At 42.3% G+C, this 215616-nt stretch overlaps 5 protein-coding genes and 2 long non-coding RNA genes across 12 annotated transcripts; 3 read left to right on the top strand and 4 right to left on the bottom strand.

Annotated features, from left to right (window-relative positions):
• Window positions 1-17317: 17317 nt before the first annotated feature.
• LOC146350146 (uncharacterized) lies at window positions 17318-24600 on the bottom strand. Its single transcript, XR_014789194.1, has 2 exons — window positions 21876-24600; window positions 17318-17472 (listed from the first exon to the last, which is right to left on the bottom strand). It is a non-coding gene; the product is annotated as an uncharacterized LOC146350146 (long non-coding RNA).
• NIPA1 (NIPA magnesium transporter 1) lies at window positions 21797-59938 on the top strand. Its single transcript, XM_084844332.1, has 5 exons — window positions 21797-22639; window positions 29850-29897; window positions 37174-37264; window positions 40985-41145; window positions 48922-59938. The coding sequence occupies exons 1-5, from the start codon at window positions 22486-22488 to the stop codon at window positions 49431-49433; spliced, it is 966 nt and encodes a 321-aa protein (XP_084700458.1). The 5' UTR covers window positions 21797-22485; the 3' UTR covers window positions 49434-59938.
• LOC146350144 (uncharacterized) lies at window positions 27273-62123 on the bottom strand. The gene is made up of 3 exons (XR_014789193.1): window positions 61833-62123; window positions 40916-58848; window positions 27273-32400 (listed from the first exon to the last, which is right to left on the bottom strand). It is a non-coding gene; the product is annotated as an uncharacterized LOC146350144 (long non-coding RNA).
• A 7391-nt stretch (window positions 62124-69514) lies between these two features.
• Window positions 69515-97143, top strand: NIPA2 (NIPA magnesium transporter 2). Of its 5 annotated transcripts, XM_084844325.1 has the most exons (9): window positions 69515-69742; window positions 75226-75317; window positions 76303-76362; window positions 82535-82597; window positions 88429-88659; window positions 89357-89413; window positions 93509-93599; window positions 95124-95284; window positions 96194-97143. In XM_084844325.1, the coding sequence occupies exons 4-9, from the start codon at window positions 82552-82554 to the stop codon at window positions 96829-96831; spliced, it is 1224 nt and encodes a 407-aa protein (XP_084700451.1). In that variant the 5' UTR covers window positions 69515-69742; window positions 75226-75317; window positions 76303-76362; window positions 82535-82551; the 3' UTR covers window positions 96832-97143. The 5 variants fall into 5 exon arrangements, with proteins under 5 accessions (XP_084700451.1, XP_084700452.1, XP_084700454.1 ...); XM_084844326.1 differs by lacking the exon at window positions 76303-76362; XM_084844328.1 differs by lacking the exon at window positions 82535-82597.
• Window positions 97144-98907: 1764 nt separating this feature from the next.
• CYFIP1 (cytoplasmic FMR1 interacting protein 1) lies at window positions 98908-165698 on the bottom strand. Its single transcript, XM_084844324.1, has 31 exons — window positions 165490-165698; window positions 151346-151469; window positions 150989-151078; window positions 149505-149582; window positions 148698-148799; window positions 148213-148394; window positions 144677-144773; window positions 144341-144469; window positions 142736-142840; window positions 141705-141796; window positions 139938-140055; window positions 138055-138177; window positions 135924-136049; window positions 135635-135801; window positions 134026-134173; window positions 131960-132113; window positions 130147-130303; window positions 129125-129221; window positions 128658-128734; window positions 128450-128558; window positions 127610-127729; window positions 126191-126390; window positions 121757-121844; window positions 114026-114169; window positions 111689-111779; window positions 106564-106694; window positions 104261-104333; window positions 102034-102128; window positions 101155-101393; window positions 100277-100424; window positions 98908-100107 (listed from the first exon to the last, which is right to left on the bottom strand). Exons 2-31 carry the CDS (start codon window positions 151460-151462, stop codon window positions 99943-99945), a joined length of 3762 nt encoding a protein of 1253 aa, XP_084700450.1. The 5' UTR covers window positions 151463-151469; window positions 165490-165698; the 3' UTR covers window positions 98908-99942.
• Window positions 118991-119663, top strand: LOC146350142 (fibronectin type III domain-containing protein 9-like). The gene has a single exon (XM_084844331.1). The coding sequence runs from the start codon at window positions 118995-118997 to the stop codon at window positions 119661-119663; it is 669 nt and encodes a 222-aa protein (XP_084700457.1). The 5' UTR covers window positions 118991-118994.
• A 5548-nt stretch (window positions 165699-171246) lies between the features above and the next one.
• TUBGCP5 (tubulin gamma complex component 5) lies at window positions 171247-212336 on the bottom strand. Of its 2 annotated transcripts, XM_084844312.1 has the most exons (23): window positions 212065-212336; window positions 198204-198257; window positions 198011-198119; window positions 195086-195182; window positions 194704-194780; window positions 191909-192044; window positions 191521-191635; window positions 190855-190944; window positions 189994-190087; window positions 189506-189752; window positions 189188-189390; window positions 188372-188487; window positions 187277-187545; window positions 185835-186033; window positions 184261-184449; window positions 182936-183118; window positions 182114-182198; window positions 181884-182004; window positions 180151-180329; window positions 178755-178880; window positions 176579-176667; window positions 175050-175150; window positions 171247-174636 (listed from the first exon to the last, which is right to left on the bottom strand). In XM_084844312.1, the coding sequence occupies exons 1-23, from the start codon at window positions 212247-212249 to the stop codon at window positions 174590-174592; spliced, it is 3111 nt and encodes a 1036-aa protein (XP_084700438.1). In that variant the 5' UTR covers window positions 212250-212336; the 3' UTR covers window positions 171247-174589. The 2 variants fall into 2 exon arrangements, 1 of the variants encoding a protein (XP_084700438.1); XR_014789190.1 differs by lacking the exon at window positions 176579-176667.
• Window positions 212337-215616: the final 3280 nt, after the last annotated feature.

The raw sequence follows: 215616 nt of genomic DNA, 5'->3' as shown, positions 1-215616 counted from the left end.
AGGGGCCTAGAGATCCATAATGCTTGCTTAAGTTCATTATTGGTGCAATTCCCATGCTAGTAAGCCTCTGAGCATGTGCAAATGAGTCAAATGCGCCTTCTCAGCGCATTCCTTACTGAAGAGTAGAAAGCCTCATCAGGCCATGCCTGAGAAGTGAAGCTATGTGTTTATGCTGAGCTGCAGGTGGCTATGCTTGAGAACCAAGTGCTGCTAGCCTATGCTGGGAATGAACGCTAAGGGCACTTGCTAGTGTTGTGCTGCCTCACTGCTGACATGTATGGTATAAAACCCATTTGACCCCATGGCTCATGGTTCAGAGAAGCTGTCTGATACGACCATTGGGTACGCCTGTGTGCTGTAAGTTACCTAATAAAGTACTCCTTGTAAGTAAACCTTTGAATCTGATGTATCACAGTCTTGGCACCTCTAACCTTAGAGTTCAATGCCCACTGCAGGGGCGATACAGTTGTTTTTGTTGTTGTTTATTCGGTCAGTCGCTTCCGACTCTTTGTGACTTCATGGACCAGCCCACGCCAGAGCTTCCTGTCGGCTGTCGCCACCCCCAGCTCCCCCAAGGTCAAGTCCGTCACCTCCAGAATATCATCCATCCATCCTGCCCTTGGTCGGCCCCTCTTCCTTTTGCCTTCCACTTTCCCTAGCATCAGCATCTTCTCCAGGATATCGTGTCTTCTCATGATGTGGCCAAAGTACTTCAGTTTTGCCTTTAAGATCATTCCCTCAAGTGAGCAGTCTGGCTTTATTTCCTGGAGTATGGACTGGTTTGATCTTCTTGCAGTCCGAGGCACTCTCAGAATTTTCCTCCAGCACCACAGCTCAAAAGCATCTATCTTCCTTCACTCAGCCTTCCTTATAGTCCAGCTCTCGCAGCCATAGGTTACTATGGGGAATACCATTGCTTTAACTATGAGGACCTTTGTTGTCAGTGTGATGTCTCTTAACTATTTTATCAAGATTTGTCATTGTTCTCCTCCCAAGAAGTAAACGTCTTCTAATTTCCTGGCTGCAGTCAGCATCTGCAGTAATCTTTGCGCCTAGAAAGACAAAGTCTGTCACTGCCTCCACGTTTTCTCCCTCTGTTGGCCAGTTATCAATCAAACTGGTTGCCATAATCTTGGGGTTTTTTTGAGGTTTAACTGAAACCCAGCTTTTGCACTTTCTTCTTTCACCTTCGTCATGAGGTTCCTCAGCTCCTCCTCACTTTCAGCCATCAAAGTGGTATCACCTACATATCTGAGATTGTTAATGTTTCTTCCAGCAATTTTAACTCCAGCCTTGGCTTCATCAAGCCCAGCACGTCGCATGATATGTTCTGCGTACAGGTTGAATAGGTAGGGTGAGAGTATACAACCCTGCTGTACTCCAACATCATCACCAATCACGGGGCACGTCAGTTAAGGCACCAGACATCGCTTCCAATTTCCTGGATTTGTGGATGCTGAGCAAACGTGAGATAGCTTCGGCTCTGGTCTTAAAGCAGCAGGCTTTTAAAAAAGATCACTGAATATAAATTACGCTGGTTCAACAATAGACAAATTTAATTTGATGATGTTGAATGTGACTTGGTAGGGCTAAAAATTAAAGACTCACATCGGTAGTTTTTGAGGTAGGTTTGATTCTGTTATATAATTGTAATATACATTCAAGATGGATTTTAATTCTAATATTGAGCGGTAGTGTTTGTTTATGACTTATTGTATCACTCCCATCTAGCCATGTGTGACTGATGAGTTTGGTTGATTTGTCTCACTTGGAAGTTTCTATTCTGGGCCATTTTACAAAATATCCCCAGGCCTGGTCACAGAAATATGATTGGCTTAAGGGTATCCCAATTGTACTTTTTTTCATCTTTCTGGGATGGTCCTCTTAGGGGCAAATGAGCCGGAGAGGTCCAAACTGGATGGGACATAACCTTCTCAAGGGGAGATGGATTGTGCATCCCACTGAGAATTTTCCAAACATTTTCAAGCACCAGAGTGAGAGGGCAGGTATCCTGCAGGAAACAAAGAGCATGTAGGACAGCTATCGGTCTGCCTTCTGCTGCTCCCACTTGTCCCTCATCTACTTCTCAGGTTTGTCTTTCATCAGATTTGAGAGGAGGAGGAGGAAGGGGAGAGGGGGAGGAGGGGGAAGCAGTACCTGTATCCTCATACCTGTGTCACCTGGACTGTGTGGTGTATGGAGTCTAATGAATTGATTGGAGGACCAGGATATGATGCAATTGTGTTGTGGGTTTCCACACCCTCACTGAGTTTCGTGGGCTGCCACTCCTGTAAGCAGGGAAATGCAGTGTCACATCACAGGCCTTCCATTACTGAGGCTGCAGTCCTAAACCCAGTTTCCCAGGAGTAAGCCCCATTGAATTCAAGGGGACCTACCTTTGAGGAGACATGCTTAGGATTGTACTGTTAACTTTTGTGGGTGGCAGGGGTGGAGAAGAAGAGCCACCTTCAGCACGACCAGCACATCATGCATAGAGTGTAGCTCCAGCCCCATTTCTCACCCCACCCCCCGGATGATGACTGGCTTTAACTTTAAACTGATTCTATGATCATTCACTTTTTCCTTTTAGAGATTTGCTAACATCCACACTGGCTGCGGTGATAAATGCAGTCCACATAATTGCAGCCCTCTGTCTTCTCATGATGGTGAAGGAGGAGCAGAACTCCCATCTTCCCCAGCCTTGCTGACTAGGGATGTGTTGGAATTGGGTCATCCTTTTCCTTCACAATCAACACCACAATAGACAAGGCTTCAGGCTAATACAACTTTATTTTGCTAGAGCCTAGTCTCTGTACAAATGCAAATTCAAGGAAAACTCTCAGCCTGCCCCCAGGCTCTAAACAACTAATCAACTATCTCTAAGCAGAGGAGACAAACCAGAGGGAGAGAAAGTTGCCAGCAGTTTGGGATATGAACCTCCTGGCCAAGCTAGCTTCGCAGTGATGCCCCTCCCTTAGGGTGGCTCCCTCTTACCTCGGCTTCCAAGAGTGGCTATCTGGGTGGAGCATCTGAGCCCCGCCCCTAACTTTTCCCACTTTGCTTTGCGTCATGCCCTAGCATCTCTCGAGTCACGCCCCCTTCCTCCTCCACCTCCTCAGAAAGTTGTGTTCTCAAGGTGGTGGGAGGGGGCAGGGACTCAGTCTGGGCCATATGTTGGTCAAGGTCTTGGGTGGATTCTCTTCCAACGTTTTGGCTCACTAGGGAGGGTCCCTCCTCTGGCCTCTGATCTAGCTGCTGCTCCAACTCTGATTCAGAATCGGAGCTGTCAGACATCTCAAGGTGCTTAGACTCATCCTTGACGGGATGGTGGGAGTTGTAGTCGAACACATATGGAGGGCACCAGGATAGGGAAGTCTGAATTGGAGCAACAGATTCCAATTACAAGAAGAAACATCAAAAAGGAAGTCCAGTTGTTGAGAATGGGCAGTGTTGGGTACCTAAAAGATCCAGGCCAGAGGCCCATGAGACTCAAAATTATACAAATTTGCATATGCTACTTTACATATGCAAATACATCGGCAAAATTAGGAATAATTCCTATAATTTAAATTTTATAGAAGGAAAGCTAATTAACTTCTTGCTTGCTTTCAGAACAGGACTGTAAAATGTCCCAAATTGTGCTTGCTTACAATTTACCCTCCATGCATCCACACTTTTCCTTGGTCTTTTAGGCCCAAATCCAGATGAGGAGGACAGAGTGTCTGGGACCAGCAAAGAGTTACCTTAAACATTTACAGAGAAATCACAAACTGAACATCATGGCACTGAAAAGAGGAGTTGCTGGAACATGTCTCCTCAGATACACATTTTTATTATGACATGGCATTGCCACAGTTTTGGGGGGGGGATTAAAATCCCATTTTTTCAAAATACAGTGGCTTACCAGTAAATGTGTAAGATGTACCCTCCAATCTACCTCTGGGAAGAAAATGTATGTTTCCTGTCCTCCATGCTGTGGGTTCACCAAATGAGGCTGACGAGGGCAACTCCCCCCCCCCCACACGAGCTGTATTGGACTTTAAACATTTACCGATTAATAACAGACTAAACACAGCACACTACCAAGGGCGACTGAGGGAATGTTTTATAGACCATAGTAACCCATGCTCTTAAACTGCGAACTTACACAATTAATAGGAAGTAACCTCCATTAAACATAGTGGGATTTACTTCAGATTAAATCCCCTCACCCCAACCAATAAGCACAACAGCACCAGACAGAGACCTCAGGACTAGACAACGTTGCTTTGCTGCTCCTGATCTGGTCTTTAGATCAGGCGAAGAGGCAGAGAGAGCCACCATCAAAGATGGTTCCTCCATTTATTTCAATTTTTTTTTCTTTTTAGTTTCTAAGATTTCATTTTTTTATTTTTTTATTTTACAGTTCTTGGGTTCTAATTTCTTGAAATCCAAAAATCTACACCAAATGTCTCAATATTAAATTTCTAGCAACCTCATCATTATACAACTCTTAGGGAGCAATCCTATAGCCGCTAGTCAGCGGCTAGACAACCATAGGATATGTCGGTTTCTGGGAACCACCCTCAAAGCCCGCACTCCAAGGTCGGTTCCCTGAGAACCAACCTTCCCCCCCTCCCGTGCTGCCTCGGAAGCAGCTCAGAACGGCCCCGCACTCCGTGCTTGGAAGAGGAGCACAGAGTGGCCAAAACAAGGCATTTCTGGGGGTGTTCTGGGGTGAGGAAGGTGGAAATGCCGGTATGACACATCCAACGTGTTGTCCAGGAGCTGCTTCCCCCACTCCACCTGCCCGCGTATAGATAGCCGAAATCGGCTGTCTGGCCGCAAATGCAGGGCAGCTGAAATGTGGAGGGGACAATCCCCTCCGTGCTTCTCCTGCCCTGCATTGGATAGACGGTTGCCTTCAAGTTCGCCCTTAAAGGATTGCGCCCTTAAAGTACCAAAATGCATGGTTGGATACCTCTATTAGGACCAACCAAAATTCCTAATAAATTCCTCATTACACTACTCTGAATTTTGGATTTTTATTTCTCATGGACCAGCATGGCTACCTTTGTTTTTGGTTCTTTGCTTTTTAAATTACCAAAGTTATAAATTCCCAGGTTTCTCTCTAGATCCATATAGCAGAACTATCTTCAGGGTGAATAAGGCAGGTTGCATCTCTTTAAGGAGTAAATCTCCAGTCCTACATACACTTACTTCTAAGTAAACATATTTAGGATTACACTGCCTTGTTGTGGCGAAGGGGCTTGCGTAACTCAGTGAAGCCATAAGCTATGCTGTGCAGGGCCACCCAAGACGGACAGGTCATGGCAGAAAGTTCTGACAAAATGTGGTCCACTGGAGAAGGAAATGGCAACCCACTCCAGTATTCTTGCCAAGAAAACCCCATGGAACGTATCACAAGGCTAAAAGATATGACGCCGGAAGATGAGACCCTCAGGTCGCAAGGTGTCCAATATACTACTGGGGAAGAGCAGAGGGTATTTCCAAGTAGCACCAGAAAGAATGAAGCGGCTGGGCCAAAGCCGAAAGGACACTCAGCTGTGGATGTGTCTGGTGGTGAAAAGAAAATCCGATGCTGTAAAGAACAATATTGTTTAGGAACCTGGAATGTCAGATCAATGAATCAAGGTAAGCTGGAGGTGGTCAAACATGAGATGGCAAGATTGAACATTGACATCTTGGGAATCAGCGAACTAAAATGAACAGGCATGGGAGAATTTAATTCAGGTGACCATCATATCTACTATTGTGGGCAAGAATCCCTTAGAAGAAATGGAGTAGCACTCATAGTCAAGAAAAGGGTGGGAAAAGCAGTACTGGGGTACAATCTCAAAAACGATAGAATGATCTCAGTACGAATCCAAGGCAAACCATTCAACATCACAGTAATTCAAGTCTATGCCCCAACCACTGATGCCGAAGAAGCTGAGGTTGATGGGTTCTATGAAGACCTACAACACCTTCTAGAACTAACACCAAAAAAAGATGTCCTCTTCATCATAAGGGATTGGAATGCTAAAGTAGGAAGTCAAGAAATCACCAGGATAACAGGTAGGCATGGCCTTGGTGTACAAAATGAAGCAGGACAAAAGCTAATAAGAGTTTTGCCAAGAGAACATGCTGATCATAGCAAACACTCTTTTCCAACAGCACAAGAGATGACTCTACACATGGACATCACCAGATGGTCAATATCAAAATCAGATTGATTATGTACTTTGCAGCCAAAGATGGAGAAGCTCCATAGAGTCAGTAAAAACAAGACCTGGAGCTGACTGTGGCTCAGATCATGAGCTGCTTCTTGCAAAATTTCAGCTTAAATTGAAGAACATAGGGAAAACCACTAAACCATTCAGGTATGACATTAATCATATCCCTTATGAATATACAGTGGAGGTGAGGAATAGATTTCAGGGATTAGACCTGATAGACAGAGTGCCTGAGGAACTATGGACGGAGGTCCGTAACATTGTTCAGGAGGCAGCAACTCAATCCATCCCAAAGAAAAAGAAATGCAAGAAAGCCAAGTGGTTGTCTGATGAGGCTTTACAAGTAGCTGAGGAAAGAAGGGAAGCGAAAAGCAAGGGAGAAAGGGGAAGATATATTCAACTGAATGCAGAGTTCCAGAGAATAGCAAGGAGAGACAAGAAGGCCTTCTTAAATGAACAATGCAAAGAAATCGAGGAAAACAACAGAATGGGAAAGACTAGAGATCTCTTCAAGAAAATTGGAGATCTCAAGGGAACGTTTTATGCAAAGCCGGGCATGATAAAGGACAAAGAAGGCAGGGACCTAACAGAAGCAGATGAGATTAAGAAGAGGTGAAAAGAATACACAGAAGAACTATACAGGAAAGATCTGAATGTCCCTGATAGCCATGATAGTGCGGTCACTGAACTTGAGCCGGACATCCTCGAGAGTGAAGTCAAGTGGGCCTTAGGAAGCATTAGTAACAACAAAGCTAGTGGTGATGACAGTATTCCAGCTGAGCTATTTAAAATCCAAAAAGATGATGCTGTTAAAGTGCTGCATTCAATATGCCAACAAATTTGGAACACTCAACAATGGCCGCAAGACTGGAAAAGGTCAGTTTACATTCCAATTCCAAAGAAGGGCAATGCCAAAGAGTGTTCAAACTACCGCACAATTGCGCTCATTTCACATGCCAGCAAGGTGATACTCAAAATCCTACAAGCTAGGCTTCAGCAGCATGCGAACCGAGAACTACCGGAAGTACAAGCTGGGTTTCGAAGCGGCAGAGGAACTAGAGATCAAATCGCCAACATTCGCTGCATCATGGAGAAAGCAAGAGAATTCCAGAAAAATGTCTATTTCTGCTTCATTGACTACGCTAAAGCCTTTGATTGTGTGGATCACAACAAACTGTGGCAAATTCTTAAAGTGATGGGAGTACCAGACCACCTTACCTGTTTCCTGAGAAACCTGTACAAGGGTCAAGAAGCAACAGTAAGAACCAGACATGGAACAACTGAGTGGTTCAAAATTGGGAAAGGAGTACGACAAGGCTGCATATTGTCACCCTGCTTATTTAACTTATATGCAGAGTACATCATAAGAAATGTCGGGTTGGATGAATCACAGGTTGGAATTAAGATTGCTGGGAGAATTATCAACAACCTCCGATATGCAGACGATACCACCCTAATGGCAGAAAGCGAAGAGGATCTCAAGAGCCTCTTGTTGAGGGTGAAAGAGGAGAGTGCAAAAGCTGGTTTGAAACTCAACATTAAGAAAACTAAGATCATGGCATCTGGCCCTATCACTTCCTGGCATATAGAAGGGGAAGAAATGGAAGCAGTGACAGATTTTACTTTCTTGGGCTCCAAGATCACCACAGACGGTGAATGTAGCCATGAAATTAAAGATGCTTGCTCCTTGGGAGGAAAGCTATGGCCAACCTAGACAACATAGTAAGAAGCAGAGACATCACCTTGCCGACAAAGGTCCGTCTAATCAAAGCTATGGTTTTCCCAGTAGTAATATATGGCTGTGAGAGCTGGACTATAAGGAAGGCTGTGCGCCGAAGAATTGATGCTTTCGAACTGTGGTGCTGGAGAAGACTCTTACGAGATCCCTGGACTGCAAGGAGGTCAAATCAGTCAATCCTAAAGGAAATCAACCCTGAGTGCTCATTGGAAGGACAGATACTGAAGCTGAAGCTCAAATATTTTGGCCACCTAATGCAAAGAGAAAACTCTCTGGAAAAGACCCTGATGCTGGGAAAGACTGAAGACAAAAGGAGAAGGGGACGGCAGAGGATGAGATGGCTAGATAGCATCACCGATGCAATGAATATGAACTTGAGCATGCTCCGGGAGAGAGCGCAGGACAGGAAGGCCTGGCGTGCTATGGTCCATGGGGTCATGAAGAGTCGGACACGACTGAACGACTGAACAACAACAACAAGTAGATTTGATGTAATCTTGAACATGTTTCCACATCCACAGATCTCTCTGTACCCCAAGTTGTTTCCCTACCCCACATAATTTTATGTATATTCTCAGTTACTGTTTCCCACCCAACCGGCAATTTACTGCATGAAGCAGAGCAATAAATTGCTCCTACCCCCATCCCCACCCCACCCCACCCCAGTCAAGGTACATAGCCATACTCAAAGCCAGTCAAGCTGTTTTGGCCCCTGAAGCAGAAAATCCTTTAAGCACCTCTCCCCTTTCCTGGCAGTTAAAATACAGTAATTATTTATAAATAGTGAATAATTTGCTGGTTTTTCATGACACCCTAAATCAGCAGTCTGAGGCAGTTGCCTCAGGCTCTAAAAGGTATGCACACATGGGCATCTGCTGGAATTTTTCGGTGGGGGGGGAGTATATTGATACTAATATAAGATATACAAAATATGGAAATAGAAATACAATTAAAATTTCATCATTTAAAAAATGATTACCTTCTTCATGATGCTTCGTTATTAAAAATGGTGATATTGGTCTAAAAAACGCCATATCATCCAATGTTACGGGGGAGTTTTATACATGACGCATGCCAATAAACCAAAAGGTATAAGCTTATAGAGCAACAGCTGAATCTCTATAAAGAGATTTAACATTCTCCATTAGTCGGACTACCCCCCTGCCACCCCCCGAAATTCCCCCCGCCACTCCCTGAAATCTCCCCTGGAATGGACCTACCTGGCGGCTCCGGCTCCAGCGGTGGCTCCGGCAGCGGCTCCGGGTCATCTTCCGGTTGCTGCCGGGCTGCAGATGGAAATGGCGGCCGCTACGCCGGCTGCCATTTGCATCCCTGCCAAGCCGTGATAGGCTATGTAAGTATCTACATAGCCTATCACAGCTTGGCAGGGACGCAAATGGTGACCGGCGTAGCGGCTGCCATTTGTGGCCTCAGCCTGGCAGTGGCTGGAAGTCCGGCTGCGGCAGGCCCCGGCTGGCAGCTCCGTGGCCTTGCCACGGAGTGGAACCAGCCAGGGAGGCTTCCGGTGGGGGAGGGACGAATTGCCTCCCTCCCCACCGCGGACTGCCAACCGGAACGGGATAAGTATTTCGCACACCCCTATTCATGGGGAGTTCATGCTGCTCCTGTTCTATGGGCTGAAAAAAATACCACATTTATTGCGTTTGGGGAAAATACAGGATAGGCTGGGGGAAATTGCGGGAGGTATCCTAGAGGGTAACGGCGTCATCTAAAGAGCCTGCAAATCTCTGTGAAAGAGCCATCTCAATAGCATGATAAAAGCTCCATGTGATAACCCCTCCTGTGTAGCACAGTGGACAAAAGCAGCTTTGGGATATGTGCTCTTTATTTTAGCTTGCACACCACCTTCCTTTCCTGCCATTGTAGAGCAACCATCAGATCCTTGGCCATGTAGTTTGTCTAGGTTTAAGCCAAATTTTGTACACTCACTAATAATTGTATTGGCAACTGAGGTAGCATATAATTCAGTTAGTATTGCAAAACCAAGGAACTCCTCTTGGATATTGTTTTCAGAACCAGTTATATCAACAAAACGTATGTCAAGTGACAATTGTCCCTTTCCAGATATGTCAGCACTTTCATCACCAATGACTGAAAATCCAGTTAAAATGCTGGCTGGAGAAACAATGCCTTCTCTGATGGTATCTCCACACAGTTTAATCAGTTTATTTTCCACACGAACAGATGTATAGCAAGCAGTAGCTGGAGAATTTTCCAAATGTTTCCGTAGTGTCTCAGCATCTGCTTCAATGCAAAACTCAAAGAGGCTTTGTATATTTCCACTTGTGCTTCTTTTTCCACATAAAGCAATGTCATGTGTGCCACAGAAAATAATAGTTGACAAGATTGGATATAATTTCTTCTTATTTTCCTCTACTAGATGCCTCACAGCACTGTCCATTTTACACACTATGTTCATCTCAGGTTTGGTTTTGATGGCCAAAAAGTTTGATGCATCTACTTGCACATGCCAGTGCCAAGTACTTGAAAAATGTTTTCCAGCAATTTCATTACCATCATTGTACTTTGTGCAAGGTGCAATTATGAAGGCTTCCTGTACCCCACAATGAACAGGCTGTGGAAAAAGAGTGCAATATTTACAAAATGCTCCTTTCAGATGTGTGGAGTAAGCAAGCCACTGTGAATATTGGGTTAACCATACGTGACAGGAAGAGCGTGGTCCCTTAGCATCCTTCTTGCAATCATAATGTGCTGCAGGCATATAAGTATTCATAAGTAATTAATGTTTCAGATCATCTGTTAATTTTACGGATGAATTCAGGTACAATCCAATATTATTAGACTTAACATCATCATCCCCCTGACTACGTTGACTACATTCAGCTGTTGCTGCTGAAACTGAACTGGAGCTGGCATCACTTTCAGCCTATGTTGACTACATTCAGCTGTTGCTGTTGGAATGGAACCGGAGCTGGTACTTTGGCCCTCATTTTTTATTCTTTTCAATGATGTTTCTATTTGATCTAATTGGTACTTAGTTAAGAATTTCCTGATATCCATGTCTAAACATCTTTCTGCCTCTGTTTGTTCTAAAATACTCTCTCTGCTTCAGACTGACTCCTATCTCCAAACAATACTAACAGTGGATGAATAAGCATGGATGAAATTTGGAATGCCTATCTTTGTAATGTAACAGTTAGCCATCTCTCCCTTTCCCTTACATTCTCTTTCAGCACCACGCTTTTGGGGCAAAAGCATAGGATTTTAAAATGCTTTCACACACCAACATACAGCCCAATCCTATGTATGTCGACTAGGGAGTGAGGTGTGTTAAGCCACAAAAAGCCAGTGCAGCTAAGGAACACATCTTCCCTTGTGATGGAATCTCACACTTACTTAGAATTAAGTCCCAAATAATTACTTCTGGGCAAACATGCATAGGATCAAGCTTAAGGAGCAATCTGATGCAGAACTACTTGGCAATAAACATGATTTTAGAAAAAAATATGGGGCAAAAAAAAAGTACACATTCATGTAAATACATCTTGCAATTGCAACCTCGACATCTACATTTAAAACCTGTGATCATCATACCAGCCCCATAGAAACTTAAGAGGCTGCAGTCTAATGAATACTTCCTTAGTAAAAGCCAGTGCGGGGTAGTGGCTAGAGTGTTGGACTGGGAGCCCGGAGATCCAGGTTCTAGTCCCCACTCAGCCATGGAAGCTCAGTGGGTGACTTTGGGCCAGTCACAGCCTCTCAGTGCAACCTACCTCACAGGGTTGCTGTTGTGAGGATAAAATGGAGAGGAGGAGGATTATGTACGCCGCCTTGGGTTTCTTAAAGAGGAAAAATGGCGGGATATAAATGAAATAAATAAATAAATAAAGTAATCCCTTGTAAATTCAATGGAAATGACTTTGATTTAATGTATTCTTAGGATTGGACTGGGAGATCCTTATTACAACTTACTTAGGAGAAAGCTCCACTGAATGCAGTACAATTTACTTCTATGTAAACATGCTTTGCGTTGAGCTGAGTATGTGAGCCTGCCCTCCAAAACTCACCCCCAGCAGGCACACAAACTGTCCCATATAGAAACAGATAATTGATGTTCAACACTGGAGCACTACACAATCCCATATATAGACAACCTGGAGGAGCGGGGGGGCACACATAAGAAGTACAGTCGCTGCTGCCATTCACTTGCCCCACCAGTTCAACCAGTTGCGTTAAGGGAGGGACAGGCAAGCAAGAAAAAAGCTACGATGAGGGAAGCAGCAGAAACTGGAGGGGACGGATGGCATTTCTGTGTTCTCCCCACACAAACACCCCCCACACACCTCACCTCACCTGTGATATGGAAAACAACACATTGGTTCACTTTAAATTGAGTTAAATTTATGACTTATGTCAGGGGCTTATGCCAGATGGAACAGGAAAGGAAGTCAAGTCAGGAATTTCCATAGTCACCATCAGGGAGAGAAGGAGCCCATCATATTGCCTAGTTGCTTTATGAGGCAGGCATACTCCCATACAGGCTACCAAACTGAGGGCCTACCAGGTGACGGCACTGCCTGGCTGTGCCTGACAGAAAGCTGGCCTCACCATCCCTTCCAGGGCCCCATCTACATGGCACCGCTTTCACCCCCCACCCCATCACAACTGCGCAGCATTTCAGCTTCGAAGTAGCTTCTGGTGGTACACACTCGCGGTTTACTGCACATTTCCCTAACAGACTCACCGTGCCCTTCTTTTTGCCATCATACTTAAATGTGCAGTTGTGCAGTCCGGTGAGCGTGGGGGGGGGGTGACACTTCAGTGGCTGTTTTGTATTTTAGGGGCTCTGCTGTGACTTTCTGTCCCTCATTAGGTAAAAAGTGGGTGTTCTGTGCTTCTTCATTTCCATGCCATCTGCTTGTCAGTTGCCCAGCCTGAGACTCTTGTGATGGTTCGCACTCACAAGCATGAGCAGTACATGCCCACCCATCACTCCAAAATGGTGGCTGGAGCGATGTTGGTCCTCCTGTCAGACCCCCCCCCCCCAGCCCTTGGGCACTGAGTCCAAAAGCAACCATTGTGAAGATACGAAGCTGCAAAAATGTGCGGAAGTGTGATTAAATAGATGAAAACATGTCTCTGTGCCTCTGTAACTGTGCAGCTGTGAAGGGATGGGGGGAGTAAAGGGGCGTCACAGAGCGGCACATGCACTACTCATGCCTACAATACGCCTGTCGCAAAATGCGAAGTCGGTTTGGGGAAGGGACAGACGGCTCGCGACCGTGGGAAACCCACAGCAAACCAAAAAACATCTCAGCAAAATGCATCCTTGGAAATCCGCATTTTCCAGGAGAAAACCACAGATGGCTGCAAAGTGGTGATGGCATCATCTAATCATCTAACCCACCCCAGAGTAAAAGGTAAAACCCTCCTGTCCACATTCTACCATTTGCATCGCAGCCACTCTCAACTAAGCTTGATGGAATCCCACGCTGCCACGCCCAGGTTTAATTTACTGACCTCCTCTGGCTGGGCCTAGCCCGAGTTGCAGGGAAACGGAGAGCAGAGATAGTTGGAGCAGGCGTGCACAGCACAAGGTGATGTTGCCGCTCTCAGAACGGAGCTCCTTCAGCATGGAAGAGCCTGGTCATGCTGCTGCCTGCTACCATGTCTTTGCCTAATTTACTGACCTGACCTGAGCCTTGCCTGTGTGGCTGGAAAGTGGAAGTAGAGATAGACAGGGCAGGCACAGCACAGTGGCCACTGTTGCTACTCTCGGAATGACACCATGACTGGCATGGGGGAGGGCAGTTGCCCCAATGTTCCTCCATGAGCGAATGCCCATGCCCCAGATGTATATATCAGAATAAAGTGCCCTTGGCTGGAGTGCTAGTTTCATGTCCAATTTTTAAATTGTGGCGGGGGGGGGCACTTGATGATAAAGTTGCATATTTGATGGGCAATAGTTGACTAAAGGTTGTGAACCACTTGGTTAACCCTTCTCTCCACTCACTAATTCTTACCAGGCCATTTTTAGATGATGATGATGATTATACACACACACACACACACACACCCTCAGTTGAGCCCTGAAACTGTACAGAACTTTGGCTTGGGGAGGGGGTGGGCAGGGGAACCAGGTCTGGGTGGCATTTGCAGGGAAAAATTGGTTGGTGTAGAAGGAATTAAGCACCTCTCTCTCTTACCCACTGATTCTCACCCTGTAAGTGTCCCGCTTCATAATGCATTCTCATTATCTCAGCAAATGTGTTTGCCAAGATATGTCTAGTTTAGTCCTCACTGGAACATACTGAGTATGCATAAATAGGATAGGGCTGCCTATCTCTCTAGAACGAACCTGTTGCAGTTTGCTTTCACTGTAAAGAAAGGGTATTAATATTTAATTTGGCTAAAATCACACAAGTGTTCGTTGCAGATTGTAATGGAAATTAAGGTTCCAAGAACAGATAATTTCTATAGATTCACAAGCTATTTTTATTGACAGTGGAATGGTGCTTAGAGACCACATTGATGGATGTACCAGAAACAAGCATTACAGTTATGAAATGGGGCCCGAGTATATAGATCCACTGCTCTTTTTTGAGCAGTGGATACTGATAATTACATGGTAAGTGAAGGCAACACAAAACAACGTCTGTAAGAGCAGGGCAGAACTATTCACTGCATGACAAGACCGTCCTTGTTCTCTTGTTCAGGAGCATTTTTTTTTTTTTTTACATTCCTAGAGAATTCAAAAGAAAATGATATTTGACTTAAAAGAACAGAAATCTGCTACTTGGAGATAAGTTAAATTCATGCAAATAACCATTTGTACCAGGCAAGCTTCCGTGCTATTACCTGATGTCAGTGGGGTTTTTAAGTTGATCCTTATGAACCAAGTTAATATTGTTTCCCCAAGTCTTTTTTTTTTCTGAACAGCTGGAACCTGAGCCTTTCTGGGCTTCTTGCCAACTCTTGTGTTGTTCAGCTTTGTGACTGTACGATTTGCAGACCACAAATCTATTCTCAGATACACACAACAATCATCCTGGAATTGGTAGCACTAAGAACAAAATGTAAAGCCCTAAATAGTCTAGGATCAGCATACCTTAGTGAATGCATTCTGTAATCCTCCTATCCCCACCCCCACACAGTAAAAGTAACCAGATAGGTTCTTGATCTTAGAAGGATGCTGTCAAACTCTATGTAATAATATATGAAAATAAGTGGAGGACCAGAGAGATTTAACAGTGTATATTAAACTGTTTGACTTCCCCCTTCCTCAGTAACACAGTTGGGAAGGGGGAAGCCAAAACATTTCATTGAACAGTGTTAAATTGCTCTGTTTGGTCCTTCACATGCACACATATTTCTGATATCAAGTGGGGATGCCTTCAGGTTCCATCTACCCATGATCTGGACATTTTTGATAGTGCACCACAATTGTAGAACTCTTTCCACAGCATATCTGCCAGAGCTAAATTGATTGGGAAGGTGTTTGTGTTTTAGTTGATACATTTGATTTTTATTTATTTATTAATTACATTTATATCTGACCTTTCTTCCATTGTGGAACTCAAGGTGGCTACATGTGGTTCTTAGGTGGTCCAAGCTCTGACCAGACCCAGACCTGCTTAGCTTCAGCAAGATGGCTGTCTCATATGCCTTCAGACAATGCTCTGGGACAAATAGTTTGTCCCAGGGACAAAGAATTAACTATTTGTTACTGGCTGATGGACTGAGATTTATTGTTTGAATTTGGTAATTTTTGTTATTGTTGTTTGCTTCCCTACTGGATATATCAAGGGTGCAGATCCTGCCCTCCAGGTTTTCCCAGGAAGCTACACCCTTTCCCCCAACCACCAATTGTTTGGTGTTTCTAGTTTTTATGCAGTTTTTTTCCCATTCTAAAAGGTTGAAATGCCACTGCTAAGGTTTAATTCATAGCAGTAAGAGCTTGAAGCTAAAATATGCTGATGATTTTGGGTTTGGGCCCCACCTCTTTTTTCTTTGCCCCCCCCCATGGAATGTCACACACGCACGCACACACACTAGCTATTTTTTGAAATGGAATTCAGCTGGCTGAAAGAAATTCTGTAGCCCTTGTATATATGAAGGTTTTTGAAAGTGCAATCTACTTTGAACTTCCTTTTATGGGTGGAAAAACAGACTATACACTATTTATTTACTATATCTGTTAGTGCCCTATAATTAATGTTCTCTAGGTAGTGTACAGCATAAATTAAAAACCAATTAACATCATGAAATACAAAATGACAATTCAAAAAGTAATATTAAAACAATCAGTATAGGAAAGGGATAATACAGAGAGAAATGAGTGAATAATTAAAACTTAGTTCATGAGCATTACCAAAACAAATACGGAAAAACTCAAGCACATGTTTTTCAATATTCTGCTCCAACAGTGTTCTACGCAAGCTGCTTTTCCACTACAGTATTCTGAATCATATTAAGGATGTTTTCGAGATTCTTGGAGCGTCTGTGTCAGGGACAAAACTTCTACAAATTATGATACTTTCATAACTTGATAAAATCATGAAGGACATGCAACTCACACATACTGCATAACCCTCTGGGTGATTTTCAAAAATACCATGACAAATATCATGAAGAAACTCCCTGAGTCATGAAAATGAGCTGACTAAATGTTAAACAAATGTCTGGGCTGAAAAATGACCCAATCAGTGTATTGGATCTTAGACTGAAGATAAAAAGAATCTGAGGGAACAATCTATCAAGCTGTCTGCTGTGTAATTTCCATTCATTTAATGAACCCTGCCAGTTCAAGATCGTATATAGTATCTTCTTTATGCATTTTGAACATATAATAATTCTTCATCTGATGAAGAGTGATTATTGCTGGTTTGTCAGTAAATATTTTCTGCACTTCTCAAAGCTTTTTTGAACTTAGATTGGGTGTGTTATTACCAATTTTGCTCTGTCTTGACTTTCTAGGATCATGTTCTATTCATGATAGCTGAATGAAGCATTGTTGATCTTAGTGTATATCATTATTGGCCTTAAAGATGCAACTGTTGCTTGAAATTGCTTGAAGTACAGTAGAATCAAGTGGAATGCCATCCCACTTCTTTTCAATGAGCAGAAAATGGTGTTGTTGTTTTTAATTCTAGCCTCCATAGCATTTTAACTGGATTGTCAAAGGCACATGGACATAACCTAGTCCTACTTGTGACATATGTAGAAATGAAACATACATTACACAATCCAGGGGGAATAACATATGCCATCCTATTAATATTGATAGGTTTAGCATAACTATTTATGTCCTATAGGTATCAACTAGGACTGCAATTCTAGACACTGATTTGGGAGTAAGGATGATTGAACTTGGAGAGGCTTACTTCTAAGGGTGCTTTCAGGTGAGGCTTTTATTGCACCATTGCCCTTCCTCATTCATGGAACTTTACAGAGGATCCAGATGACAACATCTTCCACTCATAGTCCTCCCGTGTTTTCCCACTGCTTCTTCCAACTTTTTTTCTTAGCACAGAAAATCTGTTGAGAAAAAGATGGAATTGCTGCACAGTGGCTTCTAATTCATAGCACTAGGAGCCTTCCATCTGGTAGCACCCTAAGTAAACCTGTGTTAAGTAAACCTCAATGGGCTGCACAGATCAATTATTATTATTATACGGTCACCGTATGAAGGCTACTTGAAACTGCCTCCGTGTGGGAGCTGTTCCACATAGTAATCTATCCATGTCTTTCAGCCCACGGCTACAATGTGTTTTGTTTCTATGCCACCACCAAACATTATTAGCAACACAAAATAGATGCACCCAAGCTGCCTGCGTGGTGAAGGCTAATCTGTGTAGAAAGCTGATAGACCCATGGGTCACAGCCACCAAGCCAGAGCATATTCAAGTGGCCATATTGTGGGAACCCACCTCACTTTGGTTTGCATCCAGTGTCTAGTTCCATCATACTTGATTTCAAAACGGTTGTTTTTAAAGATAAACAAGTAGCAGAGCTGGAACTCCTGGAGGTCAGCCAAACATCCTGAACCAGTGCAAGCACTGCCACTGCCAAATGTTGGGATCAGTACTTCTCTGACCTCCAAATTATTTTAGGCGAGTTAATTTCCTTGATGGAAGAAAAGAATATTGCAAGAGTTTCTTTTTAGCAGCAGCATCCTTGTACAGCCATATTTTGTAGGAAACAATTTCCTGCCTGGTGTGACTGCTAAGCTTTCTGGAAAGCTTGCCTGCGCGTTTACATTTGCTACATGTTGCTAGATCCAACTTCTGTCAGCAGCCTTCTGCCTGTAAACTGAAGTGTGCTGGGTAGGAATGAGAGTTTTGAGAAAAACTCAAAGATGTTTGGATGAAACCCTGTTAACTGGTAATTCCACATGCACGAACAATTTATTGTAATTCCAATATGTAATTTATGTGACATTTTTATCCCACCATACCATGAGGGAACTCAGATTGACATTCATGATTCTCTTCTCCTCTCCCATTTTATCCTTACAACAACCCTGCGAGGTAAGTTAGGTTGAGAGAGTGACTGGTCACCCAGTGAGTTCAATGACCGAGTGGGGATTTGAACCTGGGTCTCCCCCATCCTAGTCTGACACTTTAACCACTACACCACCCTGGCAAATCAGATTTGATGCAGCAAGTAAGTAAAGGCAGAATTGAAACAGCACTAGTGGTGCTGCTAACCTGTTAAAATTATTTGTTCATCTTTTTTTTTTTTTAACTAGAACTTTAAATTACATTTGAGTATTAAGAAAACAAGTCCAAAATTATAGGTGGAAGTGAAATGCTGATGTGGGATTGGGAGAGGTCCTGAGTTGAAGGAATTAGCGTTTGAAAGGGGAGTCAAATGGAATATCTCTCTAGGGCTCCATCATAATAACAGTGAAAAAATGACATGCCCATAAAACCAAATACAGGGAAACCTAACTAACAAAGAGCAGATTAAATTCAAATGTTCAACCTCCAAGCCTGTGAGAAGAGGTAGGCCTTACCTATCTTATGAAAAGCTAACGAAGAAGAGCACTGACAAACTTTATCTGGTAGATTATTCCATGGGATTTGGATTTTTCATGGGAAATATTGCACAATATTTCAGCATACTCTTCAATAAAAGTATTGTCCAACTGTGGATTTTTTATTTTATTTTTTTGTTATGGACCTACACTACTGTCTCTGTTTTTTATGAACCTTACTGTAGTAATAGTAGCTGCATTCACATGATCATATCTCAGCTTATGAATGAGCCTATTGCCCCTTCCCTCCTCCCTTCTTGGTGTGCTGTGATAAGCCAGGAAGTCTCCAGTTAACCACAGTTTCCCATTTCAGCTGAACCAGGAAACTATGATTACAAGGTTTGGAACAAGCCAGGATCTTAAAACATGTTTTGAAGTTGCTTTAAGATCCTGAATTGTTCCAAACCTGCTAACTATAGTTTCCTGGTTTGGACACTATAGGAAACTATGGTTAGCTGGAGACTTCCCAACTTGACTGCTGCACACCACACAAGGAGGAAGAGAAGGATTGTGTGTGCAGGCACAAGGCTCATGAATATCTTGGTTCATTAAGCCAAGATGATTGTCCAACTGGCCCAGTTAGAATGATCCCATTTTGCACATGCAAGCTCCCTCTAGTGTATAGAATGGACACAACCTCTTTTCTTAAACTAGGAAAATAACATCACAATAATGCTGTAATCCTAAACACATTTATCAGAAAGTAAGGCTGAATCTACACATAACAGTTATACTGTTACCACACTGCGGTGATAACTATTGGTGCCCATTGGTGTCATGTGCACCAAGACTTGTCACTGCAGTATGATAATGGTAAAACTGCTATGTGTAGATTCAGCTTAAGACTCGTCTAACCCAGCAGGACTTGTTTCTGAGTACACATGCTTAGGCTTGGGCTGCATGTTAGATCTCACAGATATGGTCACATCTTATTTATTTATTTATTTATTTATTTATTTATTTATTCATTTCATTTCTATACCGCCCAGTAGCCGAAGCTCTCTATCTTCCAAGTAGGGTCAATACAGCTTGCCATTTGGAGGCTGCTCGCAATGTCCGGAAACTTCAGCTGGTCCAAAATAGGGCAGCAAGGTTGTTAACAGGGACTGGCCTGCGAGCTCATATTACGGCAGTACTTTTCCAGCTGCACTGGCTGCCAGTCCATTTCCGGGCCCGATTCAAAGTGCTGGTGTTAACATTCAAAGCCCTTAACGGCTTGGGGCCAGGTTACCTGAAGGATCGCCTCCTCCCATATGTGCCTGCCCGGACCTTAAGATCATCATCAGCGGCCCTTCTCCGTGAGCCCCTGCCAAAGGAAGTGAGGCGGGTGGCTACTAGGAGGAGGGCTTTTTCTGTTGTGGCACCCCGGCTCTGGAATGAGCTCCCTAGTGAGGTTCGCCTGGTGCCTACATTGTATTCCTTTCGGCACCAGGTGAAGACCTTTTTATTTTCCCAGGCATTTTAGCATTTTAGCTTTCTAAATTTTTGTCTTTGTTGTTTTAAATCTGTATTTTAAACTCCTGCACTGCTGCTAGGTTTTATTGTGGTTGTATTGTTATATTGTGGTTTTAATGTTCTATATATTTTAAATTGTTTTATTGTGTGTTGTTTGGTTTTAATTTTTGTGAACTGCCCAGAGAGCTTCGGCTATTGGGCGGTATAGAAATAAATAAATAAATAAATAAATGTGTATAGAGCAGTTCAGCAATTGGCTCAGCCCCTACTGTGTTTGGCTTGGCCTGCTGTCAAATGCTCTGGCAGCAACTTGCAACGGCACAGAAACAAGCTGTGGTGTAAGGGGCTGATCTCTGTGGCAAGCCAGTCCAAAGCGTTAGCTTCTACAGCGCAGCCTCTACTGGTGACAACTTCAAGTGGTACTGCCACACGGCAGCTATTATTCCAAATACAAAGTACATCATGAAGTTTAATTACACTCTGGTTGCTGGCCCAAAGCATGGTGCCTGCCTTTCTTTCTTTCTTTCTTTCTTTCTTTCTTTCTTTTTCTATACCGCCCAATAGCCGAAGCTCTCTGGGCAGTTTTGAAGACCTAAAGTTTGGAACCTGAGAATCTCAAGGGCTGCCTCCTGACATATAACCTATCCAAATCCTACAATCAGCATTAGAGGCCTTCCTCCAAGTCCTCCTTTGTTCTCAATGGAGAGAGGGTGTTTTCAGCTGTGGCACCCCACATATCCTTTTACTGCTTTTAAAATATAGGTGAGACTGCCACATTTCCAAGGTGTGCTTTAAAGGAATGGACAGAAAACCAGTGATTCCATTATAACTAACAGACATGTCTATAACACTGTTATCACGCCCAAGTGTCTATGTGTATTTTAATGTTTATGAATTGTTAGAATCAGAAATATATTACAACAGTTATTTTGAACTCAGAATCTTTTACCAACTATTACACTGAATACTTTCCCTAAATAACTTCCTCCAGTTACCCTTTAAGTACTCTATCATGTTCACAGTCATAGCATGTAAAGGGGTGTGGGGTGTCTCCCAAGGCTCATTAAGCATAAAAATGATCCTGAGAAATCCTCCCTAAGCCCTGGTGAATCTTCTTCCAATGAAAAATGGCCAGGTAACAATTAAAAAAAAAAGTTAACAACATTATTAGGTGGCGTTAATCATTACTATGAGTGTGCTCATGCACCCACTAGCCTGTCCCTGACCTATAAATGAAAAGATTAGTTTAAGATCCATCGCATACCACAGTATGGCTTTCTGGTTTACAACTGGTTGATCCAGGGCGTACCCACCCCCACCACAAAGGACAGAGTTCTAGTTTTTGTTCGTTGTTGTTTTTTTAATTTAATCAGGGCAAGCTTCTTTTCACTTAATTTTTTTTTTTAAATCCTTCCAATTCGTTACACTACAATTGCTAAACGATTACCTGGAAGTAAGGTTCACTGTACACAGGCGCTATCAAATCATGAGCACGTTTGACCACACCATTTTCACCAAGTCGCAGCCCTGTACAACAATCATGAGCTCGTAGGAACAACCCTCCACTACTAAAAGGCCAACGGCCTCCCTCGGCTGCTTCCAGGCCGTAGCCATCATTCGTGTCTGTCTGATGTCGGGAGCCGCTCTCCGTCGACGTCACCAGCAGCCTGCATGGGCATGACGTGATGGTGCAAGGCCATGATGTCATGGTGCGGAGCCCGGGACTCTGATCCACTTGCATCGCCGGCATTTCCCAGCGAGACTCTCTCTTCGGGCGGTGCTACCGATGCTGCAACCGGGCAGTCTTTCCGCTCCAGCCTCCCTTGGCTCAGGGGTCGGGCCGGGTCGGGGGGAGCAACCCCTCGCGACGACTCCGGGGGTTCTGGTGCCAGAGGGCGCTGAGATCTGAACAGCAGCAGCCGGCGCTGGGGGAGGAGTTTGTGGTTCAGGGCGGATCCCGCAGAGCAGCCGCCGGTTCCTGGCCGGTTGTGGGAAGAGGAAAAAGAAACAGGGTCGCTGGGCGTTCTCGGTGCTGGCACCGCCGCCGGGGCACGAGGATGACGGTCGGCGCGGCTGCTGGAGACGGGGGAGCGCCGAATCCCGGCCCCGCTGCAGTCTCCCTGGGCTTGAGCGTGGCTGTGGTATCCAGCCTGGTCAATGGCTCCACGTTCGTGCTGCAGAAGAAAGGGATCGTGCGGGCAAGAGGACGAGGTAGGGGGGCTCGCGCGGGCCTGATCGCCCCGGTCCCTTGCCCCTTTCCACGGCTGTCTGTGGCTTGATGCAGCAGCAGAAGCCGTTTGGTATCCTTGCAGCAGCAGTTACCATCCTCCTAAGGATCTCCTCCTACTTTGCTGCTTCCACCCGGGTTTTCACTCTACAGCCGCCCTCCTCCCACCCCGGGTCCATGGTGCCCTGCTCGGAGGTCACCCTCTGCGGCCAAATCATTGGCACACGCATCTCGGCGCACCAAGGCCGTAATATACATCACCACCCCCACGTTTCTCTCTCATCAACGTCCCCTGTCATTTGTTCCTCCAAAGGCATACTCCTTGGTTCTGGGCTTCATCGAGCCTAGAAATTAGGTGACCGTGTGTGTGTGTGTGTGTGTGTGTGTGCGCGCGCGCGCGCGCGCCCGGCCGAGTAAGAGATTCCTTATCCAGTGCAGCAACTCCGCTCCCTGAATGCACTTGAGAACAAAGCCTTGGACTCTTTGGGCAGGTACGGCTACTGCAGGCAATATGTAATTTTATCCAGCCCGTGCCCGGTTTCTCCAGCTATTTTCTTCCCATCGTGGTCTAGTGTGACCCTCTAAATGTTTTTACTCTCTCAAAAGTCAATGGCTATTTTGTAAAAGTCACTTTTCGAGAAGTTTTTACTTTGTGCATGATGACGGATCCAGTAAATTTACTCGAAACATGACAATGTTTTAGAAGAAGTCGAGTATCGGTTTTGTCCACTGGAGTCAGGCCAGAAGATAGTGCTGTAGTCCCAGAATCTTGTGTGTGTTTGTGCATAAAGCAGTGTTAAATGAGTTACAGAAGCATACACAAACACACCAGTTTTCAGATTTTGTAAAAGAGAGTGGCTTAGCCTCCGCCTGACTGACAAGGAATGTGAATTTAGTATGAACGCTAAAAAGAATCCACAAGTTGTATGGGCTGGGATTTAGGGAGCTACTTTAAGCATTCTCTGGGGAATTCCCCCACACCTTTTGAACAGCAAATGCCTATAGACATACTAAAACTCAGTTTAAAGAACAGTTCGCCATGTGGCATAAGATTACTGTCTGAAAAGCACATCTCATACCATATGCCCATGGGAATACATAACTAGCTGCACTGTTCTTTGGATTTTTGCCGCAGATATAATGAGCGGACAAGCCCTCAGATCATAGAATCATAGAATAGTAGAGTTGGAAGGGGCCTACAAGACCACCCAGTCCAACCCCCTGCTCAGTGTAGGAGTCCAACTCTTCGCAATTAGCATGCCATTTTTGTGCATTAGATTCAATCAGGAGCCGCTACATTTTCTTGTAGGGGCACCCAAACTGAATAGCAACCAATAGTCTCAAACGAGACACAGGCAGAGAGAGGATGCTGGCAGTTTAAATATAAGCTGTGCCATGCCAGAAACTAGGCCTAGAGGGGAATTGTTGCCCTCAGTCATCTGTTCTCAGTCCTGTTACAAAACCATTCAATTCTGCTGCCTAAACAAGACTTAATGTAACACAACACAGGAAATTTCCCTGTTTCCCTGGTTGTCTGTGGCTAGTCATATATAGCACTGTAATAGTCATCCGTAACATTCAGTTATTTTGATGTTTGAGATGAATAACTGAAGTGCAGAGGAAGAAAAGAGTAATGACCAGCAGGAACTCATCTTGACAGCTCCCAATTTAAATCAGACCCGGCCATTCTTCATACTCCAGTCAGTGTACCTTGTGTAATATGTACAGTTTAAAAACAGCTTTGCCATGTTTTTTTTTATGTTCTTGTAGCTAAGAACCCTTATCATTGGTTGAGAGATTCCCAAAGTCCCCTTCTCTGAGTTCTTTGTGTACGTTACTCTGATTAGACCTAAAGTGGAAAATTTATTATTCACATGACATAGTTCGAGAATAATTGTTCTGAAAGTACTAAATTCACTCAATTCCCTTTCAGTGACTTAATCAAATTGAGCCATGTTTTTTTTTCTTCTAGAGATGACATTAGCAATTTTAGCTACTGGTGGACTGAACTAAAAGCATGTAATCACAGGCACATGTGGACAAGGTGATTCATGTGCTGAAGCAGTCTTCCACATAATGTTTGAGGGTCTGCAAATGGATGCATATCTGAATGCAGAAGTCTTATCTGTTCTGCATTACTTTTAATGAGATGCAGATTTTGGATGTGCGCAAGTGTGCATCCTACTGAAAGTAACAATGGGTTCCTGATACACAAACTGTGTGGGGCACACACACCACTTTCTCTGGATCAGGACTGATGTGTAACTTGACCAGGCTGCATACATCTGTGTGTTCTGTCCCTCCTTCATACACACAATTGCTTGATTATTATTTTTGTAGAAAAAGAGATAACATGTGTACTACACAGGATGTATATGTAATCTGAACTGAGGATGTCAGAGATGAGCTTTGGACACCATTTCAAAAACAAGTCATGGATCCATATCCTTCATTTTTAGGGACTGTTAATTCTCTGCCTTGGGAGCTGGCATGAAAGGAAAGTGCCTTTGATGATGTGCAGAGGGTCATCCTCTCACTACTGAGACATAGGAAGCTGCCTTATACTGTAGTGAGACCATTGATCTATCTAACCCAGTATTGTCAACACTGACTGGCAGCAATGGTTCTCCAGGCTTTCAGTCAGGAGTTTTTCCAGCCTTACCTGGAGATGCCGGGGATTGAATGTGGGACCTTCTGCATGCAAAGTATGTACTTTACCACTGAGCTACAGCCCCTGATCGTAGCCAGTGCATATGTTCCAAGGAAGCAGAGATTCTGTGGTCAGGTGGAGATTTCTGAACATCATTGAAGGTTAACTGACACTACACATGCTTGGTTTTGCATATATGGGGTTCATTCAGTTATGTGTGGCAGAGAATTTTCTTTGGAAAATACTGACTGCTCTATTTTTCTGTGGAACATTTTCCATTTTCAAAAAATGCATTATTTCACAAAATGAATCAGTAACATAACAAATGGATATAATACCAGTAAAATTGAGAAGTTCAAATCATAATTCTGTTTTTCAGGTGCCTATCCCTAGGAAGCTTTAAAGAATATATGTTGTTGTTGTTGTTCAGTCATTAAGTCATGTCCGACTCTTCGTGACCCCATGGACCATAGCACGCCAGGCCTTCCTGTCCTCCACTGTCTCCCGGAGTGTGCTCAAATTCATATTCATTGCATTGGTGATGCTGTCTAGCCATCTCATCCTCTGCCGTCCCCTTCTCCTTTTGCCTTCAATCTTTCCCAGCATCAGGGTCTTTTCCAGGGAGTTTTCTCTTCGCATTAGGTGGCCAAAATATTTGAGCTTCAGTATCTGTCCTTCCAATGAGCAGTCGGGCTTGATTTCCTTTAGGATGGACTGATTTGACCTCCTTGCAGTCCAGGGGACTCGTAAGAGTCTTCTCCAGCACCACAGTTCGAAGGCATCAATTCTTCAGCGCTCAGCCTTCCTTATAGTCCAGCTCTCACAGCCATACGTTGCTACTGGGAAAACCATAGCTTTGATTATACGATTCTTTGTTGGCAAGGTGATGTCTCTGCTTCCTACTATGCTGTCTAGGTTTGCCATAGCTTTCCTCCCAAGGAGCAAGCGTCTTTTAATTTCATGGCTACAGTCACCGTCTGCGGTGATCTTGGAGCCCAAGAAAATAAAATCTGTCACTGTTTCCATTTCTTCCCCTTCTATATGCCAGAAAGTGATGGGGCCAGATGCCATGATCTTCGTTTTTTTAATGTTGAGTTTCAAACCAGCTTTTGCACTCTCCACTTTCACCCTCAACAAGAGGCTCTTGAGATCCTCTTCATGGCTTTCTGCCATTAGGGTGGTATTGTCTGTGTATCTGAAGTTGCTGATAATTCTCCTGGCAATCTTAATTCCGAGCTGTGATTCATCCAACCCGGCGTTTCTCATGATGTATTCTGCATATAAATTAAATAAGCAGGGCGACAATATACAGCCTTGTCATACTCCTTTCCCAATTTTGAACCACTTGGTTGTTCCATGTCCGGTTCTTACTGTTGCTTCTTGGCCCTCGTACAGGTTTCTCAGGAGACAGGTAAGGTGATCTGGTACTCCCATCTCTTTAAGAATTTGCCTCAGTTTGTTGTGATCCACACAATCAAAGGCTTTAGCGTAGTCAATGAAGCAGAAATAGACATTTTTCTGGAATTCTCTTGCTTTCTCTATGATCCAGCGAATGTTGGCGATTTGATCTCTAGTTCCTCTGCCTCTTTGAAACCCAGCTTGTACATCCGGTAGTTCTCGGTTCGCATACTGCTGAAGCCTAGCTTGTAGGATTTTGAGCATAACCTTGCTGGCATGTGAAATGAGCGCAATTGTACAGTAGTTTGAACACTCTTTGGCATTGCCCTTCTTTGGAATTGGAATGTAGACTGACCTTTTCCAGTCTTGTGGCCACTGTTGAGTGTTCCAAATTTGTTGGCATATTGAGTGCAGCACTTTAACAGCATCATCTTTTAGGATTTTAAATAGCTCGGCTGGAATACTGTCATCTCCGCTAGCTTTGTTGTTAGTAATGCTTCCTAAGGCCCACTTGACTTCACTCTCGAGGATGTCCGGCTCAAGTTCAGTGACCGCACTATCATGGCTATCAGGGACATTCAGATCTTTCCTGTATAGTTCTTCTGTGTATTCTTTTCACCTCTTCTTAATCTCATCTGCTTCTGTTAGGTCCCTGCCTTCTTTGTCCTTTATCATGCCCGTCTTTGCACAAAACGTTCCCTTGAGATCTCCAATTTTCTTGAAAAGATCTCTAGTCTTTCCCATTCTGTTGTTTTCCTCGATTTCTTTGCATTGTTCATTTAAGAAGGCCTTCTTGTCTCTCCTTGCTATTCTCTGGAACTGTGCGTTCAGTTGGATATATCTTCCCCTTTCTCCCTTGCTTTTCGCTTCCCTTCTTTCCTCAGCTACTTGTAAAGCAGCATCAGACAGCCACTTGGCTTTCTTGCATTTCTTTTTCTTTGGGATGGATTGAGTTGCTGCCTCCTGAACAATGTTACGGACCTCCGTCCATAGTTCCTCAGGCACTCTGTCTATCAGGTCTAATCCTTTAAATCTGTTTGTCACCTCCACTGTATATTCATAAGGGATATGATTTAGGTCATACCTGAATGGTTTAGTGGTTTTTCAACTATGTTCTTCAATTTAAGCCAAAATTTTGCAAGAAGCAGCTCATGATCTGAGCCACAGTCAGCTCCAGGTCTTGTTTTTACTGACCGTATGGAGCTTCTCCATCTTTGGCTGCAAAGTACATAATCAATCTGATTTTGATATTGACCATCTGGTGATGTCCATGTGTAGAGTCGCCTCTTGTGCTGTTGGAAAAGTGTGTTTGCTATGATCAGCGTGTTCTCTTGACAAAACTCTATTAGCCTTTTTCCTTCTTCATTTTGTACGCCAAGGCCATGCTTTGCCTGTTATCCCGGTGATTTCTTGACTTCCTGCTTTAGCATTCCAATCCCCTAGGATGAAAAGGACATCTTTTTTTGGTGTTAGTTCTAGAAGGTGTTGTAGGTCTTCATAGAACCGATCAACCTCAGCTTCTTCGGCCTCAGTGGTTGGGGCATAGACATGAATTACTGTGATGTTGAATGGTTTGCCTTGGATTCGTACTGAGATCATTCTATCGTTTTTGAGATTGTACCCCAGTACTGCTTTTCCCACCCTTTTGTTGACTAGGAGTGCTACTCCATTTCTTCTAAGGGATTCTTGCCTGCAGTAGTAGATACAATGGTCACCTGAATTAAATTGGCCCATGCTTGTCCATTTTATTAGGGGCCGTGGTGGCTTAGTGGTTAAGATGCTGAACTGCAGACTGGAAGGTCGGCAGGTCAGCAGTTCGAGACCCGAGTGCTGCATGATGGAGTGAGCTCCCGTCTTCAGTCCTAGCTTCTGCGAACCTAGCAGTTCGAAAGAAAGAAATTGCAAGTAGATAAACAGGTACCGCCTCGGCGGGAAAGGTAACAGCGTTCCATGCACCTCAGTGTTCAGTCATGCCGGCCACATGACCACAGAAGCATCTTCGGACAGCGCTGGCTCTTCGGCTTAGAAACAGGGATGAGCACCGCACCTAGAGTCGGACACGACTGGTTGGGGACACCTTTTTGTCCGTTTTAGTTCGCTGATTCCCAAGATGTCGATGTTCAATCTTGCCATCTCATGTTTGACCACCTCCAGCTTACCTTGATTCATTGATCTTACATTCCAGGTTCCTAAACAATATTGTTCTTTACAGCATCGGACTTTCTTTTCACCACCAGACACATCTACAGCTGAGTGTCCTTTTGGCTTTGGCCCAGCCGCTTCACTCTTTCTGGCGCTTCTTGGAAATTCCCTCTGCTCTTCCCCAGTAGTATGTTGGACACCTTGCGACCTGAGGGGCTCATCTTCTGGCGTCATATCTTTTAGCCTTGTGATACATTCCATGGGGTTTTCTTGGCAAGAATACTGGAGTGGGTTGCCATTTCCTTCTCCAGTGGACCACATTTTGTCAGAACTCTCCACCATGACCTGTCCGTCTTGGGTGGCCCTGCACGGCATATCTTATGGCTTCACTGAGTTAGGCAAGCCCTTTCACCACAACAAGGCAGTGATCCATGAAGGGGAAAAGAATATATAACAAACATTAATTAATCCCTCTTTGGGCATGTTAAAATTAATACGTTAACAGTTTTTTGTGCCTTGTTTTTCTAAATTTTAAAGAGTGTAAGGAAAATGTATTATATTGTACAAGCTGCTCTACGTATGCAGGGGCAGGGCTAATCACAGTGGTCCTGCTCCCATATTGCTCTTCATAGAGCAGTAACACCTAAATAGAGTTTATATGTATGTGTGAATCATCCCTTGTTCTCAGCGTTTTGGTGGATTTCAGTCCTGGCAGGATTTCAGTCCTGTAACCCCCACCCTGTGCATGTTTATTCAGATGTACATTCTACTGAGTTCAGTGGGGATTATTCGCAAGTGAGTATGCACAGAATTGCAGCCATGCATTCCAATCTTATGCAGAATTAGACTTAAGCCCACTGATTTTAATGGGTTTAGGCATACAGTTGCCTCTGCATACAATTGGTCTGTTAAGCTTAGAAATGTAAGTATTCACTGTGCTGTAATTATTCTGAGTACCTTGCAGTATTGCTGATGCACGGTTTTCTGATTCTTCACTTTTCTAGGAACTTCATATTTAACGGACATAGTCTGGTGGTCAGGCACTATTGCAAGTAAGTATTCCTTAAAGTAACTAACTGAGCGATGATGTGCCCTAATTATGTGGGGACAGAGCAGGGATTACCACTCTAACCTACCTCACAGGGTTATGATGATGATAAAACAAATAGACTCAGGACTGCAAAAACTGGCGTTTTTAAGCATTTGGCAGGCCACGATACATGGCTGATGGGCAGTGTTCATCTTGGTGGTCCATAGGCTGTGCTGGTCTTCTGTAAGGAAATACGGCCTTGTGTCTGTGAACCTGCATGAAATGCACACACCAAATCTTCTACATGCTCAGTCCAGCTATCTGGTGTGTTCCACTGATGTCTCTTTCATGCTGGCAGCATATCTTGTGTTCCACCAGTGTAGGGTCTTCTGCCAAAACCTATGGCCCTTCAGTCACATAGCTGAAGTCTAGGATTTCTCTGTAAAAGAGTGAACTAACCTGGTTGTGTCTTGTCTTGTCTTGTCTTGTTTTAAGGGGACTCTATTTGTACTAGACGCAAAAGCACTGAACTCATAGTTTCATTAGTATTTTTTCCCCTCCTACTACGTTAGTAATTTTTACAGTTTGTTCCTTGTTTGAAGGTTTCTGATAACGTGTCATATAAACGGCCACTTTGATTAATCTGTTACACATTTTGGATTTTTTAAAAATTTAACAAAGGACACTGGCTTCCACAAGGTTCAGGTCTTTTTAAAAATGCAAAACCTTTGAAGCTTAAAAATTTTTGGTATTTCCAGAGTAACTGAAAACATTATGCAGCCCAGAATTTTATTAGAATGCTCAGATTTTAAACAACGGACACAATCAGATATTACAACAGAAGGCCCACCAGCAGCTTGCGCCAGTTCCTGAGATTCCTTATTTTCCTTTTTTAAAACTAGGGTTGCATGGCTCCCGGTGCTCAGAAGCAAGACACTGAGGAAAGTTACAGCCTCCTTCCATTTTCATTTCCTGAGAACACCTCTGGCCCGCCTGAAGCTCAATAAACCTGTATTTTGCTGCTTGACCAGCAAAACAGCCAGTGGGGTGTAGAGATTAGAGTCTAGGACTGGGACGCTGGAGACCAGGTTGTAGTCCTCACATGGTCATGAAGCTCACTGGGTGACTTGGGGCCAGTCACTAACTCTCAGACTAACCTACCTCACAGGGTTATTGTGAGGATAAAATAGAGAGGAGGAGGATCATGTTATGCTGCCTTTGTGTCCTTGCAGGAAAGGCATGATATAAATGTTAATAATAATAATAATAATAATAATAATAATAATAATAATAATAATAATTTTTTAAAAAATAGACTCGGGACTGCAAAAACTGAGGCATTTTTAAGCAGTTGGCAGGCCATGATATATGTCTGATGGGCATGTGCATCTTGGTGGTCCATAGCGCAGGTCTTCTATAAGGAAACACGGCCTTGTGTCTGTGAACCTGCATGAAATGCACACACCAAATGATGTGTTGGAGGCACTTGCTGCCACTTTCTCATCCCACAGGCAGATCTTTCAGAACTTAAAAAAATTGCAGGGGGTGGGGAATAAAAACAAAAGCCATCATCTCTAATAGTACCTAAAATCCACTGCCTGAGGCAGCCACCTTATCCTGCTTCATTGCAAGGCTGCACCTGCGTTCAGGTCCTGCCTTGTGAGTACTTAATTAGGTCATTGGTCAACAAAGGTTCAGCAGACCTCATTTGTGAGGTCTGGCAGCATTTTGAAGATGTAAGAGGTGAGCCAAATTGGATATAGAAATATACTGGATTGGTATTGGTTTCACCAAAGTGCTGCCATCCTTCCTATATCCCCAAATCACCTTGGTATAGAAAACACTAATTCAACAGTTTTCACAAATCTGAGTGTAGTATATAGGTCAATATTTACATGTGTAATGTACAGAATAATATACATTCATGAGCTTATTTGCAAAACCAGACTTATCTGTAGACAAGTCCTTACAATTGCAAAGTAAACCTACAAGCTGCCTCCCTCAGCCTGCTTATTTGCACGACTCAGAGCTGAGCTTTGGATATGTGATTTCTATATTTTGAGTGGCTCTAAAACACATGGGTTGTGATGTCATAAGACTCAGAGTCACATGGATATGGCTACCTTGTCTCTCCTTTGTTCTGCTACCCTCCTGTGCACCTCTTTGAGAGGCTGGCATGTGTCCATTTTGTATGACACAAAGATATGTCTTCTCTCTAGGCATGGAAAGTACTTGTGCCAGAATGGACTTCGTACTCTTGGTAGTTATGCAACCTTTGTGTACTGTTCTGAAAGTTTAACACTGAAGTTATGATAGTGAATTGTCTTCTGATTATTTCCTACTTATTTTTCTGACTTTTTCTTCTGCTTTCCCTAAATAAACTTGCCTTGATTTAAGAATAATTTAAATGTTTTGCCTCATGTTTCAAATGTTCTTGCCTAAGCCCACATAAGCACCTACCTCTTAGCTGTGTGCTGTTTATTTGTGTTAAGAATTTCTAGACCACACCTTCATCACCAAGGACCCTAGAGCAGTAGACATACAATTTTTAAAACAATATCCTATAACAACAATAGGATTAAACAACAAGAGACGTAAAACCCATAAAGCCATCAAGCAAACAAGTGGGACTAAATCAATCTAAAATCAATTTAAGGGCTGAATTTAAATTAAAATGTTAAAACTTTTTTTTAAAAAAAACTTATTTTTAAAAACCATTTTAGATATGTCTAGGCAAGGAGGAATGTTTTAATTTGGCACCAGAAAGAAGACTGAGTTATTGCCAATTTTATCTCCCTCGTGATAGCGTTCCAAAGCCAGGATGCCACCAAAGAGAAACCCCTCCCTTTGGTAAATGCGTAACACATTTCTCCCAATGATAGTACACAAAGAAGGGCCTCCTCTAAAGATCTCAGTGAATGGGCAAGGTGGTATGGGAGGAGGTGTGATATTCATAACCTAAGCTGTTTAGGGCTTTAAAGGTGATCACCAGCATATTGAATCAGACTCAGAATTGCTGTAACGTGGCTCCGGATAAACTAGTCAGAATCCTAGCCGCCAAATTCTGAACCAGTTGAAGCTTGCTGACTGTTTTCAAGGGCAGTGTTATGCATGATACATTACAGTAATCAAACCTGGATGTTACCTGAGCGTGCATCACGTTGCCAGGCTAGCCATGTTCACGAAAGGCTGCAGCTAGCAAACCAGCCAAAGCTGGTAAAACGTGGTCCAAGCCACTGAAGCCACTTGGTTCTCTAGTGACAATGTTGGATCAAGAAGCACCCTTACACTGTGCCCCTCTCCTTCAGGAGGAGTGCAACCCTATTCCAGGACAGGTTCAACACCAACTTCCTAAACCTGGAAACACCCACCCACCCTGCCCCTGTCCGTCAGGATTCAGCTTCAGTTTATTGATCCTCATCCATCCCATTACTGAGTCTAGATACCTCCACAGCCTCACCTGATTCAGTTGGCAAGGAGAAATTGAGCTGGGTCATCAGCATTCTGATGACACCTCACTTCAGATGCCCAGATGCCCTCACGCAGAGGCTTCATATAGATGTTAAAGAGCATGGGGAGACAAGGTAGAACCTTGCAGGACCACACATAACTGAGCATAACCGATCCTCCAGGTAAGAGTGGAACCAGTGTATCACCATGGCTCCGAGCTGGTCTAGCAAGATACCATGGTGAATTATATCAAAAACAGCTGATAGAGGAAAGTCAACAGGGTCACACTGCCCTTGTCTCTCTTCCAACAGAGGTCATCCATTCAGACAGCCAAAGCTGTTTCAATGCCAAACCCTGGCTGAAACCCAAATTGAAATGGGTCTGGATAATCCATTTCATCCAACAATGCATATAGTTGGGCCGCCACCACCCTCTAGAGCATTTTGTCACCAGTTGATAGTTGTTGCAATCTTCCAGGTCCAGTGATGCTTTCATAAGGAGTTTCATAAGATGGTATACCCAATAAGATGGTCAACTCCCAGAGACTTGTGGAATCCAAAGGATTCCTGGATGCTCTGGGTGTCACTATGGAAGGGCGAGATGAAAAGAGCTGTTGACAGGATCACGCCCAGGCTTCCTCTCCTGCATTGTAGAGCCATTTGCGTCCCTGTTTTACGTGATAGGCTACACAAATATTTGCGTAGCCTATCGCGTGAATGAAAAGCACAGACGCAAATGGCATCCAGGATGCCATTTGCGGCCATAAAGGTCTTAGTTTATGCTAAATGCAGTCATTTACGGCTGCATTTACCTTAAACTCAGGACTTTACAGCTGCAAATGGTGTCCTGGATGCCATTTGCATCCACAGTCAGTCCCCTTCAGTCAGTGATACGGCATGGCAGCTGTATCGCTGGCAATCCGGAGCCGGAGGATCCGGCTGAAGAGGATTCTGCGGGGAGGTGGAGGTAAGTGTTCCATTCCGCCACAGACTCCGGGGGCCGGATTCTTTAGAAACTGGCCTCACTGGAGTCCGTGGTGGAATTCTCCGCCATCCCTAGCTCTTACTTGTGTCCAAACGTAGGTGCTCTGAGGCTTATGCTACCTGTGTTCTAGTCATCATCTTGTTTGTTTCATTGCCCCCAACTCTCTGGCAAGCAAAGGAGCCCATTGGGCTCTACAATGCAGGAGAGGAATCCTGGGCATGATCCTGTCAACAGCTCTTTTCATCTCACCCTTCCATAGTGACCCAGAGCATCCAGGAATCCTTTGGATTCCATAAGTGTCTGGGAGTTGACCATCTTATTGGGTATACCACCTCTGCAGAGGGAGATATCATTGTCAATATCCAAACTTCACCAGGAAGTGGTCTGACTAAGACAATGGGGTTACAGAATCCCTACCCAAATTTCAGACCATTAACCTCTTGGCTGATCCCAAATACTAGGTCTAGAATGTATCCTGCAAAGTGTGTCGGACTGATATACTGGCACAGCCCCATGGGCGTCTTGGTAGCCATAAAGCCCCAAGAAGGCCCCCTGAAGGCAGACCTGACTTGAATATCGAAATCCTCCAAGACAAATGTCCTGTGGTTTTCTAATATCAAGCCAGAGACCACCTCAGTCAGCTCAGGCAGGCAGACTGATGGCCATCAGGGTGGCCAGTACACCAGCAGAATCTGATTGGTCTCTCTGACCCAACATCAGGTAAAAAGACTCAAACCCAGCACATGAATGGACAGATCTTCTGCCATCTACCTTATAGATGATGGCGGCACCCCCTCCTCAGCTCTCTAGCCTCTCTGTGTTTATTTATTTTATTTATTTAATAGATTTATAGACCACCATCCATATTTTAAAGTATCTCTAAGCAGTGTAGAAGAAAACTGAAAACATTAAAATACATCATGATATACAACTAAAATGCACAATGCTAAAACGTTTATATAAGATGTTAATAAAAACATTAAACCAATTTAAAACCACTAGAACATATAATTAGAAACAAACAGACTGGGCAGGACACTCACTCAGGAAAGGCCTCAGGAAAGACATGGGTCTTTAACTGGTGCCTAAAACATGTTATAATTGACGCCTCCTGGATGCCAGCAGATTAGTCATTCCATAAATTGGGTGCCACCACAGAGAAGGCCTGCTTCCTGGTTGCTATGAGATGGTGGTGCTGTACTGTATACCCAGGTGCACAAAGATGGGAAAGATCCATTCAACCCACTTCATTCACCCAGTTTTCAGGTGTACATGCCAGATTGTCCCCCTCATCCATGATCAAATCATGGATGATGTCTTCTTATGAACAGGACCACAAGGCTAGGGGGCAAGTTAACATGGCAATCCAAAATCCTCTATTTGGGAGAAGGACCAGAACAGGGGACAGTTCTTAGAAATCTTACCGCTCTTCCCCTTCAACAGCTTACCCAGTTCCCAGCAAAATTCCTCCCTTTGCCTGTGACTACTAAAATAGGGATGTCCTGTCCTCCCTACTCACTGACTTTCCTGCCCAGGCACATAATAAAAGAATAGTGCTGGTTTAAATAAAGTGCAGTCAGAGAAAGGCAGAACAGGTTAAAACATAAGAACAGCAGAGCTTAAACAATAGATCTGCAGAACAATGAAATAATATAGCAGTAAAACACTGAAGTAATAAAGTGCTAAGTGCTGAAGCAGCAAAATGATAAGGCAACGAAGTGCTAAGGCAATAAAGTGCTAATGCAACACGATATGAAACAGCAAGGAGAACAGATAATAAAATGCTTAATAAGATCTTTAAACAGTAGAGGACAGAACTGTAGAGAATAAAACAAAGACACCAACTATAGACCAACAACAGCTGTGATAAAAAATAATGATGAAACACTGCAATATTATAGGAGCCATCCAGTAATATCAAGTTGCAAAGATCCTACTACTATCTCCTCCCATCTCTTACCCAACTTACTACAACTCCCGTTCCTGTCTCTCACATATCTCGTCTTTGTTCAAACATCACAGAGGGTATTGCTCTCACCCTTATCATGTACACCCAAAACAGTGTCATACCTTACGGTAAGGTAAGGTAATGGCAACAACTTCATGTGAAAGATAGTTCTCCTGCTCCTTCTGTACCTCTTAATTAAAAGTCATTCCAGGATTGGAGCTGAATTTGAGAAGCATGATTGGGCATTAATTATTGGAGAAATTGTATTTCTTCTTGTCCCAGATATTATTTACTTCATTTATATTCCGCCTTTCCTGCTAGGATCTCAAGGCAAAGCACATAGTGCTCTCATCCCCATATTTTCCTCACAACTCTGTGAGATAGGTTTTGCTGAAAGACAATGACTGGCCCAAAGTCACCCAGTGAACTTCATGGAGATTTGAACTTGGATCTTCCCAGCCCTAGGCACTCTCACCACTACACCAAAATGGCTCTCAGGGTAATGTATATCTTGTGTGAGTAGTTGGAAACTTTTCTTTACTAAACAGCATAATATTATACATGCCTAGTCAGAAGTCAGTCTATTGAGTTCATTAGGGCTTACTTGTAGGTAAGTAGATATAGGTTAAATCATTCAAATCAATTTTGTAGCCTAAGGGCACAATCCTATGCATTTTTAGACAGAGAAAAGGCCTACATCTCCCAGCATCCCCCAGCCAGCCATGCAGGCCTTTTCTCTGCCTAAACATGCATAGGATTGCGCCCTTGAAATCAGTATTTTTTTTAAACATGCTGAACAGTAAAGTCTACGAACTATATAAATAAACAAACAAACATCATGCTTGTTCCATCTTCAGGAATAAGCACTGAACTTCTGTTGAGTTTTCTGTTAACCTATCTGTGTTTCTTTCTACAGTGGCACTTGGTCAGATTGGGAATTTCTTAGCCTATACTGCAGTTCCTACTGTGTTAGTGACTCCCCTTGGAGCTCTTGGAGTTCCATTTGGGTAAGAGTTTCATTTATTTGCTTCTGAGGTTTATACAGATATAAATATGTCGAGATGGTGTGAATATCTGAATACCATCAAGAAATTTAAAGCCATGAAAATGAAAGTAGATATTAGGAAAGTAGGTATTAAGTGTTCCATGCCTATTCTAGTCATTCTTTTCAAATCAAAGGAGCCTTTTGTGCACATGTTTTCTACACATTTGTGTTCAATTTTCTATCTGTGTGCTTCTCTCTCTTCTACTTATTCTCTTTTTAAAATATTTGTTCCGCCTGGTGTTTTGTTCTTATCTTTTCCATTTAGTACCAGCTCCATATTGTACCACATTTTCCTTTACTTATTCAAGGTCATTGAATTTAATCTGATTGGTTTTGACCACATTTCTCCCCTCTTCCCCCATATATTTTTTTAGTGGAACCCCCCTCCACTGCTGCCAAATATTACTAAAGTGTTTGACCCTGCTTCCTGGCCAAACATGATGCCTTCCCTTAAGGCCAGTGCTTAATACTTCATCTGAATAGGGCTGGAAGAAAGCAGAAAATCATAAATTGCCATCCTAAACTGCAGAGCTCTGTTATCCAGAGAGTTCATGCATATGTGTATACACACACACACACACACACACACACTGATTGATATAGTCCAGAGCACAGATTGCATGTCGACCCTTTGTCTAGTCTAATAAGGCAGTTCTTGGGTGCCTTACATTATGATCGATCATGAGCACCTATCACTCCCTCAATAGCTGCTCAGGTGGTGAGTACCGGAAAAAATAGTGCCAAAAACAGATTCACAGAGAAACAAGAGGAAGGTAATAGCATGCTCAGGGGAAATCCTAAGGCAGGGGTGGTACACCTGTGGCCCGTGGAAGTTTCCCTGTCTGGCCCACAGAAGCTTAGACTCCCTGTGTGTGCCCCACCCCCTCTGTGGGGCTCACCAAGTCCTGCCCCCTCTCCAAGCCCTGCCCCCTGGTGGCTTCTGGTGGCATTGAGGAGGAGTGAAGCCAAGGATCAATGGGGACTGAGCCAGCTCAGCTTTGGCTGCCTTGCATATCCACTGATGGGAGAAGGTGCAGGGCAGGTGCCAGATGGATCATCCACCTGGCACTTTGTCCAGGGTAGCTTCACTGCACTCCAGTCTTCCCCAAGGGGAATGCCTGCGTGCAGCTAAGCCATTTCCTGGCCAAAACTCAGGCTGGATGATCCACCCAGCACCTCAACTGGAACCAAATGACATCAGGGACCATCTGGCCCCCACACCCCAAACAACATCCCTACCTCTGCCCTAAGGTTAGCAGAAGTACAAGGCATCTTTTAAAAACTCCAAAACCTAAGGGGACAAGCCCCGCCCCCCAAAAAACTACCATTATGAGGACCAAGCATTAAGGGTCAGTTGGAGAAGAAAACTGGAAAACCGGGCTGAGAGGGGGAGCAGAATGCCCTCCTTGAAAAGAACAGGTGGATAGAACCTGAACCGGAGTACTTTAGAGACTGAATGCTCGACATCATACCACTCAAGTATGTGAGAATTTATTCAGCCCTGTGGCGGGGGGACGGGACACATGCATATACATACATGGCGACCATTAGCACGCGCTCTCCATGGCATTTTAAAAGCTGTGCACTGCTCTCCAGTGCATGTCCCCACTACATGTAAAATGAACACTCTCACTTCCCAGTTTAGTTGAGTTGACAAAACACCACCACAAGGCACATTTTCCCTATCAGTATCCTGCCCGGCAGAAGCTAAAATACACAAGCAATATACTTTTAAAATGATAATCTAGATAAGGCCTTCGCTCCTTACCTGTGAGGCAGGTTTTATAAACATCCTCTTCCTGAGGATTTTTCTGAAGATTAACAAGATAAGTATTGCGCGTTAATTATTGAACAATCCTATACACACTTACCTGGGAGTAAGGCCCATTGAACTTAGACTTATTTCTTGGGCTGTAAAAGTATGCATGATAATGGATTATCAAAATGCCCTTATCTGTAAGTTTTCAAAAGTAAATAGCCAACAGCTTGCTGATATTTTTATACAAGAAACCTTGGTTTCACTGAGTTGTTTTGTCTTTCACTACACCCCATTTTGATCAGACAGTTCTCTGTGTGTCTGTTTGACAGGATTCCTAAACAGTCTAATACAGAGTTAAATTTCATTTATTTGTTTATTTGTTACATTTCTATACCACCCAAAAGCCAAAGCTCTCTGGGCAGTTCACAACAATGCAATGTTGTGAAAGTATCCTTCCTATGACTATAAATGGTTTCACCCAGGTTTACTTCGAAGTAAGTCATGCTGAATCCAGTGGGGCTTGCTTCCAGGTAAGCATGCATATGATTGAAGCCTAAATTTCAGTGGAAGAGAAAGCTGAGATGTAGAGGGTCCTTATTTAGAGCAAGGGATGATGCTTGTTGGTTCATAGGCCCCTTTCCACTCTCTGAAATTTTCAGAGAACATAGAGTACTGGGCACAATCCTGCCACATATAAGCACGTAAGAAAGAGTTAAGCACATACTTGCATCTCATCCACTGAAGTTAAGAACACAAGGAAAGCCGTGCTGGATCAGACCAAAGGCCTGTTCAGCATTCTGTTTCCACAGTGGCCAACCAGCCCACAGGCAGGGTATGACTACAATAATACTTTCCTTCTCCTGTTTCCCAGCAATTGATACACAGAAGCACAGTGCCTCTGATACTGGAAGCAATATATAGCCATCATGGCTTATGCCCATTGATAGCCTTAACCTCCATGAATTTCTCTAATTCCATTATAAGATCATAAGATATTTAAATGTACTTTACTTTTGCTGGATTATATGGGTGGGTCCCATTCCCCAACTTAAATACTTGAATAAAATATTCTCCTTAGGTTTGTAAATAAAATATTCTCCTTAGGTGGTATTGACTGAATTATATATCTGACTTAGTTTTTTCATCTAGCTGAGAGCCTCTCCTTATGTTACTTTTGAAAAACCACAGTTTCACTCTCCATGACCAAAAAAACCCATTCAGTTTCTAATGTAATCTGCTATGGAGAAAAAACAGACACTTCCAGCACTCTGCCCCAGAGACATAATGTTTCTGAGATAAATCTGTATATTAGGATCCAGACATTACATTCACACAGTTCTTTAGACATGTATGCAGCTATCAAATGTACCACTCTCTCTTTCAAAAGCAACATGAAATGGGCCTCATAGACTACCAGTGTTTTTAAAGTAAGTGCCACATCTCTCTCTGGTGATAATCATTGCTGGACTTTATTTTAAGAAAATAAATACTCTGCAGTTCTTAGATCTGAACCAATCTTCCAACTCATAAACTGTCAGTCCCTCAATAATGGGTTTTTATCATCTTCCTTGGAGGAACACATACAGAAAATGTCATACAGATTTTTTTTAACTACATATATTTTGTAGGAAAGACCCACAAAAATGACTTTTCTGACGAGCACAAAGGGCAGTAAGAAAGTATCCCATTCCTATCTTGTATGGCCCCTGCCCAACTGAGATCAAATGTTAAAATGTATCCCTTAAGGCTTAGCCCCAAATTAGGAATCACGTAAACCAGTTTAAACAAACAAGCAAACAAACAAAACTACTGCCCTTATCAAGAAGAAACAAAGAATGATGAGTAATGCCTTACCTTAGAATTTAAATTTAACAGCATTGAAATCTTGAATTAAACTGTTCTCTTCCACCCTCTTTTTGAAAGCTCCATTTTAGCTTCCTACTTACTGAAAGAAAAACTCAACATTCTTGGCAAATTGGGTTGTCTGCTGAGCTGTGCAGGTTCTGTTGTTCTCATAATCCATTCTCCAAAGTCTGAAAGTGTCACCACTCAGGCCGAGCTTGAAGAGAAGCTCACAAATCCAGGTATTTAATTCCATGGAATAATGATAGTGCCAAGTAAATCTGAGTCTCAATAGATGTGTTGGTTTCACAGAACAATCAAACCCAGAGCAAGCTGGTCCACCATGAGGTTTCACCTCGCTTACTTCATGCTTATTACCAAGCAATTTTGTGTTGTGAAAGAGAGCAGATCAACTCTTTCTTCATGTTGCATCTTTAATGATGGCAACTCATTTGCTCTACAATCCTAAACAAGAAGTAAATTCCACTGAATTCAGTTAGATTTGTTTCCCAGGGAGTACATTTAGGGTTATAGCTGTAGACCATAACTGCAAGGTTAGTAAGCAAGCCAGTTTTCTTTCTTGATCTTAAACTGTTAACTGCTATAGATTTTTGTATGTTTCGTTGCATTATTAAAGGAGAAATCCTATGGCCGTTAATCAGCAGCTAGATGGCCATAGGGTATGTGGGTTTCCAGGAACCGACTTCAGAGCCCGCACTCTGAGGTTGGCTCCTGGAGAACCGACCTTCTCCCCTCCTTCCACGCTGCCTTGCCAGCAGTGCGGAATGGCACCACGCTCCGTGCTCAGAAGAGGAACACAGAGAGGCCAAAACGGGGCATTCCGGGGGGCATTCCAGGGTGGGGACGGCAGAAATGCCAGTATGACACATCCTATGTGTCATCTGGCAGCCTCCTCCCCCACTCCGCCTTCCCACGGCTAGACAGCCGAAATCGTCTGTCTAGCCACAAATGCAGGGCAGGAGAAGTGCAGAGGGAATGATCCCCTCTGTGCTTGTCCTGCCCTGCATTGGATAGGCGGTCACCTCCAAGTTCGGAGGCAGCCACCTATCCCCATAGGATTGTGCCCTAAATGTATTAGAAAGAATTAATTAATTAATTAATTAATGTGCACACATGCACACACCAAGATTATTTATTGGAAGGGTATAACATTAAAACAGTAGGCAGTTCTTTTAGATGTAACCACTTATCATTATAGCTGGTAGAAAAAGAGGAAATTCTTACAGTGAATTTCAGTTTTCTGAGTCCCATGGAGGGCATTCTCCACCTCCCGATGGCACCTCTTCCTGAAGTTTGTAGGCAGGGCCCCACATCTAGGTTTTATCTGTCCAGGGGGAGGAAGCATCCTGTCTCCCCAGACTGGACTGGAAAATGCAAACACTCCTCATCCCTCATTGACCTAGTAGAAAAAAACAAACTACGCTGACAGTGAATGTTAGACTACTAAGAGATACTCAAAGTATTCAAAAGAAATAGAAGTTAAGCAGAATTCCCAGAAGCTGACTGCTGCCCCATGTGTACCATGATGGCAGAAGCCTCTAAGCTATCAATTTCAATATATTACACTTAACTATCCACATTCTGTTCCCTGCATGTCTGTCAGGAAGTAGAGGTGGGCCAAATGCCCTCCGCGGGACTCAGAAAACTGAAATTCAGAGTAAGAATTTCCTCTTTTTCACAAGTCCCACAGAGGTCTTTTTCATAAGTCTCCACCTTGGGATATTTCAGAGCTGTGTAAATTACAGGTGGGCTTCCAAGAATAGCATGCTATTGTACTACCACCCTCTGGAGCAGACACCTCCCAAAAGTGTCCCTATCTACTTTATAATGTTTTGCAAATGTATGTACGGAAACACAATTGGGTGCCTGACAAATGTCTTCTACAGAAGAACTTCCTCTAAGGGCTGCCAAGGTAGTTGCTCCTCTATTAGCGTGGGCCGCGATTCCCCCTGAAGGTGGCTTCCCCAAGGCCTTATACGCTCCCATGATACATTCCCTTGACCATAGGGAAATAGCGGACTTGGAGACCTTATTCCACATGGTGTTACCCTGAAAGGACACAAATAAGGCTTCTGATTTTGTAAACTCCAAAGTCCTGTTCAAGTAAAATTGTGCTCAGTGCACATCTAATCTATGACAACTTTTCTCCTGAGGATGAACAGGATTTGGGCAGAAGAAGGTATGGAAACCTGTTGGGCCCTATGGAACAAGGAGTTGACTTTAGAAATAAAGGAACGGTCTGACCTAAGAACTGCCTTGTCCAAATGAAAGACACACAGTTGTGGATCTGATGAAAGAGCCCCCAACTCTGACACCCGCCTGGCGGAGGTAATAGCCACCAGAAAAATCACTTTTAACATGAGAAGTTTCAAGGACACATGGCCATATACTCAAATGGAGCCCCCATCAACTCCATCAATACCCAATTGAAATTCCAAGTGGGGCATCTGTGTACTGTAGGTGCTTTAGGAAGAGTGTATACTGTGGGTGAGAAGATAGTGATATCTTTCCTCTGCAACCCAGGATGCTGTTGAGGGCTGCAACTTGCCTCCTGATGGTATTAGTGCTCAGGTCCTTATTTAATCCTTCTTGAAAAAATTCCAGGATCACCTTTATCTTTCCCAGAGACTGGGCCTTCCCTGTCTTTGTGCACCACGTTACAAAATTCTTCCAGATATTGCTGTAAACCTTAGTGGTAGAGGATTTTCATGATGATAGCAGAGTCTTCAGAACCTCATCCATATATCCCATCTGCCTTAGCCACAAGCATTCAATTTCCAGGCTGTCAGACAGAACAGTCCCGGCTGTGGATGATACTTGTGTCAACAAATCCCTCCTGAGAGGGAATCTCCAGTAATTCTTCCCCATCAATTCCAGGAGGTCCGAGAACCAAGGATGACGAGGCCAGTGCAAAGCAATTAGAATGACTATTGCCCTTGTGCATTTGATCTTCTTGAACACCTGCAGAAAGATCAGCATATGGGGAAAGCATAGAGGAGATCCTCCAGCCACTGAGATGTAAGAGCATCCATCCCCTTGGCACCAGGGTAAGGAAGCCTTGTACGTGGGTACTTGAGTATTCTCTCTGGTAGCAAACAGAGCCATGATCAGAATCACGAACTGGAACATGATTGACCTGAAAATGAGCAGACTTGAGTGTCCATTCAGATTCCCTGATGGATGTCCTGCTGAGGCAATCTGCCACCTTGTTGGAAGTCCCCACTAAGTGCTCTGCTTCGATAGATCAAAGATGTTTCTCCACCCACATCAGTGGTTTGTGGGCCTCCTTGCTGAGAGATTTTGAATGAATTATTCACATAGGCTTTGGCCAACACATTGTCTGTTCTTATGAGGATGTGTGCCCCTCTTACCTCCTGACTGAAGTTCTTTAGGGCTAACTGGATTGCTTTTCATTTGAGCCAAGTGATGCTGTGCTGTTCCTTTTGGCTCCAGACCCCTGAGACATCCTGTGCCCCAAATGCCGCTGTCCCCAACCAAGGAGGCTGGCATCCGTGATTATGATGACTCTCTCTGGATCTTCTAGGCTCATTCCTTCTTGGAATCTCATCTAGTCCAGCCATCATTCCAGTTCCTGATGTACTCAATCTGGAATGTCAATTTTCTGTCTGTATTGCCCCTGCAGTAGGCTTCGAACTCTTAATTTAGAGGTACCAAGATAGTGATAAATCAGATCCAGGTTTACTTACAAGGAGTACTTTACTGAGTAACTTACAGCACACAGGCGTACCGAATGGTTGGATCAGACTGCTTCTCTAAACCCAGAGCCACGGGGTAAAATGGGTTTTATACCATACATGTTAGCAGTGAGGCAGCATGACAGCAGCAAGCATTAATTAGCATTCGTCTACAACTTTCCCACCATAGACTAACAAGGAAAACAACTGGAAACTTTCCCAGCACAGACACCTGCAGCTTTAAGGCAAACAAGCTTCACTTCCCAGGCGCATCCTGATAAGACCCTCTAGCTCGTTAGTATGGAATGCGCTGAGGCCGCACTATCGACCTTTGACTCATCCTGGTAAATCAAGAGGCCTGTTAGGGAAAACAGCCTGCCAACTGAACCAAAGTCAGAGAGCATTATGGATCATCTAAGCCCCTCTAAAACTACTAATAGATTGGTTCAGGCCTGGGGCCTTACACCGTGTATACAGTAGGCAATGTGGTCCTGGTACAGAAGCAACAAGTTCTGGAGTTGGCATATGTGAAATCTTAACCAGTGCACCAGGCCCTGACATGACACCATCATCCTCAATAGTTGGGCCAGGGTCATCAGATCTGCTGTTCTTTGAGAGTGAATTGACACTGCCAGTTGAGATAGTTTTCCAAGCGTTCCTATGCAAGAAACACCTTGGACTGAGTGGTGTCCAATATTATTCCCCTTCTTCATGTTCACCAGAAATCTGTAGTCCTTGAGGCATTTCAGTGAGAGTCAGGTGCTATCTGTACACTGCTGCTCCTATGACGCTCTGATTAAAATATCGCTACCATGATCTTGGTAAACACTCAAAGGGCTGAGGTGAGACTGAATGGCAGAGCCCTGTATTGAAAATGTTGTTTGTTGTAGCAAAACCACAGATACTTCCAGTGTTTTCCCCGATTAGAACATGCAGATACACCTCGAACAGGTCTATAGATGTTAGGAAATCCTGCTTGTTCACAGTTGTCGCAATCAATCTTACAGTCTCCATTTTCAAATGTCTCTTGTTGATGTGTTTGTTTAATCATGTGAGGTCCAAAATTCCTTTTGGGAACAACGCCTGCTTTAATCTTTCTTGCTTGGACCAGTTCTACATCTTTTATCTCCAGTAGGAGATTGATAGCCTTGATAAAGTTCTGATGCTTGGAAAGCTTGCGAGAGCATGGGGAACCTATAAACTTCTCTCTGGGAAGACAGCCAAATTCCAAGGAGTAACCCCTGGCTATCCACTTATCCAAGGTAGTTTGGAGCCAAGTGGGAGCAATGTTCAGCAGGCACCCTATTCCCAAACCCACTGCTGGATTGGAATCAAGCGGATAAGTTCTTCTTTTGCCCTTTGCTGTACTTTGAAGCATAGTTTGAGGATGCTGACTGCGCCTTAGGCTTGTCAGAAGATCTATAAGTTCTTTGCCATTTGGGCTTGTAACCACCCTGCTGGTTTGGTGTGTGCATGCATCAGTTAGAACGAAAGGACTGCTTGGTTTGGGTTTCTGTTCTTCTTGGAAGGAAGCACCTTTTCTTTTTCCTTATTTTCTCCCAAGATCCTGTCAAGTAGTTCCCCCAAAAGTCAGACACCTGTGAAGGTGGAAATGGCCAGTATAATCTGGGAACCTGGGTCCACATCCCAGTTCCTGAGCCATATGTTACATCTTGCAACTGTATTGCCACCCTGGCTATGGCTCCAAACTGGATCTCATCCAAGGAAGATTCAGCAAGCAGCACCACTGTCTATGAGATTTTCTTCAACCCACCCTTAATGGGTTCGGGGATCAAATCAGCCTGCCAATTCGCCTGCCCATAAGTCACCCTAGCAAAAAACGAATTTGTTGCTGATGCTCTGAAGGCAGAAACCAATGCCTTAAACCCTCTGTGTAGAGCTGCTTCTGCTGAATCATCACAAGGATCTTTAGGCCCACTTTCCCCATTGGGTGACAGGGCTGCTGAGGAAATCAGTGCTGCAATAGGGAATCAAACACTGGGATTTTCATCTGATCCATAATCTTAGTTTACAAAGAGTAAAGTGTATTAGCCAGTTTGTGTGGTTGCTTGATTTTCCCTGGTGAAGCCCGCTCTGCCTTCCAGACTTCTGAGAAGGCATCAGGTAAGGGGACTGTAAAGGGTTTCGGTGGCCCATATGGGAAGAGCGCCTTAGCTCCTGCAGAAGTGGTGGGGGATGCCAATTCCTCTAGTTTAGGTGCATTCTCCTTAATTTGAAGAATTCTACTCACTTTAGCTAACAAGGCTAGGGGGGAAATCTACTGAAAACAAGCATCTCTGAGAAGCAGGGGAATCCAGCTCTTTCTCTGACAATTCTTCTTCCTCCCCTTTATTTGAATCAGAGGAGCCTTGATCTTTGTCTGAGGGTGAGGAGGGAGATGGGGCTCTGTGGCATTTTTTGTCCTGTTGGGATGATTTACATGCCTTGGAACCATTCCTTTTGCTCCCATCTGAGGCCTTGAGGCTTCGGGCATTGGGGCTACCCTTATGGCATCTGGAGGAAGAAGGTGAAGAGGAGATGGAGGGTCATGAAGATGGGCTGGAAGGTCTGGAATCTGAAGAAGACTCTGTAACCCTCTTCCTTCCCTTTTTTCCTTGTGTTTAGTGGAGCTTATAGACTCATGTCTTCTCTTATTTCTTTTCCCCTTGTGCTTCTTGTGGGGGAGGGAGATTTATCCGGGGGGGGGGGGGCTTCCCTTGACCAACTCATTCTTGGCATATAATCTGTCTCATCCACTGGCGAAATTGCACCTCCACCCGGGGCAGCTTCCTGGTGGGGGTTTGCGGTGTTGGACTACTCGCCCCCACCTCGCTCTGGGGCTGCTCACTCTTTTTCTTGCTAACGGAGCATCCACGCCTTAGCAGAGCGACCACTGCAGGCAGTCTCTAGGCCTTTGCTGAGGAGCTGTGGAAGTTGGATCCTTCCCCCCAAGTTGTTTCCCCCAGCTCTAGCTACTGCTGGATGGGAGAAGAGCATAGGAAGGAAGAGGAGACATTAACCTGGCTCGCACAGAATGACAAGCCACTGTGAGTTGTTTTTTCCCTCGGGCTTGTTGTTACGGCACTGGCCACCATTTTTAAAATGCAAGCCATGGCAGGGGCACGCCATGGCTTGTCCTGTGCAAACAAGCTGCAGTGCACCTCCTGCTGCAGCTTGCATTTTAAAAATGTCAGCTGGTGTGCAACGACAAGCTCCACGGGGAAATTAACCCATGGTGACTTGTTGTTACATGCGAACTGGCTCAGAGAGAAGGGTGGGGGAGGGATTAAGATTAAAGGAAGAGAACAGAGAAGAAGAAAGGGAAAGAGAAAAAAGAATTTTCCTATGTGGGAAAACAAAAGTGAAACCAAGATGTAGGCTCACCTCTATAGAGCTCCAGCTGGACCCAACCATTCTGATTGCTAGGCAGGGCAGGTCTGGGAGAGAGGATGGTTTCTCACCCTGGAAAGAGAAAAATTAGACGCGGAACCTGCCTAGATGCTCCAGGAGGAGGCACCATCCCGAGGTACAGCATGCCCTCTGTGGGTCTCAGGAAAAAGGGGTGTACTGTTTAGAAATAGAAAATGGATCCTTTTTATATGTACTCTTAATATGTGCTTTTAAAACAAGCTGAAGAAATAAGCAACAAGAAAGTAGAAAAGACATGTAAGCGATATGTAGCATAGACACATTATGAATAATTTGGAGGGCAATTTAAATATACTTTGCAGAATTCTGGCATAAAGCACTTATCTGAAAGTAAAAATGTGCACCGTTTAAAGGATTCTAACCGGAACAAAACTGTTAAATATGATCACCATATGTTATATTTGGTCATGCTGCATGCAGACTATGAACTTCAAGGGAGCTAGCAGTCACATCTAGATGATCCTCCATACCATGGTTTACAGGATGTGAGTGTGCATGTGCTTCCCCATCCTCATGCATGTGGGCTTTAATTCCTTATTTGCTGTTTGAATCAAAGCACAGTTTGCCATGACATGTGAACTAACAAACTGGTTTGAGTGATCAGGATTTAACTGTGGTTCACATGTCCTGGCAAACAGTGGTTTGATTCAAAAGGCAATTAAGGAATTAAGCCCTGGACTCAAGGGGAGGAGGGAGTATGCATGCACAGCTCTCATTCATGATCCTTTGAAATATAGTTTGGAGGGTCATTTGATCACAGCTACTGTGAGTTAGTGTCAGTTATAAATACTGTGCAAAATGAATGATTTCCTGTTCCCATACAATTGTTTGTGTCATGATTTATCATGCAATTATTTTGTCTTTGTTTTTCAGTGTTCGTGGGTTACCTCTGCATTGTTCTTCTCATGCTGCTTCTGCTTATCTTTTGGATTGCACCAGCTCATGGACCCACTAACATTATGGTTTACATCAGTATTTGCTCATTGTTAGGAAGTTTCACAGTGCCCAGCACAAAAGGCATTGGACTGGCTGCTCAAGATATTTTTCACAATAATCCATCAAGTCAAAGAGCACTGTACCTCTGTTTGGTTCTGTTAGCAGTATTAGGATGTAGCATAATAATTCAGTTTAGGTACATCAATAAGGCTCTGGAATGTTTCGACTCCTCCGTGTTTGGTGCCATCTACTATGTGGTGTTCACCACTCTGGTCTTGCTGGCCTCAGCCATCCTATTCAGGGAGTGGAGTAATGTTGGAGTGGTTGATTTCTTAGGGATGGCTTGTGGATTTACTACTGTATCCATTGGAATTGTTCTTATACAAGTTTTCAAGGAGTTCAATTTCAATATTGGAGAATTGAATAAGCCTAATATGAAGACTGATTAAGATCATAATATCGGAAGGGACTGGATGATCCAGAGAATAACAGAGCCTTCTGTTTCTAGACCACAGGAATGATAGAGCCTTGAATTACTAAGCCCAGAGAACAACAAAGCCTTTCATTCCTTGCTGGAATATGTGAAATGAATCAGTGTTCTCAATCCAGTTTCTTTAGGACTACTGTTGTTATGCTTCAACCTCTAACGGTATCAAAGGAATAATCTTATAACCCTCACAGCAGATGGGTAAAATTTGCATCAGCACAGAGAGTGATGTATTTCTTTACCCTAGAAGATTAGCAGTATAGTGAAGGGTTGAAGAATTCTGGCATATAAGGGTGCAAGAACTTTCTCAAATGGCTACCTGAAACTTCCTGGTTGTGTGAATAAACTAAATCAGCTTCTTCTGTGCTCAGTCGAGCAGGTGCCATAAATGATAAAATGTCCTTTTGAAAAATGTAGATACACTTCAAAAATTAGATTTCCTCCTCTATATCTCTATAAGTATATACCAGAATTCATTGTTTTCACAGCTTTATTTGAGGATTCTCAAATGTTTCAGAATCTGTACACTGATATATTACCTTCCTTCACTGATTGACTTTGCAATTTGGACTGATGATGAATTCATAATTATGTCCAAAACAGAGCAGTGCATTTATCTCTTAAAATCTTTTCTCACTTACCAGCTAAAAATTGCTCACAGACCTTAGTAAATACAGTATTCAGTTTTCAGGTATGCCTTTTGTTCACAATAAGCATTTGAAGTGCATTAACACATAACATTAATCCAGGAGCTTGTAATGATCAACAGAAAAGTATGTGAGGATTGTGGCAGACCGGAACCACTTTTCTACTTTTTTTGGGGGGGGGGGTAGATCATTTGTAAACAGTTGGAAGCTACTTCAGTGCCTTTTGTATTCTAAAAAGATCCCTCCCATGGAGCAGTCCATTTTCTGTTAACATTTGGCTGTCCTCATGCTTATAAAAATGTAATGAGCAGAGAGACTTTAGAGCCTCAATTGATCATTGAGGTGACTGTGGGAGCTTCTGTGTATTTCCCATTGTGTGTTTGTTCTGAGAAATGTTCTTCTATTGTCCGTTTACAGTGTTCCCAGTTTTCCTAACCAAGTACAGTAAGCTACTTTGACTTTTAAGAAGTAAGGTTTTGAATTAGCACTTTTCAGAGCAAAAGGAGGCTTGTGATGTGGTGAATATTTTTAAGAGGGGAGGAAAATACTAATTCCAGTCAAGGAAAGCTTAGCCAAATGGCTTCAGTCACCCTTCAGTGACCCACATAGGGCATAGCTGAAAGCTATTGTTACTCACTTGAAAAGCAATTTGGCTCTTCTTCCCATTCACTGAGGTACAGAACTCTATCGCTATAGAGAAGTGACAAGAGGAAGTTACCTGATTCAGAAGTTAAGGATTTCTTTTCCTATAGGAACATTCAGATTTGATTTAGCAGTTTGAAGGTATTTCTGGGAATATCGACATAATTTGATTTTAATGTATTTGAAATCTGTTGTAGAAAGATATTTTCATATCAGTTCCAAAGAAATATTGAATAAGCACAGAAGCACTTTTGCCGTATCAGTTTCTATTGATTAAAATATATACATCTTAGCCTAATTTGTAACTTTGCATTAGTTTTAAAGTTCAGTGAACTTGAAATTCAGCTTCTCTGTATTCACTAAGAAAATAAGGAATGAATCATGTCAAAATCTACCTTCAAGCTCATTAAAAGCCACTTCTGACAATAACGTTATTTTACACTATGGGTGAAAGTTAACATACAGAATTATTGGTTTACTAAATTAATGCAAGTAATCAATGTAGAAGTTCTAGAGTTTCTGCTAACTTCTCAAAAGTGTAAACAGGAGGTCAGTTTCTAACTTTATCTTATATAAAACAAGAGGCCCTTCATTAGATATAGGACATATACTGTTGAGTTTGAATTGCCCATGCATCTCTATTTCACCACGTGTATACATAGTAAATACCTCAAACATAATGGTGGCTGCTCTTAAGATGTAAAATGTGAAGTGCCCCATAATCAGGTGTCAGCAAATGTTGGCTTGGCTTAATAGCCAGCCATTGTTTGTGGTCACAGCCAATCTGTTGCCCATCCTCCATATCCTCTGGCATCATGCACAGAGAGTTTGGGAGAAAAGCAGGGTCTTATTTGTGCAGGATACAGAGATGGTAAGGAATAGTGGCAGTCTCTTCTACTGCTTGGAAGGGAATCCTGCCATGTCCTACCTGCTTGAAAAATGCAGTGGAAATGAGATCTGAAGGGTAGAGATCTGCTTGCTGGGTATCGTGCTTGCCAGGGGGCAGGTGGTATTTGTCCCTGACAAGCACATTTGTGGATTTCTGCCGTTAATCAGTTTTCACAGGGTTTAGGGCCAAAGTAAATGTTCTTGTAATCACACATAGTTGAGCTATGGGTGATTGGTTTATTTACTCCCGAGTAAGCATGCCCCAATTTGGATCAGGACCATGGGGCTCCAGGACGAGGGATTGTTTAAGCTTATCCATCCATTTTCATTCCAAAATTCCAACCCCATGCAGGGGGGTTCAAAGAAGAAAAAATATCTCCATTGGAATTCTGGGATGAAAACATTTAGTTTGGCCCTTATAATTTCTAATTTCATGAGGGAAGCATGGAAGATTACTATTTGTGATGGTGAGTTTCTGGAGAAACTATTCTGAGGCATTTTTAAATGTGTCCTTGTCATTTAATATTTTTAGAAGAAATTCAGATCAGAAACATATTGATTAGGCTTGTAGTCATTCCGTTCCTATTGTTTAAAATACATGTTCAGAGATAAGTCACACTTGATTGATTCTAGCCTTGGACTTCTGATGATCTCAGTTCAGATTTCCTTGTTGAGGTAGGCACATGGCTGAGTGCTATCTCCTCCTAGAAGTTATAGCTAATAATAGCTTACATGCATTATTGTTCTCCATGAAAAATTGTGTAACCTAGCATGCTGGTACTTATGCATACTGAAAATCCTATATGTAGTTATGCGTTAATGAATGAAGCATTTGCTGCTTAGGCCTGGGCTACCTAACTTGTGTATTCAGGAGGACAAGGCAAGGCAGGGAGGGGGACACCTCTGTCCTCTGGTCCAAGGGCAGAAGTGTATTTTGCCAACCCAGACTCACCCCCTCACAAGTGACAGGGCTCCATAATAATGATGGTGGGTTGGATCTAGATTTACACTAGATCAACTGCGTTGATGGAAGTGGACTTCCCTGCCCCCTCCTTCCCACAGCAGCCTCTCCAGCCACCTTAAAATGCTATACAGAGAGTCAGGAGACCCTGCAGAATGGAATGAGCTGTGGGGGGAGGGGGATCCCCCAAATCAGTGGAGGGACTTTCAGGGAGTTGTGCCCTCCCTCTCATGGATGGTCCCTTCCTCTTGAGGAAGGCAGATCCTGGATCCAACCCAGTAGCATTTGGAAGTACATACTTTACAGTTATAGAATGTGTGAACTCAGACATAATTACAGACAGACATGTCAATGTGTATGTTACATAAAAATCGAAAAGAGAGATGCAGCATTAAAGGGTGGAATCTCTCTTGTTCTTACAACCTGAAAACATTTTTTCAAAACTTTCCTTAAGAGTGAAATTGTGGACAAACTTTTATCTTACCTTGATTTTAACATGACATGGCTGCCAGATAAAATGACCCTGGAAGCTGCCAGGTGGCCATTCCTAGTCTGGTGAGTCATCTGAATCTGTTTGCAGTGCCATTAGCTTTATGCAGTGCAACAACTCTCTGCTCGCAGCCCTTTTTGGTGTGGATTACGTAGGCTGACTTGTGATCTGTGATCCTGACTTTGGCTTGCTGCCTGGTAGGTAGATAGCCTTATGAACTAAAGCCAGAATATCACAACATGTTTTTCATGGCCCTCCACATAATTTATATCTGCAGCACAGAGCATTTTAAATGGTAAATGGGTATGTGTATTTATTTTTGCTACTCTGTTGAACAAATAGTATTCCTTTTCTTTTGTTACCCTCTGTTGAGAATTATCAACAGTAACAGTAATGCTAGGACAGTACTAGACTTTTCTTCCATTCTCTGATCTTTTATTGTTTCCTTTTCTGTTATTCCTTTAGTTAAAACTGTCCGTTCATCCTTTCACTTATGGTGTGCCATACTGAGAAATAAATATGCAGTTACCTCCTGAACTTCGGTCTTCCTCAAACCTTGACTTGCCCTTACTAGGTTATTATGTATTTCATACACATTGATCATCAAGAACCTGGTCATTTAAAATAATTAGAACCTATGCTTATTATAATGTTTTAAGTGGACTGTATATATTCATGGGAGGTATTACACTACAGCTCACAACACCCTACATTTCATAGTGTATTTATGAAGTATAACAATGTACAGAAGACCCTCAATTCTGTTGAGTAGCATGTTGTAGGATTTGCATATGCAGCTCCTCCTATGTTGAGTCCCTTTTGAATCTGACAGAGTAATAAACCTTTTTGATAACCCCCCAAATCCTTTTTGTTATGTCTTAACAAAATATTTTGTGTATTTTTTTAGCAAACAAATTAAGGTTGTAACTCACAGGCTGTTCACACTGAAATGTTTTTTGTAGACTTCGGGCACAATCCACTGAGAAATACTTTGGGGGAAACTCAACAATCTATTAAAGAGTAATGGAAGTTGCACAATATTTCTTGTATAACTCCCATTCATTTCAAATGGATTGGTTCAGGAGATGATCTCAGTAGACTGTGGTCTGCCTTATACAGCTACTCCAGGAATACTTAAGACAGAGGCTGCAATCCCAAACACACTTACCAGGTAGTAAGCCTCATCGAATAAATTGGGACTTCTGAATAAATGTGTATAGGATTGTTCTGAAAATGGCTTTTCAGTTGTTGCCTACACAAAGTATCTCTTCCAAAACCTTTCAGATTGAGGTGGGGTGTGTGTGTGTGTGTGTGTGAGAGAGAGAGAGAGAGAGAGAGAAGGGGGGGATTCCTATTTATTTATTAATATGCATAAGATCATATATATGACAAGTTTGCTTCTTAGTAATAATCTTGATTTATATGGAATGTAGCTCTATTGGAGAAACTAGCTCCAAAGGCAAAGACACTGGATTTCAAAATATCAAAATAGAAGCTGTGAGCTTTATCCTTATATTTTAGTGTAACTTTTTTTAATCATACAAAGAGGACCTAAATAAATTGCACTGAAAGTCAGATTGTGTTTGCATGATGGACATGCCGACTTCTGTAATTTAAACAGAGGTCTTCAAAGTTCTCATACCTGTTTGGAGAGTGTAGCTGTATTACATATACTGTGTTGACATTTACTTCAATACTACATTTTATTGCTAGGTATGCTTAACTTCCTCTCTTCAAGAAGATTTTAATCCCTTGGAATTAAAGATAAATGCTATAGAAATTATTAGTGCTAATGCCTCAGTAAAAACAAAAAGGAACACTAAGGTCAAATAATTTTTAAAAGCAATTTCCTACTAGAAAATGTTCAGAGGCATTAATTAGAACAATTAAAGGCTAAAACACTGCACTGACACCCAATCAGATGCATATTTACTTACATGTAAGTCTCATGTTTAGTGAATTCATTACACACATGTTTTTCACAATGCGTATTTGCAGCAGTAAGCCACAGCCCATCCTGGCTGCTTGGTACATGTATTTGTATGGTACATGAGTCTGCAAACAGACATTTGCTGCACATGTGTATTCCACGTACATGTTTAAACATGCATGTTTAAAAGGTAGTTTATGAAGGTGACCTAGAGATGTTAGCAAGTATTGATTTCTCTTCCCACCCCACCCCCCATCAAAGCACTTTGGGGGTAAATTCTTGTATAGAGCCAATACGTAGGAAGTGAAAGATCTTTTGTTGTTTGTAGTAGGTGAGGTGGTGATGGATAGTATCCTCAAATTAATGTGGATACAAAAAATGGAAAAGGTAGATGAGAGCAAAACTCAAACATTATGGACTTGATTGCTTAAATGCTGTTGTTTTGCAATATTGTTACTTCAGGCAAATTAAAAAGACTATTTTATTAGCTTCCAAACCAATGTATATATATAGCTTTGTTAAATGCTCGGAACTTCAGCTTTGCTTTAAAACAATAGTTCTAGGCATGTTGTATTTGCCTTGTAAATTAGTGAAGGCTATTTATTAAGGTTTCTGACAACAAACCTATTTATTAATATGTAATGTTTTAAAATAAAAAAAATTTCTAGCTCAATACTTTGTTTTGAGACTTCTCTCTCTCTCCGCCCCCCACCTTACCTGTGAGGAAATGCGGCTCTGCGGCTCTCTATAGAACAATTCTGTAGAGCGACCATCCAGCTTTTTCGTAATCCTTCAGCCAAAATTACAACCTATGGCAACACCACCACTCTGATATTTGACTCATACTTGGAACATGAGTAAAAATGGAATTGGGTGTTTAGTGTTTGGGTTGGGGATTCATCTGTCATCTTTAAACCACAAACCCAGAAGTGAAATACCTTCAGAATGATAGCTGTCTTATCCCAAATACACTCTGCTTAGAATTTGGGAAGCCCCTCCATAAAGACTCCTGTAATTATTGGTGTATGACTGTGGAAGAGCATAATAGGATGTCCATTTGAGTGGCAGCTCCTTTATTGGTTTGAATAGGGGCTATGAACAAGAAACAGAAATTACTATTATTAGGATTACTAATACATTATCAGATCATATATAATTAAATCATCAAAAAACCTGCCAGTTTAAACGTCCAGAAAATAAGGCTATCTCACATTGATCCAAACTCCACCAAGCCAGGAAAATGGAAGCTCAGGCTGATGCCTCATCTGACGTGCCCTATGATCAATCATGATGCTGTGCAATGTCACAAATTGTGCTTGCTTACAACTTATCCTCCATTCACCCACTCTTTTCCTGGGTCTTTCAGTTCCAAATCCAAATTGAGAGGATGGAGTGCCTGGGACCAACAAAGATGCTCCATGTTGTCCTGGTCCTGTATTTCCTTATGAAGCATCTGAACCTCACAGTAGGATTCCTCTAGCAATACAGTAAGGCTGTAAGAATTTATAGCTTATCCCTGACTCTCTCCTGCACACTACTTAAATGTAAAAAAACTAAGTTAAAATATTGCTATGTTCTTTAGGTAATATGAATGATTAAACTTGGTACCTATGTGGTTAATGATACTTTAAATGTTAATTAAATTTGGAGCTAAAAGAGTTAACCAAGTTTGCATCTAAGACAAAAACGTTGAGACATTATTCCAAGTCCCATCTTTAGATATGAGACTATGACCCATCCACAGAAATGAAGCTAAGTTCCATCTTCAGAAATTATTCTAAGCCACAACTCACTTGCTGTGTGACCTGGGAACGCAGCCATACCTTACAGAGCAATTCCTTTCAGTGCCACTTTTAAATAACTGTTACAATCTTCAGTTCAGGCCTGTGGAGTGCCATCACATTACTTGTTATAAGATCACAAGTTTGGAGTCTTCTTGCACATGGGCTAGGGGTCCTCTGAAATAGAGGTCTGGGGTCTTTTATGGGATTGTCTTGTAGGTTTGCTCCACAGCCTTCTATCAGACTATGCAATCACCTTAAGATCAAACCAATGTTTTCTCATTTCAGGCGGTCTGAGGTAGTTTGAAGCAGCTTGAGGTAGCCCCATCAATTTCCTGTTGGCAATATCATTTAACCCTTTAAGTGCCAGATTAACACTCCCCTCCACAGGATGGCATCTTGTTGGCAGTGCCTTCTCCTTCCCTTGCATTGGCTGAGGCAGGTGAGCACTCCAGCGCCTTTTTTTTAAAGACTTTTTTGTTATGTACAAAACTACTAAGTAGAAAGCTATTTCTTCTCTTTTTAACTGACCTCAACACAAACATATTTCAATGTATACACCATAGAAGGAAATAAAACAATTGAAATCAAGGAGGCATCCAAAGTAGAAAAAAGTATGTTGAGTATATTTAGGTTCAGGTCATTACAAAGAGAGAGAATTTCCAGATACCCTAAATGACCATGTCCTAGTCCTAGATTTTGCAGTAAAAAAATGAATTAACTTGGATTATTAGTGTAGCCTGGGACAGAGGTCTTCGAGCTACAGTGGAACAAATTACAATGTTTGGCAACATGTAATTTTTAAAATCATTACAAAGCAAGAGAGAGAGAGAGAGAGAAGTACAGTTGGTCTTGAAACCAAAAAGTGGTGAGACAATTCTGGGCAGATGGACGTGACCTCAGGTGGCGGATGTATAGTGGCAGCTATGGCAGCTTCATGGCTGTTCTCATAAACTCTCCAGCTGTTCCCCTCTGTTGGAAGAGAAAGTGGTGTATAAGAGACACCTGTCTTGGACCTCCTAAAGTACCCTGTGGTAGAGGCCACTGTCCCATTCCCCATGTTGAAATAAGACTCGCATACCAGGGCATTCATTTTCTATACCTGGGCTGGGGAGTGGACACTCATTTGTCCTTTGCTTCAGGCAGAAAAATGACTTGGGCTGGTCTTGGAGAGGTTAGAAACAATATCCACAGTACTATCCAATTCAGTGTACACATTGGAACATTTGGACCTTTATTGTTTTGGGGATACAAGTCAAGTAAGGAGGGAGGGAGTGAGTGAGGATATGATTGAGTTTTACAAATGCATACATGGTGTGGAGAAAGTGGGTAGAGAAATCCTCTCATAATACGAAATCCCAGTAAGATCTTCTAATGAAACTGGATGGTGTGAGATAGATGGAAGTATGTCTCCAAAGAGTACATAGTTATATGGGATTTGCTACCAGAGGATGCCATGAGCAAGGGCAGCAGAACATTACAGTATCTGTGTCCTGCTTGTGGGCTTTTTGCTGGTCCCTGGCACTCTATCTCCCCATCTTGGTTTGAGCCTGAAAGACCAAGGAAATGTGTGGGTGCATGGAGCGTAAGCTATATTTAAGCCCAATTTGTGATATTGCGCAACATTGTCACTGATCATGTGGGACATCAGTTAAGGCAGGAGACTTAGCTTTCAGTTTCCTGGCTTTGTGGTTCTTGAGCCAACAGGAGATAGTCTTCACTATGGCCTGAAACTGGTAGGGTTTTTTAAAAAAAATAATTGAATTTCTCTTTTTTTAAAAGGAAATTTCTCCCCAAGTTATTGGATGTACCTTCTTGCATGTAACATATATGATCCCTGGATTTAAATTAAACAGCAGCAGCAACAGTTTGCTTTTAAACAGCATTTCCTGTGGCTGTTTGAGGTGGTTCTTATGTTTTTATGGCTGGACATTTGTAGAAACAGGATGCTTGACTAGAAAGACCTTTGCTCGGATCTAGCAGGGCTCATCTCTTGTTCTTTGGTTTGTCTCTTCCCAATCTTCTGTCTCCAGTTACACTGTGAATAGAAATGAGAGTGGGGAGGAAAAAAAGTAAATGCAAGAATTTTAGGCATAACATTTTAGGCTCAGGTGCTTCATAAGGCAATACAGGACCAGGACAGCATGGAGCATCATTGCTGGTCCCAGGCACCTCATCCTCCCAAACTGGATTTGGGACTGAAAGACCCAGGAAAAGTATGGGTGCATGGAGGGTAAGTTGTGAGTAAGCACAATTTGTGACATTGCACAGCATCATGACTGATTACAGGGCACTTCAGATAAGGCATCAGCCTGAGCTTCCATTTTCCTGGCTTTGTGGAGGTTGGATCAATGTGAGATAGCCTTATTTTCTGGACTTTTAAACTGGCAGGTTTTTTGATGATTAAATTTCCTTGGTTTTTGAAAAGCAAATGTCTCCCCAATACACACAGACGCACACCGTTCTGTCTGTCTGTCTCTTTTTGCAATCAGAGGTACGGTGCCTCTGAACATTAAAGTTCTATCTCTAATATGAACATAAGAAGAGCCATGCTGGATCAGACCAAGGGTCTAGCATTCTGTTCACACAGTGGCTAACCAGCTGCCCACGGGAAACTCACAAGCAGGACATGAGTGCAACAGCACCCTCCTGCCAATGTTCCCCAGCAACTGGTCTAAATAGGTATACTGCCTCTGATACTAGAGATAGCCATCATGACTAGTAGTCCTTCCTAGGCTTATCCTCCATTAATTTGTCCAATCCCCTGTTAAAGACATCCAAATTGGTGGCCAGCACATCTTGTTTTAGTGAATTCCATGTGTATAGGAGAAAGGGGGGAGCAGAAATGGGGGAAGGAGTGGGGATGGAGATGAGCAAAGGGAAGGGATATGTGTGCCCATTGCTCACCCCTCCAAAGCTCCTCAGAAATAAGCAGCACAGTAAAATAACAAATCAAAAAACACCCTTATGGGCAAGCATCGCCAGCAAGGTCTAAGCATCTGAAGCAGTGCAGAGGTAATAATTATCCCATCCCAGTCCCCCTATATTCAAGCCAGAAATGCATCATTTTGTAGCATAAATTACCGCCGGCCCCCAGATGAGAGGGGAAAGCAGGGCCATTCTATTAGTCCTATTGAAAGACGTGGGGTGCAATCTTAATTGTTTCCTTATCCCTCCCGATTCTTTTTTTCCTTGAGTGTCATGTCTTTTTAGATTGTAAGCTTGCAAGCAGGAATTGTCTTCATTTACTGATTATTTGTGTTCAACATGTGGTTTGTTGGGTTGGAGACTTGACTTGTCCAAAGCCTTTATAGCATGTTTATTTTGATGCTCTTCCTTTTTGCACTGTGTTCTTGTATGCACCATGCAATGTGTAATGAGAAACTGCTACGCCACATGGCTTCTCCAACTTGGCTCTGTGTTTCCTTCTCGCTCCCAATCCCTTTTCCGATTGTATTATGTCTTTTAGATTGTAAGCCAGTGGCTGTTTAATTTCTGATCTTTGTAAGTCACCTTGGGAGACTTTTGGGCTAAAAGGTGGAATAAAAATGCAATAAATGGACGGACGGACAGACAGACAGACTTGTATGCATTTTCAACCTATTTCTCTCACTCAAAAGTGGTTTTGAAAAAGTGACTGGCAGTATGGAAACTTCTGTGATAAAATTAATGAAAAATTCTGAGTGCATGGTATGGCATACTTCTGAAATGTAACTGGGAAGTTTACACTTTTCTTTTTCTTCGAATCCATAGAAATTGCCCTGAGAAGATGTGAAATTACTGTCCTTATATTTGCCTGACTTGAACCAGAAAGTCATGGAGAAGGGAGAAACTTTAGGAGTGTGTTGAAACCTCAGTGCCTGAGTGCCTTGCAGCATTTTCCCATCCCCTCAGTCAAATCGATTCCTTTCCTAATTATGCCTTGGAATACATGGAATGTGCCTTTTTCACAGCAGCTGCACACTGGGCCGACATTGTCATCAAACTGTCAACCATAAGCCCAAGATCCCTGTCTCGATCAGTCACAAGCGTATAAGTGATGTTGGATTTTTTGCTCCAATGTACATCACTTTACACTTGCTTGCATAGAACTGCATTTGCCATTTTGATGTCTATTTTTCTACTATGGAGTGATCCTTTTGGAGCGCTTTGCAATCCCTCTTTGTTTTAACTGCCCTAAATAATTTGGTCTTATCAGCAAAGTTGGCCACCTCGCTGCTTAGTCCTAGTTCCAGATCATTTATTATTATCACTATTATTATTACTACTACTACTATTACTACTATTATTACATTTGTAATCATTACATTTATGTCCTTGGGTTCTCTTGCAAAGAACCCAAGGCAGCTTACATGGGCATCCTCCTCCTCCATTTTATCCTCACAGCAGCCATGTGAGGTAGGTTAGGCTCAGAGTCAGTGAGCGGCCCAAAGTCACCCAGTGGGCTTCATTGCCAAGTGGGACTAGAACCCAGATCTCCTGGGTCCCAGTTCAACACTCTAACCACTATACCACACTGTCTTTATGAACAAGTTGAAAAGCATTTATCCCAATACAGATCCCTGCTATCTAAAAGTATATCCAGAAGTTCGATATGTTTGAAAATATATTTTAAAACTTCAGCAGGAAAATAGTGAATACACTTTTAGCTTGTTAAACAAATAAAAACATGCCACATAAGAAGTCATAAGATACAAATGGTTTATAAACTAAATGCAAAATAACATCACATACAGAAGTAAAATGTGAAACTTGCAAGGATTACATGTGTACACTATGCAAAATACCCTACCATTTAACTGTTGCTAAGCCTATTAAAAAAAACAATGTTAGTAGGCCAGATCAATGTTAGTAGGCCCAAATAGGCCCAGCAGATCTTTAAATTGTACTTAGCTCTACTTCCACCCGTACAAACTAGTTAAATGCAGCGTCCGAAGCATTCAATATTATAGCAGTATGGTCCAAACTCTTACAGAAAAGGAAGGGAGTGGGGGTGGGGGATTAAAAGGAAGATATAGCTACCTATCCTAAGCAGAGATCTGAAGACCAGGATTTCATGGACCTGGAGGAAGGTTGAAAGAGACCTCTCCTAGAATTCAGGGTGTAGAACTCAGCAAAGACCAGGTAGGAAAAATTAATCCCAGTACAGAGTGAAGAAAATATTTTAAAATAAAAAGTGTTGTGAAGCCCAAGCTTCACCAGTGAGCAAAATAAAACAGAGGGCAAAAACTATATCGTGCTGCTCAGGAGCCAGGAGCCTGCCTCAGATAAACTGGCTTGTAGCCCAAACTAGTCTCAAAGCCAAGAGAAAACATGTTCAAAAAAAGAAAAGAGGACTCTTCTTCTCCCAAAAGGGAGGCAAGACCCAGGCTGAGCCCAAACAAGCTCTCAAAACAAATTAAAATCTGCTAATAAAGTTCAGTTAAACAAAAGGTAAAAATCAAGCAAGCCAGGGTGGAAAAGGGGGTGCAGAGGAACAAGTGGAATGGGTGGGAGCGCAGACCAGTAAATCAAAGTGGTGGGGTCCGGTCATGCTGTAGGGATTACTTGTCCACGTTCACACACACACAGGTCCCATTAATTCGCTGCTGCTGCTGCTTTTCCACCACATGGGGGTTATTCTCCTCCCCTCAGCGTTCCGAGCTCCACGTTCCGAGCTCCCATAGAGCTTCATTATAAAATAATTTTAAAAATAAGTAAATTGAATTTTTTAAAAAATCAATTCCACCAATGACAATAGAAAGGGAATGAGAAAACACATAGTTTCCCTATATAGCCTATAGTTTTTTCACAAAAAAATGAGCACAAAAGGTTGCCAACACATGTTTTCAGGAACACTTTTGCATGACTGAGGGTTTTTTTCCCCCCTGTTAACTGTCCTTTCTCCTTCAGTCTTCAACCAATCTTCCTGAAATTTTCAAGTTATGTAAAATAGAATTTCCTTTCTGACAAGTGTGATTTTCAGGAAGATTGGTGAAACCTTTTTGATTTTATTAAGATTAGAATAACCCACCCCCTGATTTAACATCACCGAACCCTTATTTTACTGATCGCATTATCTACTGGAGCCACAACTGTGGCTCCAATAATATTGAAGACTCTCAAACCTACTAGGTGTATAGTATGATAGGCCCAACACTTAACTGACCTTACCACTCAGTTTCATGGCTTAATTTGAATCACAGCTCTAAAACCTGTTTACAGTGCTTCGACCAAGCCCTGAAAAACATTAAAAGTGCACTCCCTCCATTGTAAATAGCAAGTGTGTGTGTGTGGGGGGGTCCAATTAAAGCCCCCTCTGCCACACACCACAGACTCAATCCTGCTACCTCCATCCACACAGCTATTCATTGGAAAAAAACAATTAGCCCTAAAATTGGCCCTAAAGCTGTGGCCGTTGAATTATGGATCATAGGAATGGCTTGGTTCCCCTCCCCCTTTTTTGTTACCCAAAGTAAGTGAAATCATAAGTATTTAACTTTATTCACACAGATGCGTGAAGTCTGGGACTTGGCACTGTTAAATTCCTTGGCTGAAAAAATCCTGAATTCACTTAAGAAAAGTTGCAAAAATGCATTGGGTATGTCACCACGCATTTTTAAAATCCAGAATTCACTTCGCCTTCAACCAGCCATTTTTAAAGGTGGTTGAAAGGTAAGATGTCAAAGTCATCTCTGAATTATGCAATGAGGTAGAGAACTTCAGGTTACATGCGTAGGCACTGGCTTTGAGAAAGCCACCCTGAATTATTCATGGCTAAATGCTGGCTAGGGTAAACTCATGCAGTTTGAGGAAGTTATGTCACACTAGATGTGGCAATGAAGAGAATGCCAAATACACAGGAGGGAAAGTTGACAATAACGTGTAATTCTAAACTGCTAAAACACACTGACGCATTCATTACACTAACAGAGCAATCCTATGTCCTCTAGACAGCATCTGGGGGAGAGAGGATTTTTCGCTTTCCCAGCTCCAAGCTTGTAGAGAGTACTATGAGGTCGTAGCCGGGAAACTGCTCCCTCCCCTCCCCCTCGTAGCCGGGCCAGAGAGAACCGTGGCGGCTGCGCATCCACACCTGTCTGTGCTCATAACACGAAGCATGGACAGGGCAAAAAGGGGGCATTCCTGAGGGTAGGGAGGAGACGGCGGAAACTGTTTTAGACAGCTTCCTATGTGGTCTGCAGACCTATTCCTGCTCCCTCCGTGAAGCCATGCTTAGACACCCAAAATTGTGCATCTAAGGCAAACTGCAGGACAGCCAGAGCACAGAAGGAATCCTCTCCTCCATGCCTCAGCCACCCTGCATTGGATAGGTGGAAGAGGAAGTCAGAGGCAACCGTCTGTCTCAATAGGATTGTGCCCTAAATCCACCTTCCCCAACCTGGTGCCCTCCAGTGGTTTGGCACAACAACTTCCAGCATTCCCAAGTACTGGCCATGCTGGCTGGTGCTGATGGGAATTGAGGTCCAAAACATCTGGAGAGCACCAGGTTGGAGAAGGCTGCAGTAGACCATAAATATACCATAGTATTATGGTAAACACCATAATGCTTATTTAGAATTTTTTCAATTCGCAACTTGTCATCTTAAACAAGGGGCTGAACAAGTCACCACAAAACTTTTGAGGTAACAGAGACTTCGTGTTTTGTACTATCTTTCTTTACATTATATAAATTGAGCTTGGGGACTGACAGGGAGTGCTTGTCTTGAAAAGACAATTCCCTCCCAACAGTATTACGTTCCACCCCAAGGTGGCTTCTCACAAGCCAGCTTCAGTTCCTTTTGTTGGCTGAATTCCAATTGTCAAACTGTTTATCTCTATCCCCACTTACAGCAGGTGAAGTGTGTCCAGCAACTAGTAGCCATCAGTCATCAAAGCCACCCCCTTTCTCCACACATCCATTCCACATGCTGTCATCTGAATAGGGCAATAATGTCATCCAGTATGCCATAGCCATGCTGGCTGGGGTGTGCTGGGAGTTGTAGGACCGTTTTCTGTCTAAACATGCATAGGATTGCACCCTAACTTGCATTGTTCTTTATAATGTTTTATGATAATATAAGGGAAATGTATGATCAATAAAGTAATATAGGAATGAAATTCTTCCTATACTATTATTTACAATTTCTCTTGGATATAAGAGTTCATGGTATCTCTTTTAAGAGTATGTTCTGGGGGATGACAGAAACAAGTCCTCCTAACAGAATTAACCACAACCCTATTTCTCACTCCACTTGACTTTAAGTGCTAAAGTGAACTATAAAGTAAGAAATATTCTGAAAAGGGATAGGAGTCTAAATACTAATAAATGTGTATTCTTAGCTCTGGAATCTTCTCCTCCCAACAGCCCCCATAGTAAAACAAAAACAGAATAACAACCCCATTTAAGAATGTAAGAAGAGCCATGCTGGGTCAGACCTAGGGTCATAGAATCATAGAATAGAATACTAGGGTTAGAGGGGGCCTATAAGACCATCGAGTCCAACACCCTGCTCAATGCAGGAATGTGAATCAAAGCATCCCTGACAGATGGCTGTCCAGCTTCATCTTGAATGCCTCCACTGTGGGAGAGCCCACTACCTCCCTAGGTCATTGGTTCCATTGTCGTATTGCTCTAACAGTCAGGAAGTTTTTCCTGATGTTCAGCTGGATCTGGCTTCCTGTAACTTGAGCCCATTATTCCATGTCCTGCACTCTGGGATGATCGAGAAGAGATCCTGGCCTTCCTCTCTGTGACAACCTTTCAAGTACTTGAACAGCGCTATCATGTCTCCCCTCAGTCTTCTCTTCTCAAGGCTAAACATGCCCAGTTCTTAAATTTCTCCTCATAGAGCTTTGTTTCCAGTCCCCTGATCATCTTCGTTGCCCTCCTCTGAACCCTCCCCAGTTTGTCTGCATCCTTCTTAAAGTGTGGTGCCCAGTACTGGCCACAGTACTCAAGATGAGGCCTAACCAGTACTGAGTAGGGGGGAACTAGTACATCACGGGATTTGGAAGCTATACTTCTATTAATGCAGCCCAAAATAGCATTTGCCTTTTTTGTAGCCACATCACATTGTTGGCTCATATTCAGCTTGTGATCAATAACAATTCCAAGATCCATCTTGCTTATAGCATTGTTGAGCCAGGTATCCCCCATCTTGTAACTGTGCCTTTGGTTTCTTTTTCCTAGGTGCAGAACTTGGCATTTATCCCTATTAAATGTAATTCTGTTGTTTTCTGCCCAGCGCTCCAGCCTATCAAGATCACTTTGAATTTTGTTTCTGTCTTCCAGGGTATTAGCTATCCCACCCAATTTTGTGTCATCTGAAAATCTGATCAGCATTCCCTGCACCTCCTCCTCCAAGTCATTAATAAAAATGTTGAAGAGCACTGGGCCCAGGATGGAACCCTGCAGTACCCCACTCGTTACCTCTCCCCAGTTTGAGAAGATCCCATTGATAAGCACTCTTTGAGTCCAATTCTGTAGCCAACTGTGGATCCACCAGATCGTTGTTTCATCTAGCCCACTTTGAGCTACTTTGCTCATCAGGATATCATGGGGCACTCTGTCGAAAGCTTTGCTGACGTCGAGGTATATTATGTCCACAGCATTCCCATAGTCCACAAGGGAGGTAACCTGATCAAAAAATGAGATCAGATTCGTCTGGCAGGATTTGTTCTTGACAAATCCATGTTGGCTTCGAGTAATCACAGCATTGTTTTCAAGGTGCTTACATATTGATTGCTTTATAATGTACTCCAGAATTTTCCCAGGGACTGATGCCAGACTGACTGGTCTGTAGTTCCCAGGTTCCTCCTTTTTGCCCTTTTTGAAGATAGGGACAACATTAGCCCTCCTCCAGTCATCTGGCACTTTACCCGTCCTCCATGATTTCTCAAAGTTAATAGACAGTGGGTCCATCCAGTCCAGCATTCTGTTCACATAGTGGCCAACTAGCTGTTGACAGGAAACCCACAAGCAGGACAAAAGTGCAACAGCACTCTCCCACTCATGTTCCCCAGCAACTGTTGCTCCCAGGCATACTGCCTCTGATACTGGAGGTAGGACATAACCATCAGGACTAATGGCCATTGATAGTCTTCTCCTCTAGAAATTTATCTAACCCCCTTTTAAAGCCATCCAAATTGGTGGCCATCAATACATGATGTGGTAGTGAATTCCATAGTTTAACTAGGCGCTGTGTGAAGAAGTACTTCTGTTTATCTGTCCTGAATCTCCCACCAATCAGCTTCATGGGATGACCCCATGTTCTAGTATTGTGAAAGAGGGAGAAAAATGTTTCCCTATTCACTTTCTCCAGCTGCATCCCAGCCCACGACTGTGCAACCAGAGACAGGTTTGAGAGACTCCACTCCAGAGATACTGAATCTCTTTCAGCCCAAGGGCCAAATTCACTTTTATGTGGTTCCTGAGAATGTGGATCTCATGGACCACATTCCAGTTGTGGACAGAGCAAAGGCAAAAGAGGGCAGGACCAAAATAAGAAAAATACCAGCATCTTTTAGCTTAAAACTCAGCACCAGTAAGAGAAGCATTTCAATTTTTTAGAAAGGGGAAAAAATGCAAAAGCTGGGAAACCACCAAATGATTGGTGGGAAGGGGAAAGAAGGTGGGGCCAGAGGAAGGGATGTGGCCATCTGGGGAACCCTGAAGGGACACATTTGGTTTGTGGTCCTGAGGTGCAACACCCCTGCTCTAATCACTCATCTGTGGATAACTAAATTATTGGACTCCATTCCCTTCTATTTCTTTAGTTAGAGACTTCCTTTAAATTGTATATTTAACTGAACCGTTCCTCTTTCCTCCTCCCTATTAAACAAATCCTAGTTGTTGTTTTTCTATTTTCCTAAGTTCCCTTCTTTTTCCTCTACATCCTTTCAGGGAGCATGGGACTGGCTTGCTATTTGGGCCTGGCTTTATCCTCCCTTATCCATCCCTGCAACAAGGGGTTGCTGGGGGTGGGGAATGAGGTTACATATGCTTGTGTAAGTATTGCACTCTTCCATGCTGTTGTTAATTTTGCCTGAGAAAGGATCTACAGTTTACATCCACTGTCTAAAATTCTTTAATGAGACTTGAAACCCTCCAGGCAAACTTTTCCACTATCTTACATTTGTATCAGGTGCCTAAACTGCAGGTTCATATTTCTCGAATGAACTCTGTCCTTAAGCCATTAGATTTTGCCCAGACAAAAAGTAATAGCAGGTGCCTCAGGGGACAGAATACACAGTCAGTTCATAGTGAAGCCATGCAGCATATCATGAAGCTGGAGAATAGCAAGCTTGGCTTGTTTGTGTCTGTTGATCCATAATAACCTGATATACTTTCTGTAAATGCTCTATGCTCCTCCATCCCTGAATTTCACTGGAAATACACATGCATTATCTGTCAACCTCGGTTGTTCAGTGATCAGGGCCAGCGGTACCTGAAATAAGAACAAAGTGACACAAAGGCCATTTACTGCACACACTGTTTTGAACTCAATAGAAAGTAGCAGCCTGAACCTGTGCATGTTTACTCAGGATTGAAATCCACTGTATTCAAAGTTAGCATGTAGAGAATTGCACATTGAGCATTTCAACAGAACCCAGTGGTACTTACTTCTGAGTAAATATGCAGAGGCTCAAACTCTAAGGCTGCAGTCCTATGCAGTTTCCTGAGAATAAGTGCCTTTGAACACAGTGGGATGTCTGAGCAGATATGCAAAGGACTGCACTGTGAAAGTGTTCTCAGTCTATGATGCTAATGTAAAGCCTATAACAGGGGTGGGCAGACTTCAGGCTAGCAAGATCAACTTTGTTTGTTTGTTTGATTAGAAACCTGAGATCCACCAACTGGAACTAGGTGCAAGACATGCACTTAGAATTAAAGAATATGGAGCCCACAATTTTATTTTTTTTAGGATCAGAATTGAACTGAGCTGATGGTCCTTCCACACAAAAGCCCACTCCTGGTCCCCCTCCCCCATTTTCTTAACTTTTAGCAGTATAATTTGGAGGAGCGCAGGAATCATTAAACAACTGAGAGTTAGAAATTCTTGGTAAGTCATCCAGATCTACCTTCTGCCAACAGTGGCCTAGTAAATAGTCTGGCAACAACCCTATGATGTAGCCTTCCTCAACCTGGTTGAGAGAGGCAAAAGCCAGCCTTCCCTAACCTGGTGCCCTCCAGATGTGTTGGACTACAACTCCCAGCTATGCTGGCTGGGGGATACGGGGAGTTGTAGTCCAACACATCCGGTGGGCACCAGGTTAGGGAAGGCTGGCTTTTGCCTCTCTCTCTCTCTCTCTCTCTCTCTCTCACACACACACACACACACACACACACACCAGCGGAGGCTGGTGGCTCCGATTTCGGTGGGGCTTTGCATACATTCTGGGTGTCAGAACCAACCAGCCAGAACTCTGAAGGAGCTATCCGAGGTGCTGAACCCTATCCCCCAAATCGGTTCAGCGCCTTGGGTCGCTCCTTTAGAGTTCTGGCTGGTTCTGACTGAAACCCAGAATGGAGTCACAGGCCCACCGAGGTCAGGGCCGTCAGCCTCCGCTGACTCGCACATTACAGCCAGACCTCCCGAGACCCTTTCTGAGCGCCCCCCCCCCCCGTTTGAGGAGGAAGGAGGCGGCGTGACCCCGCCCTCAACGCGGCGGCTTCCGCCAAGCCGTCTTTCTCTCGCGCCGCCTTTTCCGGCTCGTGTGCCAGAGACGAGCCGGCGAGAGTGGCGCGCGGTCGCTGGGCTGGGACGCGGTGGGCGACAGCGCGGAGCGAAGGCGCCGCCTGAGGGGGTTCCCCATGGCGACGGCGCGTGTTCGGCAAGGCCCCTGCTCTTCCCCTTCCCTTCGTCGTCGTCCTCCTCCTCATTCCGCCGCGCCGGCCGCGGCCCCGCTTCGGGCGAGCAGGATGTGAGGAAGAGGCGCCGCCGCTGCGGGTAACTTACTGGGCCTGAGGCGGGTGACTCCCCTCTCGGCTCCCCGGCGCGTCCGGCCGCAGGAAAGCGAAGCCGGAACTCGTGAGGGTGACGCCGCGTAGCCCAGGGCCAGCTGGCTTGCCTGCTTGCCCCCCTTCTTCACCTGCAGCCCGAGCTGAGGGTTGGACCCAGGCTTAGTCGCAGACGCGTTGAAATCAATAGGACTTAACTTAGTCATGACTAATTTAAGCCCCTTTGATTTCAGTAGGTCTACTCTGAATAGGACTAGATCTGAATCCAAGCCTAAAAGTTGTGGCTTTGTAGGTTCTCTGTCGCCTTTAACTTATGCTATTTACCATTTGCTAGCACTAGACCTTAAACTACTGTACAGACTATAGAATGGACATGTAAAGGGGTGGTAGCTGGGATAATGCAAAGAATCGTATGGCACTTTTAAAGACCAACCTCCGATTGATTTAACCTGTTAGTGTTTAAGGAATCACAAGATTCTCTCTTGTGTGGGTTGTGGTAACAGGCTTTAAGAGCAATCCTATGCACAGTTGTCTGGGAGTAAGCCCATTGAACAGAGTGGGGCCTATTTCTGAGTGAGCATGCATAGGATTGTGTAGTAACATGGTAAACATGTTACCAGGGATTTAACAATCTGTTAGAACATGGATACAGCAGGGTGGCAGAGGCCAGACAGGAAAAGTACAGGGAACTTTAGCCACTCTCTCATACTAGCTTTGAATTCTTACCTTTCCTCCTAACCTTCTCAATGTCTGTCAAGATGTTGGCTATGTTTTCCGCTGCCCTATTGTATAAAGTTAAGGTGTGAGTGGATAGATTTTTTTTATCATAGTTCCAGTGACTGCATATTAGCAATGTAGGTCTGACATCCCTTAGGGCAATAGTCTTCAACCTTTTCAGACACTGGACTTGCCTTTAGTCCAAACAAGCAAAGGCTTGTGTTTCTTTTCTTTTTTACCATATCTGCGAGGTGGTGCTGCTGCTGCTGGTATGACCAGCCTTAGGTCATACCAGCAGTAGGACCAGCCTTACTCAACCTAGTAATGGGTCCCAACTCACAGGTCGAAGATCAGTCTCTTACAGAATTGTTGTTGTTCAGTCGTGTCCGACTCTTCGTGACCCCATGGACCATAGCACGCCAGGCCTTCCTGTCCTGCGCTCTCTCCCGGAGCGTGCTCAAGTTCATATTCATTGCATCCGTGATGCTATCTAGCCATCTCATCCTCTGCCGTCCCCTTCTCCTTTTGCCTTCAGTCTTTCCCAGCATCAGGGTCTTTTCCAGGGAGTTTTCTCTTCGCATTAGGTGGCCAAAATATTGGAGCTTCAGCTTCATTATCTGTCCTTCCAATGAGCAGTCAGGGTTGATTTCCTTTAGGATGGACTGATTTGACCTCCTTGCAGTCCAGGGGACTCGTAAGAGTCTTCTCCAGCACCACAGTTCGAAAGCATCAATTCTTCAGCGCTCAGCCTTCCTTATAGTCCAGCTCTCACAGCCATACATTACTACTGGGAAAACCATAGCTTTGATTAGACGGACCTTTGTCGGCAAGGTGATGTCTCTGCTTCTTACTATGCTGTCTAGGTTTGCCATAGCTTTCCTCCCAAGGAGCAAGCGTCTTTTAATTTCATGGCTACAGTCACCGTCTGCAGTGATCTTGGAGCCCAAGAAAGTAAAATCTGTCACTGCTTCCATTTCTTCCCCTTCTATATGCCAGGAAGTGATAGGGCCAGATGACATGATCTTAGTTTTTTTAATGTTGAGTTTCAAACCAGCTTTTGCACTCTCCTCTTTCACCCTCAACAAGAGGCTCTTGAGATCCTCTTCGCTTTCTGCCATTAGGGTGGTATCGTCTGCATATCGGAGGTTGTTGATAATTCTCCCGGCAATCTTAATTCCGACCTCTGATTCATCCAACCCGGCATTTTTCATGATGTACTCTGCATATAAGTTAAATAAGCAGGGTGACAATATGCAGCCTTGTCGTACTCCTTTCCCAATTTTGAACCACTCGGTTGTTCCATGTCTGGTTCTTACTGTTGCTTCTTGACCCTCGTACAGGTTTCTCAGGAGACAGGTAAGGTGGTCTGGTACTCCCATCACTTTCAGAATTTGCCACAGTTTGTTGTGATCCACACAATCAAAGGCTTTAGCGTAGTCAATGAAGCAGAAATAGACGTTTTTCTGGAATTCTCTTGCTTTCTCCATGATGCAGCGAATGTTGGCGATTTGATCTCTAGTTCCTCTGCCTCTTCAAAACCCAGCTTGTACTTCCGGTAGTTCTCGGTTCGCATACTGCTGAAGCCTAGCTTGTAGGATTTTGAGCATCACCTTGCTGGCATGTGAAATGAGCGCAATTGTGCGGTAGTTTGAACACTCGTTGGCGTTGCCCTTCTTTGGAATTGGAATGTAAACTGACCTTTTCCAGTCTTGTGGCCACTGTTGAGTGTTCCAGATTTGTTGGCATATTGAATGCAGCACTTTAACAGCATCATCTTTTAGGATTTTAAATAGCTCGGCTGGAATACTGTCATCTCCGCTAGCTTTGTTGTTACTAATGCTTCCTAAGGCCCACTTGACTTCACTCTCTAGGATGTCCGGCTCAAGTTCAGTGACCGCACTATCATGGCTATCAGGGACATTCAGATCTTTCCTGTATAGTTCTTCTGTGTATTCTTGCCACCTCTTCTTAATCTCATCTGCTTCTGTTAGGTCCCTGCCTTCTTTGTCCTTTATCATGCCCGTCTTTGCACAAAACGTTCCCTTGAGATCTCTGATTTTCTTGAAGAGATCTCTAGTCTTTCCCATTCTGTTGTTTTCCTCGATTTCTTTGCATTGTTCATTTAAGAAGGCCTTCTTGTCTCTCCTTGCTATTCTCTGGAACTCTGCATTCAGTTGGGTATATCTTCCCCTTTCTCCTTTGCTTTTCGCTTCCCTTCTTTCGTGAGCTACTTGTAAAGCCTCATCAGACAGCCACTTGGCTTTCTTGCATTTCTTTTTCTTTGGGACGGATTTCGTTGCTGCCTCCTGAACAATGTTACGGACCTCCGTCCATAGTTCCTCAGGCACTCTGTCTATCAGGTCTAATCCCTGAAATCTATTCCTCACCTCCACTGTATATTCATCAGGGATATGATTTAGGTCATACCTGAACGGTTTAGTGGTTTTCCCTACGTTCTTCAATTTAAGCCGAAATTTTGCAAGAAGCAGCTCATGATCTGAGCCACAGTCAGCTCCAGGTCTTGTTTTTACTGACTGTATGGAGCTTCTCCATCTTTGGCTGCAAAGGACATAATCAATCTGATTTCCTTCTCCTTTATGAATACCCTACTCCTTAAGGACTGAAGGTTGTTTCAGGGATTTATCATGTGCCAAAATGAAAAATGTAAGGGATAGTGTAGGTCCTTCTCCATTGTTTTTTAGCCCATAACGTGGAATTCATTACCAACTGAAGCTGACTTAGACATCTCTTTGATGGTTTTCTCTTGGCTGGTGAAGACATGCTATTTCAAAAAGCTTTTGCTGGCATTTTTTATGGCCCTATTGTTTATTTGTTTTTAATGGCCTTATTGTTTTGTATATGGCTTGTACTACTGCTAATAGTTGTGCTGCTGCTTTTTTACTATTGCCTTCTGCCAGCTTATCATATTTTAGGGTGTTTTTGATTTTATACTTACCCATATATTTATTAGTTTTTAGTCTTTGACTGCTTAAATTGTGATTTGTGTTGCTGTGATTATGGTTATAAATATAGGTCGTCTTTTAGGATTTGACTTTGTATTGGTTTTATAGCTTAGTTGTCTTGAATACCTTGGTACTGAAGTAACTCATAAATACTAGAAGTAGAAATTGTGTGATCTGTGTTAGTACATATGAATATGGAGCTACCATGTGGTTCTTCTGGATTCAATAGAGAACAAGCATTTGTATATGTGCTCTGTGGACTGTGGTTATGTCAGCAATTGTATATAAAGAACTGGGTTGAGTTTCAGATCTTGGATGTAATCCTGTGTCTGTGAAGTCAGGAGGAGTCAAATGAGTTCCCTGAACTCTCTACTGAATAGAGGGTACATATACAAGATTGCATCCAGGGTCTGAATCCAGTCCCGAGTTCCTTCCTTACAGCCATTAAATTCATCAATATATGCACAAGTGTACCTGCATATAATGTTTGCACAGTGCAGTATGCAAGCAGTGTGAATGCTTCTGTGGTCTCTTTGTGGTTTTGCAGTCATAGGTACCTGAGTAATACAGTGTCATATATTGTTTTGTCTTAGCTTGCTTTTACAAAACATGTTTCCACTCACATCTTGCCTATGCCTCTTCTGCTCTGACAGGTCTTTGTTGCCTATGGGTTTTTTAAAAAATGAAATACAACCTGCACAAGTACAACCTGGGGTAGGGGGTGGGGAATTGCACATTTGAAACTTCTAATATGATCAACTCAAACATGGTCAAATAGGTTAGAGGCAGTGCGGCGGAGCAGTGTTATGCAGTGCTGAGCATGTATTCTGAGTCCACCCAGCAAGGGGGATAATATCATCCTTGAACAATTGGCTGGGGTGTATAGGCTGGCACTCTAGTCATTTAAATTGTTTCTATCAGACCACATTCAGAATGTGATCAGTTGGGAAGCCAGCTCAGCACCATGAGAATTGATCTGAGGTGTTCTTCAGCATTACTGCTGATAGTTTGATATATAGAGAGCTTTGGAACTGAGTGTTGTCTATACGCTGATGACACCCAGTTCTATATTCTTTCAATTAAATACTCAGGAGCAGCTGTTTCAGGGCTGAACCAGTGTCTGAAAGCTTTGGGCAAGTGGATGGGGTTAAGCAAACTGAAGCTGAATCCAGACAAGACAGAGGTGATGCTAGTACTTATTCTGTTCTTCATCTGATTAGGCATCCTGGGCCCTACCTTTGTTTTTGGCAAAGAAGGTAGTGTCAGTTGATAGGAGTGTCTTTTATAAGCTGCGATTGTACAGGATCTTTTCCCTTTTTGAAGCAAAAAAATCTAACCATATTTATTAATCTTATGTAACTTTAAGGATTAACTACTCGAATACATTTTACAGGAGGCTGACCTTGTTAGTTTTAAGTGCAGTGTAGATATCTGAAAAGGTGTTTTTTTTTTAGCTCAAAGTAGCTGAACTGTTTAGCGTCAAAAAATCAATATGTGCAGTTACAGTGCAATCCTGTACATGTCTACTCAGAAGTAAGTCCTGTTGAGTTTAGTGGAGCTTGCATCTAGGTAAGTGGCTGAAGGCCTATATACACTTACCTGGGAATAAGTCTTACGTAGTATGTCCGAAGAGGAACAGTCATCTGAAAACAGTCAATTACAACTTGGATTTTAGATATGAGAAGTACTTGTTCTAGTAGTTACCCAATTTCACTTGTATTGTATTTGTTATGTTACAAATTAATGTTATGAAACAATTGTTTTTTTAAAATACAATTTTTGCAAATTATAGTGCTGAAAAAGATCTGTTGCAGAAAATATTCTACACACTTCACTTGTTTCCACTCTGATCCCTTAATACTAGAACTCCTGCTCCAACCACAGGTAAATGACTTGAGAAAGTAAACTTGAATCCACTTTATGCTCACATAATAGTTTATTTGGTTTAGGAAAAATCTTCTGCCTCTCATGGTATCATATGATTTGACTGTAAAAATGCAATACTGCAGGGAAGTAGCAGTTCTTTGTGCAGATTTTTATTATTGTAATGGTCCCAGGGTCCTTTGTGCCTTATAGAAACAGCGTCATGTGACATAGTCATGAAGGACTTTCTATAATACTCTAACGTGTCCAGACAAAAGTTGCTTTGTTTAGATAAAGTCAAAAGTTATATGCAGCTGAAGCAGAATGGTTTTGTAAAAATGCTAAGCTAAGCACTATTCATAGAAATAGTGGAAATCTACAAGCTGACAGTTCTACCATCTCTACATGTCTTTATTTTGCCCACTGCCTGAAATTTCATGGCTGGATCTGAGAAGACAGCTTAAAACTAGTGTGCAGACTTACTGTTTTAAGCTGTCGAATGAATATAAAATACCCAAGAATGTTTGCTGTAAAACAGTTTGATCAGCATGAAGTAGCCTTAGTTTTCAGAGTTGCTATTTCTATAATTTCTCTGGAACAATCACTTTGCACTGCTTTAGAGCTGTAAAAAGCTTTTAGTGAAATGCTACTGAGCAGGGAGTTCAAAATATCCAAGTCAAGGTTGTATCTTGTGTGAATAGGTTACCCGTTGTTTCTTTTTCCTTGTCACTATAGATCAGCCTTCCCCAGCCCGCTGCTCTCCAGATGTGTTGGACTGCAAGTCCTATCATTTCCAGCCATTGGCCGTGCTGGCTAGGAAAAATAGCAGTTGCCCTCCAGTACGTCTGGAGGGCACCAGGTTGGGGAAGTTTCTGCAGATGCTTAACGGGATAGCTAGGCTAACGTCATAGTAACGCTTGAATTTTACAACTTATAAACCACTCCTTAGTGAATCTAGGTAGATAACTCTAGAAAACACAAGATGTGTTGTGTGTTTCTTTTGTAGGCGGTAATTTCTGATAAGGTGAATAAGCCCTTAAGCAGAAACAAAACTGAGAATCATGTGGTAAGTAATACACTACTGCCTAGTGACTGAGAACATTATTCATTTCCTAACCATTAAGCAGCCCTAGTCTCTCACTATAGATGTGTTGTTGTAGCCGCAAGATCTTCCATAAGGTTAAGCAGTGAAATGGGCATAGTGTGGAAAGCAGAAACTGAATTGGGGTCAGGAGGAGGCAATAACAGTTTTGGGGAGCTGACACCTTGCAAAGGCAATAGAGTTTGAGCAGATGAACCTGGGACTCTAAGTTTAGCGACCACCATGAATTTAACTAACTAACTAACTAACTAACCTCTGCTGGTGGCTGTTTATATAAACCTTTAAGTTCCCTTTAGGGAGAACATTGGTGAAGGATGAAAGATGCTTGCAAAAGAGTGTTCTAGGCTACTGTTAAAATGCAGACATTCTGCTTTTTATGATGTATGTTCTGTGAGAACGTTCAGGGGTCTAGTATTCTTAACATCTTCATAGAGATCTTGTACAGCAGTGTTACCTACTTGTTCTTATATTGGGGATACTTCAGATCATCATGAATGATGCAGTCAACAATGAATGCTGTGGCAGCTAATGATATAAAATTCAACAGACATAGATAATTTTGGAAGCCTGGTTTGAAAAACTTTACCTCCTAGTTTTTGCTTGAAAGCTGTGATGTATTTAGAGATACTTATTTTAAAAATTAGCATTTAAGGCATGTCATATTTTATAGGTCCATATAAGTTAATCCATCTAAGTTAATAGAAAACAAGTTTAACTTTGCTAGCTAGAAATGTATGAGGTTAATTGCTTACAGTTTATTGAATTATTCATAGATAACTGTACATATTAATTGCACTATCAGACAATGAAGGTCGTATTTTAATAATGCTTCATAATTGTACATCAAAGCTAAGAAATATTTTTGAATGCATATACTAGTATGAAGTTAATATGCCAAATAGGATTAAATGACCACTCCAAAGGCACACAAAAATGGCATGTACCAATAGCATTGCCAGCACATAACCAAAAATGCATACCTATTGCATGTAGATATGCAAATATTTAGGGCTGGGGTGCCATTTAGTCCTGCTTACTTTGCTTGAAGGAAAAGCAAATTCCCATTTCTTTATGATACAGAAAATTTAAGTAGCTGCTGAAAATAATCACCTACTTTCTATTATTAGAAGCTGCCTTATACTGAGTCAGGCCATTGGCCAATCTAGCTCAGTATTGTCTTCAACTTGTCAAAAGCTGGGACCCTCCCACAATCCCATCCTGCAACTTGGGTCCCACTTCCAAGTGTCTATAAACTTCGGTCAAGCCCAACAGCAAAGGGTTGGAGCCTATGCACTGTGGGGTGGAGAGGAATATTAAGAATTATGTTAAGGTATACTACTCTTACATACGCTTATAAGTCCCCTGCCACCAAGCAGTGATCTATAATTTATACTAATTAAGACAACACAGATTATCATTGAACAATTCAGACTCCAATTGTGTCACAAGCCCAAAACAGCAGGTCAGCCAACTGCCTTTCCTATTTGAACTCTCAATCTCACTGCCAAGAGAGGATATGGGAGGGAACAGTTGAGCTGATGCCCCAGAGAAGGAGGAGAAGGGACTCCCTTTCAGGGCTAGTGAGCAGAGAGAGTGCAGAGCAGGGACAGGATGAGGGCAAGGATAGAGAGGCAACTGCTATGTAATGAGGAAAGTTGAATAGGAAAAGTTGGGGAGCCAGCATGATGGGTGGGCAGATTTGAAAACCAGGAAGCCTTGGAGAATGGGGACAGCTCTTGGACACAGAGCACTTGGAGAGGGGCTGTAGGGCAGAGGAAATGCAGAAGACCTTTTTGTGTCTCAGCTATTTTTTCAGGTTTGATTTCCACTGAGGCCTCCCCATTCAGTGGATTCGGGGAGCCCATGCAGGGACAAAAGGAGAGCTCTTGGCAGCAGATAGTCATACAGCCAGAGCACATGATTGAGTGTGGACAACCAGTGAGGGGATTCTACTGCTGCTTTGCTTCAGTACTTCAGTTTATTGCCTCCCTCCGTCCCTGCCCACACACCCAGCACTACATTATTATGTGTACAAAGGGAAAGAGTCACCTGGAGCCCCTTGACTTCCTCCCAGCCCCAGAGAGCGGCATAACTGCTGTCACCTCCCTTCTCCCTCCTCTCATGACTCACAGCCTCAGAACACTGAGAGGTTTCTGCACACGTGCAGAGTACCATGCTGTGGCCTGCAGCTAACCACAGCTTGTGTTGGGTAAAGGAAGGGCAAAGGTGGACAGAACACCCCTGAGGCTCATGCATGCAGAGCTCAGTTTTAGCCAAAAGGTGGCCACTGTACGTGCTACTCTTCTGCATAGCACTGCTTCGCCCCACTGCCTCTTCCTCCAGGCCAATAGGAGGAAGTGAAGTGGTGCACCAGCAGCACACATTCATTTTCCACGAAAAAGAAGAGGCTGCTCTTCCTCACAACATAAAATGGTGCTGGCAGCACTTCAGCAACTCAGTCGAGGTTGGGTTGGAACCTACTTGTCAGTCCCAACAAGCAGAGACTTAGAGTGGTCTGTGCTGATTATCCAGGGTTTCAAGGAGGGTTTTTTTCCAGCTTTACTTGGAGATGCCAGGGATTGAAGCTGGACCTTTCTGCAGATAAACATGTGTTCTACAACTGAGCAACAGCCCTTCCCCCACCATTGTTTCCTTATTAATAGACATTTTTGAGACTGCATATAATATCCAGATGAAAGAGGTTCTCATGTTTCAGTGAGGATGTTCTGTATACTAATAAAAGTGCTATTTTAGTATTTACCTACTGCAGGGTTTTTTGTGGTTTAGTTGGAACCAATGGAATGATTTCACTGATGGAGGCTGGCGGCTCTGATTTTGGTGGGGCCGTGATTCCATTCTGAGTTTTGCTTAGAACCAGCCAGAACTCTAAAGGAACTATCCAAGGTGTAGAACCTATTGTAGTGATAAATTCAGCACCTTGGATAGCTCCTTTAAAGTTCTGACTGAAACCCAGAATGGATTCACAGCCCCACTGAAATCAGAGCCACCAGCTTCCACTGGATTTCACTCTGCCTGCTCTATATAAGTAAATTTAAGTAGTATGCTTTAGTGCAGAACCAGCCAAGCTATTTGGTATCTGCATTCTTAGTAGGACAAGAACTCTTAGTTACTGCATAAGTGAAAGCTGAGGAGTGTGGTGTGTTAGTGGGAATGCAGTATTGGACTGAATGTTCAGTTGATGACCAATATGTGGCTTGGGAATGACTGTGGCCTCTATACTTTTGTGCTATTGTAACAGTTAAGAAAAAACTAATTCTCAAAGTAAATTTCTTGTGATTACATGCATACTTGAAACCATACATGCATTATGGGTTAACTAGCAAGTAAATAGCAGCCCCAAAATTTGTCTTGGAAATCTAAGCTCTTCTGAGGGTGATCATGCTATCAAACATATAGCTAACAATAGTGGAGCCTGTGGCCACTCAGCTTGCTGGAATATTCACCAGGGAAGTAGCATATCTCTGCCACCAGTGGCTTGAGCTAATGCAGATCATATTTATTAACATACTTAAATAAATTAGTTGCTACCTCTTAGCTCATAATATGTACCTGATGGAATCATGCTTTATAATTAATTAGTGCTACAAGTTCTATATATTGTTGTGAACTACCCAGAGAACTTCAGCCACTGGGTGGTATAAAAATGCAATAAATAAATATAGTAATACAAGCAAAAGCCTATAATAGTACAAACTTTTGAAATCTTAATGTATCTTAGTATGGCATACCAGTCCCTGACCTTCTTCTGAGGGAGAAGTCTATTTTTCCTATAAAGTAAAAGAAAAATACAGCACAGTGGTACATATTTGATAGTTGCAGATAATTTTCTACTGATCATTATCCTTATGAAGTCTGACAGTGCTTGGTCAAAAAACCCAAGATGAGTTGTAATGCACCTTTCCAAGTACAGAGCCTACACCAACCACAGTAGTTCACTATGTCTCTAATGGCAAACTTCTAGAGAGTATTTAGAGCAATAGAGAGGAAGCAAATGATGACGAAATACAGTGCCTTGCATAAGTATACACCCATTCCCCTTTGAGTCTTCCACATTTTGTTGTATTACAACCTGCCATTAAAATGGATTTAATTAGGATTCCTTGTCACTCATCTACACAAAATAGTCCATAATGTTGAAGTAGGGAAGAATCTACATATTTTAGAAAATGATTTACAAATAAAAAACTGAAAAGTCTGGATTGCATAACTATTCACCCCCTTTGCTGTGGCACCCCTAAATAAGTTCTAGTGCAACCAACTGCCTTCAGAAGTCACATAATTAGTTGAGTGGAGTCTGCCTGTGTGCAATTCAAGTGTCACATGATCTCAGATTAAATGCACCTGTTTCTGGGTGGCCATAGAGTTTGTTGGAGAGTGTATCTAAACAAACAGCATCATGAAGACCAAGGAGCTATCAAAACAAGTCCAGGAGAAAGTTCTGGAGAAGCACCAATCAGGGTTTGGTTATAAAAAAATAATATCCCAAACCCAGAACACCATTAAATCCATTATTATAAAATGGAAAGAATATGGCACAACAGCGACTCTACTTAGAGAAGGCCGTCCACTAAAATTCAGTAACTGGGTAAGGAGGGCATTAGAGAAGTACCCAAGGGGCCAGTGGTAACTCTGAAGGAGCTGGAGAGATCCACAGCTGAGATGGGAGAAACCGTCCATGGGACAACTATCATCTGGACCTTCCACAAAGCTGAGCTTTATGGAAGAGTGGCAAGAAGAAAGCCATTGCTGAAAAAAAAACCCATATCAAATCCTGTTTGGATTTTGCGAAAAGGCATGTGGGAGACAAAGCAAACATGTGGGGAAAGGTTCTCTGGTCTGATGAGACCAAAATTTAACTTTTGGGCCTTAACACAAAACGCTATGTGTGGCACAAAGCCCACAGTGCTCATCGCCTGAGAATACCATCCCCACGGTGAAACATGGTGGCAGCATCATATTGTGGGGATGCTTTTCATTGGCAGGGACTGGGAAACCGGTCAGGATTTGATGAATGGAGCCAAGTACAGGGCAATTCTAGAGGAATACTTGCTTCAGTCTGCAAGGGACCTGGGACTGGGGCAGAGGTTCTCTTTACAGCAGGACAATGACCCTAAACACACAGCCAAAATTACACTGGAGTGGTTTAAACATAAGAACCTGAATGTCTTAGAATGGCCCAGTCAAAGCCCAGACCTCAATCCACTGAGAATCGTGGTAAGACTTGAAAATTGCTTTTTTACCAATGGCCGCCATCCAACCTGACAGAGCTTGAGTAATTTTGCCAAGAAGAATGGGCAAAAATTGCAGGATCTAGATGTGCAAAGCTGGTAGAGACTTACCCCCAAAGACTCACAGCTATAAATGCTGCCAAAGGTGCTTCTACCAAGTAGTGACTCGGGGGGTGAATACTTATGCAACCCACAAATGCCAGTTTGCCTTTGTTTAACCTTTGTGCCACAATATCGAAGGGGGGATAATACTTGCGCAAGGCACTCTAAGCTACATGCATGAGTTGTGGCAAGCTTCAGGCTTGCAAATGCATGGTGTGTGTCAGAGGAAGAGATTGAAAGCTTCTGCTTTTGATTTCAAAATAACCAGGGTTCTTATTATATCTGAACTTAGGATACTCTGGTTAGTTCAAACTAGTTACTTCAAACAAGTCAGTATCAAACCAAGGGTTGTTTACCTAATTTGTTCACTAACTACAGTTTAAACTAGTTCCCCAAATTCAAATGTAACGGGGAACTCTGGCTAGTTCTAGTTCAGCCGCTTTCACTTTCCTCTTGTGCACAAAAAAGAGGGGGAGCGCATGAGGTTAAGGCTCATTGCAGCTCAGAGGTAACCCCAAACCATAGATTTAGTGTTATGGCAAAGAGGTCCTTATTGTGCTGAAATTGACATGTGTTATTCAGGATTTATTTGTTTTCCTAACTACAGAACTAAGCTACAATCTTTTACATAGCCCTAGAAAATGAGGGAAACACTATATAGTTTTTTAAACACGCATGTTACCCACATGCTCACAGTGTTTTAAAAAAGAAATAGAGAAAGTGAGCATGAGACAAAGTTACTATCCTGCAGAGTTCAGGTTGACATCCTTTATTTTTCATTGTAGCCCGTTTGATTAGTGAAATGGAAGACAAATGGCTTGAAGAAATGTCTGTAAAATGTCACCAAGGTAAGGGAGTATTTTTTTTGTAGAGATCACACACCAAACTTGATAGGTAGAAATACGCCTCCTTGATAATAAAATGTGGGTACTATAACTGCCCTAGTTTTGAAATTATGTGCAAGACTGAATTTAAAAGCTGGGTGTGTTTGAAAAAATGTAGTCAGACTTGCACAAAGGATTTGCAAAACAAGGAACAAGTTTTACCATGAGGAAATGGCTTTTATGTTCTCTTGGAATAGTAGTTTTTTGGGAAAAAAGTTCATTGTAAGCCTTCCAAAAGACGACTGATCACAAACATTAAACTGTTTATGCCATAGAAAAAGAACTAAGAGTTCTCAAGATTTGTTTCTAATTTGGAATACTTATCTATATGTTACCTTCTTCAGTCATACCAGTCTAAATAATTTGCTGTTCTGAAAGATATAGAATGGCAGGGGGCAGAACTCTTTCCAAAGCAGAACAGTTTACACATCATGATAAGCCAGGGTTTCAGAGAATCGTGGCTTATTGTGTCTAAGTTAGAGTGTAGGTGAATGCTCCCCAGTCACTCCCTCTTGGCTCCTCCTGTAATTGGGAGGGTCAAAACAAACGATGGACCTTCCATCCATTGCTTGTTTATTCTGTTGTCTATACCAGAGATTCTGTCTTGTCTCTCCCCAAACAAGCCAGTTATAAGGCATGGTTTGTTGTTAGCTTATGACTCCAGCTTGTTTGGGAAGAGACAAGCCAGAATTCTTAGTTTGGATGTCACAGTAAAGAAGCAATGGATGGAGGGTCCATTATTTGTTCAGGTGGTTCCCTTTGCAGAAGGAGGCATGTGGGAGCAATCAGACAGCATATACAAGCACACTGATTGATTCTGAAAAGCCAGAGTTCCCTTGGAATCCTGGCTTGGACATGCAACCTGGCTCATGTGTCACACAGAAAACCTTAAAGAAGCATGGTGACATTATAAGAACAGCAATTTCTGTACCTTAACATGATTGTATCTCAAATCAAGATGTACCTTTTATAAAATTACAATAAAATTTTTTAAAAGCAGTAACACGGTGGCTGGAAAAACCCAACAACTGTCTCTTGAGGAATAGGCCTTGGAATGAATGTTCCTTAGAAAACCTTCAGAGATTTAATTCAGCCAGTTCTTTTGAAGGTACAGTTTACACTATACTTGTGGGAATGTTGGAAAGGTGTGTGTGTGTGTGTGTGTGTATATCTGTATATATCTGGCCAAACACTTTCATGCTCTGTCCATGAAAGGCCAGCAGCCCCATCCTCAGAGTCTAACATTTAGTGTGATTTTCTGTTCAGAGTTGACAAGACATCTGTCACAACTGGCCTCTCAGTCCATGAATGTCCTATGCTTGAGGCATTGGGACAGTCACCCGTGGTGGTCTGTTCCTTTATCCTAATAAACCTCTGACATCTAGCTTGATTTCCATTGACTCACCTTGTAACAATTTTTTTAAAATGGTTTATTTTAAAGCTACAAAATCTTTGTTCACTACTATCAATGACAAAGGACACCCTTTTGCATTGCGTTCAGGCTGTGCTGTATTGTCTGTTTCTATCTGGCCTATTACTTTGGAGCATCCATATTTAGCTGAAGAATAAATATTGATAACTAGATGTGTTTGTAATAGTGATTCAGTCCTAGTATATGTGGACAATGCACCTTACTGGACTGACATATAACTTATAAGAGAACGAAACTGGTATCTTTAAAAAAACCCAAAAAACCAATTACAGCTTGTTTCATTCAAAGTGGTTATTATGAAACTTGAAAGATAGATTGTTCAGAATAGCATAAGCTGGTCCGCAAAATACTTGTGTATGTTTCTGTTGTGTCCTGCAAAATTGCCTTGGTGCTCTTCCTGTTGGGTGTGGTGCTACAAAGGAATTCTGCAAGAAAGGTCTTATTCACCTTCATTATTGATCCTTAGTCATGAAATATCTCTAGAAGCTATACATGTCACTTGCTCTCTAAGGTTAGTCACACCCTACCATTTGAAGATGCACTTCTAAAATGAATTTGCCTGTAGAAGCAAGAGATGAGCAGCTTGCTTAAACATGTACTTTGAAGGAAATTCTATAAGGTTACCATCCTCTGCATATTTAGACAGAAAGAAGTTCTGCAATTCCCAGCATTCCTCAGCCAGCCATGGGGAGTGCTAGGAGTTGTAGGACTTCTTTCTGTCCGTAGGATTATGCCCTAAATGGATTAGCAAAATTATTTATGGAGTACAAAGAATTCCAAATGTACTATTTTCAGGGTTTTGCAAAATTTAAATCTGAAGATCATCTGCCTGGCCTGTTAGAGAGCCACTGTCAATTTATATTGACAGAATGCATATGTTTTAATTTTGACGTGATTTTTTGGTGCTTGAATTGCTTGTTCTGTGGTCTTTGGACTGGAAAAAAGGAATGATTTATATGTTCTACATTTTGGAAGTCTTAAGTTTACTGGAATTAATTTATTAATCGCTTTTCAGGGTCAAGCCCTCACAAAATGACATACACAAAATGTGAGAAATAATAGAACATTAGGCAGATATGTAAGGTGGATACAACTAAATAGGAGCATGAGAACTGCTTTAGATAATGCAATTTGCTTAAGGAAATGCAGTAGTACAAGTATACATTTTTATGGCCTTCTAGAATAATAACTAAAAAGTAAGTAAAACGGGGTACCTCAACTGTGGGGCTACTACCAAGAAGGCCCTGTCTTGTGTGCTTACCAACCTAACCAATTTTGCCAGCAGGCACACAAGCAGGACTTCTGGTGCTGCTCTTAGATTATAGACAGGATCTTATGGGTGAAGATGGTTATATGAGGAGGGTAGTGGTTTATAAGATAATGCATGTTAGAGAAAATGAGTGTGATTCTACCATGATATTTTATAATATAAAGCCAAGACGGGAATCTGAAATCAATAGGTAGTAGAATTAGAACACATCAAATATTTCACATCAAATAGAAGTGAGTTCTGCAATCACTGCAACATGTTGTGAAAATACTACTTTTCCTAATCTGAAGACTATAGAACAGGCAAGACAATGTAGTACTTTACTTGCTGCCTGCTGCTGCTTTTCTGTAGCTATTTTTTCATGGGCTATGCACCTGTATCCCCAATCTGTACTTCTGAGGTATCTCTAGCTGGTGATGTGCTTTTTTTCCTCTTGAGACTTGCCAGAAATCACCCCTTAAGGCTGTCAAAAACTATTTTGCCAGTGAAGAGGTTGGCGGGGGGTAGGGGGTTGCTTATCTCTCTCTGTAAAAAGTAATGTTTGTCTGTATGTCCGCTACAGACTCGAAAACCATACATCTGATTGTTATGAAACTTTCAGGATTTGGTGCTCCTCTGTCTGGAATGGTTTTAGGCATAGTGAAAATTTTGGTGGCCAATCAAAATTTTTGAAGATTCACTTCTTTAATAGAAGTGTTTGAAAACTGCACACCTGAAGCTCCAAGTCTGTGAAACCTAGGCACTTGAAACTTGGTATGCAAACTAAGGGGACCTTACAGGTGTGCACTGTTGTTTTTTAATTATTATAATTAATTTAAATGTATCTGTGTGGTTGAAGCCTGTAGTACCATATTCATTCACTACATGGCAGACTTTCTTAACCAGGATATAGTTTTGCAGTTAGGGTTGGCGGAGAATTTCTCCCCGAAACTTCGGGGGGCCGAGCGCCAACGTGTTTGGCCCCCCGAACAAGTTTCGGGGAGAAATTCTCCGCACACCCCCCCGGGACGGGACTTACCTTTCCTGAATGTCGGTCCCGGCGGCAGTTTGTCGGGTCTTCGTCAGGGGCGGGGGCGGCAGCCGATCTTTCGACCGGCTGCCGCCGCCGCCATTCCAATAAAACTAAAAAAAAAAAACCACGCCCCCGTGATAGGCTACGTGACGATTAACGTAGCCTATCACGGCTAGATTTGCAAAGTCAGCCGTGATAGGCTACGTAAATCGTCACGTATCCTATCACGGGTGACTTAAAAAAAAAACGCGTATGCAAATGGCGGCCCCCACAGGGAGCCGCCATTCGCGTTCCTTATTTGGTCGCTGTAGTCTACATAAAGATTACGTAGACTATGGCGAAAATAAGGGCAACGCTATTTGCGTTGCCCTTATTTTCGCTGTAGTCTACGTAAAGATTTACGTAGACTACAGCGACCAAATAAGGAACGCGAATGGCGGCTCCCTGTGGGGGCCGCCATTTGCGTACGCGCTTTTTTTTTTTTAAGTCACCCGTGATAGGCTACGTGACGATTTACGTAGCCTATCACGGCTGACTTTGCAAATCTAGCCGTGATAGGCTACGTTAATCGTCACGTAGCCTATCACGGGGGCGTGTGTGTGTTTTTTTTAACTTTTAATTTCGCGGCCGGGCGAGGCGCCTCCTCCCCGGCCTGAATTTCGGCCGGGCGAGGCGGGAAGCCTCCCCCCCGGCCTGAATTTCGGCCGGGCGAGGCGGGAAGCCTCCCCCCCCCGGCCTGAATTTCGGGGGGAGAGCAGCGAAGCACCTTCCCCCCACCGCGAAAAGCTGCGAGACCAGGTAAGTGGGTTTCGTGCACCCCTATTTGCAGTTGATACAGTTTGAAGCCAGGAGAAAGTAGTCTGAGGGAAAGACTTATACAGCTACCCCCTCCCCTCTTCTGCTGGGCAGCCCCGCCCCCCGAGGGGATGAAGTGCACAGACCTCAAGGAGCTATGGGGGTCACCACAGCAGGGTCTGTGCCTAGGGGCCGGGACAGGGTGTCCAACTCTAGCAGCTGCATAAGTTTGCTTGAAGGCTTTGCTGTATCAAACTAAAGGCTGTTCCAGCCCGTGCAAAGCTGGGTCCGCGTGCTAGTGAATATTTAATTCTAATATCATAGTTTGTTGCAGTGTGGACTGCACAGGGTTTGAGCCAGCCAGCCATACCCTTTTCCAGGATATTGCATTCCATTCTGCTTCCCTCCCAGCCGTGCCCTGCTCCCTTAGTGATTTTTCCCCTACAGATTTTATGTTCTTCTGCAAACCTTGGACTTCCCCTGAGCCTGATGATACCTTCTTCTTACACGGATAGTGGTGTTTTGGCTACATAAGAACTTAGGTGATATAGAGATGTAATAAATAAATAAAATCCCTGTGCTGCCTTGGTGCAAATGTTCCTTTGGTTAAAGCCTTTATCACAACTGGCCTGCCTAAGCAAGACTGATATCTGAAAAAATTATTGGCCGCTTCTTACCTTCTCTGACTCTCATCTCCCCTAGAATGGTGTAAGATACATGTAAGGATTTTCTTATACAGAATAGTTTATTTCAGGAATGCTGCTCTTGCATCCTAAATTGATGGGTGCAGTACAACCTTATTCAGAAGTAAGTTTCGTTGTGTCCAGTTGTGCTTACTTCCAGGTATGGGTACAGAGGATTGCTGCTTTAGTTTCATTGAATGCCATCTTTTCTTAAGTACTGTTACTTTTCTCACTAATGCCATTCTTGCAACGCTTCTACATTTATCCCACATATTTTATATCTGCATTGCAGTGTCAAAGGAGTTGAACTGACCCTGTTACTGGTCATAACAGCTCACAGTTTTGTAAACATTAAGAAATAGACACACATGCTGACCCTGCAGTTATTTTGGGCACCTGGGTGGGGGTGGGGCTTAGGCACGTATGGGGCCAATTTGCCGTAGAGAATTCATATGTGTTTCATTAGCTTCATGTACTCTCATGTTGAGAGTGGACGTACCACTTCCACTGAAAGGAATGCAGTAACTTCAGGAGGCATGCACAGAACTATGGATTGCATCTCTGTGATGAGCCTTATTGTAATGACATATATTTTTGTCTTAGGTTTCAATTTGGTATCACCTTGCCTCAAGTACCGGCAACAGCTCTGTTCCTTGATCAATGTGACAGTTTGGAATGCTTCAGCAACTGACGAAATGATCGAGAGTAGTGGAAAATATGATTTCTACATTGGTCTGGTACTGGCAATGAGCTCCAGTCTTTTCATTGGTGGGAGCTTCATCTTGAAGAAAAAAGGTCTTCTTCGGCTGGCCAGGAAGGGCTCCATGAGAGCAGGTAACATTTTGCTTGGTTCAGGCAGTGATTTCTTAAATAAAACAATGCTTAAGGGAAGGCTGATTTTTTAGTTAAGCTCCTGGCTATATTTGGAGATTTGTGTCAGACACAAGTTGTTTATATGCATATACAAAATAAACTCTTTCTATGAAGTTTTCTATTATTTCATGCAGAATTTGGCATATGCGACAGAATTCTGAGAATCTCCACTCCCTTTTTTCTTTTTAAAGCCAGTTTCCAACCTTTATGGCCTCCAGGTGTTGTGGCCTCCAACTCCCACCAGCCCTACCCAGTATAGCCAATGGTGAGGGCTGATGGGAGTTGGAGGCCAAAACATTTGGAAGGCCACAAGTTTTCCACCCCTGCTTTATAGTTTTAGAGTTGAAAACATGGAGGCTGTGGTCGGCTTCACATGATGTGGGAAAAGAATTCCTGCTATTTCAGCCTTCCCCCAACCTGGGTCCCTCCAGATGTTTTATACTATATCTCCCACTATCTTTGACCATTGGCCATACTGGCTGTGGCTGATGAGAGTTGTAGTCTTCCCCAGGTTGAGGAAGGCTGTGTTACTTGCTTATTTCTAAAGGCCATCAAGCTATGCAAGTAGCTGTTGATGCGTATGTGCACATTTGGATCTGTATGTGCACATTTAAAAAAACCTGGACAGTAACTTTTTCTCTTTTTTTAAAAAAAATAGGACAAGGTGGCCATGCATACCTTAAGGAGTGCTTATGGTGGGCTGGACTCTTGTCAAGTAAGTAACTGGAGAGACTAAAAACTGTCGGTATGCTGTGAACCCATTATAGCAATATGAAACAGAATGGTCTAAGTGGGAAAAGCCAGTAATGGAATGCTGACAATTAATATAGCCATTGTGAAAGAGGTTACATTTAGATGATGGGGAAGGAAGAACAGAATGGGGCCTAGGACAGAATAGGCTGTATGCTGGAAAGGGGGTAAGATGGGGGTTTGGAGGCAGACAGTAGCATTTTATGACGTTTTCTATCTGTTTGCTTTTACAACAATATAATTAATTAATTAATTTCATTTCATTTCTATACTGCCCAATAGCCGAAGCTCTCTGGGCAGTCTAGATTCTAATCCTACAGGAGGGGAATTGAGAAAATGACTTTCATATTGGAAACCATAGATTTTCCTCTTACAAGTGTTCATTTTATATAAAGTAGTGGGGCACTGTAATGAGAATTTAAAATGTAACCAGAAAACTGAAATGCACTCTTGTTGTGCGTTTCTTGAGAGACCATCCAGCTGTGAGCCCTGCAGGACCTGGACCCTGTTTCTCTGCCTGCCTCTTTCTACCTGGCGTAACAGGGTAGGGCCCCAACCTGACTCCATCTGTAAAGGCCGCCTGCTGCTGAAGGTGCCAGAGACCACCTAGCTGTGAGTGCTGCAGGACCTGGACCTTGTTCCTATTCCTGGCTCTCAGGTGGCCTGAGTATGTGCCTGGGAGGGAGGATATTGGGCCTGTTGAGGGGACCTGTTAGGGGGCCAATCAGTATAGTGACAGAGAGAGAGATATGGTGTTGTGAGGACTTGCCAGGTAAAGTTATCTGGTAACTGGCCAGACAACTTGTCCAGACAGTCAATGGCTGTGCTGTGTTCTGGGCCTCCCCACACCCGCAGATTTGGTGGTTGCCCTATCATCCTGGCTTCAGGCAACCGGATGCTGCTTTTAAATGCCAGATTGGTTCAGAATAAGGCCCCCATAATCCATGACTTAATAGTGGATGAGGCAGCCAATCTGGCATGTGTAACCAAGACCTGGCTGGGTGAACAGGGAGGAGGCAGTCTGTCCCAGCTATGCCCACCAGGGTACTTGGGCCAGCATTAGGAGAGGCTTGAGGGCTGGCGGGGGGAGGGGCAGTGTCACTGTGGTCCATAGGAATTCCATCTCCCTCTGCAGGCTCCCTGTCCACGTGACTACTGGTCTGGAGTGTTTGCACCTTGTGTTGGGTCAGTGGGACAGATTAGGGATTCTGTTGGTGTACTGCCCCCCCGCCACCCCGCTCAACAGACTCCCTAGGTGAGCTGGCGGAGGTGGTCTCGGGTGTGCTGCCGAGATCCCCCAGACTGTTGGTTCTGGGGGATGTCAACATTTATGCTGAGGGCACCTTGCCTGGGGCGGCTCAGGATTTCATGGCCTCCATGACAATCATGGGACTGTCCCAACATGTCATTGGACCAGCACATGTAGCAGGGCATACTCTAGACCTGGTTTTCTCAACTGGACATGGAGATGGTGATCTGAAGGTGGGGGACTTTGCATCAGCCCCTTTGTCATGGTCAGATCACTGCCTGCAGAGGTTTAGACTTACAGCAGCTTTTCCCCTCTGCAAGGGTGGGGGACCTATTAAGATGGTCCACCCCCAGAGGCTAATGGATCCGGATGGTTTCCAGAGGGCTCTGGGGAAGGGAGAGGGGGGTTCCGGCTGATATGGCTGGCGCTCCTGTCAAAGCCCTGGTCGACCTGTGGAATGCAGAAATGACTCAGGCGGTTGACACAATTGCTCCTGAGCGCCCTCTCCAGAGCTTGTATGGCTCTGTGATATACCCCGGAGCTGAGAGATGAAACAAAATATGAGACAGCTTGAGTGCAGGTGGAGAAAAACTCATAGTGGATGCAGTCGACCCTGGTGCTTGTCTGTGGGCAGGTATATTCAAAGGCAGCGTAATGGCAAGGAAAAAGTATTTCACTGCCTCTATTCATCATTCGTATGCCACCCAGCGGAGCTTTTTAGGGTTGTCTGGGGCCTTTTACATTCTGGCCCTAAGGACACTATGGAACCATCTGAGGCCCACTGTAATGCACTAGCTAGGCACTTCCAGAATAAAATCTCTTGCATCTGCTGGGACTTAAGACTCCGGTATTACTGCAGATGAATCTGGTGAGGTATCCGGAGCACAGTCTTATCCAGTTTTCTTGGATGAGTTTCAGTTGGTACGGCTCGAGGACACGGACTAGATGCTTGGACAGGTTCATGCAACCACTTACATATTGGATCCTTGCCCCATCTGGCTAATAAAAACTAGCAGGGAGAGAACAGCCGGCTGGGCCAAGGAGGTGATTAATGCCTCCTTGCGAGAGGCAGTGGTCCTGGGCTGCCTGAAGGAGGTGGTGGTGAGACCACTCCTGAAGAAATCCTCCCTAGACAGAGAAAACCTTACTAATTATAGGCCGGTTGCAAATGTTCCTTTCCTGGGCAAGGTCCTTGAGTGAGTGGTTGCCAACCAGCTCCAGGCACTCTTGGATGAAACTGATTATCTGGGTCCATTTCAATCGTGGTTCAGGCCAGATTTTGGCACAGAAACAGCCTTGGTTGCCCTGTATGATGATTTATGTCAGGAGAAAGACGCGGGAGTGTGACCCTGTTGATTCTTCTTGATCTCTCGGCAGCTTTCAATACCATCGACCACGGTATCCTTCTGGGATGGCTGTCTGAGCTGGGAGTGGGAGGCACTGCATTGCAGTGGTTTGCTCCTACTTGGAGGGTCAGCTCCAGAAGATGGTGTTTGGGGAACACTGCTTGGCCCCGTGGATTCTCCAATATCGGGTTCCACAGCGGTCAGTTTCGTCCCCCATGCTGTTCAACATCTACATGAAATGGTTGAGTGTGGTCATCCGGAGTTTTGGAGTGTGTTGTCATCAGTATGTTGATGACACGCAGCTCTATTTCTCCTTTTCATCTTCTTCAGGTGAGGCTGTGGATGTGCTGAATCAGGGCCTGGCTGTGACAATGGAGTGGATGAGGGCTAATAAACTGAAGTTCAATCCGGACAAGACTGAGTTGCTGCTGGTGGGTGGTTCTGCTGACCAGATGGAGGGTGTTCAACCTGTTCTGGAGGGGGTTGCACTCCCCCTGAAGGAGCAGGTCCATAGCTTGGGGGCCCTTCTGGAACCATCTTTGTCACTTGAGGCTCAGAGTGCCTTCTACCATCTTTGGTTGGTGGCCCAGCTATGCCTCTATCTGGACAGGGATAACCTAGCTTCAGTTGTCTATGCTCTGGTAACCTCCAAGTTAGAGTACTGCAATGCGCTCCACATTGCGCTGCCTTTGAAGATGGTTTGGAAGCTGCAGCTTGTTCAAAATGCAGCAGCCAGATTGATAACAGGGTCCAAACATATAAGACTGACTCTGGCCTGCTTGCACTGGCTGCCTATATGCTTCCAAGCACCATTCACGGTGCTGGTTTTAATTTATAAAGCCCTACACAGCTTGGGACCACATTGACAACATGCCTCTCCCAAAATGAACCTACTTGTATGCTTCATTCAGCATCTAAGGTCATTCAGCATCTCCAGGTGCCTCCTCCAAGGGAAGCTCAGAAAGCAGCAACGAGGGAGAAGGCCTTCTCAGTCGTGACCCCCCATCTGTGGAACAAGCTCCCTGATGAGGTCTGCCTGGTGCCAACATTATTATCTTTTTGGCCCCAGGTCAAAACCTATCTCTTTTGCCAGGCATTTGGCAACATGTGATGAGTTTTAATTGGTCATGGATGTGTCTTTAGTTATGACTGACAGTTCAAAGTTGTTTTTAGGTACATGTTGTTCATGTATATTGTCTGCATGCTTTTATGTAAATGGCTTTTAAACTTTTTATATTGTATTTATTGTTTTAACTTCTGTAAACCGCCCAGAGAGTTTCAGCTATGAGGCGGTGCAGAAATGATGATGATGATGATGAAAAAAAATCATCTAGGAGTTAGCTTTGAGTCTGCTAGTACTCAGTTTCCATGTTGGTGAAAGGTAGTTTTGTATTCTCTGCAGGAACAGATGGTCAGTTTGTTTCTTTTTATTTGTCTTAACACCCTTTTGTTTTTAAATTTGTAGTGGGAGCTGGTGAAGTTGCTAACTTTGCTGCGTATGCATTTGCACCTGCTACATTGGTGACTCCATTAGGAGCTCTCAGTGTTCTTGTAAGGTAAGAAATATAGCACTTTCAGAGATCCAGAACTGCTGTGTTGACACCTTTCTTTAGCAAGTAGTACAGTACAATCAAAGCTTTCTATGTTAGAAGCATCACGTGTTCATTAATTTCTCAGTCTATCATGGTGTGAAATGTTTTTGGTATGACAATCATCCAATTAAACCAGTAAGCAGCAATTTTAAGTGTACTTTCCCCTTGAATCTCTCCACATCCATCATTACGTCATTCAATTTTAAGTGTACTTTCTTTCCCTTTTAATCTCTCCACATCCATCATTACTTCATTCAGCCTCTTAATCTTCCTGCTATCCCCCACCCCAGTAGTCTTCATAAATTTAAGTAGTACAGTCCTGAGCATGTCTACTCAGAGCATATCCTGCTCACTGTCAAGTAAGTGTGTATAGGATTGCAGGCTTAATCATCTACTGGATCATTTTGAGTGCCATTTTCTTGTGTCGCCCTAAAGTTAGACAATGGGATTATATTTGTTTAAAACATTTATAGGCTAGCTTTCCATACACTCGGTGTATTATTTTTTATGTTGGCTGTTCTATCTCTTTTTTATTCCTGACCTATATTTGCCTTGTTCACTAATACAGCACACTTAACAACACAATCTTATGCATGCTTACTTAGGTAAACTCACTTTATTTGATGGGCTTACTCTCAGGTACATCTTCATAGGATTGCAGCCTAAATCAGAGGTGGGCAGCTTGTGGCTCTCCGAAGGGGTGTTTTTGGCCAACAACTCACCATTGGCTATGCTGGCTAGGGCTGATTGCAGATACAGGCCAAAACATCTGGAGAGCCACAAGTTGCCCACCTCTGGCCTAATTCACTAGTTTCAGTGAGCTTTCTTCTCAGAGTAAGATCTCTTCCCAGCGAAGCTTAAGCCAGTAGAGAGAACCCATTGGTGCATATGTACGGTTAAGACTATTTGTCCAAGTACACATTACTTTACATTTATTAACATTGAATTTGCCATTTTGTTCCATTACCCAATTCAGAGAGAGAACTGGGTAAGTCTCTTGCCTTTTGTAGAACTCATCGATCTGCTTAGGTTTTACTTTTCTGAATGCTTTGATATTGTTTGCTACCTTGATAATATCAGTGTTCCTCTCCTATCACTCTTGTCATTGCTTATGAATAAGTTACTCACACTGGATACTTTTTAGAGGTAGAAATAAATTATATCCATTTAGTGTGTTGTATGAGTTGTAATTGGATGTAGTGTTTTCCCTTTTGGAATTATTTGGATTATTTTAGTTTCAAAACATTCAGATTAACAAACTTTAAAAGGGCTTTACACAATATTTTATTAAGAATAAGTATATCCTGCCTACCGACCCTGACAGAATCTTTAAGGTGGCTTTCAATATTAAAAAAAGAACACACAAATAAAAATGGAGCAATTAGAATCTACAACAAACTAGTGTTGTAGACGTTTGCTAAAACCTCATTTGTGAAATACGTGATTAAGGGTAGTGTTTGACTTCTGATCTATATTTGTATGTTTCAGTGCCATTCTCTCATCATATTTTTTAAACGAAAAGCTTAATCTACATGGAAAAGTTGGGTGTTTGCTAAGTATACTGGGTTCAACAGTGATGGTCATTCATGCACCACAAGAAGAGGCAGTAGAAAGTTTGAATGAAATATCCCGCAAGCTAGGTGATCCAGGTGAGAGAATACAATGATCTTCTCATTAAAGTAATAAAACAGCAACACACAACTCAAGAAGATACTGTATGGCTTATTTTATAGCTGTGAAGTGGGAGACTGTAGCAATGAATAGTTAAGGTGACTTTAGTTTTGTGTGTTAGCCTGTGAAAACTAGATGTAGGTATAAACTCCCAGCTGTTCAAAAACTAGTGGGTATTGAGAGAGGTTTGTGCTTTTACAATATAATGTGCTTGTGCGGTCCTTGTAGCTTATTGCAAGACTTTTCCCTTCTGTGGCGTCTCTCAGCTGAAACTCTGCTGCCATCATTATGGCAGTGATGGTAAAGAACTGCACACCAGGCCCAACAATACCCACAGTTCTAGAATGCATTTCTCCAGCCTTTACCAAGTCAACATAAATTTAGCTAACAGCTAGCACCGACAGACCCACAGGCATCTTTATGGTGCAGCCTGTATGTTATTTTTCTGAAAAGCTGGGTTTTGCAGAGTCCTCTTAAAATGTATCAAGTTTCTTGAGAAGTAGAACTCTGTTGTAGAGATGGCCATGACTACTTGGGTCTTCATGTCACTGTTTGAATCTTAACTAGATACAAGCTGTTTAATGTACCGTATTTACTGTGTCCCATGAAATTCTGGCATCAGTAGAGAGCAAGCTCTAGAGCAGCCTTCCCCAACTTGGTGTCCTTCAGATATTTTGGATTTCAACTCCTGTCAGCCTGGCCAGTGGTCAGGAATGCTTGGAGTTGGGAGTTCAAAACCTCTGGAGGGGCACCAAGTTGGGGAAGGTTGTTCTAGAGTAGCAGCACTTTGGGGTGTGTGTGTGTGTGTGTGTGTTTTACACCCTTAGCATGTGTATTTTATTACTCCATATGAGTCAGCTGCACCTTTTCTTCTTTTAATGTTGCAGGTTTTGTGGTCTTTGCAACAATCGTTGTAATTGTGTCCTTGATAATGATATTTGTGGTAGGACCACGGCATGGGCAAACCAACATTCTTGTATACATAACAATCTGCTCAGTCATTGGAGCTTTGTCTGTTTCCTGCGTAAAAGGCTTGGGCATTGCTATAAAGGAACTTTTTGCTGGAAAACCTGTGCTGAAACATCCTTTGGCCTGGATTCTGCTTCTAAGCCTTATTGTCTGTGTTAGCACACAGATCAACTATTTAAATCGAGCCCTGGACATATTCAACACTTCTATTGTGACACCAATCTATTATGTATTCTTCACCACATCTGTTCTAACTTGTTCTGCTATCCTCTTCAAGGAGTGGCGACATATGGCTGCTAATGACATTATTGGCACATTAAGTGGCTTTCTCACTATAATAGTGGGGATATTTTTATTGCATGCCTTTAAGGATGTCAACTTCACTCTAGCAAATTTGCCTGTGTCTTTACATAAAGATGACAGAGGAATAAATGGCTGTCTGCCAAACGCGTATGAACGCTTTAATCACGATGAAGAAAGTGCAACCCGGGTAGGTGATCTACAAGCCACTGAAGGAGTGTCTTCTAGGAGAAATGGAAACCTGGCAGCACCTTAAAAATACATCTCAAGAAAAGAGCAATTCTGTAACTGTGTTTCATTGTGAAATGTAAATTCTAAGCGCTTCTCAGAAACAGATGTATTTAAACAGTATGTATAGACAATCGTGTGGGGGTTTTTTTAGATTTGACTAGCTTGGACCAACAATGGTGATGGATTTTTATTTGCCTTACTTTTCATTTAAAAAAAATACTAAAGGACCTCAAAACATGTTTTGCTTAAGTTACATGTGAACATGTAAATATTAAACTTTGGTTTGACTTATTGCACTAATGACAATTTTAACAAATAAATGCTTTATTTCTGCATGAGTGAGTGATCATTTGGCTTGACATATAGCTGTTGTTATACCACTTCACTCAATTATGTAAGTACCTTGTTTTCAATTCATGGAACAGCCGCTAATCAGTATGCAATCTATGTTTGTGCAATTATTTTTAGTATGGTGCATCCAGATAAAGGAAACATCCCAATATGTGGATTTAGTGAGTGAACCAAACATTCCTGAGGAACAAGATGGAACAGAGGAGGCTGCTTTATAGAGTGTCAAATGATTGGTGCATCTAGCCCAGTATTGTTGACACTGACTGGCAGGGTGGCTCTTCAGGGTTTCAGGCAGGATTTCTTTCAGCTATACCTGGAGATGCCAAGGATTGAACTTGGCATCTTCTGCATGCAAAGCATGTGCCCTACCACTTAGCCTCAGCCCCTCCCTGTGGGGCAGGATCAACATCCAGCTTGCAAATGTCACTTTAAAAAAAAATACCATTGGCCTAAAAAGTTACATTTATATATGATGCATTAATCTAATACATAGGCATTTTTGTAAATAGATATAACCAAAGTTTAGTGCTAGAACAAGAAGCCTTAGGCTTGTGTGCTTCCTGCACTTACACCCCATAAATATATGAGTAAGAAAGTGAAAACTTCTTTTAACTAAATAGCTATGGTTAGGCATTTGTAGAGTGCTTTCAAGTCTTTAAAGTGCTTCACATACATTATGAAGTTGTAATCCTTACAACACTGTAACTTAAGTCAATACTCCCCCTATTGCAGATGGGAGGGGGGACTGAAGGCTGAGGGAGAGGCTTACCTGAGGCCAACTAGTGAGTTCATGAGAAGCAAGATCAGAATATCTGAACTTAGAACTGTGGCTTGTAAGTGTGATAAGTCAACACACCATGAACAATCAAGCCCTTGTAAGTGGGGTGCTGGCTGCATCTCTTCCTTCAGCTCTCTCTGCTTCAATGGCAGCAGTGGCACCTGCCACTGCTGTCTTCATTCTCTTTCCATCCTTTCCACATCAGCTCCTAGTCAGGGCTAGTTGGGTAGATAGATTATGCCACTCTTTCCTAGAACTACAGCTGCAGCCAATAGACTTATTGCTCTCCCAAAAACAGGGATGGGGCAAATGTTTGACACAGATCACTGCCAAGAGCTGCACCCTCACCTTTCCCCTTCTAAGGCAAAGAAACTCTTGCCATTGAGGAGACAGGACTGCAGTGAGTGCTATGGAGAGATTCTTTAAATGCAAGTGTGCCTGGAGGTTATATTACAGCAGGGGTAGGCAGCCTCGTGCACTACAATAGTTTGGACAGAGAAGGATGCCATAGTTCAGGGGTGGGAAATGTGGCCCTCCGAAGTTGGACTGTAGTTCCCATCAGCTCTAACCAGCATAGCCAATGGTGAGGGATGATGAGAGCTACAGTCCAGCAGCATTTGGAGGGCAACACATTCATTCCCAGCTCCTGTTCTAGTGAATTTAGTTTTCCCTTCTAACCTTGAAGGAAGCTGTTGGGAGTTCCATCTCTGGATTGCATTAAACCTACCTGTTAGACCTTAAATTGGGGCTGCAATGTGGCCGACGAATTCTGATTAATTCAAGATTAGAACCCACACTAACATACACAAACGGACAAGATTAGATACAGGAATTATGCCTGTGAGAGCCGCAGGCTCTGTAAAAGGACAATTTGCAAAGACCTCTTCCTGTCACTGGATCAACAGTTGAGAACACAGTGACTTTTACATGCAGGCAAATGATAAACATCAAGCAATATTCTACCATCCATAGTTGTCTTTAACATGTTTTAATTCAGAATTTAGTTTCAGAAGTAGTTGTAGCTAGTGAACCATGTTTCACAAAAGTAAAATTATAAATATTCTCAAAGCTTGGCAACAAAGATCTAGGTGTTGTGAAGGTAACAGAGTCCCTTTCTAAGAATGAACAAACAAACCTTGAAAAGGGTATAATTCTAAACTGTTAAGTATCTATCAAACCAAGGGGTGCCCTATATATAGATGTAGAGTGACTCATGCTGCTGCTTTGTCTGCTTCCAATGTGATGTGGAAAATGGGACTCAGATCTCCCTATTTTACATTAGAAGCTTTAAAAAGCAACAAGTCACATGGTTCCTGCCTTCTGAGCAGGAGGAATTGTTAACCCATAGCTGGATGCCTCCAATGCCAACAAGGACAAGTCATTAAGTTTAAATATTTGAACTGGCCCTATAAATTTGACACACTAAAACCATTAATTGCTTTCATCTTGTTTTAAAATTCCCCTTAAAATCTGTTTTTAAAATTCCCCTTAAAACCTTTATTTCCAAAGCTGATTACATATTGGGGCCACAGAGGTTCCTAGAGAAAACATTCCAGTGATTAAAAGATATGGAATTGCAAAACGAGTTATCCTTAAAGGTTAGCTGAACAGTATCAAATGTTTTCCTTATACAGAAAATTACAGAAACACCCCCCTACTACACATGTTACATTTTCATTTTTGTTAATAGTTGGACAAGTGAAGACCTCATACACCAAACTACTCTAAAACGATTACAAGAACTGGAGAAATGCAAAGAATTTTAAGACTAAAAATAGGTTGCATTCCAAAGCATTTTATCAAAAGTATATAAAAAGTAGTCTAAAAAACTGAGAATTGTGTACAGTTATTGTGCTTGGAAACAAAACTAAAGACCTCCTTTCGGAAGGTTCAGGCAATACTGGAAAACCGTGAAGATCAAGGCAAACTTCCTTAGCCACCAAATTTAGTCTGGCAACATGAGGCCCTGTGTACTGTATCCAAAGGGGAGCGGAACATAGATCTTTTCTAGTTGCTGGCCAAAGACTGGTGAATAGGAGGCTGGAAGCAGCGGACATGTTCCACTGGTGTGCCTTCTCCATCACCAGATTTCAAATATTTGTCCAATATAGCGATGATCTCATCATTTAGGATCTGGAACTTTCGGATTCTCTCAACCATTTTCTTCAAAGGCTGCAAAACCAAAATTGTACAATTAGGAAGGCCACACCATACTTTTGCCATAGTAAATTTCTCTGACAGATGAAACTGAGAGAAATGTAGCCATTAATTTGGGTTGCTATGATGTTAGAATCAGACAGACAGACAAGATGGGAAATAGGCCCTGCCTCTGTCAACATACCACATTCTTTATGACCTCATCTTTGCCATCATGTTTCTGTACTTTCAATAAGTGGTAGCAGAAATCCAGCACATCAAATCGACGCTGCTGCCCCAGAAGAACAATAATCATACAGCCAGCCCAGTGCAGCCCATCTCCAAAACATTGTCTGTGAAATAAAATGTATAGGAAACATTGCGGTATGTGGTTGGACAAGTCAGCACAACACTTTGGACTTTGAAAACACACAAACATGCTATGTTAAGATTTCTGGACTTGAGATGAATTTATTATTATAGGTCCAGGTAAGTAAATGGAATTATTTATTTAATTATTCCAAGGTGTTTCTCTACAACACAAGTGCTACAACACAAGCAGAAGCTATAGTATTTACTGGCTAGGAAAAATAACACCATCCCATGTGCTCTGTTGCCTTTGCTTGAGTTTACCATCCTCATTTTCCCCTAGTTCTGAAGAACTGGCAATAACAGAACTGCTGAACCTGAAACAAAACTTTAACCCAAGATATACTAAAAAAAAAAAAAAAAGATTGCAGATTTCTTGAGAAATATTATAGGGCTAATACCTGAGAAACAAAGAGAATCATAGCAGTAGTCACAGTACCATTGTTGTGATTACATTAGGACTGCTACATTGATTGAAAAGCATTTAAAATACACATCTAACATTTGAGTAAGACATTAGATCTGTGCTCACACCACAGAGGCCCTTCCCAGCAGCACTGTTAATACTACTGGTCCTTTCCTTTCTCTATTTGCTGTGTGTTCAAAAGCTCTGAACTGATCACATCATTTTCCTGGTTATGCCCATGTCTAGCTGCTTGAAAACAATAAAAGCATGGTTAAATATACAGCCTTAGTAAGAACTCAGACACGTACTCCACCGTAAATTCGTGTGTCCCCACAGGAATACAGTACACAAACTGCATTGCGCTCCACAGACGGTGAAATTCCACACATTCATCCACATGCATCACACCATTGCTGGGAAGAGGGCCACGCCAGATGGGGTCATCAAGGAAGGTCCGGATCCTGGTTAAGATGACTTCAAACATAGACAGGCCACAGCAGAGGCGTTCCTTGGTCAATAGGTCTCCTTCTCTTGCTATGGCAATTTGCTACCGTTGCAACCAAAGAGGACAAGGCAGAAACCAGGAGTTAGCTCTGCAGAACTGGCAGATCAGTCTAACTCAAACGTTAAAGTACACTAATGGAAATATCTGTTCGCCACTTCTGAGTCTGCACACTGAAACTAAGTCATTCTCACTATAAAAGATGAGAAACTCTCAAACAAAATGTCACAAGATACTAACAATCAACCACTCAGCAATGCTCCAAAAGTGATCTAAGGCATCTCTTTCACACACAAAAAGAATGCAGTCTAAATAAGAGAGCCATTTTCTTCTGGAAATTAATATTCTATCACAGTTCAGATTGAAAGCACCTCTGGCTTTTCTCTACTTTGTTCAGTGAATCATACGAGAACTAATGGCTTTTGATAAAGGTTACAGAGCATGCCAGCTGGCTCCCTGAAATTTGAACTGAGTCCCCTGCGTGATAATCCTATGCTCAGCAGGTTTCTCTACTCCATCTAAAATATTACCCTGGCACTGTCTCCTGGCAATTGGCTATTCACCCTTAAAAGCTGCTGTATCCACCCTTATCATGTACCAACAGGAGATGCCAAGGTCTCCTGTTCTTTGTATTGTGAAATTTTGGCATAATACGGCTTTGCTATTAAAAGAGTGAAAGCTGTACCTGAGGTGTTCCTAGTCTTTCAATCAGTGGGACAAGGTGGAGTGGAGCATACTTTGTTTCTAGTCTCTTCATTTTAGCATCAAGTCTTTCACCCTCTAGAAAGAGACAAAGTGGTTCTTTAACAGGGATATAGTGCTTAAAACAAAGATACCTTTCGATTTTTCTAATTAATTACTATGTATTCCTTGTATTACTTTATTTTGTATCCCGACGTTCTGTGTTAGGCATCCAAAGAGGCTAACAACAACAAAACCTAGCAAACATAACAAAGCCTAATAATCAGGAGATTTACTGAGCCTTTGGTGTGCATTTAGGAGAGCCAGGCCCCATCTACATGAACCTTTTACTCTGCAACTGCTGCGATCCAAGGACCTTCAGGATATACAACACAGTCACCGCTTTGCAGCCTAACCGTGGTTTTCACAGGGGAAATGAGGACTTCTGCAGAGGTGTTTTGCTGCAATTTTTTAGCTTGCTGTGGGCTTATCGTGGTTGCTGAGCTGTCTGTCCCTTCCTCAAACTGACTTTGCAGTTTGCGGTGGGTGTCGGGTAGGCATGCTTAGTGATTGCATCACTCTGTGAGGCCTTTTCATTTCACTCCTCGCTGGTCTTCCCTGTTCTTTTGCAGCTGTGCAGTAACAGAGAGGTATCCATTTTGGAATGATGGGTAGGCACGTAGCTCTCACATGGGCACGCCCGTTCGTATATGCAAACCATTGCAAGAGTGTGGGGCTGGAGGACTGCTGCTGTGATTGTGTACAAACAGTTGGCATGGTAACGAAGGAGCAGACTACCCACATCTTACCAAAGAGGAACAGACAGACACAAAAGAACCCCTAAAATACACAACAGCCACTAAAACGTGAAGTGTCACACCCCCACCCTCAAGCAGCTACGCATTTAAATATAATGGTAAAAAAAGAGCAGAGTGACTGCCGCCGTTTACTTCGCTTTAACTGCCATGCGTCAAGGCACAGTCGATTTTTCCGTTGGAGAAGTCCGCAGTAAATCATGCGTGTACCACAGCAGAAGCTAGTTTGCAGCTGCAATGTTGTGCAGTTATGACAGTGTGAACATTGAAAGAGGTGCCATGTAGATGGCCCCCCAGTGTGGTGTAGTGGTTAGTGTTGGACTGGGACTCGGGAGATCTGGGTGAAGCTCACCGGGTGACTTTGGGCCAGTCACTGACTCTCAGCCTAAGCTACCTCACAGACCATGTGAGGTTAACATGGAGAGGAGGAGGAGGGCTATGTAACTTGCTTTCGGTTCCTGACAAGGGGAAAAAGGGTGGGCTATAAATAGAATAATAAAAAAACACCATCAAAAACACCTAACACATACAAATAAAAGTAGCAGCCAGAAAGGACCTGGTGCTCAAGTTAAAGAAAAGATAAGAGGGCCAAAATGATTTCCATTTGCTTCAGCCTGGATTTTATTTGATGTATTCCTTCATCATATTTTGTACACTCAAGTGTAAAAAAAAAACTAATGGCAGAACACTTGCAGTAGGAGCTACTTATTTCACTCCTAAAATAAAGCTGTTGTATTCAAACATACTTTTGTTCCCACACACATTAAAATCAATTAAGATAAACCTTATCACACTGAAAATGCCAGACTCCAGGGAATGGAATTTTATGTACAGCAAAACTTGTTTTAAAAGTTTTTAATAGGCATTTGGTTTATACATCATTTGTGATGAGGAAATAATCCGTTGCAAGTGGGTGAACTCAACTGGCAAAGATCCCAGCCAATTTATTGGCTGTGTACTGAAATTCAATAGGCTGCTTTTAAGCTGTTGAAATTTCATTTTGCAAACTAGTGGGAATGTGGGAATGCTATGGGTGAAAAGCAACCACCAAGATCTGCGGCTGGCAATGAGAAGGACTGGAGAAACAACAAAACAAGCTGTGCTGAAAATAAAAGCTTTATGAGCCAGAAGTGTTCAAGTCACAAAAAGTGCTGACCACTTCCTCCAGCGTACGTACTGTAACACCTAGTTCGTTCCAATGACTTCAGTTCAGAAAACTTAGCTTGTTCACTCTACATGCTTCACAGCAGGCCTGCACAATTTGTAACTTACCAAATTAATGCTGTGCCTCGTTAGCTACAGGACAGGTTATGGTTAGCCCGCCACTTCTGCAGTCCCCATGCAGGCTGCACAATTAAGAGATTTACTGAGCCCATGGTGAGTATTCAGTTGGTGGGTCATAGTAAAAACACATACCTTTGACGTGGACTCTTGGTAAAATATTCTGGAATGGCGCAGCATGCAACAGATCACACACTTCCTCCAGTGACTGTAATGAAGACAAGACTCAACACACAGCAGCACACAAGAGAACCAATACAATCAGTAAGCACTTGGCAGAGGCAGCTTGTGCTGCTGCAACCTCCCTTTTCACGAGCAATTTGGCTACAGCACGATCCTCAGGCCAAAACCAATATGGCCTGGGAGATTTGCATTTGGATCTCCCAATTCCATTTTGAATGTGAAAAACTGTTGTAGAGGGCTCTAATTTTGATCGGAGCACCAGCATCAGAGAAGGGGAACCTGTTTGCCTCATGCTGTTTTCTTATCTTCCTTCTAAAGATGTTACCCCATAGCAGAGATAAAGAAAGCAGGCATCTATATGATGCTTGGGTTTATTCATTTATTTTGCTGTGGGGATAACAGCAGCTTCAGCAGGGAGGTAATTGATCAGGAAAATGGTGCAGAGAAAAGGGATTTCTTTTTTTCTGCACCAATCAAAATTAGAGTAGCTGTTTTTTAACTTGCAAAATACAATTATGGATTTCCCAAGCTACATCTGGTTCAGTCCTCGGATTCACAATAAACCTAGCTTTTCACTAGAAGAGGTAGCCTGTTCTATAAGCAGAATAGTCAAAACACAGTGCACAGTTTATCAAATAGCCTAATGCAAATGAGTAATTGTCAGTGTTCAAGTGGCAGACGGAGAGATGTGAACCAAGCAATGAGTCATGCTTTTATTTTTATAAATATTATTCCCATAATAATCCATTATCTCCTCAAGGACAGCTCCCACAAGAGGAACAGTTCAAAGACCCAGGCAAGTAATGGTGGGGCCTGGGCCATTTTAAAGCAATCTTCAAAACATAAGTAATTCAATAGGTAATTAGTTCAAGGAAATTAACAAACACTCATGAAACACACTGCTTCAGAGGGGTCTGTTAAATTTCAACTGCACACAGCAGCTAGACAAAATGAAGGTGAAGTGTCTACACCAGGTAGCGTCAGGGCTTAGTTCCTGAACTTGCTTTCTATGTCTGTGCTTAGGATAAGGCTATACACATTATAAAAACAGCTCTTCTGTGCATTTGCAGCAACGGTTTTCCTCCTGCTCCCCACAACAGAGAAACACAGCTGGTCCAAACATGGCTTGATAGAACTTCCAAATCAGAGAATATGGTGTATAGCAGCCTTCCCAAATCTGGTCCCCTCCAGATGTGTTGGACTACAATTCCTGTAAGTTGTACGCAAGTTCTAGTCCAACATATCTGGAGGACACCAGATTGGGGAAGGCTGGTTTAAAGTCCAGATTGAGACTACGTGTTCCTAACTACTGTCTGCAATCCACCCACCAATCCCCCAAACTACAGATTCTTGATATTATGCTGTGTCTTTCATAACAGTTAATATGTATTTTATACACATATATTTATAACTACTAAATTCAATCTATGTTCTTCAAGCATAGATGGCTGGTCCCTAGAAATATCCCCAATTTACAGTGCCATGTCTTCTCAGAAGTAAGATCCACTGAGTTCAATGGGGCCTAGTCTCGTGTAAACACATATAGCAGGAGGGGGGGGAACATGTGGCCCATGGACTGGATGCAGCCCTGACAGCCCCACTACTGCAGCGTTGTATCCAAACTAATTTTGGCTACTGTAGTGTTCCACAGTACTTTACTGTGGAAACTCAGCAGCAAATCAGCAAATGCTGCCACCACTCTGAGGAATTTCACAGGGCATCATAGCAGGACTGCAGCCCACAGCAGTTTCTGCCCCCCACCCCCTGCTGAAAACAGCTGTAGGACCTCCCGAAGTTGCCCACCCCTGACGTACAGGATTGCAGCCTTAAGGATCGTTAAAGTAGATGCCGTGGAAAGCCCTATATACGGCTTATCCCATTTTCAGACTTGTGCTCTGGGCTGCTACTGCAAATTCCCTCTTCCCCCAAGTAGCATAAGGCTACTTTTCTAGTATTTCACAGATGCTTCTCCAAAAACAAAGTATCTGTAGTTCCTAAACTGAGCACCAGGGGGCATCATGAGAACAGAACTCTTCTTTAGAAATATAAAAAGCCTACACTTCTGTCATTTTGCACCTGAATTCTTACTACAAATTCTAGAGCATTCCCCTACTTCTTCCTCAAAAGGTTATTTCCAAAGCAATCATTAAAAAGGGTTGGAGAGTTCACACTTGCCCCTTATAGTAGAGTTTGTGCCACAAGTACGATTTAAAACTACGTTTGAAGGTGCACAGAGATTCAAATCCACCACCTACCAAGCTCTGCTCAATGAGGAGGCAGAAGAGAATAGCGTTTCCCACTTCTCGCAGGTTCTGGAAACACACAGTTTTCAGTTCTGCGTATTCAACAATATCCTTCAGCTGATGATGAAAGAATTCCAGAATACCTGAGGGATAAGGTTTGGGAAGATGGAAGAGATATTGCGGAAATTAAAATAAATCACTCCTGTGACAAGCTTGGGTGTGAGGAAGCGATGCAGTAAATGTGCATGTTGCAAATATACATTTGTAGCTCACAGGGGCTATATTGAGCTGTAGGCATGAGACTGCAATATGGATTGGCTTTGGCAACTCAAGAGGATATAAGGAGCTTCCTCACTAGCAAAGGCCGTCCAGTCCTTAGAGAGTACTGGGCAGCCCATACACAAGAAATCGGAGTGTACATCAGAGTACATGCAAAGGTTCTGGATTAGAGTCATACTCCGGGTATGTATACCCACAAACAAATTGCTGTACCAGGAAAACCAAAGGAACCATGATTAGTAAGCAGATTTGCCTACATAATTTCTTCAGTTTTCTAGGTTAAAGATGAAGTGTTTTCAGATTTGATAACTGACAGGTTTTCAGATTTGGGAAAGGTGCAACCTCTGCCTCCAATTTTATGGGATAAGGGTTGTGCATTAATTAGTGTGTTGGAATGTACATGGTTGTTGTTGTTCAGTCGTGTCCGACTCTTCGTGACCCCATGGACCACAGCACGCCAGGCCTTCCTGTCCTGCGCTCTCTCCCGGAGCGTGCTCAAGTCCATATTCATTGCATCAGTGATGCTATCTAGCCATCTAGTGCACCTTTTACAATCCATCCAGATGCAAGAAAGCAATAGAGACCCAGGGATCCTGATACTCCTCTGCACACTCCATAAACACAGTTTGTCAAAAGAGGAATTAAGCCTAAGAAACTTCCTCCCCACAATCTGATGGGAAACCTCTCATAAGCCTTTGAATGACCCTCTGCCCCAAGCCAAATAGGCAGATATGTATGGTGGCCCACCAGGGATTCAACAACCTCGAATTTTTGCTGCCCACCTAGGACTGCAAACAGAGGGGTTGTCAAGGCAGGTCACCATGTACTGTCAGTGGCCTGTGATTGCCTTGATAAGCCTGGTTTAAAATGCAGAGTTTACTTTTCCAGGTAAGAATTTAGGGCAGCCTTCCCCATCCTGGAGCCCTCCTGATGATTTGAACTTCAACTCTCATCAGCCCTCAGGCTACTAGTGTCTTGGGCTACTGGGAGATGTAGCCCAAGACACGTGGAGAGCACCAGGTTGGGGAAGCCTGATTTAGGGGTTCCTCATTCTCCAAGATACTGGAGATGGTTTAGCCTAAAAATGGAAAATCAGGTAAATTGGATGTGGGCCAGCTAGACATTTTTCAATACTCTGCTCACATTCAGATGATCCTCCAAAACCAGAACTTTCCACTGCTCCTTACATGCAGGAGAAAGGGGAGGGGAGGAAGCACACAAGCCCAAGGCTCACAGCTGCTTGTGCCTAATCTGCCAAACCATGGCTTTGAGGATTCTCTGTTGTGTTGACACAAGGAGCCAGTTCAGCCAATTACCATGGCTTAAACAAGCCACGATGGCTTGTTTAAGCCATGGCGTGTGCCAGGCACCATTTGCCTAATTACCTGCCTGGGCTCCGCTTGTCGTGCTGGCTGAACCCGGGCAGCATAGCTTGCTGGAGGGGGAACAACCCTCAAATAATCCAACAACAGCCATGGGTTATTTGAGGGTTGTTTCCCCCTCCCAACAAGCTATGCCGCCCGAGTTTGGATGGCATGACAAGCCACGCCTAGGTGGGTAATTAAACAAATGGCACTCACCATGCACCGGCACCTGCCACAGCTTAAAGAAGCCACCGTGGCTTGTTTAAGCCACAGTGATTGAGGGAACCAGACCATCAAGTTGGTTTAGCTTCAGATGGGGACTGGCTGCAACATGAGGAATTTTTGCCTTCCACTGCATTATAAGTCATCGCTTCTGTACATGAACTATATGGATGGGTTTTACTAAAATAACCTTTCTCCCAAGTTTAAAATCTTAGGAAAATGGGGCTATGGATAACAGTATTTCATAGAAAGTTGCTGGAAAGACAGCCATGATAATCAGGAGCAAAAATGTGATACCCAGAAGGCCAAAATAATGCAAAACTATTTAGAAATTTGTCGCTTGCTAAGTCTGCTATAAATTAAATGAGAATTGGGATAAAGAAGACTGAAGACTGTTAGTAATCTGTCACAATCTGGATCATCACCTCTCAGTAAAGATTACGGCATATTATTACTACTACTACATTTATATTCCATGTGCATTGAAGGGAACCAAGGGGGCTCACATGGCCCTCCTCCTCTCCATTTAATCCTCACAACAACCCTGTGAAGTAGGTTAGGGTGAAAGTCAGAGACTGGCCCAAAATCACTTAGCGAGCTTCACGGCTGAATGGGAACTAGAACCCAGATCTCCCAATTCCCAGTCCAGTACTCTAACCACTACACCACACTGGCTCTCTCTTCTTCCTTGCAATCACACTATCAAAAAGAGATTGGGAGATGGGGAGTGCAGAGTTTTATTTCTATTTAATTGATTCCCCATTATACTCACAACAACTAGTGTGACTTTTGTCTAAAAAATTCCATCGCCCGATTTTAGGGTCCCTAACAAGCAAATCCCTCACGTTTTTAAAAATGGCTAATGAGGCAATTAATCAGCTCAGCAAGAGACACAAGGAGCACTGCATTCGATATACCCTTGACTCAAGTTAAGCCTTGGTAATGAGAGTCAAGCATCTCATAGGATGCAAAAACCAATGTAATTTAAGTTAAAGTGCGCTCTAATAAGACTGAGTAATATTGGGGAGCAGGGAGAGAGGTAGAGAATAAGAGATTCTCAAAGCCAGGAACAAGTGCAGTGATTCATTTGCATTAACAAAAATTGCGGAGGTGATGCTCAGGGATAGAGAGAATACGTTTTATAATCACAGTCAAACAATAATGGCTCATCAAAGATTATTCTTCTGAAGTGGCATCCCAGAGCAGCTCCTCTACTAGGCCCATTCGTGTTAAAAGGCTATAGCACCATCTGCACATCTCCTGAACAAATCAAGCTTTGAACTGTATCATCATCCCAGATGCCAAGATAATCACTTGTCTGTAGTACCTTGTCTCCCACTTCCACAGAAGACAAGAAATAAGCAAAAATGTTTACAGATGTTTTTCACACTTGGGAGTCTGGGGTGAAACCAGTCCACAGTCAATAGTCCATTGGGAAAGAGGGACCTGAAAACAGGATGGACAGATGACGCAAAGAGGAAAAGGGCCAGAAGACATGGAGTTCCAAGAAAGTGGAATGTAATGAGGAAATATTAATTCATAAAATAATGAAGGCAGAATAGTGTTGTTCCCTCTTTAGCTTTTTAGCTGTAAAATATTTTTATCCAAATATGATATACATTCCAAATCACCTGAGTTTAGACTATGAGAGAAGTACCTGAAGCTAGGCCATAGGGTGGGCACTGTGAAAGTGCTGTGGACATATTTTGTGTGTACTGTATGTATTACAGCAGTTAAAAACATAAATACCTGGATAAATTGTAAACATAATGCTGAAGTACAGTAGTTTCCATAGAACACAACACAGCAAAACATTTTCTATTTAGACAGGCAACCTTTGTTTTATACAGAGCTTATTTATACTGTAGAATTTGAGCTGGGGTTGAGGAAAGAAAACCTGGGGTGGGGGAGCCTCGGGCAGCACCAAGGGGCAGAAATGGCTGTGTGAAGTTGGCAAGACAGCAGTGAAGAGGCAAGTGCATGTGGAGTGGGGGGGATTAAAACCAGGCAGCAAAAGATGCAGGAAGGCCACAAAAGACTGGTTGCTGGGCGGGGGCGGGGGGAGGTAAGGGTAACTGGGAAGGGCTCGACTTTTATTCCATAACCTAATCTTTTACCCCAAGTTTTTAATTTGTTGTCGCACTGACCAGAGATCCCTGTATTTCAAAAGAAGTGTCAATTTATGACACCTTTTTATGACAACTTTTGCCTACAGAATATATTTGGAGGAAGTCTGAAAACACACTGGTTCCAGGGTCAGTGAGGTAAGCAACCTGTCCTGGACGGGGTTGCACTCCCCCTGAAGGAGCAGGTGTGTAGCTTGGGAGATCCATTCCCGTTGCTGGAGTCCTGGGTGGACTCCGTGGCCCGGAGTACTTGGGGCCACCTTCGGCTGATCGGCCAGCTATGGCCTTTCCTGGACAGCGATATCCTAGCCACCATAGTGCATGTGCTGGTAACTCCCCAATCTTTTACTGTGTTGTGTTCTATGAAAAATACTGTACTTCAGGATTATGTTTACAATGCACTTTACGTGGGGCTGCCCTTCAAGATGACTCGGAAGTTGCAGCTACTGCAAAATGCAGCAGCTAGACTGCTGACCGGAACACCCCATAAAGATCACATAACAACAGTTTTAAAGGAATTGCACTGGCTGCCAATACACTTCTGGTTGGAATTCAAGGTTCTAGTGATGACATTTAAAGCCCTAAGCAGCTTGGGACCTCGATATTTGAGGGAGCGCCTCTCCCTATGTATGCATGCCCGAGATCTGTTGGAGGGGCCCTCCTCTGCGTCCCACCAGTGCGTGGGATGTGGGAGAGGGCCTTCTCTGCTGTGGCACCTCTGTTGTGGAATGGCCTCCCCTTGGAGGCCCAATTGGCGCATACATTGGTTTCATTTCAGCACTAAGTAAAAACACGGCTTTTTACCAAAGCCTTTAAGGGCTAAACACATTTCCTAAAGGAGCACATAGTTTTAACTGTTTTATTGTTTTAGATTTTAATTCCTATTAGTTTATTTAATGGTTTAATATGTTTTAGCTGTTTAAATTATTTATTGCTTTTATACTGTTTAAATTGATTTTATCTGTACACTGCCCTGAGATCTTAATGACACAGGGCGGTACACAAATGTTTTAAATAAATAAATAAACAAACACACTGTCCAGATGCATGACTATGTCAAAAGAATTGTTTATTAAATAATTTATTAAAGCCAAGAAACAAAATCACCTCTTAATACTGGAATAGCATGATCTAAAGAGCACTTACCTGGGGAGCCATACTCATGTCTGGGCAATCTGCAGATTTTTGGCATCACTTCCATTAAGGTCTTCACATACTGAAGAATTGTGCCTTGTAACTACAGGAACACAGATGATTAATGATGTTGAAGAAAGGCAAGTCAGGTTGTGATACGCAAGATACATAAGCAGATATATTTGTATTCCTTACATCCTGGGGCTACTTCACACATCATAACATTTCTGTGTGCGCACATGAACATGCACAAAAATGTATAAACTGTCATATGTGAACCCTGCTTCCAAATGTGCAGAGGCTAAACAGATATGAGCACAACCTTTCATGTGGCAGTGTATTTGTATTTGTCCCTACATGCAGGTATATTTGTGTACCAAGAGAAACTGGGTATAGTAGGCTTTACTGCTACATAAGTGGTACTAGACTAAGCTGCATGGCATGAAAGCTATGCAGATTAGCTGGTTAAGACTGCCATCCCTTGGAAACTTACATGAAAACAATCCCCAGTGAAAACAATGGGACAATGCATATGATTAAACTATCCATCCTTCATGGATCTAGAAAATACTTATGCAGCAAAATCAATGTATCAGATTGTTCCTGATTCCTAATTGTGTTGATAAGAAAATGAAAATATTTTTGCTGATGCAACACTAATTACATATTCTTTAAAACTGAGCTCCAAAGTGAACTGGTAGAAAATATATCTTAAAATATGTTTCCTTTCAAAATTTAAGCTTCCTCAACAGTTTCTTCTTCAAAATTCTTATGTTGCTCTACTAAATTCTAGATTTCCAAGGTTTCCATCTCTTGGCAGACTCCACTATGTACATCATTTACACATGAAAAGACCTCACTTATTTCTGCTTGTGGCATGGACCTTTCTTCCCCCTCCTCCCCACTGCAGGCCTCTTGAACCACCTTAACGGCCTCTCCTGAGAGTTGGGGAACCCTCAGGAAAGACCTGGAAAACAGCGCCCAGAGTTGCAGGGAGAGGGGAGAAACTGGCCAAAATCAGGCAGAGACAGTTTGCTCAGGTAACTTCCTGCTCATGCAAGATGTCTCCACCTACCAGGAGAGGCACTGGGTTGGGTAAGGAAGACCCCTTGCACAAGCTGAAATCCACTTACACAGCACTGGGTACAATTCAATGTTCACAAGTAAAGTCAATGCCAGAAATAACCACTATTTTTATATTAGCCTGTAAGAAGTTTTGGCCAAACACTACAATGGATTGTGTGTGAGTTCAGAGGCAAATTTGTTATACAACTTCAGTTTAATTTTGCATCCAACAAAATATCAGCCACATGATGCAGCAAAGGTCATCACGGGACTCCCAAATGCTTGCTTTGCCTTCAGGTCTGAAGACTAGGTCAAATCTGATACGCTCTGCTAGACAGGTTCAGCCTTCGATGTTATACACCGTATAATTAGCTGTCAGGAACAATATTCATGAAGACTTGAAAGAAGAACAAAGAAAGCAAGTCTCCAAGCTATTGCTCCAGCAAGTAAAGAAGTATGCCATCAGCACACGTGGGACTTTGTGCAAATCCAGGAGTTTTACCTGGTAAAATGTTAATGTTTGTTCATTTTCAAATAATTTCAAGTACTACTAAGAATCACATACACACTTCCGCATTCCTTCTCATCATTCCAGTATTAAAATTATTCATTTCATTCAAGGCGCACACACAGTTCCAAGCATCACACACATCATGCATTAAGACTCATGCCTCTTTACACAAAACTGTTAATTGCTGTTCCCAAATATTTTCCTTTGTACCTCAGTCACTTATGGGAAACTGTACTCCAAGTCAGGGAAGTGTCACTTTGGAGGCTGGTGGCTCCAAGTTCAGTGGGGCAGTGAAACCACTCTGGGTTTCAGTCAGAACCCTAAAGGAGCTATCCAAGTGCTGAACCCAGTTTGGGGATAGGGTTCAGCACTTTGGATAGCCCCTCTAGAGCTCTGACTGGTTCTGACTAAACCCCAGAGCTGATTCACTGCCCCACTGAAATAGGAGCCACCAAGCTAAGCAGGGTCAGCCCTGGTTAGTTCTTGGATGGGAGACCGGCTTCCTGCACTGAGCAGGGGGTTGGACTCGATGGTCTTGTAGGCCCCTTCCAACCCTATGATTCTATGATCCTCCACTAGTTTAGGTCAGTCTTTCCTATCTTGGTGCTCTCCAAATACACACTGGAGTTGTAGCCCAACACATTGGGAAGGCACCACGTTGGGAAACCTTAGTCAAGTCTGGTTTGGATGTTCACTGAACTGAACAACAGGTGACTATTTCTTTTGCATTCAAATCAATACCGAAATAAAGAACAGTGTGTGGATCAACATACCAGGCTCTTGACAACTTTCAATAACTCTTCCATTACCACAGCAATGCCTTGATATCCCAGGAGCCTGCAGATGACTTTGAAATGAGGGGGACCAACGAAGTTCCTGTAGTTGCTATAAATACTAGAGTATGCCAAATTCAAAGCCTAAAGAGGAACAGAAACATAAAACACATTTATCAAATTAGGGCACAATCCTATGCATGGTTAGACAGAAAAAAATCCTACAATACCCAGCTTTCCCCAGCCAGCATACATATGTGTATTCTGTTTTTGAGTAAATGTTTTGTGTGATTCTGCTCTTAGCTCTAGGAGACAAACATTTACCTTATTTATCCTTTTTTTTAGTTTTTGCATGAAAATATTGGATTAGAACCGTAACTTCATTGCCCACAAAAGGATTCTGTGCACCTTGTAGCAAAATATCTGCTAAGGGTCCAATCCTATGCATGGCTGCCTCACACCTCATGCTGGAAAAAATGCAGCTTTCATATATAGTGCCATCATTAAATAACACATCTTTTCTGGAGCCTTAAAATCCCTTTAATTAATGATTTCATCAATCTACAAAAGAGATATTAACCAAGTTTGAAGTAAGAAAGTAGCCACAATCCAATTATTATTTATTCTTTTCTCAATTTTGGACCTTTATCAACAGACCCTAAATATGTTGAAACGCAAAGAGATACCTCTGTGCTGCATTGTAGTTATTTTAGGAGCAATTCAGACTGTCCTTTTTTCCTCCTAGAATCTACCACAGCAGATGTCTAGTGGATTATGAGAATCCATACACAAACGTATTCTGGATAAAATTAATAAATCCTCTTAGTTGATAACAGTTGACTGAAACATCAAGTTGTAAAAAATGCTTGCTGGAAATAGCACACTCCCTGGTACTGCAGTAGATAGCTACACACACACACACACACACATGATACAGGGATATTAGTAAAGGCACCTGCATTTACATTTAATTTACAAGAAAAGATCTCAGTAACATTTGGGTATGTTCTTAGGCTACAAAACATCATTTCCCATTCTTTCTCCACTTCCAATCCAGCTGTCGGAGGATAGGGAGATAATACAGCAACTTCGCTTTTTACATGTGGTTTCCTATTGATTTGTACTAAAGACTGCCAAGTTTTTCAAATAGCTACAAAAAGGTTCTAAAAAGATAAAGTGATGTGGAAATGTAACTAAGAAGATACGAATTTAAGCAGCACTTTCCCCTTTACATATTTTTTTAAGTTTTATTTTATTGTATTTATTAGATTTATATCCCAACTTTCCCCTAAGGAACTCAAGGTGGCATATATGGTTCCCCTTACCTATTTTATCCTCACAACAACCCTGTGAGTTAGGCCGAGAGTCAATGACTGGCTCAGGGGTTTGAACCTGTATCTCTCTAGTTGTAGTCTGACACACTAACAACTACAGCATGCTGCCAAATAAGTGGCACATGCAACTTTGGAAGATCTATTCAACAGCAGAAAAGCTGTTGGAGAAAATAGAGGTATGATGTTCGCTAGACAGCATTACAAGATTATAGAAAAAGCACAACGCAATGTAGAATATGCCAATAAGAATGTGTGTTTCTGCAAAAAATGTTTTTCACACTTAACAAACCTAACACAAAATATAGAGTTAAACTATTTATGTGTAGATATTAGCCTAACATTAAAAGAGGCATACATTTGCAGCAAAAAATGTAAATTCAGATACAGAAGAAGAATTAATAGTAGCAATCTGACAGATGCTACAAGGGAATAAAGCACAAATGTGCTTTCTAAGGGTATGCTTCCCCCTCCCCAACACAAAGAGTTCTGTAATGATGTCACTGAAGAACAGAACATTATTCACCCACATCAGCAGCAAAGCAAACCCAGACACACAAAATCAGAATCTAACTGGAGCACTCCAGCAGTGCATTTTGTATCAGGAAGCCAGAGAAAGTGAAGGCTGGCTATCCCGCATTCCCAGAAAACCTAGGCAACAGAATGCTTAAGGCTGGATGCTCTCGCATATGAATTTAGGAAGAAGGTAACAAAAGAGCCCTCATTGCTAGCATCCTTGTTGAAGAGAACTACAAGTATCAAATAATGAGAACTTGGTCCAAATAACCGGCTGGGGGAATTTGACAACCACAGATTGTGAAGAAAACTATTTGCTCAAAAAAGGACCTAGTCATTATCTTTACCCAAATATCTGATGACTCAGGATCTTGAGAAACTAAGGGTGAGTATGAACTTTTTAAACTTGATAAATAACAAATGGCATTTCTCCTCAGTATTTCAGTTCAATACACCTCTAACATATGCATATGTGAGTATGTGAAAGTGAGGAGATGAAGTAATGTTTTGTTTGAAAGCTATGCGGAGAAGAAAACAGCGCGAAAGGTGGGGAAGGGAAGAGAAACTCATCTTGAAGACTCGAATCAAAGCCAGCAAATATATTTAATCTTACCTATAAAAAGGCAGTTCAACTAGGCAATATTAAATAACAGCACAAATAAACGAATTACAAATGCACAAAGCAATGCTGTAACTGGAGGGAAAACACACAATCATTTCTGCATGTGATGCACCTCTCCTTTGATAACGCATGTCTGTTCATCTGATGTGTTTAATCCAATGGTGAATCACAACAGATTTGCCATTACTGTTGGTTTATCAAAACAGGAAAAAAACTGGCTCCAATTCTCAGGTGCTTGCTTTACTTTCTTGAATACTCAATTTAAATAGGCAATTTTAATTGTATAAACTATTTTCTTTCTGTTGTATTTCAGCTTTGAGCAAAAAGAAAAAAACAGAAGAAAAATTATCTGAAGACCTAAAATTCACAAACTACCAAGAAATGGTAGAAATGGTGATTTGAGAAATCAGTTCTCAGTTCTCACTTTTTTTTTTAATTTATTGGGGTATTTTAATAATATGAAGTTTGACTCTGCCATGTTGTACTGTTGAAACTAAGTAAGGTAGGTCCCTCTCTTTCCTCCACAATAGCAATACATGTAATACTTCTGTAACACTATGAAGTAATCCATAATGCATTCCAAATGTATTAACAAGTTTATTTGAGGGGAGTTTTATGCACCTGCTTGATTTAAAGAACAGGTCCCAAATGTGTACAGGCTAAAGGTCAACTATAGGCAATGTAATATTTTTATCCTGTTTCATGAAGAAAGAATTTTATCTTAGACTAAAAGTATAATTCAATGTGATGATTGAAAACCAAATACTTTCTAGTGACTGAATTATTCTTCATGAAATACTTGAGTTATTGCATACGTATTACTATTCACATGCAACACGGTGGCACCTTTACTTGGAAGTGGGGAATCCTCTCCAAGCAAGAATGCTTATAATGTCAATGCTCTAATATGGAATCAAGTGGCACAATCTCACACATGCATGGGCATATGAGCATGGAAAAGAAGCCAGGAAAATGCTGTGAACTGGCCCCAAGAGGTTTTTGTTTGCTGCCACAATAACAAAAACATTTATATGGAAACTAAACAAGGAAAAGCTAAACTCTTTATAGGTGAGCTTGGACGATCAGCAAGGGAAACAATGCAGCATCGGTTGTTTCCCCTGCCCCCACATGCACTGGTCATGCGATCAGCTTTACCCTAATTACCTGCTCTGCATTGCAGGTTGCCGTGTCATCCAAACCAAGCACATGGTGGAGCTGTAGTTTATTTCCACACACCCTATAACCCATACTGCAACACGTGGGTTCTAGGGTGAGTGAGAATGAACTACGCCCGTGCCAGGTTCAGACGACATGGCAACCCACGGCATGGGTAATGAGGGTAATCCCATTCACGCAACTGGTGTGGGCGGGGGAAACAACCGATGCTGCATTGTTTCCCCTGCTGATCATCCGAACTCAGTCTATATCTGAAGTGCCATACAAATCCCTTAAAATCAAAGGGGGTAGGTTAGTGGGCTGGATGTAGACTTAGTCATACTTTGAGAAGACACACTCAAATCAATGGGACTTAGGTCAACCATGACTAACTTAGGTCACATGGATTTCAACTGATCTAATCTAAGTGTGACTAAGTCTGGATACAACCCAGTGATTTAAAAGGGATGTGAATTGCACAGTCATATTTTAGCAAGTTCTACACTATCACTTTATGTTGAGGGTACCAAAGCAGAAACCACTGCAGTATTAAATACTTGCCAAGCTATTAGTAAATATGGCATAGCAAACTTGTTTATCTTGCATGAGATGCTCAAAACTGATGCAAAGATAAATTATCTCTTCCATGAACAATACTGGATTGTACAGTACTTGTGCCCTGTTGAAAGCTCCTTTTTGTGTCATAACTTTTTCACTGTCTTGGCCTGGAAAAGCAGGCAACAATTATGGAAAATGATGTATAACAATTGTCAGTTTGATTAGATGCCGAACGAAACATCAAAAATATAGGTACTTAAATTCCCTTTGTGACTTTGAAATAATCCCTCTTTTTTCAAATCAAAGAGAAAAGGCACTCCAAATAAGCACTTACACATTCTTCATGATTCCAACAGTACAGATTGATCTGAAGCAACAATGTAAATAGCTTGAGACCATCCAATACTGTAGCTTCAAGAATGTTAATTCTTGAGCAGTGCCCGGATGGAAGGCTACTTGGAACTCCATGTAAGCCTCTCTGAGGTTTTGTTTTGCTTTTAAAAAATGTAAAGAAAAAGTGGCTTATAAGTTTAATAAGAAAAGGCTTGAACAAAGAATGTTTGTGACGTTGAACTTTTGACTGTAAATTAAAGCAGTTCTACATTATTGTTTGAAATTGTTCTTAGGAATACAAGTAATGTTTTCAAATAGTATTTCCCCCACTTAAATTCCAGAACACCAGTGTTTATGATCCTCTCAGTTCTGCATGTTGAAACCTTTTGGTCTCCTGAATCTTAAGAGGCATCACTATTCTCTGAAGGGACATTCTGAGAAGACAGATGATATCATGATGGGAGTGACAGTGCAAAATATAACAGGAAGCACAGCTCTCGTGATCTGGCCCAAAATGGCAGGCTGTGTTGACAGCTTTTACAGCATCATGTACAATCCAAACTGGGACAAAATGCTGTCAGGGTATACCAGCAAATATTTTCAGAAAGAGGAGAGAGTGCCAGCTAGTCATTCTTCATTTGTCATTGAGAACCTGATTCCATTAACAACTTACATTCTGTGTGTAATGTGTCAGTCGGCAAACCCATCCAGTGACCAGTGCAGAATTTTTAACACCCCTGAACAAGACCCAGCATCCACAAGCAAAAAAAAGAAAGACCTGGCAGTGGGCATATGGCTAACCAGCACGGTTTTGCTTCTCATCATTCTGGGTATCCTTGTCTATGGTTGCTTGCATATATGGTGGCGCAAGAGAAGAGAGGGTTTATCACAGAGTCAAAGCATTACACCAGACGATAAGGAAGAGGCATGGGCAAAACATGAAGCATGCAGTTCAGAAGTGTTCACCAAGCATGCCCAACTGGCCCAACGTGTTAGAAACACAGACGGGGCCCAGTTGGCTACCATTATTGCAAATCCTTTAACATCTAAGAAGCCCATCATGCTGAGTTCCAAAAGCCAGGATTTTGTGCCTATGTCTATATGTCAGTCTGCCATAAGTTAGATATCCTTAACTGGAACCAGCCACCATTCATGATTTCCCATGCACAACAGTATGTCTATTCAAACCTACTTGATGGTTGTTCAAGAAAGTACTGCTGTACGCAATCAATTTCCTAGATCACAACTTCCTCTAAACTATTACATCTGCATTTTATTATAGGTAAAAGAATACATGGGAAAAACATCTAATAGCCTCCTTGATTTTCAAAGAACAGCAAGGTTATGGACAGGAAGAGATAAATCAATTGCTGGGATTCAGTTAGCTACTTTAGGCATGCCTCAAAGCATTTGGGCACTCAGTGGGATTTTTGAATGTATTTCTTTGAACAGGAGAATCCCACATTAAAAACTGATTTGATTCCAAAAGTTGTTTACCATATAGGAAGAGGGAGAGCTATGAAACAGATTCCAAAGCTTCCCTAGGTGCATGGAACTAGCTTTATATTGCTTGTGATCTTAAATAGGAACAACTATGTACATAAGCATGCTGGGAGGAAAGAAAAACACATTTGTAAAACAAACTGGGAAATATGGTGTCCATATAGGTCATAATGTCTCAGTCACTTCTAAACTGTACCCTATACCAATTGAGAAGAAGGGTATTGGGATCCTAATGGTGGCAGACAATTGAGAAGAAGGGTATTGGGATCCTAATGGTGGCAGACAGTGGGGAAATGTTAGCTTTCAGACATTCCCCATCTTCTATCCTGAAGTCTGTCCAGCAGAGCGATTTCCTCTTAACTCCATAGTTATTCATGATACCATTAAAAAAGTTACGGTCTTTTGATTAAAGCTGCCAGTTAGAATTTTTATGTTGCATTTTGTTACATAGCTGTGGAATAGTATGAATAGTTTAAGTTAATACACTTTTTTACAGCTATAAGGAAAAATGTACACCTGCTAAACTGATTACTGTTGTCATTTCTAGTTGCTTAATTTTCTAGTTATCACAAAGTAGACATACATGTGGACTATCTACATAAAACTCAAGTGCCCCACACATGTAGGTAACTGTGCCAAATAAATGCTGAGCTGATCTTTCTTCGGGGACCATTCATTCACCAAACATTGAAAATGGGTTGAGTTTCATTGGCTTCAATGAGACTATTCTTTAAGGTAGACAGGTATTCAGTTGTGACTGGTTATGTCTCATACATAGAACTTTAAATAAAATGTGAATGAAGAAATTAAAAACTTGTGTCTCAGTACAATTATTAATTCTGGGTTCTAAGAGAGAGAGTTTTTATGACCCTGATTTCCCTCTGTTCAACCTTAAAGACCATTTCAGATGCTCCATGATGTATTCTTGGTCATGAAACTTTAAACCATATTTCCAATTTTGGATGCAAACCAGTGTTTGTGCAAACCAGAGTTTGCCCTAGTTCAATAACCCTGTTCTGGCATTCTAACCCCCAATGCAATTACAACTGCACGAGAGAGAGCATTGGCTCTGCACCCTCCGTGAGTTGGAAGGCAAACTTCTGCAGTGGAGGGCAGGGGAGGACGCTGCTCTATTCCTGTGGGTTCCCCGCCTGATTTAGAACCCTAATCATCTAGGATTCTAACCTGCACAGGGACCCTACGCAAGTAGATCTGGCTCCCTGATGCAGATGTTCACTCTCCAACCCTTGGATAGATATGGTGATGAAGATGATGACAAAGAAGGTGGAGCTAGCGTGCTGATTTCCACTCTCCCTCACGTGATTCTACTGTGTCTAACTGTGTCCGGATTAGAATGTCTGAGTAGGGCTAATGCCACAGAAAACTATAGTTTGTTCAAATAAGGGAGGGAGGGAGGGAATCAGAGCACACAAGGGGAGGAGAGAAGGAAGGGGGAATATGAAAGCCCAAACCTTCACTGTGGCCCAAATCCAGTTTAGCTGTTTTGTCTGAACCAGCCCAATATCTCTGTATGTTAATTCTCACTTGTAGTTCTGCCTTTGAGAATTAAACAAATAATTATATAGCACTAATAAGCTTGAAGTGGAAGACGTTAAAAAACACAGTGCAAGGCCTGATAATGCATAAGTATGGAGTATAATTTTTCAAACATTTCTCTGTCACATGCAAAAACAAATATGGAAAAATATTAACCTTTGATCCATGTAGATATTGGGGCTGTGCATTAGGTTGCTTATCTCTCTGGAATTCCTGAGAAAAGGGTAGTACTGTTCGAACAAACCTATATAAATCAAACAAGACAATAGAACAATTTACATTTGAACAATAACCTGTATAACTTATCCTCCATTGCCTCTAAACCACATTAAAAAAAGATGCCTGATTATTCCATAACGTGGAGCTGTAAGTCTGAGAAAGATGATGTGGTAGTCTTTTAGATATTTCTCATCATTCATCACAGAACTAATATACTGCTGAATATCAAAACACTACTGAAGATTCAATTACATTAAACACTTGAATAGAGAAAAAACTGCATCCTTCTAAGCTAATTAGAAATCCATTAACAGGCTCCTGGTATGCTTGTACTTGGGCTGCCTTACAGAAAAAGAAAAATCATTTAGATTACTGATACATATATAATCTTATGATCCTACACAAACAACCCTTTTCTTTATGTTTCCATGTGTATTGATGGGATATTTTGCTACTATCCCTTATATAAATGGTGTTACGTTTTTACAATCCTGTTGCACAAACAATTCTCATTGATCTGGTTCACATGACACACTGGGCTCACCGTAGGTTATTTAACAAGCCAAGGGTTATGCGAGGGTTGCTTATCCTTCACATAGCCCTCAATGGCCAGGTTCAGACGACACACCACAACCCTATCGAGGGTGGCATATTCAAAATGGTGCTGGCTCATCATGGGTTAAATAACTCTTGGTGAGCCTGGCATGTCATGTAAACTAGGCCATTACATTTGTTGATCAACATCACACTGTGGCTGGATGGCTCAAAGTAAATACACAGTGGTGTTAAGTTTTTACAATCCTGTTGCATACTCATTTTTCCTGGTATCTTGTCTAGCGAAAGGCAAGAACTGAGTTCTCAAGATCTCTTTAGGTATGTGAAATTGAGTTGGTTTGGATAATCATATCTTGGTTTATTAAGATGAAATATGCATCAGCCTTTTCTGCACTCATCCAGCTTCTTCCACTCCTCCCTTTGCACGAGCTGAAATTAAACCAGGAAGCCTCTAATTAATCAGCTTCCCATTTCAGCTTCAGAACAAGCCAGGACATTAAATCAGCTTAAAACCATGGTTTAATATCCTGCCTTGTTCAGAGCATAGTTTCCCAATTCAGAATCCTAATCACCCTGCAAAGAGGGGGGAGCAAAGGGAATCCATGAGCAAGCAAAAGGCACATTCATATCCCAGCTCATCATTAAGCTGAGATATAACCATCCAAACAGGGCCATTGTTTCTACATACACATCAGGTCTTTTCCGTAAAATTATTCTGTGTAAGAACATACTCCAAGGGTTCCTCCAACTTTAAAGAGTAACTGCAAACATGCACTGAGAACCAAAGGAAAAATGTGTGTGTGTGTGGGGGGGGTGATTTGCAGCAGTGAAACAGCAAGTGGAGAAAGGGTGGATGCTATGTCATCAAGTATTGTGTAGTGTAGTATGCCCTTCACTGGGCAGATGTTTCATAACAACTGATGTTCTTAAAAAGTATTTTTAGAACATCCAGCCCTATATTCATTTCAGTTCATTTTAATAATTTCCTTTATTAATTCAAACAGTCAAGAAGAAAGCTAGAGAGTTGAAGTACATAAATCAATTATGCAGATTCACTGCATAATAAGATATATTCCCTCCTTTGCTCTCTGATAAACAAAATTATTTTTATAAATCTACTTTGGTTCAGTATGCTGCTAAACTGCAGGTTTTGGCATGCTTCAAGATAATCAGGTTGTGTTACTTTTTAATCGCTGGATGATGACTTTCCTAGCAATTTATCCATTTTCATCAGCACAGTACTAAGCAGCCAAAACAAAGTAGATTGCACAAATCAAACTGTTACCAGTGGTCTGTATGTGTGCGTGTGTGTGTGCAGTAATTAATAAATACACCATGCAGATTTTGAAGTATTCATTTCACTTTCAAGCAGTCCAATCCCAAGGACGAGTTTAAGATGAAAACAGCTGAACATGCATCATCTAAGTCAGCTTTCCCCAACTGGGTGCCCTCCAGATGCTTTGGCCTACAACCTCAATTATTCCTGGCCATTCACCATATTCACTGGGGCTAATGGAAGCTGAAGTCCAAAAGCATCTGGAGGGCACCAGGTTGAAGAAAGCTGACCTCAATAATCCTTAATAAAGCCGTACTTAATGTTAGTGATAAGTGGTGAAATACAAAGCACCGACATAAAGGGGCAGCTACATTCGTTGGACATTACGCAAACTGGGTATTTTTTTTGTTGGTGCAGCATTTAGTTAAGGGATATGATTGGGAGCCTGTCAGAGAACAAAGGAGGCTTTAGATCCACGGCTTCCTCCAACCTGCCCCCGCAGCATCTGGTTTAGGCCCCTACCACAAGCAGGACCACCACTGGTGGCACTCGTACGCCCGCAGAGCTTTCTGCAGTGTACCAGTAGCCTCTGTGGCGGATGTGCCACCCCAACTTCCGCCCCATCCTAAATCCCCTCAGTCAGCCTTCGGTAGGGATTATGCCTGCTCTGTAAAAAAGTCAAACGAAAGTAGAATAGTGCCACCAGGAAGTAACCCTGGCCTTCTTACGGGGCTGTTGTATAGATTACTGTAATAATATATGGGAGGATGGGCTCTGAATCCTTGGAAGTGTTACCTGGATGATAGGTATTACCATTACTATAATAAAAAGAAAATTCACGGCAAAGCACAAATGAACAGAAAAACAGAGTACGCTTATTATACGACTACTTAGAATTTATATATGGCCTCAAACCAGGAGCTCTTCTTTTTCTTTGCATATGTTTCCAAGTCAACAAGCTTCACATTTGGTCTTGGATGCACAGAAAAGTTGAAGACAAACAGATGCAATTAGTAAATGTCCACTAATTTAACAGTACCCCATCCTATTATTTAATCTCATTACAATATGAAAAGTAAACCATTACAAACATTCGGGCAGCTTAAAGTGCAGCGTGCAATAATGCTTTTTTAAGAATGACTTCAACTTTTGACCCCAATACTGAAAGCTTTTTGCAAATGCTGAAAACTTTGTTAACAGTTTAAAATTACATTCAGGTAAAACACACACAGGGGCACATGATCACACTTGGCCCAAGAAAAGATGTTTGTGGTAAAAGATCAAATGCATTCTAATGCAGTAGCAGAGAAGCCCAAAAAGTATAGCTACTTCCCAAGATCTTCCTCGCATTGTTATATATCTAAATAATATATAATAATATTATTATATATTATAAAATATATTATATTATAAAATAATATATAAAGTATCTTGCCAATGTGAAACTGAGCTTGTGATTCCTAACCACATACTAGCACCAAGTAGTAAGTACTACAGAGGATCAAGTTAAGAATTCCTCAATGATTCAGTAGTTCATTGCCAATGGTATTTTTAATGGAGGGAAGCAGTTTAAGTACTTCTGGAAGGTGAGCAACCAATTTCCTTTACGAATTAAAAAGGTGGAAATGATAAATCTGGTCAAGACAATAGGTTTTATCCAACAGTGTAAAAGAAACTAACTCATCCTGGAGTGTTTCATGAGAAAAGTGAAACTAAATCCAACTATGATCTTCCACTTGCACAAGATCTTGTTCAAAGGCTGCACAAGTAGAAGCATGAAAACGGCTATAGAGCCTATCTATCATATCACTGCATGAAATCCTGTGCAAGTATTTGTGGAACAATGCTAGCAGCTGTTTTCCTTCTACACATAATACTTCGGATCCATCTAATTATTTTGAAGACCTTCTTTTACACAGTCTATTCTGATTAAATGGCAAGGTCTCCGTTCATACTTGCTTCCTCTGCATGCAAGCACAGTGGGACTATCATATGAAAACCATAGGCTAGAATAGAGGATTAAAATGGAACATCATGATCCATTAAATATACGTAATGAGAACAATTAAAAAGACACAAGCATATATGTACATAAATGCACACGTGGAAGAACATACAGAATGATCCAACACTTGCTCAAAGAGAAGACAAGGAAACCATTGGTAATTTATTATACATTTTTCAATATTTAGGCTGCAGAGTTAATGCTCTTATTCATGCAGGGCAGCCTTGGAGACTTATTTTCTTCTTTGAGAGGAAAGTGATCATGCATGCTCAATGGAATAGAATTCAAAGAAATAAAATGGAATAAAATTAAAAGCCACAGGACATGCTGAGCTCTGGACTGTAGCACATATTGTTTTTGCCGGTTTTGTTTCAAGGGGAAAAAATCTAATTTATCCAGAGTTAATTTAATTAACAATTCTAAGCTTTTGGAAAAGCTTCCAACAGACATTCAGCAATCAAAGAGGAAATGGTTATTGTCAATATCAGAGTCAGTGAAACTAAGTGATTGATATATAATGAGCTGTCATACTAACCTGTTAGTGGACCCATTGTAGCAATAATTTGGAAGGAAATCATAATTGAGCTCCCAAAAGACATGAAGGGTGATTCTTCCATAGGGAGCGGATACATTATGGTTGGCTTCTCTGAACATGGCATCAAAACTGTCCAGTGTCATGTATCTGCTCAGGAGTTTGTGTGTCATCTTGTTTATTTCTACCAACCCATCCAATTCCTGAGATATATATTTTAAATAAAGTAGGGAAGTAAAGGACAGAGGGAGGGAAGAGTGCAATCAGAATCTTGTCAAATAGGATGCAGGTCCGCAAAAAAACACATTTTGAATAAATCACTAGGAATATCTGAAACGTGTTTAAAAGCCCAGTTTACTCCCAGCATGCCTTTTCAATACAGGGGCAGAAGAAATTCCACAGAGGAATGACTACACAACAGCTCTTAAAACTTCTTCCTAATAGCAGTCAATAGGTAGCTTTTGTTCTGATATGTGAAGAGTTTATCTGCGCTCTTCGCCTAGTTTAAATAATCTGATTAGTCCAGTGAAAGATATTAATGAAAGGCCTAGATTTCATTAATACAGGCCGAAAAGAAAAGCACTCTCTACACTAAATGCTACAAGCCAGAAAACACAAATTCAGGCAGCCCTAATATAGCAAGCCATGGCCCTTCAATTCGGACATGGCAAAAGGTGTCAAAAAAAATGAGAAGTGGGATGAAGTTATGTACCACAGTTATTGGAAGCAGATGTCCCATCACTGTGCCGAGTGATGCTTCATGTCACTAAAGAGGATGTGCCTAGCTGTCTTTGTTTTTTATTTCCAAACTTTGTACAATTTCATCTGTTTTAGGTTACACATGGTCTTCTCCTCTTTCCCTCTTCTGGCCCAGGCTTACTAAAGAGAGCAACAGGTTGTAGGACAGAGCTGCAGATATTGGGGAAGCAACAGAAAAGGAATCTGAAGAAATAGAAGGTAGAGAAAAACTGAATAGAAGGGTGAAAATAAGCAGAAGGGGGAGAGAATGGAGGCTAGCTTTGGAGGCAGACACTATCTGGCTATCAGGAATGAGAAGTGGGGAGGAAGGCCACAAAAGGAAGAACTATTCTGGGATCAATGGAAGAAGCCACAGCTGGTCACCACCTCTCCTCTTCCATGCTCTCTTTTGCTTGCTGTTAGCCTTGCTATAAAAGCAGGCTTACAGACAGGGAAAGCTTTCACCCCCCTCCCATCTCAAATCCTTTTGAGCATGCAAAGATTAGAGGAGGGTGGATGTGAAAAGATGGGTTACTATGTTACACAGCTCTTCCCCTCCCCCCACATCAATGCTTTGTGATATTTGGAAAGCACCAGCTTAAGCCATGTTGCCAGACTGGAGATCTTCAGCCAATTCCTAACCCAACACGAATCTGAGAAGTGCTAATGGTTCTCAATACTTACAACAATGGAAGTCAAATCTTCACTCTCAAAGCGGCCAATTGCCAGTTCCATTGATTTGTACATGGCTGCTGAAATTCGCTGAGTGATCAGCCGGTTCAGATCAATTGACCGACCAAGAAGCTAAAGCAAAAGGAATTCCCAACAGCTGTATCAAACACATATGTCTGTATAAATTCCATATAAACATACACATTTCCCCAATCCCCACATCTGTACAGAGTATAACCTTGTTTATCTGAATGTTGTACAAAATAAATATGTATCAGATGTGTTCTGTAAATATTATATGGGGCAAATGCATCATAAACATATAATGCTAACAGGGTAACATTTAAACAAATTCTTAACTTCTGGTTTCATTTCAGCAGCCAAATTTAGAGGGGGGGAGTCTTTTTACTGTTGTTGTCATTAAATAACTGGGAACCAGTTTTGCCAGTGTACTGCAAATCTCACAGAGATTTACCACCAGATCCTGATCTATCTTCTGCCCATCCAGCATAAAGGGTCTGCTCAACTGCAAATAGATATATTTTCATTGTTATAGCAACCAGTTAGAATGTATGCTTGTTCATAAAATATATGCATTAGAAAAAGTTAAGAAACCATTAGAAACTTGAGTTAAATCTGTGATTTAATATTGAACCTTGGACAGTTAAGATCATCCAGCTATTGTTGTTTATAAATTATAAGCTTGTGTCTTATACACTATATTTCAGACAGTGTAAGGTGGGCCATTAAGTGAAGGAGACATAGCAGAAGCATCTACATACTAGGACTGAAGAAAAGGAAATTTTAAAAAGGAGCAGAGAGTAGAAGAACTGCACAGAGGGTGTCACTAACCTGGACATGTCTCTGCTTTAGCAGTGTCTCATACCGGTTAGATGTTAGCAAGGGAATTGTTGCTCCCTGGTTCTTGCACTCTGATCTTAATCGTTTATCCAGAAGCAGACTATTGAAATGGGAGCACATTAAATAACACACAGTGACACAAGCTATATTTTAAAATCACAACGTGAATAGTTTAAAATGGTTTAATGGTTGTAGTTACCTTCCTGCCATAACCTTGTAGTAGCCAAATATCTGGTCTGCCAACTTGTAGACAAACTGGTCAAAGCACAAGTTGACCTGAAGAAAGAAATGTATGAATTGTCCAGTTAAATATATTATCTTTACTCTCCTGGTTTTCCATTTGGAAACCTACTTCTAAAGTAGGCCACAAAAACATACCATTCCTGGAAGTTTGGCCTATCCTTGCGGGCACTGGACCACAGGAAATCTTGTTCCATGACCTGAACATTAGGAATGTCTGTAGTCTTAGTTCTGAGATTGCTTGTTCATTGCATGCAAATGATCAAGTTATGAACATGTATGTGTGGACTAGCATTAAGTTTCATTAATAGTCCACTATCTCAGGTTCTCGTCACCGCTACTACTTCACCCTTATCTAAGAAAATCACCCAAAAGTTCTGCTGCTCAACACATTTTCAACCCACAGGACAAATTCAACTCTCTTACCTCTGCCTCAATTTCATCATAGAGAAATTGCTTCTTGAATTTGGTAAGTGCATAATGAGCACTGTCATTATAAAGGTCCAAAGAATACAGGACATATCTAAACATGGGAAGAAAAAATGTTTTCAGATACGCATGAAAAATATCTGTTAATCTCTTGATATACCAACCCATCACCTTAGAATGAAACATTTAATTCTTTAATTTGTCACAGGCTGATAAAAAGAATGTAAAAATGGCCATCATCAAAAGTAAATTTTGCCATCCAGAATTTCTGATTAGTATACAGAAAATCATGCAAAACTGGTGATAAGTGATATCCTAGAGTTCCTCCCACTCATCAGGGTCCCATTCCAATTATCACTACAGCAAACGGGAACGTGTACTCCAACATTATATACAGCATATTATACAAACCAGAAAGCCACATAAATGTGTGTGGCACAGAGGCTTAACTGGATGGACCTAGAATGTATCAGCAGGCCCCATTTACACTTTTTCTGTCTGTTGATGGTATAAACGTCATGCTCTCTTCCAAAGACCACAACCGGAGCTCTTGCAGCCCCCTGAAACAAACCTGAGTTCTAAGGTGGTGATGGGAAATGGAAAGGGGCACTGACAAATGGAAAAGAGGGAAATGCGGTGGTAAAACTGAAGTTGTACCTATCCTTAGTCCAGCAGTAAAATGGCTGAGAGAAGCTCTGAAAGATCTCCAAGCAAAGGGGGCTGAATTGTACCTGAAAAGACATCCCTGATGGAAAGCACCCAGGCAGAGCTCAGCATCAGGAAAAAGGTTTGCCTGCTCCAATATGAAGACTCCCCAAGCTGGAAAAAAGGGGGTTGGGCAAAAAGGAGGGAAAGCAGCAAACTACAAGGGCTCGTCTCTCTTCCCTCCATCTCTTACTTTAAAAGGAATCTCCCATTCCACTCCAGCAGACCACCCCATTAGGACCCTAATCTTACTTTCATGAGTATTTTCTGCATCTACTACTAAACAAGAAGTGAAAGAGCCACATCAGTCTTACTCCATCATCGATGCTTCCTTGGTCTCCAAAATGTGGTCAGTCAGAATCCAAGGCATAGACATCTCAATGGGGAATTGGATTCTTCTGCCCATTGTCAATTCCAAAAAGAACTCCCTGAACCATAGCTGGGACAGGTCACAGCACTGCTGCAGGGTTTCTTATCGGAGAAGAAATTATACTGAATTAATTTTCTTATAAAAAGGAGCAAAACGTTAACACACATCCCACACAGAAGAACTACTATTCTAATGGTGAAATGTTACATAAATAAATGGAAGGTGAGAGAGGGTCACTAGAGTGGCACATAAAAAGGAAGCAGAAGCCAATATTCAAACAGACAGCCAAGGGAGTTACTCCAAGCTACTACTAATAAAAACGCTCACATACAAACACAAATGGTTGCATTACTGAAAACACTGCCAGAAGTGTCAGCAGTTTAGTAGTGCACAGGCATTCACACGCGCACACACCCAACTGCTCTCCCAGCTTGTGCCAAATGCTCTGAAGGTTTCAGCTCTTTCAGCTCTTGGGATGGCAGGGGAGGAGGAGGAGGTGGGAATGTCCTGCAGCAACCATCATTATTCTATTCATCCAATTTGGTGCAGGGATTGACTCATTCCATAAGGTATGCTTTGATCAGAAGGGCACTACATGAGAATACAAATTTTGTGGAGAGGCAGAGTAGGGAGAATAGTTACAGCAAGTTTATTGCTTGGAAGACACCATCGGAGATGCCAAGGATTCCTTCTTGCCCTGTCACAGCAGAAGTGTTTTCAACAGCCTAGAGCAGTGGTTCCCAAACCTTTTATTAAGAGGCTCAACAAAAGCATTGTGCCAGCCTCTAAGGATCCTCCCTTTTCAGCCTTGCCAATGATATATAAACAGGATTTTGAAGTATATAATCCAGAGAGCATAAATGATATGACCGGCCAGGAGAAGGGTGGGATCTACAGCCTTGTATACACTGCAGCCTTTATCAAGGCTGGGTGCAGAGTGATTCATCATGACCCATCTGTTGTGCAGATACAGGAAATCTGGCTTTGTTGTAGTATTTACTGCAGTTGGCAGAGATGAGTACAGATTGTCTAGGCCCAGCCAAATACTGCTGATGGCACAGGACACTGGATCTGAATCCACTGTTTGGGAATCACTGTATTAGGTAACCAAAACAAGGACATGAAAGCTAATGAAAAACAGTACTGTGTGTGAAGATCACTAAAACATTAACTAATTCTCCCTCCCATTCAAAACAAAGGGTTCCAGTAATAACATGAGTTGGAAAGACAACACAATGCAGTATGACTAGACTAGAGACATGTCAGTAGGTGAATCGACTAGAACAACATGCTTCCGATTACAGCCAATAGTAGAGAGAATGGCAACCAAAGAAGAGAAAATTGTTTGTCCAAAGCAAGTATTTGGTTTCTTTCTTTAGAGGAAGGGGGGAAACCCAACTTAGCAGGCATTTTTGCCATTTTAACAGGATCAATAATAGGGTCTCTTATTGCACTGAAATCTTACAAAGGAAGAAAGAAAAGTCATGCCAAATGAACAAACATATGAAGCATCTAACCATTTTATTCCAGTTTTATTTGTAATGTTCCAACAGGTCAGGAACCTAAGAGCCCTGCTGGATCAGACCACATAGCGCAGCATCCTGTCTTCCCACAGCAGCCAGCTATATGCCAAGCTGCTATGTTGCGGTCAACATTTTAAATCAAGTAAGCCACACAAAATCGGAAACATTTTCCCAGGTCATGTTAGAGGTGTTAGGACATGCTAAAGCTGGAGACTGATCATCTGTGTATCTTACCACTGAAATTTATCAAGTGAGTGTAGAAGAAAGACTCGCGGTGGAATTTTTCTATGTCCAATATGGTGGGCCCCTCAAGGCTACTTCTCAAGGTTTTCTTGGAACCACTTTTGTCAGCAATGAGGGACTCTAACATGGTTCTCACCATGTAAAGCTGCGTTATTAAACAGAACATTCATGACAGGGGGAAAAACACACATGGCACATTAGTTGAGCATCACTGAAACGCACTGCCAAAAGAAAAGACTGCTCCACTTCAAATTGAAACCTGATAAGGAAGTTCAAAAGTCATTAACCTGAGGGAGAAAGAAAGGAAGAAAAAGTACCACAATTTGCAGTGGAACAGTTCACGTCACCACATTATTTCAAAATAATAAGTAATGCCTTACCACCAAAGTTTAAAAGAGTGGGATAGATGTAGGACTGCCTCAGAAACTTGTTTATCACATGCAATAACTTTTCCGTTCCCAGAGATTTGAGCTGCTTCAACAGCTCAGCAGAGTTTAAGGACTCTGTCATAGTGCGAACCATGTAGAGCTAAAAACCAACAGAGAAGGAAGAGGCAAAGGGGGAGAAGAAAGACTCCATTAATACAAAACACACGGGTAAATAAAGAAAAGGAGAAAACACAAAACCAGAGAAAATGTATATTAGTTTGTTAAGACAGGAATAGCAAGAGAGAGAAGAATGAAGAAGACCTCTGATCTACTACTAAGACAGACAGGTTTATTCTTTTGGCCTACTCATTTTGTTAAGGCTCCAAATATTGCCCATAAAAGAATGTCATTTTGGACTCTTGTATTACTACAGATCATAGAAGAAACAGATTTAGATTTCTTCATGAAGCCCCTCTTGGCAAAATTCAATAGTTTGCTTTCCCAATCACAAAGATGTCTAGTTCTAACACAACATTCATTATATTACCTAGAAGTGGCTAAAGGTGCTGTAACACTAACACACAAACTACACAGTGATATGGTTTCAAGATTACTATGTTTGGAAGGTTCTTATCCCCCCGAAACGAATAGACGGTTAAATCCAGAAGAGGCAAAGGCCTGAAGAAGGGAATAAATAAGCTTGAAACAGACAGTGAAAGAACTAGGGAGCTTCAGGTGCACCAAATGATATACAAGCAAGCAATAGGGGTTTTGCCACTGAATAACAGAACCTCCACTCATCCCACACTAATTCTGAAAGGTTCTGCCTTTTCAAAGGTGTTTTGCTGTATGGCATAGACAGCTGCAATTCAAGAAGCACAACTGGACATATGGCTCTAGTCATACCATTTACCCTCCAGATGGTATAACTTTCAAATCCAAGTCGTAACGTTTCCATTTAACTTTTAATTAATTTAAAAATATCTAACAAGTCGTTATTGTAACAATTATTATAATTATTCAAAGGTTGTCCTAATACTGGAATTATTTCTTCAGGGGGAGAGTTATCAAGAAAATAATGTTAATTAACTAACAAATCAAGTTAACAACGGTAATTCTGTTTCATTTATACTTAGTTCACCTCATTCCTGCATGCAGTAGATTTTTGAGGTGTTGTTCAATAAACACAAATGCTTGAGATCTACCCTTAAAATGGTAGAGACGGAGATAAATCCCACTCAGTTCAAAAAGTAGACTGACATTATTCTAGCTGTATGGAACAAAAGGTGTATTAGGTTCTCTCAAGAAAAAAGAAAATATATCAGAAAAGAACATAACAAGAACCACCACCAAACGAAAAAGATACAATTCATACTGAAAGATATATACATTTCTGCAGAAATGTAAACATGAATGAATGGATAGAAACACAAACAGCTAAAACTTTGTAAGAAACAATTTAATCATAAAAGCATTCCCACAGAAGTCGAAAGCAGTGGAATAAAAGCTTGGGGCGGGGAAGGGGTAATCATTGTAAAAAATTGAAGCGACAGTACCCCTGCATGAGATTTTTACTAATCCAGATTTACACATGATCTGTATAACTAATCTTTTCAAAGGGGTTCATTCTGCAGTAATTCCTGTATTGGTCAGTGACACACATGCCAGAATTAATAGAGAAAGAGTTACCTGGGTACTGGAGGGGCCCACTGCTCGCCTTGGGACTTTGACGTCAAAGCCACTTTTGGGATCTTTCTCTCCCCTCAACGCAGGGTCATTAAATGGCTCGTGCCCTCCTTCCCAGTCGCACACAGTCTTTCTGATGGCCTGGAGAACACTAGCCATGATCCAAGAGGGTGTGTGAGCATGCCCTCTTCCTTAAGAACCACAAATATCCACATGCTTTCTAAAGGCACTACAAAACTGCTAGGCTGTCATACTGGGAATGCACTTAATTTTCAACCCGTGGATTAGCTAATGCAAGGTTTTCAGACATTCATGGATCCTTAACCTAGAAGCCTCTAATTTTAAGTAATTGGGAATCAGCCATTTCTTTTAGATGTACTACCACAAATTCACGCATAGGTAAAGCCCCCTTCACAATACTATATGCACTGAATGAGCCATGAGACTGCACTGTGGCTTGCCGTTCCTCAGCCTTGCTCCTGATATTCATATGTCAAGCATGGACTTGTGCAGCAGGGAAGCCTACTTGCACAGACCTCCATACACCTAAGCTTCCTCAGACAAGCTGGAACCTTGCACTATTAGGACTCCAGATGGCACACAGGTCTACACACACAGGTTTTCCTGTGCGCGTCCATGTTCAACACGCAGATACTGGGGGGCAGGGAGCCACACAGTCAGGGCCAGAGGCTCAGTGCTGCCACCTCTTCAATATGTGGACCCCCTTTACATGTATAATGTGTGAAGCAGGCTTGCAATTACAGTTTTGTTAATAATCCACATGGCCAACGGTGATGCTTGCTCTTAACACAGGAACAAAACACTAAACTAATCTTCAAGGTAATCCTGTCATTACTTTCCCTCAAGAAACCTAGGGCATTATAGTTCTGTGAGGAAATGAATTCCCAATATCCTCACTAAGAATGCAGCCTACAAAAAGAGCCCTGGTGAGGTGACCACCATCCTCTTTCTCTTCTCTTGCCTAAGTTCTGGCAGATGCCAGGCAGCAGCAATAGCTCTCTTCCCAGTTGTGGGATGAACAGGATGTGCATGAGCTTGCAGTTTCTGCCTGGCAGTTACGAAACTCCTGCTTTGACCTGCTGCGGCAGCTTTGGCAATTTTGCACAACCATAGAGTATCCGGGATCCCAGTTGTTTTGTGTTTGCCAAGTCTGCTGGGCTGGTGCTCAGGAAAGGAGGTGATTGCATCAGTGGAGCAGGGTTGGTAGATCACATCCAAAAACTACCATTCCCAAGTTTCCTTTGGAAGAAGCCGTGACAGTCGAGTTGCATTATTACAGATACTCATTGCAAAAGTGTCCCTGTGTTCTCTTTAACAAATACTGACTGGGTTCGGACAATCAGTGGAGGAAAAGAAGCCACCTGTTGTGGGGTGGTTTGGAAGCCAGGCCTGCCATGCACCTTGCCGGGTTCATATGACACGGCAACTTGTGCCGCGGCAAGGGTAATTAGGGAAATGGCAGGTGAGCGAGTGGCACGCATGGGCAGGGAAAAGAAGCCACGGTGACGTCTTTTCCCCACTGATCATCTGAACCAGGCCACTGTGTGTTTGAAAGAAAAACCAAATGGCATGAGAAAGTGTCAAACACCACCTTTGGATGACATTCTTCTTCTTCTTGATAGCCTGTCTTAATGGTTCTCTAAGTGTAATTTGGGCAAAGTCCTGGAGAGCAGCGTAAATGGTATGACGAATGGCATGATTGAAGACACTTTCCATCCTGCCCATCAATACTTGCAATCCTTTAATCATTGCAATAACCTGCATAGGAAAAAAGATATTTTTGCAAAATAAAACACAAAGCATAAGAGAACCAAACTGTGGGCAGAGGCAGAGTGGGGAGAGACCCTGATTTTCTGCAGAAGGCATCTTTTGCCTCTTACCTCAACAAGAGCAAACTTCTCTTCACTGGTATAGTTGTATCGTGTTGCTCTTTCATACTCCTCTGCATTGTCTGGGCAATCTTTGTTAGAGTATTTGTCAGTCGGATGGACTAGCTTCCATGAATACTGCAGAAGGAATACATTCAAACTGAGAAACCATAGTAAGACTTGCTATATGCCACAAAGTTTGGATGGAAGCTTATGGACTCTTATACCTCTGGGCTAGCAACTGAGGGTGATTTCATTACACTAGGAGTAGGCAAGATGGTGACCATGAGCACCAGTGTGCCCCCAAACACCTTCCTCGGCGCCCACCAAGAATACCTGCCCCTCCCACTTTTTTTAATTAACAACTTTTCTTACCTGCAGTTGGGATCGCTTCAAAACAGAGTGAGGGTCTGCAGCCGCTGTCTTCTAAATTTCCGATGAATGCCCCTAGGCCACATGTGGAGCTCAGAGACATTCTTAGGAAATGAAGAAGATGTGCAGATGCAGACCAATGCTTTTCACTGCAGTGCATCCACCCACTGAGAAAAAGAAGGGAAAAGAGACTCAAAGGGATTCTTGTCACCTTTGTCTAGTAAGCTTGTGGGGCGGACGGGGGGAGGCTAAAGAGAGCAGCAGGGCAAGGGAGAAGAGAGTTGGGGCTCAGACCCCACCACTGCCTTGTATTCAGTGTTTTGGGTAGGTCAATTGTCCTTTGCAATTAACCATGCTTCCCATGGCATCCATTTTGTCGTGGTGCCCATGACAGTCCCTCAAATTGCCAAATGTACCCATAGCCCAAGAAGGTTGCCTACTCCAGCATTACACCAATAATGAAATTGCTAATCCTAGAATAAGAAGATTAAACACTGCAAACTAGCAAAAAGGAAATTGAAATCTCTGCATGGAAAGAAGCAGGTGCAGCTAACATGGATGTAGATGCATATATGCACTGCTATGCTTATCCAGGTCCTACAGAACTCTCTGGATGTATCTTTTAAGGAGTATGTGGATCCCTATCCTCATCCACAGCAACTAGTTGCAAGTGACTATATTTGGATTTCGACCTGTATCTAAGAATGAAATGTTTAGAATCACTATACAAGCACTATATGGCATATCAAGATCAAACACAGCACAGCAACACTAGGTTGCACCCAATGTTAGTCTAACTTTAGTCCCATTCGTTTCAATGGGTCTACCCTAACTTGGACTAAGACTGGATACAACCCATAATGTTCAAAGTGCTACATACCTAACATTTTAGCCAGAGGTAATTAAAGTAGCTCTCTCAATTACTTGTCAGTGTAATTTATTATAGTTTAAGCATCAGAGCTATAATATTTCTCAAAGCAAATGCTAAAACCAGTGCACTAACTATTATTGTGGACTATGCCATGTGAAGTTACACTGGATCAGTAAGTTACAAAACTGTTACCCCATCTCCCAACAGAGACAAGGTGTGAAGTCCTTCAAAAAGTCTTTTCTCTCCAGCTCTAGTCCTACTTCCAAGAAAAGTCCATAATTCATGGGAATTATATAATTTTATCAATTATATAATTTATAAATTATCATAAAGAGGGCCTGCTGTGAATGGGTCTTTAAGAACACTTTTCACTATACGGTTGCCACATGGAAGTTTCTAGAAATGCTTTATATGGCAGCTATTACGTGCAAAGGTCATTCACCACAAGCACTGCCCATATCACATAGAATTTGTGGCTTTGGCATAGAAATGTACATGACAAGTGGAGCATTTGCTGCAAGGAATATTTCTAATGGCTTCTACATGGTGGCCATAATGTAAGTAGTGACCATTCATCTTGCATTCTAGTATGAATATAAAGACGAAGAAGTTGGGCAATAGAAATCCATGCCAATTTGACTGCTAGAAAAATTCCTTCACAGCCTACAAATGTGAGATTTAGTCATACTCTGCACATAATAGCTTCAAGCCTACTGAGAGGAAAAAACACTTCAGATCTTCAGCACATGATCCTTACCTCATCCAAGTAAGACTGAAAATAATGTATCAGATGCTTGTTAATAATATACAATCTAAGGATTATTGTTAAAATAAAAGCTCACAAAACTTATTTCCCCAGTTTCTTGTTTAGAATTTACCACTGTCTATCCCCTCACATACCACTTCCATCACATGCGCACTCCACTGAGACAGAAGCTGAAGACCCTGAAGAGAAAGGTCAAAGAGCTTTCGATACTCGGCATCTGTTTTCTGAGCTTCTTGACGGCCTGATCCAGTCACCACCTGTAATGAAAGCATGACTGTTAAAAACTTATGTGCACAGAACTAAAATCTAGATGTTTTGGATGAGCACAACCGAACTTGCTCCGTGTGCAGAATACTTTTCAGGTTTTAAGCCTTTATAAAAAGATTAACAGTGCAATTCTATGCATGTTTAGACATCAAGTCCTAAAAATCCCAGCATTCCCCAGCCAGCCATACTTTTTCATGTCTAAACATGCATAGGATTGCAACCTCAGCATCCTAATTTCCATGTGAACACATTGGTGTGAGAGCCACTTCCCCACATTGCAGCCTCATGCTGATCCAGTAGTGCCTAGCTGGACGAATCAGCTGGGAATTATATGGTTTCTTCCCATATCAGTATCACCTTCCCACTTGGTAATGTTTGCATGGGAAGGAACCATATCATTTGCCCTGCTTGCAGGACTGCTTCATCTAAACCAGGGGTGCTGAACCTCAGGCCCATGAGCCAAATCTAGCCGGCCTGGGATTGCAATAAAGGCCTTCAGGGTTCCCCAGATGGCTATGTCCTTTCCCTTGACTGTCAATCATTGAGTGTGTCCTGGGTTTTGCACATCCCTGTCCCCACCATTCTAAATTGGTAGTAAGAGCTTCAAACTACAATATGCTGGTATTTTGATTATTTTTGGCCCTAACTCTTTCGCCTTTGGCCCTGCCCCTCTTTGAATTCAGCCTTGCCCACCATTGGAATGTGGGCCCCCCCTGAGGCCTTCACTGAAACTGAATTTGGCTCTCAGGCTGAAAGAGATTCGAAACTCCTGATTTTAAAAGAGTCCATAGCATTTATGTTGCTGTTGTTGTTGTTCAGTCGTTCAGTTGTGTACGACTCTTCGTGACCCCATGGACCATAGCACGCCAGGCCTTCCTGTCCTGCGCTCTCTCCCGGAGCGTGCTCAAGTCCATATTCAAACACTCTTTTCCAACAGCACAAGAGACGACTCTACACATGGACATCACCAGATGGTCAATATCGAAATCAGACTGATTATGTCCTTTGCAGCCAAAGATGGAGAAGCTCTATGCAGTCAGTCAAAACAAGACCTGGAGCTGACTGTGGCTCAGATCATGAGCTTCTCGTTGCAAAATTTCGGCTTAAATTGAAGAATGTAGGGAAAACCACTAAACCATTCAGGTATGACCATAGCATTATGGTAAGGTACTAACTGGGTCTTAATTTATGATGAAGAAGCATTTATACCAGTATTTCCTCCTCAAGTGAAATTAGCTGTCAAGCTGGCTCTAGTCTGGAAGCCTTGATAAGAGGGGCAGGGGTGAGAGAAAAGGAGGTTTTGTTACAGAAATATACTCTGCATGTTCGAAAGCACTTTTTTCCCACATATTTCTGGACTGAGGCTGGAAACTGAAAATATATTCAATGCTGTAATCAAATTAAACTCTGATTAATGCACATCATATTGCTTCTTCTCTTTGCAGTCTAGCTATTCACATAAATAAACAAAACTTGTGCCTAGTTAAAAAAAGGACCTATTCTGTACATAAAAATCTATATACAATTGGTTAGAAAACTGAAATAAAAATTCAGAATTCACAACTAGCATTTTACTTTGTTACTGATGCTACAGATGTTTTCCTGAAACCATACCAGTATAGGAATAACCCTAACTGCTCTATACAATAAACAGTGGCATATTTTAAGTTTAGACTTCTATTATAAAAGATTACCTGCATAAAAAGCTGCCATAACTCAAAGACTAGACACCCTGCATTTACTCACACACCTCACTATTGCTGTAACGAGCCAGTTCTGAAATAAAACGCATGTGGTCATCTCTTATCTGGATCATCTGTTCACAGATGTTGTACTGGGGACTACTGCTAGAAGAAGTGCATGTCCATCTATGATAGGAGGAAGATCAAAAAACAAAATGAAACATTAAATTACAAGAGGAAAGAAAAACTGAAGACAATTCCCCATTTTCCAACTCTTGGCTTGACAAGTCTGATGGTAGTAAGGTACAGCAACCTACTTGTACATAGACACTGGTGGTAAACAGTGGGTGGTGGTTGTGTTTTTGGTAAGGCTGAAACAAGGTATTACAAAGCTAATGCTTGTATCTACTACTCATCTCTCTTTCATAACCTCTAGGAAATAAAGTATCTGATGTGGGCTCAGTGAATGGTTTAGGAGCAATGGATGCTGTAGAGTTGTAGAAGCGAAGTGATTGCTGACCTGAAATGTAACTGGGATGGAAGACTCTTGTAAGAACAAGATGCAAATATAATAGAGAACTGGGGAAAAAACCTAGATCTGAATCATGTTGTAAATTTCTGCATTTCCCACAAATGGCAGTAAATGAGTGGGGGAGGGAAATTTGCAAAATGAAAATTTTACATCAGTAGTTTAATTACATTGGCAGGGGGACAATGGGGGTGATCACAGAAGACATGTGGCCCTTAGAATGTCTAGTTTTACCCTAAGACATTTAGATTTCCAGATCTCCCATTGGGTGAAGTCCAATTGTGACTGTCCACCAGCAGAATGGGGTCTATCGGTGGAGTGAATTTCCCTCTCTCCTTCAGCTCCTTGCACCCTGTCCTATCCTGCTCTGAAAGGTTGGGGGGCTCTCCGGAGCAGATTTGTGGGGTATGCAGGGGATCTCAGGAGAATAAGAGGACAAGGAAGTTTTGTTGCACAACAGGAGTCCACTTGTGCAACACTGGACGCCACCCATTGTTTTTAAACCCTCTTACTGTTAAGCGCTCTACTTAACAGTACTTAACAGTACTGTTAATGTAGTCTTTGAGAAGTTAAGAAAATGTAAAGCACTACGTGACCAAGCATAACTGTGGGAAGGTATGAAAGACTTTTCTATTCCTTCTTATTCCACAACAGGCAACATTTTCCAGAAACTATAATGTGCTGCATCCTAATGAAAAGAAATAAACATCATATTGTTCCCTGAAATGCAGGAAATGTACATCTGCCATGGCAGACATCAGGACTATCCCACCTTAAGAACATCCTCGATTTCAAATAATAAAACTCTCTTTTTAAAGTGAGGGAAATAAGATTTAAGGCTTCAAGCCTAAGTATACTTCCTAGAACACAAGTCTCATTAGTTCATGGAATTTACTTCCAAGTAAACTTGTACAGGATCATACCGGTTCAGACAAGAAGGCAGAATTTCTAAACAGGGTTGCTAGCACCAACTTTTGGTTATTTCAATTCTTACATTTCCACTTGAACAGGAGTGGGGAATCTAAACCCTCCAGATGTTGAACTACAACTCCCATCATACCTGAACATTGGCCATGCTGTCTGGGGCTGAAGGTAATTACAGTCTATTAATATCTGGAGGATCACAGGTTCCCCAACCCTGCATGAGGCAATGCAAGAAGTTCCCAAGGCCTGTGGCAAGATGCTTACAAAGATAATACACAAATCCTTCCAATGTACCTTGTTTTAGTGAACTATAAGAATGTAAAGATTTAGAGCAGTTCTGTTGTCCTTACAAAACCATGATAGCCTTTCTTTTCAGTCTTACCTAGATTTATTTTCCTCATAGTGCGCACTGGTCTTAACATATCTTGCCAGTTCAATCTGCATGTCACCAAACAGTGGAACTACTTGCAGCTGCTGTACTCGAGAGAAAACAAATTAAGCAATGTCTTATACACATTGCATGGATGCCCCCCAGCCCAGCTTTGTTTGGGGCTTGTCCAAACTATTATCAAACACAAAAGGCAATCACATTTTTGCTTTTGCACAAGAGACTCACAAGCCCATATTCAAATACAAGTGTATGTGCAATGAAATGGAGATGGGAGGGCTGCCATTACTCTTAAAAATATCAACGTGGAGTTATGCGCTGGTGCTAGGGAGGGGAAGTGCATAACGTTCCAAAAATAAAAGTGAAATTTTCAAGGAAACAGGATATTGTGGCAGACGTAGGGTAACCGTACTATTGTTTGCTGCCGTCCCATGCTGAAATGGTATAGCAAAGTGTGTTCTGCTTCTAAACCATTAAAATGAATAAAATTAAAACCAACAAATGTCACAGATGAAAGCAGAGGGTAATGCTACACACCACCATCATGTCACACGTGCCTCGTACATTTGAATAATTAAATGCAATCCTACTTTTATCCAAGCAGATAATCTTATTTTTAAGGTACAAAAACAGTGTGGTTTGTGCTAGAAAAATGTGACAGAACAGAACTGTCATGCCACCTCTTGCTGGCAGTACTTTCCTTTCCATGCATAGTTCTGGTCTGAACACCAGGACAAAACCAATCACAGGGGAAGTTGCCACATTGTCAGGCTCCAGCTTGAAATTAATCAGGATAGGTGGGAAAATACCTTCAGAGTATAATCAGGCCTGGGAAAGTTGTATCCTACATCATTTTATGTTGGTTACACAAGAATTTTGGCATTTTTCCCATCTCTGCACAGAATTGACACCTTAAAACCCAATGTCTTGTCCCTAAAGGTTTATTGTGGTCTCTCAGAAATTTAAGATGAATGTAAGTTATACATAATGACTCATTTTGAAGGAAGACAACCTTCTTAACCAACCTTAAAAAACTTGTCTATCTTTGTCAGATTTATCCTTTTCTTAGCATCCAATTTATAAATGTTACTGACACTGCCATCCATAAGGTACAAGCCAAACCCCATTACCTGAAAAGAAAAGAAAAGAAAACAGAAAAATATTGTTAGTGGGAAAAGTTTATTTATTTAAATCATTTTTAACCCACTCTTCAACCAAAAACAGATTCCACAGCAGCTTACAGAGATCATGATAGCATGACAACCCATGTCCCCTGGTCTTACAGTCTAAAAGACAACACAAAAGGGAAAGAGATTGGCAGAGAGGAGGAAGAAGCAAACTCATGTGTCTGTTCTTAGCTACAAAGTTTTCATAAGGGTTCTTTCTGGCAGAGGAGAGAAACAAGCTCCCTGCAGCCCTCCTTCTTTGGACACTGAATTAACCCTTAAATTAAGTGATAAGCATGAGCATTCTTTTATAAAATAAAAGTTACAAAGGTCTGCAAATGTCCCTCAGATTTTAAATAACATTCAAAATAGTTAGTTAGAAAATAATGACACAAGCTACATATTTAATCCATGATTTGTATTTTCTGTGTTTTTCTACCATTAACTGCATTAACTTGTTAACTATACTTATGTGCATGAATTACTAACATGTCTAAATCAAGACTGAGTTTTTGTTTCTTTAGGGCGCAATCCTATGCATGTTTAGACAGAAAAAGTCCTACAATTCCCAGCATTCTCCAGCCGGCATGGCCGGCTGGGGAATGCTGGAAGTTTTAGGACTTTTTTCTGTCTAAACATGCATAGGATCACACCCTTAAAGATAGAAGAAGCCAACTTCCCCCCACTGACTCAGTGCTTCAAAGTAGGGCTACCTATCAGCACCCAAAAATATTTGTATTAGCACTGGATAAGACTGTGCTGCACCAGAAACCATAAAGCTGGCACCTGGATTTTGTAAATATTCAGTAGCATTCTAAGAAGCAGTCAAATAGGTCTATAGGAAGAAGAGGCACAATATGACCTGGGATCCTTAAGAATATCCCAACCAATTTTTCCTCCTACAATATAGAGCTGTAAGCATTTGAGGGATAAATGCTCCAAATTCTTGAAGTAAGGTACTCTAATTTGAAAGCTGTTAAATTAGCTATTTTGTACAGTCTATAATTTTCTTTTTTAAGGAGACATACTGCTGAAAATTTTCTGGGCACAAATATACTGCTCTTTTCAACGTTTTAAAAATTACTACATTCATTTAGTTAAAAGCCAATGTAATGAATGGATATCAAGCAATTTGGTTCCACTAAGCATTGCAACTGGTAGATTTGCTTCTGCATCTCTTTTACCCAGTATGACAAAATGATACAAAATTGTACTAATTCCATCTTGGCCTTTTCTCCCTTCCCATCATAAAAATTACTTTCCCCCGTCCCCATTTGTGTAGAAGCACGGGGGGCGGGGGGAGAATTACGTATAAAAGGGAGGCTGCAAAAACTTCAAAAGTATACTAATTATTCTGAGATACTTGGCAATGAAGCTTTAGCATTTCAAGTGTATCTGCACTGTTCATCAGCCTGTTCCCCTGCCCCCACATAACCTTGAAGTATTTCTGGCAACATATCTTACTTTTAGGAGCATGTGCTTCTCATTAGGTGTTAGATACATTTTGTTTTCATAGTAATCTACGCATAAATTGACAATATCAGCAAGCAGCTCTTCATAGCCAGGAATCACCTCAAGTTGTTGCTGTAAAGACTAGAACAAAGACCAATTTAAAATTATATATGTCAATAAATAAAAAAATCACAACACATTTACAGTACTCATATAAAACTCAGCATATCCATACAGACATAGCTGTGTTTTATTATATTAGTATTAAGCACATAAAATGCTAAGCTCTGTACAAAAATTGTTAATGAACAATTTACATATTGCAATATTGTTTACTTAAAAACATACTTGCGTAATCTTGTTGTGATTGGCAAGAAACATGGAGAGGTTCTGGGATTCTTGGATAGACTGAGGATCGGCCATTTTACGCAAAAATTGGGCAGCCCTTTCAAGAAAATGGGAGGAAGAAAGTTAATCCTACAAGAACGACAGTATGTCCCTATCACAATGCCACTCTGGCATTTCCACTGACTCCTGCAAGGTAGGGGTGTTTCAAAGTCAGTTGTATGAATAAAGAATAGTTGCATGCTATACTTGTCACACATTGCTGAGCACCACAGAAGCCCATACATTCAGGAGCATTGGGTGGGAAGAGAGACACAAGTAGTTATTTCACACATTCCATTCTACAACAATCTCATTGTTTTCCAGGAGCAATCACCTGCAATACAGGTGGGTAAGTGGAAAGCTACTATGAGCTGTCTGCCCAGAGGACATGATTGGGATAAATGTTTCCCATTACATTTAGAATGTAATACATTTTCCTCTCCATTTGTGCAGAGGAAGGGATAACTATCCATATCCCCCAGTGAATGTACACTCATCCTTTCTGAGCTTACATAATACAGACTACATAGCCAACAAAATCCTACCCCATGAAGAAACCATGTAAATACAAATAATCTCAGCTAGGCACAACCTAATATGATTTATCCTATCTCATCCATTTCAATTAAGGCATGCTTTGTGGATTATGTGATCACTGTTGAAAATTGCTGCCCATCTGCTTAGGCTCTGCACACCTACTATGTAAGCGGCTCACTTATTAGGGGCACCTAGCACAGGCATAGAGGCTTTCCATGCAATATACTGGCTCATCACAAAGATCAGTGCTACACTACAGATAATAGAGCCGCTGCTGCCTGGAATCAGTTTTCAGTGGCAAATGATGTTTGGATCCGATCTGTAGAAACCATGCAGAATGGAAATGCGTGTAAAAGGTAAAAAAGGTGTCCCCAACCAGTTGTGTCCGACTCTAGGGTGCGGTGCTCATCCCCGTTTCTAAGCTGAAGAGCCAGCGCTGTCCAAAGACGCTTCCGTGGTCATGTGGCCGGCGTGACTGAACACCGAGGTGCACAGAACGCTGTCACCTTTCCCGCCGAAGCGGTACCTATTTATCAACTTGCAATTTCTTGCTTTCGAACTGCTAGGTTGGCAGAAGCTGGGACTGAAGACGGGAGCTCACTCCATCACGCAGCACTCGGGTCTCGAACTGCTGACCTGCCGACCTTCCAGTCTGCAGTTCAGCGTCTCAACCACTAAGCCACCGCGGCCCCTGGAAATGCGTGTGCATGCGGCAAAAAGCGGATCCCCAATCAACGTCATTTTATCCTTTCCTGCTCCTTTTCTTGGAACTAAACACACATCCCCCCTAAAAGCCCATTACTAATCCTAGCAATCCTTATTTTAACTCTTGCCCATCTTCATAGACCAGTTAAGCAAACTGGACATGTGGCCACACTGCCTTCAATCACGATTCTCTCCAACCTCCCCTTCTTTGTTCCTGCTTCCTCTTTAAGTAATGAGTCCCAAGAGTATTTGGTTATTTTAGATTGCTAACCCACCTGCAGAGAGGGTAACATCAAATTTAAAAACATGTAACAATATAAAAAAAACTTAAAGGCAAGGTTATAAGGCTCTTCAGTTTTTAAAGGATGTTTTATGGTGATTATTAGGATGCAGGTACAAAGGTACAGAGGGAAAGAATTGTAAAATAATATCGACTCAATGTCGATTGAATGAAGGGTGTGTAAAACACTAGTTCTGGAAGCATCTCACTTAAGAACATGAGAAGCCAACCCCATGCAAGCAAAAGCAGAGACACACCTTCGAGACCTTATTACACATCCACAAGGGGCAGGGTTTCAAACTCCCAATTTTTAACTGCATATCAAATCATGCAAGGGTTTGTCATTTTCAGCTGCCAGCTAAAGACTGAGCTCTTAGAGAACAATGTCCTCTGTTTGTTCCCCTGCCTCCAGTACCCTTAAGACAGCGCTGGAAGCAACAACCCACTCTGAATGCAAGTGGTTTTACACTCAGACACTAGGTGGTTGTCTTCCCCACAAAGAAACCCCCTGCATGGAATGGGATTTTTCTAAAAGGAAACAATGTGAAATTAATGTGACTATTCATCATAATTAACATCATAATCAACCACCTGGCATGTCTCTGCCAGGCAGGATTTTGCAGGTGTTATCTCAGAGAAACAGTATCTCATTGCCTACAGCTTCTAATAACCCAATCTTATGCACATTTGCTCAGAAGCAAGTCTCAGTGTATTCAATGAGTAATCGTGAATAAGACTGCAGCATAAGGCACAGAATAAGGAAGTATGCACAGACCACACTTGGCCTTTTTTCTGGCGAAGACAACAGCCCAAATATTCTCAGTAGATTTGGCTACGATGAATTCAGTACTTGATCTTTTTTTAATTTAATGAGGAGTGTTGGGGCCCAAGCCACCCTACTAATCAGATCAGACATGGCAGCTTCTCCCAATTATGCTAGATTTACAAGATTCAGGCTGAACCCTAAACATGCTCCAAAAACACTGTATTTACATGTTCCAGGGCTGAATGTGGGTAACGAAATTGTTCAAGGGATGAGCCCTGGCTCTAATAAAGATATAGCTGGACTAATGCCTTCTGCAATGTAATACTGGAGTGGTTCTGCAAAGATGTTCATGGAGACATATTGTCATGAAAATGCTATTTTAGAAACAATTAAAGCCATTTTATACCTTATATAGGGGTGGGTGTGAGTGTACAGTTTTACATGTATATACAAAATGTGGTGTGTGAATGAAGCAAACAGCTAGTGCCATCTTGTGGTCACACTGTTCTATAGGCAATTTCACATCCTAAAAGCAGGGAAACAAGTGTTTTCCCATATGGGTAAACTGCTGCAGGGATTCAATCTGGAATTTCCTAGAGAGTGCACACATATTAAACATAGGTTTTAAAACAACAAATACTGTATGCTTTTAATATATAAGCACACTGCACGTTGTATGAAACATTTGTTGTATGAAGACACTTTACATGCATTCATAAAACTATTAAAGAAGTCAATACACAGCAGCAGCATGTTTTCAGATACACGTATTCTATAAGCATGTGTACCAGGGAGTCAGTATGTATCACAGCTCCCTGCTGCAGGAACACATAGAGGTGAAAACTTGTTTGCCATAACTTAATCTGTGAAGCATGAACTTGAGCACACTCCGGGAGAGAGCACAGGACAGGAAGGCCTGGCGTGCTATGGTCCATGGGGTCACGAAGAGTCGGACACGACTTAACGACTAAACAACAACAACAATCTGTGAAGCAGCCCTAATTCAACACGTAAAACACCAACAAATCACATAGTGATCCATTGATGCCAAGTAGTCCAGACACAAAACAGAAGTGGCTGAGATTCCATAATGCTAAAACAGCAATTGTGACACAAAAAGACTGTAGTAGTTGGTACAATTTAGCATAACAGCATAAAATCTGCTGTGGAAGATGTTGGCACCCTTTCCCCCCCTTCAGAACACCTCACCGCTTATAGGCTGAATGGTCGTTCTTCACACTGCACTTCATATTTTTCAGCTCATCTAGAACAGCAAACATGTTGATAAATTTTCCAAGAGTGATCAGATAAGCTTCAGACACAAAGTCCTTCCTCCTCTCTGCATGACATAATCGCTTCACCTCCCCACAGAATCTTTCAATTGCGTTTCTCTGTTGATAAAAATAAATTGGTGTTTTAAAAAAAAACAATATAGGTGCAAGCTACATCTCAGTTAACTTCAAGGCCTGACAATGTTAAAAGAGCTAGGCTGTTTCCACAGATTGTACTGATCAGTTTTTTCCATGCATGGCTGAGCACAAAGGGACTCTTTAAGCAAGTTGTCTACATAAGAAACCCCATTTTTCATATACAACACAGACAGATGAAGCAGGAAGAATGCTGGAGTAGGAGCAATCATGGAGACCAACAAGGAAGAAGAAAAACAATTAGGCTAGTAACTAGTGCACATTTACCTGAAAATACATAAAATTCATCAGCTTTGTGACCTCTGGCTCTAAAACTTCTACAGTTTTTTCATATATTTCCACTCTGTTTGGCTGCTCATTACATTTCACCTGAAAAGGAGGAAGGGAGAGGAATTACCAAATTGTATAGACATTCACACACCCACTCCTTCCCTAGCTATAAAACTTCCACAATAAACATACTAATTTCAAATTATGCTCTGCCACATAATACAGCTTTTTAGGGTTTTTTAAAAATAGATTTCACAAAGATTTGACTCTAAGCATTTTACCTGAATGCTGATTATTAATCTGCTTGGTTATTTAAATCAAAACACTTGGATGCAACAACACTATGCACAACTTGTTTCCTTGGATGACCCAGTGGAAGGATTATGCACATGCTCAGTGTCTGGCGGACTACCATGCTTGAGGCCAGGAGGTAAGAACTTATTCCTCTTCTCAAATGCTAAGGACGATACTTCTATGTGACCTGTAGAGTCACACAGAAGTGCAGATCTCATCCAGTGCAACTATTTCCACAGTACGATTGGAAGCCTGTGAGCAGGTCTTTAAAATGTTTTTGGTTGTAAAGACTCCCACATGATGTCAGTGTGGGACAGGGACTGAGCTGGTCTTTCTTGCTCTTTTATAGTAAAAGCCACTCTCAATACATTGTGCCATTTCTGTTTTCACCTATTTATGTGCCAACTGGAGAAACAAGAAAGAGTTTGGGAACTAGTTGTTTATAAAAGGCCACTTAGCAAGTGTAAGAAACCAAAGTGATACTTCTCAGGGGTGATTTTTCTCCTTTACCTGTGGGATGGCTCTTGAGCAGCTTCTCCACGTGTATAGCATAATAGCATACTCTTGACCTTCTTCCAACATTTCATTCTATTAAAAAATATAATGGTATTTAGACAGAAAGTCAAATATATAATTACACAGAAAAGATGACCAAAGCTAGCAATCGCAAAAAGATAGAGAAACAAAACAAGGATTGCCAGCACTGCTCAACATAAAATTTCACAAGAGATCCAACCCTAAGCCTTATGTCAGAACACTGACTACGATTATTTCAAATATTACTCCAATCCTAAACACGCCAACTAAGAAGTCAACCCTGTTTCTTCCATGTAAGTGTCACAGCAGAATTCTTTGTTTTTAAGGATAATGACTACTGCTTCAACAGTTATTGAACCAATTACCTCAGCTGCCTACCAAACAAAGGAAAGAAAGCCAAGATTCCTAGGATGTTGAACTGTTATGTGCTCGGTACTAAACTCTTATGTTTGAGCAGAATCACAGAACAGTCTAGTCAAAGGAACACAGGAAGCCGTCTTCTACCAAGTCAGACCATTTGTCCATCTAACCCAATACTGCCTCCTCTGACTAGCAAGGCTCCCGAGGGTCTCAGGCAGGGCTCTGTCACATCATCTGCTACCTGAGCCCTTTTTAACTGGAGGTGCCAGTGACTGAACCTGGTACCTTCAGCATGCAAACAATGCACTGTATCACTGAGCATGGCTCCTCCTCTCTTCCCCAGACAGGGCTTGCCTGGGATTTGAACCTGGGACCTCTTGCAGCCTAAGTGAGAACTGTAGCATACATCAGCCCTTCCTATTCCCCTTTAAGTGGGAAAAGAAAGGCTAAGCAGTGAAACTTTCTAATCCAACATATACCTAAGTAATCATTTAACACTAGACAGTTTCAGCTATAAAACAGTTCATACTAGCAGAATTTGAGCAGATGGATCACTTGAGACAGTTGTCAGCATTTCCTAAAATTTTTGAGTTAACCCCAATGCCTCTAAATTTCTGATACATTCTGGAAGCCCCTCCTCCAACCTACATTTTCAGTAAATGAGCAACTCATAATGAACAATGTTTTAATTGCTGGACTTTAAGAAATACAATGCTACAACTGGAGGTAATCCTAAATTGTGATTAAAAAAAAAAAAAATAGAAAAGCCAGTGAAATTAAGTCAGTCCCAAGGCTTTTAGCATGGAAGATGTGACACCGCAGAAAATTTTTCCAGGGCATGTGCAGAGTAGCTATGAATGATAAATTGGTTTCACTTTGCCCTTAACAAATCATATACAATTCCTGAAGTACGTGAAAATTAATACTTCTGGGTAAAATAAGCACACGAACATATTTTCTTATTTCCTTCTACTGTAATCATGTACTGACACAGGGAAGTGTCATCCAGTATTTATTATGCTCCCCGTATTTTTATATTGTTGCTGTTAAAAAAAAGAAAGAAATACAAACCCAATAAAATAGAAACAAATATTTACCATACTAGAATGAACGGTTGCTTGTTCAATGTATCTTGCAATGCCTGTGACAAATGCATTCCTATCTTCAAAATTGGTGTTGAAGTTTGGCTGTATGAAAGGATAAATACCCCAAAATGATGAATAGTCTTGAAGGAAAAAAAAAATTCAAACAGTGGTAATTCAAAGTTTTTTAAAGTGATAAACACATTAAGGGCACAATCCTATGCGTGTTTAGACAGAAAAAAAGTCCTACAACTCCTACCATTCCCCAGCCAACTGAGCTGGCTGGACAATGCTGGGACTTGTAGGGCTTTTTTTCTGTCTAAACACGCATAGGATTGTGCCCTAACAAGTGCTTCTTTTTAGATACCATACCTGATAAAGCAAGGATGACGGAGGGGGTTCAATACATGGTTGTTGATCTGGCAGTGGTAATTCCTCCAGGAGATCTACATTGGACAAAGCATCCTCCAGGGTGACTTGAGCAGTCATTTTGACTCTATTAAGAAGTAAACAGAACTTTTAAAAAAAAACTCAGCAAAGGTGACCTCAGGGGACAGAAGTGCAATTCATTACACCCAGAGCATGTAAGAAGAGGCATATCCGGGCCCAATCCCTATGTTCGTATTTGACAGAGAAAAATAAATATGATAGGACTTCAGCCCATCATGCTAGTAAAGGGTGCTGAGATGTCAGGCAAACCACATCCTGGGTAGCTCTAGCTCACGAGTCACCACATGTAGGAAATGTTCCGAACAAACAGTCACCAAACAAAGATGACAGATAAAAGTCATACCAAAGTGTCTCACATCAAAAATAAATGGAAGGACCGTGTCCTACACAACATATATTGTCTAGCTGAAAGAACCACCACAGTCCCAGTACTTAATTTTTTGATGCTGAAATCTGCTCCAAATCACTGACCTTTCAAGCCTAGATGTGGTGGGATCTGAAATAGTTATTCAATAGTGTCCTTCTCTTGCTACTTCCTCTATTATTATTCATATCTAATTGCTGGGTCCAGGAACTGATAAGAGGTTATCAGGCTAAGCTTAAAACTCAGAACATTCCCAAATCACAGCTCCTAGCTTGCCTTTCTTTTTTTATACATTCTGCATGGTGGATGATTTACTATGGCTCCCTGCTTAGGCAAACCTAACATCAGAATTTCTATATTCCTGTAGCCTTTGCAGCATCCTTTCATCATCCCCATTGGATAGTATGCTAATATATCTTGACAGCACTCTCTAACAGTTGTGCATGTTACTGCCAGCCTACAAAGAGCATGAACTCGAATTTAGAAATACTGACTCATTTTCAAATGATTTGTCTGAACTTGTGCCTATATACTGAAAGAAAAACAAAGAACTCACGCATGGGGGAAAAACACACCTGTGACTAATATTAACCATCAAGATAGCCATATACACACAAACACACACATGTATACACACACTGAAACTCTTAATATATGTGCAAATTTGTCAACAGTTATTGACACTGTTTCACTAGCAAAAGGAGGTCTAACGCTGACTTACAGGCCAATCCACCTAAAACAATATTGATCTGATGGGCAGATAGGTAACGATTAAGTTCAGTAATTGGGCAAGCACCTTGATGGTTTGGCATTCTTTGCTTGTAAGTTTGTGAAGTATTTCAGCTAACTACAGAGATATCAGAATAGAAATTTTTAGGCATGTTCAGACCACAGTCCTTTTTCACACGGAGACACCACACATTTATTTTCAAAAGGGGGGTGAAAATACAAAACATATTACAATGTAATAATTGTTTTGAAGATTGAGAAATCAGAATGAAAATTGGTATTTACATGCAGAATACCTCCAGGCTCATGATCAGCAGGCTTGTTAACTATGTTGCGCATGCTGGTTGTGGGCCGGGGTAATTTGCATGATTACCCTCAGAAACATGGCTTATTGCGTCACTCAAACTCAGCCAGAGTGGCTTGTTGCTGTGGGTAATAAGCCACCCAGAGCCCATGGGCCCTTGTAGGGTTCTGGGTGGCTTGTTACCCATGCCAACAAGCCACTCTGGCCTAGTTTGCATGACACACCAAGCCAAGCCAAATCCCCCAGCCCAAGAGTATCATGTGCAGTGTAGTTAACAAGTTCACTACGTGCAGTATAGCTAACACCGTGACTTGTTAACTGTCTGCTGATTGTGTGAACCAGGAATGTGTTTCAAATTAAACATCAATCAAAGCCCTTCCACTATATTTTAAAGGATGGCAAAGAAAGCTACCCCTTCATGGATCACTGCCTTGTTGTGGCGAAGGGGCTTGCGTAACTCAGTGAAGCCATAAGCTATGCCGTGCAGGGCCACCCAAGACGGACAGGTCATGGCAGAGAGTTCTGACAAAATGTGGTCCACTGGAGAAGGAAATGGCAACCCACTCCAGTATTCTTGCCAAGAAAACCCCATGGAACGTATCACAAGGCTAAAAGAGATGACGCCGGAAGATGAGACCCTCAGGTCGCAAGGTGTCCAATATGCTACTGGGGAAGAGCAGAGGGTATTTCCAAGTAGCGCCAGAAAGAGTGAAGCGGCTGGGCCAAACCCGAAAGGACACTCAGCTGTGGATGTGTCTGGTGGTGAAAAGAAAATCCGATGCTGTAAAGAACAATATTGTTTAGGAACCTAGAATGTCAGATCAATGAATCAAGGTAAGCTGGAGGTGGTCAAACATGAGATGGCAAGATTGAACATTGACATCTTGGGAATCAGCGAACTCAAATGGACAGGCATGGGCGAATTTAATTCAGGTGACTATCATATCTACTATTGTGGGCAAGAATCCCTTAGAAGAAATGGAGTAGCACTCATAGTCAAGAAAAGGGTGGGAAAAGCAGTACTGGGGTACAATCTTAAAAATGATAGAATGATCTCAGTACGAATCCAAGGCAAACCATTCAGCATCACAGTAATTCAAGTCTATGCCCCAACCACTGAGGCTGAAGAAGCTGAGGTTGATCGGTTCTATGAAGACCTACAACACCTTCTAGAACTAACACCAAAAAAAGATGTCCTCTTCATCATAGGGGATTGGAATGCTAAAGTAGGAAGTCAAGAAATCACCGGGATAACAGGAAGGCATGGCCTTGGTGTACAAAATGAAGCAGGACAAAAGCTAATAGAGTTTTGCCAAGAGAACATGCTGATCATAGCAAACACTCTTTTCCAACAGCACAAGAGGCGACTCTACACATGGACATCACCAGATGGTCAATATCGAAATCAGATTGATTATGTCCTTTGCAGCCAAAGATGGAGAAGCTCCATACAGTCAGTAAAAACAAGACCTGGAGCTGACTGTGGCTCAGATCATGAGCTGCTTCTTGCAAAATTTCGGCTGAAATTGAAGAACGTCGGGAAAACCACTAAACCGTTCAGGTATGACCTAAATCATATCCCTGATGAATATACAGTGGAGGTGAGGAATAGATTTCAGGGATTAGACCTGATAGACAGAGTGCCTGAGGAACTATGGACGGAGGTCTGTAACATTGTTCAGGAGGCAGCAACGAAATCCATCCCAAAGAAAAAGAAATGCAAGAAAGCAAAGTGGCTGTCTGATGAGGCTTTACAAGTAGCTGAGGAAAGAAGGGAAGCAAAAAGCAAGGGAGAAAGGGGAAGATATACCCAACTGAATGCAGAGTTCCAGAGAATAGCAAGGAGAGACAAGAAGGCCTTCTTAAATGAACAATGCAAAGAAATCGAGGAAAACAACAGAATGGGAAAGACTAGAGATCTCTTCAAGAAAATTGGAGATCTCAAGGGAACGTTTTGTGCAAAGACGGGCATGATAAAGGACAAAGAAGGCAGGGACCTAACAGAAGCAGATGAGATTAAGAAGAGGTGGCAAGAATACACAGAAGAACTATACAGGAAAGATCTGAATGTCCCTGATAGCCATGATAGTGCGCTCACTGAACTTGAGCCGGACATCCTCGAGAGTGAAGTCAAGTGGGCCTTAGGAAGCATTAGTAACAACAAAGCTAGCGGAGATGACAGTATTCCAGCCGAGCTATTTAAAATCCTAAAAGATGATGCTGTTAAAGTGCTGCATTCAATATGCCAACAAATCTGGAACACTCAACAGTGGCCACAAGACTGGAAAAGGTCAGTTTACATTCCAATTCCAAAGAAGGGCAACGCCAAAGAGTGTTCAAACTACCGCACCATTGCGCTCATTTCACATGCCAGCAAGGTGATGCTCAAAATCCTACAAGCTAGGCTTCAGCAGTATGCGAACCGAGAACTACCGGAAGTACAAGCTGGGTTTCGAAGAGGCAGAGGAACTAGAGATCAAATCGCCAACATTCGCTGCATCATGGAGAAAGCAAGAGAATTCCAGAAAAACGTCTATTTCTGCTTCATTGACTACGCTAAAGCCTTTGATTGTGTGGATCACAACAAACTGTAGCAAATTCTGAAAGTGATGGGAGTACCAGACCACCTTACCTGTCTCCTGAGAAACCTGTACGAGGGTCAAGAAGCAACAGTAAGAACCAGACATGGAACAACCGATTGGTTCAAAATTGGGAAAGGAGTACGACAAGGCTGCATATTGTCACCCTGCTTATTTAACTTATATGCAGAGTACATCATGAGAAATGCCGGGTTGGATGAATCAGAGGTCGGAATTAAGATTGCTGGGAGAATTATCAACAACCTCCGATATGCAGACGATACCACCCTAATGGCAGAAAGCGAAGAGGATCTCAAGAGCCTCTTGTTGAGGGTGAAAGAGGAGAGTGCAAAAGCTGGTTTGAAACTCAACATTAAAAAAACTAAGATCATGGCATCTGGCCCCATCACTTCCTGGCATATAGAAGGGGAAGAAATGGCAGCAGTGACAGATTTTACTTTCTTGGGCTCCAAGATCACCGCAGACGGTGACTGTAGCCATGAAATTAAAAGACGCTTGCTCCTTGGGAGGAAAGCTATGGCCAACCTAGACAGCATAGTAAGAAGCAGAGACATCACCTTGCCGACAAAGGTCCGTCTAATCAAAGCTATGGTTTTCCCAGTAGAAATGTATGGCTGTGAGAGCTGGACTATAAGGAAGGCTGAGCGCCGAAGAATTGATGCTTTCGAACTGTGGTGCTGGAGAAGACTCTTACGAGTGCCCTGGACTGCAAGGAGGTCAAATCAGTCCATCCTAAAGGAAATCAACCCTGAGTGCTCATTGGAAGGACAGATAATGAAGCTGAAGCTCCAATATTTTGGCCACCTAATGCGAAGAGAAAACTCCCTGGAAAAGACCCTGATGCTGGGAAAGACTGAAGGCAAAAGGAGAAGGGGACGGCAGAGGATGAGATGGCTAGATAGCATCACGGATGCAATGAATATGAACTTGAGCACGCTCCGGGAGAGAGCGCAGGACAGGAAGGCCTGGCGTGCTATGGTCCATGGGGTCACGAAGAGTCGGACACGACTGAACGACTGAACAACAAAGAAAGCTATATAAAAGAAACTATAATTGCCCTCAGAGCTTGAGATATCACAACAAAACTTGGTATGCATATTTACAAGAGAGATCTCTGCTTGAAGTTCAAACACCAGTTTGACCCCTGCATTCTTTTTAAAGGTAAGGAACAAAGCTTGAAGATACAGAATAATATAATATCTGAAGCAAACCCCTTCAAACATTGTACTATACTAGTTGAAGCCTACCGACTTCAATAGGACCAAATCTGCTTAAATCAGCATAAATCACTTAACTGGCTTGTCAGCTGGGTTCAAAATTGAATTTGCAGTTCTATGTGTCATTAGTATATCCTATATTGCAAAACTACTGTGGATTTTCTCTTTGGTTCTCTTTGGGCATACAGATTTGTTGTGAAAAAAGGAACTTTTTGCAGTTTCTCTTTAAGAGGTTTATATACTCCTTACACTTCCTATTTTAGCTCTTCGCAAGCAAGAAAAATCAGTAGCTGACCAACAGAAAAACAAGAGAAAGAGAGCCCATCAGCACAAATACCATGATGCAAAGAAGAAATCAGCAGATTACCACATCGCAACATTTTCTGAGTTGCAGGCTTATTCAGTACTTTAACCAGTTCGCAAGAGAGTCCTTCTTACTACTACAAATTATACTGACATCAGATAACTAACTAAAAAGAAACACATAAATCCGATATCTATATCAGTTCTAAGTTTCTTACAGGTGCACAAGTAGGTAGGACAAAAAAATCAGTTCTCTAATAAAATTTGTTTGCAGCTTTAAAAGCAAGCTTTTATCAATCTTTCATTAAAGGTGATCTTTTATCAGGTAGCACCAGAACATAAATGAGCATACAAAAGGTTTCATTTGTACCACATAACGGTGGTAAGCATTCTTCTCTGTGCTAAGCAACTGACAACTAAAGGAAAATGTCTTTCCCAAGCTACTTTTACTTCTAGTTGTACGAAGTGAATGACAAGAACTTAGAATTGTAACATCTGAAAGCTGCAATACTAGGCATTACCCTTGAGGATGTATTTATCAAGGTAATACTCATGTCCAATTGAGAGAAGTCTTTCATTTCGGGTGCTCAAGATGTCTTGAACTGGAATGAAAGTTTTATATAACACAACCTAAATTGTCATCTTGTGCTAAAGCAACTCAAAGCTTCCCCAAAATATTCTGATATTCATTTGGGTGGGGCCAAGAAGCAACTCTTCCCTTCTTTGCCTGCCCATATTACAGCTGATCAGCAGCAGGTTCAGGAAAAGGAAGGAAACCCCGGCCCCTTAATGTTTTTCAAGTTTATAATTAATTTTTTTTTTTAAGGAGGCAGGCAGTGGAGAGCTTCGCAGGGCACTGCTGGAGGTGCCTGCTGGCACCCTGACACTTATGGGATGCCTGCTGGGGACTCCTGGGGTTTAAGGAAGGGAGAATGTAACCCTACTGATCCACTTAGAACTCTCAGCAGCATTCTATACCATTGACCACGGTTATCATTCTGGGTCTCCTGGGGTGGGTCCTGAAGTCCAGTCTAGCATCACAATCTGCTACATGTCTAAACCAGCCTCATTCATGCCTTAGTCACATTCAGGTTAACCTTCTGCAATGTGTTTTTCAAGGAGCTGCCTTTGAAAAATGTTGTAAACTTCAGCTACTCAAATGCATCCACCAAAGTATTAAGAGGACTGCCTCATTCGGAGCATATAACTCTGGTATTATTCCATCTCCATTGGCTTACAGTTTGTTTCTGGGCCCAATAAAGAAGTGCTTAAAATCTCTAAACCATCTGGGGCTGTGATATTTTAAGAACCACTTCTACCCATACAAACCTACCAGAATACTCAAGTGAACATAAGAAGCCCTGCACTGTGTCTCCTTGCTGTCTGAGTGCAGTGGGGAGACAAAGGAGCTAGGATCTTTCAGTTGTGGTGCTGAGGTTATACGATGCCAGCTTTGTAAGTAAGTCCATAAAAGTTACTAGCCTTCTTAAAAATTTACTAGCCTACTTTTTCCTTATAAGAGTACTGGCAGACAGAACACCTCATCTGTCCTCTGACAAACCCTCTTGTGAGTAAAAAGCAGACTAGTAACACATTTTAGAGGCCTGCTTCCTGTGCTGTCCATATGAAGGGAACTTCCTGTCCTCCACAACCAACATAAAAATGCAGGTGGCTGCTGGAGAGAAGGATGGGGTTCTCCTTCCCTCTTTTTGGCAGCCCACTTTTGGCTAGATGCGGAGGAGACGAAGTGCCCTGCTCTATACCCAGCACAGAAACGGAGAGGGCTGCTAGAGGGAGCAACAGAGCATGCCGTCTTTCTTCCACCATCCACTTGCCTACATATCATTCCCTGTCACCTATGGCTTTGGAATTCCCTCCAGAGGGACAATCACCTGGCTCTGTCACTGTTCACCTTCCAGCTGACAGAGAAACTCTGATTATTCTGGACAGCTGAGTGTGGATAACTCAATTTCTAATCACCAATTTGCTGCTGCTGTTTGTTATTCTGGCCTTTGAGCTATGTTTTATGCCAGTTATAATTATAGCCTTTTTATTGTTTTAAGCAACCTTAGAAGTCTTTTAGGTGGAAAGGTGGGGGGACTAAATGTTTAAGTAAATAAAAAGGCATCTCAGCAGAACACTGCAACATGATCTGTTATGTGTAAACAAACATTTTCTTCTAGGAGGAAGTGCTAACAGCACCACATTAAAAAAACAAACAAGTTTTTAAGAATTCCCTTAAGTTCTTCTCCCCCATAATGAAAACAAATCATGGGCACAATAAAACAGGAAATTCTCCTCCATATACCCCAGTAAAATTAACAAGAAACGCACAACAGCAGATGCCCCAGCATGTTGTCAGAGATGAGAACTAAAAGGAGAAGAACAAATGTCAATTCCACAGTTCCGCATACAGATGCACAACATCTGTATGCGGAATTACTCAAAGCCAACATGGATTTGTCAAGAACAAACCCTGCCAGACGAATCTGATCTCATTTTTTGATGAAGTAACCTCCCTTGTGGACTGTGGGAATGCTGTAGACATAATATACCTCGACTTCAGCAAAGCTTTCGACAAAGTGCCCCATGATATCCTGATGAGAAAACTAGCTCAAAGTGGGCTAGATGAAACAACGATCCGGTAGATCGACTGTTGGCTACAGAATCGGACTCAGAGTGCTTATCAATGGGATCTTCTCAAACTGGGGAGAGGTAACAAGCAGGGTACCGCAGGGCTCAGTCCTGGGCCCAGTGCAATATTTTTTATTAATGACTTGAAGGAGGTGGTGCAGGGAATGCCGATCAAATTTGCAGATGACACAAAATTGGGTGGGACAGCTAATACTTTGGAAGACAGAAACAAAATTCAAAGTGATCTGGATAGACTGGAGCACTGGGCAGAAAACAACAGAATGACATTTAATAGGGATAATTGCCAAGTTCTGCACCTAGGAAAAAGAAACCAAAGGCACAGTTACAAGATGGGAGATACGTGGCTCAACAACACTACAAGCGAGAAGGATCTTGGAATTGTTGTCGATCACAAGCTGAATATGAGCCAACAATGTGATGTGGCTGCAAAAAAGGCAAATGCTATTTTGGGCTGCGTTAATAGAAGCATAGCTTCCAAAGCCCGGGAAGTACTAGTTCCCCTCTACTCAGCACTGGTTAGGCCTCATCTGGAGGACTGTGCCCAGTTCTGGGCACCACATTTTAAGAAGGATGCAGATAAATTGGAGAGGGTTCATAGGAGGGCAACAAAGATGATCAGGGGACTGGAAACAAAGCTCTATGAAGAGAGACTGAAAGAACTGGGCATGTTTAGCCTTGAGTAGAGAAGACTGAGGGGAGATAGGATAGCGCTCTTCAAGTACTTGAAAGGTTGTCACAGAGAGGAAGGCCAGGATCTCTTCTCGATCATCCCAGAGTGCAGGACACGGAATAATGGGCTCAAGTTACAGGAAGCCAGATTCCAGCTGAACATCAGGAAAAACTTCCTGACTGTTAGAGCAATACGACAATGGAACCAATTACCTAGGGAGGTGGTGGGCTCTCCCACACTGGAGGCGGGCTCTCCCACACTGGAGGCGTTCAAGATGAAGCTGGACAGCCATCTGTCGGGGTGCTCTGACTTGAATTCCTGCATTGAGCAGGGGGTTGGACTCGATGGCCTTGTAGGCCCCTTCCAACCCTACTATTCTATGATTCTATGATCTTATATAAGCTATATTCTCAGCTAGCCAAACTGGGTACATAAATGTTCACACCTAAGAAGAGGATATTTGGAGATGGTTTCCCTTTACTCATGCAAGTTTCACATGCAACTTGCATGCTCAGACACAGAAATACAAAAATAGATACTCCATGTGTATGACTTCCTCTCTTTTACTTCTGCTCACAAAATTCTGATCTAAGGACAGAGCAAATGAACAAATTCATGCACCGTGGAGAAAAAATCTGAGCAAAGAAAAAACTGAGGAAAGTAAAAACTACAGTGCACACTGGAAAAGCAGGAAAGGTTCCATTGACTCCTTCCTGATGGAGAATCTTCCTATCACTATCTGAATTTAACACAGTTGTGGTAGAAAAGCCATAGCCACTTGTGAGTAATTATAACAGAGTATAGCACACAAATATTAACAACATGGTTAAATCTATGCCAACAAACTTCTTGTTTCTATATTAGATTACAGAGTGAAAGCAACCATTACCTGCACCACATTCACCACACATCTGTTGACACATTACAAGAAGCACACTGCACCAGTGACACAGTAAATCTGTATCAACTTCCTATTGCCTTCTATGTACACTCTGTCTTACTGGTATTGTTTCAACTGCCAAACAAATGCTAAATAGCCTGGCACCTATATTATCATAAATACCAACTCCTTTCCTATGTCATCTTGCTGTGATATCTAGTCAGCTTAGGCCTAGTAATAAACTAATAAACCTACATTTGGGCTGTGCCACTTCAGAATGTAGGTGGATTCTGACATTACTGAATGCTCCATGAACCTTTACCTGCAGTCTGAAATGGTACAATCAAGAGTCAAGATACAGGTTTATGATCCCAGTGACACCTACAACTTAGGGTGACCACTTCATGGCACATCGCATGTTAAGTCGAAATGGCAAAGGAATGCAGAAGGTATCCCTAGCAATCACTGTCAGGAGTTGGTTTCTGTTCACACGCATTCAGAACTACATGCTGTATTATCTTTAGGGATGGGAAGCTAGGATATGCCAAACTCTCTTCAGTTCTGTTTAACAAGTGCTGTCTCTCTCACATCAGGTGAGGAGCTACTCTCAGAATCAACCGTGGCATCCTTATAGCAGGTTTTCTTCAGTCCCTTTTATATTCTCCCTAATTTCCACAAGGAAAGAGCTGACCACAAGGACCACTGTCCTAGAGCCTGGGCAACACCAGACCTCTGGCTCCTCCAGGGCCTAGGTCATGCTACATCTTGCTCTAGCTTTCCACAGCCACAGCTTAGTATTTAACAGTGCTAAACAGCCATGGATATGTGATGGGAAGTGACACAAGCACTGTTTCAGCAACTTTCCACCCAATATATGTTCAGTTATTAGTTATGTCATTTTGCATATTTAGGGCACAATCCTATGCATAGACAGAAAAAAAGTCCTACAACTCCCAGTATTTCCCCGCCAGCGCCCTTAGACATCTTTCCTCAAGGTACTGCTTTGGTAACAGAAACACCCATTTTCTCAGCGTTCAACTGCAGTACTCTGGACTGTTTAAGATGTTTGCTTCTTCAATATTTTACATTCCTTATAGTAGAAAGGTGAACAATAAACTTCATAAATAAAAAATATTCCTTGCAATCTGAAGTGCACAACTGTCTTAATAGCCAGTTAACATTTAAGACTAAAGTTCTTTGGCATCCAGACTGGTCAGTTAAAGTAAAACATTACCAGGGGATATTTAAATTCTAGTTTGTGTGCAGGTGTTAACGGTACTTCTCAGTTTAACATGTTTTCCATTTCAATTCCCTAATGACCACATGTAAAAACCGTGAGTCACAGTACCAAAAATATAGCAAACACAGAAAAGAGTAACAATTAAAGACTGAACCATTTAAAAATATTAACAGTGAAATTATTTCCTGTTCCATAGTTACTTAATGCCTTGGCCAGAAAATTATGTTCACTGCCTGAAAATCCAACTAGTTACCTGCAGCCTGCTCACAACCTAGTTATATCTGAGTGCTTTAATTTATTCCTGAGATTCAGGCAGCCTAAACCAGCTTAACATTCAAATATTTCACCTTCAAAAGACAGATTTCACAATTTTGCTATTTTAAAATTATATTAGGGCAGTGAAATGTGTGTCATAAAGAAAGTTGCACAGGTTTTGTTATACGTAAAAACCACACCATATTGTAAGAGTTCAAAATCCTTATTAGTATACCTTTAGGGAGCAATCCTATGGCCGCTAGACTGTGGCTAGCCACTTTCCAAACTTTTCATGTTGGTGACACACTTTTTAGACATGCATCATTTTGTGACACAGTAATTCAGTTTTACTAGCAAACCGGAGGTTAAACTAACCAGTTATAAGACATACGGACACATACATAAATTGTAATAACAAAATGTATGGGGATAGAACAAATCTCATGAAAACCTTTCATTTGTATTTTTAAAAATATATGATTTGTAAGATAATAATATACATTGTTGTCATTTATGAGTAACAGTATGTAAATATGTGGAAGAAAATGTGAAAAATAAACAAAATTAACTAAAGTATTTACAATACATATTAGGACACATAGGCCTAGGTAGGAGCTCAGCTGCAAAAACACATGAAGTAGAGAAGCAAAAGTCCAACAAAAATGTTGTAAATATATATGTCTCACTACAAGGCTATATTGCTGTAAATATTTGCAGTGCCTATGTCCAGAGTCCAGTTCCGGCACTCTCCGGTGGTACACTGCCGGTGGATGGTTAATCCACAATTACAGCAGAGTAAAAATAAAAATAAATGGCAGAAATCAAATTATAAGTGCCAGGTGGTGGGTGGCTTGCTGTTTCCCACATTGGGTTTGGGGGGGGGTAGCCTCCCTTCAGCCAGCAACAGGAGGGTTGACTGGGTGACAGCCTGCAGCTGCGCTCACCCAGGTGATTGTGAGCACGCCAATTCTGAGGCTTCTGGCCTCCGTTCCGACTGGCCAAGATGGCGGACGGCCCGCTTGGTGCAGTCAGGCGGCGTTTCCACCTGCGCACTACTCTGGCCTGGCCGCGCAGGAGCACGGTGCAGAAGTCTGCGAAGGGCGTGCTTGAAATCTCGCAGGGCTGGTGGCCGCTGCCACTTCTCCACGCTGGCGTCGGCCAAGCTCTGCTCCCAGGGTGGCGCCTCCCCTCCCTTCTCTTCGCCCCGCGCCTCTACCTCGCTTTATTGCTCCAACACCGCCAGTCACATGCGTCCTACGTCAAGACACCACATGATCCTAAAGCAGCTAAGCCTTAGCTGCTTTAACATTAGCTGCTTTAGGAAGTTCCGGGGGAGGGGCCAAGGGAAGCAAACGCGAGTAAGGGAGCTCCGCGGTGCCATTCCGCACAATTTTCTGCATTTTGCGCGACACACCTACACACTGCCACCGACACACTAATGTGTCGCGGCACACAGTTTGGAAAGCTCTGGTCTAGGCCATAGGATATCTTGTTTTCCGGGAACCGACCTCCCCCAACTTCCGTATTGCTCGGAGACAGCGTGGAACAGCCCTGTCCTCCGCAATCGCAACAGGAGCGCAGAGCAGCCAAAAAGGGGCCTGTCTGGGGGCCTTCCGGGGTGGGGAAGACGGAAATGCCTGTACAACACATCCAATGTGTCATACAGCAGCCTCCTCCCCTGCTCAGCCCTCCCATGGCTAGACAGCCGCAATCGGCTATCTAGCCGAAAATACAGGGCAGGAGGAGCACAGAGGGAACGATCCCCTCCATGCTTCTCCTGCCCTGCTTTGAATAGGCGGTCGCCTCCAAGTTCGGAGGCAGCCGCCTATCTTGATAGGATTGCGCCCTTATTAGATCAAACAAAAGATCACAAAAATGTGTAAGCTTTCAAGACTGCCAGATCTCTTTATCAGGCAAGATGTTACAAATAACAAAAATATGTGAGTGGGTAGGCTAGTAAATTCTCTGGGCTTATTTACAAGGTTGAGGGGTGGCATTTCTTCTAAATTAAGGGAGAAAAACGTATGATTTTATGTATGCAGTGTAGAGCATAGGTTACTCCACACTGTAAATAATCATAGTCTCAGGTTATGGAAGGCCAATAACATACTAACTCAGGGTGCAATCCTATGCATGTTTAGACAAAAAAAAGTCCTACAACTCCCAACATGACCCAGCCATGCTGGGAGTTGCAGGCCTTTAAAAAAAAAATAAAAAAAATCTAAATATGTATAGGATTGCACCCTTAACTGTTTTTAGTGGTTAGAAACCTCAATACGGTGCAAGCATCAGGAAAAGCTCCTGCACACATTGTTTCCATAACACTTCTAAGCGTGCAGATGTGCTCTCCCAGTTGTTATATCACCTTCCCCACAACCCTGTGCCCTGTTCAGTAGTTAATCATCTTATTGAGACTGAAACCACGACAACAGTCGAGGGCCCACACCTGAAGAGAACGACTTGACCCCAGAGCCTCATTCTTCGCTCCAACTCCCGGTATTCCTACGCGCACCCAGAGGAGCTCTTAGTGCGAATGAATTAGGAAGGGCGAGGCTGGATTTCTACTCCTCTGAACTTTTACTCCTGCGCCTCCTCTGAAGGAAGTTTGGATCGAAACAAGGCCCGCCCGAAGCCAAAGCAGGTTCCTCGCCCTTCCCCTTTAGGCCACACAGTGGAGAAAACAAGCTTTCGGTGGGTTTTGCGCCCCCACCCCCGAGCCTGGCATTGTTGCAGAAAGGAAAGGAGCAGCAGCTTAGCAGGGGATAGCCGCGTCTCCTCTGAGGGCAGACGTGAGAGAGGAGGAGGAAAAGGAGGGGCGGCACACGCACGGGGAAGTTTCTCTCACCCACCTTCGTAGCGAGGAGACCAGCGGCTTTCCTCCCCTTTCGGCCACCCAGGAGGGCAACTAGCCCCGGGGGCTCAGCTCCCCCAGGCTTCACCCCGGCCCCGCCGGCGCAGAGGCGAGGGGGTGCTGCTCCCTTGGCGGGTTGCTCTCGCCCGGGCCGCTTTTCCTTTCCCAGGGCCGCACGGAGCGGGGAGTTTCCTGCCTGAGTCACTCAAACAGGGAAACCGGGCCAGGAAACACCCTTCCTCCCGCTCCCGCTCCAGCTCCGCCCCCGTCCCGTCCCAAACCCTCGTCCTTCCCTCTCGACGGCAGCCCGCCGGCCGGCCCCCCGAGCAGCCTCCGGCTCCTCCTCCCCCCGAGACAGCGAGCTGCCTCCCATCTCCACCCAACAGTTTGTGGCGACAGGAAGCTGAAGACGGCAACAGCTCGCTCGTCCCTCAACGAAGTTACGTTCTCCAGACCGTACATGTTGTTGTTGTTGTTGTTCAGTCGTTCAGTCGTGTCCGACTCTTCGTGACCCCATGGACCATAGCACGCCAGGCCTTCCTGTCCTGCGCTCTCTCCCGGAGCGTGCTCAAGTTCGTATTCATTGCATCGGTGATGCTATCTAGCCATCTCATCCTCTGCCGTCCCCTTCTCCTTTTGCCTTCAGTCTTTCCCAGCATCAGGGTCTTTTCCAGGGAGTTTTCTCTTCGCATTAGGTGGCCAAAATATTGGAGCTTCAGCTTCATTATCTGTCCTTCCAAAAAGCAGTCAGGGTTGATTTCCTTTAGGATGGACTGATCTGACCTCCTTGCAGTCCAGGGGACTCGTAAGAGTCTTCTCCAGCACCACAGTTCGAAAGCATCAATTCTTTGGCGCTCAGCCTTCCTTATAGTCCAGCTCTCACAGCCATACATTACTACTGGGAAAACCATAGCTTTGATTAGACGGACCTTTGTCGGCAAGGTGATGTCTCTGCTTCTTACTATGCTGTCTAGGTTTGCCATAGCTTTCCTCCCAAGGAGCAAGCGTCTTTTAATTTCATGGCTACAGTCACCGTCTGCGGTGATCTTGGAGCCCAAGAAAGTAAAATCTGTCACTGCTTCCATTTCTTCCCCTTCCATATGCCAGGAAGTGATGGGGCCAGATGCCATGAGCTTCGCTTTTTTAATGTTGAGTTTCAAACCAGCTTTTGCACTCTCCTCTTTCACCCTCAACAAGAGGCTCTTGAGATCCTCTTCGCTTTCTGCCATTAGGGTGGTATCGTCTGCATATCGGAGGTTGTTGATAATTCTCCCAGCAATCTTAATTCCGATCTCTGATTCATCCAACCCGGCATTTCTCATGATGTACTCTGCATATAAGTTAAATAAGCAGGGTGACAATATGCAGCCTTGTCGTACTCCTTTCCCAATTTTGAACCAATCGGTTGTTCCATCTCTGGTTCTTACTGTTGCTTCTTGACCCTCGTACAGGTTTCTCAGGAGACAGGTAAGGTGGTCTGGTACTCCCATCACTTTAAGAATTTGCCACAGTTTGTTGTGATCCACACAATCAAAGGCTTTAGCTTAGTCAATGAAGCAGAAATAGACGTTTTTCTGGAATTCTCTTGCTTTCTCCATGATGCAGCGAATGTTGGCGATTTGATCTCTAGTTCCTCTGCCTCTTCGAAACCCAGCATGTACTTCCGGTAGTTCTCGGTTCGCATACTGCTGAAGCCTAGCTTGTAGGATTTTGAGCATCACCTTGCTGGCATGTGAAATGAGCGCAATTGTGCGGTAGTTTGAACACTCTTTGGCGTTGCCCTTCTTTGGAATTGGAATGTAAACTGACCTTTTCCAGTCTTGTGGCCACTGTTGAGTGTTCCAGATTTGTTGGCATATTGAATGCAGCACTTTAACAGCATCATCTTTTAGGATTTTAAATAGCTCGGCTGGAATACTGTCATCTCCGCTAGCTTTGTTGTTACTAATGCTTCCTAAGGCCCACTTGACTTCACTCTCTAGGATGTCCGGCTCAAGTTCAGTGACCGCACTATCATGGCTATCAGGGACATTCAAATCTTTCCTGTATAGTTCTTCTGTGTATTCTTGCCACCTCTTCTTAATCTCATCTGCTTCTGTTAGGTCCCTGCCTTCTTTGTCCTTTATCATGCCCGTCTTTGCACAAAACGTTCCCTTGAGATCTCCAATTTTCTTGAAGAGATCTCTAGTCTTTCCCATTCTGTTGTTTTCCTCGATTTCTTTGCATTGTTCATTTAAGAAGGCCTTCTTGTCTCTCCTTGCTATACTCTGGAACTCTGCATTCAGTTGGGTATATCTTCCCCTTTCTCCCTTGCTTTTCGCTTCCCTTCTTTCGTGAGCTACTTGTAAAGCCTCATTAGACAGCCACTTGGCTTTCTTGCATTTCTTTTTCTTTGGGACGGATTTCGTTGCTGCCTCCTGAACAATGTTACGGACCTCCGTCCATAGTTCCTCAGGCACTCTGTCTATCAGGTCTAATCCCTGAAATCTATTCCTTACCTCCACTGTATATTCATCAGGGATATGATTTAGGTCATACCTGAATGGTTTAGTGGCTTTCCCTACGTTCTTCAATTTAAGCCGAAATTTTGCAAGAAGCAGCTCATGATCTGAGCCACAGTCAGCTCCAGGTCTTGTTTTTACTGACTGTATGGAGCTTCTCCATCTTTGGCTGCAAAGGACATAATCAATCTGATTTCGATATTGACCATCTGGTGACGTCCATGTGTAGAGTCGCCTCTTGTGCTGTTGGAAAAGAGTGTTTGCTATGATCAGCATGTTCTCTTGGCAAAACTCTATTAGCTTTTGTCCTGCTTCATTTTGTACACCAAGGCCATGCCTGCCTGTTATCCCGGTGATTTCTTGACTTCCTACTTTAGCATTCCAATCCCCTATGATGAAGAGGACATCTTTTTTTGGTGTTAGTTCTAGAAGGTGTTGTAGGTCTTCATAGAACCGATCAACCTCAGCTTCTTCGGCCTCAGTGGTTGGGGCATAGACTTGAATTACTGTGATGTTGAATGGTTTGCCTTGGATTCGTACTGAGATCATTCTATCATTTTTAAGATTGTACCCCAGTACTGCTTTTCCCACCCTTTTGTTGACTATGAGTGCTACTCCATTTCTTCTAAGGGATTCTTGCCCACAATAGTAGATATGATGGTCACCTGAATTAAATTCGCCCATGCCTGTCCATTTGAGTTCGCTGACTCCCAAGATGTCGATGTTCAATCTTGCCATCTCATGTTTGACCACCTCCAGCTTACCTTGATTCATTGATCTGACATTCCAGGTTCATAAACAATATTGTTCTTTACAGCATCGGATTTTCTTTTCACCGCCAGACACATCCACAGCTGAGTGTCCTTTCGGGTTTGGCCCAGCCGCTTCACTCTTTCTGGCGCTACTTGGAAATACCCTCTGCTCTTCCCCAGTAGCATATTGGACACCTTGCGACCTGAGGGTCTCATCTTCCGGCGTCATCTCTTTTAGCCTTGTGATACGTTCCATGGGGTTTTCTTGGCAAGAATACTGGAGTGGGTTGCCATTTCCTTCTCCAGTGGACCACATTTTGTCAGAACTCTCTGCCATGACCTGTCCGTCTTGGGTGGCCCTGCACGGCATAGCTTATGGCTTCACTGAGTTACGCAAGCCCCTTCGCCACAACGAGGCAGTGATCCATGAAGGGGACCGTACATGTACGGCCGTACTAATATATTATGTACATTATAAAACATACACAAAAATATAAATTAAAAAAGGATGAGATAAGGATGAAATAAACAAAAAAAATTAATAGTTTTTATTTCATTAACAAAAAGACTTTTTGCTCTCACTAAAAAATCGTCCATTTTGTGAGGGTTAGTTTAGTTAATACTAGATAATGTTGTTGTTCAGTCGTTCAGTCGTGTCCGACTCTTCGTGACCCCGTGGACCATAGCACGCCAGGCCTTCCTGTCCTGCGCTCTCTCCCGGAGCGTGCTCAAGTCCATATCCATTGCATCGGTGATGCTATCCAGCCATCTCATCCTCTGCCGTCCCCTTCTCCTTTTGCCTTCAGTCTTTCCCAGCATCAGGGTCTTTTCCAGGGAGTTTTCTCTTCGCATCAGGTGGCCAAAATATTTGAGCTTCAGCTTCAGGATCTGTCCTTCCAATGAGCACTCAGAGTTGATTTCCTTTAGGATGGACTGATTTGACCTCCTTGCAGTCCAGGGGACTCGTAAGAGTCTTCTCCAGCACCACAGTTCGAAAGCATCAATTCTTCCGGCGCTCAGCCTTCCTTATAGTCCAGCTCTCACAACCATAAGTTACTACTGGGAAAATACAATCCGTACATCTGCTTAACTGGGCACATGTAGTCGAATGGGGTTGATGACAACAAATAAAAATTGCCTTAAAAAATAATCCCATTTTAAACCTGAGTGAACTTATTTTTTATTTAATATATTTATATCCCATCTTTTAGGGCATAATACTCACAAGGCATGAACTTGAGCACACTCCAGGAGAGAGCGAGAGAGCAGAGGACAGGAAGGCCTGGCATGCTATGGTCTATGGGGTCACGAAGAGTCAGACACGACTTAACGACTGAACAACAACGCTCACAAGGCAGCTTACAACAATTAATAAATACAACATATCAGACCATAACGCTTTAAAAATAGTTCTAAGTTCTGAAATGCACACAAGGTTTTCAAAAATCTAAGCAAGCCTACTCCCTTCTTTCTCTAGAATTTGGCATTAGAATTACACATGAGCAATTATGGTGAACATGTACCTGTCAGGTGGCTATAGACCTGCATCCATAAGAAATAGTTTCTTTATGTAAAGCTTCCTTTATAATTTGTTCCGTCATGCCTCATTCAAATCAAATAACATACAACTTCAGATTAAGCCAAATTTTTACACAGGATAGAATTCATGAAAATCGGGCTTAGGCAAATAGGGGTGCTACCAGACAAGACTTTTATTGCGCCATTGTCCTGCTCCATTCCTGGTAGTTTAAGGAGAGTTCAGATGTCAGCGCCTTCTACTTGTGACCCTCCCATGTTTTCTTACAGCTTCTTCCATCTTTTCCCTTAATGTAGGAAATCCATTAAGGAAAAAAAGATGGAATAGTTGCACAATGCCTTCTGATTATTAGTGTTAGGACCTGTCTGTCTGGAAGCACCCTAGGAGTGGAATACAAGTGGAATCCTCAGTCACCTGCTGTGATGATTTTGCTAAGTTTTTTGAGAAGAAAGTCACTCAGATCCTGATGCTGCAGTGGTGGCAGTGTCTGGTGAGGTGTCCAGATCACTGCTTATTCACATTTCTTGGGATCAGTTTCAGTTGTTGCGACCTGAGGAAGCAGACAAGACACTTGAATCAGTCCGCCCCACTACATGTAGGGTTGTCCCTTGCCCATCTTGGCTGATAAAGTCTAGCAGAGGAGGACTGGCTGACTGAATCTAGGGGCTAATGAATGCCTTGTTATGTTAGGGTATGGTGCCTGCTGCCTTGAAGGAGGTGGTAGTGTGGCCTTTCCAAAAGAGGACCTCCCTGGGCCCAGAGGTATGAGAATTACTACGCAGTTGCTAATATCTCCTTTGGGGGGAAAGCGGCCTGTCAGGTTCAGTTGTTCTTGGTGGAAACATTGTCTATAGACCCATTCCAGTCTGATTATAGGCTGAGGTTTGGGACCAAAACAGCCTTGATTGTCCTGACAGATGACCTGCTCCAGGGAAGAGACAAAGCGTGTGACCTTGTTGATCCTTCTGGATCTCTTGGCAGCTTTTTATACCGTCAGCCATGGCATCTTATTGGGCTGGGGCTGTGAGGTGAGAGTTGGACACATGGTGTTTCCACGGTTTTGCTCCTACCTACATGGTTGGTTCCAGGGGGGGTGGCACTGGGTGACTTTTGTTCAGCCCCATGCCTATTAAACTGTAGGGTGCCGTAGGGTTGCATTCCAGCTCTCCATCCTGTTTAACATCTATATGAAGCCACTATGTGAAGTAACCAGGGGTTTTTGAGTTGATGCTATCGATATGCGGATGATACCCCGCTCTATTTCTCCCTATTGTCAGAGACAGGTTTGGCACTGCAGGTACTAGAATGACATCTGAATGCTGTAATGGGCTGGATGAGGGCCATTAAACTAAAGCTGAATCCTGACACAATGGAGGCTCTGTGGACTAGAAGTTCCCAGGTCTATGAATTGTGTAAGTGACCTGCCCTGGACTCCCCCTGAAGCAGGTATGTAGCCTAGGAGTATTCCTAGATTAATCTTTGTCACTGGAAGTTCTCAGTGGCCTGGAGTGCTTCTGGCCAGCTTCAGTTGGTCCCCCAGCTATGACCCTTTGTGGACAGGGGTAACTTGGCCACAGTAGCTCATGCACCGGTAACTTCATGTCTAGATTACTACAATGCACTTGCAGGTCTGTCCTTGAGGACATGGAAGCTGCAGCTAGTAGAGAATGCAACAGCTAGGTTGCTGACAGGAAAATCATGTAAGAACCATATAACATTGGTTCTAAAGGAACTGCATTAGCTGCCAATATGCTTCTAGTCTGAGCACAAAGTGTTAGTGATGACATTTAAAGTCCTAAATGTTTTGGGACCTCAACATTTCAGGAAGTGTCTCTCCCTATATATATCTGGCCAAGTATTAGGATCTGCTTAGGGGGCTTTTTTCTGCATCCCACCACTGGTAACTGTACATTATGCAAAGATAGACGAGGGCCTTCGGCTGTGGTGCCCCAGTTATGAAATGCTCTCTTCCCAGAGGCCCAATTGGTACTGAGGTCAATTTCACTTTGGCACCTATTTACACAAACGTTGGGGGTTTATTGACTACAATGTAGTTCAGATTGATTTGCTTGGGTTATTAATGTTGATTTTATGCTGATAACGCTTGTGATGTATTGCTGATTAACATCAACCATAAAACAAATTGAGATCCATCAATATAGGGAAAGTCAGAAATATTTAAATAAAAATAGACATTAGGAATCAGTTGCATACATGATAAATGTTTTAAATCATAAACTGTATCCTATTAAAGGGAAAATTTTTAAAGTACGAGACTGGTGAATTTTATATTACTGAGAATTTGGCCAGTTGTGAAATCATTTTTTTTTCTAAAAGATGAGTGTTTTGGCACTGTTCTGTATATTTCTCCTCTCCAAAATGCGAGACTAGTTTTTGCATATTCACATTCTGAAGCAGCCAGTAAAGACTAATAATTTGCTTGCATGCCTAATGCAAGGTGCTAGTATTCGCTTTCAAAACACGACAGGCTTTGTGTCAGGGAATGTCTCCTGTAAAATAACCCCACCCCAGGATTTTAAATATTCTGAGGTAATCTTTCTGTTTTAGGTAGGAGTTACATTGGTCTCTCTAGGTGCAGCGCCTTCAGTGTGACAGAGCAGTTGTACTAGACGTCTCCTTTAAAAGAGGTAGGTTTAAGGAGCAATCCTATGTCCTAACATAGGAGTGTATGGTTTCTGGGCTCCAACTTTGAAGCCCAGAAACCACGGTCCCCTCCCCCTCGTATCCAGTGCAGTTCTGGCTACATCACTGCACTCATTCCCGGGCGCAGGGCAGGGAGGAGATTGGGGTAGAGGGCCATACAACATTTCTTATGGCAGCCCCAGCATCCTTCCCTCCCCCTTTGAAGCGCCGCTGGTAGACTGGTGAAATTGCCCATCTTGCAGAAACGCAGGGTGCCTGGAGAATGGAAGCAAAGATCCACCCTGCACTGGATATTCGGCAGCCTCCAAGTTCAGAGCCTGCCAACCATCTTCATAGGATTGCACCCTTAGCTGCCTCCTTGTTCTTGTTCTAAAGACAATTTAAGTCTTTCCTCAACAAGCGCTCTGATTCTTGATGCTGCTCATTCCTTGTTTGTTATACTGATCATGCTGTTTACTGGGGTTATTTGATTGGTTTCTCAACTGATTTATTTCTATGACATGTTTTTATGACTTTGAAGTCTTCTGAATAGCAGTATAACATTTTGTACATAAACAAAGTAAGTGCATAACTACGTTAGCACTGGTGCTTACTAGAATGGGTAGGTTTTTGTTCTCAAATACATCAAGAAGTACAATACCAAACAATTTTCTTTATTAAAGCAACAACTAGCCAGCCAAAGAATTAACCAAATTGCCACAAACGGATATATGTGCTCAGTACCAGGCTTTGTAGCTCAGTATCTTATAAAAGAAGTAGGAGCTACAGGAGCTGCTTCTCTGACAATATAGTTATCGTCACATGTAGGTTAAATAACACAATCTTCCTCAACCTTTATTAGACATTTCTCATGCAGTTCCTACCAGAATCAAACAACTGATATCACATTTCCTAATAGGTAAAAATACAATAGAAATACATTTGTAGCATAGGGAAGGAGCTCTTACCTTTACATATTATATAAACAGGTAATACAAACACAGAACATCCTGCTACACAGATAGTCATGATAGCAATTAAGATTACAAAACTTAAATTGTCAAAGCTGTCAAGGCATAAAGTACTTTAACTATACCAATTATCATTCATTTCCATGGAAATTACAATTCAGTAAAATAGTACCACTTGTCATAGTAGTACAGCTGTGGAAGTTTCCAATCAACTGAAATGTAATTACATCTTAGAGAATGGGAAAATGAACTCAGTCCAATGTTTCTTGATAATACATTACTGTCACTGCATTTATGGATAGCTGCCAAGTTCTGCACAGGAGCCAAGTTAATGGAAATTTTAAAAGTTTGTTTTGCAGCATTCATTTTAGTATCTGCTTGTTCCTCACAGAGGAAAAGACAGACATGATCTGGTCAGATTAACATTTAGTAATATACAAAACGACATATAAATAATTGCATTAATAAATATTTTATTTACAAGCAAAAGGTTTTACAGTTTCAAGCACATGCATCTGTACATTTATCCACAGATATTTAAATTCTAGACTGCAGTCCTTTGACGATTCAAAACACAACCCCAAAAGATATTTCAAGTAAGCGATATTTCAAGTTAGTTCAGTACTGAATTTACACTATGTTGGAAAGAAGAAGTTGCAAGAGTTTGAGTAGTTTCAGGCAATTCTGTATTTTGCTAGCTTTGTTCCATTCCAGCCATGAGTGATAAAGCTAAAGACTCCACTGTGAACCAAAACACAAAGTATAATACTTTAACGTCTGGCATTTGTATTTGTTAGTCTTTAAGATCAAAACGAGAAAATAATTTGTTGTACAAGATATGGCACAACTGGGTGAGACTATTATACCATTTTAAAAATTAGTTTTTAAGTTACATATATTTCTAACAGGATGCTTATTAATATACACCAGTGCTCTCCACTATATAGGATATAATAACCTGCTAGTAACTGGTATTGTACCCAAAAATTATTTTAGACTGAAAGCATTATGAAAGCAGTACAACATAAATCTGAAATCTTTGATGTGGAACAGTATATAAATATTGACATTTAAATAAATAAATAAATAAACTTCACAAGAAGTGCCTAGACATAGAAAAAAAATAATTTGATGTTCATTTTCTGAATACTCACAATGTGGGAAAGAGCCTCTACAGACTGCTTTGTTCAGTACTGTCACAAGGAACATGTGGCAGTTTTTAAAATCTGATTCCATCTTGGTTATGGATTCCATCCTAAGGATAATTTAGGCAGATAGCACAGATAAAAATCAAATTGTACTGAAAAAATAAAATAATTCCTTTCTAAGGGAAGGACAGGAATAGTTTCTGGTATTAGAAGGTCTGGGATAGTAAACATTTTAGCTGTAAATAAATCAGTACCTAGCAAACTGAAACTTTTCTTCAGCTACAGCCTCAATACTCTTAATTTGCGACATATTTAAGGCTTTCACATATGGCAAGTTGTATACTGAAGACTTGGTGGGCCAGTTCAGTCACATTCAATCAGTCGCCATCTTTCCCACCATCACACATTTGCCAATAATGTGTGCATGATGCATACATTCCAAGACGCATGATCATTACCATTTAGTTTTGGCAATTACTGGATCTTACAGTATCCACACATAATAACAAATTCACAGAGATAGTAGACCTGGGCCACAATCCTATTGTTGCACTGTACGTTCAGTTTGTTTTACATAGTTTGACACATATATCCACTAATGAAGTGAGCATAGTATCACAGCAATGACCACTTGTTGCCAGACTCAGGTTGAAACTAGATGTGAATAGAAAGGTACTTGTTTGGCGGGTGGTGGTGGAAGGGAATACAGTTTCTGCTATCTTCCCCCTCCACCAGCAGTGCATCATGTTATTTCCCATATTATTCCTGGGAGCTGCAGCACAGAGGAAGAGGGGGGAAAGCCCTGTACTGCAAGTGGAATACAACTCGCAGTTGTCTGGATCTAAACCACGATATTATAGCTTATTCTAAAGGAAGTATATTAATGCTCAGAGAAGACTATCCAGCTAGCAAGATGTTGGACAACAGAAGGATATAAGGGTCTTCACAATGCAACTGTTTTATCCATTTTTAAGATACCTATGTATTTCCACAAGACCAGACTAGGAGTTGTATCCAATGTTAGTCTAACTTAAGTCCCATTCATTTCAATGTGTCTGCTCTAAGTAAGACTAACATTGGATATAACCCTAAATGATTGTCCGATAAACCCATAATTCTCACAAAGCAAAAACATTTCAAAACAAAATTACAGCATGTCCAAGATTTGCCAATAGCAATAGTAAAAAAAGAATAATGATTCAGACAATATTGATCATATTTGGTACTTGCACCAGAAGGAAAAGGGGCACAATAACACAATTCTTTTGTTGTCGTTGACCAACTACCACTTCTGATTTATTATTTTAATGTACAATTTCCAACCTTATCTTTAAAGAACATGCTGATTATGCAGCCAACATGTGCCCAGAGCTGATAAGATCCACCTTACGAGAATTTCATTCTTGCTTAGATAATTAGTGTTTCACCTGCTCCACTGCATCCTAATCATTATACTTCGTGCAAAGGATAAATAAATGTTAGTAAAAGGCCTCATGCTGTAAAATGGCGATACAAATGATTCTACATATGCTTACTTCCAAGCTCCCAAACCGGCTTGCCAACGGTCTGCAAACATTAGTACTAGGTTCAGCACTTTCATTATAGCTTCTTTCACAAAACTAACCTGGAAATGACATTTAAGAAGAAGCAACTGAGTCAGTTTTATTTTGAGGCTCAAGGTAGTGCATTTTCCCTCATGTGTATTCCCTTTTCCAGCTACCCTAACAGTAACAGTAACTGAAAAACAGTTCCTCCTGGTCTCTCAACAGTTTCCAGTGCTTCTCCTTAAACAGGAATGTCAAACATAAAGCCCAGGAATATTATCAAGCCCTTTGGGTACTCTCTTCAGATTCCATATAAATGGATTCTACTAAGCTATAAGCTATTCAGCTTATGCTGTAAGGTATTCAGACTAGGAAGTCAATGCCCTTCACAGGACAAATGTGCTAACTCATCAAGAGTTCCTATTGCATGGCACAGTGGCTATCTTCTAAAATGAGATGCCATGACTCATACCTGGCTAAAAACTGTGTGTACACCAAAACATATAATATCCACAATCCAACAAAGACACATTGAAGCCTACTGATTTCAATGGCCCAGCACAATAGTTCTCCGTGCTGTACTGTGGCAAATATATTTTTTGTTATCCAATTCATATTACAAATGTTTAGCTAGACTATTCACCAAAACCAAAGGAACAATTCCTAATTTTTCCAAGTGTGTAACTGAGATGGCAATGATGTAAAACTGACATTTCTAAATCCTAGTCATCTAGGATTCTAAATCCTAGTAATCCTAAATCCTATATCCTAGTCATCTGCTGGACAGGAATTTTGACACTCCAGACAATCTGAGTTCAGTATCCAGATTCTGAATGAAAACAGATGCAGCACATACATGGCAAGAAAATGTGGATCTGTCAAGGAACCAGATAGATGCACCCCTGAAACTAGAGTGGGCCGAGAGTTGCACATGGGCACTATTTTCATGAGCCAGGAAATCTCTTTGGCCGCATGAAAGCAGAACATAAGCGCCCAGTGAGAGCCAGTGTGGTGTAGTGGCAAGAGTGTTGGACTAGGAGCTGGGAGATCTGGGTTCTAGTCCCCACTCAGCCCACTTCATGGAAGCTCACTGGGTGACTTTGGGCCAGTCACAGACTCTCAGCCCAACCCACCTCACAGGGTTGTTGTTGTGAGGATAAAATGGAGAGGAGGAGGAGAATGTAAGCCGCCTTGGGTTCCTTGCAAGAGGAAAAAAGGCGGGGTATAAATGCAATCAATCAATCAGTCAGCCAGGGATGGGAGATTGGATGGCTAAAGAGAAGCAGATGTACCATCACCTGTTTCCCTTCAGCTTAGCACAAGCCCCACAGTGTAAGCTCATCTCCCAGGCTTTGGCCCTAAAAGCTACTGAAGCATCTCCAGCATAAGAGCCCCTCTTTTCAAGCCAGTAAGAACACAGCTCAAGCACAATAGCTGTGGCAGGTCTACTGAACTCTGCTCCATGGAACTGACTCTGGGACTGTCCCTGCTCAAACCAGAAAGTGCACAGTTCAAGCAGAGCAGTTAGTCTTCCTGGGCTCAGCTGCTAGTTAAGCCTTTCAACAATAGGTATAAACAGAGAGTGTGGTAAGTGAAGAAGGGAATCGCCTTCTCTTGGCCCCAAGCCCCCTTGCCCCATCATTTCTTTGTAGTACCCATTTATTATTATTTTGGATGAAAGTCTCAAGTACCAAATACTAATTCCATGGTAAAAGTACATGAATGACCTAATTTGTACCAATTGTAAATTGCAAAACCATTTCATACAGTCTCCATCTTCTATCCATTAGAAGAGGATGACACCCAGTATTACATTTGAACAATTTTATAACTAAATCTTATCACTGTTTTGACACTGTTATTTTGGGAGTTTTTTTGATCATTTACATAAACATTCTAACAGGCACAGACATAAATTTTCCAGTAGGAAGACAGCAAAAACAGTATGAGGACATGTTCTAGTCTTCAAATTCCATTTTAAAAAGCATTATACGTATATGGCTTTAGAAATAGTTATTTTAATTTATCCAAACAGTTTAAATAAAGTGATAGACAATCTATTCTATAGCATTTATATATTAAGTAAAAATCTGTAAACACATTGGCAAGTATTACAGATATTTGCCTTATAAGCTAAATATTACCAAAGAAGTGGTACTTGATATACCTTTTCTCTTAGCAGACAACGATCATGAATTGTAGAAAGGTATCTATAATGAATTTTAATCAGTTGATCTAAATCTTTTGCTTCTTCTACTTGATGCTGAAACTCCAAACCTGTACTATGAAGAATCTTTTAAAAGTTGACAAAACATACAATGATCAAACTTTTAAAGCATTTAAATGTCCTCTCTTCTCTACGCTTCCATGAAAAATCTTTATCTCTAATGTTTCTCCAGGGGCCAGTCTTTAAGGGGCCACAAGACACTGTTGTTTCTGCTGCAACGGACTAACACAGCTACTCCTCTAGAAACAACTATTTATCATCATTTGATATCCAGCCGCAGCCCTCAGTCAATTTATTTATTTATTTCATTTATTAATCGCCCATCTGGCTGGTCACCCAGCCACTCTGGGCAATATATAACAATAAAACAGTTTAAAACAATAAAATTCTGCATTAAAAACATCACATTTCTAAAAATACCCTAACCCACCCCAAATGCCTGCCTGAACAACCACGTTTTTAATGCGTGGCGGAAGCTCATTAAAGAGGGGGCATGGTGGAGTTCCCTAGGGAGGGAGTTCCACAGAGTAGGGGCCATAACAGAGAAGGCCCTCTCCCTTGTCCTCACCAGTCTAGCTGTCCTGGCTGATGGGACAGAGAGAAGGCCATCCAAGGCTGATCTTGTTAAGCAGCCTGTCTGGTGTTCCTGGAGGCGCTCCTTAAGATAGTCAAGGAACTGAATGCACAGATTAAGCCAAACATGCAGTTCCAGGATTGAATCGACCACTTTTTAAAGTGATAATATCTCTACTAATAGTCACATCTGTCATGTAAGAGAGAACCTCTGCAATCTATCTTGAAACTGGAAATATGACCTAGATCTTCAATAGTTTGGTAGCAAGTCTCACTTCAAATAAGCATCTGGACCTTGTCCTACCAAATTACCAAAACAGTGTTTAAGAAAGCAACAGATCAATGTTAACATATGGAAAATAAGTAAGGGTCATTTCTCAATTCCGAACTCCAATGGCACTGAAGTAAAAACATCTGGAACAGTTCAAAGTATAGAGTAAAGCTAGCTACTAAATATATTATGTTCCACGAAGGGCTTCTGTGCAGTACTTAGGGATTAGACTGCTGGCAAGAATACAGTAATACAGGAGGATTAATTATTTATTCCAAAACATTTTAATGTAGAACTGTGTTCTTTAAAATTGGAATAGCCAGGCTGTTGTAAGAGGTATGTCCAACTATTAATTACAACTCAAATGAAGATGCACTTTTGCCATACAAAGTGATGGGCAAACTTATCTGCACCTACGTCAGAAGCCAGTTTGGACTGTAAACAAAACCAGTTAAATTCCTAATTCTACTGAAATTATTATACATCACGCACCCGGGTCATGATATAGTTGTGCAGGCTGTTAACAAAATGCATGAGTTTCATCCTTAAAAGAAACATGCGATGAGTTTGTTGTTTAATGGGCTCCAACTGTGATCCAAACTGAGGAAGTGGTTCTTGCTCAAGTACAGCTCCTCCTTTACTCTGGGGCTTTTCTGCTGCCCTGACTAGTTCTTAAGAGGGAAAGACAATAGAATATTAGGAAAAATACCAAGATTATGTAATCAAATTATTACACTATTACTATTATTTTAACTGAAAAGTTTAGTTCTCAATTTCTTAATCTGTAAATAAAAATGTACTGATCTCAAGGATCTGGTCAAGCAGCAGAGGGCAGAGTTGCCATGATGGAATGATGACAGAAATCAGGACAGCCACCAAATGCACAGGAAGATCAACTTTTTAGTGCAATTAAAAATAACTTTAAAGAAGAGAAGTTAAAACCCAGTATTTGGTTGCTTAAGGAGGCTATATAATATTTTACAACATCAAGAGATGCACAAAATTTAATAGAACCACATCACAGCACTAAATACATAAGAATATTTTAAATTATATTTTATGTTGTGAACCACCCAGGAAACAATGTCATTGGGTGGACTTCCATAAATATAAGAACTAAATACAATCACTGTACGAATTGAGCCAAGGTTATCTCTATTGCATATTTGCAGCATTTCGCATAAAGCATAGAGTTTGGCATCCTGAGCATTTCAGCATTCATGAAAATGGGGGGGGGAGCATTTCTAGCCCTTATAGACTACTGTGTTCAGTTCTGAGTATTGCTGTTTAAGAAGGATATTGACAGACTGCAACATGTCCAGATGAGGGTGACAAAGATGGTGAGGAGCCTAGAGACAGAGAGTCCTATGGGGAAAATATTGCAGCATTGTGAACGCTGATTAACAATCCATAGTTAAACCATAACTGTACCATTTGCATGTAACAAGACACAATTCAACCTATAGTCTGGGTTGTTACTACATGCGAACCAGGTCATTATCTGAAAATAGATCTTTGCATAACCACAATGGCATCGTTCATGCATAAGAGGAAGTCATCAGCAATCTTGGGGTAACTCCAAAGTTTGCCCATGTATAAAAAACCTCTCCCAAACTACTCAATGAGGACTGAGCATCCTCAGAGGGTACAGAATGCTGGCTACTGGGTGGGGGAGGTAAATGGAATGGAGTATCCTGGCTGCTCCATTCAGGAGCATTCACCCTCTCCATCCAGCAGAGGGTGATGAGATGGGAAGCAGGGCCATTCCACCACCCCTGCTGAAAGATGATTTCATTTTTTCCTCTTCTTTTTAGATTGTAAGCCTGCAGGGAGGGATTGACTTGCTTTGAATTGATTGCACTTCGGGAACCCTTTTGGCTGAAGAACAAAAGCACTTCAAATATAAACATAAAGGACATGGCTGGCTGGAACTCCGAATAGGAGCGTTCCACACTACGTTTTGTTGCACGTCCCACTTGTCCTTCCTATAATCAATCTTCATTGGCGTATATCTTACACTTTGCCACAATGCCTACTTCTTCCAGTATCCCTTCCTTTCACATGCTCTTACAATTTTTTTCTCTTTTGTCCTTTCCTTCCTCCAAGGAGGAAACATAATAGAGAAAGCATTATGCTCTTCTAAAAGCTGAGAACTGAGTGGCTATGGCCCACCCATCTTTAGTATTCAGTTATACTGAATGAAATGTGACCATGAATTACCTTACCATGAAATCTTAGTACATCCAGACTATATTTGGCCCACTTTATTTGTAACAATAGAAGGAACACTTGATTATAAATTTTTTGACACTCCACACTTATAACTATATCCACAGGCCAAGGGACCTAGGGAGGAAAAAAATGAAATGATTTGCTTGTTTCAATTTCATATGCTTTAACATTAAATCATGATTATTTTATTTTATTATTTTATTCAAGTTAAAGTTGGTATTACCTTATAACTCAGTATTAAGCCATCCAAGGTATGAACAGGAAGCTTTTTCTTTGCTATATCAATATTTTCACATAATATAGACAGCCTACATACAGAAATATATGTTACAAAAGCTTTGTTCTGAGGGGGATGATTATCAGGTTAATGAAACTCAAAATACAAAATCTTTCAGATAAAATCAACCCAGACACAATTATTTCTGCAAACCTCAAAATAGGATATAGGATACCAAAGCTCACAGGAATAGCTAAATTCTGAACAAAGTATAGAAAACTTAAATGCTTTCAAAATGGGTAGCATGTTAACATTAAAATGTCTTTTGAGTAATTTGAGCTTGGATTTTCCTAGTTATGAAATCTGGATTTGGCTTAATTTCACACTTCAACATTAATTGATCCCCAAAACATGTGGATCCATGCCTTCTAAGTCCAAGCATCTCATATCTTTATATGTAGTTTATGTTAACTTAGCAAAATTAGAATATGCTAATCAGTCATGGCTTATCTATCAAACTGTTTTTCCACCAAATTGCACTACAGCACATTCCAAATTCTATGTCTTGTTCAAAAGAGTCCTGTCTCTTGAAGCAGAGATGGCATACCTCCCCGCAAACACTTTCCCCTGTACTGGAGGTAGGCAATCTGCAGCCCCCAGCCTAATTTCAAAAGCCCTCTAAAAGTGAGCACTTCGGACCTCTGGCAAGAGTGATCTACTACTCCCCTGGCAGACCACTGGATGGGGAGGAAGGTGAGGAGGGGGGAGAGAAAAGGGGTAGCCCTGCCTACTTTCGGCTGTGGCCCTGCAAATTTGCATGCTTATTACCTTAAACTATCTTCTGGATAACGCTGTCCAACTGCTTCTTGAAGCTGGACATTAAGGAATGGTTCACTCTGCCATGTGTCTTTCTCGCGTATTTTATCAAAAATGGATGTGTAGAAGTCATACATCGTATCGCCGGCCTCAAGTAAGAAAAAGTTTCTCATTGCCTGCAAGTACTCTACCAGCCTAAGCAAGGAACACACATTTCTTCAGAATTCACTTCATGACACCTTGTACTTATATGTTTCATGAAATCTTCCAAATGCAAACTACACAGAACTGAACTCATCAGTTTAGTAAAAAATATAAATACTATTAAATCAGATGACTCTGGAGACCTAACTTCAGAGTGATATAGCAGCATATTTTCTAAAGCTCCATTTTCACTATATGCTTGGCCAATCTTCTCCTACCACCTCACTCTCCCTGTCAACTATGTACCCCTCCTCAGTTGTTGAACTTTGATGTTTTGCCACATGCTCTGCTCTCAATAGTCCCTTCCCCTCAATATCCTATCTTCCCTATTATTCTTTTCCTCAGACCCCTGTCTTATCTACCCACTACTCCCAGAGTGTCCTGTGTTTTTAGTTCAGTCTATTCTATCTCCATCTTTCAGCTGTCAAGCTACATTGCCTCTTCACTTCACTTTCCTGCCTTCTAGTACCTCTTTTCCAGCCAAACTGGATTAGGTAGAAGGTACTATGAAAGATCTCTGGCTGAGATACTGGAGAGCAGCTGCTGCTCAGAATAGACAATACTGGAATAGACAGACAAATATTCTGAACGGATATAAGAAAACTTCCAGCTGACCTTACAAATTCCTCCACAAGGAGTTTCAAGCTACTCTCAGCCACAGCATTGCCCAACCATTTAAAATGTTGGTAAACATTCCAGGATAGCAAAAGCAGTTATACTACCACTGCCCAACAAACCCTGATGCTGATGTTAACAACTCCTTTAAAAACAGGCTGGGCAGATTGGGACAATTTTCAAATTTGAAACACTGAATTATGTCCTGAATCTAAATACCATGTTTATTGCTCTCGAAGGAGAGATCAAATATTGTCCACACTCAGAAATGGATGGGTGGATCAAGCCACATGTCAAAACTTGTAACACATTATCACATTAGATATAAAAAGACAAATGTTGATTTCTCAAATTAAACTAAAAGGCCTCATTTCTGCCAGACAAGAAGAACTAGGTGCTATGCTGAGTAAGGAAATATCCATTACTATATACTAGAAATCTGGACCAAACCCTCTCTAGTGTCTAACCATGTTCTAAGCATTGGCCCCTTGTCAGTTCCAATTTATTTCAACACTTACCTGTAATCTTTTTTTAAGGTTTGCATTAAATTTCCACAGCACTCTAGATATTGCTTGTCTATGTGAGGATATAGGCAAGACCTCAGCGTCAGTTCAAATGTCTGGCATGTAACTGATTCAGATGATCTATCCACACAAACATCATCACCTGTAAGTGTCTCATGAAAGTTACCTTGTTCCAAATATAATCTACAAAAATAAAAATATTATTTCATTATGGAAAGCAAAAATCCACAAATACTGTTCAAATCTCTTATGCTTAGGGGTAGGCAAAACCTGGAGAAATGTCATGATATAAATTGTTCCCTAAAATTGGGAGTTAGATTTCCACAGGATTTCCAGGCTTGTGGCTACAGTCTGCCGAATATTAGGGGAGGAGAGAGAAACATACTTTCTGAAGATTTCGTACCATCTATCGGCCTAGAGACCTGTAACATAAGCAATACCCACTAGTGCCAGAAGTTACAGTGTAGGATGAATGTGCTGATTGGGCTTTCCTAGCCAACCTCACAAGTATCTGGATAGGCATTAAAAGCTGTAGATGCCAGACTATCTTATGGAATCTCCCAATTCAAATAATCATGCTGAAAATTCAGCCAATTTTCATCCAGCATATTCAAAAACAACAACCTAGTTCTGATAAAATGCTAGCATGGTTGCTGATTTCATTTATGTGGTTCCAGTGCCTGTAGAGCTGTAATCTAAAGTGCTTGTTCAAAGCAAAACCTATAATTAAAGCTAGACTTCATGGTGCTACCTTACAACAGGGCTTGGCAGCAGATCCTTCTTCTTACGATAATTTGTGACTAATTCCCCCCCCAAATCCTCACAAATTGAAAACAGACAGACAATCTAAGCAACTTATCCTACACCATAAAATCAAAAAGTTGTGTTCCTGTATTTGCTCTTCAGCAGGCCCTGAAAATTTGCCACATTATTCCATCATTTTAAATCAAGGATGAGAAAGCTCTGGCATGTGCACTGGATGGGGTCTGCAGGCCCTCCCTAGGAGGCCCAGAGGACCTGCTGGGGGGGGGGGGCACAGCTGAGGAAGGAAAGGTTAACCCTCCCCTCACCACATACTACAACCCCCAGTAATTCTCCCCCGCTCTGCAGTTAGGCTTGAAGAAAGGCTTCCATTGGATTCACGTCTACATCGGTCATGACTAACTTAAGTCCCATTAACCTCAGTGGGTCTACCTGACTAAGTCTAGATCCAACCCTTCAGCTTCTGCTCAGTGTTTGGTACTTGAGCAGGCCCCATGTTCTTTAAATATATTTTATAATGTATATTTTGTATGGTGTAACATATAGGCATTTTATTTTAAATGGTTTATTCTGTTTTGTATTTTAAGTTTTATATATTATATCCTAACCCTTGCAACAGCAGTCAGTGACCAGCGTAATAAAGATTATTACGTGTGACTTCTGAAGACTGGACTGCAATGAGCTGCCTCTCAGCAGTTTAGGTTCAAAGTCACACACTTGCCATCTGAACAGCAGGAACTCCCCAGTGTGTCCCTGGCAGAATCAGACTCTGCACTTCAACACAGAAGGGAGAATCAATCTATTACCTTGCAAAATTAATAGCCAGCAAGGGATCATGAACATCATCCAATTCTAAATGTCTTTCTGCAATAGACTGCATCTTTATTAGGCTCTGCTTGGTAGCCTGCTGTTCTGTAATAATATCCTGAACAGGTTCTTCCCCATGCCGCAGGCGTGACTGCACAGACTCCAGAAATAATGTATACAAGCTCTTCCTTTCTGCATCTGAATTGGATAGCAAAATACAGAATATTTATTCTTCAGAGAAAACAGCTATTTGCTTAAGCTAGAACAAACAAACCAAAATAAACTTAAACCACTCATCCACACCAGTAACAGAATTAAAGTAGTTGATCTACCAAGTTATTATGCCTTTAAAACTTGGGATTCTCAAACGTTGTTATAAATCTATTTACCACCTCAATTGTAAGCATCTGTGCTGTTTATTTGCCTATAATGTTGCTGTAATGCTGATTAAAAAGGGAGGCAATATCATGGTTTAATACATTACACTGGACCAATAGTTGGTATCCCACATTTAAGACTCTATTCACTTTATACATTTTGTGTTTAGACATCCAAGGAACTCAGACATAACATTCCTGGTCACTTAAACATGCTTAAGATGAAGGGAATAGGCTGCAGGAAGTTTGTTTTACCCACCACATCCCCCCTCCAGCATGAATGCCTGTAGCTACTCCTGACCTCTTAAGCAGTGTTAAAAGATCGGGACATCTATACAATGGAAAACAGAGAACCAATTCACAAAACCAGATTTTCATCTGACATGGCTACTTTCTTACCATCACCACAGACTCACAATTTTACATTCAACTGTGCACTTGATAACTGGCTTAGTTTTACCTAGTCACAAAAGCTTGGATACCCAATGCATATTAGAACACTTCTGCAAAATAAAATTCCATGTGAAAACAGTCATGTTGCGATGGTAATCTTAAATTACGCACATCCTCCCAGCCACTCACAAGAGCTGGAAAAGTTAGGTTTATGAATCAACCCTTAAGACAAAAAGAGATTGGATACTAGAAATGATTATTTACACTGATAAACAGGACACAATTTTCTGGACTGACTGAAAAGTTGATAGAAGGTCATTATTTAAAATTCAAGTATGATTTATTTTTCTTGAGCACACTCCGGGAGAGAGCGCAGGACAGGAAGGCCTGCCGTGCTATGGTCCATGGGGTCACGAAGAGTCGGACACAACTTAATGACTGAACAACAACAACAACAATTTATATTTAGTTTAATCACCAATTTTTAAGAGGAGTAAAAATTCAGAGGAAAATAGAGAGTGTTATATTTGAAATTTTACCTACCTAGGAATCTGAAACAAAAGCTAATCTTTCCAATCCTACGCAACTGCAAAGGCTTTGCTTAAAAATCAAGAATTATAAAATTAACATTTAAACAGCAGAAGAGCATTTTACACAACAGCTATTTTCACCTCTTGATGCAGCCTGCTGTGGAGGGCCATCTGTGCACTGCAGGTTCTTCAACAACTGCATGGACTTTCCAGCCATAATTATCTGTTTTAGTACTGGTTTCAAAAAAGAGACCATGGTGTGCTGTCTGCTTGAGGGTGCTTGATCGCTGCCAGAACTGGCACTAGCATTGTCACTCATTTTCTCTTCATTCTCTGTCTTCTCTGATACACTATACAAAGTGTAAGTGGCATACCAAAAATCCCTGTGGTTAACTGGAACATTTTTGTTTCTGCAGAAACAAGCATGCAATTGTTAGCTCTTCCTTAGAAAACTATAAATGCTGCCATATTAACAATTTCTTGATATACTGACATGAAAATAATCTGAAGCAGGTTGTCAAATCAAGAGAGGAATATTAGCCCATCAAACCACAGCCGGCAGCCCAGTTTGCAAGATTACGGAGAGGGAAGTAAACCACCCAGAACCCTACAACAGCCAATGGGCTCTGCGTGGCTTGTTACCCACGGCAACAAGCCACCCTAGCAGGTTCGCATGACATGACAAGCTGTGGTGCCGAGGGTAATTATGCTAATCCTACCACCATGCGCAGAAAGGGAAATAACCCAGCACAGAGGTGCTGTTAAGTTTGGGGTACATGGTAAACAAACAGGTAAGAATAAAGCTGCAATATCCAACTTTAATCTCAGGAAGACTCTACAAACATTCTGACTTAGAAAATATTGAATTTAGAATGAAGATGTACAAATCAGCCAAAATGTGTGAGTCCAACTATACTGCAACACATTTAAGGAATATTTTTCATTCAAACTTGATCCCAGACGTAGTTTGTTAGCCATTTTAGTACATTACAATTGGCCAAATTAACTCAATTGTGAGCAGCAATTTGTTGCTTGATCACAGTCTCAGCCTTGCTGAGACTGAACAAGATCAGAAGTCAGCTGCTTCTTTTGACATCAGCCTGAAGCCACATACACCTGAGGTTTCCTACACTGGATAGACACAAAACTCTATGACTGCACAGCATATCAGTAGCTACCAAGAGAACACTGCCTAAAGAAACACCAATGTATCCAAGAGATGTTTAGTATCCCTACCTTTGAATTATAAATTCTTTAGCAGGATCAAATAAGTTACCATGGACAATCCACTCATCTACTGTCTGTAAATATGGCCTCACTGTTTCAACCCAGAGAGAAAACAAGAGAGAGACCTGAAATTAAATTTTAAAGAGGATTAGTGAGCAAGTATGAGTGTATGTGTTATAATTATTACATGAATTCACTAAAAACAGCATATATGTTTGCTGCAATGAGTTTAAGTACAGCCAGGATGCAGAGAAGCCCATGTATACATACAAAGCATCTCTTCATATGTACTGGATAATTCTTCCTTACAGTGGCAGCCCCTCAAGCCTCATGGGGTCCTGCTCAAGAGGACCTGTTATCTTCAGAGGGGCTTTTCAGGTAGCGTAGGAAGTTATTACCAGAATGGAGGAGCAGAAAAGCTGCCATGTATAATACCATTCATGATCCTTTGCATCCTGACTACATTTAGAAATAATCTACCAAACAATGTCTTCCACCAAGCTACAGTTAGTTGCATACCAGGGAATTGTCATTGTTTTTAATGGCTGGCTGGGGAATGCTTGAGTTGAAGGACTTTTTTCCTGTTTAAACATGCACAGGATTGCTGCCTTAAGTGCATAACTGCCTGTAATGTATTCCTAGTCTTAAGTATCCCAATCAGTAGTCCAAAGATTTATACTTCTGTACTGCCAATAGTTGGAAAATAGGGAGACACTGCAATAGATAATTGTGAAACCAAGAACTTATAAATCTGATCTTCAATTGACAGAAGCAATAGCTTATTTTTCCTATAAGGACCACAGTTAAATACGAGCTTCTACATACCGTCTGTTCAGAGGCTTCTCCAACGTTATCATAGTCAAGAATAGCTTTGTACAGTGTATTAAGCAAATGAGATGCTCTTACAACATTGCGAGTATCAGGTGGTACTTCTGCAACTCCAGTGCTAAAAACTTTATGAAGTACCTTCAGCTGTGCTAGTCGATGTGACAACTTATCCATGACTATGGAAAGAGTGATTGTCGTGTCTGTAAAAGACAATACAGATTCATGTTTTATAATACAATTATTGGCACAGAGCTTGTACCTTCACAACAGATTAAGATTTACACAAATGTTTTATTATAATGCAAAGCATTTTACCTTTGTTGATTATGCATCTTTCAATTTCAGTAAGTTCCTCTTTGAAACTAATGAAATATTTATAGAGGGCTCGCATGAAAGCTTGATAGGTTCTAAATGGGGCTTCTGCAGATTTCTTGGGAGTGGACATGGTTCCATGTATTCCACTTTCTGAGCTATGACCCATGACTTCATCAATAAACTTTTGCAACCTAAATACAACTTGCCCATATGCTGCTATTCGCTCCAGCATTGATCGCAATGAGTTCTACAAAAAATTAAGATTTGTTAGTATTGTCTTCTAACAAAAGTTAAGCCATTTATGAAATCTAGAGCTACAAACTGCTTTCACTGCAGCTTTTAGGAAGCAAGCAAGCAAGCAAGCTTCTTCTTATATTAACAGTCCAATGTACAATCATTTAGCATCTTTTACATACATTCCATGCACCAAAAGCAGGCTCTCTTTGCACCTGATTACTGATCAGATCTAGGTTGATCGCTTAACTTACATGGGTCAAATGGGTTACCATGATGTCATTTCTCACAGTAATATTTCCCTCATTCAGTTGAAATATAAAGAGATTTTTCACACCCGAAAGAAGCCTGTAAAAGTAAATATACAACTGAACAAACAAACAGAGTTAGCATGTATAAAATGGACTTGCACAACCTTGCTTTTAAAATTCAAGCAATAATGTTATACACACAAAAAACACAGGATGTATTCCAGAGGACTCCAGATGAACATTAGACCTGTGCAAGGCCCCCAGATTTCAACAGATACCATTGGCTTATTACACCTATGTATTGGTGAACCGGTGGCATGTTTAAGTAATATTGTAGCTGTCCACAATTGTGGTAATTTTCCTCTGTCAGCATTTCATGAACTGGACTCAACTTTACAGGGTGCACTGCAAGTAAGTGATTTGTCAACTGCATTAAGAAGGTGCTTGTTTTTAAAAGTTGTGACATAATTCTTGTTATAAAACTCATTATTCCTCAGTCATTTATTTTGGGCAATGCAGTTTTCATTATACCTCCCACTAGCAAGTGCCACACTAAAGTTAATGACATTTGCACAAGAAAGGCAGTAAAGCCCTGTCAGGAGCACTCCTGCAGCTATTAATTTGAGACACACACACAAATTCTAAGTGTTATTTCAAGAGCACTAAATTCCTTTTCAGGATATTGCATTAGAAATAAGAAGCATCAAAACCAGAATTATTATGGCTGATATTGTTTAAATAAGGAACAGCATGACCACATTTCTGAATTTGAATATTACACATAAAGACTTCCAGATAGTTAAGATTATTCAACAAAATACTAAACAGATCTCAAATGGAAACTCCTCTGAGCTTGTTACTTACCAAATTGTTTCACGAATGACCTGCGTTTCAGTGACAATAATTCTTTCTTCTGGCACATATAAGGGATCACTATTATATAAGTGCTGCTCCCTAAAGGGAAAAAATCATTAGTGTTTTTAACAACTGAACATTACCAGTGAAGAACACCAAATTTTATTCCTTGTGCTCACTTCTCTTGCAGCTCCAATAGATTTATGGAACTACATAATGAAAAAAACAATTAGTCATAACCACATGAGATATAAATGACTCTGTATTCCTAGCCTGAAAAACTCTTTGAATTGTTATTGTAAAGATATATCACTTCATCCCAGAATTGCACACTGTACTAAGACGACAATTTCCATATGTCACCTTTAAACACCTTTACTACATACAATAGCAAAGTTCATGTTTTGTAATCCTTCAAAATCTTTCATAATAGTTCCAGAAATTGAAGCATTCTTGGTAATAATTTTTAATTCAGTTTTACCATCATAACACACATTTACCCTCCACAAAATAAGGGGATGGATGAGTATAGGATAACAGGAAGAATAAACTCAACGTAGCATTTTATGGCATGCAATGAGATCCAGAAAAGAGTTTCTAGATATTAGAGTGGATTGACAGTCATTTTCATCAAGAATTATATCCTTCCAATGCAAAATTTTCTTAGCTACTTACCATACAGCAGCTAAATTGGAATGAAAATGCAAACTATGGGGAAAACGAAAAACTCTGCCGGTCCAGTATTGAGCAACTACATGTTGCTCCAGCCAGGTACGTGCATCAGGTTCACCTGTAGATAAGGAATTTCATGCAAAGTTTCAGAAAAGGGAAAATTTCCCATATATGGTCACACAAATAAATCTAAATAATTTTAGAATGCAAGCTAGTATCGCTATCAGTTCTAGTCAAACTTGGAAGCTTGAATTTCTAAGTGGGCTACCGCTGAAGAGTGTCCAGAAGTTGGAGAATAAGGAGACACTGCAATTACCAGATGACAATTACTGACATGCTCCAGTCTGATGTAAAGATCCTACCAAAATGAAGCAAGCTTCAGAAAACAAACCTTTCCAGGTGACATGAGATGCCGACTTCTTGTTTTGATCCTGATCTTCTTGTGGTGTCCTGTCCACTTGAATGCCAGAGTCTTCCCTACTCAAAGGTTCAGTATCCTCTTCATCATCGCTTATGTCAGACCACTCCTGTAAAATATTAACTCATAAGGTATATTTTAATGCAAGACAGATGGGAAACCTACAATGCATTCTGCCAGATTAAAAGGGTTATTGTAACACAGTTAGACAGTAAGAAATATATTACAGTGTGATCTAGCATCTAAATCAGATCACAATTCAACATATTAAAAATGGCTTCTTTCACAAGTTCTACTAGCAAACACCATAAAAACATAATTACCATTCTAATTTAGACTAAAAGTTCCATCTAGGCCAGGACACTGGTCAGCCAGATGTCACAGAAAAGCTTACCAGCAGAGCATAATGATGATGACAATTTGCCCTACCACGCAATAAGATTCATACCTGCCCCAGAACATGCAGATTCCATTCTTAGATATTATGGCAAATAGCCACAGACAGACCTATTCCCCCACAAAGGTACAGTTACAGTTGTACATTTACAACAGTTACACTGATCCAGAACTGTTACTTTAGATCAGGAATGGGCCCTCTTGGATGTTTTGTGGCAACATGTTACCCTCTGGATGTTCTGACCTACAACTCCCGACGTCCCTCACTATTGGCTAAGACAGATGGGAATTGTAGGCCAAAACATTTGGAGAGCTGTAAGTTACCCATCCATGGATTAGATTATAGTAGTTCAACCTTCAACTTTTTTGTTTTCAGGGATGACCTCATCCATGGATTATATTATAGTAGTTCAACCTTCAACTTTTTTGTTTTCAGGGATGACCTGAAAACAAAAAAGGACACATATAGGAAGTGGAAAGAAGGCTAAGTAACAAAGGAAGAGTACAGGCAGGTAGCACAGAATTGCAGGGATGGTGTCAGGAAGGCTAAAGCTGAGAATGAGCTGAGGTTAGCGAGGGATGCTAAAAACAACAAAAAGGCTTTCTTCAGCTACGTGCATAGTAAAAGACAGAGGAAAGAAATGGTGGTTCAGCTATTAAATGAGGATGGCAAAATGATAACACAGGACAAAGAAAAGGCAGAGGTGCTCAATTCCTACTTTTGCTCAGTCTTCTCCCAAAAGAGGGTCTATGACCCCCTTGGCAGAAGCGAAGTACAGGTTGAAGGGGCAGGATTGCAGCTTGAGATCGATAGGCATATGGTCAAGGAACACCTCATTACTTTGAATGAGTTCAACTCTCCAGGACCAGATGAACTGCATCCTAGAGTAATAAAGGAACTGGCAGAAGAACTCTCAGAACCACTGTCTATTCTCTTTGAGAAATCATGGAGGACAGGGGAAGTGCCAGATGACTGGAGGAGGGCTAATGCTGTGCCTATCTTCAAAAAGGGTAAAAAGGAGGAACCTGGGAACTACAGACCAGTCAGTCTGACATCAATCCCTGGGAAAATTATGGAGCAGATGATAAAGCAATCCATCTGGAAGCACCTTGAAAACAATGCAGTGATTACTCGAAGCCAACGTGGATTTGTCAAAAACAAGTCCTGCCAGACAAATCTGATCTCATTTTTTGATCAAGTAACCTCCCTTGTGGACTATGGGAATGCTTTGGACATCATATACCTTGACTTCAGCAAAGCTTTCGACAAAGTGCCCCATGATATCCTGATGAACAAACTAGCTCAAAGTGGGCTAGATGAAACAACGATCCGGTGGATCCACAGTTGGCTACAGAATCGGACTCAAAGAGTGCTTATCAATGGGATCTTCTCCAACTGGGGAGAGGTAACGAGTGGGGTACTGCAGGGTTCCATCCTGGGCCCAGTGCTCTTCAACATTTTTGAATGTCATCATTCAACTGGGGGGAGATATGATAGCGCTCTTCAAGTACTTGAAAGGTTGTCACAGAGAGGAAGGCCAGGATCTCTTCTTGATCATCCCACAGCGCAGGACACGGAATAATGGGCTCAAGTTGCAGGAAGCCAGAATCCAGCTGAACATCAGGAAAAACTTCCTGACTGTTAGAGCAATACAACAATGGAACCAACTACCTAGGGAGGTGGTGGGCTCTCCCACACTGGAGGCATTCCAGACGAGGCTGGACAGCCATCTGTCAGGGATACTCTGACTTGGATTCCTGCATTGAGCAGGGGGTTGGACTCAATGGCTTAGTAAGCCCCTTCCAACTCTACTGTTCTATGATTCTATGAACGCTTTGAGCTACTATCCTGGCACAGTGAGTTAGAATCTCAGCACCATCACAACAGCAATAGCCCCAGCTTGCAACTTGGTACTACCAGAAGCAGAGACAGCAACAGTCCTTTCTGCCTGTATCCTATGAGATTTTTAGAACCACAGAAGCAACTGGGTGGAGCAACCCTACTCTGTCCTTATACAGAAGCCAGAGTGTTGAAGGAAAGGTTTTCTGACAATGTCTCTGTCCAACATATTAGCAAAAGGAGCTACAGCTACCACAGCTCTTCAGACCTGAGAATTGCAAGTACCAAGTCTCAAAAATGGTACTGAAATTAATTGTAATCATACTGCATTATATAAAAAGGAATGTAAAAATGTACTAAGAAAAAGGCAAAGCCATTTCTAAATTGGCAATAGGTTTTCACTACCAAAAGTGGATCACTGCCAGTGTAAAAGGCACAGAGATTAGCAGAAGATTAAGGAGTACAGAAACAGTTTGTCAGTTTTTGCCAATTTATCCTGTAATTTTATAAAGCACTGTTCTGTATTACTTACTGGTGTTTCTAAATCAGGACCAAAGTCAAATTCTTCACCTTCCATTAAGTATTTTCCCCAGTCAAATTCTTCTTTTTCTAGGAAAAAACCACACACATCAAAAGCTATAACTTTCAATTGCCTCTTCAATGGCTCCCCATCACATTCCTTCTAAGCACAGGAGGATTATGTATGTAGGCTGAATTACCGCTACGCTGAGGGATTTAAAAAAAAACTAAACACTAGTAAAGTTTCAGCATACATGGACAACCTAATAACAACTCACAAAATAAAAGAGACCTTGATATGAGTTTAACAAAGATGTTATATAAGATCTCAAAAGTGGCAGAACATCACTTGGTTTCCAGGATACTATCAATATGTGTAATATACTAAAACCTACCCACTTCTTTCTCTCTTGGCTTTTCTGCATAGTTGGTATTGGAAGGAGAATCAGACAAGCATAGCAGAAGAGAGAGTATGGCATAATGGGTATCTGTCTAAAACACAAAAAACCAAGTAGTAATTTAGCAAAGGGAATACATTTGTTAATAGTTAAGGAAATGAACAGACTTGAATTCTAGTACAATAGTATATTTAGAAGGGCAAAATAGCAGCTTCAGTTTATCACATATATTAACAGGAACAAGAACATAATCAGGATACAAACTCACACAGGAAATAAAACACCAGTGTACGTAACAGTGTATTTCAATTAGCTGAGGTCTCTATTTCAGAATAAGAGCATTTAATCTCCCCAAGTTGATTAGAGTCAGATAAACTTTACTGGAATCTGCCTTAAAAGTGTAATGGTAAACTTCAACTATTCTATCAATTCACATCCCAACACTGGTCAGAACATTCACATTTTTTAAAAAGCATAAAATGCTTGCTGTGTTGAGGATAAACAACTTTGGCAAGAATACAGAAGCTAGATTCAGATGATGATGGGGGTAAAATAAGTCATTGTGGCTTTTCCCTCCGCCCCCATGTGTTGTGTGCGCCTGCCCATCATTTACATAATTACCTGCGCTGCAGCATGGGTTGGCATGCCGTCTGACCCACGACTCACAGTAGGGGTTATAGGGTAGGTATGAAGCCACCCCCATCATGCCATGTGTCAGGTTCAGACAACTTGCCAACCCGTGCTGCAGCATGGGTGATTATGTAAACGACAGCCATGGGCACGCCATGTGCAGGGACAGGGTGAGAAGCCACAATGGCTTCTTTTACCCCCACCCCCAATCATCCGAACACCCCAAGGGACTTGCTTTGTTTTACCCAGATATAAATTTGAGCACAAACCTAGTCATATGTAGAAAATTACCTGCAGAATATATATCTCTTACATTGCAATCCTATATTCACTTACTTGGAAGTAAGCCCCATTGAACTCAGTGGGACATACCTCTTAGTAAGCATGCATAGGATTGCACTGTAACATGCTTTCCCAACTAAGTGAAATATTGTGGTTTCTTCATATTCTGAAAACCTCCTGATCTATTGCTGGAGTTCTCAAAGTATCAGCTGGTCCTCCTATAGAGATACAAGTACTCTGATGACTATCCCAATACTCACTACATCCCCATTTATAAATTGTATCAAGAAATCATATGAGCCTGCTTTGTCTACATCTCCATCAGTGTAAAACTGGTAGCTTCATGCTTCCCAGCTTTCATTGGTACTGGGTGCCAATAGAACAATCTGCAACCTTTTGCAGATGATTCCTCCTTTGGAAATCTCAATGTACAAAATGGCCCTGCTCTTTTCCTTTTCAATATATTATTAACTATGCTTGATAAGACTCACCACAACAGCCTTTGCAAACTCTGATGCTAGCATATCAAAAATATTTATTCCAACTGGACTGTAGTGCTGTATGCCTCCTATTTGCACTATTAAGTATCTAATGGGCTACATAGAAATAATATGCAGACACCTAGTAATGCACACATACAATACTATACAATACTTCAGTATTAAACAGTAGTGTAGTGGCAAATTCAGAAGTGCAGGGTCCCTTCATGACAGTCACAGCCATGCCCCCTTCTAAGATTGTACAACCCTGTAAGATATACAGCCTTCAACTGGGATCCAAAAACAGTGCAGCTGAGGGTAAGGCAGGGGTATTTCAATTGCACGTCTGAGAAAAAATGCAGGAGTGTTAATCTTTCACCCACTCACTCACACACAAACATGTTAGGTTTTCAAAATATGATACTCTATGGAAGCTTCACCCTCTCAACTCAACCCTCATGGACAGATCCCTTCTCATTTAAACATCCCCCTTGCACACTGCCTTAGCACCCCAACATAACCCATTAGCCTGCCCTAAGCTTCCCATCCCGCAAGAGAAACGTCCACACATGCAGCTAGATTGAACCCCCCCCCACACACACACACACCCCCTACCTTCTTTCTCTTCTCCCCGCAACTGATTTTTTTCTGTTTCCCTTCCCTCCACCAGGGTTTGTTTGCCCAGATACATGCCAACTTTGTACCAAAAAGTGTAGCTGACAGAGCAGGTTGCATTAATAGATTCATAGATACATAGCAGGTTGCATTCTATTAATTAATAGAAATTAATGTTCAAGAATTAACAGTGCAATCCAATCGGTATTTATTTCGAATTAAATTTGCAGAGATCTTGGGAAGGCAGCTAAGGCTGCAGTCCTACACACATTTACTTGGGAGAAAGCCCAAATGGCAATTGAACATAGTGGGACTGACTTCTGAGTAAACATGCATAGGATTGTGTGATAAATCCTAAAAACTGGCACAACCAACCACCTGCCCTGCCCCATAAGTAAATAATGGTGGCAGCGCCTCCCCCCGCCCCCCACTGCTGCTGTGACCAGCAGCAGAAGCCCTGAACAGGTGGCCGGTGTTGCAGGAGACAAGGACAGCGCTGGGCACGCAGGCACGGAACAGGGACGGGCAAAGAAGCCAAGAGCTGACGAGGAGAATGGGGGGGGGTGAGAGGAGGCTGCAGAGCTCCCTTAGGCTCCCTCACTCATTTGCTGCCTTTGCCTGGCTGGCTTTGAGTAGTAGAGGAGAGGCAGCCAAGAGGCAGCCACCCGCAGTCCCTCTGCTCCCTCCTCCTTCCCTAGCAGACTGCGGACCTGGCTGGGGGCTGGCTTCAAAAAAGATGCTGGAGCAAATCCCCGGCACAGCCGGCCACCACTACACCCCTGGTATTAAAGAATGCAGCAAAGAAAGGTTTAAAAAAACCTGACAGGGTGCAAATTATTTGTTCCAGAGTAAGAACAAGCATCAGAACAAATGTAAGAAAGAAACAACTGAAAGCTATGTCCTAAAAACTGCATACCTTTGTTCCTTCAATGGTTGGAAGAGGCAAATTCAGAAACTCTTCTGTTAGTCTCTTCCAGCTTGCAGCTTTAACAAGGTCTGAGTGAACAACCAGCTTTTCATAAATTCTATGTTAAAAGATTGAGGGCTCATCAATGAATGTTCCAAAATAAAAGAACAAGTCCAATATCATAAGAATAGTAAACTCTTACCCCTGTATTATTTTCTCCACTTTATGACTACTGACATCAAGAAATCGATGAAATCTAGGGGGGAAAAGTGATAGGTTTTGCGTCACATATATCAAAATGTGTTGAGGAAGATATCAGTCAAGCAGTTTACTTTTCCAGCAGTTTTTGTGCATGGTATACAAGTGGGACCTGCAACAAAATATTGCAGTGTAGAGTACTCCTGTTCACTGCTTCAGTCTAGACATGCCCTCATCCGGGATAATCTACTCCCACCCCCACCTCAACAACAGGCACTCAACCATTCAGCATACTCAGTCATTAGGCTGTTTTGGGGCTCCCCCTTTAGAGATTTTTTCTAACTTTTTTTGTTCTTTTGCAAACTTCAGGTTTCCTCCAGCTCTGCTGATAGCTGCCCCTTGCACGTGGGTGCTGCAGTTTTGACTACCTAAACAATGGCACTCACCTGGACATCAGAAATAGAGAGAATGATTTAGCATTTAGTTATTTGTGCTTTTTTCAAAAGATCAACACACTACAGAAACCTGGATTGTAAGATCTACAGTCAGGGCCAGAAATACTGGAACAAAGATAACTGTTTTGGCAGTTGGCCTCTGTATACCACCACACTGAAGTTGAAAGGAAACACACCCAGATGGGAGCGAAGCCAGGACTTTCAGCTGTAATGCAAGGGGTTTGACAAAAGTGAGGCATTAACCATTCAGGGAGTACAGCCAGTGGCATACACACACACACCCATCGTTGGTGGCTCATAAGTAATGGAACAAACCAACATCATTTCAAACTTAAGGATCACCTTTATTTAATACCTGGATAAAAATCCTTTGCAGTCAATGACCGCCTGAAGTCTGGAACCCATGGACATGACCAAATGCTGAGTTTCCTCCCTCAAGATGCTTTGCCAGGCCTTCACTGCACCTGCCTTCAGCTGCTGCTTGTTTGTGGGTCTTTCTGCCCTCAGTCTTGCCTTCAGTAAGTGAAAAGCATGCTCTATTGGGTTGAGATCAGGTGACTGACTTGGCCATTGAAGAACATCTCACTTCTTTGCCTTCAGAAACTCTGGGGTAGCTTTTGCTGGAAGGTTTGGGTCATTATCCATTTGCAATATGAAGCAGCATCCTGTCAGTTTGGCAGCATTCGGCTGAATCTGAGCAGAAAGTATAGCCCTATACACTTCAGAATTCATCCTGCTGCTTTTATCAGCAGTCAGGTCATCAATAAACACCAGTGACCCGGCTCCATTGGCAGCCATACATGCCCAGGCCATAACACTGCCTCCACCAGATTTGACAGATGATGTGGTCTGCTTTGGATCATGAGCTGTTCCTTTCCTTCTCCATACTTTTCTCTTCCCATCATTCTGGTACAAGTTAATCTTGGTTTCATCAGTCCAAAGAATCTTATTCCGGAACTGGGCAAGCTTCTTTAGGTGTTTGCTGGCAAAGGCTAATCTAGCCTTTCTGTTCCTGAGCGTTACCAGTGGTTTGCACCTTGTTGTGAAGCCTCTGTATTTACATTCATAAAGCTGTCTCTTGACTGTAGATGTTGACAATGACATGCCTACCTCCTCAAGAGCGTTCTTGACCTGGCTAGATGTTATGAAAGGGTTCCTCTTCACCATGAGCAGAATTCTGCGGTCATCCACTTTAGTTGTATTCCGTGGTCTTCCAGGCCTTTTGCTGTTGCTGAGCTTGCCAGTTAATTCCGTCTTTTTCAGGATGTTCCAAACTGTTGTGTTGGCCACTCCCAATGTTTCTGCTATCTCTCTGATGGGTTTATTTTGTTTCCTCAGCCTAATGATGGCCTCCTTCACTCGCATGGACACCTCTGTGGACCTCATGTTGGGAGTTCCAGTGAACAGCTACCAAATGTAACACTCAGAACCACTTCCAGGCCTTTTATCTGTTTGATTGGTCATGGGGTACCCAGGAAACAGGCCACACCTGGCCATGCAGCTGCTTGTCAGCCATTCGTTCAATTACTTATGAGCCGCCAACGATGGGTGTGTGTGTATGCCACTGGCTGTCCTTCCTGAATGGTTAGCGCCCCACTTTTGTCAGACCCCTTGAATTACAGCAGAAAGTCCTGACTTCGCTCCCATCTGAGTGTGTTTCCTTTCAACTTCAGTGTGGTGGTATACAGAGGCCAACTTCCAAAACAGTTATCCTTGTTCCAGTATTACTGGCCCCGACTGTATGAGCCAGGGCAAATTGGATGTGGTTATTGGGGAGATGTCAAGATTAAATATAGACATTCTGGGTGTCAGTGAATTGAAATGGACTGGAATGGGCCACTTCACATCAGATGACCACCAGATCTACTACTGTGGACAAGAGGACCACAGAAGAAATGGAGTAGCCTTCATAATTAATAATGAAGTGGCTAAAGCAGTGCTTGGATACAATCCAAAAAACAACAGAATGATCTCAATTCGAATTCAGGGTAAGCCATTCAACATCACAGTGATCCAAATATATGCCCCAACCACAGATAATGAAGAAGCAGAAGTAGATCAGTTCTGCAGCACCTACTGGATAATACACCAAAAAGAGATGTTATTTTCATTACAGGAGACTGGAATGCTAAGGTGGGTAGTCAAACGACACCTGGAATTACAGGCAAGCATGGTCTGGGAGAATAAAATGAAGCGGGATATAGGCTGATCGAATTTTGCCAAGACAACTCACTGTGCATAACAAACACTCTCTTCCAACAACCTAAAAGACAACTTTATACATGGACTTCACCAGATGGTCGACACCGAAATCAGATTGACTACATCCTTTGTAGCCAAAAGTGGCGGACATCTATACAGTTGGTAAAAACAAGACCTGGAGCTGATTGTAGTTCAGATCACGAACTTCTTATTGCACAATTTAGAACCAGACTAAAGAGAATAGGGAAGACCCACAGATCAGTTAGATATAAGCTCATGAATATTCCTAATGACTATGCAGTGGAGGTGAAGAATAGATTTAAGGGACTAGATTTAGTAGATAGGGTCCCAGAAGAACTATGGACAGAAGTTTGCAACATTGTTCAGGAGGCGGCAACAAAAAAAAATCCCAAAGTAAATGAAAACCAAGAAGGCAAGATGGCTGTCTACTGAGACACTGGAAGTAGCCCAAGAAAGAAGGAAAGCAAAAGGCAACAGTGATAGGGGAAGGTATGCCCAATTAAATGCAAAATTCCAGAGGTTAGCCAGAAGAGATAAGGAATTATTTTTAAACAAGAAATGCACGGAAGCAGAAGAAGATAATAGAATAGGAAGGACAAGAGACCTCTTCCAGAAAATTAGAAACATCGGAGGTAAATTCCAGGCAAAAATGGGTATGATCAAAAACAAAGATGGCAAGGACCTCACAAAAGCAGAAGAGATCAAGAAAAGGTGGCAAGAATATATGGAAGATCTGTATAGGAAGGATAATAATATCGGGGATAGATTTGACGGTGTGGTCAGTGAGCTAGAGCCAGACATCCTGAAGAGTGAGGTTGAATGGGCCTTAAGAAGCATTGCTAATAACAAGGCAGCAGGATATGACAGTATCCCAGCTGAACTGTTTAAAATCTTGCAGGATGATGCTGTCAAGGTGATGCATGCCATATGCCAGCAAATCTGGAAAACACAAGAATGGCCACTAGATTGGAAAAAATCAACTTATATCCCCATACCAAAAAAGGGAAGCACCAAAGAATGTTCAAACTATCGAACAGTGGCACTTATTTCACATGCCAGTAGGGTAATGCTCAGGATCTTGCAAGGTAGACGCCAGCAATTCATGGAACGAGAATTGCCAGATGTACAAGCTGGGTTTCGAAAAGGCAGAGGAACTAGAGACTAAATTGCCAATATCCGCTGGATAATGGAGAAAGCCAGGGAGTTTCAGAAAAACATCTATTTCTGTTTTATTGACTATTCTAAAGCCTTTGACTGTGTGGATCATAACACATTGTGGCAAGTTCTTGGTGGGCTGGGGATACCAAGCCATCTTGTCTGCCTCCTGAGGAATCTGTATAACGACCAAGTAGCAACGGTAAGAACAGACCACGGAACAACGGACTGGTTTAAGATTGGGAAAGGAGTACAGCAGGGTTGTATACTCTCACCCTACCTATTCAACCTGTATGCAGAACACATCATGCGACGTGCTGGGCTTGATGAAGCCAAGGCTGGAGTTAAAATCGCTGAAAGAAACATTAACAATCTCCGATATGCAGATGATACCACTTTGATGGCTGAAAGCGAGGAGGAGCTGAGGAACCTGCTGACAAAGGTGAAAGAAGAAAGTTCAAAAGCTGGGTTGCAGTTAAACTCAAAAAAACCAAGATTATGGCAACCAGCTTGATTGATAACTGGCAAATAGAGGGAGAAAACGTGGAGGCAGTGACAGACTTTGTCTTTCTAGGCGCAAAGATTACTGCAGACGCTGACTGCAGCCAGGAAATCAGAAGACGTTTACTTCTTGGGAGGAGAGCAATGACAAATCTTGATAAAATAGTTAAGAGCAGATACATCACCCTGACAACAAAGGTCCGCATAGTTAAAGCAATGGTATTCCCCATAGTAACCTATGGCTGCGAGAGCTGGACCATAAGGAAGGCTGAGCGAAGGAAGATAGATGCTTTTGAACTGTGTGGTGCTGGAGGAAAATTCTGAGAGTGCCTTGGACTGCAAGAAGATCAAACCAGTCCATACTCCAGGAAATAAAGCCAGACTGCTCACTTGAGGGAATGATATTAAAGGCAAAACTGAAGTACTTTGGCCACATCAAGAGAAGACAGGATACCCTGGAGAAGATGCTGATGCTAAGGAAAGTGGAAGGCAAAAGGAAGAGGGGCCAACCAAGGGCAAGATGGATGGATGATATTCTGGAGGTGACGGACTCGACCTTGGGGGAGCTGGGGGTGGCGACAGCTGACAGAAAGCTCTGGCATGGGCTGGTCCATGAAGTCACGAAGAGTCGGAAGCGACTAAGCGAATAAACAACAACATCTGTGCTCTGTATCTTTCAAGCATGAATTTGAAGTGAAATGAGCATTGTAATAGCACAACTATAGCTGCTGCTCTGGAGGTTTCACAGTTATACCATGAAGAAGCTGAAGTAGTAAGCAGACTTTAAAGACAGACTAGAATAGAGCTGAATCCAACATAACATTCTCACTCATGAAATGAAAATGTAAAATTATCCATACATATAGAAACAGTTGTTCGAATTAGTTACAGGCACATTCTTGAAGACCCTAGACTCCTGTGAAGTCCTGATTACACATTCATCCCTAGAACATTACAAGGACAGGCAATGCTGACAATTCTTCCATATGTAGGCAGTCACTGGCCACTTCAGAAACTTGTCCAACAAGCATCAGTCTTAAATCAAAAGAAGTACTGTGGGTGCAGAGATGGCAATGGAGAAAAATAAATTAGGTAAGGGGATGCTTAATACTTTCTAGATTAAACTATCCGATTATGAAAACTTGGGTGATGAATAAAATTACACAATTGGCCCAAAGTATCACCTTACCTATTTGGAATCTCTCATTCTCTAGGGCCAAGAAGGAAGGGGAAGAAAAATCCATAACAGGACAGGGAGACTTGAATTACTAAGAAGGTAGATGTCGGTATCCGGATGGAACAAATCCAAACAGCAAATGAACATTTACTCCGTTAAACACAGCAACATCAGAACTTAGGCTAATAAGTTCACGTTTGTAGTAAGTACAAAAAAACCTGTCAGGAGCGCCCTAGCCGCCTCTTGCTGTCCCCTCCAATAACTAATCAGGACACAGATGACGAGGATTCTTTCCAAGGCTTTATTCCTTTATTACTTTATGGCTCTTACAGATACTAATCACTAGCGACTAAGCAAGGAACAGCACTGGGGAAAGATAGCAGAGTAGACTAAGCTCTAGGTAAGGCAGTTGGTCCCTGTTTGAAGGGGAACCATGGGAAGACTCTGAACTTATGGGCTATGGAGAGACCCTCCCTCTTTCCCTTGGGTCCTCGGGACGCGACCGTTGTTTGAGCACCAAACAAGCAGAACACCTCCTTTCGGCGCCCTCCACCTGTCGTTGCTCCCTGCGTCTGCACCGAGCGTCCAGCAAGCTCCCCTCCAGCGCTCTCTCACTGCCAGGGTCACTATCTATCCCAGGAATGGTGGCAGGAGGAACCTCTGCCAGCTGCTGTGCTTGTGAGAGATGAGCAAACTCCTCTCCCATGGATTGCTGTTCTTCCTCAGAATCAGAACTGTTCTGGGGCTCTATGGGCTCAGTTTCCACCCTGACAAAACCATTACCAGTTCACAGCATGTTCATTAGGCTGCCTGCCTCCATGTGTTAAAGAGCACTCTTAAATGTAGATCCAACAGGCCACTTATCCTGGGAATACGGCTAACTGCCAGGCTGATCCACATTTTGCTCATGGGAATTAGAACTACTGTGTACACCTCGGACCTCCTGCCTTACCTTGCACAAACATTACTTTAAAATAATTTAATATCAATACACATTTGTTTAAAACAGTTTTATTCTTTATCTGCATTTTCATCTCCCCTTCCCTTCAACACTGTCCTTACAATCCCAGTTTTTCCAATTAAAGTTCCTCCCAGTTAAACTATTTGGGTGTTGTGCAATCAACCACCATTGTACACCAATTCATATATCCATACCAACAAAGATTAAATTAAATGAGTAGAAAGGCAGGATCATGTAGATGGACATTTAAAAAGGAAAAGAGAAGAGAAGGGAAGAGATAGTGAACAGAGCAGATGATCCTCAATATTATCTTCGTTTATACCTCCAAAACGTTTTTCTATGTGGCCTTATGCCTCGCTTTCAACTCTGACACTTGCGCTCTACCATGCCACAACGCTGCTTATACAGGTTATAAACCTGAGTATTTCCCTTCCCGTACAATGAGCAGTGCAGCTACTTTATGCTTTACCTTGCCAATGTTGACTAGCACCTTGTTACTCTCCCCTAGGTACCTTGTGACATTATATGTACATATATTATAAATTTGTGGTACTAGATGTATTCCTGTTATGACTCTGTATTTTATGGTGAGTATATCTAGGGTGAGAGTGGGATGAGCGACAGGCGGAATGGGGTATTAGCATATGTGAGATGACTGGCTGAGTGAGGGGTGTGTGAAGTGTGTGTGATATATAAGCTGGGTGCTGTGCTTGTGTAAGACAGATAAGGTTTAGGAAGGATTAGATCAGAGAGATAGGGTTTGATTGCATTTGTAAAATAAACTGTTTAGGATAGCATTTGTTTGGGAATAGATCAGAGAGAGGGGGTTTGTGAGAGATAGGATTTGTCTTGGGTCTGGGAAGAGTTAGATTGAAGAGAGAGGGAGAGAGGATTTATGTGTATGAGGGGATATACATAGAGGCTTTAAATTTTTAAAGCTTCAGTAAACAGATGTTTACTGTTGAACATATTGTTATATTTAAAGATTTCTTTGTCTTATAAAATCCTACACCTTCTGCTCTTGGCTACGTATGGTTTAAAGTAATAAAGGAAATTATACAGGTTACAGAAAAAAAGCAAGTGTGTCCTCATAGCTCAAGGACAGAGTAAAGGGTTGAACCTGACCTTAAAGGTCCTGGTGGCAGCGTTACTGGGGGGGGGGGGGGTGTTGCTTGCAGTGGGAAAGGCCTTATGGAGAAGGTATTCTCACTGGTAATAGGCAGGAATGCCACATAACTCTTTAAAAATTCAACTGCACTATAGGACCTGCTTCTCCATGGGCTCATCCTATGACACATCTGTACTTGTTCAAAGGCCCACAACTTTATGTTATGAATCCATGTGATTGGCTTTACCCATAAAGTCACTGCCTGGCCAGGATTGGTGAGATGATGACAATTTTGCATTAAAGACCAGCCTTTACACATACTTGCACTACAGAATTAAATTGGAAAAGACACTCCCACAGCACAGCTGTAATTTTTTTACAGACCCTCAGTTACAGCTATAAGCATGAAAATACTGGAGAAGCAAGGCTAAGACAACTGAACAACCTAGAACTGTTAAACCCTTTAACTTGATGAATGTTATGCTAGTGTATGCCCACAAGTATATGCATCCTGTTCCTGCATTTGAGAATCCCCCAGTATACTCCACAATATACTGAAATATAAAACTTACTTCTGACTCGAGTACACAAACATGCTTCAGATTGCAAGGGAAAGCAATAGCATTTCATAGAAACTATGAATGGTGTGAAAAAGTGAATATAAAAAAAGTATTTTTCAAAACACTGAGGGTGAGCCAAAGAAATCAACAGCAGCTGGTTCAGAGCAAGTACAAAGAATGATTCACCTAGTTCATAATTAACATATAGAATTAATTGCCACATGATGTAGAGATGGCCAGTACCTTAGATAACTTCGGGGGGGGGGGGGGATGAGAATTAGACAAATTCATGGACAACAGCTATGTCACCCATGCCTTTTTTAAATATACTGTTCAGCTACAGTATATCTCTGGCCCATCTGACACAGGAAGACAAGCAACAGGGGAGAACCAAATCCAGGGCATGGTCTGGCAGCATATATGACACAGCCCCACCATGGTGAAGCTAAATAGGTCTAGACTGAAGACCTGAGAACCACACATAGGGTACCTTGAGTTCCATGATAAGCCCACAGGTACTTAAGGCGGGGCTGCCAGAGGCTGCTCGGGAAGGAGCCTGGGGAAGGAGGACCAGCCAGCAGCTGCACCGGGGGATCCTGAGCCTGAGCCTGCTTCTGCCCCTGCCCACAGGTACTTAAGGCGGGGCTGCCAGAGGCAGCGCCTCGGTGTCGCGCCAAGTGCGACGCTAAGTGCGCACTTAGCGTTGCACTTGGAGTCGCAAGATCTACCCACCTGCCTCTCCAGAGACACCAGCAGCCACAACACCAGCAGCAAATAGCAGCAGCAGCAGAGGGCAGCAGCTTTAAAGACCAGGGAAAGGGGCAAACGTGGACTATCTGCTCCTTCTTCGCTGCTGTTCTCTTTTATCTCTTTTATATTATTTTAAACTGTTGTATATTTTATATCTTAATATTTTAATATGTGCCTGGGAGGACTATTGGACAACTCAGGGGGTGGGGGAGGTGCCACCATAACTGTGGTCACGGGCAGGGGGAGGTATGGCGTTGGGGGATTAACAGGCCAGCTGAGGAGAAGAGGGGCTAGACACCTTACAGCTGTCCCCTCTTCTGGTTCTTCCCCCAACCTGATGGTTCCTGGCAGCCTTACCAGTCTGCCCTCGGGTCTGGTGGTGCTGCTGCTGAATGCCAGGTCGGCCCAAAATAAGACCTCCCTCATCCATGATTTGATTGTGGATGAGGGGGCTGACCTGGCATGTATTACTGAGACCTGGGTGGGGGAACTGGGAGGGGTCACTCTCTCCCAGCTGTGCCCTGCTGGGTACTCAGTGCAGCACCAACACCGACTTGAGGGTCGGGGATGGGGGGTTGCCGTGGTCTATAGGAATTCAATCTCCCTCTCCAGGCTTCCTGCTCATTCGAGTGCAGATCTTGAGTGTCTGTACCTTGTGTTGGGTACCCGGGACAGATTAGGGATTCTGTTGGTGTACCGCCCACCCCGCTGCCCATCGGACTCCCTGCCTGAGCTGACGGAGGTGGTCTCGGACTTGGTGTTGAGGACCCCCAGGATGATGGTCCTGGGGGATCTCAACTTCCATGCCGAGGCCGCTGTATCCGGGGTGGCTCAGGACTTCATGGCCGCCATGACAACCATGGGGCTGTCCCAACATGTCATCGGCCCAACGCATATAAAAGGACACACGCTTGATCTGGTTTTCTCGACTGGGCAGGAGGATGGTGATCTGAAAGTAGAGGAATTAACATCTGTCCCTTTGTCATGGTCAGATCACTTCCTGCTGAGGTTTAGACTCCTGGCGGCCTTTCCCCTCTGCAAGGGTGGGGGACCTATTAAAATGGTCCGCCCCCGGAGATTAATGGATTCCGATGGATTCCAGAGGGCTCTGGGGGATTTTCCTGCTGGTATGGCTGGTGCTCCTGTCGAAGCCCAGGTCGCTCTGTGGAATGCAGAGATGACTCGGGCGGTTGACACGATCGCACCCAAGCGCCCTCTCCCTCTGAGCAGAGCCCGGCCAGCTCCTTGGTATACACCTGAGCTGAGGGCAATGAAGCAAGAGGGGAGACGGCTAGAACGCAGGTGGAGGAAAACTCGTGCTGAGTCTGACCGAACACAGGTAAGAGCCCACTATCGAGCCTACTCTGTGGCGGTGAGGGTGGCAAAGAGGCAGTTCTTTTCCACCAGCATTGCATCTTCTCAGTGTCGTCCGGCGGAGCTTTTCCGAGTGGTTCGCGGCCTCTTACATTCTGGGCCAGGGAGAGAGACGGTGGAACCCTCGGTAGCACGCTGTGACGAGTTTGCGCGGCACTTTGAGGATAAAGTCGCTCAGATTCGTCATGAATTGGACACCACCATTAATGCAGTTCCATTGGTAGAGGCGTTCAGAGCACCGTCTGGTCCAGTTTTATTGGATGAGTTTCAGTTACTGAGGCCTGAGGATGCGGACAAGGTGCTTGGCCAAGTCCGATCAGCCACTTGTGTGCTTGACCCTTGCCCTTCATGGCTTATTAAATCAAACAAGGAGGGGTTGTCCGGCTGGGTCCAGGAGGTTGTAAATTCCTCCTTGAGAGAGGGAGTGGTGCCTGCTGCTTTAAAAGAGGCAGTAATTAGACCACTCCTGAAAAAGCCTAACCTGGACCCAGAGGATGTTAACAATTATAGGCCAGTGGCCAACATCCCCTTCCTGGGCAAGGTGCTTGAGCGGGTGGTTGTAGGACAGCTCCAGGCACTCTTGAATGAAACGGATTATCTAGATCCATTTCAATCAGGCTTCAGGCCTGGTTTTGGAACGGAAACTGCCTTGGTCGCCCTGTGGGATGACCTCTGCCGGGAGAGGGACAGGGGGAGTGCGACCCTGTTGATTCTCCTGGACCTCTCAGCGGCTTTCGATACCATCGACCATGGTATCCTTCTGGATAGGTTGTCTGGGTTGGGAGTTGGAGGCACTGCACTACAGTGGTTCCGCTCCTACTTGGATGGCCGATTCCAGAAGGTGGTGCTGGGGGATTATTGCTCTGTGCCATGGCAATTGTGCCATGGGGTTCCACAGGGCTCTATTCTATCCCCCATGCTGTTTAACATCTACATGAAACCGCTGGGGGAGGTTATCCGGAGGTGTGGGCTGAGGTGCCACCAATATGCGGATGACACCCAGCTCTACCTCTCTTTCTCATCAAAACCAGGTGAGGCAGTGGCTGTTCTGAACCAGTGCCTGGGCACGGTAATGGACTGGATGAGGGCTAATAAACTGAAACTCAATCCAGACAAGACGGAGGTACTGTTAGTGGGTGGTTCGTCTGCCCGGCTAGGTGATATTCAATCTGTTCTGGAGGGGGTTGCACTCCCCCTAAAAGATCAGGTTCGTAGTTTGGGGGTGCTCTTGGATCCAGAACTGTCACTTGAGGCACAGGTGAACTCAGTGGCACGGAGCACTTTTTATCAGCTTAGGCTGGTATACCAACTACGCCCTTATCTGGACAGAGATAGCCTAGCTACAGTTATCCATGCTCTGATAACTTCTCGTCTGGATTACTGCAATGCGTTATACGTGGAGCTGCCTTTGAAAACGGTCCGGAAACTTCAGCTGGTCCAAAATAGGGCAGCAAGATTGTTAACAGGGACTGGCCTGCGAGCTCATATTACGCCAGTACTTTTCCAGCTGCACTGGCTGCCAGTCCATTTCCGGGCCCGATTCAAAGTGCTGGTGTTAACATTCAAAGCCCTTAACGGCTTGGGGCCAGGTTACCTGAAGGATCGCCTCCTCCCATATGTGCCTGCCCGGACCTTAAGAGCATCATCAGCGGCCCTTCTCCGTGAGCCCCTGCCAAAGGAAGTGAGGCGGGTGGCCACTAGGAGGAGGGCTTTTTCTGTTGTGGCACCCCGGCTCTGGAATGAGCTCCCTAGTGAGGTTCGCCTGGCGCCTACATTGTACTCCTTTCGGCGCCAGGTGAAGACCTTTTTATTTTCCCAGGCATTTTAGCTTTCTAAATTTTTTATCTTTGCTGTTTTAAATCTGTATTTTAAACTCCTGTACTGCTGCTAGGTTTTATTGTGGTTGTATTGTTATATTGTGGTTTTAATGTTCTATATATTTTAAATTGTTTTATTGTGTGTTGTTTGGTTTTAGTTTTTGTGAACCGCCCAGAGAGCTTTGGCTATTGGGCGGTATAGAAATGAAATAAATAAATAAATAAATAAATAAATGATAAAAGAAAAGTGGGATCTAAGTGTAGTAACTAAATAAATAAATCAAGCATATAGGCCACTGTGCTGTTTGTTACTCTGCATTGTATTTTATCCTTTCAACCATTTGTCCTCCATTTTATCATTTCAACCATGTGTCATCCACCCAGATAATATTTGTTATTGGGCAGATTAAAAATACAGTGTATAAATGAACAAGCAATCACCAAGCCATGTGCCTGGGCACGGTAATGGACTGGATGAGGGCCAACAAACTGAATCAATCCAGACAAGACAGAAGTACTGTTAGTGGGTGGTTCGTCCTCCCGGCTAGGTGATATTCAATCTGTTCTGGAAGGGGATGCACTCCCTCTAAAAGATCAGGTTCATAGTTTGGGGATGCTCTTGGATCCATAACTGTCACTTGAGGCATAGATGAACTCAGTGGCATGGAACACTTTTTATCAGCTTAGGCTGGTATAACAACTTCGCCTTTATCTGGACAGAGATAGCCTAGCTACAGTTATCCATGCTCTGATAACTTCTCATCTGGATTGCTACAAAGTGTTATATGTGGGGCTGCCTTTGAAAACGGTCCAGAAACTTCAGCTGGTCCAAAATAGGGCAGCAAGATTGTTAACAGGAACTGGCCAGCGAGCTCATATTACATCAGTACTCTTCCAGCCGCACTGGTTCCCAGTCCATTTCAAGGCCCGATTCAAAGTGCTGGTATTACCAAAGCCCTTAATGGCTTGGGGCCAGGTTATCTGAAGGATCGCCTCCTCCCATATGTGCCTGCCCGGACCTTAAGATCATCTTCAGCAGCCCTTCTCCATGAGCCCCTGCCATCGGAAGTGAGGCAGGTGGCTACTAGGAGGAGGGCTTTTTCTGCTGTGGCACCCCATCTGTGGAATGAGCTCCCTAGTGAGGTTCGCCTGCCACCTACACTGTATTCTTTCTGGTGCCAGGTGAAGACCTTTTCATTTTATTACCAGGCATTTTAGCTTTCTAGACTTCTAGCTTTGCTGTTTTAAATCTGTATTTTAAATCTCTGCATTGCTGCTAGGTTTCATTCTGGTTGTATGGTTAAACTGTGGTTTTAATGTTTTATATACTTTATATTGTTTTATTGCGTGCTCTTTGGTTCCAATTTTTGTGAACCACCCAGACAGCTTCGGCTGTCAGGCGGTATAGAAATAAATAAATTAATTAATCACTTCTCGGGGAGCATGTTCTCCTTCATCATTGGCCAGAGTGGGCCTCTTCTCAACGGCTATTATCATAGCCACGGGCAATAACAGGGCTCTCACAGCCGCCCTCCACGTACACAGAGGGTAGTATCCAATGTTAGTCCTACACAGAGTAGACCCACTGAAATTAATGGGGCTGAAGTTAGTCATGACGAATGACTAAAATAAACCCTCGTTCCTTTTAATGGGTCTACTCTATACAGGACTAACATTGGATACTACCCAGAGAGCTTGCCTCGCGCCTTTCTCTTCTCCCCAGACCCCACCACCAGGTCCGGTCCGAGACAACCCCTTCCTTCCACCGAGGCCGGCTAACGGACCTGAAGTTGGACCAAGCGAAGTTCCGCGCCGCCTGGCAGTGGCCAGCCTCGTCCCTCCTGCGCTCGTTCAGGCCCGTTACTCGCCGGATCAGCTCCCACACGGACACGTCTTGCTCCTGCTCAAAACGACTCCAGTGCGCCGGCGGAGTCGTCGTCGTCGTCGTCGCCGCCGCCGCCGCCGCCATCACCGCCAAAAGAGAAGAAGCCCTTCCTTATATTAGGAACCTGTCGGCGCCTCAGTCTGTTTCGGTCGCCATCATACATCACGTCTCGCAAGACTTTACAATGCCGCGAGAGCTTATTTCTGGAGTCTCTGGGGGAAGCGGGGAGAGCTCGCTGAGGGGTTCCACGCATGTGCAGCCGCCAAGCCGCCGCCATCATCATCATCATCATCATCATCTTATGCTTGGGGAAGAGTTTTTCTGAGCCGCGTAAGTTTTGATAGAAGATTTCCGTCGGATCGCGTTTTTGCAAAAAATAAAATAAAATAAATCTTCGAGCGCAATCCTATACATATTTGGACACATTAAAGCCCTACAACTCCCAGCATTCCCCAGCCAGCATACCTGGCTGGGGAATGGTGGGAGTTGTAGGCTTTTTTTCCCCCTATCGACACATGCATAGGATTACGCCCTTAGATGTTAATTTTAAAAGAAACAAAACTACATCTGTTTCGGTTCCTGTCTTGTTCCTACTATGGTGAGCTTTACTAGAACTTTGGGAAACCGATGGAAGATAGAGGGATAGGTAACCTGGTTCCCTCCAGATGTTTTGGACTACAACCCCCACAGTCCCTGACTATTGGCCATGCTGGTTAGGGCTTATGGGGTTTTTAGTTCAAACATCTGGAGGGCACCAGGTTGCCTACCCTTGCATATCTTACCTCGGAGTAAGTCCCATTGCGTTCATTGAATTAAACTTACCTCTGAGAAGACATGCAGAGGATTGCACGGTAAAATTTTGTTTCCAGGAGCAGCAGATGTTTTCAAATAACAAGTCCCCCTCCACAATTCATATAAATCTTTGGTGAGGCAAGTCACTTGGTGTATGCTAGCTATAGTTTATGACACACCATTACATGAGTATTGTGGAAGACAGAAGAGGACGTTCCCTCAGGCTGGCCACTTAGGAACTGCCGAAAAAGAGGACATGCATCACCAAAAAAGAGGACAGCAATTTCCGTAAAATTTGCATATGCTAATTCACACAGACACACACAGTTGCAAATTTAGAAATAATAATTATAATTAAAATAGAAATGCATTACATCTCATCACAGTGTGGAAGACCACACTGCGCGCCTTGCTCAGTCTGCTGTTCAGATGCTAACTGTTGAGAGGCAATTCCAGGGCCCCTGCTAACCCTTCTGATGGTTCTATATCTTTAAGTCATACTTGGACTGGACAGCCCTTCAAACAGAGGACACTTTGAAACTAGAAGATTGTCCTCTGTAAAAGAGGACACATGACTAGGATTCTCTCTGAGTGGGAGTGGAGGCTCTTCCCACAAAGTAGCTTGCAGGGCATTCCTCTCTGCAACAGTAGGCCTGGAGTGCTAGTATTTACAGCAGTGGGGGGGGGGTTGTTCTTTTTTTAAAAAATTGCGGGCAGTTCATGTTGCTAGTGTTGCAAGTTGGAGGAGGGATCCCTGCTGCACATGATGTGAGGTTGCATCTGCGTTACACCCTTCCAGATTGCTTGTGTCTACCATAATCACTGGAGAAGGAAATGGCAACCCACTCCAGTATTCCTGCCAAGAAAACCCCATGGAACGTATTACAAGGCTAAAAGATATGATGCCGGAAGATGAGCCCCTCAGGTCAGAAGGTGTCCAATATACTACTGGGGAACAGCGGAGGGTATTTCCAAGTAGCGCCAGAAAGAGTGAAGCGGCTGGACCAAAGCCGAAAGGACACTCAGCTGTGGATGTGTCCGGTGGTAAAAAGAAAGTCTGATGCTGTAAAGAACAATATTGTTTAGGAACCTGGAATGTAAGATCAATGAATCAAGGTAAGCTGCAGGTGGTCAAACATGAGATGGCAAGATTGAACATCGACATCTTGGGAATCAGCGAACTAAAATGGACAAGCATGGGCGAATTTAATTCAGGTGACCATCATATCTACTCCTGTGGGCAAGAATCCCTGAGAAGAAATAGAGTAGCCCTCATAGTCAACAAAATGGTGGGAAAAGCAGTACTGGGGTACAATCTCAAAAACGATAGAATGATCTCGGTACAAATCCAAGGCAAACCATTCAACATCACAGTAATTCAAGCCTATGCCCCAACCACTGATACCGAAGAAGCTGAGGTTGATCGGTTCTAGAACTAACACCAAAAAAAGATGTCCTCTTCATCATAGGGGATTGGAATGCTAAAGTAGGAAGTCAAGAAATCACCGGGATAACAGGCAAGCATGGCCTTGGTGTACAAAATGAAGCAGGACAAAGGCTAATAGAGTTTTGCCAGGAGAACACGCTGATCATAGCAAACACTCTTTTCCAACAGCACAAGAAGCGACTCTACACATGGACATCACCAGATGATCAATATCGAAATCAGATTGATTATGTACTTTGCAGTCAAAGATGGAGAAGCTCTATACAGTCAGTAAAAACAAGACCTGGAGCTGACTGTGGCTCAGATCATAAGCTTCTGGTTGCAAAATTTTGGCTTAAATTGAAGAATGTAGGGGAAACCACTAAACCATTCAGGTATGACCTAAATCATATCCCTTATGAATATACAGTGGAGGTGAGGAATAGATTTAAGGGATTAGACCTGATAGACAGAGTGCCTGAGGAGCTATGGATGGAGGTCCGTAACATTGTTCAGGAGGCAGCAACTCAATCCGTCCCAAAGAAAAAGAAATGCAAGAAAGCCAAGTGGCTGTCTGAGGAGGCTTTATAAGTAGCTGAGGAAAGAAGGGAAGCGAAAAGCAAGGGAGAAAGGGGAAGATATATCCAGCTGAATGCAGAGTTCCAGAGAATAGCAAGGAGAGACAAGAAGCCCTTCTTAAATGAACAATGCAAAGAAATCGAAGAAAACAACAGAATGGGAAAGACTAGAGATCTCTTCAAGAAAATCGGAGCTCTCAAGGGAACGTTTTGTGCAAAGACGGGCATGATAAAGGACAAAGAAGGCAGGGACCTAACAGAAGCAGATGAGATTAAGAAGAGGTGGAAAGAATACACAGAAGAACTATACAGGAAAGATCTTAATGTTCCTGATAGCCATGATAGTGCGGTCACTGAACTTGAGCCGGACATCCTCGAGAGTGAAGTCAAGTGGGCCTTAGGAAGCATTACTAACAACAAAGCTAGCGGAGATGACAGTATTCCAGCTGAGCTATTTAAAATCCTAAAAGATGATGGTGATAAAGTGCTGCACGCAATATGCCAACAAATTTGGAACACTCAACAGTGGCTCAAGACTGGAAAAGGTCAGTCTACATTCCAATTCCAAAGAAGGGCAACGCCAAAGAGTGTTCAAACTACCGCACAATTGCACTCATTTCACATGCCAGCAAGGTGATGCTCAAAATCCTACAAG

This window comes from Heloderma suspectum, chromosome 3 (genome assembly GCF_057233095.1).
Source record: "Heloderma suspectum isolate Gila_16-S chromosome 3, 16-S_ref, whole genome shotgun sequence".
Taxonomy (NCBI): Eukaryota; Metazoa; Chordata; class Lepidosauria; order Squamata; family Helodermatidae; genus Heloderma; species Heloderma suspectum.
This window is presented reverse-complemented; position numbering and strand designations above follow the sequence as displayed.

Excerpts from the sequence above, each read along its gene's own strand:
- NIPA1 (XM_084844332.1), top strand. The coding sequence starts at position 22,486 with ATGACGGTCGGCGCGGCTGCTGGAGACGGGGGAGCGCCGAATCCCGGC. Across the intron at positions 22,640-29,849 it reads CGTGCGGGCAAGAGGACGAG|GAACTTCATATTTAACGGAC; the intron begins GTAGGGGGGCTC and ends TCACTTTTCTAG. Across the intron at positions 41,146-48,921 it reads AGAGAAGCTCACAAATCCAG|TGTTCGTGGGTTACCTCTGC; the intron begins GTATTTAATTCC and ends TTTGTTTTTCAG.
- NIPA2 (XM_084844326.1), top strand. The coding sequence starts at position 82,552 with ATGGAAGACAAATGGCTTGAAGAAATGTCTGTAAAATGTCACCAAG. Across the intron at positions 88,660-89,356 it reads GAAGGGCTCCATGAGAGCAG|GACAAGGTGGCCATGCATAC; the intron begins GTAACATTTTGC and ends TAAAAAAAATAG. Across the intron at positions 93,600-95,123 it reads GCTCTCAGTGTTCTTGTAAG|TGCCATTCTCTCATCATATT; the intron begins GTAAGAAATATA and ends TGTATGTTTCAG.
- LOC146350142 (XM_084844331.1), top strand. The coding sequence starts at position 118,995 with ATGATGGGAGTGACAGTGCAAAATATAACAGGAAGCACAGCTCTCGTG.
- CYFIP1 (XM_084844324.1), bottom strand. The coding sequence starts at position 151,462 with ATGACTGCTCAAGTCACCCTGGAGGATGCTTTGTCCAATGTAGATCTC. Across the intron at positions 127,730-128,449 it reads TAAAGCAGAGACATGTCCAG|CTTCTTGGTCGGTCAATTGA; the intron begins GTTAGTGACACC and ends CTTTTGCTTTAG. Across the intron at positions 121,845-126,190 it reads TACAATGGGTCCACTAACAG|GTTTGTTCGAACAGTACTAC; the intron begins GTTAGTATGACA and ends TGATTTATATAG.
- TUBGCP5 (XM_084844312.1), bottom strand. The coding sequence starts at position 212,249 with ATGGCGGCGGCGGCGGCGGCGACGACGACGACGACGACTCCGCCGGCG. Across the intron at positions 191,636-191,908 it reads ATCTCATGTCACCTGGAAAG|GTGAACCTGATGCACGTACC; the intron begins GTTTGTTTTCTG and ends CCTTATCTACAG. Across the intron at positions 175,151-176,578 it reads GCCGGTTTGGGAGCTTGGAA|GATGGAATCCATAACCAAGA; the intron begins GTAAGCATATGT and ends AATTATCCTTAG.